We start from the raw sequence: 288,358 nt of genomic DNA, 5'->3' as shown, positions 1-288,358 counted from the left end.
GTAGGTAATTTGGCTGGGCCTGTGTCTTTTGGAAGAACTTAAAAGCAGGACTGAGGTTTCATCAGGGGAGAAAAGAAATTCTGCCTGAGAACGACAGAGTCAACCCATGACCATGTATTCAAACCTTCTCAAAATCTTCCCTTCCTGACTGCTTGTCCTTAGGATTCAGGAATTGCTTAGTCAGTTTCCATAATATTGTAAGCAAATGCTTTATAATCTCCCTCTGCTATTGCATATTCTCCCCACCCTCCCCCCACACACATTTTACCCTTCAACGATACTGGTTTAAAGTGGATGGGTCCACTTATACATAAACTTTTTACAGTACAGTACTGAAAATGTATTTTCCCTTCCTTATAATTTTCTCTTTTTTTTTTTTAAGATTTTCTTTATTTATTTGAGAGAGAGAGCAAGCACAAGCAAGGGGAGCAGCAGAGGGAGAGGAAGAAGCAGGTTCCCCTGCTGAGCAAGAGCCCGATGTGGGACTAGATCCCAGGAACCTGGGATCATGACGTGAGCCAAAGGCAGCCACTTACCCGAGTGAGCCACCCAGGCGCCCCTCTTACACTTTTCTTAATACTATTTTATTTTCTCTAGTTTGCTACATGATAAGAATACAGTATATATAATACATATACAAAATATATGTTTTTTATTTTTTAATTTTTTAAAAAGATTTCATTTATTTATTTGACAGAGACACAGTGAGACGGGGAACACAAGCAGGGCGAGTGGGAGAGGGAAAAGCAGGCTTCCCGCAGAGCAAGGAGCCAGAAGTGGGGCTCGATCCCAGAACCCTGGGATCATAACCTGAACTGTAGGCAGACACTTACTGACTGAGCCACCCAGGTGCCCCACAAAATATGTGTTAATCCACTATTTATGTTAATGGTAAGGCCTCCAGTCAACAGTAGGCTATTAGTAGATAATGCTGGGGGGAGTCAAAAGTTATATGAAAATTTTAAACTGCATGGGGTATTCAGTGTTCCTAAGCTCTGGGTTTTTCAAAGTTCAGAGTATGTGTGTCTGTGTATGTGTTTAATAAATTTTATGCGCAAACGTGGCTAAGCTGTAGGGCCCACTGATCTAAGTGTTGATGTGAAAGTATTTTACAACTCTAGTTAACATCTGCAATCATTTGAGTGTCAGTTAAGCAGATTACCCTCCATAATGTTGGTGAGCCTCATCTAATCACATGAAGATATTAATAATATGAAGTTGACCATATAAGAAATGAAGAAGTGTGTGAAAGATATATAGATCTCAAATATATTACTTCATTTCTTATTAGTATATGTTTGATATATATTATATATAACATACATCATTTATATAATATATCTCTATTAGACCAGTAACAAGTAGATATGAGATACTGTACTGTATTGTCTGGGAGATTCAGACACATAAAGGGAATTACCATCTGGTAGAAAAAAATGAGAAAGTAGAAATAATAAATATGTGATACAAAGTGATAATAAAACTATAAAAGAGGTAAAGTGATTTGAAAGTTCAAAGGAGGAAGATGGAAAACAGATGAAGGATTGATTAATCAAAATTATGCAATGGATGATTTCTTATGCTATTTAATGCATGTTATAGTTTAATTCAATATTTTTCTCAGAGATCAGTTGTCCTGAGGGCAAAAATATACATTTTAATCCTTTGGCATCATATAGAAAAGATTTAGAGGAAGATCATGATTAGATTAGAATGATGGAAAGAAATATTTTTTCAATTTAATATTTTACTATGCCACATACAACAGTTTGTGTGCATAGAGACCCTTAATAAATACAAATAAAATATGTCTATGGCAATAATTACTCTTCATTTCTGGGACAAATCAAAATTTTGAATTTAGCTCAGACTTAATATTACTAATGTGCTCGTAGTTTATCTTATTTGGTAGAAAAAAATCATAGATGTCATAATAATTAAATAAGTATCCTGGAGATAATTCCTCATTTGTTTTTGCCTCTAGTATGCAGTGTTCCTCCTCTCATAATTTCTCATTCATTTCCTTTCATTTTCACTTTAAATCTAGATAGCTAAAACAGCAAGTTGTTTTTCACTGATGTACCTAAGAGTACTAAGATACAGTCACCAATGAATCTCACAATCATTTTGAAAATGAGAAAAGCATTCAATTAAATTGAGCAGAGAGCATTTCCCACCTGATCAAAAATGTAATACCAACCAGCCTCCTAGATAAAGGGCAAAATCAGGATTTTAGCTAGGAAGGTAAAAGAACTTTCTGCATAGCGATGAACACAGGGTTAATGTTCGCTGTCAAGGTGTGAGAGCCCACATGGTTACAACACAACATATATATATAATAAATTTAGGTTGAGTAAATTGCACCAAATGTCTCCTTGTTTACATTTATGCAGATCCATTAATAAATGTATTATGCTAATTCCCAGACGAAATAAATAAAAAGCTGCAAGTATGGGATTATAAGTTCTCTTCTACGCACTGCAAAGCTCTCTCAGCAATAAACACTATTCCTCAGGAGCAGGTACTATGACACATTTTTAATCAGAGTTCTACTATTTAATCCCCCTGGAACTGTATATCAGAGAGGAACAAATGCACTCTTTCATTAAAATATAAGTCCCTTCCATTAAAAAAATATGAATTTTCATTTTCATTTACCAAAAAAAAAGGGGGTGGGAGTTCACAAAGTTGGTTCCTATGTGCTATTCAAGGGAAAAAATGTGAAGTTCAGAAAACAACACAAACTTCAATTAGATGATGAAGAGTTTGCAGTTTAAAAGGATAGAAATAGACTTAGTTATTTTTTTTTTATGAACAGCCTAGACTTATTTCTTTTTTTAAAAAAGATTTTATTTATTTTTTTATTTGAGAGAGAGTGTGCAAGTGGGGGGTGGGAGTGGGGAGAGGAGAGGCAGAGGTAAAGGGAGAAGCAGACTCCTGGCTGAGCAAGGAGCCCGATGTGGGGCCCAATCCCAGGACCCTGGAATCATGACGCCTAACTGACTGAGCCACCAAGGAGCACCTACACTTAGTTATTTCTTAAAAAAAGTCCACCAAACAAAGCAATTTAACTGAAATGAGGAACATCACTGAGTTGAATTTAAATGCATCAGAATGAAGCTTACTAATATTATATGTTTTATCAAAAATCAACAAGGGAAAAACATATAAAGACCACTTTTCACTACCATTGGTAACTAACATTATGTCTGTATCCCATAGTTATAATATCCAGGAAATGTGTAATTTATTGCTTTTAGATTAAGGACCTGATTTCAGCACAATTCAATTAATTTTATAAGCATCTTATTTATACAACAATAACATGGTTACAAGAAATGTTATATGATAAAGTACAAAAAGATATAGTGCAAAGTATCTAAAACAAGGAGAATCATCCTATAGCAGAAAGTAAGGGGGGGGTGCCTGGGTGGTTCAGTCGGTTGAACGTCCACCTCTTGATTTTGGCTCAGGTCATGATCTCAGGATCCTGAGATAAGCACCAAGCTACCGCTCAGCGGGGTGTCTGCTTGAGAGTTTCTCTCCCTCTGCTCCTCCCACACACACACACTCTCTCTCACAAATAAATAAAGGAAGGAAGGAAAGAAGGAAGGAAGGAAGGAAGGAAGGAAGGAAGGAAGGAAGGAAGGAAGGAAGGAAGGAAGGAACAGTGCCCCAGTGGAAATTACCTCCATTCCCATCTCCATATTTCTCTAAGAATAAAACTCCAATGAGACCTTTATTTCTCAAGATTATTTCAGGTAATGAAATCATTTATCTATATAGACTCAGGCTTAAGCTAATTTTTTAAAAAAGATTTTATTTATTTATGTGACAGAGAGAGAGAGAGCACAAGCAGGGGGGAGTGGCAGACAGAGGGAGAAGCAGGCTCCTGGCTAAGCAGGTAGCCCCATGTGGGACTCGATCCCAGGACCCTGGGATCATGACCTGAGCCAGAAGCAGATGCTTAACCAACTGAGCCACCCAGGTGCCCCTTAAGCTAATTTGAATTCAATGAAAAGCTCCCACTCATAAAGTTGTAGTTCACAAACCCAGCTAACTCATACCCAAGTAAATAATTTGTGAAATCTGAAACAAAATCAGTTAACTGAGAGCAAAATTGTTAAACCCATTGTTTGGCCTTCCATAAACAAAACTCCTACATGAATGCTAGATTGTCATGCAGCTATTAAAGGTGTTTATTTTATATAAAACATGGTTAAGAGTTATATCACCTTAAATGCAAAAGAGAAAAGCATAGAACAATATGTACAACAAATTGCTATTATGTGAAAACATGTGTGTAAGTGGATAAGGAGAAGAAAGGGAATACACAAGGATGAAAATAGCTGCTGTTAGGATTATATAATTATAGAATTTTTCTCCTTTGAAAACTTCATTAATACTATTGATATATCAACTTCTTCACAAAAATAAAATAAACAAAAAATTCAAACAAAAAACTAATCTAGCCAAAAAAAGAAAAAAATCCTCCGGGCTCAGTAAAATTTTTATTTTTAGCAATATAGTTTAATATCACAAAAATGTATTACAGAATACATAGGTCAAATTCAATATTCTTGATAATAATGGGTCCTCCCTTTTCCCATCCAAGAGTTTCCTCAGAATATTTGAGAAAAGGCAGAACCAGTAGATAGTGTTGCCCACTAACAAGATTTCTATGGTAGGAAAGATCTAGTTTAAAACATTACAATTTCTCACTTGAAAAACATACAGAGTCTTGTATTCTTATCTTGGGCTTGGCATACACTAGGTGCTCAAAAAAGGTTTCTAAAATAAATGGATAAAGGATTATCAATTATATATGATCACAAACTTTTCTGCTACAATCTACAGTAGTGATTGTGAATAAGATTCATCTGAGATGCCTGGCTAATTATGTTTCATTATCAAAAACATAATATTCAGTGAGTTTTGTAAAATTTGTCTGCTGAATCAGAATGCCTAAATAATTCATTGTACGAAGCTTTCCGAATATGTAAACATGTAAAAAAAGATTTTTAAAAATACATTATGTAGGAAAACTGATTTTTCAGTAATTTGAAATGAATGGAAGAGGACAAAAATGTATTATACAAACTATATATTCCAGAGAAGTATGGTAATGTAAAACATCATGAAAGCAACATAAGTCCTATTTTTCCTACATTTCATTAATATTCTTTCATACACATAGGCAAAAGCACACATGCAAGAGCACACGCCCGCGCATAGATGCATAGACAGACACACACATACAAACTACAATGTAACCATGCAATTAATAAAGGCAATGTGTTACAATAGCCACAGATGACAAGAGAGATCACTGGTATAACTTTGTGTCCATGGTAATTTCATAGGAAATCAGCCAGGTATCCAACAAATGATGTACATCAATCTGGCCATTTTCCAATGAAACCAACTAAGTTGATATCATAGAAATTCTTAAACCTTTAGGACAGAATTTATTCTAACTTGCCTCTCTAATGTTTATGAGAAAAAAAACTTTCTCACTATCTTAAATAAAACATGTTGGCTAAAACTATGCATCATTGTTCTAAGCTAATTTAATATAAAATTATAAGACTATAATTTTATAAAACTTCCAGAGCATAACATTTATTTCCTATAACTCCAAGATTAAAGTTTGGGAAATCCTCAGCCTGAACTACATTATGTGACACTTTATGTCAAGAAGAGTAATTTACAGGCTAGCCCTATTAGAATTTGTATGTATGTAGAGGAAAACTGAAGGTGAGATAAAGTTGAGTTATTTAAAATATGGAGCCATACATTACACATTGGCAGTAAGAGCAAAAATACAGCAGCACATTCCATTTGCCTTTTCTAAGTGATAGCAGCAGAGGTCAGCTGTGCCAACAAAGCAGGTGCTGACAAGGCTAGTGTTTCAAAGCCTACAATTTACCAGCAGAGGAATACTCAGGTCCTACATCTCCTAGAAAACAACCCAACAAAAAAAGGCAACCAAATTCTCATGTTTCTCAGCCCTGTACTACAGAGAAGATAGGGGACGCCTGGGTGGCTCAGTGGGTTAAGCATCTGCCTTTGGCTCAGGTCATGATCCCGTGGTCCTGGGATAGAGTCCCGCGGTCCTGGGATAGACTCCCGCATCCGGCTCCCTGCTCGGTGGGGAGTCAGCTTCTCCCTCTGCCTGCCACTCCCCCTGCTTGTGCGCTCTTTTTCTATGTCTCTGACAAATAAATAAATTATATCTTTAAAAATAAATAAATAAAAATAAAAAGTAAAAAAATAAAGAGAAGATGGTCCATACTTTGGTGTTTCCTATCTAACCACTCAACAACAGGAAAAAAACAAAAAAACAAAAAAACAAAACCCAGGCCTGATGTTTCCTTACCTCAAACCTAGTGGAGGGATAAATCAGAAACTACATTTATCAATCTCCCATGCAATGGCATAAGTGGCCCAGGTAGATACATTTCTCCTCCCTGCAGAACTGGCAGAGACTGACCAACAAGTTCACTGCATGAAGCGACCCAGAGAGCAGATAGGAGAAATGCTCTCTGTCTCACAAATCCAGTGTTATGTATGTCCCAAGTGGCACAGTGAGGCCTGGGAGTCCCTTCATGCCCACATGGGCCTAACCAACAGGCACTAAGACATCATTAAAATGCTTCATCAGGAAATTATAAATTATCTCTAAATGAAAGAATATAAAATTTGAACAAAGAGATAGAAGCATGTAAAAAAAACCAAATGGAAACAATACAACTGGAAAAAACAAAAAATGAAATAAAAACTTATGGCATGATCTCAATACAGAAGTGAAAGAGACTGAGAAAAGAATCAGTAAACTTCAGGACAGATCAGTAGAATTCACACAATTTGAAAAGCAGAGAACAGAGTAAGAGAAAAAGAACAGGGCCTCAGAGACCTGTGTGATAAAACCAAAAGATCCAACATTTGTATCAAGGGAATCCCAGAAAAAGAAGGAAAATAGTGGAACTGAACAAGCAAGTTAACATGTCAAATGGCTAGAGAAAATTCTCCAAAAAGAAATGAAAAGTGAAGGCTTAGAACTTCAGAAAGGAAAAAAAGAAAAATAAATATAAATATAAAGGACAATTCTTATTATCATAGGTTTCTTTTTTTTTTTAGATTTATTTATTTGAGAGAGTGAGAGCAAGAGAGTGAGCAGGGTCGGTGGGGGGCGGGGGGCAGGGGAGAGAGAGAATCCAAAGCAGGCTCCAAGCCCAGCAGAACCCGATGACATGGGGATTGATCTCATGACCCCACAATCCTAAGATCATGACCTGAGGTAAAATCAAGAGTCCAAAACTTAACCAACTGAGCCACCCAGGCACCCCTATCATTTGATTCATAAGTCATATTTGATGTGGTACTCAATGTTGTTATACGTTTGTATATTTTATTTTGTATACCAAGTGTGAATAAAACTGTACAAAAGCGAAGATTTTTAAAAATGATGAAATTATTAACAATATGAAAAACACCCAGTGAAAGGAAAGAGCAACAAAGGAACCAGAAACAAAGGAAAGAAACAGTAAACAATAACATAGTAAAGTTATGCATCATGTATTAATAATTTACATGTAAATGGTATAAATACACCAAAGAAAAGACAGAGATCAGCAAAATAGATAAAAAACAAGAACCAACTATATTCTACCTACACAAAATTCACTTCAAATTGTCCCTTTTCTGTAGATGACTTGATCATCCACATAGTCTCAAGAACTGTTTTAAAAAAAACAAATAAACAAAAACATTCCCAGAACCAGTAAGTGAGTTCGTCTTAGTCATAGCACAAAATACCAGTTACAATTGCTTTAAAGAAAATGAAATTCTTAGGTATAAACTGAGCAAAACATGTACAAGATATATAATTAGAAAATACTCAAGGATTGTAAAACTCAACATGGTAAAGATGTCAATTCTGCCTAGACTGGTATATAAATTTAACACAATTCCTACCAAACTTCCAACAAGTACTTTTGTAGATACAGACAAAATCATTCAAAATTTATATGGAAAGGCACAGGACCTATAGAATCTACACCATTTTTGATAAAAATAAGGTGGAAGGAATCATTCCTCCCAATGATAAGGCTTATACAGCAACAGTAATTGGAAGAGTGTGGTATTGGTGAAGGGATGGATATACAGAAAAATGTAACAAAATAGAAAACCCAGAAATAGATCTACACAAATATCTTCAAGTTACTTTTGACAAAGGTGTAAAAGCAATTCAATAGAGGAGGGAAAGATTTTTAAACAGATGGTGACAGAGCAATTGGACATCTATTGCCCAAGGAAATCTACTTTTACCTAAAACCTCACACCTTTTACAAACAAATTCAAAATGAAACAATTAAACCCCAGCACATATAGTCAACTAACAGGACAAGGGAGCCAAGAATACCCAATGGGGAACAAATACTCACTTCAACCAACAGTAATGGGAAAACTGGAGAAACCCATGCAAAACAATAAAATTGGCCCCTATCTCAAAACTACTCACAAGGGGTGCCTGGGTGGCTCAGTCCTTAAGCATCTGCCTTCATCTCAGGTCATGACCCCAGGGTCCTGGGATCTAGCCCAGCATCTGGCTCCCTGCTCTGCGGGAGGCCTGCTTCTCCCTTTCCCACTCCCCCTGTGAGAGTTCCCTCTCTCACTGTGTCTCTCTCTGTCAAATAAATAAATAAATAAATCTTAAAAAAAAAAAAAAAAACCTACTCACAAGAATTAACTTCAAATGGAACAGACTTAAACAGAAGACCTGATCCCATAAAATTCCTAGGAAAAAAGCTCATCAGTATTGTTCTTGGCAGTAATGTTTTCTTCATGATGCCAAAAGCACAAGCAACAAAAGCAAAAATCAACAGATACTATATCACAATCAAAAATTTCTGCACAACAATGGAAAAAACAAAATGAAGATACAACCTATAGAATTGGAGAAAATATTTGCAAACCATATACTGAATAAGGGGTTAGTATCCCAAAATATATAAAGAATTCAATCAATTCAATAACAAAACCCCAAAGTAGCCAATTAAAAAATGGACAGAAGAACTAAAGAGATATTTCTCCAAAAAGGACATCAAAATGGACAACAGAAACATGAAAATATACTCAAAATCACTAGTCATCAGGGAAATGCAAATCAAAACCACAGTGAGGTGTCACTTCACACCTGTTAGAATGGCAATCATCAAAAAGACAAAAGAGAAAAGAGGTGCTGATGAGGATGTGGTAAAAAAAAAAAAAAAAACCACCTTATATATTGTTGGTGGGAATGTAAATTGGTCCAATCACTATCGAAAACAATTTATGGAGGTTCCTCAAAGAAATTAATAAATCTCACATAAGATCCATTGATTGCACTTCTGAATATATACCCAAAGAAAATGAAAACAGGATTTCAACAACCTATCCGCATTCCATGTTTAATGAAACATTATTTACAGTAGCCAAGATATGGAAACAAACAAAATGGCCATCAACAGACTGATGGATAAAAAAGATGTGCTATACCTGGTGATGGGTATTAAAGAGGACACGTTCTGCATGGAGCACTGGGTGTTATACGGAAACAATGAATCATGGAACACTACATCAAAAACTAATGCTGTAATGTATGGTGATTAACATAACATAATAAAAAAAAAAGAAAAAAAGAAAAAAAGATGTGCTATATATACACAATGTAATAGTATTGAACCAGGAGAAAGGAAGATATCCTCCAATTTGCCACAACACAGATAGAACTTGAGCACACGATACTAAACAAGATCAGTCAGAGAAAAATAAGGACTGTATGATATCACTTATATGTGGAAACTAAAAAAGTTCAACCAATAAAAATTATAGTAAAATAACAGTTATCAGGGGATGGGGTAGGTAGACAAATAGTGTTTAAGGATACAAACTTATAACAAGTAAATACACCATAGAGATCTAACATACAGTATAATGAATATAAACAGTAATATTGTACTGTAATTATGTAATGTGATATCACTACATAAGAAATCATATATAAAACACATCTACATGTCATCCTCATACGTATATAAATGTATCAAAATAATATACTGTATATCTTAATATTACAGAATGTTACCTGTCAAATGTAAATGTAATTTCAATTAAATGCTAATTGGATAATAATCACTTCAATTTTCTTTGTTTCATTTTGTAGATAAAGAAAAATTTTAAATATCTCACCTTCGATGACTGACAACTTTAACTATATAAAAATGAAAAGATGATACTTCAGCTTTATCTTACCAAAACAATGAGTTTTTAGTAGTGTTTGGAATATCCTAAATTCCAGAGACAAGATTGCATTTTCATGAACTGCTGGAGTGTCTGCAGCAAGGGAAAGGATAAATGAAACCTACATCAGAGTTCAAAATGCAGTTCTTAACTGCTTTGAAAAGAATTGTAGAGTATTTTAAGTAGCCACAAACAAAAGAAAGAAATATCTTTAAACAGAAGTTTTATTTGGTTATCTAGGAAATACTTCTGTCTCTGAAGGATTTCATTTTCTCTGTTTAGTTATGAGAATTTCTACTATGCATATGTATGCCTTTGTTATGCCAAACACTATGGGGTGTTTTTAGTGCCTATTTCCTTCTCTCTATCTCTCTCTCTCTTTTGAAGTTAAAATTACACATCTAGAAGAGTATATTATTTTGTGGCAAAATATATACCTACAGGCAAAGCAGGAGATAACATTTAAGCATTGTTGCTATGGATAGAAACTTGAGCCCAGCAATATTTTCTAATTAGAAGGTTGCTCTGAGTCATTCTTTTCATATCCATTAGGCTTTTAAATGTTAAACTGTGATTGGCTTTTCAAATATTGCTTGGATAATGACAGTGGGGAAAAAGTTTTGAATCTGAAATAGCATATGAAACACAGTAATGGAAAGAAAGAAATGTCTTCTGGGCATCTCTACCTGTATTGTTAACAGGCAATTCAAAACAGTAATATCTTCTATAGAACTCCATCATTTATACCACCAGTAGTCCTGCTGTTTTCCTTATTCTGATAAATTGCCATGAATTTCTTGCAGATCCCAAATCAGACATTGTACTTCACTAATTCTCCACCATGTTAGCTCATTAGAATAACCTAGACAGTTTGTTTTTAATTAAAAGATTGGTTATATTTAGAATATTTTTAAGTTTAGAGAAAAATTGCTAGGAAAGTAAAGAGAGTTTCCACAGATTTTCAGTCCCATGCAAAGTCTTTCATAATTTTTTTACATCTTGCATCAGTGGGGTACAATTGTTAAAACTGATGAATCAATATTGACACATTACTATTAACTAAAGTCCAGAGTTTTTAATAGGATTGACTCTTTATATTACATATTCTATGGGTTTTGAAAGATATATCATAGTTTCACAGCCCAAAAAAATCTGTTCTCCACCCATTCACCCCTCCCTCAATTCCCTACTACCTATGGCAACCACTGATCCTTCCAATGTTTCCAAAGTATTGCCTTCTCCACAATGTCATAGAATTGGAATCATAAAATACATAGCTTTTTCACGATGGCTTCTTTCATTTAGCAATATGCTTTTAATGTTCTTCCATGTGTTTTCATGGCTTGATAGCTAATTTCTTTTTCTCTTGGAATAATATTCCATCACCTAGATGTACCATAGTTTATCCATTCACCTACTGAAGAACATCTTGATTGCTTTTGTGTTTTTGTAATTATAATAAAGATGCTATAAACACTCGTGTGCAGGATTTTGTGTTTATATAAGTTTTCAGCTTTTTTGGGGTATATACCAAAGAGCAAAACTCCTAGATTGTATGATGAGTATGTTGAGTTTATAAGAAACCACCAGACTGTCTCCCAATGGGGCTGTATCATTAAGCATTCCCATCAGCAATGAATGAGAGTTCTTGTTGCTTCCCATTTTACTCACATTGTTTTCAGTGTTTTGAATTTTACCCATTTTAAATAGGTATGTACTGGTATCTTATTGTTGTTTTAATTTGCAATTAACTAATGGCATGTGACATTGAGCATTTTTTCACGATCCCTTGCCATCTGCATATTTTCTTTGATGATTTGCCTCTTCACGTATGTGGCCATTATTTGTTTTCTTATTCTTTAATTTTATATGTTCTTCATATTTTGGATATTGGTACTTTATCATATATGTAATTTGCAAAGATTTTTCTCCTACACCATGCATTAGGCTTTTATTATCTTAAGATTGTCTTTCCCAGGGCGCCTGGGTGGCTCAGTTGGTTAAGCGACTGCCTTCGGCTCAGGTCATGATCCTGGAGTCCCGGGATCGAGTCCCGCATCGGGCTCTCTGCTCGGCAGGGAGTCTGCTTCTCCCTCTGACCCTCCTCCCTCTCATGCTCTCTGTCTCTCATTCTCTCTGTCTCAAATAAATAAATAAAATCTTAAAAAAAAAAAAAGAGTGTCTTTCCCAAGGCATAAGTAATTTATTTCATTCAAGTCCAACTTACAATTTTTTCTTTCATGGATCATGATTTGGTGTTGTATTTAAGAGATTATCTCAAACCCAAGGTCCATTTTCGTTCATTTTTTTTAATGATGATTCTCAAGCCACTCATGAAAATCAGTAGAGGTGGTGTCTAGGCAATAATATTTTTAAATATTGTAGGGGATAAGGGCAGGTGTCCCCAAGATGGACCACTTTGGCATAAAGATTATTTCAAGTTAAAAGTAATCAAACCCAGCAGATGCAGGAAAAGCTCCATGCTTCCCCCTCCACTGCCTAAATTTACACTGGAAAGGAGATCCTATACAAGAAGAGAGCTATTAAAGAAGACTCCCCCTTATGGAAGAAATTTATCTGCATAATAGTGCAATCCTTGTTTTTCAAAACATCTCCTTTCCCATTCCTGCAAATGAGCCTTCTCCCCTTTCTATTCTTTGACACTATCCCTCTCCTTAGCTCACATAGGCTTCAGGTTGCTTCATTGTCTTTGGAATTTCACGTCTGTGTTTCCCTATTTGTACACCTATTAAATTTGATTTTCTCCTATGAATCTGTCTCATGTCAATTTGATTCAAATTCTAGCTAGAAGGATCATAGGGCAGAGGAAGATCTTCCTTCCCAGCAAGCTCATCCCTGACCCTGTGATTCTGATGTGCCACTACAGTGAGAAACTACTACTTAGGCAGCATCTTTGGAGTCATCTTCATTTAAACACTTCTCAAAGCCTAAGACCTCTTGGTTATAGAGACCTTTCTCAATCTGTTGATTAAAACTGCCTGTTACTCCTTCATTCTATATGTCTGAGATAATAAATCAATAACTCATGAAGCCTTTGATGAGACATGAATGAAAGCTATTTCTTATACTTGAGCATAACAACATATCAATATAAGAATTTTGTAGTCAAATGTTAGTTAGATCTAAGAGATGATTCCATACTCAAAAGAAGGAGCTCAGTATTAAAAATGAATATACTGCCATGTTCCGCTGAAATATTTTGGGTCACAAATTGACTAAGAACCATATTTCTTTCAAGACTTTTCCCATGGTGTCCTTTTTGCTTCATTAAAAAGCACCCCTCAAGACCATATCCTGGTACCACCATGGTCTATTTAGCCTCCCTTTTAATGACTTCCACATGTTTCTCTCTCTCCAAAACTTTTACTATCACTGCCATAATTGTGACCCTCATCATGTTCCACAAGATTTATCACCTCCTTTCATGAAATATTGTAGTTGGATTCCCACTGTGTATAAGAATAAAAGTCAATTTATTTTACAAGGCATGGAAGATTCTGTGATTATAACAACTCTACTTTATTCCAGGAGTAAAGCAAATCTGTCCAAAACACAATGTTTAGTCCACAGAAATGATGGGAAGAATGAAAGCTAAATTTACCAGATCTGAGATTATTTTCTAGTCCTCAGCCTCCCTCTACTAATCCTTCCTAAAACATGACAATCCTCCTTCAACACTCATCCTAGCACATCTTACAAAATGTTTCAACTTCAGCAGTCTTGCCTTTTCTCTGAAACCTAATTATACTAAGAGCCTTTTTACCATACAGTTTACTAATTATTGGTTTCTAGTATTTTATGAATTTATCAATTCATTCTCCTGAGCAAAACTGTACACTGCTTGAGGGCAGGAATCAGTTTTTTATTGCTTGGTATCTCCAATATCTCCTAAAATCAGTCTCGTTACACAGAAGGTGATCATACATTTTACTAATTTATTTATTATTTAGAAAATTCTAGGATTCTTCAGTATCCTTCAGTAGGTTTTTTTTTCCTCACTTTTTCTAAAGATTTATTTATTTATTTTAGAGAGAGAGAGTGAGAGAAATTACGTGCATGTGTGGGCAGAGGGAGAGAACCAGACTACCCCCTCAGTGTGGAGCATGATGTGGGGCTTAATCTCATGACCCTGAGATCATGACCTGAGCTGAAATCAAGAGTGGGATACTTAACTGACTGAGCCACTCCGGTGCCCCCAGTAGGTTTTTATATATATGATTGCCTTAATATTATGTATCACTAAACATTGTCCTTGTGCCAGAAACTCTAACAGGTACTACAAATACAAAGATTAATGAGGCAGCTTCCCTACCCCTAAAGAACTTACAATCTATTGAGGAAATCATGCTTGTAAACACATTGCATTATAGGTTGATAAGTGATCTCTTAGAAGCATAGGATTTTATAGACACAAAGAAGATGACCAACTAACCCAAATCAGGGTTGGGGAGTGAAGAAGTCTTCTTTTTTTTTTTTTTTAAAGATTTTATTTATTTATTTGAGACAGAGAGAATGAGAGACAGCATGAGAGGGAGGAGGGTCAGAGGGAGAAGCAGACTCCCTGCTGAGCAGGGAGCCCGATGCGGGACTCGATCCTGGGACTCTAGGATCATGACCTGAGCCGAAGGCAGTCGCTCAACCAACTGAGCCACCCAGGCACCCTGAAGAAGTCTTCTTAAATGAAATGGCATTTAAATTGGGTTGAGTCAGGCACCTGGGTGGCTCAGTTGGTTAAGCATCTGCCTTCAGCTGGGATCATGATCCCAGGATCCTGGGATAGAGTCCGCATTGGGCTCACTGCTCAGCGGGGAGTCTGCTTCTCCCTCTGCCCCTACCCCCATGCTCGTGCTCTCTCTCTCTCTCATGCTCTCTCTCTCAAATAAATTAAAAAAAAATGCTCTTTAAAAAAAATTGGATTGAGTCATAAGAATATAATTCACTCAGGTATACACACCCAATAGAAATTAATGTACATATGCATCAAGAGACATATATGAGCATGCTCATAACAGCTTCATTTGTAATACTCTTAAACTGGAAGCTACTAAAATGTCCACAAACAGTATAATGAATTTTAAAATGGTTGCAAATTGATACAGTGAAATATTATATAGCAACGAAAATGTGTGAAATACTGCTACAAGCGACAACATGGATAAATCTCACAATGTTGAGCAAAGAAGAAATATATAAAATAATACATATATTTCATTTATATAGTTAGAAAAAGCACTGAAAATAATCAATGGTGATAATGGTTATATCCTGGGGAGAATGAAATATTATGAGGGATCATGAAGAGATTTTATGTGGTCAATGTAAAGGGAATCTGTTAAAGTTCTTGATTTTTCATCTAGGAGATGGTTACATGATGAGAAACAAAAGCAGTTAAGTTTTACTGAAACACAGAGTTCCAGCCATGAAATTCCAAGAGGTAAAAGTGTGGGGATCATGGAGGGGCTTATAATCATGAAACAGAGATTGAACTTTAGCCAACAGACAATTTGGAAGGAATGAACTATTTTAAGGAGAAAAGGGATATCGTACTTCTATGTTTTAAAGATTTCTCCAGATACTTTAGGGAAAATAGTTTGGACAGGATGAATAACAGCAAGAAGGCAAAGGGACAGCTATTAGAGCAGCGGAGGTGAGAAATAAAGTCATACTGAGGTTGTAGTGAAAATGGAGAAAGAAGACACACTCTGAAAGCTTTGAAGATAGTAATGCAAATAATTTGGGCATTATTTAAATTTAATACCTGAAAAGAAGAGAGAAATTAAGAATGATTTTGAGGTTTCAGGACTCATTTATTTAAATTCATTACACATAATAGATGGTGTTTTAGCCATAGGTGTTTGTTTTAGATTTTAAGTCTGAACAGTTCGACACAAGAGCTGCATGATACTACCATCTGTCTTCACCAGCACTGTATATTTAGGCTAGCCTAATCACCTTCTGTCCCCACACATATACCATAGTAAATTATAAACACTTCAGAATCTCATGTTTATCCACAATACTCTCCTATTTGTTAGTTATTGTCTTGCTCCTGATTATTGACTGCCCCTCTTTCCAGCCAACAATGAGCTAAATATTTATTGGCTGACCTTAATTCTTAATTCAACTCTTCACATTCCTGTGGTACAGAATTTCTCCAACTATAATTTGTAAACAAGCAAAAACAGAATGACAAGAGGAACTTAGTTATAATACAGACTCTGAGGCCATTTCCATTAGAGCTACCTGAAACATAAATAAAGGGTTCTGCCTGTTTTGAAATGATATTGCTATAAATGGAATTATATGCCCCACAAATTCATAACTTGTAGCCCTAACCCACAACGTGATGGTATTTGGAAATGAAGCATTGGGAAGATAATTAGGTTTAGATGAGGTCATGGGAGGGGGCTGTCATGATGGGGCGAGCGCTCTTATAAGAAGAGGAAAAGACACTGGAGACCTCTCATTCGGCCATGTGATAACATAGTAAGAACATGGTTGTCTGCAGCCATAGAGTTCTTACTAGAACAAGACACACTGGCACCCTGATATAGGAATTCTAGCATACAGAACATTGAGAAAACAAATCTCTTGTTATTTAAGCCACCCAGTCTATTGCATTTCATGATGGCATCCAAAGATGACTAATAAAGGTATAGAACTCAAAGGAAAGAAATATGGGTGGCCTACATGATGGGATGAAACCACCAACTGGAAGGCTGGCAAGAGCTCTAATTATGCTCTTCCTATATCTACAGATACATGAGCTCTTGTTTCCATCACTCTCTGGGATATTGCTTCAGTATTATCTCTTTCTCTAAAGACTGATTTTCTTAATGTTTCCATAAACATGGTACAAAGATGCCTTTGCCAGAATGACAACCTCAGTTCCTGAGTCTAGAACTTCTCAGTTCAAGAGACCAAGAGAGACTAACTAGAATTGTTGTGTCCCAATTCCAAATTTCTAGCAGGAAGAATATGAATTATTCTCCCTGGATCAGGTGTCTGTCTCTGGTTCAATAAACTGTAGCCAGATGATTAAGTCAAATAACCCATGACTCAACCAGTAGGCTGTGCGGTAGCTCCTAGATCATATGTCACAGAAGTTGCAAGAGATAGGAGTCCTCGGAGGTACTATAAACTCACTATTCCAGACAGTGATCTGTACCTTTGTAGATTTGACTATTTTTATTAGCACATATCTATGTGCTTGCTTCATTTGTTCCTCATTTATGATTTTTGCTTTATGAGTTCTATCCACCCCTCTCTTCCTCTTCTTTTTCTTTCTCTCTCTCCTTTCCTCTTCCCCCACTCAGCCCTACCTCCCTCATATTGTTTTAAGAAGCCAGTAGTAGTGCATGGATCCTTGTGAAGTACACCTCTAACTATTCTCAGGAACAGTAATTTAATGGTATATGATACTAAGAACAGATTGACATTGCCAAGGTTAATGGCCAAATCATCTGTAACAAAATGTATTTAAAGTCAAATGGACTGTGTTATTCATGCTATTTGAAAATTTGAATAACATTAAGTTCATTTTTCTAAAGTGTTCCACTGTTTCATCTTGGATAGGTAATTGTCATAGTACCAAGTTCAAACTACGGCATCTTGGAGATCTGTCTTTAGATTCATTCCTGGATGCCTTTCCCTATGAAAAAAGAGAATGCCAGGGGAAATGGCAATATACAAGAAAGGGAATGAACAACTATAGTGTATAAATAACAAGTCCCCTGGGATTTTCAGGGGCACGGTTACTCAAAGCCAAATGTATTGGCAGTCCAGTCACATATTACTCTACTCATTGGGAATGCACTCGAAGGCCAGTAGATTACTTTTATACTGCTACCCACACTGATAACCTTTGACAATAGAATTTACAAAAGGCTGCCCTTTGGAAATTTCAAAACAGTCTTAACTCCAGTACCTCAAAATACCTTGGTAAGACTTCAGTTACTTGGTGGTTGCCAAATAGGTAAGCATTTGGTTGCTTATGGTAATAATCACCTGTAAAGAGCTACTGCTTTCTCTTCTTTGATAAAAGTTCATTCAAATAAAAATAAAACAAAAAATAAAAGAGAAAATAATTCTGAGTAAATTTTAAAAATATGAAACTACATCAGAGAAATACAAATCAAAACCACAATGGGATACCACTTTACACCAGTTAGAATGGCAAAAATTAACAAGACAGGAAACACAAATGTTGGTGAGGATGTGGAGAAAAGAGAACCCTCTTACACTGTTGGTGGGAACACAAGCTGGTACAGCCACTCTGGAAAACAATATAGAGCTTCCTCAAGATGTTAAAAATAGAGCTACCCTATGACCCAGCAATTGCACTATGAGGTATTTACCCCAAAGATACAGATGTAGTGAAAAGAAAGCACATGCACCCCCCCAATGTTCATAGCAGCAATGTCCACAATAGCCAAAGTGGAAGGAACCGAGATGTCCTTCAATAGATGAAAGAATAAAGATGTGGTTCATATGTACAATGGAATATTACTCAGCCATCAGAAAAGATGACTACCTACCACTTGCATTGACATGGATAGAATGGAGGGGATTATGCTAAGCGAAATAAGTCAAGCAGAGAAAGACAATTATCACAGGGTTTCACTCATATGTGGAACATAAGAAATAGCGTGGAGGACCATAGGAGAAGGGAGGGAAAATCGAATGGGAAGAAATCAGAGAGAGAGACAAACCATGAAAGACTCTGGACTCTGGGAAACAAACTGAGGGTTACAGAAGGGAGGGGGTGGGGAAATGGGGTAATCGGATAATGGGTATTAGGAGGGCACGTGTGGTGATGAGCACTGGGTGTTATACGCAACTCATGAACCATTGAACACTACATCAAAAACTAATCATGTACTATATGTTGGCTAACCGAACATAATAACAAATAATAATAAAATAATTGAAAATATTAAAAAAATATGAAACTACTACATTTCATCCTATCATATATATATATTCCCAAAATATGTATTTGTCAAGAAAGCAATTCCTGACATATTTTCCTCAATAGAAAACAAAGGCCAATTTGGCCAAAGCAATGATCAACTCTTTATTATTAAAATTTTCTGAGTTCAGCTCATTTAAATAAATATTTATAGAGTACCTATTCCATACAAACACTGAATCACACACAAAGGGGAACAAATACATATATGGCCTCTACATTTTAGAACTTAAAATTTAATAGGAAAAAGCAGAGAAGTAGATGAGCTTATACTGAAGAAACTTAGATGTGGTACCATGTGCACATGATGTAAAAGAGTACAGAGAAAACAGCCTTCTACCAGTAGATGGGCTTGAGTGGGCCCTTGAGAGAAGTTTTAAGACATTAAAAAAAAAAAATTCCAGGCATAGGTGGGATGTGAATACATGAGAAAAATAGGAGAACCAAAAATGAAATGATATACTATAAAAAAGAAGATGGATGAAATATTGCGAAGAAAAATAGGTTAGACCGCAAATGATTGAGATGTTTGTGGAAGGGAAAAAAGATGAGAAAATGGAATTAAGGAAGACTACATTTGTAACGTGTGGCGACTAGACAGATGGTGAAGTCCTAACAGAAACAACATATGAAATTGAGAACACGAGTTAAGAGAAGTAATGATGTATTTGATTTCATTCATTTTGAGTTTGAACTCCACAAATTTATCCATAAAAGTTATAAAGGTAGAAATCAGAGTGAAATCCATGTCCAAAATTAAATATAAGGGTGATATTTAGACAAATGAGTCACGAAATAAGAAGAGTTGAATTCACCAGAATAGATACACCCTGAGGGTAGAAAGGATAGAGTACATGAGAGTTATGTAAAGAGATCAGGGAACAAAACCTTATGAAAATATAAAGAAAGAGTTGGGCGCCTGGGTGGCTCAGTTGGTTAAGTGACTGCCTTCAGCTAAGGTCATGATCCTGGAGTCCTGGGATCGAGTCCCGCATCGGGCTCCCTTATCAGCAGGGAGTCTGCTTCTCCCTCTGACCCTCCCCCGTCTCATGCTCTATCTCATTGTCTCTCTCAAATAAATAAATAAATAAAATCTTAAAAAAAAAAAAAGAAAGGGGACGCCTGGGTGGCTCAGTTGTTAAGCGTCTGCCTTCAGCTCAGGTCGTGATCCCAGGGTCTTGGGATCGAGCTCCGCATCGGGCTCCCTGCTCAGCGGGAAGCCTGCTTCTCCCTCTCCCACTCCCCCTGCTTGTGTTCCCTCTCTCGCTGTGTCTCTCTCTGTCAAATAAATAAAATCTTTAAAAAAAAAAAAAAAAAAGAGTTGTCTATGAAGAACATTAATAGAAAAACCAGAGTTAAAAGAAGAAACTACAGAGAATTTATGCCAAACCAAAATAAATGAGTTCTTAAAAGAAGGTAGTTAACAATGTCTCATAGTGTTCTCATACTGACTGTTAACAGAATACTGACAAAATCCTGAACTTGTAGCTCATGAAACGTTTCTTATCTAGCAGAGAAAACATCAAGCTGTTAATTTCTTTTTTTTTTTTTTTAAAGATTTTATTTATTTATTTGAGAGAGAGAGAATGAGAGAGAGCACATGAGAGGGGGGAGGGTCAGAGGGAGAAGCAGGCTCCCTGTCGAGCAGGGAGCCCGATGCGGGACTCGATCCAGGGACTCCAGGATCATGACCTGAGCCGAAGGCAGTCGCTTAACCAACTGAGCCACCCAGGCGCCCCCAAGCTGTTAATTTCTTATCAAGTAAACAAAATAATCGATTTACCTTTTCAAATGATTGTTAAAATCCCATAATGATGCTGTCAAAAAATCTGTATTGTCCCTTCAAAAGATGGTATACACACAGACACATACACAAGCATAGGGAGCAAGTGAATTATTGAGAAAAAAATTAGACATAAATGTAATTACACGTATATATGTATATGTTAAATAGTTATATAGATCCAAAGCTCTGTGTATATCAATCTAACAGTAAAGGTTATGGTAAGTATGTACATAACTCAACCTCATTAGAAATTTCTTCTCTCTCTGGGTTATAACTGACTATATTTAATACCTGGTGATAAGCCATCATCTCTACTGAGGACAAATCTTTCCTCTCTGACTCTCCACAAAATCCAGTGGCTATTTCACCCGAAGCCAAACAACCTCCTTATAGTATTTTCATACCCTAGATTCTTACACTGCCCACTGTAGCTTGAAAGGACAGATATGCTATTGCCACTTTTAAACCTTCATACTAGACAATCATTGCACACTCAATTAATTAAACCATTCTAAATGATTCATTGTAGAAGGACAGTTTGTGAATGGATTATTAATTGAAACATCTTGCCAACAACTTCATAGTAGGTCCTGGAGGAACTGGTTGCTTAAAAGGGTTTCTGTTCAAAAAATGTTTTGAAAAGAAAATCCCAACTTAGATATATTCCAGAAAATGGTTTATTTAAAGTATTAATAAAAATTGGAAAGTTCTTTACTAGAACTCATTGAAAGATATGAAAAATGGATTACTATTCCAAACACAGATTCTGCATGGCATTGGGATCACGGCAGGAAAGAACAATTACAAGATATGTTTAGTAACTTCCCTTTAACCCTCAAAATATGTTTATTATCTACTGACGTAGCTTGCAGGTTATGCTTTGTTTATAAGATATCAAGGGCTTTAAATTAGTAAAAATATATTTAAAACACATAAGTAGGTTTAAATTTCACACACCTTCAGAGTTAACCCCAAGGGGGACAAGCTAGGTCAACTGCTTTCACAGAAAAGTCTTCTGATTATGCTCAAAGTGTGATGTAAATAAAAATATTGCATCTGAATCTTATCTGTAAATGGAAAAATAATTTTTGCACTTTCTACATATTTCTCCTTCCTTCTAAAATGATACTATATCCACCATTAGCTCTAACAAAGCTAATCAGAAAACTCTATCAGGTGAAAAATCATAAAAATATATCAGATAAACATAGCATATTTCATAGCAAAGTTGACACAAAAACAACACCTACCTAAATCCACGTTTGGAAGTTAGAGGGGCTTCTGCTGCCAAAGACATTTGAGAAGGTTATATTTTCCCCAATATTACAAGTTATACAGTTTTTCCACCATATTCTAACATAGTATTTCTATAGTTCTGGTGCCAAAGCAATATAAATTTTAACCAAGATGTTAAAATATTCAAAGACCTTCATCTGCAAGAAGGCTAGGAGATATGGGTGGGAAGAATTGTTAATAATATAACTCCATGATATGGTTCTCAATATTCATAATGCTGCAATCATTGCTATAGTTCCTTGGTTGTAAATAAGGAGAAGTTAAATGATACCAATCTATTTTAGACTTCTCTCTTCCCTTGAGATAATCACTAGTAGTGTACCTTTGAAACATCTTGCCAGAAAGTGATACATTTCATAGAACAAAGAAAAAAAATCCAAAATACGAAGAATACATAAAAATCTTGCTAGAAAATATGCTGCTTCAAAACAGTCTATTTATGGAATGTACCTATTAAGGCTACAATAATTTAACTTATATGCAAACTAAATTGGCATTTTCTCTGGTTGAGTTTACCCTACTCAGATCATTCCTTTGCTTTGTGTGGATGCACATCTAATTTTTATACCATATGTATTTGTACTCACTTATTAACTAAAGACTATGCCTTCTGTTTATTCACAGACAAACCGACATATTCCATAATGCCTAGTTAAATGTTCTGTATAACTTTCAGTGTGATCTGCACAGAGTAGACATTCAATAAATGTTTATGCTTAATAACATAATTAACATAAATAAAGTGAGCAGTCAGGAAATAATTGTTGATTGACTCCTGTTGCTATTCTGAACATATTTCTAAAAATCACTTAGGGGAGTTATTTTTCAAATCAAAGTCATTCATTTGGTGCCATTCATCATATTTATGTAATGGAAAGCAGAATGGCATATTAATTTATTTTGAAATAAGCCTCCCAGCTTATCATATGCAACAATCTCTCCCAAATGACTATTGCTGACCCTAGTATCAGGACCTTCATTTTCAGAGAACCCTCTACTGTCCAAATTCACTGAATACTCTCCTTTCAACCTCATCATCTTCTAAATTTTGCTATGAGCTGAATTCATTTAACTTCACCGTGCATGAACAGTAGATAAATAGGTACTGTGCACAAAACTACTCCATGTCCTGCATAACAGGAGATTTAATACAATAAATGAGTTTCTGCGAAAAAGAAAAACTTTCTAGGTAAAGAAGACCAATTTTAATTTAGAAGGAATATACCTTTAAATTAGCAAAATCAAGGGGATGTTACCTGAGATAAATATTTTGGCATTGTTACACACAACTACCAGTAGTCTAGTGCAATATTCTGAATGAATAACTTAATAGAAAGTATGCCTGAACTGAGTAAGTCATGACTAATAGAACAAATTTCACAAAATTGTAATAAAATGCCAACTATTACTTTTCAGATAGACTCTCCTTAGAAATTGGTATACTCAATTTCTCACACCGATCCTAGTTGTCATCATCCCATCAGCATATGGAGTAGCTTAAGTATTTGTTGTATACACACACACACACCGAAGATTGGTTCTCACAGGAAATGCCCCCATTGATTAATTTTAAGGTATAGTCTCTCTAAATTAAGGTTGGCTTATCTTACTGAGGAATAGTCTTCTCTTTGCAGAAACTGTCATTTGTTTCACAAAGCCATTGTCAATCTTCTCATTCTTTCCAAAGCCTCCCTCAGACTGCCTCCTACAGGTCAGAGAGTGGATAAGCATTCTAAAATGGTAAGATCCCTGGATGGCTGGGTGGTTCATTTGGTTAAGCATCTGCCTTCAGCTCAGGTCAAGATCCCAGGGTCCTGGGATTGAGTCCCCCATTGGGCTCCTTGCTCAATGGGGAGTCTGCTTCCCCCCCTGCCTGCCGCCCCCCCTACTTGTGTGCACTCTCTCTCTGTCATCCTCTCTGACAAATAAATAAAATCTGAAAAAAGAGAAAAATAAAAATAAAATCATAAGATCATCCTATGATTTCACTCATATTTTTCTTATATTCACTTAAACATAAAATAGTGTATTCCCAAAAAAACACATTACAAATCTACAAGATATTGAACTTAAAAGCATCCTTTACTACCAAGACATTTACAGAATATAAATGCCAAGATTACCAAAATCCTTCTTTAGAATGAGACCTACCTTTTAAAGTACCCATACTTCTAGTAGTCCTATGCCCCAGAAAAAATTCAGATGGCATGTGATCTATCAATCGTCTACACACTAAAAAGCACCTGGTAATCAGTCTACTCCAGAATAAGGTGCAGCAAACATACGAGAATCTCTCCTTATGCATTTAAATTGCACTTCTAAAAGCCTTCTCCTTTTGTGATTACACATTTTCCTAATTATTTTAATTGCCTGAGCAATTATCATTTGTCAGTTCAGAAATTAAAGGGAAACAATGATAAATACCAGACTTTGGGTATTTATTCCTGGCAGTAATAACTTTTTGCTTATTGCCTTAATTTAAATAGCAATATTTTACTTTGAGTGAGAGTTATTTTTAATTCAATAAGTTGCTAAAACCTTTTATGCTTTACCTGAAACGATGCCTCAAAGATGAGGTGACCTACATGAAAAAAGCATATTGAAAATTTTCTTTTCACATAAAAGCATACAGTCATAGGTGTGCATCTAATTTCAGAAGTGGCATGGGATGAAGATGGTGTGGAGGAAAAATACAACAACTAAAAAAACCGCAAATACTACATGGGAGAATTCCACACTTGGATATGATTTAGAAAGTCACAAGGGAATATTTTTCCTACCCTAAAAATGAGAACAAGTGGTAAAGTCTAGCTACAACAATCATATTTTTAAAACATTAAGAGAGCTGAGGAGTCAAGGTAAACCCAATAATTTAAATTACATAAAGTCATGAGCCCTTATTTGGATACAAGAGACACATAACTTCTGAGAAAAACAGAAGGAGCAGCAAACTTGTCACAGACTAAAGAATAAATAAAAAGCCAATATGTTTACTAACTTTTTCTAATTTAAATTAAATTAGCCAACATATACAACATCATTAGCTTTTGATATAATGTTCAATGATTCATTAGTAGCATATAACACCCAGTGCTCATCACATAACGAACCCTCCTTAATGCCCATCACCCAGTTACCCAATCCCTGTTTACTAACTTCTAACCACCACATGTGGGCTGGAATGCTGCAGTAGATTCCTGAAAAACCGTAGTCACAGGACAATCTGTGTCAACTGCCAATCTTTTCCTATGGACATTTCACAAAGTGCAGAGTGCAAGCATACCAAAGGCTGTTGACAGAAAAGGAGAGATAAACATCAAAGGTGAACAAGACCATCATTGAGTCAATGACATGGACGCATCAATGGTTGGGACATTAAACAAATATAAGATCTTGAGATCTTGTATTTAACCCACTGGGGTGCTCAGTGGGTTAAACACCTGACTCTTAGTTTTGGCCCAAGTCATGATCTCAGGGTCCTGAGGTGGAGTCCCACTGCAGGCTCTGCACTTAGCATGGGGTCTGCTTGGGATTCTTTTCCCCCTCACTCTCCCACCCACTCTGCTCCTGCCCCTGCTTGCATGTGTATGTGGGCTCTCTCTCCAAGATAAATAAATAATTAATTAAAATATTTAAAAAACAAAAGATCTTGATATACCAGGCTTCACCAAGTCTAAGAAATGGCTCACCAAATGATAGGGCACATTAGTAGAATGGAGATATATAAACCTACCCTTGTACAAGTAGAGCTACAGAGGAAAAGAAAAACCCCAAGACTTAAAATGCTGGTGTTTGAGGTATACAACAAAAGAAAAAAGCCTGGGTGATTTGGAAATTTAACAGCTGGGTTCAGGCACAAAAAGATCACCAGAATTTCACCCGTATACTGGTAAACTCTGAATAAGGAAAATTCCTGGTCTATCTTTAAAACATTCAACATCAGTGATGAATATTGAATTGACATTAACTATAGCTGCAAAAAAGTCCAGATACATAAAGTCTTCCCCGATATGAGAAGAATGAAATCAGAATTCAGGGAGGATGAGACACCCAAAAATTGGGGGGAATAATAACAAACAGAAAGTAAAACCCAGGAAAAGAATTTGCGCAATCTGTACAGAGGTCCCCTTACATCTTTCAATAAATACAGAGCTGAATTAACATAGTATGAAACTTCACAAGGACAGGCAAAGTACAAATATCAGGTAAAGGACAACTGCTAGAGGGGACCAGTAAGCAGAACAACTATCACTGTTCCTACAAGACTGGAGATGTTTGATTTTCCAGGAATCAGAGGACAGAGACATCATTGAATTAACAAAGCATTCAGTATGAACACCAGGAAGGCGATAACATAGGGACAGAACTAAATTGGAACTAGAAAATATAATTCTAGAGCCACACTAAGAAAGTTTAAAAAATGTTTAAAAGGATATAACTAATTCACAAATATCTTCACGGCTCATCAGAACAAAATTCATGACTTTTAGTAGAGAGACATAAATAAACAGACACAACAAAATAATACTCACAATATCCAGGACACAATAAAATTTAATAGACAATTGAAAAAGCAGGATATTGGTACCAGGGACTAGAGGGAGAGGGAAATGGGTAATTGTTGTTCAACATGTATAAAGATTAAGTTATACAACATGAATAAGGTCCAGAGATCCACTGAACAACTTAGTACTTATAATTAAATACAGTATTGTACACTTTAAAATTTTAAAGGATAAATCTCATGTCTAGTATTTGACAAAATCCTACATCTTTTCATGAAAATAAATAAATAAAACAGAGCTACATAAGGAAATTTCCTTAATCTCATATAAGACATCTATGAAAAACCATAGGTAATATCATATTAAATTACAGAGCCTGTGCATTTTCCTACTAAGACGTGGAACAAGACAAAGATGTTTACTCTTGCCACTTACATTCAACATTGTACTGAAGGTTTTTAACAGGTCTAGGCAAATAAATAAAATAAAATAAAAGGAATCTGTATTGGAAAGGAAGACTCTCTAATCATAAATGACATGATATTGTGTTAGGAAAATCCTAACAAATCCACTAAAAGATTACTAGAACTAATAAAAATGTTCACCCAAGTAACAGCATATGAGATCAATACACAAAAATCAATTGTATACCTATACACTAGCAATGAAAACTCTGGAAAGGAAATTAAGAAAATGACTACAATACCATACCATCAAAAAGAATAAAATACATACAAAAACACTTGAAAAAACAAATTCAGAACATATCCTTTGAAAATTACAAAACATTGCCAAAAGTGAATAGAGAAGATCTAAATACATGGAAAGGCAAACTATGTTCATGGATCAGAGATTTAATATTGATAAAAATCCCTAGAAATTCTACATATCCAATTAAACACCTAAAAACCTCACCTGACATTCATGTAGAAATGTACAAAATTTTCATAAATTTTCAATGGAAATTTTTTTAAAAACCGGAAAATACAAAACAATATTTAAAATGAAGAACAGGGGACACCTGGGTGTCTCAGATGATTGTCTGCCTTCAGCTCAGGTCACGATACCAGGGTCCTGGGATCAAGTCCCACTTTGTGCTCCTTGCTCAGCGGGGAGCCTGCTTCTCCCTCTGCCTGCCGCTCCCCCTGCTTGTGCTCTCTCTCTGTCTCTCTTACAAATAAATAAACAAAATCTTTAAAAAAAATTTTTTTAATAAAATAAATTAAAATAAAATGAAGAACAGTGGTGCCTGGGTGGCTCAGTTGGTTGGGAGTCTGCCTTTGACTTGGGTCATGATCCCAGGGTCCTGGGATCTGGCCCCAAGTAAGGCTCCCCACTCATTGGGGAGTTTCCTTCTTCCTCTGCCCCACCCCCTGCTGGTCTCTCTCTCTCTCTCTCACTCACTCTAGTTCAAATAAATAAAATCTTTAAAAAATAAAATAAAATAAAATGAAGTACAATTTGGAGGACTCACATTTCCCAATTTTAAAACTTATTACAAAGCTACAGTAATCAACATTGTGTGAAACTGGTATATGAATTAGATATATGATCAAAGGAACAGAATTGAGCACATAAAAATAAATTTATAAATTTATGATATGATTTTAAAAAGGGTACCAAGTCAATTCAACAGAGAAAAATAATCTCTATTAATAAATGGCGCTGTAATAATTGGATATCATTATGCAAAGAATGAAGCTAGACCTCCATCTTACACTATATGCAAAAATTAACTGAAATGTATTATATACCTAAATTTAAGAGCTAAAATGATAGACCTTGGGCGCCTGGGTGGCTCAGTTCGTTAAGCGACTGCCTTCAGCTCAGGTCATGATCTTGGAGTCCCTGGATCGAGTCCCGCATCGGGCTCCCTGCTTGGCAGAAAGTCTGCTTCTCCTTCTTTACCCTAACCACTCTCATGTGCTCTCTCTCATTCTCTCTCTCTCTCAAATAAATAAATAAAATCTTTAAAAAAATAAAATGATAAACCTCTCGGAAAAAAATATAAGAGTAAATGTTCAGGATCTTACATTAGGCAATACTTTGTTTAGATATGACACAAAAAGCACAAGTGATAATAGAATAGATGAATTACACTAAAAATTTAAAACTTTTCTGCTTCATGGTCGTCATTAAGAAATTGAAATGAAGGGGCGCCTGGGTGGCTCAGTTGGTTAAGCGACTGCCTTTGGCTCAGGTCATGATCCTGGAGTCCCTGGATCGAGTCCCGCATTGGGCTTCCTGCTCATCAGGGAACCTGCTTCTCCCTCTGACCCTCCCCCCTCTCATGTGCTCTCTCTCTCTCGTTCTCTCTGTCTCAAATAAATAAATAAATAAATAAATAAAATCATTAAGAAAAAAAGAAATTGAAATGAAAACTCAAAGAATGGGTGTAGGTTTTTTTCAAATCATGTCTCTTATAAGAAATTTCTACATACAACAAATGTAAATAATACTCTTCAACTGGACCAAAAAAAAATATTTTAAATGGGCAAAGAACTTGAATAGACATTACTCCAAAGATATTACAGAATAGCCAATATGCATAAGAAAAGATCACAAACAACATTAGTCATTAAGAAAATTCAAGTGAAAACCACAATGAGATATTACTTCATATTCACTAGAAAGGCTATAATACTAATAAGAAGAAGGTGGAAGAAGAGGAGGAGGAGGAGGAAAAGGAGGAAGAGGAAAGGAAGGAAAAACAAGCATTGAAGGGGAGGATGAAAATTGAAAACCTCATATACTACTGGTTGCAATATCAAAAGGTGCAGTGTCTGAGAAAAACAATTTGGGTTTCTACATTGGTTTCAGAATATTGTACAATAAGATAATTTTTAATTATCTCAAGAAATCAGAGTAAAAAGAAAACATGAGTTAAACAGGAAGACAAAGCCACTCTTAATATACAGGTGCATGCATGAAGTCTTTCACGCTTACTAGAAGTCAAGCATCCAAGTGAGCTTTAGGTCTTTCTTTCCAACAACAAATGCAAAAAGCAAAATATGATCTATTACTTAATCATAAGATAAAACTTAACCTGAATAAGCTCTTTTATGTGTTCTCATAATGGTGACATTACAATTTACCCAACAATATCCTTAAGTTGAATTAAAAAAAACTACTTTCGTAGAGCTTTTTTTTTTTTTTTTTCCTAAGACACAGAGAGAGGGAGGGAAAATTTTAAGCAGGCTTCTCGCCCAGCGCAGAGTCCAAAGTCAGGCTCGATCTCACAATCTTGAGATCATGAACTGAGCCAAAATCAAGAATCAGACGTTTTACTAAATGAGCCTCCCAGGTGCTCCTCATAGAGCTGTTTCTTATAGTGTGTGTTTTTAACATCATGAGAACGTTAAATTCAGTAGAACTACATGTATTTGCAACCTACACAATGCAGCTTGGGTGTACAGCTTTCTGATAGCCTGGTTTGGCCTTGAGCCATTTTGTAGTATTTACAAAATGAAAGAATTACATCCTTTCAGCAATCTATCATCAAAATTCTTTTCTTTCAAACAAGCTTTAGTTTAGTATTAGAAGGGTGGAAAACTCAAATCTCAACAAGGGCCAGGACAGTAAAATAAATGAAAGAAGTAGGATTTAAGCAAACAATCAAAAAACTACAAATACAATGAAAAATGATATTTAACATATGGATACCTCCATTTGAGGGGTTAGGGTTAGGGGTTTATAGGCAAACTAGAGCCTATAAATGTCAATGAGCTTATTATTCCTATAACCAAAATATGTGACATATGTTGCCAGATCTCTTACTTTTCCTTGTGTATCACTCAGAGGTCAGGTAAAAAAACAAACAAATAAAAGAACAAAAACAAAACAAAAGAACAAAAACAAAACCATAAACCACTAAGACTCTTAAGAATAAAGAATAAAGGGCTTCAACACGAAGAAACCAAATGATGTCAATTTGTTGAGGCTGGGTCTCAAGAATGAATGAATAGCAGGAGAACAATGAAGAATCTGACCTCAAATAAACTGCCAATGGGACTTCAACCTGGAAAGTGAGAAATCCCGAAAAACCTTCCCTTGAACTGGTGACATTATGAAAGAAGATTCCAAAATGGCGCAAGTACTACAAAAAGAGTCACTCAAAATAGAATCAGACATATATTGAGAAGGTAGAACCTATGCATGTCTCCTATTCATATTCTCTAAATAACATGAAAATTGACTTTTGTTAGTTGCAAACTCAACCACTTTCCAGAAAATATGCTTCTACATTGGAATGAAATAAATATAATGTAATGCATTAGTCAAATATTCATCATGTATTAGAATCAATTTAAATTTTATCACCATGAATCATAATTCTTTCAAAACAACTTATGTAACGTTGGTTTTTTTTATGGTTTTTTTTTTACTTTTAAAAGCCTAACTTTCCCAAGTTCAATTCACAGCACACTTTTGATTTTGGAACACTCTGTGTCTCCTGGATTGCAATCAATAAGACCCCAAATGAACAATTTTGATTGTTATACAGACTAGGCTTCTTGATTGACAAAACCAAGAACAAAAAAGTTAGGAAGCTACTGTCACTGTTAGTGGTTATTTCAAAACACATGCCCATTAACATTAGGTCCACATTGGCAACAGAAGTAACAACTAAAGGGTTTGTCTCTTGACACTGATTCTTGATTCCCACAAAGCTGGTGACAGGAATAATACTAGAGATAAACCTAAAACCTCCCTGATCATGTTTGCCAACAGAAGCTGCTAAGCATCTGCATTTTAAATCTCGATTAAATCATTTCCCTGGTTGGTGAAAGCCAAAGCTAAATATCTGGAAGGACAACTTAGAAATATAATATGAAAATTTTTAGCTAAAAATGTGTGAGAGAGATTCAGAGTTATAATCCACAATATCCACATTATATTTTTATGCAAAAATCAACAAAGTTTTAAACTGTTAGCAATTAATTCCATTTAAAAAAAAACAGATGGGCAGACCAATAGTGTGGGAGTTGATAAAGTACATCTTTGAGCACATCTGGCTTTATGAGAAATAACTGGATTGTATTTTATGGCCCACTTCAGCATGGAGGAAGAGAAGATCAAGCCCTGCCTTCTATTACATAAAGGGATACCAATTTGTATATAACTCATTCCTTTACTGAAAGTACTTAAAATTGTATTTATCTTACAAAAGTAGAAGTGCTTCATAAAATAATAGTCGAACAATATGCAAGTTAATATAATAAAAATGAACGTTTCTCCCCTCTCACCTACTACTGCCACTCCCCCTTTGTGAGTACTATTAACACTGTGAAATAAATCATATGTCACTTAAAAGAGAGAAATAAAAAGGCAGGAAAATGTGACCAATAGTCAAGAGAAAGCAATTTCAAACAGAAGCTAACTATCAGATAGCCTAAATGTCAGATACAGCTTACAAAGACTTAGCACTTTAAAACATGAAAAAAGAAAGTATTTCTTACAATTCTGTGGGTTGACTGGGTGGTTCTTCTACTGCAATGTAGTACCTGTTTGGATCACTCATAAACCTTCATTCATTTAGGAGCTTAGCTGATGTGTTTTGGTTCTCCTCAATGTGGAATCTCTTCTCACAGTATGTCTTTTCCTCCAGGACCTTCCACATCTGCACTTCCATTTGATTTTGATTCTTGGGAGTGCTCTGGATTTAACAAGTTGCATGACACTATTCTTTACCTTGAGAACCATTTCCTAGCTGGAAAAGGTGGTGAATGAGAAAAAAAGATTTATCAATTTTAACCAGTAAATCATACATTGGAAATATTTATTGCATATTATTATTTCTAGACACTGAATACTCCCTCCTTTAACTTTTCTCTCAATTCCCATACTTGAACATACATAGACTGCTAAATGAAGACAATTCACACTTTTGAATCCTTGACAATCAACTCATCCAGTTCTACAAGTTTGTTAGGTATTTTTTCTACTTTCAAAATTATAAAAGGTCACAATCTGATCAATGTTATACCAATACATAACACAAAACCCCCCTCTGAAGCCCCAATACCAGTTTCCTCACTGCTCTATTAGCCTTCAACAACAACTTCCTCACAACTCTTCCAGTCACCCAGTCTCAAAGACAATAGCATATATACTGTGTTTTTGTCAAAGAAATACCCCACATGTACATGCCACTTCTAGTTCAGTTATGTGTTATGTTTAGAAAGCACTATTAACCCAGTAAAACAACAATGATTTATTACTTCTTGCAAGTCTATAGGCTGACTCAGTAGTAATTCTCACGGACATAGCATCAGCTGGAGTCACTCATATGACTGCATTCACCTGGGAGTTAAGGTGGGTAACTAGGATTCCTTTATATTTTTAAAGATTTTATTTATATATTTGAGAGAGAGAGAGCATGAAATGGGGGGAAGGCCAGAGGGAGAGGGAGAAGCAGACTCCCCGCTGAGCAGGGAACCCGATGTGGGACTCAATCCCAGGACCCTGGGATCATGACCCGAGTGGAAGACAGATGCTTAACCGACTGGGCCACCCAGGCGCCCCTGGGTAACTAAGATTCCTACAGGGCACTTCCATACCACAGGTTGTCTCATCTTCCAGTTCTTTTTAAATGGCCTCCAAAGCAGAAGGATAGCATGGGTTACCTCACAAAATAGCAGTTGTGAGCAGGTTTCCAAGAGAGTAGGAAAAGGAAGCTTACAGGCCCAGAACGGTGATTCCCAAAAGTGACAAGGCATTACTTCCACTGCATTCTATTAGTCAAAAACTCACAAAGACAACCAATTTTCAAAAAGAGTGAAAAGAGACTCTTAACGATTTATGGGAAGAATACCATACCACACTGGAAGGGGAAGAGATTGTTGACAACCAAACTGTAAAACTCAGCAACATACAAAATGAAAAAACTCAGCGACCCCCAGCTGGATACAAACACAGAAAACTGGATCCAGCGAGGCCCATAGAGTGAAACTGCTGAAACCAAAAGAAAAGATAATCTTAAGATCTGCCAGAGAAAAACTTAAATCTGTATAGATAAGAATAATGACAGCTAAGTTCTTTAAAAAAATTAAATGGAGAACAGAAGACCATGAAATTACATATTTACAGTGTTGAAAAAAATTCGCTAGAAATTTATGCACTGCAAAATTATATTTCTTTTTTTAAAAAAGATTTTATTTTTAAGTAATCTTCACACCCAACATGAAGCTCGAATTCACAATCCTAAATTCAAGAGTCACATGCTCTACGGACTGAGCCAGCCAGGCAGCCCCCAAATTTATATTTTGAAAACAGACTGAATGAATACATTTGCACACATACAAAAGCCAAAGAATTTGTCTCCAATAGTCTTAACACCAAAAGAAATACTTTTAAAAAATTAGTTGTTCAGGCCAAAGTGTATAATAACAAATGAAAGCCCAGAATGTCAAGGAAAAAATAAGAGCACCAGAAAGGTTAAGTATATAGGTAACTATAAAAACATGTACTCAATAAAAATAAAATATTCCATATATGTGTACAATAATTTATTATGAGATTTATAACATATGTATAAATAAAATATATCACAACTACATATAATGGAGACCAATATGGAATTATACTAATCTCAGGTTCTTACATTATGTGGAAACTAGTGAGATAGTATATGAAATTAAACTATAAATTAAATACAAAAGAAGTAGGAAAAAACCCTTAAAATCAATGAAATAGAAAATAGATAAATTATACAAAAAACCAAGAGAACCAAACATTTTTCTTTTAAAAAATTAATTAGTAAATCACTAGATGGACTGATAAAGAAAAAAAAATACAACACAAATTACCTATATTGGGAATGAATAAAGGACATCACTAGGATGTGAGGGCGATCTGGCTGCGATATCTGTCAACCCATTGATCGCCAGGGTTGATTCGGCTGATCTGGCTGGCTAGGCGGGTGTCCCCTTCCTCCCTCACCGCTCCATGTGCGTCCCTCCTGAAGCTGCGCGCTCGGTCGAAGAGGACGACCTTCCCCGATAGAGGAGGACCATTCTTCGGTCAAGGGTATACGAGTAGCTGCGCTCCCCTGCTAGAACCTTCAAACAAGCTCTCAAGGGCATCACTACAGTTCTTACAGACATTAAAAACATAGAAAGGAGAAGTTATGAAAAACCTTATGCTAATAAATGACAATTTAGAGGAAATGATCAAAGTCTTTGGAACATACAAACTACCAAAACTCAAAATAGAAAATGTAAATCAGCATCTTTCTTTTAAAAAAAATGAATAAAAAAATCAAAAGCCTTCCCATGAAGAAATCTTTAGACCCAGGTGATTTTACTGGTGAATTCTATCAAACATTTAAAGAAGAAATAACACCAAAAATACACAAATTCTTGTAAAATTTATAGTAGGGGAGAACACTTCCCACCTCATTTTATGAGGCCAGCATACCACCATTACCATAACTTGACAAAGAATGACAAGAAGAGAAAATTAAACATGGATATTACTAATGAATAGAAAGAAAATTCCTTTATAAAATAGCAATAAATAAATATCAGTGTATCAGACACTTATTAAAAAGATAATACAATCATGATTAAGTAGGATTTATCTTAGTAATACAAAGTTGATTTGTCATTTTATTTTTTTTATTTTGTTTTTTAAAGATCTTATTTATTTGACAGAGAGAGAAACAGCCAGAGAAGGAACACAAGCAGGGGCAGTGGGAGAGGGAAAAGCAGGCTTCCCACTGAGCAGGGAGCCCGATGTGGGACTCGATCCCGGGACCCGGGACCATGACCTGAGCTGAAGGCAGATGCTTAATGACTAAGCGACCCAGGCGCCCTGATTTATCATTTTAAAAGCAATTGATGAAATTCACAATGGTGACAGACAAAAATTAAAACCATTATTATCTATTTAATAGATGCAGAAAAAGCATTTCACATACCTTAACACCAATTCAGGATTAAAATAAAAACTTTCAGTACACCAAGAATAGAAGGAAATTTCCTAAACCTGATAAAGGGAATTGATAAAAAATATATAATCTCACTTAGTCCAGAATATTCAGTTAGAAATCTTTGGGTATCCATGGGGCACCTGGGTGGCTCAGTCATTAAGCATCTGCCTCCGGCTCAGGTCATGATCCCGGGGTCCTGGGATCGAGCCCCGCATCGGGCTCCCTGCTCGGTGGGAAGCCTGCTTCTCCCTCTCCCACTCCCCCTGCTTCTGTTCCCTCTCTCACTATGTCTCTGTCAAATAAATAAATACAAATATTTTAAAAAAAGAAATATTTGGGTATCCCTCATTGGAATTGAAACTAAAGACACAAATAGAACACCAATTAACCAGCACAGAATAAAAAATATTTCCAAATTGAATTTAGGCTAAAATCAGAACAAAGGGCAAGCATGCACACATACACAAACACACATATACACCTACGTTCACAGATTTTGAATAAACATGGTTATTCGTAATTTTTTATTATTCTTTTGAAAATATAACTCCAACGGAGAAAGAGGTAAGGTTGCAATGTAAAGCTAACCCAAGTGTACACTACACAAACAATAAGGCAACATTCACACAGACAACTATGTAAAATTTAAAATGTAGTAGGTCATTTATGTATCACTCACCTCTGGCAAAGTTATTCAAGGAGTATGAATTACCCCGACAAAACTGATTCTTATCAAACCCATACTAAATACTATATTAAGAAACCATGACAAAAAAAGTAAAGTAAATTTTCATATCTGCTTCCTAATTTGTTTTCAGTGTTCTGCAAAACTAGTTTTCAAAACTCATCCACTCTACCAAAAGAAGCACCAGCTTTACCCTTCCTGAGAAGTTTTCTGATGCAATATACTTGTCTATCACATTTTCCTTCTTCAAAATAAAGCTGTCTTGAATTTTATGTACTCAGAAGAAAATCTGCAGAATTATAGCTGAGAGGCAAATAGTTGATAATTTATATTATTATCTAATATTTATTTATGTGTATGTGTATATATGTATATATTTATTTGTTTTTTGAGAGAGAGAGAGGGCGGGGAAGGAGCAGGGGGAGAGAGAATCTTAAGATTCTCTCCAGAGGGTGTGGAGCCCAGTGTGGGGCTCAATCTCACAACCCTGAGATCAAGACCTGTGCCGAAATCAAGAGTCAGATGCTTAACCGAATGAGCCACACAAGCGCCTCTATTATCTAATATTTATACTGATTAATATAGATAGCAATATCTTGCAGAGTGTTTTGTTCCCAGAAAATATAGATTATTAAAACAGCTCTTTCTTATTAGTCTACACATGAAAGCCACAATTGAACCATTAAATAGTAATGAAAGTGAAGTATTTCCACTGGGAAATCAGCTGATATTATCCACATCTATTGCATTCTGTGGATCAAACTTGGTATGAGACTAGAACTATAAGAATCTAGAAGAATTGATAGTTAATGTAGCACAGTAATTCCCTCTCATATATCAGCTGTCTCAATTGCATTTTTGTCAGGAGCTTGATAGCATTCACTTCAAAATTGAATTCTAAGAAGTCTGTCTAGTATTCTGATATACCAAGCTATTGATTAAAGAGAAATTTCAGATATCTGGTAAGCTGAAGACCAGGCTGACATTATGTTATATGATAATTCAGAGACCTAACTTGTATTCTTGCTGACATACAGCTAACCCACCTATACATAGAACTGCCTGCAGGGTTTGCCTTCAGGCATGTCCAAATGTTTCCTTAAAACAACAACAACAACAAAAAACTGAATCTATTCTAGTGCTTAAATAGGAATCCTCTTGCATTCTCCGAGTTGAAAATCAAAAGACAGAGAAGAGATCATCTTGACCTAGAAAAAGTTAAGTAAAAACCCTACCATGAATTTAAATCATCCTACCTTATAACTTTGTTGTACACCATCTGATTTGAAGTAGCACTCCATTCAAATGGCAGTACCAGATTGGGTATCTCCAAATACTTGAACATTTTAACTAGCAGGTGAATTACTAGTATTCACTTGAACAATTTAACATACACCAACATGGATTTCCTTTCTCTATGCCAGACTACATTTCTAATTTTGATCACAATGAGGGGGAAATATCTAGTCAATACAATACAGATACTTGTCAAAAGCCCTAAAGCTTCATTCTCAATCCAATGAAATAGTCACACAATAAACAGGAGGCCATGGCACAAAAATTCAGTGGTAACATACTCATAAGCCCAGCATTGACACTAATCCATTACTGATTTTGATGTAGATAAAAGTGATTTTACCTAAGGCCAATGGCAGGGCAACTACAGAGACTATAGAGTGGATATTCCAGAAAAAGCACTGGATGCTCCAATAGATTTATTCATTTCTAGGGGTAGATACTGTCAACGAAAGGGAAACCAAATTACAACCTATGTCTTACCTTGGATTCAAAGGGAAAATGTAACTACATAAAGTATTTATAGGAAAAAAAAAAAACCTATAAAACACAACATGCCAAATTCAAAAGGTACTATTTTTTCTCACTGCATATCTCTGAATTCTGTAGTTACTTTGGCATATATTGATTAGAGCCAATGATGACAAACTGCTATTCTCATTTGTTCCCAAGATAAAGGAAAACATACTCATCAAAGTGTGGTATATAACATAAGAATATCAATTAATATAATATATTACAACACCAAAATAAAAGACAAAACCCACATGATTATATAAACAGAAAAACAATATGACAAAATACGATCTTCATAATAAAACCAACAAACTAAAATAAAGGAAACTTACAGGAGCTAATAAAGGGCTTCTGTGAAAATCACACAGCTAACGTCATACCTAATGGTGAAAAGATTGAGTGATTTACACCTTAAGAATAACAACAGGGGGCACCTGGGAGGCACAGTTGGTTAAGCATCCAACCCTTGGTTTTGGCTCAGGTCACAATCTCAGGGTCATGAGATCAAGCCCCACATCAGACTTCACGCTCAGCAAGGAGTCTGCTTAAGACTCTCTCCCTCTGCCCCTGCCCACCCACCCCACTCTTTCTCTCTAAAATAAATAAATAAATCTTAAGGAAAAAAAAACTAACAACAAGGGGAAAAAAAGAATAACAACAAGAATATCTACTCTCACTAGTCCTATTCAACACTCTACTGGAATTTCCAGACACAGAGATTGTGCAAGAAAATGAAATATATACAAGCTTTTTATATAGGAAACAAATAAATACAATACTATTTGCAGATGACAAGATCTTGTATGTACTAAATCCTACAGAATTCACACCAAAAAACTATTAGAACTGATATAGCAGGATACAAAATCAATATAAGCAAATTAATTTAATTTCCATACAATAGCAATAAACAACCCAAAAACTGAAACTAAGAAAATAATTCAAGTAACAGTAACATCAATAAGAATAAAATACCCAGGAATAACTCTGAAAACTATAAAAATTACTGAAAGAAGTGAAAGAGGATCAAAATAAATGGAAGGACATCCCATGTTCATAGAACAGAAGACTTACTATTGCTAAGATGACAAAATTTAAATTGATCTACAAATCCAATACAATAAATAAAAACGCAAACTGTATCTTTTTAGAAATTGACAAGCTAATTCTAAAATTTACATGGAAATTAAAAGGAACCAAAATAGCAAAAACACTATTGAAAAAGAATACAGTTGGAGAACTTATGCTATAGATTTCAAAAGTTACAACACAGCTATAATTATCAAGAAAGAGAGATAATGGCATACAGACAATCACAAACATCAGTGGAATGGAATAAGGAGTCCAGAAGCAACAGCTATTTATTTATAGTCAACTAATTTTTGACAACAGTGTCAAGGTGATTCAATGGGGAAAGAATAGTTTTTAACAAATGGTTCTGGTACAAGTTGATATCCACATAAAGGAGGAAATTGAATGACTTCCTCACACTATAAAAAAACCTAACTGAGAATGGTCTGTAGACCTAAATGGAAGAGCTCTGAGAAGTCTAAGAATAGAAGACGCTAAGAAGAAAATATAGGAGTAAATCTTAGATACAACATCAATAGGACAAGATAAAAAAAATAAACGAGAATTACAATTTTCTTGATTTCAATGGACAACATAATGGTTAAAAGGCACCATACTGGAACAGAAGAGAAACCCCAGAAATTTACCCACAATTATAACATCAATTAATCTTCAACAAAGGAGGAAAGGATATACAATTAGAAAAAGACAGTCTCTTCAAAAAATGGTGTTCAGAAAATTGGACAGCAACATGCAAAAGAATGAAACTGGACCACTTTCTTTCCCCATGCACAAAAATAAACTCAAAATGGATTTTAAGACCTAAATGTGAGACCTGAAACAATAAAAATCCTAGAAGACAACACAGGCAGTAATTTCTTTGAAATCAACAATAGCAACATTTTTCTAGATAGGTCTCCTGAGGCACAGGAAATAAAAACAAAAATGAATTATTGGGACCACATCAAAATAAAATGCTTCAGCTCAGCAAAGAAAACAATCAACAAAACTAAAAGGCAACATCATGTGGAGCTCCCTGCTGGGAGTGGAGTTTGCTTAAGATTCTCTCTCTCCCTCTCCCTCTGCCACTCCTCCCCACCCCCATTTGCGGGGGTGCTCTCTCTCTCTAAAAAGAAAAAAAATTACAAAAGAACCCACAAAAACCACTAAATGGCAATATACTGAACAGGGGAAGACATATGCAAATGACATATCAGAAAAAGTGCTAGTACTCAAAAAACTTACTCAACACCAAAAAACAAATAAAACAGCCCTCCCCAAAGTGAGTACTCTTAGTCCATGAATTGAGGGTCTGAATAGCACCAAAAGGCAGAAGAACGGAGAATTTCATCTTTCTAACTAAATGCACTGGTTCATTAGTCTTCTGACTTTAGACTGGGAGATGCACAATCTGATTAGATTTAAAAACTCTAAGGACTCTATTTCCAGCAGTAAAGAAAATAATGATACTCCAGAGCATGATCTGCCAATAAGTATGTGCAAAATTGGATACTCCTAACCAACTACTTCATAAAAAAGACCTGGTTGCCGGTATATACGATACTTTCAAACATTTCTGGAAAACGAACAAATATATTGAGGTTGGCTAGTGGGTTGGTTACTCTCTAAGATCACTGGACAAAGTGGTGAAAGAAAAGGATGAGCTTAGGGATTTGAATTTCCAGCCCAAGTTCCACATAAATGCCCTGAAAGCTTCTATGTGCTCCATGAAGAACACATTTATTTTGTATACCTACAGGGCTGAGAATACTAAAAATCAAACACAGAATTGCATCCTGACTGGGTGAATTACAACACAATTTGAACTCCCAGCCTCACAGGCTATCTATTGTTAAAGTGAGTACAGATTTCGAAAAACAGGATACCATAAAATGGGATGGAAAAATGTGGAGAGTTTAACGAAGCTGGAGTCCTTATGACCCTAAATTCGGATGAACAACTTTTACCAATGGAAGAGGCCACCTTCTCTGTCCCCATTGGAAACAGGGATTAACCCTTCAATATATGAGGAAACAATACTGGCCAGCCTTTAAGCAGCTGAGTTACAAGATAATACTGATGCTCCTCAGGACCCAACCACATCACCTCTCTTTGCCTTTAGACTAATAACTAAATACATGTCCCAGAAGGCCCTTAAAGGTGAGGTTCAAAGTGTGACCTGCACTGAGATACACTACATTCCAAAATAATGGCTTGAGGTTTCAAATTTACACAGACAGCAATACGGGAAACACAAGTAAGAATGTACATAGAGGATGTGGAATAATACTGGAAGAAACATAAATTTGGATCAGGAAGAATTTATTGATATGGGCTAACTAAACAGACTCTTCGTTTGATATTGCAGCTCAGGCATTATAAAGGGCTCTAAAAGGGACACCTGGGTGGACCAGTTGGTGAAGCATCTGCCTTCCGCTCGGGTCAAGATCCCAGGGTCCTGGGATGGAGTCCCACATTGGGCTCCTTCCTCGGCACGGAGTCTGCTTCTCCCTCTCCCTCTGCCTGCCGCTATCCCTGCTCACGCCCTCTCTCTCTGACAAATTAAAAAATAAAATATTTTAAAGGGCTGTAACAGGGGCACCTGGGTGGCTCAGTTGGTTAAGCGACTGCCTTTGGCTCAGGTCATGATCTCAGGGTCCTGGGATCGAGCCCCGCATTGGGTTCCCTGCTCAGCAGGAGGCCTGCTTCAACCTCTCCCACTCCCCCTGCTTGTGTTCCCTCTCTCGCTGTCTCTCTCTGTCAAATAAATAAATAAAATCTTTAAAAAAAAAACTGATTTAAAAAATAATAATAATAATAATAGCCATTAAAAAAGTGGCCCGTAGTGAAGTAAGTGGAAATGTGGGACCTTCCTTGTCTTAATGTAGAGAAAAGGAATCAAAGCCTTAGAGAGGTTGGAATGTTAAACTGCACTTGTTACTTAAGACTTATACACCCACACTAGGAAAATCTGGAAGACATGCCTTTCACTAATACTATGAGAAATAAATTTGTGAGGGTGGTCCTGCCAACCTGATGAGCTCCATAATTGGATCTCTGTGCAGGCCAGACCGTGGAATAGGAACTAGAGTCACTAAAATGAGAAACCTATAAGCAATGGGAATAAATAGATCACAGGTTGGCACTGACCAAGTGGCAGCACTCAACTGCCAAGAACAAAATGGTTATGGTTGCTGTAACGGACAGTAGAGTAAAATCAACAGTCAGAACAGTCTGCCTATTGCAGACCTATGGCATTGGCTAGTTGATCATGTCTTAGAAGTGAAATAGATAAGAAAACCATTAAATTCTTACTTAAACTGTATAATCAGAAAAGTTTTATGTCAATTAAAGAAAAGACTAACTAGAATTATAAAAAGAAAAAAAAAAGGAGAGTCAAACATTCCTCAATCAATTCTGACTTCAGCCAGATTTTAAACCCAGATTACAAAGAATGCAAATGACTCCAGGCCTCTTGAGGAAGGAACTTGGTACAATGCCAAAAATTTAGACTGTTAATCGTTCTCCCAGCCTTCTCCAAAAGATCTATGACTGTGGATTGGGAGGAAAAATAATCAGAATGTCTGGGAACTTTTGTTCAATCAAAGTCAATAGCTTTTTTATTTATCAGCAGTGAACAAGTATAATTCAATTAAAAAATGTAATACCTTTACAACATGTAAAATAAAATACATAGATAGAAATATAATAAAATATGTACAAGATCTATGAGGCAATCTGCAAAACTCTGATGAACAAAACCATAGAAAAACTAAATAGAGGGAAACTCCATATTAATGGATAGAAAAACTCATTGTCAAGATATCAGTTCTTCCCAAATTGATCTATAGATTTACTAAAATCTCAATCAAAATCCCATCAAATTATTTTGTGGATATCAACAAAGTGGTAACTAAGTTAATAGGGAGAGGCAAAACATCTGGAATAGCCAACAAAATACCAAAGAAGAACAAAATGGGAAAGCTGATGTCACTGAACTTCAATGGTTAGTTTAAAGCTATGATAATCAAGACAGTATGGTATTGTTTAAATAATAAACAAATGGGGGTGCCTGGCTGGCTCAGTAGGTAAAGCATGATCTCAGGGTTGTGAGTTCAAGCCCCACATTGGGTGAAGAGATTACTTAAAAATAAAATCTTAAAAAAAATAAACAACTAGACCAATGAAACTAAGAAAGAGCCCAGAAATAAAACCACAGAAATATATAAAACTGATGTTTGACAAAAGAGCAAAGGTAATACAATGGAGCAAATATAGTCTTTTCAACAAATGGTGCAGGAAAAGTTACACATCCACATGCAAAAAAAAAAAAAATCTATGAAAACCTTAAACACGTTACAAAAATCAAAGTGAAATATATCACAGAATATGAAATACAAAAGAATAAAATTAGGATAAAGCATAGCAGAAAACCCAGATGACGATGGGTATTGTGATGACTTTTTAGATACAACAGCAAAGGGACAGTCCATGAAAGAAATAATTGGTACTCTTCACTTTTAAAAGAAAACTTCTGCTCTATAAAACACAATGCCAAGGGGTGCCTGGGTGGCTCAGTTGGTTAAGCATCTGCCTTGGGCTCAGGTCATGATCTCGGGGTCCTGTGATGAAGCCCCACGATGGGTGCCCTATTCAGCAGGTGTCTGCTTCTCCCTCTCCCTCTGCTTCCCCCCAGTGTTCAATCTCTCTCAAATAAATTAAAAAAAAAAAAAAGACAATATTGAAGAAATGAATAGGCAGGGCACAGAGTATTAGGGTAATGAAAACAGTCTGTATATTACCATAATTATTGAAACATATCATTATACATTTGTCGAAACTCAGAGAATGCACAATGAGAGTGAACTGTAATGTAAACTGTGGACTTTAGGATATTATGATGTGTTAATGAAGGTTCATCAATTGTAACAAATATACCACTCTAGTGGAAAAAGCTGTTAATAGGGGAGGCTATGTAAGTGTGGGGGCAGAGGGTATTTTAAACATCTGTGTACCTTATGCTCACTTTTGATGTGAATTTAAACATCTCAAAAAAAAAAGAAAATGAAGGGCGCCTGGGTGGCTCAGTTGGTTAAGCGACTGCCTTCACCTCAGGTCATGATCCTGGAGTCCCGGGATCGAGTCCCGCATCAGGCTCCCTGCTCAGCAGGGAGTCTGCTTCTCCCTCTGACCCTCCCCCTCTCATGTACTCTCTCTCATTCTCGTTCTCTCAAATAAATAAATAAATCTTCAAAAAAAAAAGAAAAGAAAAGAAAATGAAGTCAATTTTTAAAAAGAAAACAATAGGCTGAAGAAGGAATAGAAAACCTGGATTGGAATTAACTTATAACAAGTAATGAGATTCAATCAGTAATCAAAAATTTCCCAACAATAAAATATCCTAGAGCCAGATAGCTTCATCAATAAATTCTATCAAATATGCTAAGAAGAAATAATCCAAATCTTTCAAAAACTCTGCCAAAAAATAGAAGCCAATGCTTCCTACTACTTAATGTAAGGCCAGCATTACCCTAATACTAAAGCATCATAAAAAAACTATAGAGCAACATTCCTTATGAATATAGATGGAAAAATGTTCAATAAAATATTAAATAACAAATCCAGCAGATTATTACACATACAGACAAAGCAGGATTTATCCCTGGAATGCAAGGATGAACCATCAAATGTAAATCAATTGATGTAATACATCATAAAGAGAAAAAAACAATGATCATTTTTATTGGTCCATAAAGTGCATTTGCCAAAATGTAACACAATTTCATAAAAAAAAAATCCACAGACAAAGAATACAAGGAAGCATCCTCAAAATTATAGGTCATTTATGTAAAAACTCATACCTACTATCATTCTCAATAGTGAAAGACTAAAAGCTCCCCCTATGATCAGGAAGAAGAGAGTATCTTCTTTCAACACCAAGAGTGATGTATAATGTAAAATGTGGACTACAAATAATTATTATAATAGGTATTTTAAGATGATACATGTATATATTCCTTAAGTACCTGTACCAGAAAAGAAATTTAGATTAAAGTCAGGATTTGGCAGAAATATTTGCATTCTCCTGTTCATTACAACATTATTCATAAGAGTCAAGAGGTGAAATCACCTAAATATCTATCATTGGATAAATGGATAAAGAATATATGGTATAGGGGTACCTGGGTGGTTCAGTCGTTAAGCGTCTGCCTTTGGCTCAGATCATGATCCCAGGGTCCTGGGATCGAGCCCTGCATCGGGCTCCCTGCTCCGTGGGAAGCCTGCTTCTCCCTCTCCCACTCCCCCTGCTTGTGTTCCCTCTCTCGCTGTATCTCTCTCTGTCAAATAAATAAATAAACTCTTAAAATTAAAAAAAAAGAATATATGGTATACACATACAATGGGATAGTATTTGGCCATAAAAAGGAAGAAATCCTGTCATATGCCACAACATGGATGAATCCTGAAGATATGCTAATTGAAATAAGATAGTCACAAAAGTACAAATACTGCCTGATACCACATATATGATATATCTAAAGAAGTCAAATTCATTAAAGCAGAAAGCAGAATGGTGGCTACCAAGGGCTGAAGGACAGGAGAAGCAGAAATGCTGTTGAGTAAGTACAAAGTTTCAGTCATTCAAGGTGAAAAATTTCTAGATATCTGCTATATAACAAACATTGTGCTTACAGTTAACAAGAATGTACTCTACAATTAAAAACTGAAGACTGTAGAGCTCATGTTATGTGTTTTTATCATCACAAAAAAATTTAGAGCTATCAAGCAAATTCAGGATGGCTAAAATAATAATTATGTAAAAACCAAAAACTACAAATGTTACAAGGATATGGAGAAATTAAAATGCCCATATATTCCTGGTGTGACAGTAAAATGGCAGTTGCTGAGGAAAACAGTTTGGAGGTTCATCAATAAGTTAAGCATAGAATTATATATGAGCTCTCTTGGTAAACAGACCTAAAACAAACAAACAAACAGGTTTTCAAATGGGTTTCAAACAAAAACTTGAACACAAATGCTAATAGTATCACTATTTACAATTGCCAAAAAGTGGAAACAACCCCAATGTGTGCCAAATGATGAATGGACAAACAAAATACGGTATATCCACACATGAAAATATTATTTAGTCATAAAAAGAAATGGAAAATTGATCCTGGCAACACAATGGATGAACCTTGCAAAACTTATACTAAGGAAAAGAAGTCAGATACTAACATAAATCACATATTATATCACGCCATTTTTAAGAGAAGTCCAGAATAAGCAATTCCAGATAGACAGAAAGCAGATTACTAATTGCTGTGGGCTATGTAGAGATGAGATGAAGAATTAGTTTTTAATGGGGACAGGGTTTCCACTCAGGTGATAAAAATGTTTTGGAACAAGATAGTGGTGATTGCTGCACAACATTATGAATTTATTAAATATATCTGATTTGCATACTTTAAAATGGTTAAAATGGTAAATTTATCTTTTTTGTATTTTGCCATGATAAAGAAATAGGCAAAGTACCTGAAAAAACATTGCTCCAAAGAAAATATACAAATAGCCAATAAACACATGAATAAGAGACTCAACATCATTAGTCATTAGGGAAATGCAAGTCAAAACCAGGACATACCACTTTACACCCACTAGGATGCCTATCATCAAAAAGAGATATACGTTTTGAAGCCCTCATTTTTAACTGGTACAAATGTAAAATGCTACAGACACTTTGAAAAAAATTGGCAGTTCCTCCAAAAGTTAAACACAGCATTACCATATGACCCAATAATTTCCACTTTAAAATCAATAGATTTAAAAACATGTATTCAGGAGTGCCTCGGTAGGTCAGTCACTTAAGCATCTGACACTTGACATCGGCTCAGATCATGATCTCAGGGTGGTGAGATCAAGCCCCACATTGGGCTCCACAATGGGTATGGAGCTGCTTGGGATTCTCTCTTTCCCTTTCCCTCTGCCCCTCCCCCACCCCAGAACCTGCACATACTCTCTCTTTAAAAAAAAATAAATAAATAAATTTAAAAATAAATAAAATCATAGAGTTACATTAAAAATTGTACATAGATATTCATAGCAGCATTATTCATAATAGCAAAAAAGTATTCATCCAAATGTCCAACTGATAAATGAATAAACAAAATACCATATGGCCATTCAATGGAATATGATTGAAACAAAAAAAGGAATAAAGAGGAATGAAGTACTGATGCAGGCTGTATTGTGCATGAACCTTGAAAACATACTATGTTTTAATAGTTTAAAACACCAAAATGCAAAAGGCAACAAACTGTATGATTATCTTTATATGAAAAGTCTAGAATAATCAAATCCATACCGACAGAAAGTAGACTAGTGGTTGGTAGCATGGGTGGGGAAATGAATATATTGGGTTTCACTGGTTGGGTGGTGAAAATATTCTACTTTGAGAGTAATGATGGTTGACAACCTTGTGACTCCATTAAATCCACTGAATTAATACATTTCTCAAAAGTGACACTTCTGGTATGTGGATTATATCTCAATAAAGTTATGAACAACTGTGCAAGCAGAATGGATTTTACAAATGGCAACATTTGTGATTAGCCCCCAAGGATTCTGAAGATGGAGCATGTTGAAAGAGTCAATGGACAGACTAGAGTATATAAACCTAGAAGTCCTTGAAAACAGAGAGGAATAATAGACAAAAAATTCCTCTGATTTTGGACCAGGGCTTCCTGTGAGTTCATAGTATTTCAGTAAACTCCAAATCATTCATATAAACTATGTCTGTATGCGGGGCACCTGGGTGGCTCAGTTGGTTGAGCATCCAACTCTTGATCTCAGCTGAGGCCTCACAATCATGTATTCAAGCCCTGCGTTGGGCTCCATGCCAGGTGAGGAGCCTAGTTTAAAAAAAAAAAAAAGAAAGAAAGAAAGATAAACTATGTCTGTACACAGGGAGCTGAACAAGTCTCAAGAAGAAAATGAAGCAACAAATACATGGCCACAAACCTCAAGAGGGCCTTTAACGCTGCCCTGAAGGTCTAGCTTATGTTTCTGGTCCATTTATTCTCCCATCTTCCTAATGTACATTTTCACAATTTCTCTTCTCTCCTCAAACTTTTTTTTTTTTCCTCCTCAAACTTTTAGCACCTTTCATATCCTCACTCATAGCTGATGAATCATTCCCATTTTTTCTATACAGGCAAAAAACAAACCTTCTCTGGACCACACTATTCCTTCACCAGCTAATTTGCCATTTCTCTACTTCCTCTACAAAGCAACACTCCCCAAAAGAGTTGTTTTATACCATCACCAGTTCCTCTTTACTTGTTTACTCTTGAATTGACTCCATCTAGGCCTCTACCCAGCTAACTTATTCAATGATTCCCATGTTGTACATTCTAACAGTCAATTCTCAGCCCTCATATTGTCAGACATCAACAGCAGCATTTTTACAAAGTATATCACGCTTATTCTGGAAACACTTTACTTTTTTATTACATTTTTTATCGAAACTCCAGTATAGTTAACACAGTGTTATATTACTTTCAGGTGTACAATATAGTGATTCCATAATTCTGTACATTAATCATGAGAAGCATATCCTTTAATCCAGATCACCTCTTTCACCCATCCTCCAACCCCCCACCTCCCCTCTTGTAACAATCAGTTTGTTCTCTATAGTTAAGAGTCTGTTTCTTGGTTTCCCTCTTGCACTCTCTCTTCTCTCTCCCTCTCTTGCTCTCTCCCCTTTGGAAACACTTTTTAAAACTTGGTTTCCAGGATATCATACTATCTTGTTTTTCCTCCTACCTCAATGACCATTCCAAATCAACTTTTTCTAGTTCTTCCTCTTCTCTCCATCGTATTACCATTGCAGTGTAATAGGGCTCAATCCTTGAATGCATCTTTCTCTACAATCACTTCTAGGAGATCATATCTATTTTCATGTTTTCAAATCCTACCTACATGTTCTTGATGTTTACAAATTTACATCCCTTTCTCAGATTTCTCCTCTGAAATCCAGACTTACGTATACAACACTCTACTTCACTGTTTAACAGACATTTTAAAACCAAAACTTTCAAAATGCAATTCTTGATCTTCACTTCCACAAACCTATGTCAATACCAGACTTTCCTTTCTCATTGTGTTAGTTATATAGGGATCCATAAAAATTTACAATATACTTAGTGACTTAACATAACACACATTTATTATTTCACAATGTCTTGGGGTCAGAACATAGCTTATCTGGGTTTTTTCCTTTCCAGAGTCTTTAAGGAGGCTGTAATCAAGGTGTTAGACATATCTGGGGTGTCATTAAGAAGCTTGAGAAAAAAGATACACTCTCAAGTGTACATTTTGTTTGAAGGATTCAGACTCTTGTTGACTATCCATCTGAAGCCATCCTTAGTTCTTTACCACATGGACATCTCTAAGATATCTGATTGTTTCATGAAAGGCAGCAAGTGAGTTTGCTAGCAGAATGGAAGTGACCATCTTAAATAATGTAATCATGAAAGTGACATCCCATCACTTTCTACATACTCTCTCGGTTAAAAGCAAGTTATTGGTCATCACATGCTCCAGAAGAAGTGACCACACAAAGGAGTGAATACCAGTAGTCCCCAAACCACATGCAGTTATCTTAGAATCTATCTACCACAATCAGTTAATGGCAACTCTACTCAAGCCAAAAATCTTACTTCTATTCTTGGTTCCTCTCTTTCATACTCCACATCCAGTCAGTCTGCAAATCCTGCCAAATCTCTTTCAAACTATAGAGAATCTCACCAGGTCTCACCACTTCCACTTGTACCACTCTAGTACAAGCAATCATAATTTCTCTTACTTACTTACTAGCTCCCTGATTACCTTACTTTCATCTTTATCATCCCTAACATGGTCTACTCAAAATAGAGCAACCATTATGATCCATTTAAATCATAAGTCAGCTCACATCACTTCTTTGCTAAAATACATTCAATGGCTTCTGATCTCAGTGATTAAAATCCAAATTTGATACAGTGATACACAAGGCCCTATATGATCTGGGTTCATGAACCTCTTCGACATCATCTACATCATTTTTCCTTGTTTATTTCACATCAGGCACACTGAAAATTTCACTATTTGTTTAACAAACCAGGTACACTGTTCTCTCAGAGTTTTCCTGGATGTTCCCTCCATCAGGAACATACTTTCTTCAGATAAGCCAGATGGACCCCTTCCTCATCTCTTTTACAGTTTTGGTCAAATGACACCGTTTCAAATAGACCTACTCGGATTTATTCATTAATAATATGATCTCCATCCCTCACCACTCAAACTCTCCTAATCCCTTTCCTTACTCATCATTTTCCATAGGACTTATCACTTTCTAACATATAATAAGGTACCTATATTTACTGTGTTTACAAGTCTCCAAAAGAAAGAGACCACAAAAAAGTTAGTGATATTATTCTGCCTTATTTGTTGGTGTATCAATACTCATAAAAATGGTGTCTCTCACTTAGTATATACTTAATAGACGTCTGAGAATGGAATAAATGAAACCTCTATTTTGAAATCATAGGATATTCATTTCTGCGGTCAACTGAGTGATAAAAATGACGACTGAAGTTTATGCAGTATTTACTATGACACCAGACCTTTAGCTAAGATTTAACTACATTAGTTCATTTAAACCTTAAAAAATTTATGTGGCAGGTCCTAACTTTATGCCCATTTGATACTTGAGGAAACTTAGACTGAGAGATTGTCTAATTTGCCCAAAATACCTAGGTATATGAGTGATGGAACCACTTTTTAACTACTTCTTACATGAGGAAAAACATACATGTTAATTCCATGTGTTTAGCATACATAAAATGAGAGTAATGATAACAGCTATCTTTTTTTTAAAGATTTTATTTTAATTTATTTGACAGAGAGAGACAGAGAGAACAAGCAGGGGGAGCGGCAGGCAGAGGGAGAGGGAGAAGCAGGCTCTCCGCTGAGCAAGGAGTCCGATGGGGGGCTCGATCCCAGGACTGTGGGATCATGACTTGAGCCGAAGGCAGTTGCTTAATGAACTGAGCTACCCAGGCGCCCCAACAGCTATCTTTTGATGACACATAATATAAGCCAGGAAACTGTGCCAAACACTATGCATGTGCTATTACGTTTACCTCTTACAACAACCATGTGGAACATTATGATTATTATGTCTATTTCTTTTTTTTATTTTTTTTATTTTTTTATTTTTTAAAGATTTTATTTATTTATTTGAGAGAGAGAGAATGAGAGAGAGCACAGGAGAGGGGGGAGGGCCAGAGGGAGAAGCAGACTCCCTGCCGAGGAGGGAGGCCGATGCGGGACTCGATCCAGGGACTCCAGGATCATGACCTGAGCCGAAGGCAGTCGCTTAACCAACTGAGCCACCCAGGCGCCCCTATTATGTCTATTTCATAGATAAAGTGTACACACATACCAAAGTCACACAGGTAATATGGCAGAGGAAGGTCTCAAATTTAAGTCTGCCTTGCTTCAAAACCTAAAGCCTATTTACTTAATCATTAGGTTCCAGTGTGTTAGCACTATTTCTGATAGGCGAAATTGTAGTAAGAGTAAAGTACTCCGGAGTTAAATATTATCCTATACCTATTGTTGTCAATTTACATTTGAGTTATTATTTTCTTGTGCTTAAGTCATGGCTCTACTGGATTAATGCACACATTTCACAAACTTTAGCCTTCTTGATTTATATATTTGTAATCCATTTAGACGCATAACAAATCTTTTCCCCCAACTGTTGTCCCTTCCCCTATTCTTGCAAATAAGTCAGAAACAGCATAATACAATGAGCAGAAGTAGACAGAAATAAGATAATTCTTCCTATCAATTATACCGGATAACCACAGAACACATAATTAGAAAAGCATCTGAAACTGATTCCCCTAGTGAACTAATCTCATTTCAAAGTGAGACTAGCAGTTTCAGGGAAAATTAATACTTTAGCCAACATTTTCTACGTTATGATCTTCACAAAAATCTAAAGAAAGAAACAACTCAAATCCTTCATTTTCCATTGACAGAATTTGTATAAGAGACCTCTAGGGGCTCTAGAGAAGCTGCTTAAGCAAGAACTAGTTGGAGCAATATATTCCACAGGAATCATGGAGGAACCTATTAGCTAAAAGATGGATCTGCAGCAAATTGGGCCTGTTTAATTTATGAAGGTTGCAAACTTCCGGAGGAAGAACAGTCTTGCTTTAATGACTGAACTCCTACAGTTATAGTACGGGGCATCTGGATACCCACAGACACCAATAGCTAGAAAAGCAGCAGCAGAAGAAAAAGCATCAAGGTAGTTAAATAGCACCATTTGGCCCTTTGATACAAACCAAGGGCTACTGATGGGATTGGAAAGTTGAGATTTGCTATAGTGTGTGTGTGTGTGCTGAGTCACACTTGAGCTTCAGAATTGTAAATCAATATACATCCCCACTTTCTACATAATTTCTGTAAAGATAAGTGATGTCTCTCACTGTCCCTGGGTTTTACCAAAAGAGATACATCTGAAAGAGATGGGGAAATTTCTTCTGAATCAAGCCATACATTTAAAGAAAACAAATGGAACACATCCAAGCAGACATCTTTTAGAAATTTGATAGACAATGAGAGAGAGGGTGAGCATGTGGAAGTCATCAATTAACAGACCTAAGGTACAAAAAGTCTCAAGACAAATAAATTCAGTTACTTCCACAAAGGATTTATATTCACTGCCTATGTTCCTACTCTGAACAAATGCTCGTGTAAACTGTCAATGTTTTGTTTTCTGACTACTACAAATCACATTAAACAACCTGAAAAAAAAAGATGCCCTGAGGAATTTCCCTGTTACAGCTAGGATACCTAGTCATAACACTTACGTTATTTCTAGAGAATTACAAGTCCACAGGAAGGATGACCAATGCTCTAGTATTCACATCACACAACACCAGAAGTGGTAAAGCAGATAGAAAAAATCAAAACATCATCTAACTTCCTTCACTCAAAACCATTATCTTGTTTTTCCCCTACCAGTGACACTTTTGAATCTGAAGAGAAAGGAAGACTTCCTGTGGAAGAAAAGATTTTCAAAAGGAGAGAGTAAAAGAGGCATGATAATGGGCACACTGGTGTAGTCTGTAGCCACACTAGAGAAGTGGGGAAATAGAAAATTAAATCTCATTCCCCCCTACCACTTAGAAGTCCACCAAATGCTACCACACTATCTACTGCAAAATGGTCACAGAGGAGAAAGCATCATGCTAATGGATACAGCTATTAAATGCATAAATAAATAAGTAAAATGATAATTAAAGATTGTGGTAAGCAATATAAAATCAATAAGCAAGACAATACCATAAAGGACAATGAAAGCTGGCTACCTTAGATACAGTGTTCAAAGAAATATTTTCTGGGAAAACGATATAAAGGAAGAAAAAGTACCATCTAAGACAGTGGTAGGGTTTTGGTGGAGTACGTGTGTGGTGAGGATAAAATTAAGGTTGGACTAAAGTCATCTTTTCCTACAATATTTATCATCTTTTATGAACTTATTACATATTTAAGTAGATCCTACTACTAGTAAGGAATGGTTTCATGCGACTTTATCAGTGAGGCCACTGAGACTCAGAAAGGTTGCTTACTCAGAGTGACAAACCTTGTAAGGGAAGGAGATAGCCCCTTAGTCCAGGAATATTCCTGTACACTAGTCTGTATCAATAAAATGAAAAATGATATAAAAGAAAGTAGTGTCATTTTGTTTGGGCCAAATGATTGCTTATCACTCATCAAGCTGATACCAGAAGCTTTGTGCTTTCAGCATGAATTGGTAGGTAATGTAGCTGGAAACTGAAATTAGGTTGTTCACACATTTTGACCCAATAATATAAAGAAACCTTAAATCAGAAATACCAAAAGAAGAACAGCTGAAACCAGGATCTCAGAATGGAAGTGCTTAAGTATTTTTCCTGTGAAAAGGAACACTATTGGTCAAAGCAAATGCATGCCTATGATATGCCAGACACATTTTAAGTGCCTTACATGTTAGTGACTCATTGAATTCTTAGAACAACCATATGAGGTAGATTTGTTATTAAGCCTGTTTCATAGATGGAACAGAAAAGTTATGTGACTAAAGTGCAGATTTGAGGGGCGCCTGGGTGGCTCAGTCGTTAAGCGTCTGCCTTCGGCTCAGGTCATGGTCCCAAGGTCCTGGGATCGAGCCCCGCATCAGGCTCCCTGCTCCGCAGGAAGCCTGCTTCTCCCTCTCCCACTCCCCCTGCTTGTGTTCCCTCTCTCACTGTGTCTCTGTCAAATAAATAAAATCTTAAAAAAAAAAAAAAGTGCGGATTTGAACCCAAGCGGACTGGCTCTTGTATTTCTACCATTAACAAGGACGCTTTTCTTCCTTTTATTACTAAATTGGGGACTGGCTCAAACACTGATTGAATGGGAGGCCAAAAATACAATTACTGCTTCTACTCAGTGATATTCCATTGAAAAATACAAAAGTAATCCTTCTGCAACTGCTGCCATCAGCTGTAAGAATAGCTTTTTATCCTGTTGCCCCAGAGGAAAAATTACAATAGCTCCCACATATTAGATGTTCTCTGGTGAAATCCTGTGAGGGGCTAGCTTGGTATCTAGTTAGGGCTAAGATTCAGAGTAGAATCAAATCCTGGGGGGAATGAACTACAAGAATTCCTCTTATTTATCAATAACCAAAATCCCATGAGTGAAAAAGGCTTCCTCAGAAATGCTGTTGATTATTGATATCATCTGACATGTTTTTCTTAACTGCCAAAGTGCTCTATTCACACTTAAGAATACGTTTGGAATGAAGTAATTATCTGGCACAAATGTTGAAGAGTGAATTCGTATTAGGCCACACATGTATTAGCTTAACTCCACCCCCAGAACTCACAGTTAACATGTGACATTTTTAGCTTCTCTGTCCCTCCTTCAGTATAGAGCTGGTTTCAACTGTAAGCCTCTGATCACCTTATGAAAACAAACAATATTAGTGGTATTCAGAATAATTCAGAATACTCAAGAAGAGTTAGGTCAGCAAGACACCAGACTAGGAAGATACAGGCCCTTTTACCCAAAGAGACATCAAGTCAACAACATAATACAGATCAGAATAACACTATGAGAATGCTAGAGACCAACTGAGAAGATACAGCACCCAGAGCATTGTAAAACCAAGAAAGAACTGCAGAAAAAGAGGTAGCAAAACTGATGGTGTTTGGCTCAACCATTCCTGTCCCACCCCATGAATGGCATAGTGTAAAGAAACCAGGAAGAAACAACCCATTCTGGAGCCTTTACCTTGGGATGGACACAAAAGAGACGATAGTGTGACCAACATTCTGGCTTGAGTAGATGATGCCAAAAGGATTGATTTATGTCACACCTGACTTGGAGTACTAATAGGACTAGAGGCAGAATATAGAAAGAGCCAAGACCAGGTGAGTGACACATTAGAGGTGAAGATTTGCAGTTAGATATACGTGGAGCAACAGATCGGAAACGGATTGAGACGAACTAGAAGCAGCAGCCAGGCTGATTTATGGTTTTCTCCTACACAAAGCCAGTACACAAAGATTGGGAGAGGTGATTATTTCTTCAAATGACCAAATCGTACAAAAATTTAAAGGCATGAAAGAAACAGGGAAACATGGCCCAAACAAAGGAACAAAATAAAATGCCACAAACCAACCAAAAAGAAAAGATCTACCACCTAAAGGACAAAAAAATTTAAAGTAACTATAATAATGATGCTCAATAAACTAAAAGGTAAGACAGATATACAACCATTGAAAACAGGAATATTGTATATGAACAAAATGAGAATATCAGAATAGAGACAGAAACCAAAAAAAAGAAAACCAAACATGGGGAGCCTGGGTGGTTCAGGTGATTAAGCATCTGCCTTGGGCTCAGTTCATGATCCCAGGGTCCTGGGATCGAGCCCCGCATCGGGCTCCTTGCTCAGCGGAGAGCTGCTTCTCCTTTTCCCTCTGTCTGCCACTCCCCATGCTTGTACTCGCCCTCTTTCTCTGTTAAATAAAAAAATAAAATCTTATAAAAAGAAAACGAAACAGAAATTATGAAATTGGAAAATAAATGAACTAAAAAATTCATTATAAGGATTCAACACCAAGACTTCATCAAACAAAAAGCAAACAAACAAAAATAAATGTACAGTACATTTGAAGATAGATAAAATCATCGAGTCAGAACAAAAAAGGAAAAAAAAAGAATTAAGAAAAATGAAGAGACCAAAAGGGCTTACGGAGTGCTTTCAAGGAGACCAGTATGTGAAATATCGGCATTCCAGAAAAATGAGAGAGAAAGGAGCAGCAACCATATTTAAAGAAATTATGACCAAAACTTCCCTAATCTGTGGAAAGAAATGGATATACAGTTTCAAGAAGGACAGAGGAATCCAACTGGGATAAATCCAAAGGGAACCACAATGAAACACAGTATAATAAAAATAACTGTAGTCAAAGACAAAGAGAGAATCTTAAAGTAGCAAGAAAAAAATAATTTGTCACATAAAAGAAAACTTCCAGAAGAATATCAGCAGGTTGCTGAGAAGAAATATTATAGGCCAGAAGGGAGTGGCATAATATATTCAAAGTTCTGAATAATAACAACAAAAAATGTCAACCAAGAATACCATATAAGGCAAAATTGTACTTGAAAAATACAGGAGAGGGGCGCCTGGCTGGCTGAGTCAGTAGAGCATGTGACTCTTGATCTCGGGGTTGTGAGTTCAAGCCCCACATTGGGCATAGAACTTAACTTTTTAAAAAAGGAGAAATTAAGACCTTTTGAGATAAACAACACCTAAGGGAATTCAGTACTGCTAGACATTCTCTACAAGCAAAATTATAAGGAGTCCTTCATTGAAGTTAAAACAAATGGAAGGTATATAGAAAAAACCTGTACAAAAACAAATGTCTATGTAGTAAAGTAAAAGACATAGACAAATGAAACAACCTGTACTATACCAACTTTGATTTATAAATTTAAATGACAAAAACATACAAAGTACCCTATAAATCTATGTCAATGTGTAAACAATATATAAAGATATAATTTGTGAAATCAGTAACATATTATGGAAGAAGCTGAACCTTAATGGACTACAGTTTCTATATATTGATGGAATTTAAGTAGTTATCAGGTTACAATAGAATGTTACAGTTTTAAGATGTTTTATGTAATTGCAATGGGAACCACAAATGAAATGAAATAAAATTAAAAGAAGTATCTATAGAATATTCATAAAAGAAGATGAGCAGTGAATCATAGCATATCACAATATAAAATCAATGAGGCACAAATGAAGGCAATAAATCATGAAATAAGGGCAAAAAAAGCTATAAGAAATACAGAAAACATTTAACAAAATGGCAAAACAATCTTTCACTATCAAATTATTTTAAATATAGGTGGATTAAATACCCCAGTCAAGAGACATACATTGCGCAAATGATTAAGGAAAAATAATATAGGATCCAACTATATGCTCTTTACACAAGAAACATTTTAGATCTTAGAACACACATAGAATGAAAGTGAAAGGATGGAAAGGGATATTCCATGTAAATGATAACACAAAGGAGCAATTCCACTTCTTGATATGTACCAAAAAGTACTTCAAGCATAGTCCCTAAGAGATGCTTCCATGCTCATATTCATAGCAATTCCAATAACCAATAGGGGGAAGCAAATAAAATATACATCAAACGATGAATTAAAGAGGTGCCTGGGTGGTACAGTTGGTTGAGTGTCCCACTCTTGGTTTCTGCTCAGGTCTGATCTCAGGGTCGTGAAATTGAGCCCCGCATCAGGCTCCACGCTGAGCATGGAAACTGCTTGAGTTTCTCTCGCCCTCTCCCTCTGTCCCTCCCTCACTGAAATAAACAAATCCTTAAAATACGAATTAAAGAAAAAGTGATAAATGCATATAATGAAATCCTAAAAAGGAAGTAAATCCTGCTACATGCTACAAGTTGTATGAACATGAGGACATTGTGCTAAGTGAATCAAGCCGATCACAAAACCACAAATACTGTATGATTCCACGTATATGAGGTATCTACAGTAGTCAGATTCACAGAAACAGATATAGAATACTGGTTGCCAAAGACTGAGGTTGCCAAATGATAAGTATACCTATTTAGTTATACTTAATAAACCTAAATACCTATAATTTCATATTTGTAATATGAAAAATTTCTGGAGATGTTCATAACAATGTAAGTGTACTGAATACTACTTAACTAAACACTTAAAAATGGATAGGAGTATGAATTTTGATACGTAGCTTTTATGAAAATAAAAAGAGAAAAAGAACATTCAGGCAACTCTAACCCAACAAAGACCATACAAATCCATAAATGACCCATCAACAATACTTACTGGTACTACAGGTGCTTCTTTGACCACCAGGACTGTGGAAACTGTCCGATGAGAGGTGTAACATCTAAGTGATCCAAATCAGGCCTGGTTTATTGTGGTCCACAATGTAGTAAGATAACAAGTAGATGCAGTATGATATTATGATTTTAGAAAGTTAAGTAATATTCTCAGACTGCTATTTTCATCCTGAGAAAGAATGGCTCCTGAAAAAAATTCACCAAAATCTGAAAAGAAAAGGAAATACCCTTTGAAAGCCTTTGAAAGCACTTTCTTTAATGACCATCTATCTCTGTTATTTTATGCCAGAATGAGCTCATTTAAAAGTCAAAGTCCTTAGAATGATACAAAAAAAATTATACCTAACCCCAACACTGTAATACTAGACCAATCTACAGATGACACCCATTCCACAATTATTATAAATAGTTTAAAAACAAGTTGTATGTCCACTTGGGCTTTTTTCTTTTTGCATTTAGTTTTCTAATAGGATCTACCAGGGAAAAACTTACTTATTTGTCTTTGAGTTCCCCTCTTCTCCCTCATTTATACCATTATTAATTGTCTTGTTTCAAGAAATGGATGCCCACATTGCTTTTCTACCATGGAATACTCTTTTTTGGCACTAAAAATAGGCCTGAAGATAGATATTTGTATCTGACAAAATGTTTCTCCAAAGTATCACAAAAATCAGGAAAATGTCACATAAATTCAGCGCTTCACATATTTTCCTTCTTATGATTTTTTTGGCATTGCTATGGAAGAGTGAAAGCCCCATGAAAGATAATAAATTTTCCTATCCACTTGATAATGAACTAAGTTGATATTCAGTCATTTGACTTTACTGTGTAAGGCTCCCACATAACATGGGACATTTATAACACCCGCTTGTTAGTCTGCCACGTGAAAATGTTTTTTCAAGGTTTATTCAATTGGCAAATTCATTCTCTGAGAAATATATCATTAGATTGATGTCAGATGGCATAATATTAATGTTCAACTATTTTGGCATGTAACTCTCCCGGCAATATATTTTTTTAAAGCTGCCATAATTCAAATAACTTTAACTCCAACTCAGTTTCTTTGGGAAAAGTAGCAGGTTAGGAGAACAATTATTGAAAGATTAAACTCTTCTGCTATCAACCCTACAAATACAATACATTTCTTCCAAGTTACTCTAATACACTTATGCCGAAGTCCAGCTCCAGCTGGGGTGGGTCTCTCGTAGGAAAGGACGGCGTCGGCGAATGAGGAGACACACACACAGGATCAGGTTGCAAGCATCTCCTCCTGACAGCCTCGGAGGAACTTTATTTATATGTTAGGATATTTTTGTTTTTCGAAATTTTAGATCATTTTCTGGATTACACCAATAGCCTTCTTTCACTTTTCCTTTGTAATGATTAACATGACCTTTTTTGATTTCTGCTTATTGGCTTTCGCTAAAACTAAAAAACAGTATGCAAAGAGAAAGGTGCCAGACAGAGCGTGACTGTCTTGTTACGTTGTTCTATAGAAACTAATTCTTCAAGGAAATAGTTTCATTATGATTGCTTAGATAGGCGTAACTAAGGTGAGTGGTCACTTTATCATGAAACGCCAGAAATATTCCCACAATTATAAAGATTGCCATAAACAAAATGAAAGAGAATAGCAGGAGCCAGCCCAGAAATATTCCCACAATTATAAAGATTGCCATAAACAAAATGAAAGACAATAGCAGGAGCCAGCTGTGGAGTCTCCTGTTTTCAGGATCGTCCCCCATACTTGGACTTTGTCAAACAGCATGAGTAGCTTGGCTCGTGCCAGTTATATTCATATCTCACATCTCTAGCATTAAGAAAAAAACAAGTGGGTGCTACTTTCTGGTTATTCTAGAAGTAAAAATGTTCATCATTAAGAGAGAAAGAAAATTAAAGCAAAGCCTTTTTTGGAACAGACATCAGGATATTGTAGGATTGGCTTCTCTGAAACAGACAAATGAACAAAAAACAAAGGGTTATTAGATTTATACCCATCCTGATTTGGATTACCGCCATGGTAGAGGTAAATGGCAGGAATCCTTGCTCCTTTGAAATGAAGAAGACTTTACAACTAGATGAGAATGAGTGCAGTTATCTATGAAGCAGAGGTCTTAATTTCACCTTTTTTGGCCTCCATCTCAAATCTTAAGTAAGTTCAAAGGTACTTTCTGAATACTTAATCAATAAAGAAAAGAACTGACCTCATAACATTCTAAACTAGCGGAAAAGAGAGGAGGGGAGTGATGTACTTATAAAGTATTTTTTCAGCTTTCCTTATCATCTAACGATCACATGATAGCTGGAATATAGAAAAAAAAAGTGTTTTATTTCTTTTCCTCTCTAAAACTGAATTCCGACTTGAAGGCTCTTTCTACCATCTGACCCTAAACAGCTTCTTTGCAGAGAAACTGCGACTATTACTGAAACAGATCATAAATTATTTTCTTTTTGAAGATTTTATATATTTGACAGAGAGAGACACAGCGAGAGAGGGAACACAAGCAGGGAGAGTGGGAGAGGGAGAAGCAGACTCCCCGCTGAGCAGGGAGCCCGATACAGGACTCGATCCCAGCACCCTGGGATCATGACCTGAGCCGAAGAAAGATGCTTAACGACTAAGCCACCCAGGAGGCTCCAGATCATAAATTATTGATTAAAATTTAAATTCAAGGCTCCCATTCTTCACTGATGCTGTCAATCTCTAAACTGAGTCTTGTTTCCCTAGCAACACTCTAAGGATAAAGCTACTCATTAACTTTCTCACAACGACCATGTACAATCAGATTTTGTAACTAAAATGACACATATCTTAATCCCCAACGTAACTTTCTAACCATTACTCCTGTACTTTTATGTAAAAACAATGGTTCCTTTAAGACAAAAGGCATCTGGCTGAACCCTCTTTTCTTTCAGACTTAAAAGATTTTTCTGGGAGGAGCAAGATGGCAGAGGAGTAGGAGACTGGATTTCGTCCGGTCTCAGGAATTCAGCTGGATAGGGACCAAACCATTCTGAACACCTACGAGCTCCAGAGGAGATCGAAGAAAAGAAGAGCAACAACTCTCTGAACAGAAAAGCGACCACTTTCTGGAAGGTAGGGCGTGCGAAGTAATTCTGAGGCGATATTCGGGAAGACAGACGGCAGGGGAGGGGGCCTCCATTGGCCACTTCTGGCAAGTGATAGAGCCGCGGAGCACAAAATCGGAAATTTTAGAAGTCTGCTCCTCTGAGGGACGTCACTCTGGTGGCTAAGCTGGGGGTGGAACCCTCGTGGGACAGTGTGGTCTCAGGACCCTTGGGGTCACAGAAAGACCGGGGGTGCCTGAGTGTGGCAGAGCTCCCAGGGATTGGAGTGGGGAAGCCGGCTGCAGAGACGGAGCCGAGGCGCGGGCTCCCAGCTCGGGATTGCCATAAACCGAGATCCGTGGCACAGTCGGGCCACTGCTCCTCCAGCAGGGACCCAACAAGTGGCAGATCCGGGGAGACTCCCCATCCTCCCCCGGGAGGAGCGGCACGGGAGCGCACCGCAAGTATCTGCTGGGTTTGGAGACTCCACAGTGAGTCGGGTGCCAGAGATAGAAACGCTCGGTCAGAGACCGGGTGAGCACAGAGTGCGGCCAGAGACCGGGGAGACGGGAGTGACTGACTGCTTTTCTCTGGGGGCGCACTGAGGAGCAGGGACCCAAGTTCGCAGCTCCTCCGGGGCGGAGATTGGGAGGCCGCCATTTTCACTCTCATCCTCCAAAGCTGTACGGAAAGCTTCCAGGGAACAAAAGCTCCCGAGAGCAAACCCGAGCAGATTACTTAGCACTGACCGGGGAAGGGCAGGGAAATTCCGCTTCCGGCAAAGACATTTGGGAACCACGGCAACAGGCCCCTCCCCCAGAAAATCAGCGAGAACAGCGAGCCAAGGCCAAGTTTACCGATCAATGAGAACGGCAGAACTCCAGCGCCAGGGGAATACTGCACATAGAATTCATGGCTTTTTTACCCCAATTCAATAGTCTTTCAAAGTTAATTTTTTTAATTTAATTTTTTTTTGAATTTTTCTTTTTCCCTTTTTCAACCAACATGTGATCAATTCCTTTTTAAAAAAATCTTTTATTTTTCATTTTTAGAGTCATATTCTATCCCTTCATAGAAGTTAACCTTATTTTTGGTATATATATATAAGTTGTTCTCTCTTTAAAATTTTGGGATACACTTTCTTCTAACAGACCAAAATATATCCTAAACCTCTAGTGTATGGCTTTGTTCTAGTCTCCTGCCTAATCACATTCTCTCCTTTTTTTTTTCAATTTCTCTACTTTCTTTTTTCAACCAACTTCTTAGCAATTCCTTTTATAAAATCTTTTATAAGTTTCATCTTTGCAATCATATTCCATCCCTTCATCGTATTTACCCTTATTTTTGTACATATATAAGTTTTTCTTTCATTAAAATTTTGGGAGTCACTTTCTTCTAACAGACCAAAATACACCCAAAGTCTAGTGTGTGGCACTGATCTGAGTACCAGCCTGATCATATTTGATAATATTCTTTTTTTTTTTAATCATTTTAATTTCTTTCCCTTTCTTTTCCCCCGGTTTCAGGTCTCTTCTAATTTGTTTAGTGTATATTTTTCTGGGGTCATTGTTACCCTGGTTAGCACTTTGTTCTCTCATTCATCTATTCGCCTCTGGACAAAATAACATGATGGAAAAAAAAAAATCACCTCAAAAAAAAGAACAAGAGGCAGTACCAACTGCCAGGGACCTAATCAATATGGACATTAGTAAGATGTCGGAAATAGAGTTCAGAATGACGATTTTAAAGATATTAGCTGGGATTGAAAAAAGCATGGAAGATATTGGAGAAACCCTTTCTAGAGAAATAAAAGAACAAAAATCTAACCGAGTGGAAATCAAAAAGGCTATTAATGAGGTGCAATCAAAAATGGAGGCTCTAACTGCTAGGATAAATGATGCAGAAGAGAGAATCAGTGATATAGAAGACCAAATGATGGAAAATAAAGAAGCTGACAAAAAGAGAGATAAACAACTACTGAATCACGAGGGCAGGATTCGAGAGATAAGTGATATTATAAGATGAAACAATGTTAGAACAATTGGGATCCCAGAAGAATAAAGAGAGAGAGGGGCAGAAGGTATATTGGAGCAAATTATGGCAGAGAACTTCCCTAATTTGGGGAAGGAAATAGGCATCAAAATCCAGGAGGCACAGAGAACCCCCCTCAAAATCAATAAAAATAGGTCAAGACCCCGACATCTAATAGTAAACCTTACAAGTCTCAGAGACAAAGAGAAAATCCTGAAAGCAGCTCAGGAGAAGAGATCTGTAACCTACAATGGTAGAAACATTAGATTGGCAACAGACCTATCCACAAACACCTGACAGGCCAGAAAGGACTGGTATGAAATATTCATAACATTAAATGAGAAAAATATGCAGCCAAGAATACCATATCCAACTAGGCTGTCATTGAAAATAGAAGGAGAGATAAAAAGCTTCCAGGACAAACAAAAACGAAAAGAACTTGCAAACACCAAGCCAGCCATACAAGAAATACTGAAAAGGGTCCTCTAAGCAAAGAGAGAGCCTAAAAGCAACATAGACCAGAAAGGAACACAAACAATATACAGTAAAAGTCACCTTACAGGCAATACAATTGCACTAAATTCATACCCTTAAGTAGTTACCCTGAATGTAAATGGGCTAAATGCCACAATAAAAAGACACAGGCTATCAGATTGGATTAAAAAACAAGACCCATCGATATGCTGTCTGCAAGAGACTCATTTTAGACCTAAGGACACCCACAGATTGAAAGTGAGGGGGTGGAAAACCATTTACCATGCTAATGGACACCAAAAGAAAGCTGGGGTGGTGATCCTTATATCAGACAAATTAGATTTTAAACCAAAGACTGTAATAAGAGATGAGGAAGGACACTATATCCTACTTAGAGGGTCTATCCAACAAGAAGATCTAACAATCGTAAATATCTATGACTCTAACATGCGAACAGCCAATTATATAAGGCAATTAATAACAAAAGCAAAGAAACACATCGACAACAATACAATAATAGTGGGGGACTTTAACACCCCCCTCACTGAAATGGACAGATCATCTAAGCAAAAGATCAACAAGGAAATAAAGACTTTAAATGACACACTGGATGAAATGGACATCACAGATATATTCAGAACCTTCCATCCCAAAGCAACAGAATACACATTCTTCTCTAGTGCCCATGGAACATTCTCCAGAATACATCATATCCTAGGTCACAAATCAGGTTTTAACTGGTACCAAAAGATTGGGATCATTCCCTGCATATTTTCGAACCACAATGCTTTGAAACTACAACTCAATCACAAGAGAAAAGTAGGAAAGAATGTAAATACATGGAGGCTAAAGAGCATTCTACTAAAGGATGAATGGGTCAAACAGGAAATTAAAGAAGAATTGAAAAAATTCATGGAAACAAATGAAAATGAAAACACAACTGTTCAAAATCGTTGGGACGAAACAAAGGCAGTCCTAACAGGAAAGTATATAGCAATACAAGCCTTTCTCAAGAAACAAGAAAGGTTTCAAATACACAACCTAACCCTACACCTAAAGGAGATGGAGAAAGAAGAGCAAATAAAGCCTAAACCCAACAGGAGAAGAGAAATAAAGATCAGAGCAGAAATCAAGGAAATAGAAACCAAAAGAACAATAGAACAGATCAATGAAACTAGGAGGTGGTTCTTTGAAAGAATTATTAAGACTGATAAACCCCGGGCCAGACTTACCAAAAAGAAAAGAGAAGTGACCCAAATAAATAAAATCATGAATGAAAGATGAGAGATCACAACCAACACCAAAGAAATACAAACAATTATAAGAACATATTATGAGCAACTATACGCCAGTAAATTAGATAATCTGGAAGAAATGGATGCATTCCTAGAGATCTATCAACTACCAAAACTGAACCGGGAAGAAATAGAAAACCTGAACAGACCTATAAACACTAAGGAAATTGAAGCAGTAATGAAAAATCTCCCAAAAAACAAAAGCCCGGGGCCAGATAGCTTCCCAGGGGAATTCTACCAAACATTTCAAGAAGAATTAATACCTATTCTTCTGAAACTGTTCCAAAAAATAGAAATGGAGGGATAGAGGGTACATACCTCAATATCATAAAAGCCGTCTATGAAAAACCCACAGCGAATATCATTCTCAATGGGGAAAAACTGAGAGCTTTCCCCCTAAGGTCAGGAACACAGCAGGGATGTCCACTATCACCAATGCTCTTCAACACAGTACTAGAAGTCCTAGCCTCAGCCATCAGGCAACTAAAAGAAATAAAAGCCATCTGAATCAGCAAAGAAGAAGTCAAATTCTCACTGTTTGCAGATGATATGTTACTTTATGTGGAAAACCCAAAAGACTCCAACTCAAAACTACTAAAACTCGTACAGGAATTCAGTAAAGTGGCAGGATATAAAATCAGTGCACAGAAATCAGTGGCATTCCTATACACCAACAACAAGATAGAAGAATGAGAAATTAAGAAGTCGATCCCATTTACAATTGCAACCAAAACCATTAGATACCTAGGAATAAATCTAATCAAAGAGGCAAAGAATCTGTACTCAGAAAACTATAGAATACTCATGAAAGAAATTGAGGAAAACACAAAGAAATGGAAAAACGTTCCATACTCATGGATTGGAAGAACAAATATTGTGACGATGTCAATGCTACCTAGAACCATCTACACATTTAATGCAATCCCTATCAAAATACCATCCACTTTTTTCAAAGAAATGGAAAAAAGAATCCTAAAATTTGTATGGAACCAGAAAAGACCCCGAATAGCCAGAGGAATGTTGAAAAAGAAAAGCAAAGCTGGTGGCATCACAATTCCGACTGCAAGCTCTATTACAAAGCTGTCATCATCAAGACAGTATGGTACTGCACAAAAACAGACACATAGATCAGTGGAACAGAATAGAGAGCCCAGAAAAGGAACCTCAACTCTGTGGTCAACTAATCTTCGACAAAGCAGGAAAGAATGTCCAGTGGAAAGAAGACAATCTCTCCAACAAATGGTATTGGGAAAATTGGACAGCCACATGCAGAAGAATGAAACTGGACCATTTCCTTACAACACACAAAAATAGACTCAAAATGGATGAAAGACCTAAATGTGAGACAGGAGTCCATCAAAATCCTAGAGGAGAACACAGGCAGCAACCTCTTCGACCTCAGCCGCAGCAACTTTTTCCTAGAAACATCACCAAAGGAATGGGAAGTAAGGGAAGGAAGGGTAAAAATGAACTACTGAGACTTCATCAAGATAAAAAGGTTTTGCACAGCAAAAGAAATAGTCAACAAAACCAAAAGACAACCGACGGAATGGGAGAAGATATTTGCAAATGACATTTCAGATAAAGGGCTAGTACCCAAAATCTATAAAGAACTTATCAATCTCAAAACCCAAAGAACAAATGATCCAATCAAGAAATGGGCAGAAGACATGAACAGACATTTTTCCAAAGAAGACATCCAAATGGCCAACAGACACATGAAAAAGTGCTCAATATCGCTCGGCATCAGGGAAATCCAAATCAAAACCTCAGGGAGATACCACTTCACACCAGTCGGAATGGCTAAAATTAACAAGTCAGGAAACGACAGATGTTGGCAAGGATGCGAAGAAAGGGGAACCCTCCTACACTGTTGGTGGGAATGCAAGCTGGTGCAGCCACTCTGGAAAACAGTATGGAGGTTTCTCAAAAAGTTGAAAAGAGAGCTACCCTATGACCCAGCAATTGCACTACTGGGTATTTACCCCGAAGATACAAATGTAGAGATCAGAAGGGGTACGTGCACCCTGATGTTTATAACAGCAATGTCTACAATAGCCAAACTATGGAAAGAGCCAATATCTACATCAACAGATGAGTGGATAAAGAAGAAGTGGTATATATATATACCATGGAATATTATGCAGCCATCAAAAGGAATGACATTGCCATTTGCAATGACGTGGATGGAACTGGAGGGTATTATGCTGAGTGAAATAAGTCAATCAGAGAAAGACATGTATCATGTGCTCTCACTGATATGAGGAATTCTTAATCTCTGGAAACAAACTGAGGGTTGCTGGAGTGGTGGGGGGTGGGAGGGATGGGGTGACTGGGTGATAGACATTGGGGAGAGTATGTGCTATGGTGAGCGAAGTAAATTGCATAAGACTGTAGAATCACAGACCTGTACCTCTGAAACAAATAATATATTATATGTTAAAAAAAAAAAAGAAGAAGAAGATAGCAGGAAGGGAAGGATGAACGGGGGGAAATCGGAAGGGGAGACATACCATGAGAGGCTATGGGCTCTGAGAAACAAACTGAGGGTTCTAGAGTGGAGGGGTGTGGGGGGTGGGTTAGCCTGCTGACAGGTATTAAAGAGGGCATGTACTGAATGGAGCACTGGGTGTTATACGCAAACAATGAATCATGGAACACTACAGCAAAAACTAACGATGTAATGTATGGTGATTAACATAACATAATAAAAAAAAGATTTTTCCATCTGAATAATAATCTATCTTTTTATTTTTAGCACACTCACAGAATTTTGGGTAACTCCAAAAATTCTATGGATGACAAAGACAAATCTTTGTATCCTCACACTCTTCATCACCAGGGTTCTCTTCTGTTATCTCCACCACTGTGTCACAGCCTGATGCTTATCATAACTAGAACATATCAACCCTTTAGATCTAAAATTCATATATCCTACCATCAGAGAATCATATCCAGACACTTGCTCTTTCTTTGTTCTTGATAAGGAGGCAGTATAACATCATAGTTTACTGATTCAAATTCATTGATATCTATAGGACTCTCAAAACTGTCTATTTCTTCTTGAATCTTGGGTGATTTATATTTTCCTAGGAATTTGTCCATTTGGCATATACCTTTCAATATATAAGGTATATTCTTTACCATAATAATCCCATCATTTTTGCGTCCCTTCTGACATTTGGATTTATGACGCAGTTATCATCCCTAATAATGATTGTCTTCTCTGTTTTTCATTAATCTTGACAAATGTTTGTCCTTGTTTTTATAATTTCTATGAGGATTTTTTCATCTTCTGTATTATATTTGCCTATATTTGTTTTTTTACTTCAAACTCTTCCAATAAGTTTTTTGTGTTGCTTTTAAAAGATGTTGGCTGTACTTCCTTGACTCACTACTTTTCAGCCCTTTTTATTAAATAAAATAAATATTTCATAGTATAACTACTCCACTAAATACCACTTTAGCTGCATTACACAAGTTTGATATATAGCATTTCACAGTCTTCAGTCAAAATATTTGTAGATCCCATTGTACTTTCTTCATTGATCATAGGTTATTTACATGTTTGCCTTTCACTTTCTAGATATATATTTTTTACAAACTTATTTGTTCTTGATTTCTTTCTTCTAAGATTTTACTGATTTATTTGACAGAGAGAGATAGTGAGAGAGGGAACACAAGCAGGGGGAGTGGGAGGAGAGAAGCAGGCTTCCCGCTGAGCAGGGAGCCTGATGTGGGGCTCCATCCCAGGATTATGACCTGAGCTGAAGGCAGATGCTTAACAACTGAACCACCCAGGCGCCCTGGTATTGATTTCTAATTTATTGTGTTTTGGTAAAAAATGTGGTCTTTATAATACTTTAAAACTTGAACTAACTTGCTTTATGATAAAACATGGTAAATTTTCAAATATATTCCATGTGGCCTTAAAAATAATGAATAGTCTGGAGTTAATATATTCAGTATTTTTTTTAAAGATTTTATTTATTTATTTGACAGAGAGAGAGACAGCAAGAGAGGGAACCCAAGCAGGGGGAGTGACAGAGGGAGAAGTAGGCCTCCTGCCGAGCAGGGAGCCTGATGAGAGGCTGGATCCCAGAACCCTAAGATCATGATCCGAGACTAAGGCAGTCGCTTAACCGACTGAGCCACCCAGGCGCCCCAATATATGCAGTCTTTTTAACAATCACACACACGAAAACTGGTCAATTAGATTAAGCTTGTTTATTTTCATATAAAATGAATAAAGGAATATAGAAAACTAATTTTATTATTTTTAAATCTGTGAAATATAAAATACTGTCAGGATTGTGTTAAAATCACCCTATATTTTGGTAACTTTTTCCACTTCTTTCCATTTGTTAAAAATTTGACATCAAAGTTACGTTATTAGGTGAAATCAAGTTTAGAATGGCTCAATCTCCCTAAGGAAATTACCCTTTCTATCTATATATTCCCTTTCTAAATATTTAGTCATTTTTTTTAACTAAAATTTATTATACCCAATATTCATACAGTCACCCTCGGATTACTTTGGCTAATATGTAATAAATGCCAGTCCTAGAAGTAGGAATTTTACATATATTGGGTGATTTAATCTTCATAAAAGCCAAATGAATTAGGAAATATTAGTATTCAGTCTTTTTACAGATAAGTAAATAGAGGCACTGAGTAGTTAAAGGATTTGCCTGTGGTCAAAAAAATGCAAAGTGATAGAGCTAGGGCTTCAAATGTCACCTCCCTAAACCCTTAGAATACTGTTTCTGCCAGTTATTTTGTTCATTAAGACAAAAGAGTTTATACTGCAAGAAAACCTCCAATGAGTATATAAAAATCACGGCCAAAACAACCACAGATTACGTAGTACAGAGCTAAGTACACAACAGATAGCCAATAAACTATATCATTATGCTGTGGAGTGAACATATTATTACCAATTAAAAAAATGAGGCATAGATATAGATAAGAAAGCTAAGGTAGATAATGTAACTTTGGTAGAGACACACTAGATTATAATTAGCAAAAGCAGAGTATGGACCCCAGTCGGGTTGATTCCACGTTCTTTCTAGTATGACACACAAAATCTCTCTTCAGGCTGTTACTTCCAATTAAATAAGAAAGTTATTGATAGTAGCTATTAAAACATCCTCTGGGATTAAATAAGACTTGAATTTAGATCTCAATTCCTCCAACATAAGAAGATAGATAATAATAGTATCTACTGCTGAGAGCTGCTGTGGGAATGAAATGAGAATCTAATGGATATAAAGTGCCTAGTTTGATGCCTGGTACGTATCAATTAATTCAAAAGCTTTATATTTGTATATGTTTTCTAAATAAGTTGACCAAACACACTGGGCTTCTAGAGTCTTAAATATCGACACTCCTTCAATGCTAAGTTTTGTAGTAAATGTTCTCTTATGAATTCCCAGGAATAGTTTAGAGAAACATATGCTAGCAGGAGGGAAGCCTATGTCACCTGCTTTATACATTGAAATTAAGCACTGCCTTTATAGTTTAGTTTATCAAGACCTACTACACAAAATGTAAAGGTCCATCATTTTATTAGTAGGCTGCTGTTTCATGCAAGATAGGATATTCAGAATTTAAAAAAAAGAAGACACTCTCTAAATAACCGACTTAAGACTGCATATTTTTAGGGGATAACAAATAGATCTTTTCAAAATACAGAGAGTAAGGAAATGAATTCAATGAATCATTGAAATAACAGCTTACAGGGCGCCTGGGTGGCTCAGTTGGTTAAGCGACTGCCTTCGGCTCAGGTCATGATCCTGGAGTCCCGGGATCAAGTCCCACATCGGGCTCCCTGCTCAGCAGGGAGTCTGCCTCTCTCTCTGACCCTCCCCCCTCTCATGCTCTCTATCTCATTCTCTCTATCAAATAAATAAATAAAATCTTTAAAAAAAAAAAAGAAATAACAGCCTACAACTTGAGAGTTGTTCTCTGTATTGTAATTATGTATGTGTTACAATAAGCTCTTCAAAACTTGACTTCAAGAAGAGAAAAAGACACAAGAAATGGGTGCTTCAGGGGCGCCTGGGTGGCTCAGTTGGTTAAGCGTCTGCCTTTGGCTCAGGTCATGATCCCAGGGTCCTGCTCAAGGGGGAGCCTGCTTCTGCTTCTCCCTCTCCCTCCTTGTGCTCTCTCTCTAGGTCAAATAAATAAATAAAATCTTAAAAAAAAAAAAAAAAAGAAATGTGTGCTTCAGGGTGAGGGATATTTTATGAAGTTTTACTAGTACAAGATAAATAAAATCTATCAGTTTTCTCTTGGAGGTGACATTACTGACTAACCTCTGAAGTAGTCTTAGTTTTTGAAAAAAATCCACTAAGATAATAAAATAGGACTTCAGTATAAAAGTGTTGAAAATAGAAAATATAAATTCAAAGCATTTATAATCTCACCAACCAAAGACTGTCAAGATTAACATTTTGATGAATTCCCTAATATTCTACCTTCAAATTCTAGTTCTTTTTCCTTGATGCAATGATTGGGGATATTGAAGCTTCCTATGTGAGTGCCTGTCTCTGAGGTCTGACAATTCTAAGCAGAGAATCTTATTTTTAGATGAGAGAGAATGGGGGAAGACAAAAGGCCAAAATTAAGGCCAAAGCCACGATCCAGATTTTATTAACACTGTACTCTAACCCACAGATTCTAAAAGTACAGTTCATGGACCAGCAGCAACTCGTTAGAAATACAAATTTTCAAACCTGCCTAAACATTACTGAATCACTACCCCTGGGCGTGGAGACCAATAATCTATGCTTTAACATGATCTCAGGGGGATACTGGTAGACACTGACATTTTAGAACCACTATTCTAAGCGATTTTGCTACCTGGAAATGCAGTCAGGTGAGAATGGTAACAGCTAACAATTAGGAGTACTCACTTTGATGGAAGTATTCTTTTTTTTTTAATGCATATATATGTGGTAAGTACCATTATCTCAATTTTACAAATAAAGAAATTTACTTGCCCAAGTTTACACGGATAATAAATGGTAAGATCATATTAAAAATCTAGGTAGCCTATCTCCAGAAACCCTGCCTCTGGCTAGCACAATATATTACTTCCTACCCTAGAATACGAAGGCAAAATTAGGCTGAATACCCCTATTTACAATGCCATGTAGAATTAAAGAAACTTGTCTCAAAAATACCTATCACACCACATGGTATTCGCCATAAAGAACATTAATGGCAGAAGGAAAATTTCTTATTCTTTCGTTCTCTTCTTGATCAAGGCATCTGCAAACTTACTAAATACCATGAAAATAAATTGCAATATCCTAGTTAAAATTTGGGGCCAATGCTTATGCAGCTCCCAGGTGAGTTACTTATTTTTTCTAAATTCTTAGTTAACTCCTCAGAAAAAATGTAATAATAATGGTATCTACTTAGAAATAAATATGTGAGGATTAAATTAAGCTCTGTTTGTACGTGTGTGTACACTACAACAAGCATGCGTAAGCAAGAGAGAAAGAGGTAAAGTGCATGGTGTAGCTTTTGTTATGGCATTTACATTTTATAGGGTATCAGAATTTTTTCCTGCATTTTGAAAAGCTCTTCAGGGTTCTAAATGTAGAAACTCGTTGGAAGGATTTTGAGATGTGAACATTGCCTAAGGAAATTCAATCTCTAGCCATCCAAGTCTGTACTCCATATTGTTGAATTTTGTTCCTTAGGTTATTAGAAAATTACTTTTATTATTCTACTTGGAAAATTACAAAAGTCACCTAACTGGAACAGAACAGAATTTCATTATGAGATTACCTGGAAAATTTCAGTATTGGTAACTTCTAATATCCAGGCAAAGGTCTACCTTAGTTTTCAAGTTTGGGTTTTTACAAAACTTTCCTCACCCCCCAGGGCCCTCAAAATCCCCAGAACACAGACAATATGAAATTTTTGCACATCTTTATATAATAATTTACATCAGTCATATATGTTAAGATTTCATTCTCCAGCCATATTAGAGATTCTCCTATACGGCATATATGGCATACTCCTAAACACGAAAAGGCCTAAAGCTCCTTTAATTGTCATAAATATTCATCATTAAGCCAAGATTATACACACACATAAGTGCAAAAAGAGGCAAATAACAGAATATCCACTACACAACCCATTCAGGAGAAGTTCTTTACCTCCCCCAAAACTGCCTCCTTGTATCAAAAGGTCTATTAACACAGATTGCTCTTAACTTCACAATCTCACATGCAGAATAAGCAACCTTTGTTTTCCAAACAAATCCTCTCACATTACTGCAAATGGTCTTTATCCTCCTGGTATTTATCTTCTTTGTATCTTCAGGGCCCTCAGCTCAAATAAGAGTCCTGTTGATTCACTGTCTTTGCAATTTCCATGTCATGTACATTCTTCGCATTTATGCTATTAAATTTTATTCTCTCCTGTTAATCTGTGTCATGTCAAATGGATTCTCATTCCAGCTAGAAGGACCTTGAAGGGTAGCAAAAATTCTATGACATATGTAAATTACATGGCACATGGTGTAAATTCAAACCTGTTGTCTTAAATATGAACTGTTACAGTGAATGATTTGAAGAGAAAACAAACTGAAACTAAGGATTTAAATGAGAAGGATTACATATGAATTCCAATTATCTTTTGGTTCTTCCATAATCCTTCCACATAATTTGAAGTTAATTGGGCTTTTCTCCATACACAAATTTACCCAGAATTAGGTGGTTATATTAATAAATGTGAAATCTTCAACAATATTATAAAATGCAGCTTTTCCCAAACATAGTAGTGAAAGAGTATCCAGTTATTGCTTTAACTACCTCCATTTTGACCTTTGTCTATACTTTTTAAAGTATTTTTTTAAGATTTTATTATTTATTTGCTTGAGAGAGAGAGCGAGACAGCAAAAGGAATGGGGAGTGGGAGAGGGAGAAGCAGACTCCCCGCTGAGCAGGGAGCCCTATGCGGAGCTCAATCCCAGGACCCCCAGATCAGGATCTGAGCCAAAGGCAGACGCTTAACAGACTGAGCGACCCAGGCGCCCCTGTCCTTTCTTTTTTTAATTTTTTTTTCAAGTGAACTGTACCGCCAACGTGGGGTTTGATCTCACAACCCCAAGATCAGGAGTCACATGCTCTACCAATTGAGGAAGCCAGGCATCCCTATACTTTCTCATTAAGTTCTTCTTTGCCGTCTAACTTTTGACTCAAGCAAAAGACCTGGAGGCCAAAGAATTCTGTGATGGTAATGGAAATAACCCACTCAAGCAATGAGGACTGCCCAGATGCCAGCAATGCCCAGATGCCAGCAACACCCAGCATGATTGACCCCAAGACAATGATCAACTTGACCTTTACCACCCACCTGCATATACCCAAGGACCTTTGTTCCACATTTTTCTTATAGAAAGCTATAAGTAGTTGCAGGACATTGGAAACAGTCTTTGAGACACTATTCTAATATATTCCAAGTATTGGCCTCACTGAAATACCTTTCTTGTTTCACCAACACTAGTATCTCTGCCTTTGGATTGTGTCAGCAGCAAGTAGCCAAACCTGGTGTGCGTGGGATTTCCAGAGCCAGGGGCTCTTGCTCCCTTGGGGGCTAACTATATTAGTCCTTTGCATGGGGAAATTAGAAGCCTTTCCTCATTCACAATGATAGTATGTAAAATTATACAGTGGAGTTAGAGTCAAAATTTTCTCTATATTTTTAATTTTATATTTCCTGCTCTCTTTGTTATACTAGAGAATGTAGAAAAGTGGCCTCTGTGAATAATCAAAAAAATATATATTTAGAGCTGGTTTCCTTCTAAAATGAGATATTGCTCCAATTTCAGACTCACTGCACTTATCGGTCCATACCAAAGCTTCTATTCTTTTCTGTGCCGCACACCCATTACAATAGATTGTACACACAAATATAAGTGTACCATCTACTCTAATATATATTTCCATTCTGAAAAGTAAATTTACCACCAGTGCTGTAGATTATGGCTCTATGCTATACATTTGCAAAAATCCTAATGAAAAGAGTAAATTATACGGGAAGAAATTACAAGCTACTAATATATTCCCCAATACCAGGGGCCATGAAATTCTTTAACATGTGTCAAAACTACTTCTAGTGATTACAGCATCAGTGGGGAAAATGAAAAAAAAATGTACATGAAAGGAAAATAAACCTTCTTTTTTCCTATTGTTCATATAATAACGTGCTTATGTAGTCAATTAAGTGAATGACGTCAATTGTTAGGTTGTTGTGAAACACAGGGTTATATGCCATTATGGTGTATCCTGAATAGGGTGCAGTTCACAGCTTTACCACCCAAGGGGAACAGGAGAGCAATAGTTATTTGAAGCACTAAGATATTTCCAGGGACTTCTCCCTTGAAAGAACTTCCTCTCCCCTTAAAGTGCAGAGAAACTACAAATAATAAGTTGCCTCCCTATGATTTCAGGAGCACCAAAATGCTCCACTGCCCAAACTATTTTCCTTCAAAGGACCCAGAAATCTTCACATTATTCATACCTTTGAATAGAGATTATGACGGCGCTGGTAATGAGAATTTCATTATCTGATTGGGTTATAAATATAATGGCCTGTGAACTAGGATCAGACCTGCACATGTGTTGGCTTTGAACACAAGGCAATTAAAAAACTTAATCTACATTTCAACACAGAGAACTTTTGCATAAACGTCTAGATTCTGCACTTCCTTTGAAAACTTGAAAACAGCTAAGATTAAACTCACCTTCCTAAACAGAAAACAATGACTTTGGGTAGGTCACAACTAGGGAAGTGAAAATTCCAGTCTCCTTCAAGGTCCTCCTAGCTGGATTCAGAACCAAATTAACGAGACACAGATTAACAGAAGAAAACAAAAGTAATTTAATAGGTATAAGGAAACCACAGAGACATAAAATTCCAAAGACAATCAGGCAAAATTAGGTATGCATGTCCTCATGATTTCTAAGCAAGGAGGAGCATCTTGTCTATAATGAAAAGTGCTAATTTAAAATCTGCTTTTGGGCGCCTGGATGGCTCAGATGGTTAAGCGTCTGCCTTCGGCTCAGGTCATGATCCCAGGGTCCTGGGATCAGGTCCCACATCGGGCTCCCTGCTCAGCGGGGAGCCTGCTTCTCCCTCTGCCTCTCTCTCTCTGTCTCTTATGAATAAATAAATAAAATCTTTAAAAAAACAAAAATCTACTTTCCTTTGGAAGTACTGTTATTCTCACTTTATTTCAAAATGGTCATTCCAAGTGCCAAAGTTTTAAGACATCAGAAAGAGCCCAAGATACCTGCGTAATGCATTAAAAACAAAGTTGTCATACTTCACTTTTAAAGATCTGTTTGAAGCCATGATGTGTTCAGGATAAAAAAGATGTTTCAACTTCTGAAAATGTCATTCCTATTCTCTGTACGTCCCTATCCACTCTTCTCCAAATTCACTACCTTTCTCTGACCTGCTCAGTGCTCTTGGAAGACTATTTTCTTTTATTAGAATGACTGGAGCTCGGGCGCCTGGGTGGCTCAGTTGGTTAAGCGACTGCCTTCGGCTCAGGTCATGATCCTGGAGTCCCTGGATCGAGTCCCGAATCGGGCTCCCCGCTCTGCGGGGAGCCTGCTTCTCCCTCTGACCCTCCCCCCTCTCATGTGCTCTCTGTCTCTCTCATTCTCTCTGTCTCAGATAAATAAATAAAATCTTTAAAAAAAAAAAAAAAGAATGACTGGAGCTCTCTTAATGGTTGCATTGATTTATTTATTACATTTAGTTAGTAGGCAACAGGAGAAGATTGGCAGGGTGGAAAAGAAAAAGGGATAGAAGAGAGGATATAGAGGAGAGATCCCTACACTTATGAAATCTACCCACAATTAATGGCTCTGTGTCTAACTGTGGTTCATCCATGGTCACAGTTCATTTAGTACAGGACTTTTCACACAGCTCAAAACTCTCTCTAAACTCCAGTAACCCTAAGGCCTAAGGGTGGTAATGGCATCCCATTGTGACTGGTTCCTGGGAAACTCCACAATTATTATAGAGTTCTCGTATCTCTGAGTATTCCTCTCTAATAGATATCTTGAAACATTCAATTAGATTCTGTCTCCTGACAGGACCCCGAATGATAAAGAAACCATTACCAAATCTGATATTTTGGTTAAAAGCTTTTATATAACCTTAATATTGGAAGTATGCTTGTTAAAGCAATAAAAAATAAAACCCACGAATAGTATAAAATGATGACAGCATGAAGTATATAATATTTGTAATTAACTAGATATATGAGTATTTAAGTGTTTCTTTTTGCAAAGTCAAGTTTGCATAAATGTGTACCATTTTAACATAATATATTTTAGCATGGGAGAAAACACTGAATAAAGTAATCCTAGTGGCAAGACTTATCTTTCATTATGAGAGAATGTCACTTCTCAAATTAAACCCCTCAAACTATTGAGGATGTTTGATGAGCATTACAATATTCTGAGTATTGGAAATACTGATTATTTAATAAAGCACTTTTCTAGCACTGGGGTTGAATATGCCTTGTAAATCAAAATGCCAGAAATAATTACTTTCATTGAAACTAAGCCACTAGGATACTCAAATAAGTGTAATTTTGGCACCCTGGCAGCTATGAAAGACAAGTAACAAGTCTTCATGGTGATGACAAGGATTTACTAAAAAACAAATGTTCCAGGGCCTATCCTGAACCAAAGATAAAATTACGTAATACCATTTCATTTATAACAAAAATACTGGACAATTATCATCGCTACGAACTATGATATGATGTCCCTAAATTCTTAAAATATTCTAAAGTGCATATTGAATTACTAAAGGAACCAAAATATGCTCTGTCTAGTTTTGGTTTTCTGTATACTTAAGTGCATCACTTTGATATTATTAGTAATTCTTTTTTTTTTTTTAAAGATTTTATTTATTTATTTATTTGACAGACACAGCGAGAGAGGGAACACAAGCAGGGGGAGTGGGAGAGGGAGAAGCAGGCTCCCCGCGGAGCAGGGAGCCCGATGCGGGACTCCATCCCAGGACCCTGGGATCATGACCTGAGCTGAAGGCAGTCGCTTAACCAACTGAGCCACCCAGGCGCCCTATTATTAGTAATTCTTAATGTACATATGTTTTAGCTTTATTTAAGAAATACTGTTAGATATGTAATTTATGCAAGATGTACTCAGAACTATGGATGAAATGACAGAGAATAATAATGTTGTTGAAATACTCTGGACAGGGGTGCCTGGGTGGCTCAGTCGTTGAGTGTCTACCTTCGGCTCAGGTCATGATCCTGGGGTCCTGGGATCGAGCCCCATGTCAGGCTCCCTGCTCAGTGGGGAGGCCTGCTTCTCCCTCTCCCACTCCCCCTGCTTGTGTTCCCTCTCTTGCTGTGTCTCTGTCAAATAAATAAAATCAAATAAATAAATAAATAAGTAAATAAATAAATATTCTGGACAACTGAAAATAATTTTGAGCATCAATAAATATTTCTCTCTCTCCCTATGTTGGATAGGAAGAATTTGGCTCTTCATACAAATACATTAAGTAAAAATGTAATATTAACAGGATAAAATATATATTAATATTTTAACATTCCTCCCAATTTCTAAATTCTCCCACCTCAGTTGTTCCATTTATAACAACCAGCAGAATACTAGTTTATGAGTACTTATAGTCAATATTTGTATTCCTTATTTTTTTTCATTTGATAATGTATTCTGCTATAGGCTCGCTTTAGGCATCTGTGATGGTGACAAGGAAATTCATCACCCTCAAAGATGATGCATTTAAATCATTTTGAGATTGAGTGGTTAAAGAATAAAGTGCTCCAAAATATAATACAAAGTAGGATGCATTTACTTATGATCTCTCAAGTGAAAAGAGAACTTGAACATGAGACTGTAGCTCATGTTTCTCTGAACAAGGGGGAGGCCATCCCATTGCCAGGTATCACTTGTGTTTCTTCTACCGGTGCGTAATGTAGGGAACATGCCAAAATGAGTTCGATTTTTAACAACGGGATTTGGGGAAGAATGTGCTAGTGGGCACCATACTTCCCCTGCCTCATATCAGGTCTTCCTGCATGCAGTCTTTTCAGATTCAAAATTACTTTTCATATTGCAGTATAACTGATCGTTCTAAATAAAGCACATTTTTTAAAATGCCATCCCATGTCTTGCCATAAGACTTCCCAAAACTTGCTAAATTCAAATGCCTTAACAAGGCATGAAAGTAGAAGTATCATTTCTTGTCACTAACCACCCCCAACCTTATTTAGCCATATTTCATGCTCTAATTATACTAAACTGGTTACAGCTCCACACATATTTATTTCCTCTGTCATATCCGGAATTTTGCACATGCCTGGCACACCCTTTACCACCTCACAATTGCTTTTCCTAAGGCTAACACTTCTCAGCCAAAACAATCTTCCTCTGGGAAGAGTCCTGTGACTCTCAAAGACTATTAAATACCCTTCCTTCATTTTTACCAGAGCACTCTGTAATTCCTTGATCATACCACTTAATCTTACTGTATTTTCACTGCCTGGTTGTCTAGCTTTGTCACTACACTAAAAGCTCCATGAGAAGTTTCATTTTGCTACTCATTAGATCCTCAACTTGTAAAATAATAGTTGCAAATAATTTACTCTTGTTAAGTGAAGAGGCTTCTTAATCTATAGCACAGATTTGTTACTTCAGAGAATCAGTGGCCAAGTGGGCAATCTGCAACTGGGAGAGCATGAAACTAGAGGAGGGGAACCGGCACTTTGGGTGCCTGTCATATTTAGAAACTCAATCTATATACATCTATATAAAGATGTCTCTCTTCAAGTTTTATTTATTCTGTGTGTGTGAATAGTCACTAGAAGGCACCCACAGAAACTTTACAACTACAAGGCTTTTCCCCTTTATTACCAATGTAGGGCACTTTAAAAACATCAGGGCAAGGCAGAGAACGCTCTCCATGAGACACAGAAAAGAGAGAAAACCATTTTGTTATTGAATAAGCACTAAAGCAGATCTGCTGGGAGATTACAAAGATGGAAAGAAATTCCACCATATATATCACCAACCAGTTATAATCTGAAAAAGGAGTAACCATAACTTGTCTTCCCCTAAGAGGACTTTACAACATCAATTGTTACACATTGTTTATTTGTTCATCCCAAATTTACCTGTCATTGTGGTAGCCATTTGTTTTAGCTAACCGGCTCTGTACGAAAGAAAACTAAAACTTCTATCACTAGGACAAGCATTTGGTTCTGGCTCAGAGTAAGGCATCCCCACAATGACAGGGAGATAGAGGCACTATATTCCTTGATGGTTACATTTTCAAAGGGATGTCTCCCTGACCCTTAAGAAAAACACTCTTGGGTTGTAAAGCTCAAAAGAGGTTTCCCTAGACTTTAAAAACATCTATAGAGATATCAAAGGAAAACAAGAAGGAGTCATAAACAATAGGTTTCTCACAGAAATGTACTGGAAAACAAAGGGGGAAAGATCAGTTTCCCCACTGGCAGCAGGAAAAAAAAACATTTTTTAAAAATTTACCTTCGGGGCGCCTGGGTGGCTCAGTGAGTTGAGCCACTGCCTTCGGCTCAGGTCATGGTCTCAGGGTCCTGGGATCAAGCCCCGCATCAGGCTCCATGCTCAGCAGGGAGCCTGTTTCTCCCTCTCCTCCTGCCACTTGCTCAGCTTGTGCTCTCTTGCTCTCTCTGTCAAATGGATAAACAAAATCTTTAAAAAAAAAAAAATTACCCTCAACACCTTTCAACTCAAATAGTTAAGAGCTTTGATATGCGGCTGTTGATAGAAGACCCTACTTTCTCTATCACAATACATACACTTTATACATTACAGAATAAATCTATTGAAAAACACACATCCATGGCTTTAAAAAACATATATTTCTGTATGTGATATTAAGATGCACAAATCGTATCACTGATCCACACCTTTCACTTGAACTCAGGACTCATATACAGAGGATATATTAAAATATATAAAGAATGGTACTGCCAGGGTATTAACAATCATAAGAGATACCAGTATGTATCCCACATAAGTATATATGCAACTGCCTACTAAAATTTTGAAGAAATAACTAATATGTATGTTAAAGGTAATGGGTTCAAACTTCTCTGGCTAAGCTGCTGGTACCATAGACTTCCCTATATTGTTAAAGTTGACTCCATTCATCAGTTGCTTGGGCCAAAAAAGTAGGAGTCGTCACTGACTGCCTTTTTTCTCTTATATTCCCCATCCAGTGTATAAGGAATTGTTTTCTCAAACTACAAAAATGTTTACCCAAATCTAAACGCTTCTTACGCCCTCCACTGTTAAGTCTAAACTACCATTTTTTACCTGGATTATTGTAAAAGTGCCACCTAATTAGTCTCCATGGTTCACATCTTGTGTTCCTACACTCTCTTCTCCAGAGAAAATCAGAATTATTCTTAAAAAACTTAAGTCAGATCATATATCTCTTTCTTTTTGAAAATTTTATTTATTTGTTTGTTTGTTTGTTTATGAGAGAGCAAGAGAGCAACAGTAGGAGAAGAGGGAGACAGACAAGCAGACTCCATGCTGGGCACAGAGCCCGACACGGGGACTCTACCTCAAGACTGGAGCTGAAATCAAGAGTTGGATGCTTAACCCAGTGAGCCACCCAGACGCCCATATCATACTTCTCTTCTGTTCAAATGTCCAATGATACCGCACTTTACTACAGAAGTCAAAGTCTACAAAATGGTTTACAAAGCCCCCTGTTAATTCTGACACCTCATCTCCTATTACTACTGTCTTTGCTGATCACTCTACTATATCCACAATAGCCACTTGATACTCCTCAAACATGCTAGGTGTGCACTGGCTATGAAGTCTTTGAACTGCTTATTTGTTCTGTCTTGAATTCTCTTTCCTCAGTTCTTGGTATGGCTCTGCCCTTCACTTCCTTCACCATTTTTGGGAATTTCATTTTGTAAATATATTTTTGATTAAGACAAAATTTATATAACATAATATTCACCTTGTTAAAGTGAAAAATTCAGTATTTACTATCATTTTTACAGGGTAGCACAATAATCACCATGTTACATTTCCAGAAATTTTTCAACAGCTCAAAATGATACTTCATAATCACTATACTTGAACTTCCCCATTGCCTCATCTTTTCAGTCCATAGCAACCATTTACTGGCTTTCTGTCTCTGTGGATTTATCTATTCTGGTTATTTTATACAAATGGAATCGTATAATATGTGCCCTTTTATATCTGACTTCTTTCACATAGCTTGCTGTTCTTTAGGTTCATCCATATTTTACATGTAACATTATATCACATTCATGTTTATAGGTGAAAATATTCCATTGTATAGATACACTAAAATTTTGTCTATTCATCTGTTGATAGAGAGGAACATTAACTTTTAAGTATTGAAGTATAAATTCAACATTAGAGTATCCACAGTTATAATTGGTAGTGAGAATTATACATGATATGAATAGACAGCTATATAAAAATGATATGTAAATTACTTGCCAGCAAGTATTTTTTAATAAACTCCCATCTAGCTCCTTTTCTATTAAATACATAAATGTTATACTTTCATCAATCTATTACCTCTGAGAACTTATATTTGGACAGGGGTTAGTCAGATCTCTAAGACAACAATGGACTTTTGGGTCTGTACATTAAAGATTAGCCCAAGTACTTATAACTATAGATCTCACCTGAAATGAGAGATCATCAAGGCATAACCTTCTGGAATTCAACCATAAGAGAAACATCTGTGACAGAATATTTTTCCTTTCTTTTCTTTTTCCTTTTCTTTTCTTTTTTCTTTTCTTTTCTTCCCAAGAGACTATTCAGTTAGATACTCAACCCTGTTACACATATACGTACTATGCTCAGAGATGGTTGAAATGTTCTGAGAGGTCTTTATGACATCAGGATTCTCAAAGATCTGCCCACCTGGGGGTGAATAGCACAATACTCAAGATATTCAAGATTGGTGGCCTTTACTGTTGAAGAGGCAGCATCAGCTTAGGAAGGAACCTGGGTTTCTACCACCTTTCACTTTCAAGGGCACTCTCCATGCCCTTAAATATAAGGAAACACACTTGGCCATGTTTACATGGACGGTGGCTAAATAAAATATAGTTTTGATGTTTTTTAAATTAATAAAATTTATATACTATAAAGTTCAGTAATTTATAGTGTATATCTTAGGACTTCTTAGCATAATCAAAAGGCTGTGCAAGGAGCACCACTATCTACATTCAGAATATTTTCATCATTCGAAAAAAAGACCCCATTTGGGGCGCCTGGGTGGCTAAGCATCTACCTTCGGCTCAGGTCATGATCCCGCGGTCCTGGGATCGAGCCCCGCATGGGGCTCCCTGCTCCGCGGGAAGCCTGCTTCTTCCTCTCCCACTCCCTCTGCTTGTGTTCCCTCTCTCGCTGTCTATCGCTCTGTCAAAAAATAAAATCTTAAAAAAAAAAAAAAACCCATTCACAAAAACAACCATTGCACACTTTCCCTCCCCAGACCCTGGCAACCACTATTTCTACTTTCTGACTCTTTGGATTTTCATATTCTCTACATTTCATATAAATGGAACACACAATCTGTGGCCTTTTGTGCCTCCCTTCTTTAATGTAGCATGTTTTTGAAGTTCATTCATATTGTGGCATACATCAGAATGCATTCCTACTTATAATATCCTCATATACATATAAACTTTTTATTTAGCCACTTATTCATTGATGGGCATTTGGTTATAAACAATTTGAATATTATGAATAATACAGCTATATACATTTCAGTACATCGATGTACAAGTGTTTGTATGGACATAACCCTTAATTTTTTAAAAATTAAATATCTCCTTCACATGATAGATGTGCCCTAACCATTCTATTTAAAATTATACCATTGCCTCCTCCTGGATTACATTCCCTGTTCCTACTCCCTAGTTACTTCTCTCTGTGACACTTGCAACAATTTGTTTATTGTTCATCTTTCTCCACTAGAATACAAATTACATGATGGTAGAGAATCTTTTCTATTTTGTTTCGATCTCTACCCTCAATGTTGGAAAATTGCCTTATTCAGAACAGAAGCAAAACATGTATTTGTTGATACTTTCTGTGCCTTTTATTCATAGCTATTACTGTCCACACTGCCCCCTGCATAACCATGGTTTAAAAAGCCAGTCCCAGTAAGATCTCCACGATCTGCTCTTTATGAAAGGAATTGGAAGCATGGACATCCTCCAGATACACTATTTTCTAGACATCAACATGCTATCTACTAACACAGAGGACCTAGATAACATTGCAGGGGGAGATGGGAGCCTGGTAAATATCTCGCAACTTCCTAAAGAAAAACAGTATGATAGAACTGTCAAGATACATGAACTAGATCATACAGGGGTTAAGCACAAACACTGTGGAGGCAAAAGGTTGGGATATGAATCCTACTCTGATGCGTTTTAACTATATGACCTTGAGTAAGTTAACATCTTTACCCTCCTTTTCTCATATATAAAATGGGAGTTAACTGTAGCTACCCGGTGGGGTTCTCATGAAGATATATGCATTAAAAAATGTGAAACATTTATGATAGTGTCTGGCATGTAGTAACTATTACTATCATGATTGTTGTCCTCACCACCATCATATAAAATGTAAAACAAATCATAATTTTCTTTACTCCACAATGGCATGGAAATTATGAAATTTCCATCAATGTATAAAGCAAAGAAATATGACACACACTTTGATATCGCCCCATTGACAATGACATTTCAAGTAAAGAATATGCATAATAAAAACAATTATATCAATTAACATTTACTTAGAGGCAGTGCGGTATAATAATTAGGGGAATAGTCTCTGGAACCACGGTTACCTGAGCTCAAAACCTTACTACACAGCTTACTAGCTAGGTGACCTGGAACAATTTACATAATCTCTCTGTATCGCATTTTCATTAAATGAATATAATAGTATCTAGTTCTCGGATTGCCATTGAGAATTATTTATACATGCTAAGTGCTTAGTTGAGTGCCTGGCACCCAGTTAGTGTTCACTATATTCTAGCTAGTACTACTAGTACTGTATTCCATGCACTATGCATGAAGACCTCTACCCTGACTATGTCCAAGGAACCCAAATCGCTCCCACTTTATGCTGTACCAATAATAGAAAGCTTAATGTCACAGTGAATTTCTATCTTCCTGACTCAATTTTGTCTCCTTTAAAAGCATATAACTATTTAATCTCCATATCTCAAATATCTAAGAGCTGGATTAAACAATACTATGCAATACTGCCTAGGACGTTGTAAATAAGTGATAAATACTTGTGGATGGAAAGAAAAGGATGGCAGAAGATAATAAGCCCATTAAAGGTAAGTTGCTACCACTCTGTCCCACAGTCACAACTTCATTTATTTTATATATTGGCCTTCTGACTCATGTCTCTCTCCATTTTCTGCTCACTTGAGCTTTTAGGCTTCAGGGCTAACGAATGAAGCAGAGGTCTCAGAGGTTCCTACGTCATTAGCCATACATATGCCCAGAATAGTTAAGCCCTAATGTCACAGTTTCCCATCAATCATTTCATACTTTTTTTTTTTTAAGATTTTATTTATTTATTTGACAGAGACACTGCGAGAGAGGGAACACAAGCAGGGGGGTGGGAGAGGGAGAAGCAGGCTCCCAGATGAGCAGGGAGCCCGATGTGGGGCTTGATCCCAGGACCCTGAGACCATGACCTGAGCCGAAGGCAGACACTTAATGACTGAGACACCCAGGGGCCCCAATCATTTCATACTTCTAACAGTGTTTTAAAGGATAGCCTAAATGGGCACATCCTCAGTTTGCTGTAAACTCATAAATAACTACACTCATCCTAAAATCCTACTGCACTAAGAAACAGGAGGATCTGTCAATAATATTTTTTTAATGTATAAAAAGCTTTATTTTTTTATTTTATTATGTTATGCTAATCACCATACATTATATCATTAATTTTTGATGTAGTGTTCCATGATTCATTGTTTACGTATAACACCCAGTGCTCCATGCAGAACGTGCCCTCTTTAAACCCATGCCCCCATTTCCCTCCCCTTTAGAACCCTCAGTTTGTTTCTCAGAGTCCATAGTCTCTCATGGTTCATCTTCCCCTCCGATTTCCCCCCGTCATTTTTCCCTTCCCACTATTTTCTTTTCTTTTTTTTTTTTAACATATAATGTATTATTTGTTTCAGAGGTACAGGTCTGTGATTCAACAGTCTTATGCAATTCACAGCGCTCACCATAGCACATACCCTCCCCAGTGTCTATCACCCAGCCACCCCATCCCTCCCAACCCCCACCACTCCAGCAACCCTCAGTTTCTTTCCTGAGATTAAGAATTCCTCATATCCGTGAGATCATATGATACATATCTTTCTCTGATTGATTTACTTTGCTTAGCGTAATACCCTCTAGTTCCATTCATGTCATTGCAAATGGCAAGATTTCGGGTTTTTTGATGGTTGCATAATATTCCATTATATATAGAGACCACATCTTCTTTATCCATTCATCTGTGGATGGACATCTTGGCTCTTTCCATAGTTTGGCTACTGTGGACATTGCTGCTATAAACACTGGGGTGCAAGTGCCCCTTCAGATCCCTACATTTGTATCTTTGGGGTAAATACCCAGTAGTACAATTGCTGGGTCATAGGGTAGCTCTATTTTCAACTTTTTGAGGAACCTCCATACTGTTTTCCAGAGTACCTGCACCAATTTGCATTCCCACCAACAGTGTAGGAGGGTTCCCCTTTCTCCGCATCCTCGTCAACATCCGTCTATAATATTTTAACATAGGTTTTTAAATAACCAGGAGTTGGTGGATTTCTCTGATAAAGAAGTAATGAAGTAAAACAAGTAAATTTTTAATAAGCATAGCCAACATCTGTCAGATTCATTGCAAACAGCATGATAGGGCAGGCTTAATTTTCATAGGATGGACTCAAAAATATCAAATGGTAGAGGTGTTAAATCCTTTATTTGTATTTATGATTTTACATTTGAAATGGGCTGTCAGTATCAATATTCGGTAATTGTTAGTTCCACAGAAAATTCAACATCGCAAGCCAGACAAAGAAATTATTGATTATCTTCTAAAGTTTCTCTCCCAAATTTGATCCAGATTCTAATTGGCTGAGACACCATCTCAGCTTTTAGTTAATACTAAAATACATCATCCAAAGCATTAAGTATCTTATTTTTCATGAAACAAAAATTATGGCTGTGACAAAATATTACTGATTAGGGAACTATTTAAATTACAGGCCTCCAAACAAAATTTTGTTATTTTGAGGGAATGAAAGGAGCAAAACAAAGAAGATTCTCTAATGTTATCCCGATAAATGACATCCACTGGTTCCAAGGAATGCCAGGGCATCTACCTTATATATAACAAAACAAGCAGGGGCCCCTGGGTGGCTCAGTCGGTTAAGCATCTGCCTTTGGCTCAAGTCATGATCCCAGAGTCCTGGGATCGAGCCCCGCATCAGGCTCCCTGCTCAGTGGGGAGTCTGCTTCTCTTTGGTCCTCTGCCTGCCACTTCCCCTGCTTGTGCTCTCTCCCTCTCAGTCAAACAAATAAAATTAAAAAAAAAAAAACAAGCAAAATATAAAAACAAAAATAGGTATGTTCCCATGTTTGATTATATTTCCATTAACCTTCAATGAATATGAACAGTAGTCCAATAGCATCAGGGAAGCAAAGAATTTAACTTCTGAGCTAGAGGTGACAAACAACAAATAGGAAATAATGTATATATTCACCAGATACCCTCATAAATGCTGACAACTTACTTTCTGGGCTTTCTTGAACTTCTAAGTCTAGCATTATTATCATTGATTTGGGTATTCATCTACTACTCTCCTTGCCTGATTAACCCTTTTTATTGAACAAGGTCGAAATTGCCACCAATAGTTGTAATAAAAGTGGAAAGTTGTAATACAAGATAGAAGGTGATATAGGCTGTGAAATGGTATGAGAAAGGGATTATGAAATTGGAAATTCAAAAAAGGACAGTTAAGACAGTGTCTGCTAGGTTTATCCACAGTAGAGTTATCTGCCAAAGACCCTTGGATCATCTTTCCACCCAAAGGAATATCTCTTAATATCTCAGAGACCAGGGTTGGCAGTGGCTAGTGGATTAAAACAAAAGCTGCATCTCAGCTCAAGCACAGACCCTACTCTTCTGGAGAGAGAGGTTTGGCTATTTTATGCACACTCAAGCAAATGAAATTTCCTGCTTTGTGCTGCTGCAATGGATATTCAGTTCAATTCATTTCAACCCAACAACTATTAATCAAGTATTTAATAAGTGTTCAGCCAAGTGTTAGATACTAATGTGGAGAAAAGTATACAATACGCCTGTGCCCTTGAGGAACTCAAAAGCTCATATTGGAATTAAGTAATCGCACCAGATAATAAATGAGTACATATTCAAGTGAGTGGTACAGGTCATACATCCAGAATAGTTCAAAAGAGGGATGAACTGGGGTAAGCCCTGATAGGTTGGACCAGTCATGAAAGACTTCAGAGAAGAGACAGAATGTAAGCTGGGTCATTAAAATAAAGTTGAAATTGAATCATGTACTACTTGAAAATATCACATCTGCGTATGAACTGGGGGTAGCAGAACGGTTAAAAACAGCCATGAACTAATATTTCTGGTATCAGTTGTCTTAGAAATTAACATAAAGACCTAGGCAAGTTGCTTAGACTCTTTGAATCTCAGATTTTCTATTCATAAATTAAGGGGATTTGGCAAGATCATTTCCAAGGACCTGGAAGCAATACCGCATTCAAGCTGTGATTCAATGATTGGTTCCAGGCTCTGAAAAATTACGTGCTTAAAGAGAACAACTGTTTTTCTTTAAATATTACTGCAATTTTCATCATTCACTCAATTCAAGCTAGATTTTATCCACATAGCCATGTTTTTACGACTCTCGAACACAGTTGCTTAGAATGGCAAGAATGGTTAGATAAATACTTGATGTGGACTTGGTGTTAAAAATGGAAATTAGTGGGGGGTACCTGCATGGCTCAGATGGTTCAGTGTCTGCCTTCGGCTCGGGTTGTGATCCCAGGGTCCTGGGATCGAGCCCCATGTCCGGCTCCTGGCTCAGCGGGGAGCCTGCTTTTCGCTCGCCCTATGCCTCTCCCCCTGCTCATACTCTCTCTCTTTCTCTGTATCTCTGTGTCTCAGATGAATAAATAAAAATCTTTAAAAAAAAAAAAGGAAATTGGTGGAAGTTGTGGCAATCTTTAGAATTCCTACCCTTCCTAATGAAGGAAAGGTACTTATTATTAGCTCTAGCTTACTATTGCCAACATGAACAAGAAACCACTGTGGCAATATCCTCTAGGAATAAGGGAAGCCATAAATCTGGATTTTTAAGTGAAATCTATTTCCATTCCTTTGAGGCAATATGGAAGTTGACATCTTCTTGATCAAGCAATGTATCTGTATGTACATGGAAAAAAAACACAAAGATTGCCAGATTGAAACCTCTCTTATACTGCGTACTTTCTATCATCCAGTATAAAATTAATACAAGTATTTTGTCTGCAATGGCTTACCAATTCACATCATTCAAAATAAAAACTTTCTTTCAAACACAGATGACATATCCTACTGAGCATCAGGAAGACCAAGAAACGAGGGGTTGAATTTAACCCAAGCACGTGAGTACTTCCTCATACTAACTCCACTTTTGACCAATAGCACATATTTGGAAGATAGCGGGCTAAAGCCAATATAGAAGAATAAAGCCCCCTTTCTCTGTGTAAATTATCCCAAAGCATGAGACAGAAATCAAAAGCGTATATGTCATTCAAAATTCTCAAGGAGAAAAAATTCCATATTTCACCTCTGTTCATTTTAGACATCAGTTTCACCTTCTTGCTGTTTACAGTTGTTCCTAACAGGCAGCTAATGAGGAAGGATCCTTCCTGCCCAGTCTCTATTCTTTAATATTTCTAATCTCATTAATAGCTGCATAAGTAAAAAAAACGGACCATAATTTTAGGGAAGTTTGTTTATTTGTTTTTTAACCTTCAAAAGGTAATCTATGCTTAGAAGCACATAATTCAACACAGGTGCTTAAAACCATCATCACAGTTTCATTAACTGGATATAATCAACAGCTCTCAAGGTTCCCTGAGGGATAAAAGTATACTAAAGCTAAATAAAGAACATCATATTTGAAATATTACTTCAAGTTCTAAGTTGTATTTATTTGATGTGACTGAGAGACAAGAGAATCCACTTCCATTCTTTCCTAGAAAAGAATCTGTCCTCCACCTCACAACCTGTCTTCCTTTCTCCTGAGTCTTCTTCCATTGCTGGGAGGTTAAAAAGAAAGATTTCAGCTTTGGGGTTCTGGTTTCCCTGGCATTTGTAAGGATTGTCACATGGAACATTCTTTAAGGGACATGCAAGGAGCTTAGCTTCATGCATTCAGAGGCTAGGTTATTTGGAATATATATCTTCGTTACATTATCCTGTTTTCACTAAAGCTAGCCCTAGCCATCTAAAATGTTGCTTTAGCTTTATTGCTCATTGTTTATTAAAATTCATCTCACGGGGCGCCTGGGTGGCTCAGTTGGTTAAGCGACTGCCTTCGGCTCAGGTCATGATCCTGGAGTCCCTGGATCGAGTCCTGCATCGGGCTCCCTGCTCAGCAGGGAGTCTGCTTCTCTGACCCTCCCCACTCTCATGCTCTCTCTCTCAAATAAATAAATAAAATCTTAAAAAAAAATAAAATAAAATAAAATAAAATTCATCTCACAAAGCACAAGGTACAACTATTACCGGAAAAGGGCAATATCTGAGAGAGAATTACAAAAAAGAGAAAGAACGAAAACAATGGTCCAAAGGAAATGGAGATTTTTAGCTTATTCCTAGGGAGAGAGATTTATATCTGAGGTCTGACAACATTCTCTAGGAATCTGAGAAATAAACAGCTATTCTGTTTTAGAACCAAACGTCATAGAAAGACTGTACGATTTTTCCACATCAGCGAATCTGTTATCAAAAATCACCTAGTATTATAGTATTTCAAGTCCTTTCAACCCTCTTCTCCATGCCAACCTTAACACAATATACAATATATGTATATTAACCTTTGTACAATACATGTTGCTGTCCCTGTGTGGGATGCTTTATTTGTTCGATTAAGTCAACTTATATCATTGAGCATGGACACCATACATTGCAATGTGCTAGTCACTGAAAATTCTGGAATAAATAGGTGATGGCTTTCCTGATGGAGACCCCGATCTCATATTGCTTGGTGTATCTACTAAAACCAATGTGTCAATATATTTAATACCTGGCTTTTAGACTCCTGTCTCTGAATAAAAAGCTTTTGTTATTAACCCCAATGGCATATTCACCACTAAGCATTCTGAATGTCATTAACTTTCTTTTACCAGGTACTCTGCCCTCCAATTGCCTCAAATACTCATGTAAATCTACACAGCTCGATGTGAAGCTTTTCAAAGTTATTGACTAGTCAAAGTATATACAGATAAAGAACTGAGTGAGCATCAAGAGTGAGCATCAAGTGGTTAAATCCATGAATACTATAGAATTAATAAATCTCAGTTTCTAAACTCCAATGCACATCTTTGTATTAAGTAAAATGATAATTTATATCCAAAAGAAGAAAGATGGTTCAGAGGAAAGAGCATTACTTAAGATGAGGAAAAATGCATTCAGGGGCACTCTCTGGTTTATAGTGTGACTTGGGGCAAATAACTTCAAATTTCAGAACTCCAATTCCATCTGTGTGAAATTCAATATTAATATTGGTCTTCTGTTCTTTCGGAAATTGTGAGACTAAAGTTAGCAATCATGAAGTGAATATAAGTTATTTTTCATTAAATACTATTACTACCTTTCAATAAAAAAAGATTACATTTGATCAACAATTTTCCCTCAAGGTTCTCTGGTATCTATTAAGTATCTCGTATTTTTTTTAAGTATTTCTTCAGATGCCTTTACATTACATACATGTCCAAAAAACTCTAAATAAGTGACGAGATAATGCCTATACATGTTTTTGTAATTAATCCATGATCTCACAGATTCTTTTCCATTACTCATTAGTAAAAACTCTTCTCAGGTGCCTGGGTGACTCAGTTGGTTGAGCATCTGCCTTAGGCTCAGGTCATGATCTCAGGGTCCTGGGTTCAAGCCCCAGGACAGTCCCCTGCTCAGCGGGGAGTCTGCTTCTCCCTCTCCCTCTCTCTTCTTCTGTGTGCTCACTCTCTCTCTCTCAAATAAATCTTTAAAAAATTAAAACAAAAACAAAAATGAAAAAAGACTCTTCTCCTTAAGAAGAAAATCAAGCAAGATACTCACATATTCTGTTAACAAAGCTATCATATGTGACACACCGGGGTGATAGTTTTCAAAAACATATAATATAATACATTATCCAAAAAATAATCTGTTATGATGTAGAAGGGCCTTAAGAATTGATAAGCTTATCCTAAAGTTCATATGGAAATGTAAGGGACCCAGAATAGCCAAAACAATCTTTTTTTTTTTTTAAGATTTATTTATTCATTTATTTGACAGAGAGAGAGACGCAGCTAGAGAGGAAACACAAGCAGGGGGAGTGGAAGAGGGAGAAGCAGGCTTCCCGCTGAGCAGGGAGCCCGATGCGGGGCTCGATCCCAGGACCCTGGGATCATGACCTGAGCTGAAGACAGATGCTTAACCAACTGAGCCACCCAGGCACCCCTAGCCAAAACAATCTTTTTTTAAAAAAAAAATATTTTATTTATTTATTTGAGAGAGAATGAGACAGAGAGCATGAGAGAGGGGAGGGTCAGAGGGAGAAGCAGACTCCCCGCCGAGCAGGGAGCCCGATGCGGGACTTGATCCCGGGACTCCAGGATCATGACCTGAGCCGAAGGCAGCCGCTTAACCAACTGAGCCACCCAGGCGACCTAGCCAAAACAATCTTGATGAAGAAGAACAAAGTTGGAAGTCTCACACACCCCCATGATTTCAATATATATTACACAGCTACAACAATCAAGACAGTGTAGTACCACATAAGGATAGACCAAGGTAGTAGAAATAGACCAATGGAGTAGAACTGAGAGTTCCAAATTAAATCCTCATTGATTTTCAATAGAGATATCATGATGACTAAATGGTGTAGGAACAGTTCCTTAAACAAACACTTCTGGGACAAATGCTTATCCACATGTAGAAGACTCTGGCTGCAGAACAAAATGTCATATATGATTTCTCAGCCCACACCATAAGCAATTATTATAAGGCTTTATCTGCCAGGTCTCGTGAAGGAAAGCTGCACTCCACCCACCAGACTGGTTGCACAGTCAATGCATTTGAAGCTCTGAAGGGACTCAGTCACCTAGCCCACAACAAAGGCCATGCTCCAATGCCAATCTGTATTCCTATCCAAAGTTCCTCATTGAAGACTTCCTTATCAAGGACTTTACCTCCAGTATTTAGTACTTTTCTACTCCAAGCACTTCCTCCTCTCATTCTCCCCAGCCCTCAGGTCATAAAACCGGAAGCCTTTTGATTGAGAGATGACCCACCACCCTAGCCACCACCCCACTGGCAAAGTTTGCTGAAAAATTTGACCATGTCCTGTGCCTCTGGAAGGGAAAAGGGAACAATGTGAGGAGCTGGCATTTCCTTATTGGAGTCCAACTTATACTACCACAGTAAGTTCACAAAGTCTTGATTGTTATTTTCAGTTTGGTTTGCTGTACTAATTTACCAACTTGAAACCTTCCAATTCCTGATACATGCAAAATAAATTTGAACTCCTAACTCAAACCATACACAAACATTAACTCAAAATTAATCATGGATTTAAACGTAGGAGGTAAAAACTTAAAATACTTAGTATAAAAAAATAGGGGACAATCACCAAAACGTGGGTTAGACAAAGACTTCTTAAGTATGACATGAAAAGCAAAGCAACAAAAGAAAAAATATAAATTTTGCTTTTGTCAAAATTAAAGACTTTTGTGTTTCAAAATAAACCAGTTAAAAATGTGAAGGTTGTGAACAGACATTTCTCCAAGGAAGATATAGAAAAGGCCAATTTCCACTTGAAAAGATGCTCAACATCATAAGCAATGCGGTAAATGAAAGTGAAAAAAAGTAATAAAGACCGAATGTTGTACAATTCCGTTTACATGAAATGACCAGAATAGGTAAGTCCATAGAGATGGAAAGTAGATTAATCATTGCCAGGGGTTGAGTGAGAAGGGGAAATGGGGCTTGACTATCAATGAGAAAAAAGTTACTTTTGGGGGATGATGAAAATGTTCTAGGGGCGCCGGGGTGGTTCAGTCATTAAGCATCTGCCTTCGGCTCCAGTCATGATCCCAGCGTCCTGGGATCAAGTTCCGCATCAGGCTCCTTGCTCAGCGGGGAGCCTGTTTCTCCCTCTGCCTCTGCCCCTGCTTGTGTTCCCTATCTCGCTGTGTTTCTCTCTGTTAAATAAATAAATAAATCTTTAAAAAAAAAGAAAAGAAAATGTTCTAAACTTGGATTGTTAATTGTATAACTTTTTTTTTTTAAGATTTTATTTTTTTATTTGACAGTGAGAGGGGGAACACAAGCAGGGGGAGTGGGAGAAGGAGAAGCAGGTTTGCGCTGAGTGGGGAGCCTGATGCGGGGCTCAATCCCAGGACCGTGAGATCATGACCTGAGCCGAAGGCAGACGCCCAACAACTGAGCCACCCAGGTGCCCCTAATTGTATTACTCTTTAAATATACTGAAAATCACTGAGTTTTACAGTTAAGAGTAAATTTTATGGTATGTGAATTAATTTGTAGGACACTTTGACATCAATATTAAGATAGCCAATCATTATGGTATTTAACCAACAATAAAATGTAAGTTAAGAGAGCGTGACAAATGATAGAATTCTAGACAAAACCCTCTTATTGTTCCTTTATTAATATACACACAAGCCTTTTCTCCATAACAACAAATCACAAATACTTATTGCTCTGTTTCCAAAAGGGTATTGTCAGAGTAGCAAAATGATACAATAAATAAAGGGCTTCAATTGAAAAGAACAGGATACGAGTCCCACTTTGGTCACACTGTGACTATATATAACTAAAAAACCTCTCGCCTTCCAATATCAATCAGAGAAACTGGAACTCTTGTACATTGCAGGTGGGAATAAACAGCTACTATTGAAAAGAGGTGGTTTCCAAAAAAGTTGGATATAGAATTACCATATAACTCAAGAATTCCAAAGGAATAATCAAAGGAACTGAAAGCAAATACTAAAAAGATATACAATAATGTTTATAGCGACACTTTTCATAAACCCCAAATGGTAGAAACAACACAAATATCCATCAAAAGATGAATGGATAAACAAATTGTTATATATACATACAATGAAATATTATTCATCAATTAAATGGATTGAAGTACTGATACATGCTGGAATGTGGATGACCTTAAAAACATCTTGCTAAGTGAAAGAAGTCAGAATGTCACATGTTATATAATTCTATTTATATGAAATACCTAGCATAGGTAAATTTCACATCAATAAAAACACCCCCACGAAAACACAGTGGGAAATAAGTGTCTAAAAGGATTATTTTGATTTAAAGATTATCTTCAAGAACATCTTCTGTGAAGATTATCTTAAAACACATGAATCCTTAGATTCACATACCCTAGGAATGAAGCTGCATGTGTACTATTTGAAAAATTGGTATCCTAGAATAACTTCTAAATCTGCTTCTGTGAAAATTTCATCCAAAAAGGGACTGGATTCATTGATGAAGGATGTGTGAAATTGCAAATAGCCACCTCCTTTCATGTACCATCTAAATTAGTCTAAAACACCTGGAAGGTTGACTCATTCTTTCCTTTTACATCCAGACATTTTTCCTTCTATAAATTCACCTTCCCGTCTTAACTCCAGCTCCATCACACCAAAGTCATCTTTTAGAAAGTAGCTCTTATGGAAAAATTGAATTCCTCTTTATTCAGTTCTTTCATTTGTATATTAATTCATTAAGGCAATCTCTTCTCCGGGCACCTGGGTGGCTCAGTTGTTAAGCGTCTGCCTTCGGCTCAGGTCATGATCCCAGGGTCCTGGGATCGAGCCCCATATCAGGGTCCCTGCTCAGCAGGAAGCCTGCTTCTCCCTCTCCCACTCCCCCTGCTTGTGTTACCTTTCTTGCTCTCTCTCTGTCAAATAAATAAATAAAATCTTTTTTTTAAAAATGCAATCTCTCCATCTCCAATCCATCCTATCTCTCACCTTTTAATATTCAAAGCAAAATCAGAGAAATAGAAACTCCAAGAATTTCTAGGAAATAGATGAATTCATCAGCTTCTCATAGTGAATATAATCTGATTAGAAAAATTCTTCAGTCTCATAAGAAGTATCTTCTAAGCAAATTGCCAGTTTTTCAAGCAACGTAAACCCCAATTTTATCATTACACTGGACTAGTAAACATACAGCACTACTTACATACCTATTTGTACACTGGTTGATGTAAATAATTTACTGGCTCATATATGGAATTTAAGAATTAATAAAAAAAATTAATCATTATTATTATTATTATAAATAATAATAATGGTCAGCATTACAGCCATTGCCTTGTCATAACCACCTTCCCTGTAAGTCTCCAAAAGTTACAATGAGAATTCCTCAAAATCAATATGAAGCCCCTAACTGTGGTATAACTATTAATATTACAGTGTGTTGGACCCTATTCCCTAAACTGACTCCCTCTCCACTTGCAGCAGGATACTAACAACTTAGATCTAATAAGTCTACATAATTGAGAACCATGAAGACTAATACTAACCAGAATGCATAAATATATGCATATTTGCATTTATACATTTGTCCACACAATCCCTGCATCCAATACCATTCTAGCTACCTAGTTCTATCAAAAGATTCAGGTACTGTGAATGAAAATAGACTAGAATAGTTTCAGCTCTGAGATTTGCTTGGCAGAAAGAACTAAATAAAACTTGCAGAATAACAAGCAATATGCCAAATACTGGGTGTGAGCCCAGCTACACAGCACCTCTCTCTACAAAATCCAGTGGGAAAAAAAGCTTAACGAAGCATTTTCCTGTCACTAGAAAGTATTTTAATGCTTTAGATAAAAAAGCGAAATGTTCCTTAAAAACACAGCAACAGGGAGATGATATCAATCCTGAATATAAACATCATAAGACTGCAATTATTCTAGTAGCCCACAGAGGAATACTCATTCTAAATTGTCTCATTTGTGAAAACATGAGGGAAGTCTTCCTATTGGCATCACATTTTTATTTCACTTATTTTGGTATTACACTTAATGAAGAGAGAAGATTTGGTTAGGGGTGTAATTATACTTATCCAATTGAAGAAAAGCCTGCTTGTACATATTTCTAATTCCTGAAAAATAGGACAAATATCCAAAGAAGTTCCCACTATCCCACTATCATTTAGATGGAAGAAATTATAAACGTCCAATAATACACACACATGCACACACACACACTACAATTAGATACATACAGTGGAAAAACGGGAACTACAATGGTTACAAATTGAAGTTTGAGATAACTTTATTTTTAAGATTTTATTTATTTTTGGGGTGCCTGGGTGGCTCAGTCGTTAAGCGTCTGCCTTTGGCTCAGGTCATGCATGGTCCCAGGGTCCTGGGATCGAGCCCCGCATCGGGCTCCCTGCTCAGCGGGAAGCCTGCTTCTCCCTCTCCCTCTGCCTGCTGCTCACCCTGCTTGTGCTCTCTCTCTCACTATCTCTCTCTGTGTCAAATAAATAAATAAATAAATAAATAAATAAATAAATAAATAAATAAATAAATAAAAAATAATAATAATAAAAGATTTTATTTATTTTTTTTATTTCATTAAGTAATCTCTACACGCAACAGGGGGCTCAAACTCACAATCCAGAGATCAAGAGTCACATGCTCTACCCACTGAGCCAGGCAAGTGCCCCCTGCGATAATGTTCTTTAGTTCTCACACTACCATCTTCTACTAGTCATAAGACTACTCCTTTACTTTGTCCATCCTGGTTAATATTATGATCTCAGAAAAAGAAATACAACGAAAGAGAAATTGTGATAATAATACACATATGACATATACATGTTATTGATATAATTCTATCATTTCTGGATGAATATGAAAAGAATTATGATGAAAAAAGAAGCCAATGTCCAAAAGTTTATATACTGTATTATTTCATTCATATAGAGTTATTCAAATGACAATATTACATAAAGAGTAACAGATTAATGGTTGCCAGGAATGGCTATTTTCATTTTCATTCTCCTTGTTTTACAAATTGCTCTTCCCTTTTCTGGGGCCAAGATCTCAATATATGCATAATATATTCAACATTATATTATTTGATATATATTCAATAATAATATTCAATGCTATATTCAATTATATATGTCACTATATATTATATTCAATTATACACACACACATATTCACACATAGTTGGTTCTAGTTCTCTGAAGAACCCTGACTAATACAGGGTTCTTCAGTAATACTAATACTAATAATACTAATACTAACCCTGACTGTGACTGCAACGATGTCAATAGCGTGGTTGTGCTGTTATATTATAATTTCTCAACATGTTACCACGAAGGAAAACTGGGTTAAGTATACATGGTATTTGTCTGTTATTAACTACTTAAAATTGCATGTTAATATAAATGATCTCAAAATAAAAAGTTTAAGTAAAAATCAATTTTATTTTTCCTGCAAAAAAAAAAAAGATAGAAAATTCAACTAAAAACAATACTCTTAAAAAGCATGAAAAATAAGAAGTACTTTAGGATAAATCTGATTTGCAAGACCGATACACTCAAGACAACGTAACATTGTGGCTCCTGGGTGGCTCAGTCGTTAAGCGGCTGCCTTCACCTCAGGTCATGATCCCAGGGTAATGGGATCCAGCGGGGGAAGCCTGCTTCTCCCTCTCCTACTCCCCCTGCTTGTGTTCCCTCTCTCAGTGTGTCTCTCTCTGTCAAAATAAAATAAAATCTTTTAAAGAAAAAAAGACAACAGAACACTGCTGAGATGAAATAAAGAAAAACTCACTAAATGAAGAGAGATCCTATTCATGATTAAATTAAATCATTTTAAGATGTCAAATCTCCCCACATTCATATATACATTAAAAAAATTTCCAATCCAGGGACGCCTGGGTGGCTCAGATGGTTAAGTGCCTGCCTTCAGCTCAAGTCAGGATCCCAGGGTCCTGGGATCGAGCCCCACATGGGGCTGGCTCCCTGCTCAGTGGGGAGTTTGCTTCTCCCTCTTCCTCTAACCGTTCCCCTGCTTCTCCCTCTGCCTGCCACTCCCCCTACTTGTGCTCTTTCTCTCTGACAAATAAATAAATAAAATCTTTTTTAAAAATTCCAATCCAAATCTCTGTAGGCTTTGATACAGAAATTAACAAGTTGAATCTAAAATTCATATAAAATACAAATGCAAAGTAACTACAGTAGTCAAAACATCAATATTATAGAACTATAATAATCAAAACAGTGTATTTACTGGCATAAAGATGGACAAATGAATGAAATGCAACAGAATGTACCAAAATAGACTCACATAAAAATGGGCAACTGATTTTCAACAAAGGAAGGCAATTTCATGAAGAAAGAATAGCCTTATCAAGAAATAGTCCTAGAAGAATTGAATATACATAAGCATAAAAATTGAAAAAAAACCACACACCATGAATAAAAAATGAATCAAAATGGATCACAGACTTGAACATAAAATTAAAAAGATGAAACTTATAGAGAAAAACATAGAAGAAAAATTTTGTGACTTTGATTTAGGCAAATATTTCTTGAAGGGTAGGCAGAATTCTAGGACAAACCCACCACCACCACAACTGGCCCCTGGTATACATATACATTCCCCAGATATCCAATCGAAAACATCCTAAAATCCCATTTACTTTCTAATCTACTCCAATGTGCTTTCCATATTCTTCACTCTACTAAAACCAATCTTGCCCAAATCACAGACAACTTTGTTGTTGAATCTAATGGGTGCTTTTGTACTACTTATCCTAGAACTCTTTGGTACTGTTGAAACCCACGTCCTTTTCTAGGTATTCTTCTTTGCTTTCCATAAATTGACATTCTCCAGGTTTTTCTTCTATTCAGTCTCTTTTAATGGCTACTTTCACGAAGGCCATTCCTTAATTATGGGTTTTCACTCCTCAGAGTTCTGTGCTAAGCTCCTACTCTCCATTCATACTCTCCATGTATGTTATCAATTCATATGGCTTCAATCACCACCCATATGCTGATGATTCACAAATGTATATCTGTATCCCAAATTTTCCTCTATATTCCACACATATATATCCAATAGCCTCATAAATAATTCTAAAAGTATGACTGACTGGAAAAATTAAATTATCATCATTCCAACAACATAATCATCCTCCTACACTGTTGCCTCTCAGGAAATGGAACTTACCATACTGTCCAAGACAGAAAGCAAGATTCATTATTAAATCACTGTCTGAACTCTTAGTCCTCGGCCTTAGCTGATGCATCAACAAATCTCGTGAACTGTAACATCAAAATGTCCTGAATCCCTCTTCACTGCTACAACTTGAGTCATGCCTTCATTTATGTGTCACAGTGACTGTTTTAACACCTCTCTAAGTGGATCATGCATGTTATCTCTTGTCCTTACACTTCATTTACACTGCTATGTTGCACACAGTAGTAACACTTAACTTTTGAAACATACACCTGAAACACATACATATATACATACATACATACATCTGGTTGAGCCACTTCCTTGCTTAAAACAACTCAATAGAGGTGCCTGGGTGGCTCAGTTGGTAAAGCGTTTGCCTTTGGCTCAGGTCTTGATCCCAGGGAGCGATCAAGCCCTACATGGGGCTCCCCGCTCAGCTGGGAGTTTGCTTCTCCCTCTTCCTCTACCCCTTCCCTTCTTGTGCTCTATCTCTCTCAAATAAATAAATAACATCTTCTAAAAAATAAAAAAAAAGACAACTCAATGGTTTCTCATTACAATCAGCCTAGAGTATTATGCATGGCTTTATAGTCTTCTTTCCCAAGTGTTATCTATTATTACTCCAAATTTCAATTTCTCTGATCCAGGACTGAATTCTCACTTCCTGAAGGTTCTGTGCTTGCTTTCAACCTCACACATTTCACATTCTGTTTCTTCTACAAAATGACATTCATTCCTCCATTGTTCTCTTGGCTAATTACTACTTACCCTTCATATCTCATCTACATGTCAATTTCCTCTGGAAAGCTTTCCTGGAAATTCAGATGCTTTCTCTCTCTCTTTACATATTACTCTGTACTTCTATTTCAGCATTTGTAACACTGTATTTGAAGCTATTTGCCTGTATTCTACATTATACTATAGGCTCCAAGATGGAATGTATTATGCTCTTGTTTATCAATAAATTAATAGGGGTTAGGAAAACTTTGTGACACACAGTAGAAGCTTAATAAATTTTTTCTGAGGAAGATAAAGGGGAGAGAGAAGGAATGGGGAAGGAAGGAAACTCTCAAGAGCCAGGTGAGAAGAGTTGCTCCTTTGTGAAAACTGCTCATTGGATAAAATTAGCTAAGAAGAAAATGTGGGATTTGCTTAAAATAAAAACTTAGCTTATTTTTAAATTTCTCCTACTGAAGGAAGGAATAATAGATACCCACCCTCAAATTCTTCCCTGTATAAACCCTAATTCCTGATCAAAAGGTAAATTCTGCCATCATCCTGGTATTTCCCAAGTCTGCCCAAAATAATGTGTTGCAGTATCCTAATTATGGATTAAGCACTGTGATTTTCTCAAAAGTCAAGACTTTATTACTAGCAATACAGTTAAGTCCACATAATAGGTCAATTGTATGGAGGTATGAGGAATATCACTAACTATGCAGACATCACTTCTTACTTTGGGGCATTGTGTGTGTGTGTGTGTGTATGTGTTTAAAAATGACAATTACAGGGCGCCTGAGTGGCTCAGTTGGTTAAGCGACTGCCTTCAGCTCAGGTCATGATCCTGGAGTCCCGGGATCAAGTCCCACATCGGGCTCCCTGCTCGGCAGGGAGTCTGCCTCTCCCTCTGACCCTCCCCCCTCTCGTGTGCGCGCTCTCTCTCTCATTCTCTCTCTCAAATAAATAAATAAAATCTTTAAAAAAAAAAATGACAATTACAGGGGCATCTGCTGGCTCAATCAATAGACCATGGGACTCTTGATCTGCGGTCATGAGTTCAAGCCCCATGTTGGGTGTAGAACTTACTTTAAAAAGAAAGTAAAGAGGGGCACCTGGGTGGCTCAGTCATTAAGTGTCTGCCTTCGGCTCAGGTCATGCTCCCAGGGTCTTAGGATCGAGCCCCACATCGGGCTCCCTGCTCAGTGGGAGGCCTGCTTTTCCCTTTCCCATTCCCCCTTCTTCTGTTCCCTCTCTCACTGTCTCTCTCTCTGTCAAATAAATAAATAAAATCTTTAAAAAAAAAAGAAAGAAAAATTCCCATTTTTTTCCTTAATAATTTTATTACACTTTTTGGTATTTTTGCCCTTATTTGCCATTCATACACTGTATTTATGAGTCTCACAAGTTAATTTTCTGTTTCTTAAAATAGTTTCTTTAATCTATTTATAAATTTATCACCACCAATTCCATTTTAAGGATACTCATTAAACGCACTAATGGAAAACATGTTTATCCAAATTAATAAACAAATAAGCATTTTTCCACCCTTCCCTTAAATCATTTTCCAGTGTGTATTTTAACTGTAATTTCACTGCATTTTCACTGTAATTGATTTATACAGCCTTTCTTCAGATGCTCAATCAAAATTGTGACTTTGACTCCATTCACAGTAATGCATTCTATCCCAGAGGATTCCGTTTTCTTGGGAATGTGTTAAGATTATTTTTCAGAGTCCAAGCTGTATCAGACACATGAGCAACTCCAAGGGAGGCAAGGCAATACTAAATCAACATAGCTCTCCAATAGACATCAGAAAACAGATATATTATTACTCCTTATTATATTATCTCAAAATCCTACACAACCTATATTAAAGAACTGAGAAAAAATTACAAAAGCAGTACTTGCTACTTCAGGCTCTTAAGATTGAAGCTGTATAGGGCGCCTGGGTGGCTCAGTTGGTTAAGCGACTGCCTTCGGCTCAGGTCATGATCCTGGAGTCCCGGGATCGAGTCCCACGTCGGGCTCCCTGCTCAGCAGGGAGTCTGCCTCTCTCTCTGACCCTCCCCCCTCTCATGCTCTCTATCTCATTCTCTCTCTCAAATAAATAAATAAAATCTTTAAAAAAAAAAAGATTGAAGCTGTATATACAGGAAGTGAACTCCACATTCCTAAAACAGAAAAATCCTGTTAAACCACTACCCTGATGTATTAATTTGTCCACAGGATCCAAATGATCAGTTTCACTAAACTCTGTAAGTGAATTGAACAATTTCTAACAAAAAGTGTAGGCAATACCACCACAAGACTTTTAACTACTGTAATAAACTGTTTCTGAGTAATAAAGCAATCTCAGGATAGTTGATCTGAATGAGTAGTCTAGACAATCCAACTATATCCACTGTGAACACATTTTATTATGCAGAGATGGGTAGATAGGATTTATATATCCTCTTATATCCAGCCAGCTAATACAAATACATATTGGTGGTATCTAGAGGACTTACCACTCTTTAAGAAACAGAGTCATAGCTGATTTTCCTTCTTCCCACCCCCAACCTATTATAGTCACAGAGATTTTCTTGTTTTCAATTATATTTCTTAAGATTCCCCAAATAGGATAATATATATAAATTTAGCCATGTCAACATAGTTCATTAAGAGCCTCCAAGTACTCTTGAAAAATAGTAATTCTACCTATTCTATAAAATTCTAAGAATTTATAAATAGGTAGCATGGAGACAGAATTATCACAAGTGTTGGGAATTATACCTAACCTCAAATTGAAGGTTGGTCAATTGACAATTATAAAATTTTGAGCAAGTTATTTAGTTTTACCGAATTTCATTTCCTCTTTTTTTCTCCCATTTCTGTTTTTCTAAGTAGGCTCTATACCCAATGTTGGCTTGAACTCACAACCACAAGATCAAGAGAAGCATGCACTACTAACTAAGCCAGTGAGGAACCCTACATATTCCTCCTCTTTAAAACGAGAATAAGAAAGATCTCATACAGCTGCAGTGAGAGTGAAATACAAAGACAGGGCATATAGAAAGTGATCAGTGACTTGTGGTCCCTTTCCTTCCAGTTTTGTAAACTTATTCGGATTTGGAGTTTTCCAAGCACTTTCTAAAGTAGCATAAGTCTTTCATTATTCTCGAGAGACTATAAAGGGGGTTTCTGCACTGTATGCAACTAACACACCACCTGCATTTGCTACTGAGTCATACCACATCGATGTATACATCCAATGTAGCTTTATTATTGGTTGGGATTCCACTACTAAAGCATTTCGTTTGCTCCTTGTGACTCCTATCATTTCCTTTCACATTGAATGGTTCTGGCAGCATTGATGTTCTCCTGCAGTTCCAATCACCATGAATGAGCAATTTAGAAAGTCTAATAAATAAACAAACATTCAGCCATGCTCCTTTACTTTCAGTCCTCTAAATCCAGCCAGTAGCGATAATTGAAATCTCCCAGATGCTAGAGCAGAGAAAAATATGAGAATATTTCTGTGGGACCTGACACAGTTCTACACTTGTATATTCATGAGCATGAATCTCTAATTCTCAGAGCGAACTCATCTCTACATAAAGGTTTTGACAATTCAATGTTACAAATGTGCTCATAAAATTACAAATCCTACAGAAATCAAGGCGTATAAAACATCCATGGGGCTTGGCATTGAAGAGCAAAGTTTATTTTTGGGAGATAATTCTCCATGGGTTTCTTACGTATCTATACATCTTCTGATCAGAGGCACTGAGAGCCTATGTTCCAGACTATCTTCTCAAGTGCTTTTGACAACTTTAGGAAATGGAGATAGTATCCTCCACCAAGGCAGAGGGCAGATGTGTTTACTGTCCAGGATACTAAAGATAACATCATCCTTCAGTGCAAACGTTGCAGGGGGGGGGTGTTTAAAATATTGGGGCTTCCTAGGCTTAGGTCTTCTCAGCTGTGAAGCACATCCACTAAATGTGCAGCAGCCACTTGAGCCAATTTCACATTACTCCCATGGGAATTGAAGAGCAACAAAAATAGATGTGAATAGAGTCATGTGACCTACAAAGCCATGACTAATAAAGTCCTTTGTCTTTGACCCAGAAATCTCGTTTTTTGTTTTTTGTTTTTTTTCCCCAGCCTCCATGAAACTGTGTCAAACTAATTTGTTAAGATACAAGTAGGTGAAATCTAAGACCTTTCACAAGTCTTGACAGCATGACATTGAACATTCATAGAACTTCTGCAAATGTTTATTCAACTATTTGCATAAGATAAATAATAATCATAATATAAACATGTAACTTATGAAGCTGTTAAAAAAGGTTTACATAGGACAATGGTTTTTCAAGTAATTGGGTAACTGTACAACATTGTACATATTCGATAATAGGTATCACTGCCCTCTCATTTTCACAATTATTAAGAACATTTCAGTTTCCATGGCCATGGACTCATTCCTCACATCCCAGTAGCCTCTGAGTAACTTAATTTGCTACTGGAATTTTCTTTTTCTTTACTCATTATTAAATTCTTAGCTTAATTACTCCAGTAGCCACCCTCCAAATAATCTTGCCACCTCCATTTTTAAGCCCTCAAATTGATTCTCTACAATATAGTCAAATAAGCTTTAAAACTCATGAATCTAGAGCGCCTGGGTGGCTCAGTTGGTTAAGCGACTGCCTTCGGCTCAGGTCATGATCCTGGAGTCCCGGGATCGAGTCCCACATCAGGCTCCCTGCTAAGCGGGGGGTCTGCTTCTCCCTCTGACCCTCTTCGCTCTCGTGCTCTCTGTCTCTCATTCTCTCTCTCTCTCTCTGAAATAAATAAATAAAATCTTTAAAAACAAAAAAACCCCTCATAAATCTACTCATTTCCCTTTTCTGCTTAAACCTTCAATGGCTACCCATTACCCTTAGAATAAGGCTGAAAATCACACACTGGGTCACAAGATCCTTTATGACCTGGTCCCTACTTCTCTCTCCAACCCCAATCTTTTATTCATGCCAGTGCATTATATGCTCCTGTTGTATTGAATTCCTTTCAGTTGTCAAAGGTGTCATGTTCTTTCTCATCTCTGGGACTTGCCATATGCTATTGCATATGCTCTGAACTAATTCCCATCTTCCCAGCCCTTGGTCATTTATCTAAATTCTGCTATTTCTCTAGGCTTCAACACAAGAGAAAACATGGCTGGAAAATCTACTCTTAAATAAATATAACACACACACAGAACGAATTGCCCTGGATGCATGCTAATTTTTTGCTTCTTATCTGTTAATGGTGACTTTAAATACCATCACAAAGCTTTGGTTTCTATTTAAGATCATAAATACAAAGAATAGATTGGTGATTGCCACTGGCTGGGCATGGGAGGTGGGGGTGAGTGAAATGGGTGAAGTTTGCCAACTGGTAGAAATGTTCAGTAAAAAAATAAGTCATAGGGATGTAATGTAAAGCATGGTCACCAAAGTTAATAATACTGTATTGTATATTAGAAAGTTTCTAAGAGAGTAAATCTTAAAAGGGCTCATTACAAGAAAAATAAATTGGTAGAAACACATGGTAATAAATGTTAACAAGATTTATTATGCTGATCATTTTATAATACAAACAAATATCAAATCATCATGCTATACACCTGAAACTAATATAATGTTATGTGTCAATGATACATTTTTAAAAAGTTTGGTTTGCATAAATAAATAAAATCTTTAAAAAGGGGGGGGCACCTGGGTGGTTCAGTTCTTAAGCGTCTGCCTTCAGCTCGGGTCATGATCCCGGGGTCCTGGGATTGAGCCCTGCATTGGGCTCCCTGCTCTGTGGGAAGCCTGCTTCTCCCTCTCCCACTCCCCTTGCTTGTGTTCTCTCTCGCGCTGTGTCTCTCTCTGTCAAATAAATAAATAAAATCTTTTAAATAAATAAATAAATAACAAAAAAATAAAAAAAGTTTGGTTTGTAATTTCTACTATGATTCTACCCAACCAAAAGTGGGTGTCTTATATGACATCATGAATTATACCCCGACTCAGGAGCGTTTGTTACTCATGGATAATCCAAGTAAGAAAAAGCTATTGTCCTTTTTAAAGCTATTTTTTAGAAAAGCAAATTCAAAAGGCCTATTTGAATAAGACAGTTTTCTACAACAAGATTTGTCCTTTGCTGACATTTTCACATATCTTGATATTGTTCTGAAGTATGACACCGATGACCTCAGCATTATCAGGATACCTTACCAGATAAGATTATCTCTTTAGGAATCATGCATAAGTCAATTCTTATTAAACTCCTGTACCAACAGATACGATTCAATTTCCTTCCTCTGAGCTTTACACTCAAAACCCAGTCTTGAGAATAGAGAAACACTTCTCAAAATTTCTTCAGGTCCAACCAACTCCCCTCCAGATAAATTCTCATTAAGAGAGGGCCTATCAGTGAGTTCCATCATATAAGATGACCACCATTTATTCAAATTGGATTGAGGGCTGAGATTACAAATTGTTTAATGAAATTGAAAATTCAGAACACAGCAAGGAGAAAACTTTGGCTGGCAGTCACTAACATTTCCTCCTGAGCAAAAAAAAAATACACCGTTCTTTCTTTTTCCAGAGAAGCACATTCTCAAACACTAACACCACATTTGACTAGTGATGTACTTAGAAGGAATATATAGAACACCCATACATGACCACATGCTCTTCCAAAGCTGTTAAGTGTCAGAATAATAACAAAGTAATGGAAGAGGAAGAACAGTATTTCAGACCACTCAAACTATTCATTATTTCCACTAATGATGGGAAGCACTGGCGCAACAAATAAAAATCTTCAGATAATCCAATAAATATATTCGCTATTTCACATCTGTGCTTTGCAAAATACTACATTAATATAAAATAACCACTCAGACACTCATTTACCATCATGCAGGGTTTTGCTTTCTTTACCAAAGGGTAGCAAAGTATATGAATTAAATAAATTATAAGGTAGAAAACTGTAACTAATTAATAATGGGAGAACCTGGGCGCCTGGGTGGTTCAGTTGGTTAAGCAACTGCCTTCGGCTCAGGTCATGATTCTGGAGTTGCAGGATCGAGTCCCGCATCGGGCTCCCTGCTCGGCAGGGAGTCTGCTTCTCCCTCTGACCCTCCTCCCTCTCATGCTCTCTGTCTCTCATTCTCTCTCTCTCAAATAAATAAATAAAATCTTTAAAAAAAAAATAATAGGAGAAACTAAAAACTCTGCAAAATCAGAATGTAATGGACTTCACCTGTTCACTAGCTAATGTAAAAAATGAATCTCTGACTACATAGGGCTGACCTTGTTTTCAGTTCAAAATTTTTGAGCTTCAGGGGCGACTGGATGGCTCAGTCCTTAAGCGTCTGCCTTAGACTCAGGTCATGATCCTAGCGACCTGGAATCAAGCCCATATCGGGCTCCCTGCTCAGTTGGAAGCCTGCTTATCCCTCTCCCACTCTCCCTACTTGTGTTCCCTCTCTCGCTGTTTCTCTGACAAATAAATAAATAAAATATTTTTAAAAAAAAAATTTTTTTTTGAGCTTCAGACCAAATGAAATGGGTTTGGATAGATATGCCATCCTTAAACTTACAATGTTTTGGCTGAAATGTTCAGAATCTTTCCTGTGTCTCTAAGTAAAAGGAAGTTCAGGCCCACATGTTAATGATTCATTTACACCTACTCATCAAAATGTATTTCCTCCTCTTGTGATACTTTATACACAAAGAGTCCTTGGATAACTTTGATAAGCCAAATTAGCATTTTCCCCCTTGTATCAACAGGAAATCCCATTTTTTTTAAAGATTTTATTTATTTATTTGACAGAAAGAGAGAGAGAGAGAGGAGGAACACAAGCAGGGGGAGTGGGAGAGGGAGAAGCAGGCTGCCCGCCAAGCAAGGAGCCCAAAGCAGGACTCTATCCCAGGACGCTGGGATCATGACCCGAGCCGAAGGCAGACGCTTACCGATTGAGCCACCCAGGCGCCCCAGGAAATCCCATTTTTTATGAATGAACAAATCACAGGTGATATCACTGAGGGATCATCTCAGGTTTCAGGGAAATGAGTAATTTCAAGAGAGTGATTTGAGGAATAATGTGATGCTCCCGAACCCCAATCTATTCCATACCTGACATCATCCAGTCTAACTCAAAGATGGCTTCATAAGTTAGACGACCATTGCAATTACTTATATTCCAAAGGACACTGTTTAAATGAATGACACACCTCACTATATCAAATTCGATCATTTTTTTCTCTTAAAAGGTGAAGAAAGTCTGATGAATCACTGAACACTACATCTAAAACTAATAATACATTATGTTAATTAATTGAATTTAAATTAAAAAAAAAAATAAATAAAAATTGTTCCAAAAAAAAAAAAAGATAAACAAAGTGCTACCCTACCCTTTGGCAAAGGCAAGGGAACGGAGATTTTTTTCTTCCCCAAAATGAAGTGTGAAGGTGACCAAAAGTCTACGAATAAAAGAGAAGCAAGTAAGAGGACTACAAAAAACAAAACAAACTACTGTGAAGAGCAAGGCTTCACATACTAAGGTAGAAAAATGTGGTTCCAATTTTCAAAATTACTTATTATATATACTTGGATCCATGGATTTCAAATAATTTGTATGTGTGCAATCATAATTATATGTGTGCAATCATCAGGAACTCAACTATTATTGTGATTATTCATACAGTTAAATCTGAAATTGTTGCACCCATTATAATCTACAATTTCATAAATTTGAATATCTGTACATAATGTTGATTTAAAATAAAATAGTCAAATGGTAACTAATTTCCTTGTTCCTGAAAGAAATCTCAGCAAAGCTGTCATAATCCACATGATATTACTGTATGTAATGATTTTACAATTTTATTACTTCTACTGAGGTCAGAATTCAAGTGACAAATGTCTTTTTAAAATTGTTTTCTTGGGGCGCCTGAGTGGCTCAGTCATTAAGCATCTACCTTCAGCTCAGGTCATGATCCCAGGGTCCTGGGATCGAGCCCCACATAGGGCTCCCTGCTCCGTGGGAAGCCTGCTTCTCCCTCTCCCACTCCCCCTGCTTGTGTTCCCTCTTTCACTGTGTCTCTCTCTGTCAAATAAATAAATAAAATCTTAAAGTAAAATAAAATAAAATAAAATAAAATTGTTCTCTTTTGGGGCACCTGGGTGGCTCAGTAGCTTAAGCATCTGCTGTTGGCTCAGGTCATGATCCCTAGGATCAAGCCCCACACCAAATGCACATTTGGCTCCCTGCTCAGCAGGGAGCCTGCTTCTCTTCTCCCTCTCCCTCTGTAGCTCCCTCTGCTTCTGCTATCTCTCTGTCAAATAAATAAATAAAATCCATTAAAAAAAGTGTTTTCTTTTCCTTTTTTTTCAGATTACAAAAGCAAAATACACACTTAAATAATAAAATTTTTTAAATTCAAATGAATAGAAATTGAAATTTCCTTGCAATTCCATCCTAGCCCAACATCAAAAGACAAATATTTCCTCAAATTTCATAGGCATAAATTTGAATGTTCATGACTATTTACAAAATGGCAGATTTCTACAAGTGCACTATGTCATCTATAGAAGTTCCATACAACCTTTCAAACATGCAGTCTGCATGGTGAATACTAAAAGAAGTGAATATACAGCATTGTTCCATCAATTCAGTACACAATAAATATAGGTCTAAATATAGAGATCATGTGAGTATGTAAATAAACAAAAAATGTCTATATGGGTATACACAGATAAACACATGCACCTGTTTGATATAAACAGGCATTTAAATGAATTCAGATCCTCAGTTAAACAGACATTCTCCCAAACTGCTCCCTCGGGTGTATAATGTCTTTATATTACATAAATATTCCAACCAAAGGAAACAAACAACTAGTCTAAATATCATTTATATACAATATGTAAACACAATGTTTCAAAAAATTCAACAACAATTCAAAATTAAATGAGTTTATCCTTACTTTCTGGGATTTCCTGGACAGGAGTAATATATATATGTTTGCGTGTAAGTGTGTGTCTGTGAGTGTGTGTGTGTGTGTGTGTAAGGCCAACTCTTACAAGAGACTGAAACATGATACACTCTTCCAAAATTGATACTGTTATCACACATGTCACAATGTATATATATATTATAAATACCTAAACACTGTCAGTATTTAATGGATGACAAAAAAATGTTTCCCCATCTCCTACAGCCATATCCATTTGGATACCCTGATTTATGAATACCCTTTGCATATACTTATTTCAAACCTTAAGGCCTAGAAATTCTGGACTTCCCTTGGCATTCTAACATTGGTTAGATAAATGCTTCTAATCACATTGTCATCTGCTCACTCTATACTAGTTAAATATTGCAAATACAGAAATAAATGAGGCACACAGCTTGCATTTAAAGAGCGTATGGACTATTGGGAATATAAGTAGGTACACTGACAATATTACTTCAAGTACAAGCATAGACACAAAAGCAGGTGCTGTAGGATAACAAAGATGGTAAAGAAATTCAGACTAAGAGTATAGGACCTCAATGAAAACTTGTCAAAAGAGGTGTAATGATAGAACTAATTCTTGAATTGCAGAACAGAATTATAGACAGAAGAATAGGCGAAAAGGTATAGACCTAAAGAAAAGACATCATACTATAACTACACCTTGCTAGGACTGTGGTAATATCATGGCTTAGGCCACATCATGCAGGATCTTGTGTATCATGCTCAAGTGCTTACACTTCATCTTGAAGACAGCTAACCTAGGCTGTTCTCCACATTATCATAACAAAGACCACACTAACCTAGGCATTCACACACAAAAGTACCCTGTTTTAAGAGAATGACAGTGAAGCTGCAAGGCCTGAGGCCAAGGTTCAGAAATCACCCAATATGGTTTCTACCAAAAAAAGTCACCAAGGCCAGCTCAGATGCAAAGGGTGGGGAAATAGACTACCTCTTAATGGGAAGAAATGCAATTAAATGTTAGCCTTTTTTTTTTTTTAAGATTTTATTTATTCATTTGATACAGAGAGACTCAGAGAGAGAGGGAACACAAGCAGGGGGAGTGGGAGAGGGAGAAGCAGGCTCCCAACCAAGCAGGGAGCCCGATGCGGGGCTCGATCCCAGAACCCCGGGATCATGACCTGAGCCGAAGGCAGAAGCTTAACGACTGAGCCACCCAGGACCCGCAACGTTAGCCTTTTATAATCCACCACAGTGGGACACAGGGAAAAGAAGAATTCAAATTAATTCTTTAGAATTCATGGATTGATACTGATACTATTCATTGACTTAGAGCTTACTATGAGAAATGTGGAACTGGGGTAAAGATAATAGGTGGTATTATTATTTTCATGTTTAGCTTGAGAAGTTGAGAAAACACCTAAGTGGAAATATCCAGTCCGGAGTTAGACATACATATCTACAGTTTGGCCAAGACTTCTGGAATGGAGACATAGATATAAAAATCATCAACTTACAAGTGGTGGACATGTAGTTCAAACTATGGGAATAAATGAACTGCCCAGGGAGAGTAGATGGGTTTAGAGGGGAATAAGTAGAACATGGGGTTTTAGATAACACTAGTGTGTTTGAAGGGTAGGTGGAAGAAGACAGATAAGAGAGAAAAGGAATACATAAAAAAGTAACAAAATCTGGAGTGTGAAAGATAGAAGCCAATTGAAAAGAACTTTTTAAGAAAGCAGGAAGAGTGAAAAGTTTCAAATCCTAGAGAGAAATTGAGGACTAAAATGTACTCAATTACCATAATAACTAGGAAGACGGAAACATGGATATTCCAGAACTCATTACCCACTAAGATTTTAGGGATTTCTCAACTAGGCCATGGTCTGATTTAGAGATAGAGTTCCTATTATACAGAGAAGCCATGGAAATTTTAAGATCATTCTGAGTATGAAACAACCTGACATTACTACTGTTGAGCACACCTCATTACACTGTACACCATCATTTTAGCCCCATCCTGTGCACATTAAAAACAGATATAAGGGGGCGCCTGAGTGGCTCAGCTGGTTAAGCATCTGCCTTCAGCTCAGGTTATGATCCCAGGGTCCTGGGATGGAGTACAGCATCGGGCCCCTTGCTCAAGGGGGAGCCTGCTTCTCCCTCGCCCTCTGCCTCTCCAACTGCTTGAGTGCTCTCTCTCAAATAAATAAAATCTTAAAAAAAAAAAAAAAACAGATATTAGGACAAAGCAATTTTAATGAAGAATATTATCTATCAGGAAGATATACCCAACACATTTTAATCACATGGTAATACTGGTGACAAGAAAAATAGAATTCATATATACACAACTCTAACTCAGAAAAGTCTTCCTTTTGGGCGCCTGGGTGGCTCAGTTGGTTAAGCGACTGCCTTCGGCTCAGGTCATGATCCTGGAGTCCCGGGATCGAGTCCCACATCGGGCTCCCTGCTCAGCGGGGGGTCTGCCTCTCCCTCTGACCCTCTTCCCTCTCATGTGCTCTCTCTCTCTCTCTCATTCTCTATGGCTCAAATAAATAAATAAAATCTTTAAAAAAGAAAAAAAAAGAAAAGTCTTCCTTTGTAACATTCTACCAGGTTCCGTTATTAAGCTATAGAACTCAAGGGGAGAGTGAGAAAACAAGGATCAAAAACTTCATTTTGGATTTTATGAAAACCTAGAAAGGCCTGAAAAGAACCGAGAAGTAAAAATCTGAGATAGTGAGGAAGAAGAATCATGGGGAAAGTAAAGGTTTTACTATTAGAATAAGGTAGGATAAAAGATAAAAGAGGGAGCAAAGAGAAGTGTTGTGAGCACACAATATAACATCAAGGAGAAGCTCTGATTCAGTACCTCAGCATCTGACACAGCACCCCAGACAGCCCTTAGACTGTACTTGAAACAACCATGGGATAGGAATCCAAAGACAGTGGGGATAAGGGCATAATCCATGGATTAGAAAGTTTGAATGGTCATTAAGAAGAAATTGGAAACCTGAGCAACACAAGAAAATTTTAAGAAAATATTTATAATCTTAAATGAAATTATGCTACCATACATGAATGAATTATATTCCAAATGAATAAGAATAATATCAACAACAAATTACGTTACGTATTCTAAGAAATAACAGTAATAACAATAGAAATTCTTAGTATGAACTAGATATGTTACATACAGCATTGCTAACTTTCTCACAACTCTTCTTGCCAAGTAGATAGTATTATTTACATTTCACAAAAGAAAATACTAAGGCTGACATTTTATAACAAGTAAATATTGGAGACAAAAGTTGAACAAAAATCTGAATCCAAGGCTATTCTCTTTCTGTTGTACACCAGGGTGCCATGTTTCAATATAACAATGGTGATATTTGAATAAACATGGGAAAGATTTTGGAAGACAAGAGATATATCGGTGCATCCTACTTTTTCATAAAGGAAAAAGATGAGTGAGATATTAGTTAACCTTGATTATTTAAAAGAGGATTTTATAAATACTTATCTAGGATTCCACATGTTTTCATAAATAACAAGCTGTACAAAAGCAATATCATCGCCCTTTTAAAAAGATAAGGTTTGTGTGACTGGTAGATCAAGGAAAATCTTGTTAAGCATACAGCCACCTTGTCACAGCAGGGCATCTGACAAAGCCAGCCTCAATACTCTTAATGCAAAAAAAGTAGCAAAATACAGATTAGGTACTGGTAGAGTTTGATTGATTTGTATCTGAGACATTTATAAGAATTTGGTTATAGGCAAAGCAGTGTCAACTTAGTACATCAGTGCCATTCTATAGTCTGGCTCATTCAAAATGATCATTAATTATTTGGAAGAAAATTTTGAAGTTTAGTTTATCAACTTGGTCAATGATAAGGAACTCAAAAGACAGTGAGCACAATGGATGAACAAGAGATGGACCAACTCTATCAACAAGATGAATTATTCATATACTTATGCAGAATCTTACCCACGAGTCTAAATAGTAAAGTGTTGAAGTAAAGACTGGGGAAATCATGAATCTAAACTCACATACGCAAATAAAATCATGTTTGGGTGGACTGACTAAACATTTACTATGAAGCAGATGTATAATATACATATTTAAACATGGATGTGATCCTCACCCAATAAATATAATTAGTAAAATAAAATAGTTAGGTCTGTTCTACTCCAGGAGTGACAGACAAAAAAAGGAGCTACTCGGGGCTAGGTCCTTTATGGATTCCACAGTGGCAAAGCACATATAAAAAGGAAGATGACCAAGACAGCAAGGGAGGCAAAAACAATAACACGTGAAGAACAGTTCAAAGAACCAAGGAGACTGAGTCTAGAAAAAAAAGGTTTTGAGTACCTTCAAATATATTGGACTGTTAATAGATAAGGAAACCAGATTTGTTCCAGTTTGCCTATATGATTAATAGATGGAATTATGACAATAGAGATTTTGGACCTACATATGGAAACTATTTTCTAATGAATAGGGATGTCCACAATTGAAACCAGGTAACTGCACAGATAATGAGTTTCTTCCCACCACAGGTGAACAAGAAGAGACTTAGAATATTAGAGTTCAGGGCGCCTGGGTGGCTCAGTTGGTTAAGCGACTGCCTTCGGCTCAGGTCATGATCCTGGAGTCCCGGGATCGAGTCCCGCATCGGGCTCCTTGCTTGGCAGGGAGTCTGTTTCTCCCTCTGACCCTCCCCCATCTCATGCTCTCTCTATCTCATTCTCTCTCTCAAATAAATAAATAGAATCTTTAAAAAAAAAAAAGAATATTAGAGTTCAGAGTTTTGAGACTTAAATCTTAGACATGATCTTCTACTACCACACCTTCACTTGACATGTACAGAGAAAAATAATGAAAGGGGAAGTGACTGATCCAGGGTGTCACAGGAAGTACTTAAATCGAGGTTTTCTTCAAGTGCTCTTTTTACATGGCAAATAATGGCGCTTTCATTATCTCATGGGGGTTTCTACAACAGGTCTACTGAAAATTCTTCCACTGCAAAGACAGAGAGCTGGTAGAAAGAAAGGCACCTGAACAGGAGGAACCCCAGGAGAAGTCTGATTTTATTTCCTGTGACATACTAAAAATGTACTCTCCCTCCATTACTCAAATGTGGTCCCCTCTGTTGCACAAATTCCTGAAGAAATGTTAATGGAGATCATGTATTGCCTCTATCACTATCTATCATATTCATTTATAACACCTGAATGGACTAAGATCGTCTTGCCTAAGCACTGCTATGAAATGTACCTTGAGACTTTTGGTAAAATCTTGTCCCTTTCTGGACAACAGTTACCTCATGTTTTAAGTGAATATACTGGACTAAATAATCTCTAATGGTTCTCCGAACTCTGACACTTGATAATCCTCAATCAATTGGACTTCTTTTAGATTGAGAAAATCAAGTTGCATAAAAAATTTATTGCAATTCAAAAATTACCTAATCATTCATATGTGTGTGTATTTATTTATTTAAAAGTTCCTTAATATTTCATTGATCTACTTATTAACAGTTGTAATTCTCTTCTCTGTAGTGTCATCCATCCTAAGGACAGATATATAATCAGTATGATAAATAACTTTAACAAAAATTATATAGAGAGGATAAGACTAATATTTATATTAATCACGTTAGGACTAGCTTCTAATAGATGGAGTTGTTATGATTCCTGAGACATGATTTGACGAAAAATACATCTGGGACTGCATAATAGTAAGCAACATAACGCTAATGCTCTACTGTATTTCACACAGACTTCATTGTGCAACAATAAATTTTTTAGAAGCAAGCATCTATATCAAAATTAGTCATGACATTATTCCTTTAGGGTTATATTTGCTGATTCTATATTCACTTGTCAATTTTATTTATGCCACTTTAATGTGAAAATTGTTATAGTAAACATGAGTTTCAAGAAGAGCTATCTATCTGTATGAGTGAAATACATTTTTCCATCATGAAATTAATCCAGCACTCCAGAACTTACCTTCTCCACACACCAATTTCACAGCATCAGGGTCCATGTCCCCAAAACAAGTTTTCTAGCTCATTCATCTGTGTTTCCTAGCAGAGCATGAAAGCCAGAGGTTTAATATCTTCCTTTAACCAATTAATATCCATGAACACAATAGCCTTAGCTAGCCATCATCTCTAAACAAAACACAGGGCCAGTAGAAAAGAAATGGGTAGCACAAACTGACAGATTAAAAAAAACAATGTGATAAAGACATGGGGACATTCTCAAAAAGTCAACCTTGTTTGATAGCAGTTTGATATAGTACAGGAACCAGCACCTTTCCTACAAAGTTCCAGGTAATAAATATTAGCCTTTGTGGGCCATACGGACTCTCACCACTAGTAAACTTGCCATTCTGGCATGAAATCAGCCATAGTCAGTTAGGGAATCTACAGTGAAATGAGCATGGCTATGTTTCAACAAAACAGGTGATGGGTCAGTTTTGGCTCATGGACTATAGTTTTCCAAACTCTGGTATACTGGAATGATTCTGAGAGATGGAGGCTCAAATAGCAGTTACATCACTCATTAGACCAGTGACCCTAGGCCGTTTCCTTAATCTTTCACGTAACATTTCATCACGTATAAAATATAGTTAATAATATTTCATACGGCTATCATGAGAGTTAACTATGATGGCAAAGAACTGAACTGTGTCACCTCAAAATTAATAAATTAAAGTCATAATTCTCAATGTAACTTTTTTTGAGATACACTTTAGGAGGTAAATAAGGTTAAAGGAGATCATAAAAGAGGGACCTTTATCTGATAGGGTTGTGGCCTTTTACGAAGAGAGTTATCTCGTGCTCTCTCCCTCTCTCTCTCTTTCTAGTTGTTGTATATAGTAAAGGCCATGTGAGAACACAGTAAAAAGGCAGGTATCTATAAGCCACAAAAACAGCATCTGGGACTTCTGTCCTTCAGAACTGTAAAAGAAAAGACATTTCTGTTGTTTACACCATCCAGTCTATGCTATTTTGTTATGGCAGCTGGAGCAGACTAATACACTGTGATCGAGTAACCAAAATGTTTAGTCAGGGCTAGTCAGATGGTATAAAGATCCATATATGCAAGCTCATTTTCCTTAACCAATTGTCATTTCCCTATAATGATAAAGCAAACCCTACATTGACAGAATGAAACTAGAGAGATGATAAATGGTATCTAAATACCATTTCATGTGCCATGAACATTTAAAGTTAATCCGCACTGAAATGCTGACATAAACTCTATATTGAACCCATGGCCTGAGGGACTTAAAATAAACTAATGCTAAAGGAGTCCATTAAAGACATTTCTTTTTTTTTTTTTTTAAGATTTTATTTATTTATTTGACAGAGAGAGACACAGCAAGAGAAGGAACACAAGCAGGGAGAGTGGGAGAGGGAGAAGAAGGCTTCCCACGGAGCAGGGAGCCCGATGCGGGGCTCCATCCCAGGACCCTGGGATCATGACCATAGCCGAAGGCAGACGCTTAACGACTGAGCCACCCAGGCGCGGAAGACATTTCTATAGTATAAAACACTACCTTAAATCGTACTCAACCCTCATAACTTTTTTCTTAACTTCTGAAACACTTCTCAAATGTATCCGAACACTTCTACCCAAAATACTTTATTCCAGGTCCTCATCCTGGTTGCCAAGAGGACCCCAGCTTTACCTTCTTTATAAGCTTGCCTGCCGCTGATCGTCTTCCCTTCTATATTAGGCAAAACCGATGCATGTAACTTGCAAGTGTAACTATATTTAAATATTCCCCGTTAGCCATGAGCAGGATCTAACCTCCTAAATACACATGCAGCCATTTTAAAAGAATGAGACTGATTTGGATGTGTGCATATGATAAAATGTTCAATATATATTGTTGAAAAAGCAAGTTAAAAAAAACACAACATATGATCATGTATTTGAATGTCATTAGTAAGGTAATCTCTCAGATATAGCTAGATAAATAGATAGGTAGGTGGACACAACATAAAGACATGAATTTTATAAACATATATACAATCTAGCTCTCTATCTTTGAATGTAGACCTATAACCAATGACAGATAAATTCATGGATTAGCACGTAAATTTATGCACTCACATGGTGATGCTCTGAAGCTACAGGAAACATTCAGTGGGGGATAAGCACGTAGGAAATAAATTGACTACAATATAGATTTTTCAAAAAAAGAAAAATATATCATCCAAAGACATACAATACATGCTCTCTTGTCAATCAAATAAAATGTGTGTTGCGATTGCCAATCCTGACCAAGATAGTGGAATAACCTACACCTTATCTCTCCCACTGATTACACCTACGATCTCTGAACAAAATACAAAAGTCTCCACCTAAGGGTTCTAGAAAGTAAACAGTAGGAGATTATAGTGACAACTTAAGTAACGATAAGCTTAAAAGATTTTCTCCCCAACATTTTATCCTGCATTTCATTTGAAGGGATATATAGATAGCAACGAACAGAAAAAGTCCAGGAGTAACTCCTTATTTATAGTCAGAGGACATGTTTGGGAGGCCAGTGAAAGGCTAAGAATGTAGAATAATCCCATTCTTGTCTAAAAATCGTTTTAAATAAACTGTCTATTGTAGAACTGTTTGGATAACAGGATTCTTCTGAAGGTAATACAAAGAATACCCTTATACTGACACCAACCCAATTATTAAGAACTTACATTACTATGTCACATTTGCCATAATAATTAACCAATATTGGTACATTATTATAAAGTAAAGCCCGTATTATTTAGATTTCCTCACTTTCTGCCCAATGACTTTTTCTGTTCAAGGATCCCACACATAATACTACATTTCATATAGATATCATGTCTCCTCAGGTACTGCTCTATGAGTTTCGTAGACATTCCTCATTGCTGAGCACTTTGACAGACAGAAGAAAATAGTGGCAAGGTATTCTTTTACAATTTCCTTCAACTGGGATTTATCCCAGTTATGTTGTAATTATGATTATTCTGATGTATCGAGTTCTGGGGAAGAAGATCACAGAGGTAGGAAGTCATTCACAAACCATCATATCAAGGAATCATACAATCAACATGTCTCATCACTGATGATACTAACCTTCATCACTTGGCTTGACACATTCTTGTCAGATTTCTCAGTGATAAACTATTGTTTCCGTTCCTTTCCATAATGTACTCTTTGGAAAATAGTCACTATGTGCAGCCCAAACAGAGAATAACTCTTCCTTTATTACGTTTGGGCTGCACATAGTGACTATTTTGGCAGAGTTATTCTCTACCTATTTAAGGACAGACTATCACCTCTTTAAGGAGAGAGTATCTACATAAATTATTTGGGATTTTTCTCCATGGGAGATTATTCTGTTCTTGTTCATTTATTTCATTCTGCAATCATTTACTTTTATCTGTTTTACTCATATTTATTTTATACTTTTAGATATAATGTAACGCTGTTTTAGTTATTGTATTGAAATTTTTTTCAATTTTTTCAATGAGCAGCTCTTTCACACAGTTCCCAATATCTTTTGTTGTTTGTTTTTGGGCAGCAAAGCAAGGTTTATTGAGAAATAGCAAATTGATAGCACAAAGCTCCTGAGGAGGGAGGGGACCCAAGAAGGTTGCCCCCAATATCCTTTGACATAACCCAACATTGCATTTTGGATCTCTTATTTTTCAGAAAGGAACACTTCCTTATTCTCAGGAATTACAAGAAGGTCCAAGCTCATTTTTGTTCAAGCTCATTTTCTTTATATTCTGCCCTACTACTACAATCAATCAGTCTTTTCTCAATGGATCACGGGTTTCTTTTATTTGAGAATAGTATTAGAAACCAAGATCTGATGCTAGGCAATGTCACTGATACTTGATTGTTCTTAGTTCTTTGCTTTCTCCACTGAAAGAGGAAAACAAAATACATGTGTGTATACTAATTCATGTGTATAAATATAAGTCTCTCTCTAATTATAGATATAGATATAAATATAGATATAAAATATAGATACATTTATATGTATATTAAGAAAAATATGAGTTCCAACTAATATCTCCAACTCTAAACCATTAAAACATGAATCAATCCAGGCACCTCACCCCACGCCTTACTTCTCTATAACCTTCCATGGCAACATTGAGAAAACTGGCTTCTACCATCTGCAATCAATTTACTTAATTGTTTCAATCTAGTATACATGTATGGTGGTTTCAGAGTGGTCAACCCATATACCATAGGAAACAATTTTATCAACTAGAGTACAATGTTTATATATAGTTCTATATGACTTTAGTCTTAGCCTCCAACCATTTTTAAAATTACCAGGTAAACACCTTGTTCCCCCACTCTGTTCCCTAGTTCCATACATTTGTGATACATTCAGATTCTTTTGTCATATTCTTCAGTGCTTCCTGAGATACCCCCAAGCTCCTAAATCATTTTAAAATTTCCGTAAGTTAAGATTTGCTTTTTACTGTGAAGTTTTCTGGGTTTTTATGAATGCAAACTGTCATTTAGCCACCAATATAGCATCATATTGAATAGTTTCCCTCCCCTAAACAAATCTAGCGTTTTAACCTTTCAGCCCTTCCCACAATCCTCTGGCAAACATTATCTTTCTTACTGATTTGATGCTTTTGACTTTTCTAGAAAAATCATATACTTGGAATCAAGCAGTATGTGATCTTTTCAAATTGGATTCATTCACTGAACATTAAGCATTTAAGGTTCCTCCATACCTTTTGCAGCTTGATTGCTCATTTTTCATCACTGAATAATATTATATTGTATAGATGGACCACAGTTTATTTATTTCAGTAGGTGGAGGGCATTCTGGTGGCTTCCGCATTTTGGCAATTATGAATAAGGCTGCTATAACATTCATGTGAAGTTTTGTATAGACATAAGTTTTCAACTCATCTGGGAAAATGCCAAGGAACGCAAATGTTAGATTACATGCTAAGACTAAGTATATTTTGAAAGAAACTGTCCACCTGTCTTCCACACTATTATCATTTTGCACTGCCACTAGATACAATGAGAGTTCTTGCTCTGCATTCTCATCAGCAGTTGGTATTTGTCAACTTTTTGGATTACAGTCAACAGGTGTTTAATGGTATTTCATTATTGCTTCCATCCCCATCATTTTGCTACATTTTATCTCTTTTCCATCTTACCATGACACTGGGGACATCCCTAAACCTTACGTTACACTGCTATGGTAGAAGCAGCCCCACCATGTAAAATCCTATGAGAAGGTCTAAAATCTGAAAAGAAACCTGTCCTTCTGGCCTGAGGAATCAGGGGTAAATTCCCCCAGGTGCAGGAGAATATGGTAAGAATCCCTATGGAAGACAGCTAGAATAAAAAATCACATTGTAGGGGCCAAAGGCAAGCTGCCCCTAAGAAGAGCCACTTTGTAATAAAGATTATTTTCAGTTAAAAGTAATCAAAATCCAGCAGATGCAAGGAAAGCTCTCTGCCCTCTCCTCAACTGCCTACATTTGCATTGCAAAGAAGATCCTACACCAGAAAGACAAATATTAGAAGAGCTTCCCCTTTACCAAAGAGACTTAATCTGCATAATAGGACATCCTTGTTTTTCAAAACATCTTTCACCTTCATGCAAATGACCTTGCCCCTTTATATCCTCAGACCCTACCCCTCTCATTAGTTCATATAATCTTCATGTAGCCTCATTGTCTTTAGAAATTCTAGGTCCCTATGGATTTCCTGTAGGTAAGCCTAATAAATTTGATTTTCTTCTATTAATCTGTCTCATAACAATTTGATTCTTAGTTAAGCTAGAAGAATGAGAGGGCAGAAGAAATCCCCCCACACACAACAGTTGGCATAATCAGTAGTACACTTTAATTTACTGGACACCACATATTCTGAATAGTGCATCTAAGATATCTTTGGGGTATCGAACAGGCAGTCAACAAACAGGGAGATTTCTTACCATGGCAGTCTTAACACAGTCTCTATCTAGAGAGTCCAGTCCAGTGGAGCGAGAATGTTGAGAGTCCTTTTTCTCCCTTTCTACACTTAGATTAGCAGGCAAATTGATTTGTAGAACTACTCACGGGGGCCTAGCAATGCTTAGGTTAAATCTGGTGAAGTACTCAGGTTACTGATCCATTTCATCTTACATATGGTCTTTGTATTCTTTTCTTGTGCCCCTGAGGTAAAAGCTGTTGCTAAGGGACAGTTCAGAAGCCAAAGCCAGGAAATGACAAGCAGTGGTGGAGAACTTAAAATATGTTAGAGCACTGCCACATCGAAAAGACTACCACGATATGTTAAGTTGGACAAGTTGGACAAGGTAATGGTTAGATTGACGCAAGGTCATCTGCCATACTCATGAAAACTTCCATTTGTCAAGGTACACACAAAAAAACATAACCTAGAACCCCACAGCACATTGCTCTTAGGTATCAGTGTAGCTCCAAGAGCACCAAAGGTGGCCAAGACTATCAATGTGTATACATTTTTCCCTTCATCCTCTTCTATGTCCTAAGGGCATGGCTTTATGATCAGTTAGAATATTCTCTTTGGTCTCTACCATCAGGTGAGGTTCAGTGGGGTGGAGTCCGGAGCCCAAGACTAAGAAAGAAATCTTGAGACATCTTTGGTGCAAAATGGTAGTTTATTAAAGCAGGGGGACAGGACCCAAGGGCAGAAAGAGCTGCTGTACTGGGGTTGTGAGGGGTGGCTGATTATATACTGAGGGGTTGGGGGAGGTGAGGAAAAAGGGAAGTTTCCAAGAAAAAACTTTCATATGGTAATGAAGACTTAAAGGATGCTGGAGGCCTTGCCATTATCAAGTCAGGGTTGTTTACATCTCTAGTAAGGCATTAACATTAAGATAGTTGGTTACTTCCTGGAGGAACATTACGCTCTGCCCACTTCAAGTATCTGTCCTTGGGCTGCAGGTTGTAAAGACATTTAATTGTATTTACACTCCCTTCCATAAGCTATTGCTAAGGCTTTTGTAAGTAAACTGAGGGAGACTCAGGTCTTGCAGGATTGTGGTCTCTACAAGTTAACTCTTTTTCCTTTAGGACAGCCAGGAGGGCCTGAGGAATGTCAAATATATCTCAAGGGCGGGGGGGAGGGGGTTGTGGGGTGTCAGCTTCTGCTTTGTCCTCAGCTTGCCTTCTGTTCCCTCATCGATAGGGAAATATCACCTATGCACTCTCTGGATTCATCTTACATTTTTGGGTAACCCATTAAGATTTCCTAGTTTGAGTTGCTATTAGATCCTACTCGTCAATGGTCAGACGATGGATCCTTCAAATTGGCTATATTGAAAAGAAAAATATTCTTTTCTTTTTTGTCTTTTAAAGATTTTATTTATTTATTTGTCAGAGAGAGGAAGCACAAGCAAGCAGAGGAGCAGGCAGAGGGGGAGGAGGAAGCAGGCTCCCCGCTGAGCAGGGAGCCCGATGCAGGACTCCATCCCAGGACCCTGGGACCATGACCTGAGCCAAAGGCAGATGCTTAACCAACTGAGCCAACCAGGCGCCCTAAAAAATAAAAATATTCTTTATACAGACCTCTCAAATGTCTTATTAGTATAATGTCTACCCTAAGAGACACCATTGACAAGATGAAATCACAGAACTTAGCGAGAAACAAATATCGACATACAATGTAAATTTCCCTTAAAATCTGGCCTCATCTGCCTATTTTAATTTACCTTTTCCTATAAGACTTACAAATAGCATTCAGGCCTAATCTCTAAGATCAAAGTGTACATATTGCTCATGTAAATGCTGAAAGACAAGAATACATTTAACGAAGCACCTGAAAATGAAAATAAAGCTTGCCATGCTCCTACCTTCTAGGGATTAATAATCAAGCTGGGCCAGTGTCAGGCATTCCCATGTAATGTCCTTTCCAGGGGTACTTTTGACCCCCCACTAGAAAAGAATTCATGTCTCCCAGATAACAGCAAAATCTTTAATAAAGCCCTTTTACCTTCACATTAAAAAGATCCTGGAAAATTTAGAGAGAAATTCAAAAGGTTAATAAATTATTCACTACCTTCCCTATACAGAGAAAAGGGAAACCAAAATTTCTCCTATTCCATTCTACTAATGGAACCCAAGACTGAATATGAAGGCTTTTTTTTTAAATTTTATTTATTTCTTTGACAGAGAGAGAGAGAGAGAGAGCCCAAGTAGGCAGAGTGAAAAGCAGAGGGAGAGGGAGAAGCAGGCTTCCCGCTGAGCAAGGAGCCCTATGCCTGACTACATCCCAAGACCCTAGGATCATGACCTGAGCCAAAGGCAGCCTCTTACCAAACTGAGCCACCCGGGAGCCCCGTGAATATGAAGGCTTTTATTAAAATTCTTTATACAGATAAAAACCTTTTGAATTACCATTTCAATTAAAGTTTACCATAATATAAAGAAGCTAATTTACTTAAAAAGGCAGGCCACCTGCTTAATATTTATGCTGTAATCTAGTTCTCTGGGGAACTAAAAACAACTCTTTGTCTGAAAATCTCTACAAAACTAAAATGCAACCCTAGAAACCAGGCAAAACCGACCTCTGAAATTGTTTCTGGATATTGTAAGAGATCAAGATATTGGAACATAATTGTCCTGTACTTAGGAGAAAGGAAGTTTCAAATTTAAATTACAATAACCTTGAAACTTGGAAAAAAATCATTTTACATTCTTTGTCCCTTGAAATTATGAATCTTATGTCTTTAAATGAAAACACAGCTCACAATTGCCTGAAACTAAAAAAATAAAAAGAAAATGGAGATTTTCTTTTTTTAAAATATACACTGCCAAAATGGCTTTTGAGTCCGGACTCTAGCACCTCTCAGAACACACAGACATGCTCCAAACATCCACTTTGGAGAAGTGCATACTTGCTCTGCATTTGTGGCCTAAATTTGTACCAATCCCATCTTCTCTAAGACCTAAGAACTATTCTTACAAGTATCAAGAATTAGGGGCGCCTACATGGCTCAGTTGGTTAAGCGCTTGCCTACCACTCAGGTCACGATTCCAGGGTCCTGGGATTGAGCCCCACATTGGACTCCCTGCTCAGCGGGGAGCCGGCTTCTCCCTCTCCCTCTGTCTCTCCCCCTGCTTGTGCTCTGTCTCTCTCTCTCAAATAAATAAAATCTTTAAAAAAAAAAAAAAGTATAGGGGCGCCTGGGTGGCTCAGTCGTTACGCGTCTGCCTTCGGCTCAGGGCATGATCCCAGGGTCCTGGGATCGAGCCCTGCATCGGGCTCCCTGCTCGGCGGGAAGCCTGCTTCTCCCTCTCCCACTCCCCCTGCTTGTGTTCCCTCTCTCGCTGTGTCTCTCTCTGTCAAATAAATAAAATCTTTAAAAAAAAAAAAAAGTATAAAGAATAAAGGAGGGGCACCTCATGATCTAAGGATCCCAGGATCTCCCTGCATAGGGCTCCCTGCTCAGCGGGGAGTCTACTTCTCCCTCTCCCTCTGCTGCTCCCATTACTTGTGCTCTCTCTCAGTCTCAAATAAATAAATAGAATCGTGGGGCGTCTGGGTGGCTCAGTTGTTAAGCATCTGCCTTCGGCTCAGGTCATGATCCCAGGGTCCTGGGATCGAGCCCCGCATCGGGCTCCCTGCTTGGCGGGAAGCCTGCTTTTCCCTCTCCCACTCCCCCTGCTTGTGTTCCCAATCTCACTGTGTCTCTCTCTGACAAATAAATAAATAAAATCTTTAAAAAGAAATAAAAAATAAAAAATAAATAAAATCTTTAAAAAAAGAATTAGAGAGAAGCTTAGGAAAAAGTTTTTCAAAAATAAGAAAAAAGGAGGAAAAATATTTGGAAAGGGAGTTTTAATGTTTTTTCCACAAATACTACTAACAACTAGGGCTAGAAGATTGTTTGCATCTTGTTTATGAATGTGTGTGAACGCATCTCGTCTGTGTATATGTGTTTATATGTTATAAATATGAGATAGTTTTTCTACTCCAGATGGTATTGCTAAAATTCATTTGTGAAAGAGCTCTATTTACTTGGTTTGAAGGCAAGTGCTTGTAAGAACTCGGCATTCCAAAACTCCAAAAGATAAAAACTAGGGACCCCTGGGTGGCTCAGTCATTAAGCATCTGACTTTCCAGTCCAGTCAAGACCCCAGGGTCCTGGGATCCAGCTCCCTGCTCAGCAGGGAGCCTGCTTCTCCCTCTCCCTCTGACACTCCCCCTGCTTGTGCTCCCCTCTCTCTCTGACACATTAATAAATAAATAAATTTTTAAAAAATAAAAATTAAAAACCTATTTTTAAAAAAAGATAAAAACTAACCAAAATCCACCCATTTCTTGTCTGGATTTTTTTGGTTTTGGATTGATGAGAGAACAGAAGTCTAGCTGAAAACAAAGCACAAGCTGACACCCTGCAACCGCCCCCCCATCCCCACGCCTGGGTGGGACACATGTGACATTTCTCCAGGAAGCTCCCAACTGTCTTAAGGTTAATGCCTTTCTAGAGGGAAAAACAACCTTAACTTGACAATGGCAAGGCCTCCAGTCCTATTTAGCATAGCAAAGTTCTTTTGAAAACCTCCCTTTTTGGGGCGCCTGGGTGGCTCAGTTGGTTAAACTGCTATCTTCCGCTTGGGTCATGATCTCAGGGTCCTGGGATTGAGCCCCGCATTGGGCTCCCTACTTCTCCCTCTCCCACTCCCCTTGCTTGTGTCCCCTCTCTCACTGTCTCTCTCTGTCAAATAAATAAAATCTTAAAAAAAAAAGAAAAGAAAAGAAAAGAAAAGAAAACCTCCCTTTTCCTTACCTCCCCCAATTCCCAAAGTATATAATCAGCCACCTCTCACAACCCCAGTGCGGATCCTTCTGCCCATGGGTCCTGTCCCAGTGCTTTAATAAAACCACCTTTTTGCACCAAAGACGTCTCAAGAATTCTTTCTTGGCAGTAGGCTCCAGACCTAACCCCACTAAATCTCACCTACATTCCAAAACTACATCAGGGTGTTGACTTTGATAGTTCTTTATAGAGTTTGGATACCAGTCCTGTATCAGATACGTCATTTGCGAATATCTTCTCCCATTCCATAGGGTGCCTTTTAGTTTTGTTGGATTGTTTCCTTTGCTGTGCAGAAGCTTTTTATCCTGATTAACCCCCAATAGCTCATTTTTGCTCATGAACAGATATTTCTCCAAAGAAGACATACAAAGGTTAACAGACACATGAAAAAATGCTCAGCATCACTCAGCATCAGGGAAATACAAATCAAAACCACAAGGAGATACCACCTCACACAGGTTAGAACGGCTAAAATCAACAACTCAGGAAACAACAGGTGTTGGCGAGGATGTGGAGAAAGGGGAACCCTCCCCCATTGTTGGTGTGAATGCAAACTGGTGCAGCCAATCTGGAAAACAGGATGGAGGTTCCTCAAAAAGTTAAAACTAGAGCTACCCTAGGACCCAGCAATTGCACTCCCCTGATCAGCTGGGAGTCTGCTTCTCCCTCTCTCTTGACCCTTCTCCCCACTTCGAGCTCTCTCTCTCTGTCAAGGAAGTCCATAAAATCTTAATTTTGAATTTCTTTGACAGAGAGAGAGAGACAGTGAGAGACAGAATACAAGCAGGATGAGGGGCAGAGGGAGAAGCAGACTCCTCGCCAATCAGGGAGTCCAATGTGGGGCTCGATCTCAGGACCCTGGGAAAACGACCTGAGCCAAACGCAGATGCTTAACCGACTTAGCCACCCAGGCACCCCAAAATCTTTAAACAAATTGGAAATAAGGGATATAAAACCTAATTAGATTATATTTACGTCAACTGTAATTAAGTGTTCTAAAAGTGTATAATACCCCTGGAAATTTGATGTCCTGGTATGTTATGATCTTCAGGTATTATATGTCACAGAAATAACCAAATTACCTTCCCAATTTCACCATAGTGAACTCTAACCAAAACTTAACGATGGCCATTTTTAAGTCTTGTCAGTTACAGTTACGGTTTCACACTAATGCTATTGCAAATGTGCTTCCTCTTCCAGGAGACTCACAGAAAGTACAGGTTTCTGGTGACCATAGGATCATCAAACTTAATTAGGTAAAAATTCCAAAAACCAGTAGAAAAAACTGGATTAAAGCAAAATAAAAGTTAATAACATGAGACTGAATGAACTGAGGAAGATAATAATGTTTTTTACAACTTTCTTTAAACATTGCTGAGTTTTGAAAATGTTTTGTTTTTTCAGAGATACCTGGGTGTCTCAGTCGGTTAGGCGACTGCCTTCAGCTCAGGTAATGATCTCAGGGTCCTGGAAATGAGCCCTGAATCAGGCTCCCTGCTCAGCAAGGGGAGTCAGCTTCTCCCTCTCCCTCTGCCAGTGCCTTATCTCTCTCTCTCTAGTAAATAAAATCTTTAAAAAAAAAATTAAATAAAATGTTTTGTTTTTTCAGATCTAAGGATATCTTTTTTCTTAACGTACCTAAGCAATTGCGATTTTGATAAATTATACCACTATGAGCAAAATTGGAACATTTACCTGAACCCTCCAGAATTAAAAAGCTCAGTAAGTATTGTAATACTTTTACGGCTATATATTTATTTATAAAAGATCGATAAGAATTTATTTTCCTTCTAACAGGATAAAACTAGAATCACCGGCTATATTATCCAGGCTTTGCCTGGAATGTCATCTTTGAAATATGCATAGACTCAGATATGATCAGATTTAAGGAACTAAGTTAGACTTTACGGAGCCAATAGAGTCCTTTGGAGGGCTCAAACCCTACTTACAGAGTTTCAAGAAGCCTTACCTGGTGAGTAAAGGATACTTCCTGGCAGGTTCCAGAACCTCAGAATATTTGGGGGATCTGGAAAAGAGAAGAAATCACCAAAATCTAGAAGTATTCCAGGCAAAGTCTGACAAGAATTTGGTGGGAGTTTTGGTTTGGATTATGACCTAGAGAGGCTATTAAAAGTTCATTCTAGGGGCTCCTGGGTGGCTCAGTCCTTAAGCGACTGCTTTCTGTTCACGACATGATCCCAGGGTCCTAGGATCGAGCACCGCATCGGGCTCCATGCTCCGCGGGAAGCCTGCTTCTCCCTCTCCCACTCCCCCTGCTTGTATTCCTGCTCTCGCTGTCTCTCTTTCTCTGTTAAATAAATAAATAAAATCTTGAAAAAAAATAAATAAAAGTTCAATCTAGAAATTCCTTTAAGAAGTTCAAGCAAAACAGACTTAAAAGAACCTACTTGGCCAATTACTATTCTTGCTTTGCTTATGTAAATAATTAGGACAAGCTGTTAAGACTAAACTTGTTTTGCAAACAAATGTTCATTTGGCTACCTTTGATAAAAATGAGGGTGATTATAACGAGCAAATATTGAACAATACACCTGAGTGAATATTAGATTCTAATACAGTTTATGATAAACTAGACTAGATCCTGATTTCTTCTACTGCCTGTCACTCTACAAAACACTTTTATTCATTTTTCTCCTACCTTTCTGAGTTGGATTTATTTGAGAACTAAAACTGCCCTTTTTCATGAAGCCCTGTAAAATAAATATGAATAACTTGATGTAAACTTCAGAGAAATCACCACAACAGCTCATGTAGAGACAGTCTTCTTCATGCCTGCTGCTGTGTGGGCCTTTGAGAGATCACCAGACTCACTTGAGCTACAAACTAGGAAATCCCGTCAGCCTGACACTGCCTGTTCTCCCCTCTATCAGAAAATATTTCAATCTTGACATCCAGAAACTTTCTCCACAGCATTTCTCAGAAATCAGAAAGTGATTTATATTTTGACCTAATCATTAATCATTGATTTTTTTCATGTTCGTTTCCATAGAAATGCCTCTTGTTTAATACCGATTTCTTTTTTTTTTTTTTTAAAGATTTTATTTATTTATTCATGAGAGACAGAGAGAGAGAGAGGCAGAGGGAGAAGCAGGCTCCCAAGGAGCAGGGAGCCCGATGCGGAACTCGATCCCAGGACGCTGGGATCTTGACCTGAGCCGAAGGCAGACGCTTAACCATCTGAGCCACCCAGGCGCCCCTAATACCGATTTCTTGAACCATAAGCATATTGTGAAAACACATCTCCATAACCACTCTTGAAATGAGCTGAACTTACCTAACATCAGGACTAAGACTGGTTCAATAAGATGGAACAATTTACTAGCTCAACTTTTAATGTGTAACAGTTGAGGGAAGATTCAGAGGAAGAAATTGCAAGGGCCCAGGACAGGCTTCCCTAAGATGGGCCACTTTGGCATAAAGATTATTTTGAAGTAAAGGTAATGAAAACCCAGCAAATGCAAGAAAAGCTCACGGCCTCCCTGCCTCAACTGGCTAAATTTAGAATGAAAAGGAGAGCCCTTTACCTAAGGAACTTATCTACATAATAGAGCAACTTTGTTTTTCAGAACAAATCCTTTCAACTTCCTCCTAATGGCTATCGCCCTTTGTAGCCCCAGACCCTACCCCCTTATCCTTAATTCATATGAGCTTCATGTTGCCTTATTGTCTTTGGACTCTCCATGTCTGTGTAGAATTCCAGTACATACACATAAAACCGATTTTCTCCTGTCTATCTGTCTCATGACAATTTGATTCTAAGTCCATGTAGAAGTTCTGATGTGGGAAACAAAGGCAGAGAGAAATTATTAAATTTCCTTACTACCTACAGAACAAAACTTTCAGATGTTCCATGGACCCTTTTGAAATCTCAAAGATCATTCTAGATCAAAATGACTTTGACGTGGGGACCAAAGGCAGAAGGAAAATCATTAAATTTTCTTATTACATTATTATATATCTAATTACATAAATTATTCCTATTTCTTGCCTATTGACAAGTCCTTGAAACAGGCAGAGTGACATTCCTCTAGGGACTCAAATGCCTTGATGTTCACACTTTGCTAAGGGCAAAAGGCAATCCTAGCCTTCCCCCACCCCCCAGGATCCTAGAAGTCTACTTTAAAATATAAAAATTCCTTTAGAAATTTCCTTTATCTTTAAACCCGCCAAGATACCTGTTGGCAATCATCCCCCAAGCATATGTCCCACTGATATACATCTGAAGGGTCTCATGACTAAGGTTTTATTAGATGGTAGTAAATGACCTTTTCCCAACAATAGCTAACTCCCAACTTGAAAGTATGTAATTGGCCACTCCTTATGACCCCAGTACAGCTCTTTCTAACCATGGGTCCTGTCCCCACGATTTCATAAAACCACGATTTTGCACCAAGGACGTGTCAAGAATTCTTGGCCGTCAGTTTCAAATCCTAACAACATCTTTCCTACATCAGGGCCATAGGGCAGAAGAAGGTCTTCTCTGACACCTTAAATATGTGTAGGACGAAAACATAACAGGCTCACTCCAGTCTGTGCATACAAAGAACTGACATAAAGAAACACAGGAAAGGATATGAGAACTGAAGTATGATATAAACCACCACTCAGTTCCCAGAGTAACTGCTAAGTAGTACATGTGATGTTCACCTCAAACAGCAGAGTAAACATTTCCACAAACAAATTGACATCGAAACCGCTATGCATATGATATGGGAAACAAAGGCAAAAGAAAACATTAAATTTCCTTACTGCCTACAGCCCATTGACAAGTCCTGAAACAGGTAGAGTGACCTTCCTCTGGGAGCTCAGCTGCCTAAATTTGGACACTTTGCTAAGGGCAAAAGGCAATCTTTGCCTGACGGCGACCCCCCCCCCCAACAACCCCAGGATCCTGTAAGTCTTCTTTAATGTATAAACATTCCTCTGGAAACTTCCGTTAAATCTACCCCCCAAGATACATGTTAGCAATCATCCCCCAAGCATATGGACCACTAATATACATCTGAAGTGTCATGACTGAGTTTTTACTAAACGATAATAAATGACCTTTTCCTAACAATAGTTAGACCCATCAGGATCTTGGAAACCTTGTTTCCAAAATAGCTTGAGGCTTGTGCTATCTGTAGCCCCCGCCTACCTTAAAGTATATCATCAGTCATAGAACATAACCCCAGAGCAGCACTTTTCTGCCCAAGGGTCCTGTCCTTCTTCGTTAATAAAATAACCTTTTTGCACTGAAGACATCTCAAGAATTCTTTCTTGGCTGTTGCTCCGAACCCCACCACTTCGAACCACATCACACAGAAAGCAAGTTGGAATTTACAGTCTGAACATAACTATGCTGATTAGATACTAAAATAACAATATCACATATCTACAATGGATTTTAATAGAACCCATTCTCTCCTAACATAAAAATCATAACTCCCAGAATGCAACTAAAAATTTTAAGCAAACAAAGGTATATATTACAATAAAGATCCAAATACAACTTTAAAATTGAAAAACACAGAATCCAAAATAAAAATTTCACTGGCTTGGGTTCAACAGCAGAATGGAGATGACAGAGGAAATAGCAGGTAAACATAAGCATACATTAAGGTAAATTATATAATCAGAATAACAGAAACAAATTTTAACAAAATGAACAGACCCCAAAGGACATGTGGGACAATATTAAAAGCCGATTGTGTCAATGGACTCCGAGAATGACAGGAGAAAAAGACTGGAACATAAAATACATTTTTATAAAATAATAGCTAAAATCTACTCAAATTTGCTGTAAGAAATAAATTTACACAAAAAGAAGTATAGCATACTAAAAAAGGGTAAACCAAAAGAAAACCGTACCCAGATACATGATAATCAAATAGTTAAAAATCAAAAATAAAGAAAAATATTGAAAGGCTACAGAGATTACATATAACAGAATCTGCATGATTGGTGGATTGGTCATGAGAAACAACACGGGGCAAAGAAATATTATCATAAAAGGAGGAAAAATAAAGAACTCTATATGCGAGGAACCAGGAGAGACGATGGACTCTGAAAAACAAACTGAGGGTTATAGAGGGGAGGGGGGTGGGAGGATGGGTTGGCCTGGTGATGTACCATATTAAAGAGGGCATGCTCTGCATGGAGCACTGGGTGTTATGCACAAATAATGAATCATGGAACACTACATCAAAAACTAATGATGTAATGTATGGTGATTAACATATCAATAAAAATTTTTAGAAAAAGAACTTTGTTTGTAAAGCTTCTACATTTCACTTGAAGTGATAAAATATCAACTGTAAGTAGACTGTAATAAATACAGATATGTATATTGTAATTTGAGCAATCACTACAAATAGGATAATATATAGGAAAAAATAAAATAGATTAATTAAAATAGAATACTAAAAGCTATTCAAGGGCACCTGGGTGGGTCAGTCGGTTAAGCGGTTGATCTTGGTTTAGGCTCAGGTCATGATCTAATGGGTCTTGGGATGGAGCCCTCTGTCCAGCTCCAACCTCAACATGGTGTAAGCTTGAAAGACTCTCTCCCCCTTCCCTCCCCCACTCTCAAATGGATGAATAAATCTTTAATAAAATGAAAAAATTAAAAAATAAAAGCTATTCAAATAATCAAAAAGGCAAGATACAAACCACAAAGAAACAAAAAAATGAGACAAACAGAAAGCAAAAAATAAAATTATAGACCCATTGCAAGATAATTAAAATAAAATGTAAATGGTAAAAAACACAAATGAAGACACTGTCAGAATGCATTAAAAAAAAAACAAACCTAAATGCTCTGTTGAAGACCCAACTATATGCTGTCTGTAAGACACCTACATTAAATAAGTAGATATACATAGGTTAAAAATACCTGGCAAACACAAATTCAAAGAGAAGAGGAGTAAATATATTAATATTAGACCAAAAGCCAACTTATATATGAGGAAAATTACCAGGAATAAGGGGGGACATTAATTATATAATGATAATAGGGTCACATCATCATAAAGAAATAATAATTCTCAATGTACATGCACCTAACAACACAGCTTGGTTCTGGAACAATTAAACAGTCATATGGAAAAAGTAAAACTTCAATCTACTGCTTACATCTTATTCAAAAAATTAACTCAAAATGGATCATACACCCAAATGTAAAATGAGAAAGTATAAAATCAGTAGAAGAAAACATAGGAGCAAAATTGTTCTGGGCTTAGATCTGGCAGAGTTCTTGGATATAAAACCAAAATCACAACCAATTTAAAGTAATGATAATTTGGACTTCATCAAAATTAAAAATGTTTTCTCAAAAACAACTCCATTACTAGGATGAAAGGACAAGCTGCATTCTAAAAAAATATACTTTCAAATCATCTCTCTAACAAAGGATTATATCCACAATATATAAATAACTGTCAAAAACACAAGAATAAGGAAACAAAATTTAATTTAAAAAATGGGTAAACCACTTGAAGGGACATTTCACCAAAGGAAATACGGGAATGGCAAAGAAATACACAAAAAGTTGCTCAGTCTCATTCATCATTAGGGAAATAAAGACAAAATAAGATCACAACGTGATTCTACTACACACCTATTACAATGAAAATGCCAAATCCTGAAGAGGATGCAGAGCAACTGGAAAACTCTTGCATTGCAAACGAAAAGAGAAAATGGTACAGGCAGTTTAGAAAGCAATTAGGTAGTTTCTGGTAACATTAAATATCTATTTCTCATTTAAACCCACAAGCCTACTCTCAGGCATCCATGGCAAGAGAAATGAAATCTTATGTTCACATAAAAACCAGTATGGGAATGCCTCTAGATGCTTTATTCATAACCACCAAAAATGTGAAACAACCCAAATGTTCATCAACAGGTGAATGTATAAACAAAATGTCGTAAATTCATACTATGGGATACTACTCAGCAATAAAAAGGAATAATTTGCTGATAAATAGAAAAAGCAGGGGCGCCCGGGTGGCTCAGTCGTTAAGCGTCTGCCTTCGGCTCAGGTCATGATCCGAGGGTCCTGGGATCAAGCCCTGCTTCCTGCTCCTTGCTTAGCGGGCAGCCTGCTTCTCCTTCTCCCTCTGCCCCTGCTTGTGCTCCCCCCGCCTCTCTCTCTGTCAAAAAAAAAAAAAAAAAAAAAAGTTAAAAATAAATTAAATGATTAATTAAATTAAAATACATGGAAAAAGCACTCTAGAAAAGGCAGAACTATAGACAGAGAATGGATTGACAGAAGTTATGAAGGGAAGAAGGATTTGACTACTAAGGGGCAACATGAAGTTTTCTTAGGGTGTGAAGAGTATTGTCTCTGTTGATCTTGGCGATGGCTACACGACTGTACGCATTTGTGAAAACTGACCTAACTGTGCATCATAAAGCACACATGTAAATTTAGTGCAAAAAAATTTTTCTTGAAAATTGGGTGCAACAAAAGAGGGGATCATAATCGTGTTCAGATTTACATTGCAGAACAACATTTCTCAAAAACCTTTGATCAAATATAATAGGATGTTTTGCTTTTTTTGCTTTTATTTTCATTCTGCATATACCGCTAAGCTTCCCATGCTGCAAAACCTTAGTTGTGTTGATCATTAACTGCGACATCATAAACTAAGGCTCTGGCCTTTATATCTGTCCTCCTGCACTGAGAACAGAATGTACTCCTATGTCTGATACAGTGCAATGCCCTTCAACTCAAAACACCTTCTTATAAAGTGGGCCACAGCAGTCTAGAAGAGCTTTGTAAAGAGGTATTATAAAGAGTCAACATAGAATGTATTTATTAAGAGTAGAAGAGTCGGTCTGAAACTCACCTGTCAATTGGCAATTCCATCTCCTACGTAATAAAATGAAAATATCTCTCATTTCCACTTTTATTAAATAAACTCTTAAAATACTTTCTACTACTGCAATAACTTTCAAATGAGATTCTTAATAAGCTTGCAGTTCAGCACTAAGGCAGACGTAGCCTTAGCATAAGATACCCTCGAGTACAAATTCCTTACATTTGTAAATTGCTGACCAATTTTAAAATGCTCATACATTTAGCCAACTGAGCCACCCAGGCGCCCCTAAAATGCTCATACATTTACTATCACTGGAACTACTGACAACCCCAAATGTTAACCACAGCCAGATTTAGCATCCTTTTTCTACAGATGGAAACTGCAAGTCCAGGAAGTTACATGATATGCACAAGATCACACAATTCAGAAGTAATCCAGCTGGCACTGACTTTCAGTTCAAAGGACCCTAATGGAGTTCTCAGAATGTTTTAATATAAAGCAGAAACCACTTTTGGATTCACCTCTTCTTGAGTGTGTCATTTATCTTGATTGGGGAAGAGTATCTTGTTGAAAACAATCTTAACCATTCTTGGATGATTAAAGACCTTAATGATTCAGGGTCTTCAATTCTCTGACTAACAGCTCTCATGATGATATCAACAGTTTGTCTGGGGAAAGATGAGCTGGAAGTTAATTAAAGCACAGGTCAGAGAGACTGATTCGCTGGCTGGGAGACCTTCTACTTGACTCTTAGGGCAGGTCATTGAAGGCTCCTTGACCTTTGCCTCAAGCTAGTGGGATAGAGGCCTTTTCCTTAATTCCAGGCATGTCTAATTTCCTGAAGTCTACCTTCCAAGCCATTTGCCCATTCCTTGCATAATATTCATACTAAGGTGGAACAGCAGCCACCACTCAATTATTTATTAAGGGGCTCAAACCACTACCTGTACCCTCTCAATCTAAAACATAGCCCAGGTCTGGGCGCCTGGGTGGCTCAGTTGGTTAAGCGACTGCCTTCGGCTCAGGTCATGATCCTGGAGTCCCTGGATCGAATCCCGCATCGGGCTCCCTGCTTGGCAGGGAGTCTGCTTCTCCCTCTGAACCTCCCCACTCTCATGTGCTCTCTCTCATTCTCTCTCTCTCAAATAAATAAATAAAATCTTTAAAAAAAAATTAAAAATAAATAAATAAATAAAATAAAACATAGCCCAGGTCATAATAACCTCAGTGTCACACAGATTAAATGTTATCGAGGTATAACTGACATGTAGAAGTATTTGGAACCCCATTATGTCTCAAGGGCCTACTAGAGAGCTGAGAATATCACACAAGTTATATATAGATTTCTTGAGTAAATAAGTGAATGAATCAATGAATAACTCAATGAATACAAAAGGGTCTTTCTCTCATAGGGCAGCAAGTTGGTACTTGAAGATGTTTTGATAATTACTGCTGCTAAGGAGAAGGAAGAGGTGGCTGTGGTATCAAGGACCGTGAGGAACACCCATGGGTGGATCAGGTAATTGAAATCGAACAAAACTATAGAGGTCAACAATCTGGCACCACAGAGCAGTAGACATTTTTGAATGAACATAAGCCTTAAATACCTTTGTATTTTCCCTATTTTGTTTTTTAAAAAATGACGCTCACATACCAATTTTCTTTTTAAAATCCTCTTGGAAACTTAAGAAACTCACAAATGTTGTCAATCTAAACAAACACCCCTGATTGAAATTTTCCTTCCTGAACACTCATTGAGGATTATTGTGTTTAAGGGCTTTTTATAACTTAATCTGCACAACCTTGAAGAGTCTCTTCATCCTCTAGCTGATTAAAACTATTTTGGGGGCGCTTGGGTGGCTCAGTCGTTAAGCGACTGCCTTTGGCTCGGGTCATGATCCCGGGGTGCTGGGATCGAGCCCCACATCGGGCTCCCTGCTCAGCGGGGAGCCTGCTTCTCCCTCTCCCGCTCCTCCTGCTTGTGTTCCCTCTCTGGCTGTGTGTCTCTCTCTCTGTCAAATAAATAAAATCTTGAAAAAAAAAATTATTTTTCACAGCCCGTAAAGCAAGATATGACTCTATGCTATGTGTATTTAATAGAGGAAATATGCTTTATGTGCTCCATTAAGTCGTTTGTGAAATTGCATTAGTACCATGCCATTAGTATACCTCTTTCAGATACATCTGTGGCCCTCTCTTGACAGGTAAATTAACAGTTTCATCAATCTACTCAGAGATTCATAACGACCTTATAATCCAAAGAAAAATACCCACCTTATCAGCAATTGCAAAAGAAATCAAACATATTTTCCAATAGAATACCAGAGAAATGAATGCAACACTGTATCTTACTTCTGGATAGGTGACAATGGTATATTTTAGAAACATGATTAAATTATATCCACTGATGAGGATAAAAAAATCAAAACATAATAAGGGACAGACAAAGATAATAAGAAGGTTAATGTTTAAAATGTGGCAAGGTTTTTAAGAGGCAAAAAAATTATTATATGAAAATCATAACCTGTTACGTAACATTGAAACTGTTAAGTCACTGGCATATTATTAAATGTTAACAGGATATACAAAGTAATTGTTGCTTTTTAAAAAAAAACAGCATTCGTAATTCTAATCATTTGCTAGGCTATGAAAAGATAGTACTGTAGCGAAATTGTATCATCTTTAACTCTCTTGTTCAATGTTTTTAATATGATTCATTATTTAATATATTAGAGAGAAATTTCAGATGTGACTTCCCACTTTCCTTCAGGCTTCGGTTCTTTGTTTTTTTAACATTTACTGTTAGTGTATCCTGCTTCTATAACAACAAATAACAGCAGAAGTAATGTATTCCAATTTATCATTGCCTTAAATCCTCTACCATGTCTCCACGATTTTTGCCAACGCCATCGCACTCCCACCTGGCCATTTGTGCTTTGGTAATTTTGGATTGACTACTATAAAAATTAACATCACTGTCACTCCCTCTGTCCACCCCAGCCCAAAATGCCCTCTCCCTCCTCTAAAATGGTAACACTTAAAGTCGATACAATTCACTTCATAAATACCATTGAGCGTTAATAGTAATAATTTTATATATACATCCCTTACCATCTCAACCAGAAGGTAAATTATTTGGGGACAGTAAGTAAGATGATTAAAGCTTGGCCTCTAGCATCACACAGGCTTAAGGTCAAATCTTGGGTCTGCCGTTTGATTAGCTCTGTGACCATGGACTAGTTGCTTCACCTCTTCAAATCTTGGTATCCTCCGACGTGAAATGAGGATGACATCAGTGCCTCTATTTGAAGGCTATGATAACCCCTTACCCACAGTATTTATCACTCTGTTGGATATGTAGACCCAAAATTATAGAAATTTGTAGATGGCAAAAGACATTGTCTTCCTTCAGTATATCCTTCAAAATATATTGATAAAAAATTTATATTTGAGGAAATAAGTTAATATACATTTTTAAATTGTATAAAATTGAGTTTCCATCTCATGGGCCTTAAGACCTCTAATAAATCAGAGCCCCACAGAACATGTTCAGAGTATTATCTCCAAAGCCAGACAACCTGTGTTTAAATCCCACTTCTGCTACTATGTGTGAGACATAAGATAATTTGCCGAAATTCTTTCAGCCTCGGATGGTAATAATGATATGTACATCACAAGATTATTTGCAGGAAAAGAGTTAATGAATCTGAGTCATTTGGAATACCACATGGCACAAATCAATTATTGCTACATTTGTGCTACACTTTCACATACCCTGAATTCTTAATTTTACATCCTTGTGAAATAAAAAAAAAAAAGGATAGTTGGGTCCCTGGGAGACTCTGCTGGTTAAGTGTCTGCCTACAGCTCAGGTCATTATCCCAGGGTTCTGGGATCGAGTCCCGCATTGGGTTGCCTGCTCAGTGGAGAGTCTGCTTCTCCCTCTCCTACTTCTGTCCCTCCTCCCTGCTTGTGCTCTTTCTCAAATAAATAAAAAAATCTTGGGCGCCTGGGTGGCTCAGTCATTAAGTGTCTGCCGTCGGCTCAGGTCATGGTCCCAGGGTCCTGGGATCGAGCCCCACATCGGGCTCCCTGCTCCGCGGGAAGCCTGCTTCTCCCTCCCCCACTCCCCCTGCTTATGTTCCCTCTTTCGCTGTGTCTCTCTCTGTCAAATAAATAAATAAAATCTTAAAATAAAAAAATCTTTATAGAAAATTTTCCTCATTTTGCAGATGAGAAACCAAAGATTCATAGTAGTATGTACCATGCCAAGGTCACATGGCTAGTCAGTATTTGAATTTAAATCTTGGCGTGAGCCACGCTACGCATGCTGTTTGACAAAGTCTAAGTATGGGGGACGATCCTGAAAACAGGAGACTCCACAGCTGGCTCCTGCTATTCTCTCTCATTTTGTTTATGGCAATCTTTATAATTGTGGGAATATTTCTGGGGTTTCACGATAAAGTGACTACTCATCTTAGTTACGCCTATCGAAGCAATCATAATGAAACTGATTCCACGAGGCCCCCCAGGCGCCTCAGAAGCGGCAAGATTCTAAGAAAGGAACAGCTCAGGCTGTTCCACAGTTCACTATATTTCCTGCGCTATAGAACAAAATAGCAAGACGGTCACGCTCTGTCTGGCACCTTTCTCTTTGCGTACTGTTTTTTAGTTTTAGCGAAAGCCAATAAGTGGAAATCAATAACGGTCATGTCAATCATTACAAAGGAAAAATAAAAGAAGGCTATGTCTGTAATCAAAAAAATGATCTAAGATTATCTCAATCAATTGTGAAAAAACATAATCACATGTTACAAAGGTATGGAAAAACAAAAAAATTCTAACATATAAATAAAGTTCCTGCGAGGCTGTCAGGAGGAGATGCTTGCAACCTGACCCTGTGTCTGTGTCTCCTCATTCGCCAACGCCGTCCTTTCCTACGAGAGACCCACCCCGGCTGGAGCTGGACTCCGGCAAAATCTCTTACTCAAAAGCTCATGCTTTTTCTCCTTTAGCCCATTGCTACTTTTTGTCATCTTAAATCAATTAAATTATATGCATGTGCATATAAACCTAGATTATACACAATTTAAAGGCAATAAACAGGTGTACCTGACAACAGAGAATTGTACATACAGAATGACCATTGAATAAAGATTTACTAAATGCAAAAAAAATACATACAGAATGACCATTGAATAAAGATTTACTAAATGCAAAAATGAAGGCAGCTTCATGTTTAACCTTTTACAGGACCACTGAGGGATACGATATTAAAAATATAATCATAAGGGCACCTCAGTGGCTCAATCGTTAAGCGTCTGCCTTCTGCTCAGGTCATGATCCCAGGGTTCTGGGATCGAGTCCCGCCCGCATCAGGCTCCCTGCTCAGCAAGAAGCCTGCTTCTCCCTCTCCCACTCCCCCTGCTTGTGTTCCCTTTCTCACTGTGTCTCTCTCTGTCAAAGAAATAAAATCTTTTTAAAAAAATAAAAATAAATAAAAATATAATCATATATTCATAAATTAGGGACATATCTATTATGAATATAAAGATTCATAATATATTCATAAATTAGGGATGTATCTAAAACTTCAGAGCTTTTCCCAAATATGTAAATATGTCTTTGTATTTAGACCTGATGTGATGCTAAACTGAAGCACTTTTTAATTATTTTTAAAAATATTTTATTTATTTGACAGAGAGAGAGCAGAAACAGCGAGGAGAGGGAGAAGCAGGTTCCCTGTGAGCAGGGAGCTCATCGTGGGGGTTGATCCCAGTACCACACAATCATAACCTGAGCCAAAGGCAGACACTTAACTAACTGAGCCAACCAGGTGCCCCCAAACTGAAGCACTTTTATAAAGGACTTATTCATAAGTTCCCTTCATTCCTTCCCTCCTTACTTCTTTCCTTTTTTTCCTTCCCCTCCCTCTGACTCTCCCTTTCTTCCTTACTTTTGCCTTTCTTCCATAAAAAAATATTTCCGGGGAGCCTCGGTGGTTCAGTTGTTCAGCGTCTGCCTTCAGCTCAGGTCATGATCCCAGGGTCCTAGGATGGAGCCCCGCATCGGGCTCCCTGTTCAGCGGGAAGCCTGCTTCCCCCTCTCCCACTCCCCCTGCTTGTGTTCCCTCTCTCACTGTGTCCCTCTCTGTCAAACAAATAAATAAAATCTTTACAAAAAATATTTACCATGTTGCTTAACATAACATCTAGATGTCAACTGCCAAGTACTTTTCACTTATGGTCCAGGTAAATTTGGCTGAAAATGCCAGTTGCAATGTAAGTCTAATATACCCCCATGACAATGTCTGCATATCCTAGGAATTTTAGTTTTTGTTACATGTCTCTGGTTCAGTCTTTTTAGAGAACAGAGATATATATTGAAATATCATCTGTAAAATTACAAAATGGTTAAAATAAATTTCCATCATTTAAGGAACAGTTTACAAAATTGTGCTACAACAATACATTGAAATACTCAAGCAGTTATTTAAAACATTATGTATGTCTTGGGCAGGTAGGTGAGCAGATGTGTATATATCATGAAAATAGTTTATGATACATTATTTCTGTATACCTAAAACAAAATTCTAAAAGTTATAAACCAACCTGCGCTGAGGAGGGATTTCAGGAGAGTGGGATAGGGAAGAAGATAGGCAATAAATAAGAGCTTTTCACTTTTCATATCCACACATGTCTATGGACATACTTATAATGAACAAAATTTTATTTTTATTTTTTAAAGATTTTATTTACTTGAGAGAGAGAGCACGGAGAGAGAAGGAGAAAAAAACTCCTGCTGAGCAGAGAGCCCAATTCAGGGCTCAATCCCAAGACCCTGGGATCATGACCCAAGCCGGAGGCAGATGTTTAACTGACTAAGCCACCCAGGTGCCTCTAAACAAAATTTTATAATGAAAACATAATAGAACTGGACCAAAAGGCCATCTAGTTGATTTAAACTGATTGTAAAAGTATATTTTCATTTATTGGATTTTCACATAGTGGTTCTTGTTCTGCACAAGCCAGTTTTGTAGTTTGGGGATAGTTTTAGCATATTAGAGAAATTTTAAATACTTCTACCAAATTTCATAGCAACCATTCAAAATTACAGATTTGGGAAATGTAATTAGATATATCAAGATGGCAAATTAATCCAGAAGTCAAATACTTAACATTCAGGACAAATTTGGTCTTATAAAAGTTCTTCAAATGCCTCCCCGTAAGAAACAAACTATTATGAAAAGTAATAGTACTGAGTTAAAAATGAGTTTCAATTGTTCTGTCAACAAAGGATAAGGGACTAATAGTAACTTATGTGTTCTGAAATAAGAATGCTAGTGTGTAGGTCAGCTAAATGTTTAGAACAAATAGAACAAAAGGTTATAAATAGTTTAGGCCAATAAATCTTCTACACTAAAATTGCTTTTGAGTAAAGAAAGGTAATGCTGCTTACAACACTAGGGATGATCCCCTGCTGTCCAAAAGAAGCTATTAAAATGAGTAATTGCAGAAATCAGTGGAAGAGGACAGTTTGGGATCATTGCTTGAATTCTAAAAATCCAGCTAACAAACAAATAAGGAAAACATTTTATATAATGTTTTTAGCTCCGTTGGATGAAACGGTTGAAAAGCTACAGAAAAGAAACCTCAAGAAATGGATAGCTTCAGGACCAAAATAACCCCAGGATAGTGGTGTCATTGGGGGCAGCTGTTTTGTATTATTTTTCATTGTTATTCTCCATAAGAACAAACAAATAAATTCTAACAAAATTCAGAAAATCAACACACATGCACAAAAGGTACATTGGACAGCTAAGCTGGGGCACCACATAAGTAGAAAATCCACAAAAAATGTATTTGAATACCTACTTCCTTTATATCTAGAACTTTTCCTACACAGGTCTGAGAATGCCTAAAAGTCAGAAATTCCTCCAAGGATTTCTTTGCGTGATGATACCATTCTTCATTTGAAGGCTGACGCTGAATACATATTCAGACCTAAGGAGCACATGAAATTTATCATAATTGTTATCACCTGAACTACTATGATGACAGTAAAAGTATAATCAAGAGTCTTCATTTTTATAAGAGATACAACTTTGGAAATATCAGGTACAGAGGAAGATAGTAAGACAGTATTAGGAGTTCAGCTACAACTGGGAAATACAGACTAAGTGTAGTACATATTGTAACCCTCTTAACTATTTTCTTTCTGTTAAACCTTCAGTCCCTGGTTCTCAACTAGGCAATGCCACCCCTGCTCACCAAAAAGACTCCCGGCAATGACTGGAGAAATTTTGGACCCTAGGAACTCACAGTGGATGGGGGTGGGGGTGGGGGTGGGGGTACAGCTACTGCATTTAGTAGCTAGAGGCCAGGAATGCTGCTAAACATCAAAGAGCTCCCAGGAAACCATCACAGGACAAAGAATTATCTGGTCCAAAATGACAATAGTGCTGAGGTTTACAAACATTGCTTTGAATTAAACTCACCATGACTGTGCCAATGGTCTTTAGAACATAGGAAAGAATTTCTGTACCACCCTAGGCTTTGTATCACAAATTACTCCAAGTTCATCTGCTTTTCACTGCTTTGCACACCCTCACTTCTCCACTCCACTTACTTCCTTTCTTATTTAATTTTACATTTCAGGTCTCCATTGTTATAACTCCATTCTGATTTGGGACCTACTTTCAAACTACTTCTTCTAGTATGGAATATACTTAGAATGTGGTTTTGTTGGTGTTGTTGATGTTGTTTTTGTTTTGTTTTGTTTCCTGATACCTATTCCTTGTGTTCTAGATTTCAATCTCAGACCAGAGATATTTGGCTTTTATATTCCAGGCCTCCAGCTCAGCCTAATCCTGCAAAACTGCAATCAACAGTAGAATATGGAATATCATCTGCAAGCTAGAAAAATATAACAAACAACCAACATCTCCTAGGAACTCAAGAAGTTGCATTTCACTGGAGTGGACAGGAAAAAGACAGAACAACAATTAAGTCACACACATTTAATCAGCATAATAAATCAATCAAACCAATATAGAAGAACTCCTTTATGATAGTGGACTAGGGCTATAGGAGTAATATATATCTCTTGGCCAGTTAATGATATTACAACAGGCTTTTAATCTACAAAATCATCTTATTTGCAAATATGTCTTGACCTATGATATATCTATTGGTCTGTAATGACAAGCTTTTAATATAAGTTTTCAGGGGTGCCTGGATGGCTCAGTCAGTTAAACATCTGCCATTGGCTCAGGTCATAATCCCAGGGTCCAGGGATCAAGTCCTACATTGGGCTCTTTGCTCAGCGGGGAGCCTGCTTCTCCCTCTCCCTCTGCCTGCGGCTCCCCCTGCTTGTGCTCTCTTTGAAAATAAATGAATAAAATATTTTAAAAAATAAAATAAATAAAATAAGTTTTCATTATGTTACTAGAACGCAGAGTGCTAACACTGAGGCCCAAATGAAGATAGTCGTGACTCATAGCATGTCAGGAAAATTCCACACCAGAGAAGCAGAAAGTTGTGTCTTTCAGAAATAGGCACAAAAGATACTAAGTTGACTATGTATTGATGAATCTTGCTATCTTTTTAGAAATGTTTTAAGTTCCGTAGGAAGATTATTGACAAAGTTGTTCTAAGGAAGATAATAGGTGTTTTAGTGGAAAAATGTGTCTCCTACTGTCATGATTTTCCTAACCCCTAGTACCTAATCAAAGTTTATTGGAGGGTTGCTATGGAGAATCTTTCTATGTAAATGTCAATTCACATTAAAACCAACAAAGATATTGATCATGCCAATATTATAGAATGTATTAACTTGTATGATGTAAACTTGACGTCAGCTTCCCCACACCTTCCAGGCTTCAAAGATTGATTCTTTACTTTATTTCTACCAGAAGAAAGGATTTTGTAAAATGGCTACTCATTAATCTAAACAAGTTAAAACTGTGTTTTGTATGCATTACCCAGATTATCATTTTTACTCTGAACTTGTTGTTGGGGTCGCTTCTTGGAACTCCTAGACCAATCCCCTGATTCAACGCCGCAGACTACAAAAAAGCATCAGTGGAGTTGGTATAGGGCAAAAAAAACAAAACGAAACAAAAAAACCTTCCCTTTAGATGTGCATGGAGTCATTCCTTTGCAATTTGAATACACAAGATTACATGGGTATATAGACTTTACTGGAGGGTTGAGAAGGGGAAATGATTTTCTATTATACCTACCTAAACAAATAAACATTGAATATTACTGATCTTTCCTGTTAAAAGAATATCAACTACCCAATCATTGCTATTGTGTCACTGGACACATTATTCTCGTGACTCTGGACTCCTCCCGGGTTGCCTAGCTTCCTCCGGCCCTCCCATCCTGTCATTTCTGCTGCAGCGCACCCTCTAGCTGTATATTCCTGCTACATTTTCTTACACAAAGGAGTTTAGTAATCGATAAAACGCCAGATTTGCTCTCAAAATGTACTCACACAAGATTTACCCCGCTACTCCCAAGATGCTTACCAAGGAATTTCTGCAAAAAAACACATATTTTTCCGTAAGTGGAATCTGGAGTTAGCTGCCTAAGTATACACTATGTCTAAATCTATCACTAGAATTATTTTCATGTAAAATGCCTATGCATTAAAGCACAATGCCTTGCACGTAGCAGTCACATGATAGAAAGAATATTATTGATGGAAAAAAAAAGCATTATATAGAATTAAAGATTAAAGAATTAAACCACCATAACTCCACTTCAAAAACTAAAGTAACAGGTCAAAAAGTTAGGTAGTTATATACCATTGGCCATGTACCATTACCGGTAATTCTTATTTTCTTCCTTATATATTCTGTATTTTTAAAATTTACAATTATTTTGACAAATATGAGTTATAAATACAAATATTCTGATAAAAAAAGAGAGGGTACTCTTTAGCGATGGTTTATCTAAAAATGAGGCAAAAGCTTAGATGAAGAGAAACCTGATTAGAAAGAAATAAAAGGAGGCACTTGGGTGGCTCAGTCAGTTAAGCCTCTGACTCTTGGTTTGGGTTCAGGTCGTGATCTCATGGTCCTGGGATAGAGCCCCGAGTTGGACTCCATGCTCAGCGGGGGGTCTGCTTGAGTCTCTCTCTCTCCCTTTCCCTCTGCCCCTCCCCGCGTGTGCAGGGGCCTGCTTTATCTCTCTCTCTCTCTGTATGTGTGTATATATATACACACACAAACACATATAGATATATATACATCTAGATATGTAAATATGTGGATATATATACATATATAGATGAAAGAAAGAGAGAGAGAGAAAGAAGAAGAAAGAAAGAAAGAAAGAAAGAAAGAAAGAAAGAAAGAAAGAAAGAAAGAAAGAAAGAAAGAAAGAAAGAAAGAAAGGAGGAAGGGAGGAAGGGAGGAAGGGAGAGAGGGGGGTACTTGGTCACCTCAGTCAGGGAACATGGAACTCTTGATCTTGGGGTTATGATTTTGAGTCCCATGTTGGGTGTAGAGTTTACTTAAAAAAAAGAAGAAATGCAAGAAACAGAGGGAAAAGTTAAGGCAATGGCTCAGATACGTAAATCTTAATGTAAATAACTGCAGTTAAAGTCAGTAACATACAAAAAAGGGGCTCACTTACTACAAGAAGGAATTGTTAACTTACATATAGTAAGCTATAACAAACTACCAGGCTTTACTAATTGTATTTCCTCTTCTAGGATTAGAACAAGAGCAAGGAATAACTTTCAAGAGTTAGGGAAGGAGGTGGGATCAGGATCCAGAGTGAGGTAGGGATGATCACTAAGGACTTGAGAAAGGCATTTTTTTTTTTTAAAGAAAAGAGCAATAACTCTTTGTAAACAGATTTACACTAAGCCTCATGATTTTCAACAAGAGAATTTACTTCTTGGAGTTTCCATTTTCTCATTCTGTAACTTGCCCCAAACACAATTACTGTGTTATTTGTACTTGGGTCTTCAGTAGACAGAGTACCTGGTACAGAAGAGTCACATGATAAATCGAATTCATGCACTATAAAATGAAGAAATTGAATATAATGATTCCTAGGGTATTTTCAGTACCTAATTTCAGCTATTCAATGAAATATTTGTTGAAAACATATTACTTATAATGCACTGTGTTTCATATGCTGAAAGTACAAGCTATGACCATTATTTTGAAGGACCTGAGAATGTACAGGGAGAGATAAGACTTTGTGGTTCTCTAGCATTCACTGACAATGCATCTAATTGTCTATGATACAATCACATCTAGAAAGGATAGCCTGAAGCTGTTCCAGCCTAATGAGCCTCTTTAGATAGACAGAACTTCTGTCCTGTCTCACAACTTGTCACCTAATTGAACACTCTAGGCTAATAATTAGAAAGAAACTAGCCAAGTCCCAATGTCATTCACCTCGCTCTATAGCCAAAGTTGGACTCTAAAACAAAACCTCTGCATCTAAAGTAACTTCCGGGTGGGGGCGGGGGGGAAATGGCAAAAAATAAAATAAAATAAAGTACCTTCCAAACAAAAGTCACCTCAGTCATACACTGTTTCCTCATATCCGAATCTAAGAGCCCAAATTGCTGCTCGTAGGAAAGGAAGGGAAAGAAAAATGATGAAGAAAGATTCCACAGTATGTTGTTGTGATGTCTTGACATTCTGAGGGATGAAGAGGAAAGGCACGTTTTTGCTCCTTCTACTTATGTAATGCCAAAAATGGCTTATTTTCCCTCAGCTTTTCATACAAATGCTTCCTTTTGCTAAACACAAAAAACTCATAAAGTTACTATACTTAGTATAATAAAATAAGTACATTTTCAGTTTTTTTAACATAAATGTATTGATACATTTTTATTTTATTTTTTTTAAAGATTTTATTCATTCACTTGAGAGAGAGAGACACAGCTAGAGAGGGAACACAAGCAGGAGGAGTGGGGGAGGGAGAAGCAGGCTTCTCACAGAGCAGGGAGCCAGATGCAGGGCTGGATCCAAGGACCCTGGGGGATCATGACCCCAGCCCAAGGCAGACACTTAATGACTGAGCCACCCAGGTGCCCCAATACACTTTCTTTAATGCAGGCATATTTCTCCCAAATGATTGCCAGTGAAGGATAAAACTGGGCAAAGTATAAAGAGAATAACAAATCCACACAAAACCAAATTACTGTCAAACTAGGTAGTAACTAAGTGATATGAGAATTGTATGGGACACATAATAAGGGTTCTAGGAGTTTTAAAGGAAAACTTCACCTTGACTGATCCTGAAAAGACTCAGGAAGAGGGAGAGATATGAATTGGGCATTGAAAATGAGTAGAATATCAGTAGATGCAAAACAGGGGCATGAGCAAGGATACAGATGGAAAGAAATCCAAAATAGACATAGGGAACAGCAAGCAAAAAGATTAGGTTTCAGTAAAAGTTTCATCTAAAACCACATGTTCATGAGGGAAGTAGTAGTCAGAATCTTGAGATTTCTGCTCAGTTTTTGAGGAAGAAGATAGATATCCATCCAGCACAGAAACATACAACAGTAATTCTGACATAGGAGTGTGGAAAGAGTGGGAAAGTATATACCACCCTAGGGAACGTGAGAGAATCTATTGTGGAGAAGCAGTATTACTTATATTAGAAAGTCCCAAAACTAATGATGTACTGTATGGTGACTAACATAATAAAATAAAATAAAATAAATTAAATTACATTAAAAAAAAAGTCCCCCCGACTATGCCAAAGCATAACCATCTCCCTACACATAATATTATTGTCCTAGTCTAGAGTATTTTGAATACTTGGTTTTTTTTTTTTTAAGATTTTATTTATTTGTCAGAGAGAGAGGGGGAGAGAGAGAGCACGAGCAGGGGGAAGGGGCAGAGGCAGAGGGAGAAGCAGGCTCCCTGCCAAGCAAGGAGACAGACATGGGACTGGATCACGGGATGCTGGGATCATGACCTGAGCCAAAGGCAGATGCCCAACAACTAACCCACCCAGGCGTCCCTTGTATACTTGTTTCAAGAGTTTATAGAGATACTTGAAATTGGTATTCAGGTCATATTCACTCATCATTCATTCAACAAATGTATATGGAGCAACTGTTACATGGCAGACATTTTACCACATACTAGGGGCAAGGAAGTAAACAAGTAGACTAGATTCTGACTAGAATACTAAGGGAACCTCATCTATTCTGGGTGACAGAGAAAGTTTCCTCGAGAAAATGATGTTTAGGGCGCCTGGGTGGCTCAGTTGGTTAAGCGAGTGCCTTCGGCTCAGGTCATGATCCTGGAGTCCCGGGATCAAGTCCTGCATCGGGCTCCCTGCTCGGCAGGGAGTCTGCTTCTCCCTCTGACCCTCCTCCCTCTCATGCTCTCTGTCTCTCATTCTCTCTGCCTCAAATAAATAAATAAAATCTTTAAAAAAAAAAAAAAGAAAAAAAGAAAATGATGTTTAAAGTAAAATCTGATAGCGGCCCTTAACTAGTTGAAGCGAGTGGGGTATGAGTGTTCAAGACCAGTGAAATCAGCATGATACAGGAAGAACTCTCATTTCCAGTTCTCTTTCTTTTATTGTAGAAAAGAGCAAGACAGGTTGATAGGCTAAAATACTCTGAGGACAACATCTGGTAGCAAATGATAGCTAGCAATGGCCCTAAAGAACAAGAGCAATGAGAACCTTAATTCAAAACAAGGTGCAATACCTACACACAGTTTTAAGCAGCAAGTAATACTGGAAACAAGAAGACTCAAAAAAGAAAAAAAAAAAAAAAAGGCTCCAGAAATGACAGATAGTTCATTTCAATGGCTTTGAAAGGAGAAGTTTCCTTCCTTTCAGGGACAATCAAAAAATCTGATTAAACTCCAGCTAATCCAAAATACAACATGCTGTTCACATAAGAAGAGTCTGTAGATAGGTCTTGGGTTTGGGTTTTTGTTTTGTTTTGTTTTGTTTTTAATACCTGATATTAGATTCATTTGTCATCTTGACAGGATGTTTTGTATTGAAGATCTAACACTAAAAGAGGGGATCAATTTAATTGTCAAGCATTCTCTGACAAATGATTATTTGGGAAAGTATGCAGTGGCTACATTTTCATGAAAAGAAACTCTTATTTTGGTGTGACTTTTTTTTTCCCTTCCATCTCCTTCTTAAGCAGAGGAATTTATTTTTCTCTGGTAAAGATAACCATTTTGCTTGTTACAAAGAAGAATCCAGTATTAGATATGGCCAATTTAGGAATTAGAGAAATTACATAGAAGTTGAAATACTCAAAAGATCTTGTTGCAAAGCAATCTCCACAACACTTCAGTTTCACAGCAGAAATACAAGGCGGTCCCAGCGCTGTTCACATTGACTTAATTTACTAATAGCTAGTAATGGCAGCCATCTAAGCTCTTGACAGTTCATAATTTCTATTGGCACATATACTCAGATGTGAATTGTATATTACTATGAACCATGTTTCTAGATATTTTCTTCAACCAAGAATATTTAACATACACCCATATAAGCATTCCTTTGGACCATGTTTCCAGATATTTCCTTAAACCAAGAATATTTAACATACATACACACATATAAGCAATTACAGAAACATTTATTATTAATGATATACCAGGGACTTTAAATTTGTAATATATTTATTCCTCAAAATGATAATGAAGGTTAGAGAAGTTAAGACGCCTGACCAAGTTCACACAGCCAGTAAGTGTCTGAGCCAGGATGTGAATCCAGGCCCGGCTTTTTCTAATAAGCCATAAAACTTAAAGCACACAGTCCAAAACAGTGTGGTAGAGTAACTTCCGTTGCTTAGACTTATGCTTCAGACAATAGAGATATAAGTGGTCAAAAGTCACCATCTTCTATGACCATGAACTACCTTGGGTCAATACATTCGTCCAAAAGTAACAGGTCTTCTGGTGTGTGATCAGAGACCTTAAACGCACCACCAAACAATGCAGTTACATAGAATATATATGCTAGAGCTGGGGCGCCTGGGTGGCTCAGATGGTTAAGCATCTGCCTTCAGCGCAGGTCATTATCTCCAGGTCCTGGGATCAACCCCAGAGCCCCATGTCAGGCTACCAGCTCAGAGTATGCTTCTGCCTCTCTCCCCTGCTTGTGCTCTCTCTGTCTCTCTCTCAAATGAATAAATAAATAAATCTTTTAAGAAAAAAAAGGAATATATATGCTAAAGCTAAATCTTCTCCCTGTTGAGAATAATAATTCTACCACTGGAGAAATCCTATTTTACATAGTAGCGAATTCCTCTTTAATAATGGGGAGAGGGGTTGGAGGGAAGGACAGTGAGTGGGGGTGGGAATGGAAGGGCTATTCATGCAACACAAGGTAAAAGGGCAAATCCCCACAAGAGACATGATGGAAGTATTATTGAATGTGTGCTCAACTGTTTTCTGAGAAAGCCAGCTTAGGTGACTACCATATCTTTACTCTGCTAATTGGAAAAGTACTGTTGGAAGAACTGAATTACCCAGGCAACAGGGAAGATTTAAGAGCCTCTATGAGGGAAGAGGGCTAAAAAGTGAAGGGAGGGGAATGCCAGGTAGAAACTTTAGAAAAGGAACTGAAAGATCACATGGGTAATTGTGAATTAAATCTGGTGTGCGGTTTGAAATCTAATTTTATATTCATCAGTCCAGGGAACGACAGTAATGTTTAGTAATATTATCAGTCCATACTCTGCAGATTGCAAACACTGCATCCAGCTCTTAACAGGAATTATGCCTTTCTGTCGTTATTAGAATCCTACAAGATATGCACTTTTATTGTCTCCACGTGACTGTGAGGAAACTGAGGCCTACAGAGATTACATAACTTTGCCCAGTCATAGCTAGGAAGTAGCTGACTCAGGATACATGCTCTAATCAGCTTGTATCCAAAGTCTATGCTACAAGGGGGAAAAAAAAAAAAAAAGCCAAGTAATGAAAAGCAGAAAGAGGCAGGAAGGAATCAATCCCTTTCTGCTTTCTCTTCTTTCCTGCAGAATCTAATTCTATTCAAGAAAACCTTGCACTGCGTGTTATTAGAGATCAATTTGTCTTATGTTTTATAAAATGCAAGTAATCCCATTTCTGAAAAGATTGCTTAGAAGCCCCTTCTCAATCTTCATTTTTTATGGTAAATCTCCACAAATGAAGCAAGTTCCCTTTCAGGAAAACCATAAACAAAAAGAAACAAAACTGAAATTCAAAAATAAACTCTCACTTTCATATATGGAGTTCATTGGCATATTATTTTTTCCTCTGCACAAAAGTAACTAGCCTTGGAGGTCTTATAATTTCTGCAACACAGTTTACAAAACATTGACTCTGAAAAGGACAAGAAACAATCCTCAGCCCTTCAGAGTCTGTTAGTGTTTATATATATCAAAGGAACAAGACTTCCATTTAGCTAACAGAAAGGAAAAACTATGGAAGTCACCAGAACAAATGAACACAATTTAAGTGAAGATGACATTGAAAATGTTCATGGAAATTTATTTATTAACAAAGATTCAAACTTTGTGGATTCTGAACTTTAAATTGAATTCTAATCATTGATTTCAAGACTTCCTGCTCAGCGGGAAGCCTATTTCTCCCTCTCACACTCCCCCCTACCTGTGTTCCCTCTCTCTCTCTGTCAAATAAAAAAATAAAATCTTAAAAAATAAAAATAAAAATAAATAAATCAATCTTAAAAAAAAAAAGGAATAAGAAAAAAATAACTCATGAAGAAGATACCAGGGATGAATTAATGGAATGTCCATCGGGGATGGAGAGCTCCAGAAGATAGAACAATAGTTGCAATCTATTAATGAAGTCGAAGTTTTCCTCAACACAGTTTGTGACCAAGTTAAATGAGGTAGGAGGGGAGGTGTCAAAGTGGAAGCATAGTACATAACATGAAATGGTTAAGTACATAGGCACTGGGTACAGATAACTTGTGTTCAAATATTGGGATTTCATGCTCATTGAAATGCATAACTCACTGAGCCACCCAGGCACCCCAAGTCATTATTTCGTTAACCACAGAGAAATGATAAGTACAATATACTGAATGTAAATATCCAGGGGGAATTAAGAAAAGATTATAGAATTTAATCAGTTAGCAAAACTTTACAAATGACAGATATCCATATAATACAGAAGACAGGAAAAACATCATAAAATAAGATGATCATTCAAAATGTTATGGTAGCAGGAAAGTAAACAAATATCAGTGCATACAAAAGCTATCCAAACATATATCTAAAAAAAAGGAACAAACAAGAGAGGATTCAATGGAGAAAAAGGGACAAGCAGAAGAAAAGAAGAAAAGAAGTTAAAGGAAGATGTAATTTAGCAGGAGTTTCTGTAAACAATCTTCTTATAGGCATTGTTCTAACAAGAGAGATTTATAAATGGTTATACTGTGCTAAGAGACCACAGTAACAAGTCCTGAATGATCCACTTAATGAATCACCAGAGTTATAATTAAAGTGAGGCTGAGAGGGCGCCTGGGTGGCTCAGTTGGTTAAGCGACTGCCTTTGGCTCAGGTCATGATCCCAGGGTCCTGGGATCGAGTCCCACATCGGGCTCCTGGCTCAGCAGGAAGCCTGCTTCTCCCTCTCCCACTCCCCCTGCTTGTGTTCCTGCTCTCGCTGTCTCTGTCTCTGTCAAATAAATAAATAAAATCTTAAAAATAAATAAATAAAGTGAGGCTGAGAATAGTTGAGACATCATCACAGTATGACACGGAACTAGACACTATAGAAAAAAGCTAAAGAATACCTAAGATGGGCACACAGATGTATTTTCAGAACAAAAGAAATGCCTCCCAGGATTACATAAAGCGCTTATTTGCCTCTGATTCTACAACAGAGCCACCAAGGGAAAACAGACAAGCCATAACAAGTACAGTTGACACTTGGACAGCAAAGATAGAAAATGCATGGGTCCACTTACATGTAGATTTGGTTTTCAAAAAATATGTTGGAAAATTTTTTGAACATTTGTAACAATTTGAGAAAACTCAGAGACAAACCACAATATTATCAAAATATCGAAAAACTTAAGGAAAACTTAGATGAGTCATGAATAGATAAATATATGTAGATACTAGTTTATCATTTACTACCATAACATACACAAATCTACTAGAATAAGATAAAATTTATCAGAAATTACTAGCACTTACAGACCATATATTATTTTTCATTTATGATGTGTAGTTATAACATCCACACTGATCTGTATCATATAAGACAATATTGACGTAGGATCTGACAGAAGATGGATTCATTCTATAAACAGACAACAGAAACTTACCTTATTCAGAAATACAGACATCCTGGAGATGTATTTTCTCTTCCTTCTTTTTCTTAACAACATTTTCTTTTTTTTTTTTTTTAAACAAGGGTATTAGTTGTTTTGTTCTATTTTGTTTTTAAGATTTTATTTATTTGTCAGACAGAGAGAGCACAAGCAGGGGAAGTGGCAGGCAAACAGAGAAGCAGGCTCCCTGATGACCAAGGGGTCCGATGCCAGACTCAATCCCAGGACTCCTCTAGGATCATGACCTGAGCTAAAGGCAAACGATTAAGTGACAGAGTCACCCAAGAGCCCCAACATTTTCTTTTTTATGGCTTACTTTACTGTATGAACACAGCATTGTAGAGGCCCAGGGCAGGCTGCCTAAAGATGGGCCACTGCCCCAGGGAAAGCCATCTGACTTCCCCACAAAGGCCTAAATTTACATTGAAAAGGGGAGCCTGAAATGGGAAGACTGCTATTAACATAAACTCCCCTTTACCTAAGGAATTTATCTGCATAAAAGGGGAACTTTGTTTTTCCAAACACCTCCTTTCACCTTCTTGCTAAAGCCCATCTCTCCTTTGAAGGACTCTAGGGCAGAGGAAGGAAGGTCTTCCTCTCCTACAGTATATAATACAAATAAGAAACAAAACATTTGTTAATCAACAGTCTATGTTATCAGTAAAGATTCCACTAAACAGTAAGTTCTTAGTAATTAAGTTTTTATGGTTTACAGATTACAGATTTTTCAGCTGCACGTGTGGGGACAGGGAGATTGGTGTCCCTAACCCCAATAATGTTAAAAAGTCACCTATAGTAGCTGATAAAATGTCACCTGTAAAAAATTACAGAGCGCCAAATGCATTAAGTGTCCTTTCAAAGGCCTGTTAAGATGTAGTACTTGAAAATAATCTATTAAGAAACTGTTTCCAGCATGGAGGTAGGGAATGGGGAGAACCCTTGCAAAAAGGTTTCTAAACAGTAATGGTATCTGGTAAGTAGCCCCTAATACAACCTCTCACAGCTTAGTCATTAAAAAAAAGAAAAGGAAAAACTGCTAATGTAACCTTAAGAATAAAATATAGCTATTACTGGTTTGGGGGACGTATTGCTCCATAACCACAGATTTAAGAAGACATGGATGAGCCCAGGGAACATCATGCCAAGTAAGCTAAGTCACACAGAGAAACACAAATAGTGTATAATATCACTTATATGTGGAATCTAAAAAAGCCAAGCTTATGAAAACAGAGAGTAAAATACTGAAACCAGGGGCTGGGGGATAGGGAAATAAAATAGATATTACTTAAAAGTATACATTTGCACCTATTAGATGAATAAATTCTGAAAATCCAAAGTATAGTATACTGGTTACAGACAACAGTATTACAATCACCAAACTGGCTAAGAGACTAGGTCTTGGGGCGCCCGGGTGGCACAGTCATTGGGCATCTGCCTTAGGCATGGGTGATGATCCCGGGGTCCTGGGATGGAGCCCCGCATCGGGCTCCCTGCTGGGCAGGAAGCCTGCTTCTCCCTCTCCCACTCCCCCTGCTTGTGTTCCCTCTCTCACTGTGTCTCTCTCTCTCTCTGTCAAATAAATAAAATCTTTAAAAAAGAAAAAGAGAGAGACTAGGTCTTCATTGTTCCCATCACAAAAAAAGATATGGTAATTATGTGATACAATAGTTGTGCTACCACGACAATGTAAATCATATTACATTATATAAATGTATCAAAGCAGCATACTGTATACCATATATACACACACACACACACACAAAACTGTGTTTCAAGTATCTTAAAGTAAAAAAAGGAAAAAACAAAGATCATTCAAGAGATAATCAAGGAGAAACAAAGTAGGGCACAAGACAGGATTGTCTTTTCTCCTGCATAGTCTTGCTCTCTTGCATTCTCTTTCATTATTGACCCTAATCCACCACACCATTCACTCAGTAGGTGAACTTGCCTCGAACTTCACAGAAAATAGAAACCAATAAGATAGGGACTCCATTATTTTCCTATCACTATTTTTTTAAAGACTTTATTTATTTGAGAGGGAGCGAGCACGCGCGGGGTGAGGCAGAGGGAGAAGCAGGTTCCGCACTGAGCAGGGAGCCTGATGTAGGGCTCGATCCCAGGACCCCGGGATCATGACCTGACCAAAGGCAGACGCTTAACGACTGAGGCACCCAGGTGCCCCTCCAATCACCATTTTTCCTCTTTTATTTGCTGGCATTCACACTCACGCATCCTTTTCTTCTATCTTCCTATTTAGAACAGAGTTACCTCTTCTTCCGCCTACAACTAATATCTTCATTTATACTTTGTATCCTTTCATTTAAAAGAAATCATATTAAATTAATTGTCCCCTTTCTCTCTTTTATCTTCAAGCTCCATGAACTAGGTCCTTTCCATTTGCATTTAAGTAAATTCGATGTCTCCTACCTTAAAAACATGTCCCTAACCCCTAACCCCCCATCCAGCTGCTTTCTTATTTCTCTCCTCCAGTCACAACCAAGATTCTTTTTTTTTTTTTTTAAGATTTTATTTATTTATTTGAGAGAGAGAGAGAGAATGAGAGAGAGAGCACAGGAGAGTGGGGAGGGTCAGAGGGAGAAGCAGGCTCCCTGCCGAGCAGGGAGCCCGATGCGGGACTCGATCCCGGGACTCCAGGATCATGACCTGAGCTGAAGGCAGTCGCTTAACCAACTGAGCCACCCAGGCGCCCCACAACCAAGATTCTTAAAAGAAATATGATCAATTACTATCCCATTTCTAATCTACATTCAATATCTATCTCAACATTATTGTGTTTCTATCTCCGGTGATTTACCCAAGCATTTCTCACCACAGACTCAAGGAGCTTCTTGTATTAAACCCAAAAACAATTCTCAATCATTCTCATACTTGAGCCACCAAAAACATTTGATATTGTTGAAAAATCCTTACCACTAAAAATACTCTCTTACTTTCATATTCCTCCTACCTTTTCCACCAGGGATTCCCTTCCCCTTTCATCTCTTGGAGTTCCTGAAGATTCTGTACTGGTTCTACTTTTCTGTGTTCACTACATTTTTGGCTGATGTAAAACTGTTTCCCCTCCGATGCTTTCAATTGCCATGGATACATTAATGACTCCAAAATCTATATCTAAATTCTTTCTCCTTATACAAAACATATTCAACTTCCTACTAGACAAGGCTATTTGAATAGGATAGGATAGGATGGAATGATTGGAATGGAATGGAATGGAATAGAATAGAATAGAATACGCATCTCATTCAAAACATACTAAAATCACATTGTTCCTTATCTTTATCTCCTCCCAAATCTCCTCCCTAAACTCATTTATACTCTTAACTGCTTTCTCAGAACTTCCTCAGATTAGTGTATCCAACAGGCATCTCAAACTCAACGTATCCAAAAGGAAACTTGCGATCCTTCCTCCCAAGCCTGTTACTCTCTGTCTTACATAGCTTCATAAATTGTTCCATCTATTCAATAGCTCAACCCAAAAACATAGATTTCACCCTTAAGGCCTTGATTTGCCACATGCACTCATGGAAGTCTATTTAATCTTACAATTAATCTTCTGGGAAATATTTTATATAAAATCACACTTCTATATATTTATAATATTATTTTTTATAAAGATTATATTTATTTATTGGAGAGAGTGAGAGAGAGCACAAGAGGGAGGAGGGCCAGAGGGAGAAGAAGACTCCCCACTGAGCTCAATCCTTGGTCTCCAGGATCATGACAAGAGCTGAAGGCAAATGTTCAACCAGCTGAGCCACCCAGGCACCCTTATATTTACAATTTTTTTTTTAAAGCATCATTCTTTTTACTTTTTTTTTAAGATTTTATTTATTTATTTGACAGAGAGAGAGACAGGAGAGAGGGAACACAAGCAGGAGGAGTGGGAGAGGGAGAAGAAGGCTTCCCGCGGAGCAGGGAGCCCAATGCGGGGATCAATCCCAGGACCCTGGGATCAAGACCGGAGCTGAAGGCAGACTTAACGACTGAGCCACCCAGGCGCCCCTATATTTACAATTTTAAATAACTATCTTAAACTTGCTAAACAACCTGATTACCCAATAATCATAAACAATAACCTGACAACTTATAGAAAAAAAGCCCTTGCAACTTCATTTAATCAAAGAAGTGGTCTTTGCAGCAAATTAGTCATGATGATGAGGGAACAGAGGGCAAGCTGAGGACAAAGCAGAAGCTGACACCCCACAACCTCCCCATTGGATATATGTGACATTCCTCAGGCACTCCTGGCTGCCCTAAAGGAAAAACAAAATATTTAACTTATAGAGATCACAATCCTACAAGACAGGACTCTCCCTCAGTTTACTTAGAAAAGCCTTAGCAATAGCTTCCAGAAGAGAATGTAAATACAATTAAATGTCTTTATAACCGGCAGCTAAAGGACAAACTTCAAGTGGGCAGAGTGTAATGTTCCTCCAGGAAGTTACCAACTATCTTAATGTTAATACCTTCCTAGAGGAGTAAACAACATTAACTTGACAAATGGCAAGGGCTCTGGTATCCTGTGGGTCTTCTTTAGCATATGCAAGTTGTTTTTGGGACCTCCCTCTCTCCTCACCTCCCCCAACCCCATAGTATATAGTCAGCCAACCTTCACAACCCCAGGACAGCAGCTCTTTCTGCCCCTGGGTCCTGTCCCCCTGCTTTAATAACCCACCATTTTGCACCAAAGACATCTCAAGAATTCTTTCTTAGTCATCGGATCCAGACTCCACCCCACTGAACCTCACCTATATTCCAAAACCTCATCAATCATATTCTACCACTTCTGGGATATGTAACATTGAGAGAGCTACAATTGTTTATAAAAAACAGTGCATGACACAGATCAAAGACAAAAGACCTAGCATCAGATTCATACCACTTATTCACACTGCATTCTTTACACTATTACCAAACTAATAGTTTCCTGATAGACTCATAATTACATAATTACAATAGCTCTACTTCTAACATTTCTCAAATGTGTCCTGTCCTCTCCATCCCCACAGCCAACACCTTAACCCAAAACATTGTATTATTATCATTATTATTTTTTTTTTCTTGGACCACTGTAGAAGTCTCTCGGTGGTGTTTTTCCTGCTTTTAATTTTTACTCATAAAGTTTACTCTACAAAATGGCCAGAGTAAACGCTTCCAAAGGGGAAAACAGATCACACTACTTCCCTCTTACAAACCTTTGAATACCTTATGATTTCACTTGGAAATTTTTTCAAATTCCTTGATATGGCCTACAGAGTCTCTACCTATCAACTCACATCTCTCTTTTTTTAAAGATTTTATTTATTCATTTGACAGAGAAACAGCAAGAGAAGGAACACAAGCAGGGGAAGTGGGAGAGGGAGAAGCAGGCTCCCCCCGCCAAGCAGGAAGCACGCCAAGGGGCTTGATGCCAGGACCTAGGGACCATGACCAGAGGCAGATGCTCAACAGATGAGCCACCCAGGCGCCCCTCAACTCACATCTCTTATCACTGCCCTCCACCCCTTACATATAAACTGTAAAGGGAATCAAGAATTATTTAGAATTTGTAACCAAAGTGCTATGATAAGGATAACAAATGTCCTGATATCAATCTCCCAAGTTTTGACAACAGAAATAAACATAAATTGAACATTACTCTAGGAATTATAAAGTATTTTTACATATATTGAATTCTTTGAACCTCACAGAGTATGAATTATATGGAAGAAGTTTCATTATCCCCACTATACACTTTATAAAACTAAGAAAATAGAAAAAAAGACTAAAATTAGTTTTCCTGACTCCCAACCAAGTCCTATACCACTCTGCATTACAGGACCATCGAAATGTGAAAAGTGGTATTTTTTTTTTTTTTAAAGATTTTATTTTTTTGACAGAGAGAGACACAACGAGACAGGGAACATAAGCAGTGGGAGTGGGAGAGGGAGAAGCAGGCTTCCCGCTGAGAGGGAGTCTGATGCGGGGCTCGATCCCAGGACCCTGGGATCATGACCTGAGCCGAAGGCAGACACTTAAAAGACTGAGCCACCCAGGCACCCCTTGAAAAGTGGTATTATCACATAGCAGTATTAGAGATGTCTTCTGTTAACAAATGACATGTTCTATCTTACTGAGATTTTCACTGCTTTGTAGAGTTTTGAGAAATGCAAGCATGATTAAAATAATTAATCAATAAGATATTATTACTTAATAATTAATTAATATAAGGACAATGGGTAACATGGAAACTTATTTAGCAAGAATTGCACCAAAATAGAAATTTCTTCCCCATCAAAAGAATTATGTGTTATTTTACTGTTTTTCTTTTAGAAACAAGAAAAAATGAATATGACTAAAATGCTGGGATTATGCAACAACATATATCTTCACTATACTACAACCTTCTCCAAGACACTAGCCGTGGTTTATTCATCATGTCACTTACAAGACACAGTATAATGCCTGATATAAAGAAAGTTCCTAATATTTAGTGTTTAATAAACGTGCACAAATAGTTCATTAAGATTAAGTAGCTAACAATATAAAAGGAAGGATAAATCACAGTTTTTTGATTCAGTAAATGTATTTGTGTATATCTATATTATTATGCTCAAAAAATGACCAATTTCTTTTTCAATAGACATTCATTGAATTTTCACTGAACTTCTTACCTACACATTGTACCATGGCCATAAATATTTCCTAGGTATAAGATAGCTGGCTAAATGTCCCCATAATATTAATTCTTTCCTTCTCAGTTTCAGCTGGAAACATGGCAACCCAGGTAGAAACTGTATTCCCAAGCCTCCTTACACTTAGGCATATCCACGGTACTAAGTTCTAAACAATGGGATACAGTCAGAAATGCAGTGTGCAAGTCCTGGGTCATCTTTTTTTTCTTTTTTTTAAGACTGATTTATGTATTGGGGTGCCTGGGTGGCTCAGTCAATTAAGCGTCTGCCTTCAGCTCAGGTCATGATCCCAGGGTCCTGGGATCGAGCCCCGCTTCGGGCACCCTGCTCCATGTGGGGCATGCTTCTCCCTCTCCCACTCCCCCTGCTTCTGTTCCCTCTCTTGCTGTGTCTCTCTCTGTCAAATAAATAAATAAAATCTTTAAAAAAAAAAAAGATTGATTTATGTATTCTAGAGAGAGAGCACAAGCAGGAGGGACTGAGGGAGAGAGAAAGAATCACAAGCAGACTCCACAATGAGCAGCGAGACCAACAGGGTGCTTGATCTCAGGATCCTGAGATCACCAGCTGAGCTGAAACCAAGAGTCAGAGGCTTAAGGGACTGTGTCACCTAGGCGCCCCAGGTCATCTTCTAAAGGACACACCTACTTGCCTCTGACAGATTTGAACAATTCTATGACAGACAAAATTATTTCTCTTTTATTGGAACCACTGTATCAGACTCATTTTTATTTTAACAACTTAGCCCATTCCTTAAGCAATAGACAATATCATATTAATTGATGAGAAAAATTATAAAGTCAAAACTGTCACCTTGCATGATGACTAATTTCAACTTGAAAGCCACTCTTCAATTGGCTGTGAGATACATAAGGACTGACAGCTCAAATGTTTAGTGTTTCACAATGTGGATAGTCAGAGATCAAGAGCTATTATACAGTATCTAAGAGGAGTAAACTTTATTAAATTTACTGCTTGGGGGCGCCTGGGTGGCTCAGTCGTTAAGTGCCTGCCTTCGGCTCAGGTCACGATCCCAGGGTCCTGGGATGGAGCCCCACATTGAGCCCCGCATTGGGCTCCCTGCTCAGCAGGAAACCTGCTTCTCCTTCTCCCGCTCCCACTCCCCCTGCTTGTGTTCCCTCTCTCACTGTGTCTCTCTCTCTCAAATAAATAAAATCTTTAAAAAAAAAAAATTGACTGCTTGGTTTTTTATGATCCCTTTAAGTAGGTTTCCCTAAGAAAAGTATTTACTAAACTGCATGTCACATTTGAGAAACTCTTGGTTAAACAAGTTTATTGACTATAATACTTCTCTGTGTCTTTAATATGCTTTTCTATCCTACTAGCTTGGTTTTATATTATCATAGTGTAACAAGCTGCCATATGAGGACAGATATGACACAAACTCCATTAAAACATTGTCAAAAGCTAAATTGAATTTATCTAAAAGTGGAATACAATCTCCAGTTCATAACAGACCCTAACATTACTTAAAATGCCACATTTAGACTAATTACAAATTTATGTTACCTACTTGGTTCCTAAAGGCATTTAAATTTGTAATCTCTGATTTGAACAATCTATTCTAGATTTAAATCTAGATTTCTGAACCTGACTACCTAAGAAAATTTCCATTAGGGCATATGACAGCAGCTTGGGTGTTCCTCTTTGAAGGCCATTTCATAAAATATAGACAACTCTAGCTTTCAGCACTAAATATTCCATTGTTTGGTCATTTCACTGACTAAAACAAAAAGGGTATACTCTAAATAAAGTTTCTTCACATGGAAAAATCGTAAGTCTACCTTGTTTTGTTACCAGGAATAAAGGAAAGAGCTTCATGCTAAACTTTCCAATACTACCAAATTTGCTTCAGACTGCTGTAGCTTAAAATCATAAACTCCCATGAAGGAAGCTAACTAGAATTTACTAATACAATAAAACTGCCTTTGGTGAATGATGGAAAGAGGCTGGAAAGAAAAAGGTGCTTAGTCTAGTCACTGAAGCAGCAAACATCTTAGACATTTGTGATTTCCGTCACGCTTAATAAACTTTAAACAAAGATATGTTGGTATTGGTTATCATTTATGTTAAGCAGGCTAGAGAATTACATATTCAAATGATATACCTTTGAGCACAGTCATTGCTATGAATCTTTGCTCTTAGCCAATACGGATCAGCAGCATCTTGCAAAAACACAAGACAACCAAAAACGCTCCATCAATGAGGCAGTTTACATGAGGTGCGAAAATGATACTTCTTCTGTCATGCTCTTTATACTAATGGAGGATGGTCCCACTTCTTTCCTGTATGATATCCACATTTCATGAAAATGAAAACAAAATGAGTTTTCAAACTAATGGAGAGAAGAAAGGGCTTTGGGTGTAGAAACCTTAAGTATATTTTGACCTTATATTTGATAATGAAATGAAAAGGCATGGTAATAAGTCCATGATACACTGCTATAAACATCCTAGCATTCATAGAACCACAGGGTGACTGTATCACACAAACTTACTAATTTGTTTTTTTCAAATAATCTCTACACATCAAAATTTCATTTTGTGAATGTGAACAAAACGTTACTTACTCACTTTTAGGAAATGTCTAAATTTCTCCCATAATAATTAATTGCAATAGAACAGTATTTGACTTATATACTGCATAAATAATGTGCTTTATCATGGCAACTCTGTTAGTATTCCTCTTCATGTTACTTTTTTTTTTTAAAGATTTATTTATTTATTTATTTATTTGAGAGAGAGAATGCGAGAGAGAGCACAGGAGAGGGAGGAGGGTCAGAGGGAGAAGCAGGCTCCCCGCCGAGCAGGGAGCCCGATGTGGGACTCGATCCCGGGACTCCAGGATCATGACCTGAGCCGAAGGCAGTCGCTTAACCAACTGAGCCACCCAGGCGCACTTCATGTTACTTTTGAAATAATTTTTAACATGACCATACAGAAAAAGCCTGAAAAAAGTTTTCATTGTTGAAACAAAATATAAACTATCCATGTGTTCCACCCCATTCAGTCAAAAACTTTAAGTGAAATTGTACAAAGAATCTAGTTACTTCTCAGGCTATATTCTCAGACCCTCTGCAGAACCACTCCCAATATTGTATATGTATTTGAATTATCAAAGAATTAGTCTAGATTTGTTTCATTGGTATGTAAAAACACAAAATAGACTGCCTACTGAAATTAATGCAGTTAGAAGACTAAATGTTTTAAGCAACCAATGCTATATATATGTGTATATATATAGATATAGATATATGTATATAAATGTATATATATACACACACTAGAGTTAAAAAACAGAACCATGACAACTAGCTAATTCACATACCCTTGAGTTTTACAATTTTGTCATTCTAACAACTTCATTTTCTTTCTATGCAATTTTGATGTTCTAAAATACTATTTCTAATCACTGGCAGGAGTATTTAAACAGCAAGCATTAATAGGTGGTCCAAGAATGCAGAAAATTGAGGTGAAGGCAGCATAGTAAGAAACATTAGGCAAATATCCATGACATGGGGGAAAAAGGTATTACAAAAGGCAGTTACAAAAGGAGGGAAGTCTATGAGCACAAAATAGGTAAAGATCACTGTAGAACTCCAAGGGCAATATTCCCATCACAGTCTTCACAATGCTATCCCCTGGAGTTGCGGGTATCAGCTTCATGGCCATATGTGAAAGCCATACAGTCTAGACAGATAAACAGGAAATCCCAGAGAAATCAGGTAGCACTTTTCAAAGGTCAAGACATGGGAAGTTAAATTCTGAGTCTGGATTCTAGTCTCTGGGAATATATAATGATAAAGAAAATTTATTTAAGAACATAATTTCAAAGGAACTCAAATACTGGGCAAAGGATCAAGCGCAGGACGAAACAGAAGCCCAGTTCTGGGTATTGGAGAAGGAGGCAGGGACCTACCTACCTGATCTTAGGAAAGGGAAAAAAAAAAAAAAAAAAAAGCGTCCAAGAATAAAGTCAAATGAAAATCAAAATGGCTGCACTAATGTATCAGTGAAGCTAGATTTTAAAGTAACCTTTTTCCTCTCCCTCAAACTTCCTCTCCTCCACTGCTAGTCTTTGAACCCTGTACCACCCAAAGGACAAGACTTAGGAGGCTAGTAGTATATACACATTTCCTGTCAAAACCAGCTGGATCCTGTATTTCTCTAGAAAAACCCCCAACACATTAAGCTGGGCTTGCAGTTTTTGAAGGACATAGACTCCTGCAGCCTCCTTTGCCCAGAAAAACAATAAAGCTATTGTTCCTCTTTATCTCAAACTCTATCTTCACGTTCTATTTTGGCTCTGAAGCACAGACATCAGTTTTCGACAAGAAGGCAAGAAGGGACTCAATTATTGTACAAAGTCAGAGAGGCAGGCTCAGCAAGAGTACCTAGTATTGAGCTATTGGCCAAAATTACTTAAATTCACTTGACTAGAGAAAAGGTCTACTGCCAGAATGTGTGGTAATTTTCAAACTACTAATATTCTGTAAATTACCTCTATTTTGGAATTCAGATGTATTCGAGGGTAGAACTTGGTCAATCTTTTAATATACCAACCCTGTACACTATATCGTATGAAGCCTTCCTCTGTACAGAATGTTAAAACATAAAAGTTGTCTATCTAATACCAAAGAGTCTGCACAAAAATTAAAAGGTCATCCAATACAGAGATGGTTGATCCAACCTAGGCCAAGACACATATGTTTACAAGCATGGTGAGAGAAAAATATATAGATGATTAAAATAATATTTCCCACATAAATTACTAATATTTTCTTTTTTTTTTTTTAAGATTTTATTTATTTATTTGAGAGAGAGAGAATGAGAGAGAGCATGAGAAGGAGGAGGGTCAGAGAGAGAAGCAGACTCCCTGCCGAGCAGGGAGCCTGATGCGGGACTGGATCCTGGGACTCCAGGATCATGACCTGAGCCGAAGGCAGTCACTTAACCAACTGAGCCACCCAGGAGCCCAATATTTTCATTTTCTTATCTGTATCTACTCCCCATCCCAACATTCAACCTGCTATCTAGTTCAGCCTTGAGATATCCAAACTTCAAGCAGTATCCAATCACATAACTTCTTATCTGTAAAAAGAGGATGTTTGGGGCCTTTTTCTTCATACAAATTACTAGAGTGTTTACATGTCTGATGAAGCTGGAGGGAGTCACTAAAGGACAGCATAGGTAAAGACATTTTTGCCAAATAACAAACACCCAGATAATAAGTGAAATTTAAGATATTCTACTATTTAGTTGCACCCATTTAAAAAAATAAACTCTCAGACTTCATTAAAATATAAACATGTGAAATTCACATTTATTTGCAGGAAAGCATTAAAATAAATGAATACAATTTAAAAAGATAAATCTATACTGTTTAAAAACTATGAAATACCTGTGTTTAAGTTACTATATCAAACTATCCACATTCAGCATAAAAAGGTGTGAAGTTTTTTTGTATTTTATATTTAATCTCCATCACAATTACACATCCCGCTCCAGCCACCACCCATCTGGTAACCATCAGTTTGTTCTCTATAGATAAGAGTCTGTTTCTTGGTTTGGCCTTCTCTCTCTTTTTTCTTTTCCTCCCCTTGCTCTTTTGTTTTGCTTAAATTCCACATATGGCTGAAATCACTTGGTGTTTGTCTTTCTCTGACTTATTTCGCTTAGCATAATACCCAGTAGCTCCAACCACATGTTTGTATATGGCAAGATTTCATTATTTCTTATGGCTGAGTAATATTCCAGTGTGTGTGTGTATGTGTATGTGTGTGAGAATTCTTTATTTGTTCATCAGTCGATAGATACTTGTGTTGTTTCCATAATTTGGCCATTGTAGATAATGCTGCTATAAACAGTGGAGTACATGTATTCCTATAAATTAGTATTTTTGTATTCCTTGGGTAAATAGTAGTACAATTGCTGGATCATAGGATATGCTATTTTTAACTTTTTCTTTTTAAAGATTTTATTTATTTATTTGACAGAGAGATACAGCGAGAGTGGGAACACAAGCAGGGGGAGTGGGAGAGGGAGAAGCAAGCTTCCCGCTGAGCACGGAGACCAATGCAGAGATGGATCCCAGGACCCCAGGATCACGACCCAAGCTGAAGGCAGACGCTTAATGACTGAGCCACCCAAGCGCTGCTACTTTTAACTTTTGAGGAAATTCCATATTGTTATCCAGAGTGTCTGTACCAATTTGCATTCCCGCCAACAATACAAGAGGGTTCCCCTTTCTCCACATCCTCACCAACACCTGCTGTTTCTCATATTATTCATTTTAGCCATTCTGACAAGATGTCAGGAGATATCTCATTGTAGTTTTGATTTACATTTCCCTGATGACAAGTGATGTTGAGCATTTTTTCATGTGTCTGTTGGCCATGTATATGTCTTCTTTGGAAAAGTGTCTGTTCATGCCTTCTATCCATTTTATTAAATTGGATTATTTGGTTTTGGGGTATTAAGTTTCGTAAGTTCTTCATATATTTTGGATACTAACCCTTTATCAGCTATAAACCCTTTGTCATTTGCAAATATCTTCTCCCAGTCCATAGGTCGCCTTTTAGTTTTGTTGATTGTTTCCTTTGCTGTGCAAAAGCTTTCTGTTTTGATGAAGTCCCAATATTTTATTTTTGCTTTTGTTTCCCTTGTCTCAGGGTACATATCTAGAAGGAAACTGCTATGGCCAATGTAAAAGAAACTACCGCCTATGCTCTCTTTAAGAAGTGTATAGTTTCAGGTCTCACATTTAGGTCTTTAATCGATTTTGGATTTATTTTTGTGTGTGGTGTAGGAAAGTCATCCAGTTTCATTCTTTTGCATGTTGCTGTCCAGTTATCCCAGTACTATTTCATGAAGAGACAGCCTTTTCCCATTTGCTATACTTTCCCGCTTTGAAAGGATTAATTGACCATATAGTTGTGGGAAGAGTTGTAAAGTTTTTGATCAAAATTTTCATACATAGGGGGTGTCTGGGTGACTCAGTCTGTTGAGCGTCTGCCTTGGACTCAGGTCATGATCCCAGGGTCCTGGGATGGAGCCCCGCATCGGGCTACTTGCTGGGCAGAGAGCCTGCTTCTCCCTCTCCCTCCCTTCCCGCTTGTGCTCTCTCTCTCTCTTACTCTGTCTCTCAAATAAATAAACAAAATCTTAAAAAAAACTTACCAGTGTATTTACCATACACTGGTAAATCAAAATGTTGAAATCTCCTTATTTCCCATTACCACTGCTTAAAGGTGATGATAAAAGGATTTGGGGAAATGGTGATTTCATTAAAAGTGGAAAAAGTGAAAACCCTCATTTAGGATTAGGGTTACATATTTAAGAGTTTACTTTAAGATATGCTGAATTTGAATTGGCAACGCATATAGAAAGCAAGCTTACAAGTAGTAAAGCACATAGAAGCCAAAGTACCTAAGTGCAGCTCCTAGCTCGACAGTTTACTAGTTTATGTGACCTTGGGGGAAGTTATGAATACTCTCCAAACTTGTTACTTTATCTTTATAATGAGGTTAATAGAAGTACCTACCTCATAGACTCCAGAGAATCAAATGAGTTAGTATATGTAAAACACTTGAAACAGGACCTGGCAGGGCTCAAAAAATAATCTGTCCTGTAGTAAGTGATGCCTTTGTTATTTTTCCTTTCATCATGGCCATTACATTTAGGTGAAGAATCCAGCAGATATTCAGAAAAGCAAAAATAGATTGAGAAAGAATTTGGGACCTGGAAATAATTGCTTTGATATGGCACTGATGAGCGTTAGGATTATAGATTTAGTACATGGTGGGAAGAAATTTCAGATTAAGTGTATTTAAGTTTGGGGTTAAGGAAGGATGCATGGAGAGGATAGAAAGTTAAATTATAAGGAGAGGTTTAGTTATGAATAGAAGGAAGGAAATAAGGAGGAATCTAGAAAGGGCAGTAGGGTCAAGTAAAGATGATGTCCCGGAGAAGGGAAACCTGTGGAAGAAGCCATGACTTGTTAGGAATTATTTCACACAGTTGCATCTACCCCCTTAACTCAGGTAAACTTATTTTGTCTCTCCTTCTCTTTCCTGGGGTTATACAATCAGTCATAATGACTCAGCAGTTTTCAAACTCAATTATTTTACTAACTCCTCCTCCTGATTTTGTGTTCCAGTATCTCCCATTCTTGTTTTTTAATGGGTTTCTCTCCCCCATAAACAGTGTAAGGAGGGACTATGTAATTTTCAGAGGGCACAATTGTCCTCAAAGAGAGAACAAACAAAGGTTCTAATTTCCTCTGCATCTGGACTCAGCATGCTCTTTTTGATGACCTACTCTCAAAAGTTAATTTTCCACTGTGGCCTCTAATGTTATGCATAAGATTCTTCTCAAGGTTACAATCTGCGAGCAGGTGCAAAAAAAATTGCATTTGAGTGAAAATATTCTAAACGTAATCTATGGCTCATCAAGCTGTCTGTAAATTTTCTTATATCCTTAAACACTGATTTTTTTTTCATTACAAACTAAAATACATAATATGACAGGATCACAGTTGTAATCATGACAAAGACAAAGCTAGATGATAGTTTCAGGGTGGCTTTCATGAGATTAACATATTTTAGTTGCACCTTTCTTGCCCCACGGTATGGCCCTCAACTCTACAGTTCATAAAACTATGATTCCCCAAAATTGAGGCGAGTGATTTATGAATGAAGATGAAACTGTATAATGTTATAACAGGGTATATACTTCCAATAACACCCCTATCTCAGGATCAAGGGATTTTAATATCAAATTTATAAATTCTAATGAATGAAGATCAAAGAAAACATAAGTCTTTTAATTTAGAGTAAGATATAAATGAATGAAATTATCTTCTCCAGAATACAACCAAGCTAGTTGTAAATGGGAAAATCTGTATAAAATGATTCAGAGCCTTCGCTACTCAAATCTTTGGCAGTTCCACTGACATTGTAATTCATATGAATGATGCCCCATGGAATTGTGCAGTAACTAATTGGTGAGGCTGTACCCTTTAACTCCAATGTTGCTATGACTCTCTTTCTATGTGTGCAGATGTCTGCCCCTGGTAATCTGGGCCTTTACATTCTAAATCATCAGAAAAAGCCTTACATATTAAAATACAGTTACTATTTTGGGCATTACTATCCATTCATCACATTTTAGTGCTGATAACATAAAACAGTGGCACCCAAAAGTTATTACATAAGAGGGGGGAAAAAACCCACCACCACTTTTAAAATGCATATTCCAGGTACCCATATTAAAGGACATTTCATTAGGTCAGAGGTAGAGCCCAGAAGTCTGCATTTCAAAAAGGATTTCTTTTTTTTTTTTTTTTAAAGATTTTATTTATTTATTTGAGAGAGAAAGAATGAGACAGAGAGAGAGAGCATGAGAGCGGGGAGAGTCAGAGGGAGAAGCAGACTCCCTGCTGAGCAGGGAGCCTGATGCGGGACTCGATCCCGGGACTCCAGGACCATGACCTGAGCTGAAGGCAGTCGCTTAACCAACTGAGCCACCCAGGCACCCTCAAAAAGGATTTCTGATAGTTCTAAAACAAATGATATTTCAGAAACCCCACTAAAACACAAAGTATTCTCATCATTTACCCTTTTCCAATGTACTCTCTAAAAAGTGGAAGTACTGGTCAGGATTTCCATAATGAATAAATTTCATTTTTCTCCACTTCAGTAACAAATATGGAATGCTGTCTCATCACCCAGATATTTATCTACAATCTGTGACCTTTTGACCATGGCCTATATCAACTCTTAGAAAAACACGTCAAAGATTAAAACAAAATTTTTTTTAGTGAAAAGTTGGAAATTCAGTGTGAATCTTTCCATTCCTTCCTTGATAATTTTATTTAGACTCATTCTATTCTGGTGACTGCCAAATGCTCACAGCATGGCTGATTTCCAGTTAGTACACTCCCAAGACTAAAATATCTTATTTTTGATCATTTTCCCTGCATGATTGCATCTACATGATAGGTTAAATCTGGCTTTCTTATCTGTGTACATCCTTAACCTCTCCTGGAAAGGTTTTTGTTTGGAATCTCATATAATGTTCACAACATTTTCTCCTATACTATCATTTCAAAATTAATTAACATACATTTAAATTATTTTCAAAGTCATTAATGAAAAGACATTAGCCAAACAAAGACAAAACACACACCCTCTGCAACTAGAAAAATATCACCCAGCAAACAAGACCCATGTTTGAATTGTGTGAACTCCATTTCAAGACTTATGAAAATACAGGGCCACTCACTAGTAATACATACTTACAGAAAAATATTTATTCAAACCATGACTGGAGATATGGAGTACTCTCAACCAATAACCAACAAAGTAAAAATTCAAAAGCCTAACACAAAACCAAATAACTCACTTCTGTGGTGGTTTTCAAGAAATGTGGTTTAATTATCCAACTTTCTCCTTCGCACTGCACCCTACAATTCCCATAATTAGGGATGTTTGAATACAAAAGGTTAAATTTTCTCCAGGTTCTGAGAAAATATTCGTTTTATGTCTTATTTCTTTAAGAAGCCCTAAATTATTCAGTGGATGCAATATTAAGACATCTTTCTGAGACACTCTCATAATTTGGGCTCCAGTTCAACTACACCTCTTTTTCCCCCTGTAATCAGGCTTTATAATAATTGAAACCTGCATTATTTCCACATGTCAACATCTGCAGGATAACCCAATTTCAATAAGAACAGGACTCTGTGGGGCACCTGGGTGGCTCAGTCCTTAAGCTTCTGCCTTCAGCTAAGGTCATGATCCCCAGGGTTCCTGGATGGAGCAGCTTTGGGCTCCGTGCTCCACAGGAAGCCTGCTTCTCCCTCTCCCACTCCCCCTGCTTGTGTTCCCTCTCTAGCTGTGTTTCTCTCTGTCAAATAAATAAAATCTTAAAAAAAAAACAAAAAAAAAGAACAAAACTCTGAATTATTCTTTCTTTTTTTTTTTCTTAAGATTTTATTTATTTTTTTGACAGAGAGAGACACAGCGAGAGAGGGAACACAAGCAGGGGGAGTGGGACAAGGAGAAGCAGGCTTCCCGCTGAGCAGGGAGCCCAACACAGGGCTCGATCCCAGGACACCGGGATCATGACCTGAGCCGAAGGCAGACACTCAACGACTGAGCCACCCAGGCGCCCGTGAATTATTCTTTCTTAATGGTGCTCAAAGGGTTACTTAATCATTATTGCAAATGGTTGAACTGTGATGATAAATTTCATTGGATACCTAATTTTTTATATACATAACAACATATATGAAGTCTCTGTTCCATTTCTAAGACAACACCACAATGTTTTGATTTCTCCTTAGCTTTACAGAAAGTTTTAAAATCTGGTAAGGAATGCCCTTCATTGCTTCCTCTTTTCTCAAGATATTAGATATTAATATCTCTGAATATTAGAATATATTTATTCATTCATGCAAACATTTTCCATGATACAAAAACACACTATTTAAACACTGATTTAGATTGCATTTAAGTAGAGGTAAACTTCCAAGGAGTTGTCCTATTTCAAATTTATTTGTATTTTAGGTAAATGTTACAGATTATTCCTACAGATTCTATTCATTTTTCCATATTTCATGTATTGTTAATGTTTTTGATCCTATTGTGAATGAGATCTGATTACGTGTGTATGTAAATGGGAAACTCTATCCTTTTAGATTTTAATTGAACATAATACTTATAATTACAAATTATAATAATTTATAATCTGATTTTATTCCATGGTTTCATCAGTATTACTCCAATATACATTCTGTCCTTAAGAAATATGTAATAAATTATTTCAGAGATATAAAGTCATGTATGTAACATATATAAAGGATGAGGAAATACAACATATAAGCATGTACTTACAATATGAGAATCCTACTAATTTTGTCTACTAAAATTGGTGGCTATATTAGCTCAGAATGTTATAATAAGTACCACAGCTTGGGTGGCAAAAACAACAAAAATGAATTTCTCACAGTTCTGGAGATTAGGAAGTCCAAGATGAAGATGCTAGGAAAGTAAGTCTCATTCTAAGACCTCCACTCATGGTTTACAGGACGTCTTCATCCCACTGTGTGTTGCATGACCACTTATTGGTGCACATGAGAGAAACAGAGATAGAGCATATCCAAGCTCTTTAGTGTCTCTACTACTAAGAACATTAATCCTATCCATATCAGAGACCCACAATTATATGAGCTTATATAACTCTAATTACATCTTTAAATCCTAAATCAAAATACGGTCACACTGGGAGTTTAGGCCTTCAAAATATGCTTTTATGGGAGTTAAATTCACACTCTAAACCAGTAAACAAATATTTTACTGAATTCTCTTATTGATCATATTAAAGTTTTTTCAGCCTCTCTTGGATGTTCTACATACACAATCGTCTGAAAAAAAATGGTACTTTTCCACATTCAAAAAAATATTCTTATTTTAGTGGTTTAGACAATACTGGTTAGTTCCAAGATCATTGTCTTATCCCTAACTATATTAGAAACAGTTGCAGTGCTTCACCATTAAATACAATGTTAGATAATCCAATTAAAATGGGCAGAGTATCGGAATAGACATTATGCCAAAGACAAACGAATGGCAGACAAATGAAAAGATGCTCATCATCACTAATCATGAGAGAAATGCAATTCAATACTACAATTAGATATTACCTCATACCTGTCAGAATGAATAAAATCCAAAATGAAAGCAACAACAAGTGCTGACAAGTATGTGGAGAAAAAGGAAAACTCCTAAACCATTGGTGGGAATGTAAACTGGAATAGACACAGTCAGAAAAACAATGGGAATATAGGAAGATGGCGGTGGACTAGTAGGATCTTAGGCTCATTTTGTCCTATGAACACAATTACAAAACTATCAAATGATCCTAAACACCCCAGAAATGGACCTAAAGAATGGCAGAACAAACTCCACAACTAAATGGAGAGAGGAGGCCATATCAAGGAAGCAAAAATAGAGAGCCCTCTGTGGGGAAGGAGTGAAGCAAGGACAGTGGTTGCCCAACAAGCTTTCAGCAAGCCCCACCCCCCTGCACTCTGGAAGAACTGCCTTCTTTGTCAAGCTTGCCTAAGTAGCAGCAGGGCAGGACCCTCCTCCAGCAGACCAGCAAAAACCCCTACCCACAACACATCTCTAAAGCATGGGGTTTTAAAGGTCAGCATCCTTGGCTGGAATAGAGCCAGGAGCACTCATAGGGGAGATTATACCTTATTTTAGGAGCATGTCCCTGAAAGGCAAGTTTCACTAAGAAGCCTCTCCCAAAACAAAGGAGCCAACTGGTGCCATTTCACTACCCTGCCCCCTCAGCATAAGTACAAATCCTCCTGAGGGAATCAGCTCACCATGGACACTGGATACATAACTTGCTTACACCATTCCCCAACCCAATGTACTCCAGAAGGAATGCCCTTCTAAGTCAAGCTTGTTCAGTCCCAATGTTGTGGACCCCTCCCCCATAATACCAGCAGAAACCCCTGCCCACACCTGAGTTCTGAAGGGCCTCAGTTCTGCTGGAGTTGGTTCAACTCTCAATTAACAAGCAGACCACAATGCTCAGTTAAAACTCCACACATTCAGGCCAATGACTAAGCACTGCCCACAGCAGGCAAGGGAAGGAACTGCAGACAACTGGACTGAAGGCTACAAATGCTACAACTCAATATAAGAGCACACACATCACACAGCTGAGACACTCACTGAGGTGGCAGGTCCTGGGCTGTCTTGAACTCTTCTTGATAAGGACATGAATTTCGGGAACAGGAGACATAGATAGCTTTTCCAACACAGAGAAGAAAAATGGGACTTAGAAAAAAATTCCAAAATGGAGGAATTTACCAAAAATGAAAGACCAAGAGAAGACCACAGCCAGAGTTCCAAGTGAAACAAATGTAAGTAACATTCCTCATGGAGAATTTAAAGCAACAATCATAAGAATACTTACTATGTTTGAGAAAAGTAGACATCAGGGAACTATTACCACAGAGAAATAAGAGTTAAAAGTGAATCAATCAGAAATAAAGAATGCTATAAATGAGACTGGAAAGAGGCTTATGCAATGAATAGTAGGCTAGAAGAATCAGAGAAATGAATTAGTGACCAGAAGACAAAATAATGGAAAATAATGAAGAAGAACAAAAGAGAAACAGAATTATGGAACACAAGAAAAAACTTAAGGAACTCAATCATTCCATCAAATAAAAAAAAATTCATATAATGAGACCCAGAAAAACAAAAGAAAGAAAATAAGCAAAAAAATTATTTCAAGAAATAACAACAAAAAACTTCAAAAATCTGGGGAAGGAAACAGACATTCAGATCCAGGAGGCACTGAGAACTCCCATCAAAATCAACAGAAGCAGGTCAACACCAACACATTTATAATTAAATTCACAAATTATACTGATGAAAAAAAAATACTAAAAGCTGCAAGACAAAACAGGTACTTAACTTACAAGGGACAAAACCCTAAGACTAGATGGAGATTTCTCAAAAGGAACATGGCAAGCCAGAAGAAAGTAGCATGATATATTCAAAGCACTGACTAGGAAAAATATGCAGCCAAGAGCAAGGCTATCATTCAGAATACCAGATGAACAAAAACTAAAAAAGTCTATGACCACTAAGCCAGCCCTGCAAGAAATACTAAAGGGGACTTCTTAACGGCAAATGAGATATCAAAAGTGACAAAGACAAGAAAGGATCAGAGAAAGTCTCCAGGAAAAAAAAAAAACGAAAAAGTAGTAAAATGGCAAAAAATAGATATCTATCAATAAAAACTTTGAATGTAAATGGACTAACCACTCCAATCAAAACACTTACAATGTCAGAATGGATTAAAAAAACAAAACAAAACAAGGGGCACCTGGGTGCCTCAGTGGATTAAGCATCTGCCTTCGGCTCAGGTCATGATCCCAGGGTCCTGGGATCCAGCCCCGCATCAGGCTCCCTGCTCAGTGGGCAATCTGCTTCTCCCTCTACATGCTGCTCTCCCTGCTTGTGCTTACTCTCCCTCTCTGAAAAATAAATAAATAAAATCTTTAAAAAACAAAAAAACAAGACCCATCTATAAACTGCCTACAAGAGACTACTTTTAACCCTAAACACACCTGAAGATTAAAAGTGAGGGGATGGAGAAATATTTATCATGTAAATGGAGGTCAAAAGAAAACAGCATTACTGTTATCATACAAAATGGAGGTTTAAAAAAAAACTGTAATAAAGACAAAAAAGGGCATTATGTAGTCATAAAGAGGCTAATCCACCAAGAAAGTTTAAAATTGTAAATATTTATGCATCCAACATAAGAGCACTTAAATATATAAAAAAATTAAAAATGAAAATAAAGGAACTAATGGATAATAACACAATAATAGTAGGGGACTTGAATACCCAATTATGTCAATGAATAGATCATCTAAAATGAAAAGAAAAAAGGAAACAAGGGCTTTGAATGACACACTGGAGCAGATGGACATAACAGATATATTCAGAACATTCCAACCTAAAACACTATGAGACACATTCCTTTCGAGTACACATGAGACATTCTCCAGATTAGTCACACATCAGCCCTCAACAAATACAAAAAGATTGAAATCACCCAATGCATCTTTTCTGAGCACAAACACCATGAAATTAGAAGTGAATCACAAGAAAAAAATCCAGACAGACCACAAATACATGGAAGTTAAAAAACATGCTACTAAACAATAAATGGGTCAACCAGGAACTCAGAGAAGAAATGAAAGATACATGGAAACAAAAGAAAATGAAAAAACAACACTACACAACTTTTAGGATGCAGGAAAAGCTGTCCTAAGAGGGAAGTATATAGCAATACAGACCTACCTCAAGAAACAAGAAAAATCTCAAATCAACAACCTCACGATATGCCTAAAGGAGCCAGAAAACAAAGAAGAAGCAAAGGCTAAAGTCAGTAGAAGAAAGAAAATAATAAATATTAGAGCAGAAAAAAGTAATACAGAAATTTATAAGATAGTAGATCAGATCAATGAAACCAGGAGCTGATTCTTTCAAAAAAATTAATACATTTGATAAACCTCTAGCAAGACATATAAAAAGAAAAGAGAAAAGAACCAAATAAATAAAATCACAAGCGAGAGATGAGAAATAACAACCAACAACAGAGAAATACAAACAATTATAAGAAAATATTAGGAAATACTACATGCCAACACACTGGACAATCTGGAAGAAATAGATAAATTCCTAGAAACACAGACATTGCTAAAACTGGAGCAGGAAATAATAGAAAACTTGAACAGAATAATAACCAGCACTAAAATTGAATCAGTTAAGAAAAATACTTGAGTCAGTAATCAAAAAACTCCCAAAAAAGAAGAGTCAAAGTCCAGATAAATTCACAGGTATATTCTACCAACATTTAAGGAACAGTTAATACCCATTCTTCTCGGGCGCCTGGGTGGCTCAGTTGGTTAAGCAACTGCCTTCGGCTCAGGTCATGACCCTGGAGTCCCAGGATCGAGTCCAGCATCGGGCTCCCTGCTCAGCAGGGAGTCTGCTTCTCCCTCTGACCCTGCCCCCCTCATGCTTTCTCTATCTCATTCTTTCTCTCAAATAAATAAATAAAATCTTTAAAAAAAAAAATACCCATTCTTCTCTAAACTATTTCAAACAATAGAAATGGAGGCGAGCATTAGACTGATACCAATAACAGATAGACTCCACTAAAAAAAGAGAACTACAAGGCAATATCCCTGATGAACATGGATGCAAATATTCTCAACAAAGTACTAGCAAGTCATAACCAACAGTATATTAAAAGAGTCATTCAGCATGATCAAGTAGGATTTATTCCTGGGCTGCAAGGGTGGTTCAATATTCACAAATCAATCAACATGACACAGCACATTAATAAAAGAACAGATAAGAACCATATAATCCTCTCAGTAGATGTAGGAAAATCATTTGACACAAAACAATATTCATTAATTATAAAAATCCTCAACAAAGTTGGGATAGAGGGAACTTACCTCAATACAATAGAGACCAAAAATGAAAAACCCACAGCTAATATAATATTTAATGGGGAAAAACTGGTAAGGAGCAAGACAAGGATGTCCATTCTCACAACTTTTATTTAACATAGCACTGGAAGTCCTAGCCTCAGCAATGAGACAACAGAAAGAAATAAAAGGCATCCATATCAGCAAGAAAGAAGTCCAACTTCCACTACTTGCAGATGACATGATACTCTATATAGCAAACCCAAAGGACACCACCAAAAAATTGCTAAAACTGATAGACAAATTCAGTAAAGTCACAGGATACAAAATCAATGTACAAAAATCAGTTGCATTTCTATACACCAATAATAAAGCAGCAGAAACAGAAATTAAGAAAACTATCCCATTTACGATTACACCAAAAATTAATAAAATGCCTAGGTATAAACTTACCTAAAGAGGTGAAAGACCTGTACTCTGAAAAGTATAAAAAATTGATGAAAGAAATTGAAGAAAACACAAAGAAATGGAAAAAAGACAGTCTCTTCAACAAATAGTGTTGGGAAAACTGCCACATGCAGAAGAAGTTATTTACCGAAAATATACAAAAACACTGATTCGAAGGGGAGAGCCTGGGTGGCAGAGTAGGTTCCACATCTGACTTTTTTTTTTAAAGATTTGATTTATTTATTTGACACAGAGAGAGAAACAGGGAGAATAAGCAGGGGGAACTACAGGCAAAGGGAGAAGCAGACTCCCCGCGGAGAAGGGAGCCAGATGCAGGGCTTGATCCCAGGACCCTGGGATTATGAAGCAAGTCAAAGGCAGACGCCCAACTGACTGAGCCAACCAGGTGCCCCCCACATCTGACTCTTGGTTACTGCTCAGGTCCTGATCTCAGGGTCATGAGATCGAATACCACATCAGGCAACACACTCAGCATGGTGTCTGCTTAAGATTCTCTCTACCTTCTCCCACTTGCCATCACCCCACGCTTTTTTTTCTCTTCAATAAATAAATCTTCAAAAAACCCCACGAAGGTATACATACACCCTGATATTTATAACAGCATTATCTACAATAGCCAACCAGATATCCACCAACTGATGAATGGATAAAGAAAATGTGGTATATGTATACAATGGAATATTACTCAGCAATTAAAAAGAATGAAATCTTGCCAGACGCAACAAAATGGATGGAACTAGAGTATCATGCTTAGCGAAATAAATCAGTCAAAGAAAGAAAAATACCCTATGATTTCATTCATTTGTGCAATTTAAGAAACAAACAAAAAAGCAAAGGGAGAAAAAAGAGACAGGGAAGCAAACCAAGGAAAAGAATCTAACTCTAGAGAACAAAATGATGGTTACCATAAGGGAGGTGGGTGTGGGGATGGGTAAAATAGTTTATGGGTGTTAAGGAGTGCAGTTGGAATGATCAGCACAAGGTGCTGTATGGAAGTGTTAAATCACTATATTGTACACATGAAACTATACACTGTACGTTAACTAACAGGAATTTAACTAGAAATGTAATGAAAACAAAAAGAAAGAAAACAGGATGGAGTTTCCTTCAAAACAATAGTAACTGAATGATGGTATGATCCACTAATGCCACTACTGCGAATCTATCCAAAGAAAATTATAACAAAACTTTGGAAAGGTATACACACCCCTATGTTTATTGTGGTATTTAAAAAGGCAATGATGTGAAAGTAACACAGGTGTACATTTACAAATGAATGACTGAAGAAGTGATACACACACACACACACACACAATGGAATATTACCCAGCCATAAAAGGAAATGAGATCCTGCCATTTACAAGAACATGGATTGGCCGGGAGGGTAACATGCTAAGTGAAATACATCAGACAAATAAAGACAAATACCACAGGATATAACTCATATGTGGATTTTTTCTTTTTTTTAAGATTTTATGTCTCTATTTGACAGAGAGAGACTCAGCAAGAGAGCGAGAGCAGAAGCAGGGGGAGAGGGAGAGGGAGAAGCAGGCTTCCTGCTGAGCAGGGAGCCCGATGTGGGGCTTGATCCCAAGACCCTGGGATCATGACCTGAGCCGAAGGCAGACACTTAACAACTGAGCCACCCAGGTGCAACCTCATATGTGGAATTTAAAAAAAAAACTAAAGTCAGAAACAAAAGAATAGCTAAAGGGGATTAAGAGTATACCTCAATGAGATGAGCACTGGGTAACGAAACTAATAGAATACTTTCTGTTAAATATACTTCAATTAAAAAATGATCCTAGCTACTACTTTAATGAGGAATCTATTAGTATTTTGTTATATTTTTATGTATAATAGATACTGAATTTTATGCTTTTTCGCATCTGTCCGAATGACCGTATACTTTTTCTTTTTGTACCTATTAGTAATATTGCAAATATCATCATACTGTATAATGTTGAACTGTCTTCGATTCCTAGAATAAAGCCTACTTGTTCAAATACTTTTATTATTATACTCTTAAATTTTATCAAGAACCTACTTCAGATGTTCACACCTGTATTCAAATTGGAAACTGTTACTGCTTTTCTATTTTTAACTATCATGTTTTGTTATTAAGAAAGTGCTGGCTCGGGCGCCTGGGTGGCTCAGATGGTTGAGCGTCTGCCTTTGGCTCAGGTCATGATCCCAGGGTCCCGGGATCGAATCCCGCATCGGGCTCCCTGCTCCTTGGGAGGCTGCTTCTCCCTCTGCTTCTCTCTCTCGCTCTGTCTCTCATGAATAAATAAAAAATAAAATCTTTAAAAAAAAAAAAAAAAGAAAGTGCTGGCTCCAGAAAAAGAACTTCCCTACTTTCTCAATTGTCTGACACAATATAAATACCAATAAGAACTATATTTTAGGGGCGCCTGGATGGTTCAGTCCATTAAGCATCTGCCTTCGGCTCAGGTCATGATCCTAGTGGGATTGAGCCCCACATCAGGCTGCTGCCCGGCGGGAAGCCTGCGTCTCCCTCTCCCACTCCCCCTGCTTGTGTTCCCTCTCTCGCTGTGTCTCTCTCTGTCAAATAAATAAATAAAATATTAAAAAAAAAAATAAGAACTATATTTTGTTTGAATGAGTAAAAGAATTTTCCAGGGAAACTCTATGGTCTCAATAAGTTTTACTGGCTTCCTCATTTCTGCCCATGGGTAATGTTTTCCATAAGTTTTTCTCTCTTACTGAGCCAATTTGGAAATTAATATTTGCAAATATTCACCCTGGTTTTAAATTTTATGAGAATAAAGATAGAGAATATACAATTTTAAAACTTTTACTCGTGGTTCTTTCTTCTTCTTTTATTCTTAATGTATACTTCTTTTCTTTTGGCCTTCCTCACTTAGTGATTATCAAAACTTTAGCTTTAACATTTGTACTGTTTATTATTTAAATCAACTTCTTCATATCTGTTCATTTTTCTCCTTTCAAATCTATTTAACCAACTTTATCTACATCTAATTCCTCTTTTACTGTCTTTCCTCTTTTTTTGACTCAGGACATTGATTCATTCTTTGATCCCCTCATGAAGATGATTAGGGATTTTAATATGCATTTCACTATAGATTTTTCCAATCCCAAATTTATTAGCATGTAACATTCTCATTATCCAAAAACCTCCTTCTTCAGTATTCTTAAACAAGGTTGAGCTTTTCTCCTTGAACAACTTTAAGGATAGATTTTTGTATATCATTATGAACATTTTCAAGCAACTGGGTATTTTCTATCTTAATTTAAATTTATCTCTAGTTTTATTGATTTGTGGTACAGAAGTTGATTTATGATGTTTTTACTGTGGAGAATTCACTGAGATTTACTTTCTGATCTATTCAATTTTGATAAAAATATCAGGGGACCATATTAGTTTTCTTTTGATGTGTAACAACATATCACAAATTTAGCAGCTTAAAACATCAATTTATTATATCTCAGTTTCCATGGGTAAGGATCTAATCAAATAGGGCTCAGCTACTTTTTTTTTTTTTTTTAAGATTTTATTTATTTATTTGACAGAGAGACACAGCAAGAGAGGGAACACAAGCAGTGCGGAGTGGGAGAGGGAGAAGCAGGCTTCCTGCCAAGCAGGGAGCCCGATGTGGGGCTCGAAACCAGGACCCTGGGATCATGACCTGAGCCGAAGGCAGATGCTTAACGATTGAGCCACCCAGGCGCCCTGGGCTCAGCTACTTCTCCATTTAGGGGGACACAGTGCCAGATCAAAGCATTGAGCTTGGCTCCTACTGGAAGACCCCAGGAAAAATTTGCTTCCAACCTTATTTAGATTATTGGCTGCCAACATTCCGGGCATTTGTAAAACTGAGGTCCTCATTTCCCTGTTGACCATCAGCCTTGTCCTATGGAACCATCTATCTCAAAATCAGCAAAGGCACTGCCAAGTCAATCTCATACTTACAATATTCCTAAATTCTGCTATATGTCTCCAGCTCTTTTACCACATCTTTCTTACTCTACCCAGAGAATGCCGTGCTCTTTGAAGGCTTCATGTGATGAGATTGCACATACCTGGATGATCCAGAATAATTTTCCTATTTCAAGGTCCATAACTTAATTACATCTGAAATCACTTTTACTATATACTGTACCATAAAGGTTCCAAGAAATAAAGTATGGACATCTTTGGGAGTCCATTCTTCATATCTCAGGTACTAACATTAAAATTAAATATATAGCACTAAGTTTGTAAAATATAAAACTGAATACATGTGTAATATCAAAGTTATTGTGTTATTCAGAACATGCACACACACGTATTTATTATCTGCTTGTTCTCTCATAGGCTGTGATCTATTGGGATAAGTGTTTCTGTTTTTATTTCACTTCATATTTCCATCAGCATACAACTGTAATCAGCTGTGAGACCTTGTTATACTTCAGGTAACTTTCAAAGGGCTTTACATGATAAAATTCACTTAATTCTTCTAAAAGTGACATGAGGTAGGTATTTTGACGTTCCCCATTTTACGACTGGGGAAAGTCATCAATATAGATGTTAAGTAATTTTTTTAAGGTCATACAACTAACTTATGGTAATACCAGAATTCAAACCTAAGATGTTCTTTGCAACTATATGGTTTTGCCTGTGTTTTATATAGTTCATATTTAACTATTATCATTCACGTTTCCAGAACATCTTTTTTATTTCAAAGGTTTTAATTTATTTATTTTGAGACAGAGCACAAACAGAAGAGGAAGAGGGAGAGAGAATCTCAAGCGGACACAAAGCTCAACACGGAGCTTGATCCCAAGACGGTAAGATTATGACCTGAGCTGAAACCAAGACTCGAACACATAACCAACTGCACCCACCAAGGCACCCCTCCAGAATATCTTTATAATCTTTATGGAATTGACCTTTTTTCATTTCAAAGTGACTTTTCTACCCATGCTTAATGTTGTTACTTTGAAAACAACTTGTCTTGAAGTAAGACGACAATCATTACTTCCTTGCAATTCCATAAGCCCTAACAATAGTGGTTGAGCCTAGAAACTAGAAAGAACCTCCAGGTACACAAGATAATCATTTCTAGGCACGCCTGGGTGGCTCAGATGGGTGGGCATCTGCCTTCGGCTCAGGTCATGATCCCAGGGTCCTGGGATTGAGCCCCGCATTGGCCTCCCTGCTTGGCAGGGAGCCTGCTTCTCCCTCTCCCTCTACCATTCCGTCTGCTTGTGCTCTCGCTCTCTCTAGCAAATGAATAAATAAAATCTTAAAAAAAAAAAAGATAATCATTTCTACATTAATGTTTTTTGTGAAGACACTAAATGAGAATGCACATGAATCTTTAGGCAGTAGCCGGCATGTATTAAGTATTCAATAAATATTAGTGATAATGAGGATAATAATGATAATATAACCATGTGGTTGATAATAATAAAAGCACAAGCAATATCTAAAAATCACAGGCACACGCACACAAAAATACAGGAATGTTGAATAAAATAAATTTAAATATAGTGCAAAAGACTAAAGATTTCCATATCCAGCATCAGATGTTCCTACTCAGGAATGAGAATACTAAACCAATAATCTATTGATCAAACTAAAAGAGTCCACATATTTTTATGTAAAAAATCAGGTTACAAAAGAGCACATATCTTATGATATAATGTCTGCATGTGTATATACATATAGAAATACAGGAAAATGTACATGCAAACACACACCACATAAAATTGGTATATATTTTTTAAGATTTTATTTATTTATCAGAGAAAGAGTGAGAGTGCACAAGCATGGAGAACAGCAGAAGGAGAGGGAAAAGCAGGCTCCACGCAGAGCAGGGAGCCCGACCCAGGGCTCGATCCCAGGACTCCGGGATCATGACCTGAGCTGAAGGCAGATGCTTAACCAACTGAGCCATCCAGGCACCTCAATAAAATTGGAATTTAAAATAATTCAGCTAGTAGGTTAGATGAATGATGGGGGTTTTCTTGGAGGTGGAGTGGTTATTTAGTTTATATCTTCTAATTCTCATGTAATACTTTCACACGGCTTGTAAAATAAGAAAACATTATAAAAGATTCTTTATTTTTATAGTTACATGTGGGAGACAAATCATGTATCTCATAAGAGGTTAGTATTGAAAATATATGAAGAACGTATAAATCACAAAAAGAAAAACATCCAATTAAAAAAAACCAAAAGCAGATTTAGAATAGATATTTTTCCAAAGAAAACATACAAATGCCCAAGCTGTATGTGAAAAAGTGGTCAACAAGACTAACCAGGAGGGAAATCCAGATCAAAATAACCATAAGACTTTTCATCTGTTAAAATCACTATTATCCAAAAGACAAAAGATAACAAATATTGGTGAAGATGTCTAAAAAAAAGAACCCTTATGAACTACTGCTGGGAATGTAAATTGGTACAGGAATACAGAAAACAGTATGTAATCCTGAAAAAATTAAAATGAGAACCACCATATGATCTACTTTTGGGTATTTTTCAAACAGAAATGAAGTCACAATCTAAAAAACATATCTGCACCACCATGACCATTGCAACATTATAATAACAGATGAAAACAAATGAAGTATCTGAGGACAAATTGATGAATAAAGAAAACATGGTGTGCAGTATGTATAATGATATATTACTCAACCATAAAAGGGAAAGAAATCCTGGGAATTGTGCCACAATGGATGGAACTTGAGGGCACTGACCAAGTGAAAAGTCAGATAGGAAAAGAAAAATACCATATGTCCTCACATACCTATAATTAAAAATAACAACAATACAACCAAACTCATGGATACAGAGAACAGATTAGTGGTTGCAATAGGTGGGATGGGTAAAATGGCTGAAGGAGTCAAAAGGTACAAACTCCCAGTTATGAAATAAGAAAGTCCTGGGGATGTAGAAGAGAAAAACATTTTACATCTGGGAGATCTATAATGATAAAATTGTAACATAAACAAGGATTTGATCAAGAGGCTTCATACATGTGTAATACAATGTAAAATCAAACATACAACTCATCTATAGATCAGAACAATATTTGCACACTATAACGACAATGTAAAAATTTCCCACCCTCGTATCTATCTCATTACACATCCTGTTATGACACCTGCATGACAATTTTGTCTGTCATTAGATTGTAGGAGTGAGATCACATCCCATCTATCTTTTAACTACCCAAAAGCACCAAAACAGTTTGGTAAATAGAATTAGCTCAACACAATATAAAATTTGGAAAATATAACTATCTTAGTGAATTATCCTGATTAGTGATCAAACTTTATGGGAATATCAATGATCTCACAGAAAAGAAACTTGTTATTTCATATATGGATAAATTATACTTGATATCTCCCTACACAGACAGTTTTAACCTAAGTCAGATGTTCTACAGAAGTCATGTTTGTTATTTTTGCTTTTGATAAAGACCCTATTTGCAAAAGAAATCCATATATCCTGACAACAGCATCACTTCTATTGTTTATATCACACAATTCTGATTTCATGTCAGTGTTTATCCAATATTTTCGTGAATTCAAAGACTTTTTCAGTATATTTTGCTCTGCCTGGAGGTGCCATTGCGGCCTACTTCCAAGCAAGGGTGGAATGACCCTTAAGGGAAGAATATAAACATGGTTTTCTTTTCCACAAACACGTCAACTTTATTACCAAATGTATTTTGCTTAAGACATACGGATTTTTAATCAACAGCAGAAGTTCTGGATCTTCAAGTATTCATTTGAGAGTTCAATCAAGAACTATGTGCATCCTTGTCTTTGCCTTAAGCTTACTGCAAGAAAGTTGGAAAAAAAAAATGGAAAGATATTAACTATACTCGCTACATTCTAACTATGTTCTTTTCCATACTACTCTGTTAATGAATATTTAATATTAGAACACCAGAAATCGAGGTATAAGGACATACTTGAGATAAAATTTAATTAATTCATATAATCAACACTAAACTAGTATCTACTATAAGTTCTATATTGGAGGACTGAAAAACATTCGCTGACAGATACTAACCTTAAGGAATTGACAGGATAAGTGAAATCCCTCACATATTTATGGCACTATAAAGTAGAAAATAAGATGCAAAATAAGGAAATGTCATGGCAATGAGAGAATGGAAAGATTGTTTTGTGTTGTAAAAATCAAGGATGGATACATAGAGCAGGTGGCATTTAACATGAATCTTGACAAATAAGAAGAATTTTTTTAAGATTATTTTAATTTGGGATGCCTGGGTGGCTCACTTGGTTAACCGGCTGGCTTCGGCCCAGGTCATGATCCCAGGGTCCTGGGATCGAGTCCCGCATCGGGCTCCTTGCTCAGCAGGGAGCCTGCTTCTCCCTCTCTCTCCCTCTGCTTGTGCTCTCTCTGTCAAATAAATTAAATCTTTAAAAAAAAAAAGATTATTTTAATTTTTATTTATTTATTTGACAGAGAGAGAGAGAACAGGCGCACACGAGCAGGAGGAGCTCCAGGCAGAGAGAGAAGAAGCAGGCTCCCCGCTGAGCAGGGAGCCCGATGCGGGACTCGATCCCAGGTCCCCGGGATAATGACCTGAGCCAAAGGCAGATGCTTAACTGACTGAGGAACCCAGGCATCCCAAATAAGAAGAATTTAGAGGGCGCCTGGGTGGCTCAGTCCTTAAGTGTCTGCCTTCGGCTCAAGTCATGATCCCAGGGTCCTGGGATCGAGCCACGCATTGGGGTCCCTGCTCTGCGGGAAGCCTGCTTCTCCCTCTCCCACTCCCCCTGCTGATGTTCCTTCTCTCGCTGTCTATCTCTGTAAAATAAATAAAATCTTTAAAAAAAGAAAAAGAAGAATTTAGATACATTATGATAGGAGATAAGAGCATTCCAAGTGGAAAGAAGACCATGTGTATTCAGGCAGGAAATGACAAGGAATTTATGGAAAAATGTGAATAGTTCACTTTTGGTGAATCTTGCAGTTTGTTAGGTCAGATACTCATGAGACTGAAAACCTAGATTCAAGCCTTCCTGAGGTGATCCAAAGATATAAGGATCAGAAGTAGGGGCTTTACATGCCAAGCAGAAATTGTCTAGTTCTAAGCAATGAAGGGAGATGATCACGTGAACAATCCATCAGCAGAATATAGTACAGACGGGACATAAGGAGATCACTATTTAGGAGTAAATTACTATTTTATTTCTTTGGCTTTTGTAAGGGGGGAGGGGAGGGATGGAGGGAGACTCTTAAGCAGTCTCCACACAGAGTGTGGAATCAACAGGAGGCTCATTCTCACAACTCTGAGATCATGACCTCAGCTGAAATCAAGAGTCCGATGCTTAACCAACTTAGCCAACCAGATGCCCCAGCAGAAAACTGCTATGGGAATGAGGAATGAGGGTCAGAACAGGATTCCTGGCAGAGATAGAAACAAAACAAAGATAAGTAAGATATTCCAGGGAGGCAACCAAAGGAATTTGTCCACTGATAATACATTAGAAACCAGATACAGGAAAAATTAATTATTGTGGAAGTTTTAAGTCTGAATGACTGAGAAGATACTAGTACCATTAAATAAGAAGGCATTTAAAAAATGGAAAAGTTCTGGTAAAGAAAACAATGGGCTCCATCAGTATCTTCTTCCTGTTTTTATTTTTATTTTTTAACTGTTATAACTGTTTTAACTGTTGAACGATATTCATTTGTTTACTTATTGAGTGCCTATTATTGAGTGCTTCTTATTTATTGAGTGCCTATTATTGCCAAACCAAACACTACAGAAATATCTAACATTATTTCATTTGGCCCTCACCAACAAATCTGTGAGGAAAGACATGTTTGATATCAAGTGTGACAATGCTGAATTGAGACTTCCAGCCACCCATGAAGAAAAGGAGAAAATAAAATTGCCCTCTGAGATTAACAAGAAAAGATAAATACCTAATGTGCGGGAGACAATATATACACTCTCCTAAAGAGAAGACTCCTAAGCCAAGATAAATTTGTAAATTTTTGAGAATTAACATACCTACTAGATGTCTATCAATTAAAAGACAGCAGGTGGGAAGCACAGAACACATTTAATGATAGAAGGAAATAATAATTTTCCAGGTCATTGAAATATGAAAACTCCCATCCAAATGGTAAGGGGATTCCTATGAAAAAATAAATACTTTAATCTATCCCTTCTTAATACATTGAATGTTGCACTTCAATTAAATTTCCTCATGAACATTCCATACTGACCAAGCAATGTTTTGCCTATGACTTTATTGAAACTGATATATATAATTTTTATTTCCTCCATCTGACATCTCAACTATTGATGAAGGATATTCTCCACCCCACCTCATCCCACACCACCCCCACTCTCATTCTAAATACCTGTACTCTGGAGAAACTCATTCTAGCCCCTTATTCCATGGATAGCCCCCTTGACTCATGCCTGCCCAATGAAAGCATTCCCTTAACCAGGCTAGAGTGATTGATGCAGAGATTAGCACATAATACAGGCTCGTCCAACATCAAAATGTTCAGGGTATTGGCTGGACCCTTGGAGATGAGGTAATCTTTTCTGGTATCATTGACTAGATAGTGAATGTGAGCCTAGAGCTGCCAGTGGAACCTTTCCCAGAGAATGAAGCCAATTCAAAAGGAAAAAGAAAGGGTGAGAGCTAAGGATATTATTTGAAGCTCTGGATGCATCTGTGAACTTTTAATTCACATAAATCCATACATGGCCCCATCTTAAACAATAGTACTACTACATGTAGATTGATCCTCATATCTTTTGATTTGTAGATAATTATTCCTAATTTGCAGATGAGAAAACTAAAATGGGGAAACTTCTCTATATATTCTACAAACTAATTTTCAAGAAGTTTTCGATTGAGAAATATTACCACTGGCCCTTTCAAGAAGAATCCAAGCAGTCAATACCTTATACAATTTTAATTTTAGGGCTAGAAAAGTTTCTTTCACAAGACGAAGTTTTCTATTTCATTTTATGTATTAATGAGATAAAATATAACCCAATATAATTCACTTTTCCCCTTGGCTTCCAGGATTCTCAGACAAATTTTATATTCAAATTGTGGTACTCACTCAACCAAGAGTTCTGAAACACATATCTCTCTTTCATATGATGGTTTGTGTTTTCCTATTTAAAATGTTATTTGGCTTAATTTAAAGATAACATAATGTTACAAATCTCCTTGAAGATTTTTTAAAGTAAATGAAACATGATATATTTATTGAAGGTGAACTCCAGGGTACTTTCTAGGTCTGGAGTTCTCAATAATATATCACAAATACAAATAGAATCTCATTTTGATCCGTAGTTACGTTGATGAAAATAGAACAAAATGCTAGAAGAAAAAGGGACTTCAGAGGCGATCTATGATAGAGAAATCCTTTTATTTTGCATATCAAGATTAAAATATTTGCTCAAGGGGATCCTGGGTGGCTCAGTCTTTAACCATCTGCCTTCAGCTCAGGTCATGTTCCCAGGGTCCCCTGCTCCGCAGGAAGCTTGTTTCTCCCTCTCCCACTCCCCCTGCTTGTGTTTCCTCCCTTGCTGTCTCTCTCTGTCAAATAAATAAATAAAATCTTAAAATAAAATAAAAATAAAATTTTGCTCATCTATCAAGTTACAAACAAATCAGAGATTAGCAACCAGATAATCTGAATCCCAATTTCTAATCTTCTATACTTTTTATTGACTCTATCATATCCAAAATAATTTAGAACAATTTAATAGAAAATCCCGATCAGGAAACCTGCTTCCTCTCTTATTTTCTTATCAGTAAATACTACTCTCCCTAGCAATTTGTATAAATATAGTCAATAAAATTCAATAGTTTAGGCCATCATATTATCCCAGTCTCCACTTTAAATAATGTTACTTCTTTTGTTTATGTAGATGACTTCACATTTCATGGCTAAAATCAATTCTGTTTTGTTTTGGTTTTTTTTTTCCCTCCTCCCCTTATCTTTCTATTGCAAGCATGCACAGAATCAAAGAATCTTGTCAGGTGTATTAGTACGTCCTTACCTTAGAGAATGCTGACGACTGCTCAGCATAATGAGGAGTGGGGTGTCTGGTTCTTGAGAGTTAATTGGAGTAGGCTGACCTAAATTTTGAAGCTTTCCTGTCTGACCTTTTCTTAAATGAACAAGAATCTCCAGCCTAGGGAGGAAAGGCAGGGGATGACAAAAGAGAGCGCAACAACCCCCTACCAGGCGCCTGGCTGTTCTCCCTTCATAGAAATCCACAAATTTGGCCATGCCTTCTGCTTGTACATGGCTTCCTAGGCTCAGCAGGCCACTGTAGCCTTACTATATTCTATAAAACCTAAGTCCAAATGATTCGCTCCATATTTTTTTTAAAGATTTTATTTATTTATTTGACAGAGAGAGACACAGCGAGAGAGGGAACAGAAGCAGGGAGAGTGGGAGAGGGAGAAGCAGGCTTCCCATGGAGCAGGGAGCCCAACGTGCGACTCGATCCCGGGACCCCGGGATCATGACCTGAGCCAAAGGTAGACGCTTAACAACTGAGCCACCCAAGGGCCCTTGGCTCCATATTTTGATGATAAACAAACTGAAGCACAGAGGTCACAAAGAAAAAGGGGACAGGCACAAAAAGGCAAAAGGCTTTTAAGAGTCTTTGGTGAAGACTCCCCCTTGCCGCACAGGCCATTAGCCATGGCTGAGTGCCAGGTGGGACCCTTAATAACATAGCAATCTCTTCTTTCTGGACTAGTTACTCCCTGTCAGCGACGGGCACACTTCCCTCAGCCTTCTTTTCATAGAACGAACGAAAGAAAATACTGGCTTTTATTGAGCACTTAGTAGAGACTCCCTCTGCGAGGCACTTTCAGATACATCATTTCAATTTTTCTCTCATTAACTAAGTAGGAGGCATAGTCAATTTACATCTCAAGGATAGAAAAAGAAACACTTCTCAGAGGGGATAGTAAATTGACAAAGATTACATAGGAAGTGGGCCTGCTAGCGTACAAAAGCCAGATAGTCAGAACTTTATTCCCTTTCTCTTGGCATTTTACCATGTTACCTCTCTTAACGGCACTGACACGCTAAGTCACGCCAGGGACTGAAGGGCCATGATTTGAAAGAAAAATGATAGGAAAAGAAACAATGGCCAACATCGAATTCTGATGTACCACAATAATTTAGTAGAATAGCTTAACTTTGGAAGAGGGATTATTCTTCCCCTCTTCAAATCACAAAACATGATCTTCAACTCACACAACCACTTACTCTGCTTATGCATAAAAACAGAGCATCTGGCTGAGCCTTTGAAATGGCAACAAACAGCCAAGGATACATGGCTAATATTTTTGCCCCTGTTGGACTTGGAATAATAAAATATATGTGAATGACAGTTTGAGTATTTCAAGCATATCTGGCTCAGGCCTGTCTTTAATCTTTTAAAATGTAGACACATATGAATGCGCACACACACACGCACGCACGCACACACGAACCGTGATCATATACACTTCAAAGGTCTGTTAATTGTCCAGCAATCAAACATTGGGTCTTATTGCTAAAATACAGGCTATTCAGAGGTCTGGCTCTCACTGGTAAGTCAAGATGAGTTCAAGTTTGTGGAAGGTGAAGGCAAGTGTGTGCTGGGGCGTGCTGGTGGGCTTTCCTAACCCCTAATCCTCTACCTCCACTTTTTTTTTTAAAGATTTTATTTATGTATTTGAGAGAGAGAGAGCACACAAGTGGGCGGAGGGGCAGAGGGAGAGGGAGAAGCAGACCACCCCTGCTGAGCAGGGAGCCCGATGCGGGGCTCGATCCCAGGACCCCAGAATCAGGACCTGAGCTGAAGGCAGATGCTTAACCGACTGAGGTACCCAGGCGTCCTCTACCTCCACTTTCTATTGCCTACTTAGTTAATTCTTAATATCTTGACATACATGCCAGCACATTCTACCTCTGAACATAAATGATTTCACATCTGCAATTTGAATAAAAGAGATATACACACTTGAATACATGACACACACAAACAAGGCCTGAATAATCATTTGCCTTCCACTATCTTGGAATAGTCAATTGAATCAGGTTTACCTGATCACCAGATCATTGCAGAAATGAACATTTCCAAGAAAGCAAGACTTTTGATTTTCTATCTCTAGATTGTCATAATACCGCAAGGTATTATTTGGAACATAATGGGAGCATAATTAGTATCTGTAAAGAGATCACTCATGTATTGGGAAAGTATCACAAAACACATACAGTGAAAAGTTTTCCTGAGAAACAGTCTGACACAAATACAATCATGTAGAATTCTGTAACATCATGCCTCTGGTGACCCATGTCATAGCCTTTTAGAACACCTTCGATTTCAACCGCAGTTGTGATGAACGTTCCAAGAGAGGTCAGAGAAATTCCTTCTAGCAGCTCTTCCAGCATACTTCGAAGGCTTTCTGCTTTCTAACCCAAAGTCTTCTCTTATGCCTCTTAGGCTGAGAACAAATGCAGCCCAGAAGTGAACTTGAAGGAACTCTCCCAGGGACAACATTCAACCACTGGAGGACAAGAGGCAGTGAATAAATCATTTACTCATCTTTTCAGGGGGAGATTATTCTGGGGAATATTTTGTATAATTTTCAGGAGGTTCCAGTAAAACTGAGCCCCTACAACTGACATCAGTGAATTAAAAATGCACCGTTGTAGTAATTTTCGTTTCCTGTCTTATTCTCCCTACACTCTCAGTTTGCTTTCTGGAATCACCTCCCAAAACACACCTTGATACATGTCCTTGGCAAATGCTTTCCTTTCAGGAGAAACTAAACTATGACATGTTTTATCAGATTACAACAGAAATATTTGTTCTACCACTTATTAGCTGTGTGGCCTTGGACAACTTACTAAACGTCTCTGAGTATCAGTTTCTTCAACTGACAGTGGACATAATAATAGCACGTAACTCACATGGTTTTTGAAAAATATTACATACAATATTATATGTAAGATGCTTACCAGGATGGCTGGCCTATAGTAAGTGATCCAATAAATAATTATAAATACTATTATGCATTTAAATAAGAGGCCCATTTACAGATTAAATCGGTGATAGTCTCATAACAGTCCCCTAACCACATAACTCATATACCTAGCGTAGACTGGATGATATTCCCATTCCCCCACATTCCTCTAAACCTTCCTCAAAAAGGATGCCTAGCACAAAGGCAGATTTGGTCCATACTCAAGTGTTTCTTCAAACTCTGATAAGGATGCCTGACAAACACAGAGTCAGCATCATAGCATGACATTTTGAAATTTGACTGACCATGAGAAACCACAGTGATTATGGTAGCATCCATGAGGGGAATCAGATTAGACTAGAAAATTGGACTGTAGCAATTCTCTATATTCCACTAATCAGGAAGGCTCCTCAAGCGGTAAGATTGGTATTTCCAGCATAATGAGCAGTGAGTCACAATAAGCAAGTCTTTCATTCAGAGGCAGTCATTGAATATACAAGTAACTGGATCAAAGTCTCAAGAGTGAACCCGTGGGAGAGATTTTTGTCATTCTGTGAAAAAAAAAAAAAAAAGTTCTGTGTTGTCTTCATGAGCTACTTACACAGATTTTGAATCAGGACACTGGCAACAGAAGAAAAATAAGAAGATATCCATTAAATGAACAAACTGTACAAGATGGGAATACAAAATGAAAAAATCAGAAAAAAATGAGCAAAGGAGATGAGACAGCATTTGAACAATTTCTAGAATAGCATAAGTATTCAGAGGGCACAGTGGTTTTTCAGTTTGGGATGCATGGAACCACATGTGGAACTAGATGTGGATTAACACTGTACGTCCCACCATCTTCATATAACGCAACAAGGAAAATGTTAACATGTGTACAGCATACTAATAGTAGTGAATGAGACTGATCTTTCCTTCATCTTACCCAGAAGGTCCCATATAAAAAATATCAAATCAAAGCAAATTGACAACAAAAATCTGCTAAATTCTCACACACACTCCCTTATTCTAAATGTACTTGCTAAAACGTCATCTTTTAGGTTTATTTTTATTTATCAATACTTCACCAGAATACCAGAATACTAGACACACTCATAGAAATCCTTTCCCATTGGAGAAATAGGCCTTTCATATAGGCACAAACAGGGGTCAAATAGAGGGCTTACACCAATCTCAGAGAGAACACGTCAACATCAATATATATATATATATGGTAGGCAGAATAATGTCCTTCCAAAGATTTCCATGTCCTAATTGCCAGAACTTATGAATGTTAAATTACATGGAAAAGAGAAATTAAGGTGGTAGATGGAATTAAGGCCACTAATCAGGAGCTAACCTTAAAATAAAAAGATTATCCTGAATTATCTGGATGGGCCCTATGTGATTATAAGAGGTCTTAAATGTGAAAGAGAAAGAAGAGTAAGTTTCAGAGTACTGGAATGTCAAAAAGGTTTAAACAGAAATTGCTGACTTAGAAAAAAAAAAGGGGGGGGCCAGAGAGCTAAAGAACGTGGGAAGCCTTTAGAAGCTGAAAACCACAAGAAAAGATGCTTCCCTAAAAGCTCTAAGAAAAAATATAGGCCAGTTGATAGCTTTATTTTAGCCCAGTGATAGCCAGTTCAGACTTCTTTTTTTTTTTTTTTTTTTAAGATTTTATTTATTTATTTGAGACAGAGAGAGCACATGAGAGGGGGGGAGCGTCAGAGGCAGAAGCAGGCTCCCTGCTGAGCAGGGAGCCCGATGCGGGACTCGATCCCGGGACTCCAGGATCATGACCCAAGCCGAAGGCAGGCGCTTAACCAACTGAGCCACCCAGGCGCCCCGCCAGTTCAGGCTTCTGACCATCAGAACTCTAAGATAAAACATTGTCGGGTTAAGCCACTAAGGTTGTGGTAATTTGTTACAGCAGTTATAGGATAGTAATATAATACACTTGCCCAAAAAAGGTACAGGCACAAAATAATTCACTCCTTGAGACTAAAAGAAGGAGACATATGTTATGGTGGCTTTCTAGTTATTCCCAACAAAAGAAATATGTATTTCCGAGTGCAGGTCTTCCCAGGGCACTATAATGATACTTATGTCATGCTATCAGAGAGGCATAAAAAGGCTTTCTTACAGAAAAATGATTTTTTAACAGCCTGACACATTATATAATATTAACTATACAAAGTCTTGAGATGAAGAAGTCCTGTACTCTAATAGAAACAACTCAACTGACGAAAGAGAAATTAACTCCATACTTTTCAAAAGGGAAAATACACATTCCCATAATTCCAAATGTTAGGAAAAATCACAAAAAAAACCCCACACTACAAACATAATGCAAATTCCTAAAATATTAGTTTTACTAAAATGGGGAAAACATGAACACATCCTTTTTATACTAAACCACTTAAAATGTTTAAAAATAAAACAGGGGCGCCTGGGTGGCTTAGTTGGTTAAGCTTCTCCCTCTGACCCTCCCCCCTCTCATGCTCTCTCTCTCTCATTCTCACTCTCAAATAAATAAATAAAATCTTAAAAAAAATAAAATAAATAAAATAAATAAAACAGGTTTTTATATTTTAAGACAAAACAAGAAATATCTCACAGGTAAAGATATATACTTCTATGAGATCCCACAGAATCCCTGGTGTATCAGTTCACTTTTCCTTTCATTGAGACAACTTGTAGAAATACTGAAATCATTATCTCCTATTTTTTATTTTTCTCATGTGTGTATACTTGAAGTAGTCAAATAGATTGCAAACTCCTAAAGGTCAAGGACTGTGCCTTCTATTTCTTTGGCATGACAGTCCCTATGGAAAAGCTTCAGGTCAAAGTTGCTTTGGGAAATTTTAATTCTTCGCAATAGATCCAGCTTTTAAAAGTGAGACCCATTCCAGATGAATAAATGATGAGCCACAAACAGACTTAACAATGTTTATATCATTATAAATAGTGAAAGGGACATACTGAAAGAATGCATGGATATTTATGACCTGTCATTTCATTATGCAAAATCTGCTCAGAGCAGATCTTAGCTAGCCAAATGGGCTGACAAAAAAATGAGACAGGAAAGCATACATCAAGACAAGATGTTCCACAAAGCTGTGCGAGAATTTTCCAAAGAACAGGAAATGCTGATCTTTACTTCCCTTGTTGCCTCCTGTCTGTCCTTTCAAGACTGATCTCAGAGGGCGCCTGAGTGGCTCAGTCGTTAAGCGTCTGCCTTCGGCTCAGGTCATGATCCCGGGGTCCTGGGATCGAGTCCCACATCAGGCTCCCTGCTCGGCGGGAAGCCTGCTTCTCCCTCTCCCACTCCCCCTGCTTGTGTTCCTGCTCTCGTTATCTCTCTGTCAAATAAATAAATAAAATCTTTAAAAAAAAAAAAGGCTGATCTCAGAATTCAGTGGTAAAAACAAAAATAATCAGGAAGTGTTCAGAAGACTACTGAAACACTAATTTGTTAGGAGTGGAAGATTTTCCACGTCTTAACACTACACTTTTCAGATCCTGGACTTTCCCTGCATTTTTACTGAATGCTGCTCATTAGTACTATCAGCAGAATGATACATAATTATTTTTCCCTGATATCTAGTCAATTGACTTTCCCTTTTCCTGGGTTTATGACATGAAGCCAAAACAAAACAACTGGTAGAAAGGAATATCAATCAACTGGCTGTTCTGAAAACATGGAATGAAAAACATATTTATATGTTTATATAAATAAACACACAAACACACACACACGCACACACATTTAAAACTGTATACACTGAGGGCGCCTGGGTGGCTCAGTTGGTTAAGCAACTGCCTTCGGCTCAGGTCATGATCCTGGAGTCCAGGGATTGAGTCCCGCATCGGGCTCCCTGCTCAGCGGGGAGTCTGCTCCTCCCTCTCCCACTCCCCTCTCTTGTGCTCTCTCTCTCAAATAAATAAATAAAATCTTTAAAAAAAAAAAAACTGTATACACTGAATATTTGAATGTGCATCATGGGGCCAAGGTGGTTAGGTCTCAAAAAAGATATGAAATATGCAACTTATCCTCCTGTTCGCCATCAATTTCTTAGTGCCTCATTAACTACTTGTTCCCTGTATATCTACCTCCTGATCCTCCCATTCTCTTTCTTCACAATACCCATACTTTCTCATGACTCAATTAGGAGCTTCTGCTTTCAGCTGCATATCAGGTTCTCTGACAAAAAATCTCTAATATTAGCATGCTGGAAGTATATCAGAGAACAATCTTTGGATCAATACCTGTGGAAGGGAAGGGAATGAAGGAACCAGGATTAGACAGAGAGAGGAGCTGAGATGCCAGGCAGGGCCAACAAAGATCTCAGTGAAATCCATTAATACTGGCAGGGAAGAATAGTAGGGTAAGAGTCTTTATACCCCTTTGATGATCAGTCTTTGATATGAACTGCCCCTTGGGTGAGGAATTTTCTTCCCTCCTCCTAGAACCTAAGAGAATGTAAGTCCTTCATTCCTGAGGCAATCCCGAGTAGGACAGAATAGTGTCTATGATCCTCTCCACACAGGGACCACATTATTGAAAAACTAAATTAAAATAGATTTCTCCTAACTATCCACCAGCACCACAAAAAAGTTGAAAACACAAGATTCCTTGACATGACCCTTAAGCAATATTAGGATCTTTTTGACCCCATGACAAACTAGCAGAAGAGAAAACTTAAAAGGCTAACAGCATTGAGTGGATTTTGCAACAAGAATGTCCACTGTGCCATATCTAGGGTTCTGGATCAAGGCCATACAATATTCAAGAGAAATAGACAACTTTAGAGAAATAGAACCTAGTGTATTACCGCACTTTGGTAGAGATAGAGTAACTGACAATAGAGTATCAAGTAACCACATAGCCAGAACTCCCTATGTAGCATATCCATGTTTTCAAAAAGATAGAATGAGAGGGGGTAGCTGGCTGGCTGGCTCAGATGGTAGAGCACGTGACTCTTGATCTGGGGGTCGTAAGTTTGAGACCCATGTTGGGTGTACTACTTAAAATCTTTAAAAAAAAGATAGCATGAGGCTCACATTTATGATTTTAAGAGGGAAAAAGGATATCCATAATCAGGTACAAACAGGGAAAGAGGGCACTAAAAAACTTCATGAGGCCATGACCTCCATGACAGCCACCACGGTTTCACCAATGCCTCTACATTCACCCATGTTTATGGTCTCATGTGAATTTTTTTTTTATTTTCAATATATGATGGTTTTTTTTTTAAAGATTAAAGATTCTGATAGGTGTGCAGTGATATTTCATTGTGGGTTTTTTTTAAGATTTTATTTATTTATTTGACAGAGAGAGACACAGTGAGAGAGGGAACACAAGCAGGGGGAGTGGGAGAGGGAGGAGCAGGCTTCCCGCGGAGCAGGGAGCCCGATGTGGGGCTCAATCCCCGGACCCCGGGATCATGACCTGAGCCAAAGGCAGACGCCCAAAGACTGAGCCACCCAGGCGCTCCTCATGTGAAATTTTTACGATTAGCTAGAAAAAGGAGGAAAAAGGTCAAGACAGGATCATACATAGGTCAATTAGGTATTTAGCAATAGTCACAAAATTAATAAGGTCTACACTGAAACTCCACAAAAGGGTGGCTATGAAAGACACTGGTGAGGAGAAAACTTCCCAGTGCATAGAGCTCAATGTGGTACACCTAGTCATTTGCTGTCTGTGGAATTAGAAGTATACTGCAGTAAGGATGTACATTGATTCATGGACACTGGCAGATTGCTTCACTACTTGGCCTAGGCACTTTAAGAAGATAGTCTAGAATATTAAGGAAAAGGATGTCTGGGGATAGGGCATTGTATTCCTGTGGAAATAGGTATAGGTTTTTAAGATCTCTATATAGTACTTCAGTGCCCACCAGAAATCATCTACCAAAGAAGAGATATTAAACACTAAAATACAATCACTTGACCATTCTATGTCAGTTTCTGTTATTGGCTATCACAGAGCTAAGATAATAGAATACAGAATAGCCCTGGTGAAACTGATAAAGTCTATGCTTGAACCAACAGTATGTATTGTCACTCTCTATAGCTGATCTAGCTACTGCAATTGCCAAATATCCAACCCGCAGGCAACAGAGAACAACAATGAGCTCTCAATTGGATATCATCTCTGGAAAAGATCAACAACCCACTTGGTGGCAGGTTGGCTACATTAAAATACCTTCAGCAATTCTTCACCCTGATTGTAATTGATACATACTCTGGGTTTAGGTTCTCTTGCCTATATGCAGGAGCTCAAAACATCACTATTTTCTGAAGGATTACAGATGATTTGATCTATGGAGACTGAGTACTGCTAACACTGCATTGTATCAAAGGGCCTATATTATAGCAGTGTAGGTATGGCAGCAAGAATCGACCATGGGATGGACTGGTATTATAATGTACAATGCCACTATTAAGCTGATGTCATGATATAACAATGGAATAACCTGGTGAAGACATTGGTAAGATACCAGAGCAGAGAAGGCAATGATAGCCTTAAATAAAATACATGTGTATAGTGCTGAACCCCCAATAGGTAGAACACATGAGTCCAAGAAGTAAACAATAAAAGTAGGATTGACCCTGGTTAATGTTACTCCCAACGACCCATTTAAAAAGTATGTTGTTCCTGTTACCACACTAAGAATCTGCAGATTTAGAAGTTCTGTTTCATGGAGAGTAATGTTTGAATAGGTAAAATAAAAAGTATCCCATATAAATTCAAGCTATGGCTATATCCCACTCATGGTAGGTTCTTTCTGCCAAGATGTCAGCAGTAAGGTAAAATAGTCAACAATCTGGAAGGGATAATTCACCCATGACCTGCAGGAGGAGGTAAGGCTTCTTTATTCAATGGCGACAAAGAAAAATATGTGTGGCATCCAGGTGATCCTTTTCATAATCTTTTGATATGTCCTTGCCTGGTTTTGAACATAAATGGACAAAAACATTAGCCACAGACAAAAAAATACATGAGATAGACACCTAAGGATAAGGGTCTGCATCACCCAAGAAAGCAATCAAAACCAGCAGAGGTACTAGTCTGTGATAAGCAGAATCTAGATATGCGGTGATAAAAGAGAACACTTAGTAAAAGTTACGACCTTGGGACCAGTTGTACTGGAAGCAGCTCTATTTCATCCAAATTACTGCTATCTTGCAAGTTTACCCCAGTAAAAGAGGTCCATCGGAATCCAGGAGTTCAATGGCATCATACAGTGTAAGAGAGTGAACTATATGTGGATCCTTATGTGCAATAACCAAATTCTCCCACTAACCCCAGGAAAGTTAAAACTTTCATTATCCCAGCCACTCAGAGTGGTCTCAGCTGTGTCCTTCTAGTTCACTCAGCATGACTGAAGAGAGCCATCCCACCCGAGGTTGTGTGGCATTCCCAGGGAAGCCTGCATATACTCACTCCTTATTGTGGTAAATAGAACTCTTGCCCCTTGCCCAATGGAAGATAACTCTGAAAGTTCATTTCCACCTCCACAGACGGCCATACAATTGGATGAAGGCTTTCTTTCAAACACATCACAGCTCAACTTCACCATCTGTCTGATACAGAATCTTTCACTCTCAAACTGGTTTGGCCATAATACTCTTCCTCAATTAGTTTTCTGCAAGGAACTCTCCACCTCACACACTGACTTCTGCACCATTCTACCTGTCATAGCCATAAGGTGACAGGAATGTAACACAGTCAGTTAGATGAATCCAAACAAGACTTTGACTCCGAAGTGAATAACAAGAGAAGACAAACTTCTAGCATGCTATCCATTTTGTTTGCATAGGTGGTATCAGAGTTTGCAGTTGTATCCATAAGCTCAATGAGGTCAGTGGTATATTTCTACAAAGTAATTATAAAAAATTAGCCTCAAGTCTCTAACTACCAATAACTAGTGCTCCCAATAATTTTTAAAACTGCCTATTAGACTTCAAACAATTCCTTTTCTTCTTAGACTAAGCAGGGTGGACTCTATTGTTTGCAAGAGAAAACTCATCCTGACACATTACTTGGTACCATAAATGATTGTGGGCCACAAAGCCTTACATAAATGGGCCTTAGGGATAGGTTGTTTGAACTCTCTGCCTTTTAATAAAAAAGGATTCTATTGGTATTAGAGAATGAGGCTTTATTAGTCCATTTCAAGAAGTTGCAAAATGGAAGTTAAATGACAACTAAGTGGTAATGAAGTATCTGCTGAAGGCAAGGCTTAGAAGGATTTAACAGCTCCTTCTAAAGAATAGGAGAATGGACATAAATATCACTAGAACTCTTGGATAGCCTGTCTGGATATAACACCATGATGAACTTTAACAAAGGAAGTGACATGGCCAGGATTGTATATTACCATATCAGCTCATCATTATATGCATTTCTGTAATGAAATTTATAAAATCTGTTATCCTCTGCAGCCTTGGGATGATATAAACAAAAATTACATTCACAGTATGATCCCCTGGATCACTTATTTCAGTGTCCATGTAAACTTCTCTTATCTCTCATGTAAAAATTAGGGTACTTGCTACAATGTAACTCCTAAGAATTAGAATTGGGAATGTGGCAAAGACAACGCTGTACTCCACAAACCATTTCCTCTGCCTTCTACATACACAGAAAGACTACTTTCCTAGCTCCCTTGCAATTATATATGGCCATTTTATCCTTGTGGCCAATGGAATGAGGGTAAAATTATGCATTGCCCTTCTATTTCTGGGCTTGACATCTAAAACCTTCTGTGCTATCCTTCCTTTCTTTCTTCCTTCCCCCTGCCTTCCCCAATTCCTTCCTTCCTTCCTTCCTCTTGCCATTAATCTCTCATATTACTCTCTCAAATCCACGTAGAAAGAAATATATTTGGAGGCACTAGATGAATGGAGAAAAAAATCCCTGCATTGCCACTTAGGTAGAGCCACCTAAAAGGGCCAACCATCAGAAATTGGACTACAAAGGAAATAAGAAAATATAAAACTTTTGCTTTCACTAAGCCATGGAAATATAGGGATAACTTTGTAAAGAAGGTTCAGAATAATGACCCTAAATAATACCATATGAGCCTATAAATGTCTGCAAAGTCAGATTTAAGAATACTTTAACTTGACTACTGTGTATTTCCCATCCTTACCTTTTCCAAATAAGAGTGTTTCCTAAAGTTACATACATTCCCATAAAAATATATAAAGTATGGGGGTGCCTGGGTGGCTCAGTCATTAAGCGTCTGCCTTCGGCTCAGGTCATGATCCCAGGGTCCTGGGATCGAGTCCCACATCGGGCTCCCTGCTCGGCGGGAAGCCTGCTTCTCGCCCTCCCACTCTCCCTGCTGTGTTCCTGCTCTCGCTGTCTCTGTCTCTGTTGAATAAATAAATAAAATCTTTAAAAAAAAAAAAAAAATATATATATATATATATATATATAAAGTATGGGACGCCTGGGTGGCTCAGTCGTTAAGCGGCTGCCTTCGGCTCAGGTCATGATCTCAGCGCCCTGGGATTGAGCCCCGCATCAGGCTCCCTGCTCAGCGGGAAGCCTACTTCTCCCTCTCCCACTCCCCCTGCTTGGGTTCCCTCTCTCGCTGTCTCTCTCTCTATAAAAAATAAATAAAATCTTTTAAAAAAATTTAAAAAATATACATAAAGTATGGAGGGGTGGGCAGATAACCGGCATTTTAGTTCAGGGGACACTAAAAAAGTGACATCAGTACCTACTACAGAATAATGTTTATTATCCAGACATCTTGGATTTTGAATTGGATACACAGCTTGATCTACAGTCAACAACCCTAGCTGAGGGGTAAGGAAAAGCAGACTATGGCAAGACAACCTTAAATTTTCCCCAATCTTATTTGATCTCCCTGGGGACCAGCATCACTTATAATATGGGGAACTGACAAGACTATTCTTGGCTGATTGAATGTGGATTGGACTGGTATATACAAATTTCAAGATTAATCCCTAAAATTGCTTGAGATTCAACTCTCTCTCTCTACCATGTCCATATTGAATAGATGTGAAGAACTTTCTAGATGGCAGAACTCCATGATGCAATGACCTCAGACTCTTGTATCATCACTTAGAGAAGAATTATCCATTAATGTGATATTTTTAAAAAATTCTGTACATTATTAAGGCACTGAGCTTTAATAATTTACTTGTTCCAGGGCCGAGCATTCATGATAATGAATAATATCGGAACAAATGAGAGGATTCAGATGATTCCTAAAACCCTAGACCTCAAAACCTCACTAAAGAGCATGTACAAGGATAGAGATTACCTTTGATATCCAAAGACCAATAAGATTCCGTTGCCAGCAGAAGAAACCCTTCTGCCAATCAACCTTCCTTAAAGAATCCTATAACAACATCTCCTGAGGCATTGACATTGCACATGGATGCCAATTATCCTTATGGCCCACTGTGAAGAGCCTACATGCCCAGTGAAATTCTACCTAAAGTCAGATCATAGAATGTGCAATGTGACGAATTTTAAGGACAAATCTAGGATCAAAAACATTACATATCAAAAAAATCTCAAGACACTTAATTTTTTAGCTAATTCCTGGGGCACAGGTATGGAAATGTATTCTGAGGATGAGGGATGAGAGAGGAATACCATCTTCTTCAAGATAAATTTATTTCAAATGAAAGATAAATTTATTTTGGGGCGCCTGGGTGGCTCAGTCGTTAAGCGTCTGCCTTCGGCTCAGGTCACGATCCCAGGGTCTGGGGATCAAGCCCCACATCGGGCTCCCTGCTCCGCAGGAAACCTGCTTCTCCCTCTCCCACTCCCCCTGCTTGTGTTCCCTCTCTTGCTGTGTCTCTCTCTGTCAAATAAATAAAATCTTTTAAAAAAAAAAAACAGAAAGATAAATTTATTTCTATGGATTAATTTACCAGAAATTTTAGATTAAAGTACAAAGACTTATGCCATTATCAATGAGTCTGAGCTTTGGAGAAAAGAAATTACTAATGTCTTTCAGGAACAGTGGACACTAGCTCTAAGATAAAGTTAGTATGTGAGAACTCAGAACACAACTATACTCCTTTGGTCAATGACGGGATTTATAACCTTAATTGAGAAATAGAGTTTTAGAGCTCAGTAGATCTCTAAAGGGTCAAGTAGTATCTACTCCACTTCCTTTTATATAGATGGAACTGACATACTCAGAAATGAGCAGAATACCCACACTGGCAACTTCACTCATGGGGAGATAGCACATGGGAAAATTGGTGGGATTCCTACTCCTACCAAAATAAAAATAAAACTGCCTAGGGGAATCAAAGTGATTAATAACACCATCAAATTATTGAACTATATACATCTTTTCCTATCTTCATTTAAATCAACTCTTGGGCCTGTATATAAAACAAAGTCATCTGGATAAAGAAGAATAAAATATATATTTTTAAAGATTTTATTTATTTATTTGACAGACAGAGCAGAAGCAGGGGAAATGGCAGACAGAGGGAGAAGCAGGCTCCCCGCTGAGCAAAGAGCCCGATGTGCGGCTCAATGCGGGATCATGAACTGAGCCAAAGGCAACCGCTTAACAGACTGAACGACCCAGGCGCCCCAAGAAAAATAATGTATTTTAAGCTTAATCAGATAGTGACTCCAACTACAGCTACAAATTAGACAAGTCAATTTTCTAGAGCAAATTATTATAATCTCTAGCACTTGGTATACAGCTATAATGCTGGCAAATACTTTTCGATCATACCAATAGAGAGAAGAAAAAAATAAGGTACCTTTCACCTGATAGGTATAGTACTAAACATTCTCCATCTTGCCAAGGGGTATATTAACCCTCCAGATTTGTGCTATAATTTAGACCACTGGAACACTGATCATTTTCACATGTTACAGGACATCACATTTGTTGAAACTCTGATGACAGTATGATAACAGGACACGGTGAGCAGAAAGAATCAGTTACCTTAGGATACACTGGTCCAAACAAGCTCATCAGAATGTAGGATAAATCCCAAGAAAACCTGGGAGCTTAAACACGAATTTTACTTTTTACTAGGGTTCTAATGGCCAGATATATTATGTGACAGTCCTTCTAAAGTGAAAGACAACTCCCTCAACCTTGCGCCACTATTCTTTAAAAAAAGAAGTACAATACTTAATGACACTATTTACATAAATAGAATATATCAAGTAACCTATATGGATTTGGAGAGAGATTAAATAAAAGATATTGGAGGACCTCCAGAAGCTCCAGACTACAGTATTGTGCAAGCATCTTTCCCACATGGCTACAATGTCCAAGACCATCCAATTTTTATGTTTTATTTATTTACATATGTTACATATTTACATATTACAATATTTACATATTTTATTTATATATTTTTAACAACTGAACCACCCAGGTGCCCCGTGGATCTAAAAATTTTTTTTTTAAAGATTTTATTTATTTATTTGACAGAGAGAGACACAGCGAGAGAGGGAACACAAGCAGCGGGAGAGGGAGAGGGAGAAGCAGGCTTCCCGCGGAGCAGGGAGCCCGATGCGGGACTCAATTCCAGGACCTGGGGATCATGACCTGAGCTGAAGGCAGACACTTAACGACTGAGCCACCCAGGCACCCCGGATCTAAATTTTAAAAGCACAAATACCCTATAAGGTTACTACAGTACTCATTTGCAGAGCTGTGTGATATAATGTTTCTTATGGCTGACTTTATTCCCTAAATTCTTCATGTTCTCTTTGTCTTTGCCTGGCAGATCAGCTGGTTCCCATTCTTCACAAGGTGTCTTAATTTGTTTGAGCTGTCATAACAAGGTACCACAGACTGTGTACATTATGAACAATAGAAATTTATTTATTATAGTTTTGGAGGTTGAACATCTGAGGTCATGCTGTGAGCACTGTCCAGTGATGACCCTCTTTTGGGTTGTAGACTTCTCGTATCCTTTTTGTTTGTTTGTTTTAAAGATTTTATTTATTTATTTGAGAGAGAGAATGAGAGAGAGAGCATGAGAGGGGGGAGGGTCAGAGGGAGAAGCAGACTCCCCGCCGAGCAGGGAGCCCGATGCGGGACTCGATCCCGGGACTCCAGGATCATGACCTGAGCCGAAGGCAGTCACTTAACCAACTGAGCCACCCAGGCGCCCGACTTCTCGTATCCTTACATGAAAGAAGGCGCACAGAATCTCTCTTGAGCTTGTGCCCTCAGGACCTAATCAGCTCCCAAGTCCCCATCTCCTAATACCTTTGGTGGTTAGGATGCAGTATTTGAATTTTGGAGTGATATTCATACCACAGCGCTAGGATAGATCAAATGTTTATTTGTTTGATTATCTGTCATTAGTATCTATCATGATAGATGAGATATCTATCATCTATGAGGAGTTTTGTGATCTTTCATTACTTCTTTTTTTTTTTTTAAGATTTTATTTATTTATTTGACAGAGAGAGACACAGTGAGAGAGGGAACAGAAGCAGGGGGAGTGAGAGAGGGAGTAGCATGCTTCCCGCTGAGCAGGGAGCCTGATGCGGGACTCGATCCCGAGACTCCAGGATCATGACCTGAGCTGAAGGCAGTTGCTTAACCAACTGAGCCACCCAGGCGCCCTCTTTATCTTTTGATATAATGGACTTGACACAAAGATTTGAAGGAGGTAAACCAACAAAACAGGCATAGGTAATCCTACGTCTGACAATGGGAAAAAGAAAATCATATATTGGGTATTTATTTCTACGTACTGAGTTGGCTCCATAGTAAGTTTCCCTTTAGGTCACTCCAAAATTTCATTAGTTAGCTTCCTCTGTGAAATGGGGTTCATTGTACAAACAGTAATTTCCCGGATGTTTACCTTCATGGTCTCATTTCTTCTGATGAGGACAGATTGTGTTTCCTCGTATTACATAAGGCTCTCGCTGAGTTCATGGATGGTGTTGGATAGGAGCATAGTGTGAATGTAAAAAAATCCATATTCACATGATCTAGTCCAGTGAGGATATACTGCTGTTGTCTCTGTGATGGAAGATATACAGTAACCTTCACTTGGCAGTGCCATCGTTTCTGGTTATTTTATGTAATAGCACTGTGTTTGGTACTCAGAGTTGTTGTCCACCTTGGCCGGTTTGGGCACTGGAGCCGAATTGTTTCTTCAACGATTTCCATAATAATATCTTCCATCCTATTTGCTCTTTATTAGAACTGAGTTCTCAAGCCTCCATCCAGAAATGGAATCTGTGTTCCTTCTTGATTCTGGGTGATTACTTGATTGACTTTACTAGTAGAGTATTGCATCAGTAGAATTATGTCCATTCCAAGACTATGCCATAAGGAGAGCTTTTCGCAGAATGCTCACTTTTGGAACCTAGTAATCATGCTATGAGGAAGCCAAGCAGTCCATGGAATTGAAGCCCTCAAATTTTAGCTCAGCTGAGCTTCCAGCTAAGAGTCAGTTGCAGTTGTCAGTCATGCATATGGCATTTTGGAATTGAATTTTCCATCTCTTATTTGAGCTCCTCAGCTGATAATGATTCAAAGAAAGAGGAAGCTACTGCCTACATCCATGCCCAAATTGCAAATTTGTAAGCTAAATTATTGTTGTTTTAATTCACTAAGTCTTAGTGTGACTTTTTATGCAGCAATCAATAACTTTAATAGGATCTAAGCAAAAGCAGTATTTAACTCAGCAAGGTGAGATTAGGCAGTTTTATCATATCTGCTACTATGGCCATTTTATTCTTGACGTCCTATAGAAAACATTGAGACTAGGGAAGGAGACCGTCATCTGTGTACTATCATCTTGTCCAGTGGTTTACTGACACCTTTTTATGTAAAGATATGTTTTTTGTTAAGCAATCATAAAGGACACAAATGTATTAACAGTTTTGCAAATTACCAAATGCCAATTTAGATAGTTTTTTAAAAACAATTTTACTTATTTATTTGACATAGAGAGAGCACACCCAAGTAGGCAGAGCGGCAGGTTGAGGGAGAAGGAGAAGCAGGCTCCCCGCTGAGCAGGAAGCCTGATGCAGGACTCAATCCCAGGAACCTGGGATCATGACCTGTGCCAAAGGCAGATGCTTAACCAACTGAGCCACCCAGGTGCCCCTAGATACTTTTTTATAGACTTCTTTTTTACTAATCTTCTAATCCCTGACAATATGGCTAAGTCACAGACAATATGACCAAAGCATTATTTGCCACCCATTAATTAGTATAGTTCCATCTCTCTGTTCCTCTATCCTTATAAGCAGCGTGGATAATGATATTATTGTTCAAGTTTGACAATGGAGAGGAGTTTCTTTCTCCACTGTTCTTTTGGGCTACCATTGGATGGGAGTGAAATTCTGAGTTAATACATATTAGGAAGGTACCAGCATATTTGCATTGCACCTTTATTTGAGTCTTTATTTTTTCCCCCTCCTGTCTTAAGGGATTCTGCATTGAGTCCACAGGTGTAGTTATAGGAATTGATGTCAGTGTGATGGAAATAGGCATACTGGCCTTGTAAGCCACCTGTTGCTGTTCAGGAACTCGTGCGTCTCCACGTGTAATCCTTCAAGACCGTGTCCACTTCATAATGTGATCCTCCTTGGCATATATGATTTGTGATGGCTGTTATGTTAAGGTATTTCATTGTGAGGCATTCAGTCTCTAGCCCAATCCACCATTAAGTCAAAAATGGTTTCTGCAGGGGTGCCTGGGTGGCTCAGTCAGTTAAGCATCTGCCTTAGGCTCAGGTCATGATCCCAGGGTCCTGGGTTCGAGGCCTATGTCGGGCTCCCTGCTCAGTGAGTAGTCTGCATCTCTGTATCCCTCTCCCTCTGCCCCTGCTTGTGCTCTCTCTCTCTCAAATAAATAAATTTTTAAAAATTGGATGGTCTGGGGCGCCTCAGTGGCTCAGTCATTAAGCGGCTGCCTTCGGCTCAGGTCATGATCCCACAGTCCTGGGATCGAGCCCTGCATCGGGGTCCCTGCTCAGTGGGAAGCCTGCTTTTCCCTCTCCCACTCCCCTGCTTGTGTTCCCTCGCTCGCTATGTTTCTCTATGTCAAATAAATAAATAAAATCTTTTTTAAAATAAATAAATAAATAAATAAATAACACAACTTTAGCTCACTTTCTCTCCCTTCTATCTTTCTCCTAATTCATTCAACAAATGTATGTATACAGAGCAACAACTATTTATCAGCAAACATTCTGGATATTGGTAGTAGGACACTTTAAAATCAGGATTTTTATTCCTGATGGCTACAGATTTTAATTTACTTTATGAATTGACCCTTGTTTAGACCAAATAACTTCTTTCACTTGTATCATTGATAATTTTTATTTCATGTAACCTATATCTTTTATATATGTACTTTTTATCTTGCCAGAATGAAATTCTGGAAATTTTTCAGAGGGAGTGCTTAAGAAGAAAATTTTCTGATTCCTACATGTTTCAATCATGTTTGTTAACCTGTCTCCTCCAATGTTTATGCTCCTGTGTATATTTCTCTTTGTTTTATAGACCGTCATAATTTACTTTCTTTGAAGATTTTATTTATTTTATATTTTAATAGAAGATTTATTTTTTAAGATTTTATTTATTTGTTTGACAGAGAGAGAGCAAAAGCAGGGGGAGTGGCAGAGGGAGAGGGAGAAGCAGGTTCGGGAGCCCGATGCGGGGCTCGATCCCAGGACCTGAGATCATGACCTGAACCGAAGGCAGACGCTTAACTGACTGAGCCACCCAGGCAACCCTCTTCGAAGATTTTAGGATTTTCTTTTCATCTTTGCAGCTCAAAAAACTTGCCAAAATATATTTAAATGAGTATATATTAAAACAATCATCCTTTACAATGGACCTCGATAATGTGACTATTTGGGTATTTTTGATTAAAAATGATTTCTCTCTTTTTTTTGAGGGATTTGTTACTTTTTTTTTTTAAAGATCTTACTTATTTATTTGACAGAGAGAAAAAACGAGAGAGGTAACACAAGCAGGGGGAGTGGGAGAGGGAGAAATACGCTTCCTGCTGAGCAGGGAGCCCAATGCAGGGCTCAATTCCCAGACCCTGAGATCATGACCTGAGCCAAAGGCAGACGCTTAACGACTGAGCCACCCAGGGGCCCCTTGATTAACAATGATTTCATTGAAAAAGCCAATAATTTCATTTTATTATAAATTGGATTATTTCTTTTATCCCATTTTTACTGTTCTCCTTTTCTGAAACTATTAAAAACACATTGGGAACTCTGCATAACCTTCTATATGCCTCTAAAATTTTCAATTTTGTTTTCAATCTCTTTTCAATGGAATAAAATAAAAAGTAAGACAGATATATGATCCCTGTCCTCACAGAGCTTTCATCCAGTTGCTATAAAGAAAGAAAACTTACCACACAATGTTCTTTACAACAAAATATATCTGCTCATCTGTTCACAATGTGTGTTTTTAAAAAATCTCTAATAAAAATAAACAGCTCCAATTTCTGCTTGCTTTTAAAAAAAAAGATGAGATAGTGAATCAATTGTGGAAAAATATTTAAATAAACAAACAAAAGAGTGTGATAGAAAGTCTGATTTGATAGTTAAGAAGGGAACTGAAGAAAGAAGAATCAGCCAACTAAGCCTGGGACATGTGAAAAGATAATTACTTGGTGGGCTCAAGACCCTATAGGAAGGATACTATGGCTGAATGAGGAAGAGCAAAGAAGAGATTAGGCCAAGATAAGGTTGGAATTTTAGGGAGGAGCTAGACTATTCTTAGCCTTAGACACTGTGGTAAATAATTTACAATTACTTTTAAGTGCAACTGGTGGCCAAAGAAGGGCTCACCAATTTCAAAAGTCACTCAGGCTTTTGTCAGGGAAGAGTTTGGACTAGTAAAGGTCAGAAAAAAAATAAAGATGGCCAGGATCATAAAATGCAATAAGATAACGTACACACTAAAAGAACATATGAAACTTTTGGAATTTCTACTGAGAGAAAAATAAATCAGATTCTTAACATTTTAAAATGTATTATTGTATAAGATTGGAAGGACATAAGCAAAGCAAGCATTAATGGTAAATAATGAGAAAAAATCAGAACAAACAAAATCAGAACAGTAGAAGAGGAAAAATATTAAAGTCAATAAAGGAAATAGAAAAGAAGCCTAATAAGAAATTAAGAATTGTAATTTCTAGCAAACAACAAATGAATACTAAAAGCAATATTTAAATTTTTTATAGATTTTTTATTTTGAAGTAATCTCTATACCCAACATGGGACTCAAATTCATAACCCTGAGATCAAGAGCTACAAGCTCTTCTACCTGAACCAGCCAGGAGCCCCCAAACTCTACTTTTCCTATCAATTGCTTCACAGACCACCAGAATGGTTTTATCAATTTATACTCTTATCAATCTCTATCATCCTCCTATCTCCATACTTTTATCAGCAGTGACAAAATAATTTTTTTGCCATAATAGATAAAAAATTGCATGCTGTAATTTTAATATGTATTTATATAATAAAAACAAAAAACACTTATTCCATCTATATTGGCCATTCTAAATTCCTCTTTGTTCAGATGACTATTTCTATTCCTTGTGTCTGTGAATGTTTGATGTTTCCATTAGTTTACTACACTTTTTAATATTAAGGATATTATTCCTTCAACTGTATACAAAAGGAATATTTTTGGGTGTTTTAAAACTTCATTTATACTCACTTTTGAGTTAACAAGGCATTTTCTTATTGTCATTGGATTTTCCTTGTGTCTTTTTTCAATGCAGATAAATCTTTCAAATTTTTCTATTATAATTTCCAGATTGGAGATAATACTCACAAACTTTCTCCTCATCATAAAAACTAAATCACTACTTTTATTTACATATAATTCACATAGGATTTATTCTGTGGTGAAGACTTAAGTAGAGGTACATTTTACTGCGTTCAAAATGGCTAACTAGTTGTTTCCAAAACCAGTTATTATGTGCTTTCTGTACTATGTGACAAAAGAAATACTTTTAGAGCAGCAGTTTCCACTATGTATGAGAAATGTGATAGGGAAAAACATCAATATATACTTTGACAAGTATTATCAGTTATATACATCTCAAAAGCTTAGAATAACTGAAGTAAATAAATTATTTTTATCAACAAAGGGGTAGACAGGCCACAGCAACTTTTTTCTAGATATGACTCCTGAGGCAAGGGAAACAAAACCAAAACTCAACTATGCAGACCGTATCAAAACAAAAAGCTTCTACACAGCAAAGAAAACAATCACCAAAACTAAAAGGCAACATATGGAATAGGAGAATATATTTGCAAATAACATATCTGATAAAGTGTTCGTATCCAAACCACAAGAAGAACTTACACAATACCCAAAAAACAAATAATCCAATTTAAAAAATGGCCAAAGATATGAACAGACATTTCTCCAAAGAAGACATTCAGATGGCCAGAAGACACGAAGAGATGTTCATCATCACTTATCATCATGGAAATGCAAATGAAAACTACAAAGAGAAATCACCTCACACCTGTCAGAGTAGCTAAAACCAACAACACAAGAAACAACAGGTATTGGGGAGGATATGGAGAAAAAGAAATACTCCTGCAATGTTGATTGAAATGCAAACACGAACAGCCATTTAGGAAAACAGTATGGAAGTTCCTCAAAAAGTTAAAAATAGAAGCACCCTAAGACCCAGCAACTACACTACTGGCTATTTATCAAAAGATTAAAAAACACTAACTCAAAGGGATACGAGCTCCCCTATGTTGATAGCAGCATTATTTACAATAATCAAGATATGGAAGAAGCACAAGATTCCATCAATAGATGAATGGATTAAGAAGAATGGAATATATAATGGAATATTACACAGCCATGAAAAAGAAAATCTAGCCATTTACAACAACATGGATGGAGCTAGAGAGTATTATGCCAAGCAAAATAAGTCAGAGAAAGACAACATATGATTTCACTCGTATGTGGAATTTTAGAAACAAAACAATCAAACAGAGGGGAAAAAAGAGACAAAACAAGAAATAGACTCTTAAATACACAGAACAATCTTACGGTTACAAGAGGGGAGAAGGATTAGTGGATGGGTTAAATAGATGATGGGGATTAAGGACCACATTTGTCATGATGAGCACCCAGAGAAGTACGGAATTGTTGAATCACTATATTCTATACCTAAAACTAATATAACACTGTATGTTAACTAATTGGAATTAAAATTAAAACTTAAATTTAAAAAAGGGGTGGACATAGCAATATTAAAGAACTCTATTTAAAAGGGCAGGCAATTCACAGAAAACATTCTGAGGAACATTGCTTTACACTGATTTATTTCGCAACTCATACATTTTTATTCTTGTTGGAAATCTATAGCTATATTTTTACAGAAAACTTTTTATTTTGTTGACTTTTAAACAAAAACTAATGCTTTATTTTTAATATTCATTGAAAAAAGATGGCTTTATTCCTTTTAACATATTACTATTATGAAACAGGTTAACAAATTTTCTAACATGGCCCTGTCCTTGTTTTCGGGCACTGAATTATACTGCACCATTGTGCATCAGTTTTTCAGAATGGGTGAGATAAACTAAGTGAATTTTTTTTTTAAAGATTTTATTTATTTATTTGACAGAGAGAGACACAGCAAAAGAGGGAACAAAAGCAGGGGGAGTGGGAGAGGGAGAAGCAGGCTCCCCGCTGAGCAGGGAACCCTATGCCGGCTTGATCCCAGGACCCTGGGATCATGACCTGAGCTGAAGGCAGACGCTTAACGACTGAGCCACCAAGGCGCCCCAAACTAAGTGAAATTTAATTGTGTGTGGTGTGTAAGAGTCAGAAAGACAGGAAGAGCATTAACTAGCCAGGATTTGGTATCAGGAATATGGATAAAAAAAATAATTGGAAAGTTTTCCATCATTAGCTCTTAAAAGTTTTTAAATAATGTAGGAATTGCTTATTTACTGACAGTTTGAAATAATTTTTTAAAAATTACTGGAATTCATGGGTGCCTGGGTGGCTCAGTTGGTTAAGCGACTGCCTTCGGCTCAGGTCATGATCCTGGAGTCCCGAGATTGAGTCCCCCATCAGGGCTCCCTGCTCAGCAGGGAGTCTGCTTCTCCTTCTGACCCTCCCCCCTCTCATGTGCTCTCTCTCTCCCTCATTCTCTCTCTCAAATAAACAAATAAAATCTTAAAAAATGAAACAAAATAAAAAATTAATGGAATTCTTCATTTCCTTTTATATTTCATTTTAACTAGACATTAAGAATACATAAAAGATAAGGTAAAATCGAGGCGCCTGGGTGGCTCAGACAGTGAAGCATCTGCCTTCGGCTCACCCTAGGGTTCTGGGATTGAGCTCTGTGTCAGGCTCCCTACTCAGCGGAGAGCCTACTCCTCCCTCCCATTTGTGCTCTCTCTCTCAAATAAATAAAATCTTTCAAAAAAAAAGATAAGGTAAAATCATTGATACTTTCTTTTCATAACAGACACTTTTTTTTGAAAGATTTTATTTATTTATTTGACAGAGAGAGCATGAGTGAGCATGAGCAGGGTGGAGAGGCAGTGGGAGAGGGAGAAGCAGGCTGAGCATGGAGCCCAACATGGGGCTCGATCCCAGGACCCTGGGATTATGACCTGAGCTGAAGGCAGATGCTTAATGATCGACCCACCCAGGCGCTGCAACAGATACTTTTTTGAACTCTATCAAGAGGTAACAGTCTCCAACTTCACTTTTCTACTCTGCTATTCCCCACATCTCAAGAAATAAACAGTGCTAAATGATAGGATAAATACTTCCGGATATTTTCTATATACATATGAGGTAGCTAGTCTGCAAAGATGCTCCCATCAACAAACCATATCTTCCCAGTATTCGCAACCTTTGTGTAAACCCCACTCTTTGAATCTGTGTTGGTCCTATGACTTGCTTTTGACCTATAGAATATAACAAAAATGAGGGTACATGATTTTTGAACCCAGTTCAAAAGATGTAGGACTTCCACATGGATTTCATATGCTTACTCCTGTGAAACTCCACTTCAGTTCCCAGCCCTTTGGAGAAGCTCAACACTCAGAATTGCCATATGTATGTGCTATATTTAACAATCCCAACTGAGTCAAGATTAACTCCCAGGCATATAATTACACCATATTGGATTTCAAAGACCAAGACATGCCTTCAAATGACTCTAATTTCAGTCACCATTGACTACAAACACATGTGAGAAGGTCAGGTGCGTAACGTGTGAATGAACAATGTTGACCAATAGATTAAATGAGTTTTACAGCAATAAAATTAAAACTGACTTTTTTTATACCAAGAGATTACCAGTTTAGCTCATACACAGTTTATGAAAATATATTTACATATTTTTGTATGTGTAGAGGGTACACAGATGGATTGTGCTATACATCTAGCTTGTTGACTTAATTTTTACGTTGATGATATGTCAAATATATTTCTAAGTCTGTCCTTCTATCTATATATTTTATTTTAGAAGAATAGTATTAATGGTATTAAAAACCAAACAAAGTAGTGTCAGCGTTATTTTAACATTTGTAAAAAAGACACTTGCTTCATACATTTTTTTAAGAATTTAATTATCTATGGGTTGAAAAATGATTCCCACATCACGATATTTTCAAACTAATGCCCCACTTTCTTCCTAAAAAAAATACACTTACCTTTATTAGCCAATGATGCTGCTGTCTACATGGTTCTGGCTACGAAGACAAAGCAGATAGGTCCTCACATTCTTTCCAAAATAATGGAGATGAAAATCACTCTGTGTATCAGCACTGGACTTTGATACCCTCTACATGCTGTGCGAATGCCTATTTGTGAACAAAACAGATAGCTATGATTACAATCTTTATATTGCATAAATCATGTAGAATTGCTGGTCTTTAGTTTCCGGTGAACAAGAATCTTACAATTAATGGCACAAAAAGGGTACTCTAAAGCACAGCTGCTTTTTCTGTTTGATATTCTCACATTTAGTCTCACTCAGACTGGTAGTAGCAGGTGACATAAAAATTCGAGAACTAGAAATACTCAACTTACCATACCAGTCTCCTAGTTCTAGGACCAATATTTCCTCAAAAAACCTAAAACATTTATAACTAGTTTTTGTTTGCTTATACTTCCCTTCTCCTGCATTGCTTACCAAAAATTGAAAACAACATTTCTGTTGCACACTACCTAAAATTCAAGAGATGCACAAATGGGGAAGTCAAAAATCAAGAGTCATAGATGAGTAATTTTGATATAATTGAATGTGAAACATCTCAACTCAGGAAAATAGCTTTCCTTTAACATACACAAATTTAATAGCACTGGGTATTCTGAATTGCAAAAAGCAATCTTGGCAAGTATGTGCAAAATTACATACATTTTGTCAACGTACTGTAACTTTCTTCCATTCAAGAAAGAAATTTTTTCAATTTTTTACTGGTCCATGTGATATAATTTACATAGAAGTTTATTCCAATGCACAACCACTACGTTAATAGACTTGGATATGTTGACAACCACCATGCAAATAAAAATGCAGGGTTCAAAGAGGGGGCAAAAAAAGTTATAAGACAAAGGGAAAACCAAATATAGAAATAAAATTGGTCACATGTTTTAGAAAGGAGGATGGGTAAAAACAAACAAACAAAACCAAAAAATACAAACACAGAAAACTGAAACCGAAACAGGATTAAGAACTGGCAGGTTGTTCTAACCACTGGCAGGTTGCTCTACAATGCAGGCTGACATAATCTCTAGGAATTTGAGGCAATACACAGAAGGTTGAGTTTCCACACAAGAGTTGAGACCAATATTTTACCACAGTTTGGAATCACTCATTAGATCCCCCGGCAAGTGTGTAATTTAGTTCAAGTTAAGTCCAATTATAGCAAGGCTTTTTTATCTATGTAACATTAAACATTAGTTAGAGCTTATACTTTTATCATCAATAACATTTTCAAAAATAAACAATTTTACACTCTTGTCATGCAATACTGATCACAAGTGATACAAAGTAATTTCAAATCTGATGCCCAAATATATCCATGACCAGTATATCTTCCTTTCACCTGCATAAATTCTAAAACAGAAATTTTGTTTGAAGAACCAAAAATTATTCTCAATTTAAATATACCTAGATGTTAATGAAACAAATTCACTTAAATATTTACAATAACAATTTTCTCAGTATATGATAAAGAAGTTTTGATTCTAAAATCACATTACTCTACCACCGTATATTGACCATAGTTCCAACTCCATTTCAAATTGAACTTATCAGATGTTACACCTCAAGCCATTCCCTCTAGATACTACTCTGACATCTGTTAATTTCAAGTTATGGAAATGTTAAGGACAAATGGTGACAAATTAGTAAATTGATAACACATGTGTTTTTGTTTTCATATTGTTTAGTTTTGTTTGCGACACACCCTCACGTACCTAAATATATAAATTTAGAAAACAGGAAAGAAACAAAGAAGTCATCAAGGGCATGTGAGGGAGACCGGAACCCTGAAAAATAGGCCACGGCAAAAATAAGCATTAAAAACCATTTGTTTTGTCCAATTACCTGTTAGTCATTTTGGTATAGACTATTACTTTACTTGTATGTAATTTACAAAACACATTCACATACAATGTATAATGGAACTCTCCAACAAATTTTGCAAAAGCTAGGAGACACCAAAAAGACCTAAGTAGCCTCTCAAAGTTTTTATACACAAGGGCATATTTCTATCCTTCCAATTAGAATTCAGTCATATACATTACTGTAATGAAAACAGAGACTTAATTACAAAATATACTTAAGTATATTATCTTGATGGAGGGTGCAGCTATATGGTTTCCCAATTCATTCCAAAAGATCTACACCACAGAATCAGGCCAGGAATATAAACATCTTATTTCCCCTGGACTGGCTGTTATGACCAGAGGTAGCAAAATAATGTTAAAACATATTTCCCCTTTCAGGTCTGTTTCAGTAGAGCTCAATTTGAAACATGAGGAAAACATATTGATTAGGCTCCTGGGAGAATAACACTGATTCTGCACACTTAAGGTGTACAAATAACAGAATTCATTTTACCATATCCCAAACTCCAAAGGCCAATTCCATCATTATTATTTTCTAAACAATTCATATTTCTCTGTCAAGGCAGTCCCAGGGAATATTCAGTCAGTTGCAACTATTCCTTATAAGCACAGCCAGACTATGGAACTCCTGAAAAAATGCTCAGACATAAGGACTGCGTTCTAATGTTGAGAAGGACTGACCCCTTACTGAGGAAGGACACTGACAGAGATCATCTTTTCCTGTTCCCTGGAACATGGATTTCAGCTGTGAGGAAATGTGTTTCTTTCACTGGGTGGCCATTCCAGATCTTATCACTCTTCTATCATCCGGGGACCTGTCCAAAGATTTTAGAAGTTCGACACAAAAGTAGCTATGTTTATTTTATTCACCGTTGTATTAGTATTTACCAAAAGAAGAAACAAATTAATGACTGAATAAATGTGTCTGGTATACAATACTTTTCAGAAGTTAGCTTCAATATTTTTCCATCTAAGAGCCTTGTTTAATGCAAAACTAGGAACTAGAAAATGAATCCTGGGTCAGGGATGATGAGGGAACTCAACTGGCATTTACTGAGTATAAGCTATGTGCCGGGCACTGTGTAAGTCACTGTACTGGGGAAATTTAACTTAATCCTCACACCACCTTTACAAGGTAATTCATAGTATTCTGTTACAGATGGTAAATAAACAAAAATTGCAGGAAGGTTTGTGTAGTTTATCTGGTTCTGTGATTCACTTCATCTTTTTCTATCTCCGCAATGAGAATAGAAATAACTAGATTAGGTTACCTTTCGAAAAATGAGGAGAGACACATTTGGAAATGAATACATCAACATAAAACAATGTTGCCAGGCATCTTGTTAAACACCTCAAAATGGCCATGAGAAAATATTAGCCTCATTTCACAGGTGAGCAAAGTAAGGCCCAGAGAATTTCTGTAACTTCTCTAGAATTATTCAGTTAGTAAGTAGTACATCTAAAATTCAAATACAGATCAGGCTGACTCCACACCTTAACTTGATTTTGCAGTATAATCTACAGCCTCTGGATCATCACTAGTCGTACTATCTAGTCAAAAGACATACTTTGAAACAGCTTTACTAAGATTTAATTCATGCACCATACAATCTGCCCATTTAAAGTGTACAATCCGATGGTATTTAGTATATCAACAGGGTTGAACAATCGGAACCACAATCTAATGTTAAAACATGTTTGTTCTCCCAAAAAGAAACCCCACATCCATTGGCAATCCCAAGCCTCTTTTAATTCTAGTCTAGAAAAATCATCATGCCATAATCAACTCTGAAATCAAACAACTTTGTAATTATTTATGGTGGAGGATGCATAGAGTTATATTGGAATAAATATTTTTTATACCCTTACTACTCTCATGCCACCTGCCCTGGGTGAGCATCATAAGCCTCTCATTAATTTACAACACGAAAAAACAGTCATGGGACAATAAAGACATTATCTAACCCTTTCTTTAACAATTCTACTATGACATATACTGCTGGGCCAAAAGGCTGATCTACAGTAATATATTAGAGGAAGAGTGAGAAATGCTTTTAAACTTCCACAAATCATGGTCCATGTTCTCTCAGGACACAAGTTTTCCTAGTTTACTTACAGACCATAGAATACCAAAGAAGAAGGTTTTGATGATGAAATTATGGAGTAGGAGCTGCAGAAGGGATGGATTGAATCTACCCAAAACATAGAGCATTGCATGAAAACAGAGAGGACCTTAGGACAACTGAGGTCAAGGGCACTGGGCACATGAAAAAGTAAAAAGACGGCCAAGAGTAGGAAGAGAATAATACCAAAAAGAAACTTTGCTAACTTAACAATTATCCTTTTACATGGCACTGGACACAACTATCAATTACGAAAGCAAACTCCCCTTCACTCTGCTGACAAATATGGTCCAGAAACTACATTTTTAGAAGCACTGATTTAGAGGTCTCACTTAGGGAAAGTCACGTTCTCCTTATGTTTCTTTTCCCCACTTACTTGGGGTAAACAAGATTGATACTGTCGTATAATTAAATAAGTACCACTTATTGCTCATTACATACTTATAAACTGCAAAAGCAAACAAATAGTAGAACAGAACCTGTCGGGGAATTGCTTATTCATCACATAGAGTCTGTTTTCTCAGTTATTACTGCCAGCCCTGATCAATTTATAAGCACAGACCTTGGGACAATATTGATAGATTGGCTTCAGTATTTTCACTGTGACAACCCCTCAAAGTACAGAGAATCTTCATAAAACTCATAGGCCTATAGTTATAAAATCCTGGTGATAGCCCATTAAAGAAAGAGAGTAACAAGTTTTTCATTAACTAAAATCAATAACACACGCTACTGCAATTTGCCATCTTTGCAAAAACATACTGCATTACAATCAGAAAGTATAAAATATTGTAATTCCTAAAAAGACACAGAGGTAATCAAAATTTGAGCAGTAAACTAGCGAGTGGTATGAAATCAATAGAATCATTGAGCTTCAAATCCTATGTACAGTTTTTGATAGCAAAAATATATAAAATACAGGAATAGGGAACACCAATCAGCGATGACCACTCTTAACCTGACAATGGAAATTGTGAAACATGCTACTTCATCTTTCATTCCAATCGAAATTAATGAATATGTTTATTTCAGAAAAAATAATGCCAAGTGTTTTTCCTTTGCTGGCAGAGAAACCTCCCTTCTAACAGACCATCAGAAAAGATGAAAGACAGATCTCTCCATGGAACCTATTATTGCAATGTAATCCCCATTACAAAAGGTATTCTCCTTCACCTGAATAATAAAAGTTGAAAGTAATCCTGACGGGGGGGGGGGGGGGGAATCAATTTGCAGAGGGGCTGTTAAAAATGACATATACATAAAACTGGGGGGCACCTGGATGGCTCAGTTGATAGAACAATGGACTCTTGATTTAGAGGTCAGGAGTTCGAGCCCCATATTGGGCACATAGATTACTTAAAAAAAAAAAAAAGTAAACTTGGATACATGTGAAAAACTCCTAGTAATCAATTACTATTATATAATTATATCTATAAATATAGAAATATAAGGGTATGTGGGTGGCTCAGACAATAAAACATGAAATTCTTGGGATGTCTGGGTGGCTCAGTTGGTTAAGTGTCTGACTCCTGGTTTCCGTTCAGGTCATGACCTCATGGATTGTGAGACGGGGCCAGGCATTGGGCTCCCCTGCTCAGTGGGGAGTCTACTTAAAGATTCTCCCCCTATGCCCTTCCCCCACTTGCGCCTTGTCCATGCTCTCTCTCTCTCAAATAAATAAAATTGAAAAAACAAAACAAATAGGGACACCTGGGTGGCTCAGTCGGTTGAGCGTCTGCCTGTTGAGCGTCTGCCTTCGGCTGGGGTCCTGGTGCCAGGGTCCTGGGAACGAGCCCTGCATCAGGTTCCCTGCTCACAAGGGAGTCTGCTTCTCCCTCTCCCTCTGACCCCACCTGCTCACTCTCCTTCTCTCTCAAATGAATAAATAAAATCATTATAAAAAAAATAAAAACAAAACAAACAAAACATGTAACTCCTGATCTTGAGTTTGAACCCAACATTGGGGTAGAAGTTACTTTAGAAAATAGAGAAATAAATGCTATGTACATATCAATTCATTAAAAATAAACAAACATAAATTATGCTTATTAGAATATTACATCTTAATAATTATACCTAATTATGAATATTATATTTAATATAAATATATTTATACTTATTCTTAAATATAATTATATATTGTATTTATTACCAATATATTTCTATCTTTAATATATTTTTATATAAATACTTATTTGATTTTTATTTTCATAATAAACAATGGGAAACCTCTAGCATACAACTTTTGGATACTGGAGAACAGAATGACATGAGTTTTATTTTTTTTTAATTTATTTTTAAAGATTTGATTTATTTATTAGAGAGAGAGAATGAGAGAGAGAGAACACCTGAGAGGGGATAGGGTCAGAGGGAGAAGCAGACTCCCTGCCGAGCAGGAAGCCCGATGTGGGATTCGATCCCGGAACTCCAGGATCACGACCTGAGCCGAAGGCAGTCGCTTAACCAACTGAGCCACCCAGGCGCCCATGACATGAGTTTTAAAGCAGAAGAATGCTAATTCTAGAAAAAGCAATTAATATAGCAGAATGATAATTTCCATGTATACAACAGATTAAAAAAATGAGGGACTCAATCTAAAGTGTGGGTATGATTGAGTTTCCTTTTCATTTAAATAAAATTCTTAGGCACTGATATTCCTTAATTCTATTAGTATTCAAAAACATGCATGTCTGGCTGCATGGTCCTACAACAGAGATTTTCCTTCATTATTTGTTATGTTTTTAAGATTGCTTTAAATTTTTATTTAAAAAAGTTTTTTTAAGATTTTATTTATTTATTTGAGACAGTGAGAGAGAGTGAGCATGAGTGGGAGAGAGGCAAGGGCAGAGGGGGAGGGAGAAGCAGACTCCCCGCTGAGCAGGAGACTGATGTGGACTCCATCCCAGGACCCTGGGATCATGACATAGGCCGAAGACAGGTGCTTAATGACTGAGCCACCCAGGCGACCCTCAAATTGCTTTAAATTTTTATAGGATGGCAAATTACTACAGTATTTCAAAACATTTTAGTAACCCATAGTTGACATTAAGCCCAAATCCATTTTAACATTTTTATAGATGTTTAGCTATAGTATAAAACCAGGAATAGGCATAATAATCAAGGAGTCACAGCCATGAGAAAGAGCCCTCATTTAAATTATGTACCCAGGGACCTCACTCAACTCACACTAGTCTGGGCCACACAAGTAGGTAATTAACAAAGGGATGTGATCCCAGGTGATTTTTGCTCTCCAATATGCATCATACCTGAAGATATTTCCACTAATTCACCAAAAGTAAAAATGTGCTTTAAATACCTAAGTAGCCAAAGATGGGTTTAAGGAAAGCGTTAATATTCTATTGACTTAGTCTCCAAATCGAAGAGAAAGCTAGCAACAGAACTCCACTAAGGGCGCAGCTATCTTTAGAACAGGTAATTTGTTTCCTTCACATGACAACCAATAAATGTGTGTTGAAAAAAAACCACAGATCATTAACATCATGAACAATTAATACCATGTTTCTGCCCAAATGGGAAAACTAACTCAAAGGGGTTTCAAGTATGTCCCAGAAGGTGAACAGTCTTGAACATGGTAACATTGGCAGAATTTGAGAGTGGTAGACCATTTCTGTTTATCAGAGCAGAATTTTATCTCAAGGTAACTGAATTACTGAGTCTCTTACTCTATAAAAAAATGTCCCCACATGATCACAATCAAGGTCAGCAGTGATATGTTAAAGGTGCCTACAATTAATTAGCTAGAGAATCTAGCTTTGAATTCAATTTTGAACTCTCATGATTATACATACCAAAATTACTGGCAGAAATCAATTTTAGAAAATGAAATCAGGAGATACTATTATGAAGCACCTTGACATTCCTAGGCTGCACATTTATGAACTTATCTTTAAAAGAAGGAGCACAAGGAAAAAAAGAGTCCTTGAAATGTATATACCCAGTTTACCGAAATAATGCTAGTAAATGCAAAATATGTGTCATTAAAATTAATAAACACAAATACGCATCTTTTTGCACTTGGGCATATACTGAGACATAGTATAGAAGTGACATACCTGAGAAATTTTAATGTAATCTCATGTCAAACTGGAATAAAAGGACTAAACGGATTAATGTGAAGAAGAGCTCTAAAGGGTTCATTGAAGAGATTCAAATGTTTGGATAAATATTATGATAAAAAATTCCTAGGTAACTTCAGGTAGTACAGAATGCCATTTTATTTATTTATTTATTTATTTATTTATTTTTAAAGATTTTATTTATTTATTTGACAGAGAGAGACACAGCGAAAGAGGGAACACAAGCAGAGGGAGTGGGAGAGGGAGAAGCAGGCTTCCCGCCGAGCACGGAGCCCGATGCGGCTCCTCGATCCCAGGACCCTGGGATCATGACCTGAGCCGAAGGCAGATGCTTAACAACTGATCCACTCAGGCGCCCCCGGAATGTCATTTTAAATATACAACCTATTCCTTTAAAATTAGATGCTAAAAATCTACGTTAAATGTTCTTCGAGCTTATTAAGTGGAATCAAGTGAACATAACTGTTAAATTTAAAAGTCTTTTCTAAATTTCAGGATCACTTGGAAGCCATGTTGTCCATTACCCAGGATTATATGTAGAAACAGAGATAATATGATGTTTTGTAGTAAACATGAACCTGCCTGACAGATACAATATCTTTTTATTTTCATTGCGGCTCTCCAATTCTTATTTCCTGTCATTTTATTTCTGCTGAAACTAAAGGCAAAGTCAAAATAAGAGGTGATTCAGGGTCCTAGTTAGTCAAGTTCACATTAAAGCTTTTAGAAAAACAATTTAATTAAGTGTATTTATATTACCAGGAAATCTTACATAAATAACCACAAATATAATTACATAATTGTCCCTTTTATGTTTATTAGGTACTTCCCTCGGAGACCAGAAAGAATTACTTTACAGACAGTAAAGTATTAAAGTTAACTATCAATTTTAAAACATGAGAAAATTACGATTAGAAAAGCTACTGAAGATCTTATAGCCTAACTACCTCATTTTACAGAGGAAACATGGAGCCAGAGAGAAACGAATGATAAAAAATATCTAGGACAAAAATCAGCCCAAGTGAGGGGCGACTGGATTGCTCAGTTCGTTAAGCATCCAACTCTTGGTTTTGGCTCGAGTCATGGGATGGAGGCTGCATCAGGCTCCGCACTTAGTAGAGAGTTTGCTTGAGAGATTCTCTCCCAACCCCCCCACCCCGGTCACTCTTGCTTTCTTCTCTTGCTCTCTCTCTCTCTCTCTCTCTCTATATATATATATAAAATAAATAAATCTTTTTTTTTAAAGATTTTATTTATTTGACAGAGAGAGAGACACACAGCGAGAGAGGGAACACAAGCAGGGACAGTGGGAGAGGGAGAAGCAGGCTTCCTGCCAAGCAGGGAGCCCAATGCAGGGTTCAATCCCAGGACCCTGGGATCATGACCCAAGCCGAAGGCAGACGCTTAACGACTGAGCCACCCAGGCACCCATAAATAAATCTTTAAAAGACAAAAAAATCAGTGGACTTGAAACTCACAATTTGCCATGTCGCTTATCAGGATCATGTACTATCACAGCCCACATCCAAACACAGAAAATACTTAGAACACTGAAATAGTCAAATAAGATGGGAAATCTATCAAGATCTGGAATCCAATATACCTGAAAAATAAACATTTTCTCTATGTTATTGATTCCATCACAAAATCAACTACGCTCTCACACTTCAATGATGGTATTTGATGTTCTGTCATGATTTTCTGGACAAAACAGTCACATGAGAAAGTTTATCTTCCTCCATCACAAAGAGAAAAACTGTAACATCAGTAAGCTTCAACAATCCTGTGTTTTTCCTTTAAACAGCCATAGAGTTTTTAAAGTACACCACAAAATAAATAAGCAGATAATACAGAGTTCTCATTTATTATAACCCACAATTCCCCACACTTCTTACATCTTACATTAGTATGTTATATTTACTATAAAAATGAACCAATATTTGTAGATTATTATTAACTAAGAATATAATTTGGAATTCCTGGGTGGCACAGAGGGTGAAACCTCTGCCTTCGGCTCAGGTCATGATCCCAGGGTCCAGGGATCGAGTCCCACATCGGGCTCACTGCTCAGCAGAGAGCCTGTTTCTCCCTCTCCCTCTGCACCTCCCCCTGCTCATGCTTTCTCTCTTTGTAGGTCTCTGTCTCAAATGAATTAAAAAAAAAAAAAGAAAATCTTTAATAAAAAAACTAAGAATATAATTTACATTTACATTTAATTTCACTCATTATGTTCTACAGTTCTATGAGTTTTGACAAAAGCATAAATCAATTTTACACCATTTCAATATCTTACAGGTTAATTTCACTACCTCCAAAAGTCTTCTGTGCTGTATCTAATCAAACCTCTCCCCCCTCCTTTTGATCTCTGTAGTTTTGCCTTTTCCAGAATGTTACATTAGTTGGAATCATACAACATATATGTCACATTTTCACGATTACTTCTTTGACTCAGTAATATGCATTTAAGATCCACCCAAACCTTTTCGTGGCTTAATGGGAAATTTCTTTTTATTACCCCATAATATTCCACCTTATGAATATACCATTGTTCATTTATCCATTCACCTATTGAGGGATATCTGGATTGCTTTTACTTTTTGCCAATAATGAATGAAACTATTATGAATATTGACATGCAGGTTTTTGTATGGACATAAATTATAAGGTGTGGACATAAGGTCAATAGGATAAACATCTAAAAGTGCAAATGACAGATCATAGGGTCAGATTGTTTGTACTTTTTATGAAACCGAGAAATTTACTTCCTATGTTGCATTCTAACCAGTAATGACAGTTCCTGTTGCTTAGCACAGCATTTGGAATTACTAATTTTTGTATATTTGCCATTCTAAGAATTATGTAATGGTTTCACATTGTTACTTTCATTGGCTATACCCGAATTATATCTGATAATGACCATAATTTCATGTGCTATTTGTTCCTAGATATTTTCTTTGGTGAAATATCTATTGAGTATGACTTCCAATTTCCCACCAGGATATTTGATTTCTCATTCTTGAGTTTTAAGGAGTCTTTTTATATTTTGGATACAAGTCCTTTAGCAGATATATAGCAGATATATGTTTTCTAGATATTTTTCCTCAGAAATTATTTTTTGTTTTCATTCACTTAATCTTTCACAAACATAAATAAACTTTCATAAAGTCCAATGTGCCACTTTTTCCTTAGATATATTTTGATTTTGGTATTGTTCCTAAAATTCACTGCCAAACCTAAGGGCACATAATATTCTTCCTGTGCCATCTTCTAGAAAATTCGTAGATTTCCATTTTACATTAAAGTCTATAATACATTCTGAGTTAATTTTTTTAAGTGTAAGGTCTGTGTCAACTTTTAATGCCATACAGATTTCCAATTTTTCCAATAAAATTAGTCAAAAGATTATCCTTACAACACTGTAAGGATAACTCTTTTCTTAGAGATCACTTGACTTTATTTGGATGGGTCCATTCTTGAACTTCACACTCTAATTCATTCCTTTATTTGCCAATCTTCAATATCGTGTTGGCTATTCTAGCGCTTTTACTTTCCATGTAAACTGTAAAATCAGATTGTTGATATCCCCAAAATAACTGGAAGGAATTTAGATTGAGACTACATTGAATCTATAGATCAGGTTGAGAAGAATTGACATCTTAATAATATTCACTTTTCGATTTGTGGACATAGAATATCTCCGGATTTATTTAGATGTAGTATGATATCATTCAGCAGGGTTTTACAGATTTCCTCTCAAAGATCCTATAAATTCTGTTGATTTATACCTAAGTATTTCTTTTTGATTTGCTAATGTAAATAGTATTGTGTTTTTAATTTCAAATTCGATCTGTTCATTTCTGACATACGGAAAAACTCAGATCGACTTTTAGACATTTCCTGTGTACCTACAACCTTGCTTATACTTGTTTACTGGTCCCAGGTATCTTTGGTTGTTCCTGCCTCTTTGAGATTTCATATGCAATCATATCATCAAAAACAGAGTTTTATTTCATCATTCATAAAGTGTGTATTTTTATGCCCTTTTATTATTGGATTACATAGGTCTTACAGCATGATGTGAATGAAACAGGACTGAAAGGAGGGAACATGCATATCTTCTTTCCAGATGTAACAGGGAAAGCATCTAGTTTCTCAATATACACACATTAATAGAAAAGCTACACAGAGAATACAAACATACCCTATAAGCACTTCATGCTGTTGTAAAAGATGATGATCTTACATTGCTGCAGTACATCTCTAAATATTTAGAAGGCAATGTTGGTATATGATTATTACAAAAACACCAAGCTTTACTTGAATTTCATGAGTTAATAATATCCTTTTCTGTCCCAGTATCCCATCTATGGTACCACATTGCACTTAGTTGCCTTAACTCTACCTAAGTGCCCTTCAGTTTTCTCTTTCTTCGTCTTCTTGAACTTTACATTTTTGAGGTACACAGTTCAGATATGTTCAAATAGTCCAACTCAGGATTTGATGGTATATATGGTATTTCGAGAGTACCTTATACTACCATATCAAGAGGTACATAATATTCATATGACTTATCCCTAGTGATGATAACCTTCATTGAGGACTAAGGTAAAGGTTCCCATTTAAAATTACCATTTTGGGGCACCTGGGTGGCGCAGTCTGTTAAGCGACTGCCTTCGGCTCGAGTCATGATCCCAGGGTCATGATCCTGAGGTCACGAGCCCTGCATCAGCATCGGGCTCCCTGCTCAGCGGGAAGCCTCCTTCTCCCTCTGCTTCTCCCCCCTGCTCAGGCCTCCACTCTCTGTCACATAAATAAATAAAATCTTTAATAAAAACCTCCATGCCGAAAGATAATAATTAAAAATTAAATAAAATAAAATTACCATTTTGCCCTTTCCGTACTATGATCTTTGGGAAAGAGTCACTAAATCCAGCCCATATTCAGGGAAGTTCGGTTCAACCTCCTGCAAAAGAAAAGTATCTACAGATAATATTTATATGGGGGGGGGGTCTATAAAAAAGATTTGTCTCTTCTTCCTCATTTATTTCCTAAATATTTTCTTTATGTCAGTACAGACTCATATATTTATATATTATGCTTTAAATTATAATCCAGGACCATGCTGTTTATTTTGTTGCTCAAAATATTCCAGTATTGACCATAGGTAAAATTTTCAGGTTAGTTGACATACACTTTTGACATATCCATAATTTTTCTTTGTGAGTCTCTCTGCTCCATCCCCAGAATCATTCATTTCTACAAGGAGCCTCAATACTTCAAAGGAATGTTGGTATTTAGAAACCAAGATCTGGGCACTGCTTGCCTTAAGTGTTAACCAGGAAAATGATAAGATCATGTCTGTGATTTTTATATCACTGTAATATTTCATGGTGGAGAAAATATTTAGAGGGGATAAAAGTGGACATTGGATGACTTAATGGGAAAAAAAATAAAGTATACGAGTTGAGATGTCTCATTTCCCTGAATTAAAATTCATCTAAAAATTACACTTCATGAGCCTGTGTTCTATTTCCCTGATCTCCCTGTCCATTCTTAAGTCAGTATCACAATATTTTAGTTAATGAATATTTACTACATTATTAAGTATCTGATATGATACATTTCTAGTAAGTGTTCTTTTTCCAAAATTTCCTCCATCATTTCTGCATGTGTTTTCTTACACTTGAACTTAAAACTGCATTTTACGTCCCCTAAATTCCAAATTACAATTGTATTAATTTGAGAGCAAATTACTAAGCTGGCCCAATTTAGTACGGGGACATATATTTATTCTGACAGACCATGTGAGTCCAAGTAACAATATGAGAGGTGAGTTGGGCAACGAAACAGGCAGGCCACGAGGGCAGGATGCAATTTCCCCATCATAGGGAGTTGAGGACATTGTTGGAATTATGAACAGCCGTAGAATCCGCCAACCTCTGTGGAGAAATAAAAGCTAAAATTATCTCTCAAACTTGTTATGAGGAACATCACTATGAAATAGAAATTTCTGCTTACTCAGAAACCCAACCTTAACAACTGTCCACAAAAGTTACTTTCAAAGAACTATAAAAAATACCTTAATTTAAAGTTGAGTAATAAAAATGAGGAAACAGAAAAAGATCCTGTATTTAACAATAAAACAAAGAAAGCAAGGAGCAGGAAAGGCAAATGTCAGATCACAAACACAAGAAAAATGTTTCTATACAACTGATAACATAATTAAATCAAACATCTTAATGAAAAACATTGATATTTTTTCCAGGCATTGACTTATTCATTTACTAAGTAAATTTTTATTTAGAATATAATTTGATTTACAGAAAAAGTGCAAGGATATTACAGATTTCTCATATACCTGCTACCCAATTTCCCCTATTTTTAACATTATACAGTAGTAGGGTGAATTTGTCATAATGATGAGCAAATGCTGATACATTATTATATATAAAGTCCAGATTTTGGATAGTATATGGTGACTGTTTAGCACCCCTATCTGTAGTATATTTTGGCAGAAAGTTACATGTCCATCTCTAACTTAAGGAATAAGGATTTATGTTCCACCTCCTTGAACAGGGAAAATCTATATAAATTATCTGGATGGCAGATTCGATAATTCTCCCCAATTATTTTCTAATTAAATCATTTCTAACATTATGTGCTCATGGACATTTGTTTATATTTGAAATTAAAATCCAACACTCATTTTAAATTTTTATCTAATGATTTTGTTACTCAAATTATTCTAGATTTCAACATTGGGAATTCTTTCAGTAAGATCCAGTATCATATTAACATACATTGACCAAATGTATTTGCAGACCTTCCTTATTCTTTTTAAGGTGCTCCAGTACTCATATATTGCAAAGCACTATACTCAACCACTTGCTCAAAGATTTCTCTTTCTTTATTGGAGAGTATCAGAAAAGAAAAGCAGGGAAATGGATGTGTTTATTCCTACAGAGTTATGTTTGCTTCTAGGCCCTATCAGTGGGCAGAGCTAGGAAAAAGGTATGTGTATACTAACCCACATATACTATAATTATTTTATGTATCCATCTATATACATATTAATTAAGCAAAACAAATCCATAATGATGTCACCATCTCTAATGCAATGAGGTATAGATCATCCTAGCTCTCTGTTCCTTCCTGATCTGCAACCACTGTGGAAAACCTGGCTCTTACTGTGTATAATCCCATTATTTAATTCTTCAATTCTCATTTACGAGTATAATGATTTCTGCATTGTTGATCCAAAACCCCATGGGAAAAATTACCAACTAGAACACAGTGCTTAGGTATAGTTCCTTTTACCTTTAGTCCTAGAATTTACATTCAGTTCCAAAGTAACACAGTTTTCACCAGCCCCACTTAGTAAGATTACAAAATGTATATGTAAAACATTTATTTTCTCATAGTATCCAATCCAACATGGGATGAACTGACTTCCTAAATGATTTTTAAATTTCCCTAAAGTTTAATCTTTGTGTGGTTAAGTTCTATGCATTTTAACAAATGCATACTGTGAGATAGCTACCAATGAAGAATCATACAAAAAAATTTCACTGCTCTAAATGATACTCTCTACTACATCTACTTAAATTCCTCCCACCTTGAGCATCTAGCGGCTACTAATCTATAATCTGTAAAAGTTTTGCTTTTAGAAAAATGTCACATAAATGGAATGGCATTATGTGTAGCTTTTTCAGATGGTGTTCTTTCGCTAAGCAATATTCATTTATACTTTATCCATGTCTTTGCAAGGCTTTATAGCACATTCTTTCTACCACTGAAGAGTATTTCATTGTATGGATACATCACAGTTTAATTATACATTCATCGATCAAAGAATATCTTGGCGGGGCACCTGGGTGGCTCAGTCGGTTGAGCGACTGCCTTTGGCTCAGGTCATGATGCCAGGGTCCTGAGATGAAGTCCACATCAGGCTCCTTGCTCAGTGGGAAGCCTGCGTCTCCCTCTGACCCTCTCCCCTCTCATGCTGTTTCTCACTCTCTCTCAAATAAATAAATAAAATCTTTTTTAAAAAAAGAATATCTTGGGCACATCCACTGTATTCCTTTTGTGAATAAACATACTACAAATATTCATGTGCAGGTTTTGTATGACCCTAGGTTTTAAAATCAGTTAAGGACATACCTAGGAGCTTGACTGCTGTATAATAAGGCAAAACTATGCTTAGTTATGTAAGAAACTAATAAATTATTTTCCAGTTGCGCTACCATTTTACATTCCCACCAGCAATGAATGATGCTCCATATCCTCATCATGCACTGGCATAGTCAGTCTTCTTATATTTTAGCTAATCTCATAGGTGTGTAGCTAGAACACATTGCTGTTTTAATTTTCATTTCCCAACTGACCTATGATGCTGAACATCTTTTAAATGGTTACTTGCCATCTCTATATCTTCTTTGGTGAGTACTCTGGTAAGGTCTTTCATCCGTCTTCATAACAGGGTTTAGTTTTCATTACTGTTGAGTTCATCACAACGTGTACAAATATTTAATCATTATTTTGGATACATATAATTAGTAGATATGTGAACAATACCCAAATAAAAAATAGTTATTTGTATATTTTTGATAAGTCTATTATGAGTTATGTGTTACACACATTTTCTCCACCTTAGAGGCTTTTATTCTCATTCTTTTCCTTTATATAGCAGAAATTGTTCCTTTTAATAAGATCCAAGTTATAAATTTTTCTTCCTGGATGATGCAGTTGGTATTGAATTGAAATCTCATCACAAAATGCACAGTTATATAGATTTTCTCATATCTTATCTTCTAGAAATATTATAGTTTTAGATTCTATATTAAATTCTATGAACAATTAGGAGTTAATTTTTGTCAAAAGGATAATAAGATCTATGTTTAGTTTCATTTTTTTCTCTATACTGATGTCACATTGTTCCAGCAATGTTTGTCAAAAATCTACACTTTTTTTAAAGATTTTATTTATTTATTTGAGAGAGAGAGAATGACAGAGAGATAGCATGAGAGGGGAGAGGGTCAGAGCTAGAAGCAGACTCCCCGCTGATCAGGGAGCCCAACGCGGGCGAGACTTGATGCTGGGACTCTAGAATCATGACCTGAGCAGAAGGCAGCCACTTAACCAAATGAGCCACCCAGGTGCCCCCAAAATCTAAAATTTCTCCATCAAATAACCTTTGTGTATTTGTCAAATATCACTTCAGTCTATTTTCTTAAATCTATTTTTAGGCTTTCAATACTATTATGTTGGTGTATATATCTTACTATTTTTCACCAATACCATACTGTCTTGGTCACATAATTATTAAAGAAATCTTGAAATCAAGCTGTGATATTTTTACAGTTTTCTATTTTACTATTATATAAAAATGAAAATGAATATCCAATGTATCTCTGAGAATCAGTTTTTCAATACCTTCAAAATAGCTTGCTGAAAATTCATTCAGCACTGCATTAAAACTATAAAGTTGGAAAGAACTGACATTAACAATAATAAGTGCTTAAATTCCTGAATTGGGATTTATTTTAATCTCCTGATTTTCTCTCATCACTGTTTTCTGGTTTTCTGCATACAAATCCTGTATATTTTAGTAGATTTATACTCAAGTATTTATTTTTAATGACATAGTTAATGTTACTTTTTTAACACTAATTCCAAATGTTAATTGCTGGGATACACATAAGCAATTGACTTTTATGTATTTACTCTGTATCTTCAAAACGTGCTTTATATGCTTATTAGTTCTGAAAGGCTTTAATTTATAATACTTACTTATTAATTCCATCAGGGAATTTTTGGTAGTTTTTTAGGTGTAGCTTTTATGTAGACAATATTATTATATGAAAATGAAAGCAGGAGACTGGGTGGCTCAGTTAAGCATCTGCCTTCAGCTAGGGTCTTGATCCAAGGGTACTGAGCCCTGCGGTTGGCTCCCTGCTCAGCAGGGACTCTGCTTCACCCTCTGCCTCTGCCCCTCCCCCCTGCTCAGGCTCTCTCAAATAAACAAAATCTTAAAAAAAAAAAGGAAAAGAAAACGAAGGCTGTTTTATTTCACCCTGATAATGTGTAAAATTTTAAAAACAAAATCTTAGGGACGCCTGGGTGGCTCAGATGGTTAATAAGCATCTGCCTTCGGCTCAGGTCATGATCTCAGTGTCCTGGGATCCAGTCCCAGGTCCTGATCTCTGCTCAGCAGGGAATCTACCTTTCCCTGTGCTCACATGCTCTCTCTCTCTCTCTCTCTCAAATAAATAAATCAATAAAATATTTTTTAAAAAATCTTATTGTACTAGCTGAGCTTCTCATTATAATGTCTGCTAAGAGTGATAAAAGAAAACATCCATGACCTTAATCGTAAAAGAAAAGTGTCCAGTATATCAACATTTACAGTAATGTTAGATGTACCTTATTTTAGATGTTATTTATCAAAATGAGAATGTTTTCTTATGCCTAGTTAGCCAAGAGTTTTAACATGAATGAATGAAAAACTTTGCCTATATGAATTCATGATTTTTCTTCTTCTTTGCTAAGATAGATTATATTCATTGAATTTTCAATATTGAACAAGACTTACATATCTGGAACACATCTGGTTATAATTATTTTTTAAAATTTTTATATTCAATTTATTAAAATTTTGTTGAGAATTTGTGCACCTGTGTCCATAATAAATACTGGTCTATAGATTTCCTGATCTGCAATATCATTTTCGGCTTTATTAATCCTGGTCACACAAGTGTTAGGAGGTGGCTCTCTCTGCTTATGTTTCCTGGATAGATGGTACAAAATTGCTGTAACTTCCTCCTTAAATTCCTTAAAAATTAACCACTAAAACATATATTCTATTACTTCCCTTCTGGAAGATTATTAATTATTCACTCAGTTGCTGTTATATATAGCAATATTCAGTTTAGCAATTTCCCATCATGAGAATTATGGTACTTGGCCTATTATATAATTGGTCCATTTCGGTAACCTCTCAAATTTTTTTCCCAACCCTGAGAATCTCTGTCTTCCACTGGTGTATTTAGACCATTAACATTTAAAGTCACTATGAAATATGATAACATTAATATTTACTATATTTATAACAGGTTTCTTTTTTTTTTTAAGATTTTATTTCCTTGTCAGAAAGAGAGAGAGCGTGTGCACAAGTAGGGGGAGGGGCAGGCTGAGGAAGAAGCAGGATGGGGAACTCAATCCCCAGGACCCTGGGATCATGACCCATGCCAAAGGCAGACACTTAACCTACTGAGCAACCCAGGCATCCCTGTTTATAACAGTATTTTTTTTATTTACTTTCCCTTCTCTTTTTCTACCCTTATTTTCTCTATTTTCACTTTATAAAAATTTTTTTTAAATTGTTTAAATGGTTGCACGAAAGTCTAAAATATAGATTGTGACATAATATAAATCCACTTTAAAATAACATCATGCCCCCACTGCATGTATACAATAGGTACCTTATACTGGTTTTCTGATTCCTCTTTTCTGTCTACTGCCACCTTGCTATCATTTATTTCACTTGTACCTGTTATAATGACCCAATATATATTTGCTATATTAAGTAAAGCATCATTGTTTAGGTGAATTAAGAAAAATATTTTAACTTCATTTATCCTTCTCTGATGCTCTTCCTTAAGGAGATGCAAATCTGAACACCTAATGAATATGTTTTCCTTTCTGCATAAGGAACCTCTTTTAACTTTTCCATTAGGCGAGCTCAGATAATAATATTCTCCGATTTTTTCTGCTCATTTCTTGTTGTGGATTGAATAAATTTCTCTGGATATATAATGCTACATGTTTTATTTCTGTCAAGTCTTTACAACACTCTATAATTTCCTGCTTGCCTTGTTCCAGATAAGTCCACTGTATTTCTTCTACTAGTTTTCTCATAGGTGAGATTTTCAGTGTATCATTTTTATTTATTTATAATTTTTTGCAACAATTAACCAATTTATTATAGGCCAGCAATGTTTCAAATGGTGGGACTTCTAATGCTATCTCACCTCCTTCAGTCTTCTAACAATACAGTGCACTGTGATGGCAGAAGAGGTGATGTAGGTCCACGCAGTGTAGGACCGTGCACAACAGGATGCCATGTTCATACACAAACCACAATGCCAGATGCTCACACCTCATCTTTTCATCTTGGTTTATTCACAGAAGGAGCAAGTGTACATGGTGTGCTGGGATACTTTAATCCTTTTCACCATGTTCCTGAGGGAGGCACCATAACAGGGCACATATTTAGGAATGATTCTGTCCTTATTGAAGCATTTAGCCATAGGACCCCAAACTACGGCTGAGCCTAGGAAGGAAGAGAAATGGTGCACCAGGTGTATGATTTTTAAAGATCTACATTTTGCTGATTTTTTTATGCAGTTGGAATATATCCTCAGGTGAAGGTTTTGTTTTTTTGTTTAATAATACTTGCTATATCTGAGTATGCTGAACCTGTAGTTCATTGTCTCTCATTGAATTCAGGAAGTTCTTATACATTATTACTTCAAATATTTATTGGACTCCATTATTTCTCCTCCTGGTATTCCAATTATGTTCATCTTACAACGCTTTATATTTTAGCTCAGTAATTAGATGTTCTCTTCTGTATAATCACTACTCTGTCCATGTGTTTCAGTCTGGGAAGATTCTATAAACTCATTTTCAAAGTCAGTGATTTTTTGACGATGTCCAGTCTACAAAAGAGGCTATCAATTGCATTCTGAATTTCTGTTACAATTCTTCTTTCTTACTACCATTTCCTTTTGACTCTTAGAGTTTTTATCTCTATGATTTTATTTTCCATCCTTTCTTGTATGTTATCTACTCTTTCTGTATTTCAGGACATGACATAATCATATTGATTTCAAATTGTCAGCCTGGTAATTACAATATCTATATCAAGTCTGAATCTGGTACGCAGGCTATTTTCTCAATACATAAAATTCATACTGTCTTTTCTCATGTTTATAATATCCCTTGTAAACTTTTTTTGGGAGCTGGAAATGTATCAGAAATATGAACAGAAATCTATATTCCTTTATCGTTAGGCTTTATTTTATGGTGGTTAGGGATTCTATTTTATCTTTTCTCTTTCTATACGTGACAGATGCTTCAAATTACTGTAATGTCCACTTTTATTTCCTATGATGCCATTAGGCTGCCTTAGATATTACAATCAGAAAGAATCTGATTCTTGTAGCAATTTCTGAGCTCTTCCTCCTATGCCACCTGGTGCTTGTGGATCAGTCTCCTAAGTACAGTGGGATCCTGTATTTCATTGTCACCTTAGCCATTTTAAAACGGCTATAGATACCACTCCCCAGAATTCCAAAGACGACAACCTTTCAACATTGTTGAGTCATGAAAGCACTTTCTTCAGCAAATGGCAGCTAGGGGAGACTAATATTTCACAAATCACCATTCTGATGCCACCCTAGAATGTGAGGATGCAAGAGGGGAAAATGTGTATGGTTTGAAATAGGAGCTATTTCTTAGGACCCCTAAAAAGCCTTCCTAGTTGACCTATCACTGTATCTTGTATTCACATGTCCACTTCTGATGGTACACAAGTAAAGGACGTTTCCTCCAAGGTACTCCTCATGGCCACCGTCTATCTCCCCAGGTAATTCTCTCTGTGATCCCCTCACCATCAAGTACTATTTGGAGTAAACCTCATTGGATGTATGAATCAAACCACTTCTTTCTAACAAATTCCTCTCATATGTTTTGAAGGCTGTTCATTTACCGACTACTACCAGACAACGTTCCCATTGTACTCTTTTCCCAGGATCCACATAGATCAGAACAGTTTATAGCTTTCAAGTCTGAACTCACTTCCCCAGGCTATCAAGAATCTGATAGGCTAGCAAATCTTGCTGTATGGATATTCTGGTCTTGCTTCAAATATAGGGGTTCAGGTTGATGTCAATTGGTATAGTAGCCAGATGTCCTTTGTACCAATGTAGGAATAAGGACAAATATTTATCTGGTGAAAGGTGTTCTGGGTATTTGTATGCAGGAAACCACAACATATGGATAATGAATTCTCCCAGTGACAGGGTTAGATTAACCAGGAGTGCAATATGTGAAAAGCGTTGTAAATATGAGTCAGCACTTAACAGTCACTTTTATAAACTTATTTTACTGCTGGTAATATTAGCATCCTCTTTAGCTTCACTCCTCAAGGGAACTGGAGCTAATCTTATACAGGAGGGACTATGGGAGCATTCATATTTATGAATAGTGATAACAAGTATCCAGCTTCCTAGAGGAGGCTAGTCCTCCAAGATGGAAGTTCTCTCCATATAACACCCAAGGTAGAGGAACCTTCATTCAGATTTTTGGCTCTGGAGGAAAAGATACAATGAGGCTAACTACAGGTTTATGATCCTTAAATCACACCTATACTCATCTAGCTTGTGGCCATAAGAACCTTTTGACCAAGAAGATCTTTCCTGGGTTTCCCATTCAATTACAGGTGGCCATTAAAAACATTCATGACTGGGCGCCTGGGTGGCTCAGTCGGTTAAGCGAATGCCTTCGGCTCAGGTCATGATCCTGGAGTCTCGGGATCGAGTCCCACATCAGGCTCCCTGATCAGCAGGGAGTCTGCTTCTCCCTCTGACCCTCCTCCCTCTCATGCTCTGTCTCTCATGGTCTCTCTCGCAAATAAATAAAATCTTAAAAAAATTAAAAAAATAAATAAAAACATTCATGACCAAACACCCATGTAACATGAAGTTGCATGGTGACTCAGACTGAAGGCTCCAAAAGAAATTAGGGCTGCCAATCAACTGATATTAAAATAGGGTGATTATTCTGAATTGTCTCTGTTGGTCCATAAAAGTGCAAGACAGGAACAAAGAGAAGTCAAAAATAAAAGTGACAATGAAATTAATGCAACATACGACTCAACTTACATTTGCTGACTTTCAATATGAAAACAGAGATATTTAGAGTATGTCCTCTAGAACGTAAGACAAAGCAAAAAGAATATGGATTATACCCTAGAACCTGAAGAAACGAATGCAGCCCTATGGACACCTTCTGTTCATTCCAAAGAGACACATATTGGACTTATTCTCGAAAAAACCTCTCATAAAAAAATTTGTGTATTTTACACTGAAAAGTTTCCAGTACATTGTTAAAGCGACAGTACAAAAATAATACATGTCACAAAGTACATTAATTCATAAGCAATTTATTGATAACCTGCATTACATAAATCACTGTTAGGGGCACAGGATGACACACTACTAAAAAGACATGATCCCTAAACCCAAACAGGTTCTACCTCAAAAGAAAAGAGAAGGCTTGAAGGAACATCTCAGGATCATGAGTCAGTTTTTGGTGACACTATTCTCCAGACATCTATTCCTATTATTTTTCTCTGGTCTCTGTTCTCAGGCCCTCTTACTTCATGACTCTAATACCCCTCCTAGGGCATCATCACTTCTGCTAAGGGCTATATATCTGCTTCTTCTGCTGCTTCCTGTGAGATTCTCTCCCACGCTGGTATAGACCTTCACTGACACACCTAAGAGCGCATTCTTGAATTATAAGACTCTAACTGGGGAGTAACCTATTTATTGATAAGAGGTATTTTCTCTGCATGTCTCTACTCTCTGTCAAGGATAATACTTTCTTATTAGATATGCTCAGTGTATCTGTATTCAATTTGCAAATACCACCACTATCATTATTACATTCAGTAGATGGGTTCCAAGGACACAATGGTCACCTTGGCTTTGAGATCAAAGAAACCTGGATAGGTTTGAGATACTTAAACCAAAGCCTAATGATGACTTCAAGTCTCCAAAGCTTGAGTCTTACTACACTTCTTGATGGAGATATGAATGATGAACAGGTTACAGAGATTATCTGAAATGACACCAGGACGATTCAGAAGGAAACAAATTTAATTTGAGTTGTGAATCATTAGCTAATTTTGTGGAGGTAGGTCACAAATTAATGAACACAGAATGTGCAAATTTTTTAAACAGCCACTCTAGTAGCTTCTCTAAAATCGGGTGAAACATATCCAATTCCTTCCCTCAGAAAGAGTTCAGGGGTTAACACATATATCTAAGTAAGAGTGACAACTGACATGGCTCCACGAATGGGAATAAAACTGATCAAGAAGTAAGGTGTTTTGTGCAATAAAGCCTCAAAATATGAATGCCATCCAGTGTGCAGAGAGCAGTTTTATAAAAACATAAATTTCATTGTCACTTCTAGTAATGTTTATATACTTACCTCTAAGTATTTATCCAAGAGAAATAATTGTTTAGTATATAAGAGCAAATGTAAAAGGCTAGACTTATTTGCAATTCTGGGAAAGTGAATATTTGGAGACTTGGTGTTCATCTGTGCAGTAAACTTACTAAATGACATTATTTACCCACTCGGAAATAGTACCCAGTAGTTGAAATCAATGGACTAAACAATTTGCCACATAGCAGCATGGATATCACACTGATATAGACACTGAATGAAATTCATAGTTGAAATAATATGGTGGTTGAATTTGCATTACAAAGACTAACAAAAATATAGAAATAAGTGTGGGGTTTGATAAAACAGGAATACTAAAATACTTATAACTGTTAAAGTTAGATAATGCATACATTAGCATACATTCGTAGATAACCATCTATTCAAGTTATTTGACAATTTTTTATTGTACTAAAATATATGGAACATTAAATTCATCATTTGAACCATTTTTAAATTTAAGTACGGAGTACCATCAAATATATTCACAATGACGTGCATTCATAATCACTATCTATTTCTAGAATATTTTCATCACTCAGACAGGAAACCCATAATGATTAAGTAGTGAGAATTCAAGACAGGAAAATATATATAAAGCATGTAAAGGCAAAAGAAAAATATCTACCAGTAATTCTTTAAAGATTTTTTTTTTAATTTATTTATTTGAGAGAGAGAGAATGAGAGAGAGCACATGAGAGGGGGGAGGGTCAGAGGGAGAAGCAGACTCCCTCCCGAGCAGGGAGCCCAATGCAGGACTCGATCCAGGGACTCCAGGATCATGACCTGAGCCGAAGGCAGTCGCTTAACCAACTGAGCCACCCAGGCGCCCTACCAGTAATTCTACACCATTGAGAATATTTCCATGCTCATGGATTAGAAGAACAAATATTATTAAAATTTCTATACTACCCAAAGCAATCTACACATTTAATGCAGTCCCTACGGAAATACTACCAGTACTTTTCACAGAGCTAGAACAAACAATCCTAAAATTTCCATGAAACCATAAAGATCCAAAAGAGCCAAAGCAACCTTTCAAAATAAAAGTAAAGCTGGAGGCATCACAATTTCAGACTTCAAGTTTTATTATAAAGCTGTATGATGAAAACAGTATGGTCCTGGGGCGCCTGGGTGGCTCAGATGGTTAAGCGTCTGCTGTTGGCTCAGGTCATGATCTCCAGTTCCTGGGATCGAGCCCCGCATCCGGCTCCCGGCCCAGAGGGGACTCTACTCTCGCTTCTCCTTCTGCCTCTCCCTCTGCTCATGCTCTCTCTCTGTATATTTTTGCCTCAAATGAAAAATAAAATCTTTAAAAAAAGCCCAGAATGGTCGTGAAACAAATATAGAAACATAGATCAATGGAACATAATAGAAAACCTAGAAATGAACCCAAAACCGTATGGTCAATTAAGCTTCAACAAAGCACGGAAGAACAACCATTGGGGAAAAGAAAGTCTCTTCAACAAAGGGTGCTGGGAAAACTGGACAACAACAGGCAAAAAAGAATGAAACTGGACCACTTTCTTACAGCACATACAAAAATAAATTTTAAATGGATGGAAGACCTAAATGCGATACCTGAAACCATAAAAATCCTAGAGAATACTGGCAGTGACTGATTTGACATTGGCCGCAGAAACTTCTTTCTAGACATGTCTCTGGAGGCAAGGGAAACAAAAGAAAAAATAAACTATTGGGACTACATGACATTATAAATCTTCTGCGCAGCAAAGGAAACAATCAACAAAAATAAAAGGCAACTTATGGAATAGGAGAAGATCTTTGCAGATGACATACCTGATAAAGGGTTAGTATCCAAAGTACATAAAAAATATATAATACTCAACACCCATAAAACAAATAATCCAATTAAAATACGGGTAGAAGACATGAATAGAAGTTTTCTCAAAGAAGACATAAGATGGCCAACAGACATATGAAAGGACGCTCAACATCACTGATCATAAGGGAAATGCAAATCAAAATTACAGTGAAATATCACCTCACACCTGTCAGGATGGCTAAAATCAACAACACAGGAAACAACAGGTGATGGTGAGGATGTAGACAAAGGGGAACATTCTTGCACTTTGGGTGGGAATGGGAACTGGTGCAGGCACTCTGGAAAACAGTCCACAGTTTCCTCAAAAAGTAAAAAATAGAATTACCCGATAATCCAGCAATTGCGATACTGGGTATTTACCCAAAAAATAAAAAAACACTAATTCAAAGGGATACACACACCCACATGTTTATACCAGCATTATTTACAATAGCAAAGATATGGAAGCAACCCAAGTGTGCATCGATTTATGAATGGATAAAGAAGTGGTAATACAGGGCGCCTGGGTGGCTCAGTTGGTTAAGCAACTGCCTTCGGCTCAGGTCATGATCCTGGAGTCCCGGGATCGAGTCCCGCATCGGGCTCCCTGCTCAGCAGGGAGTCTGCTTCTCCCTCTGACCCTCCCCCCTCTCATGTGCTCTCTCTCTCATTCTCTCTCTTTCAAATAAATAAAATCTTTAAAAAAAAAAAAAAAGAAGTGGTAATACACACACACACACAATGGAATATTACTCAGCCAGAAATGGATGAAATCTTGCCATCTACAAGGACATGGATTAACCTGGAGAGTATTCTGCTAAACAAAATAAGTCAGTCAGAGAAAGACAAATACCATATGATTTCACTCATAGGTGGAATGTAAGAGACAAAACAAATAAGCAAATGGAAAAAAAAGAGAAAGAGACATACCAAGAAAAAGACTCTTAACGATAGAGAACAAACAGAGGATTACCAGAGGTGAGGGGTGTGGGTTGCTGGGGGGATGGGTTTAATAGGGAAAGGGGATTAAGGGATTACACTTGTGACAAGCACTGGGTGTCCTATGGAAGTGTTGAATCACTATATTGTATACCTAAAACTAATATTACACTACATGTTAGCTAACTGGAATTTAAAAAAAATTTAAAATGAATTAAATACAAAGATAGAAGAAGATAAACCATGTAAAATATTTGGAAAATTATCCAATGAAAACTAAGTACACAACAAATAATATAAAATTTTGTGAACTGACTTCCATGTAAAAAGTGGTAATTGTAGAAATTATGACGATGAAATCTCAGATACTTATGCCAGCACTTAAATTATTATCATTGCTTAGAGAAATGACTTGTATAAACGATAAAAACAAACAATGAGTACTTTTTTTAAAAAATTCAAGTCTTGGGGTGCCTCGCTGACTGGGTCAGTGGAGCATGCAATTCTTGATCTCACGGTTGTGAGTTCAAGGCCAATTATGAGTAGAGATTACATGAAAAATAAAGACTTAAAAAAATTCATATCTTGGGCAAATGACAACTGGAAGTGAGAATTAGCAATTAAAAGGAAAGGAACATATATCGGACTAGATGCATATGAATATACATATATATGGCCTTAAGTGAAATCTTATACTAACCATGAAAGGCAATTTTCTCTGCTACGGTACATTCTGCATTACACTATTTCATTTGTCCAGTTGAGGAAACTGATGTTCTAAGAACTTATGACTTTTCATCAAAGTCACCCAAAAAATAGCAAAGGCAGGATTTAAATAAGTTTGCAAATTTCTATTTCATTATCAATCTAAAAGAATTATCTGGCTTCAGGAAACTAGTTCCAAGTACAAAGTAAATTGGGCACAAATCTCCGAATCATGAAGAAATGCTCAATAGTAACTTCAGCTTCAAATGCTTCACTAACCTTTTCACGGAAGTACAATCCTACTGCACCTGCTGGCTTGGATACATGAAAGGCATACATACTCATCATTTCCATTCTTAACGCTGTAGGGGCACTTTGTAACTCAGCCATAATCAATGTGTGTTGGGCCAGTTTGTCATTAAAGGTCATGACTAAACAGCAACTTTAAAATAAAAACTTTGTTTAGCCAATTTAAATAGAAGAAGGTCACATGAACGAAGGCTGATGTTCCAACTGATTGTAATTCATAGCCAGGTGTCAGATGTAAGTATTTGCTTTATGCTTTTTAGAATATTGTTGCTGTTTATTTGCACTTGCAAAAAATAATCAAACAGCAGGAGAAAATAATTACAGGTACAGCTAATTCAGCCAATGCCTTTATCCAAAGGTACTATAAACATTCACTTCCATTTTCAAAAGGTTTATCATACTAAAATCCCAAAACCATGAACATTGTAGATACCAACTGAAGAAAATGAAGGTGAGAACATAGGACGAAAATGAGTAAATATTCCGACCTTAAAATTGAACATAACAACTTGACTGTGTCTTGAGAAATGCAGTAATTCTACAGCTGTGTAAAACCAAATTGTAACTATGAATATCATTGAAATGAAGTAATGGAAAAAAATGTTTAAATTGCAATGAACCCTGGAAGACTAGTCCTAATGCCAACTAAAAAGGACATTAGTATAATTAAGTGGAACAAATCAAGTTAGCCATGATGAGTGGTGTATTTGTAAAATAACTCACTAAAAATATACCCTTGATTTATATCATTTGCTAACTTCTGTAGTAGAAATACCCAAAATACATTAATTTGAAGGTATGAATGCTGACACCATTAAATTCAGGGTTGAAAACAGATGTTTACAACTGGCTCTATTAAGGAGATGTAAGCCACCTATGTCACCAATAATCTAATCTTCTGCCATGGGAAAAGATAAGAGCAAATTAAATCTAAAACATACAGAAGGAAGAAATTAATAAAGATTAGAAAGAAAATATACACAACAGTGAATAAAAATACAGAAGAATCAATGTAACCAAAGGCTGACTCATTGAAAAAAAAAAAATAACAAAATTGACAAAGCAGTTGGCTAGATTAAACAATGAAAAAAAGAGAAGAGAAATCTTATTAAAACAAGAAGTATAGCAAGGAAATATTATGAGTCGCTATTTGCCAAAAAATTAAATAATGGAAATGCACAAGTTGCTGGAAAGACACAAACCATTGAAAATGATTCAAAAAGAAAGCAAAATAAAAAGGAAAGATATTTAATCAGTAATTTAGTAAAAAAATTCCATATTAAAGAAAAGTTCGGGACCAGAAGTCTTTACTGGGCAATTTTTCCAAACATTTAAGAAGAACTAATAGTAATCCTTCACAAAAGCTTCCATAAAAACAAGAAGAAGAGAAGGGAACATTCCTAACACATTCTATGAGATTAATGTTGGCTTTATACCAAAACCAGAAAAAGACATATGAAAAAAATAAACAATAATATTTATGAGTATTGACTGATAAATTTTCAACAATATATTAGCAAACCAAATCCACCAACATATAAAAGTGATTAAACATCATGAATAAGTGGGATTTATTACAGGATGGCAAGACCTGTTCAAAATAAAAAGTCAATGTAATACACCCTACTACAAAATTAAGGGCAAAACCCATATCATAGTCTCAATAAGGAAAAAAAAACATTTGAAAAGATCCAGAACGGTTACATAATAAAAACACTAAAAAATTAGGACTACAATTGAACTTGTTCAGTCTAAAAAGGGCATCTATGAAAACCAACTACTAAAATCATAATTGATGATATAACACAGAAATCATTCCCCTAAATTCAGGAACAAGACAAATCTGCCTTCACAAATTTTATTTACTATTATACTGCAAGCTCTAGCTAGGGCAACTAGGCAAGAAAAAAATAAAGACATTTAAGTTGGAAAAGAAGAAATAAAACTCCCTCTTCTTTGCAAATGATAAGATCTTGCATTTAGAAAAGCATAAAGAAACGACTAAAAAAACTATCAGAATAAAGGAGTTCAGTGAGGTCATAAAATACAAAATTACTGTACACAAATGAAGTGTATCTATATATTAGTAATGCACAATCAAAAAAGAAATTATTGAAATTAAAATTTCATTTACAATAGCATGAAAATACTTACATATATACTTATCAAAAGAAGTGAAAGGTTTATACATTAAAAACTCCAAAATATCACTGAGAGAAATTAAGTAAATACTACCTAAATGGGAAGACATCTGTGATCATGAACTGGAAGACGTAATATCTTGTTAAAATTGCAATGCCACAAAAATTGATATACAGATTCGATGTACTCTTTATCAAAATATCAACTACCCTTTTAGAAGAAACAGAAGATTATCGAAAATTTCATGTGAAAATACAAGAGACCCATAATAGCCAAAGTAATTTTCAAAAAGAACACACTTTGCGGAGACCTATTTCTCGAATCCAAAACATAGTACAAAGCTACAGCACTGAAGAGGAGTGAGGTATTTGCCTACAGACAGACACATAAATCGATGGAATGAAAATGAGACAGACAGCCCACATATTTATAATGTATTCATTTTTGACAAGGATGCCTTGATGATTCATTGAGAAACAATAATCTCTTCAACAATTGATTATAAAACAAATGAATATCCACTTGCAAAAGCATGAATTAGGACCCCTACATCACACCATGTTCAAGAAGTAACTCAAAATACATCATACACCGACATGTAGATATATATCTAAAACTATAAAATCCTTTGAAGGAAATCAAAGACTCAATACCCATGTTCTTAGAATGAGCGATCATTTCTTAGATACGGCTTCAAAAGCGCAAATGTCAGAAATAAAATAGATCAATTGGACTGCATGAAAATTAAAATCTTTTGTACTTAAAAAACTAAGGAAAGTGAAAAGACAACCCACAGAAAGCGAGAAAATTTTTGCAACTCATGCCTCATAACAGAGTTGTATCGAGAATGTATAAAGGACTCTTATAACCAATAATAAAAAGACAACCCAAAAGATAAATTCAAAATAAATTTTAAGGAAAACGTTTCTTTTTTATTTTTTTAAAGATTTTATTTATTTATTTGACAGAGAGAGACACAGTGAGAGAGGGAACACAAGCAGGGGGAGTGGGAGAGGGAGAAGCAGGCTCCCCGCCTAGCAGGGAGCCCGATGCGGGACTCGATCCCAGGACCCTGGGATCATGACCTGAGCCGAAGGCAGACGCTTAACGACTGAGCCACCCAGGCGCCCAAGGAAAACGTTTCTTGAGTCTAAATACTTCTGACACGAAATTTTAGGGGTTTTTTTCCCACAACAACCGATTTTCCAACTCCCTGGACACCAAAAGGGTATCCTGTAATGAAATTCATCATCACTCCAGGTACTTATTGTCAGATTCTGTAAAGGTTTAATAGCTCAGTTTCACAAGACTAACCTCATTTCTGATGCCAGTCACATATAATGCTCCCAGGATATTCAAATTTCTTTCCAAGCTACCTACAAACTTGAAGGTTCCCATAACCTCTCCACTTCTGATGTAATAATTTATTAGAATGGCTCACAAAGCTCAAGAGACATGTACTTATGTTTAGTGGTTTATTATAAAGGAAGTTATTTAAAAAATACAGATGAACAGTAAGATGAAGAAGTACATAGGAAAAGGTCTGGAAATGTCCATAATACAGGAACTTGAGGTGCGTCACCCACCAAAAACATGCATGCATTTGCCATCGTGGAATTTCTCTAAACCCCATACCTCCAGAATTTTTGTAAAGGGTTCATGACAAAGCATGAAAACGAACTCATTACATTAACCTACACCACTCATCCCTCGCCTTCATGTAGGATGTGGGTGGTTGCTGAATGTTCCAAGCTTCTAATCATGGCTTGGTCTTTCTGAAAATTGGCCCCCATGCTGGAGCTACTCAAGCCTACCAAGAGTTGCCAGATTAGAGCAAAAGACACTCCTAATATCCAGGATATTCTAAGGGATTTTGGAGCACTGTGTCAAAAACCAGGGACAGATATCAAATATATATATTTATTTTTTAAAAGATTTTTATTTATTTATTTGCAAGAGAGAGAGAGAAGCAAGTTCCCTGCTGAGCAGGAAGCCCGATGCGGGGCTCGACCCCAGAACCCGGAGATCATGACCTGAACCGAAGGCAGACGCTTAACGACTGAGCCACCCAGGTGCCCCTAGAAGCAATGATCTATTATACACATAAAATATGCTCAAAATCATTAGTCCTTCAGGAAAAGTAAATCAAAACTACAAGATAACACTTCACAGCTGCTAGGATAGGTAAAACTAAAAAAGAAACAAACACAACACAAGTGTTAGGGAGAATGCTGAGCAACTAGAACTCTCAGACATTGCTGGTGAGAATGTAAAATACTACAGATGCTTTGGATAACAGTTCTGGCATTTCCTTGAAATCTTCAACATTGAGTTATCATATGACTCAGTAGGTACATACATTCTCCCATGTATATAACCAAGAGTACTGAATATGTACATTCACAAAAACGTGTACACAAATGTTCCTAGGAACATTATTAATAATACCCAAGTAGTGAAAAAAAAAAAAAAACCCAGATGTTTATCAAATAATGGACAAATAACATGTGATATACTGATATAATGGAATATTATTCAACAACAAAAAGAATTGCAGACATAGCATATAACATGATGAACTTCAAAAATATTATTCTATATTATATGATTCTATTTATCTAAATGAATAGCATAGCAGAATCTGAAATACCATTTTCATTTCCTAAGGCTGGAGATGGGAGAAATGGGGAGTTAACGCCAAAGGCAACTTGTTTATTTCTGGGAGGACATAAAATGTTTTCAAAATTATTATGCTGAAGGTTGTACATGAGTTTACCAAAAAACCCCACTAAATTGTATATATTAAATGGGTGATCTTTATGGCAGTAAATGATAGTATCTCAATAAAGCTTTAGAAACAAGAGGAAAATCAACTAACATTTACTGAGTACTTATTAAGTTCCAGAGACTATGGTATTTATTTACTTATTTACCTTGAGAGAGAGAGAGAGACTGAGAGCCTGCGAGTGGGGAGGGGAAGAGGGGGAGGGAGAAACGTAAGCAGGCTCCATGCACATCGAGGTGACCGACGTGAAGCTCCATCTCGACTCTGACCTGAACTGAAATCAAGAGTCAGACACTTAACCAACTAAGCCACCCAGACGTCCCTATGCTATTTATTTTATACTTATTACTTGACCAAATTCTCACGATAACACTATGAGTCTGGTACTATCATTAAGCTCTTTTATCAGAAGGGTAATCTAAGGATCAAAGAAGTTAAGTATTCCTAGGCCCTAGGTCTGATACCTAGTCAGTGGTAAAACACAATTTCAAGCCAGGTTTGTTTGATTTAAAAGGCCATACTGGCAAATGAACTTACCACCCTACACAGCCAGGTCACTGGGAAGCAGGCGATCACTAATGAATAAGAGGACATAGGGAAAGTGTGTAGAAAGAGCAAGTGAGGGTCTATGGAGAGAAAATTGGGAGACTTTAATTTCAGGGGCCAAACAGAGGAAATGAAACAGAGAGGATGAAAATAAGTCATAGAAAAGTGACAGAGGAGTAGCTGGATGGAATGATATTAATTATATACTGGGTACTTAGCATATGTTAGGACACAGGTGGGGAGAATGCAGCAAAAAATAAGACCTAATTGTTGTCTCGGAAAGATATTAGAGAAAATAGATGAGTGATTTTTTTTTAAAAAAACTCAGAGCCAGGGGCGCCTGGGTGGCTCAGTTGTTAAGCGTCTGCCTTTGGCTCAGGTCATGATCCCAGGGTCCTGGGATTGAGCCCCGCATCGGGCTCCCTGCTCCAAGGGGAGCCTGCTTCTCCCTCTCCCACTCCCCCTGCTTGTGTTCCCTCTCTCGCTGTGTCTCTCTCTGTCAAATAAATAAAATCTTTTTAAAAAATAAATAAATAAATAAAAACTCAGAGCCAAAATTGAGGTATGACATACTGCATGTAGGCTTCTGCTTGAGGCTTATTCAAGGATGTATTCACTTGGAACTTAGGAAAGACAGCACAGGCAAAGTTTCAGTTTAGACAACTGTCTTCAATATCCCATTATTACTCCTTTTGTATTAGTCCATCTCCCAAAATACATTCCCCGAAGCTCCCTTACATTTCCGATGCTTAGCAATCTATTTTAATTTCTTCCCCTTGTTGTCTGCAAATAACCAGCTATGAGTCACTTAAACCACAATGTGAATGAGTTAGTACTATGTGAAACTGGTAGAAACGAAGTGACATAAATCACAGGTCTTACAAAAATTTTCCCAAATGTGAAGTGCTCAGAATAATATATTATTTAGTCTGTTCCATTTAGTGCTTTATATATATAAATATATATAACTCATGTTTTTCAGAATATTCTATAAATACTTTGAGAGAAAGAGCCATATTTTCTATATATCCTAGACATATACTTTGCAGAGAGCTGATGCAGGACTAAATATATGCTCAGTGCTTGGCTGACTGATTAGGAACTCTGTTAATTTTATCCTAATTATATTTCATGATATTTTCCAGGGAGTCAGAAATAGGTTTGATTTATTTATGCCCTTTACCAAAACCCAGAAAAAAATTATGATAATTCCCTTCCCATCACCATGACGATTTCTAAATTCAGATTTTAATAATTCTAGTCCTTTCCTTTTTCTTATATCAATATTTTAACCCAAGTAAAGGAAAAATAATCGATTTTCAAATGCACTACACCATTCCCTCTTCACGAAGGGCTTCTTATATTTTTGAAATTCTAGGCTGTTGAACTAGACCAAATGAGCGATTTGTCCCTTAGAACATGCAGATAGCTGGAGGTATGTTAAGAAAGCCCTTGGGGCGAGTCCGGAAGGAACCTATACTTACTTCAAACCTACGAATCTTCAAAACTCTCCTGAATAAAGAATATCTATACACAATAGACCAAGTCCACAGCTCTTTCTTAGGAAAAGGTCCCTTTGTACTCAGTAGGACCTGTCACTGCATGAGGATTTGAAGCTCAATAGAGCCTGAACTGAAAATAAAACCTCCTTCACCCCTGCAGGCAAATCCTCAGATTAAAGTATATGTAGAAAATTGGAAACAAGGAGTTTCTGATGAAATATCAACTGATCAGCTTGGAAGCTATAGAAACCTACAGCACCTTAAATTTGTATACAAAGAAAAGTACTTAATTCAAAGCTTACCAGGAAGACCAAAGGGCCATGAACAAGAATCTCTTAGAAAGGCAGAGAAGGTAAGCACCTTTATTGCCTAATTTAAAGATCATCAATTGGAACCCTTCCCTCCAAAACTGTTTTCTTCCCTGTTCTTTCTGGTTCTGAAATGCTGGCTCCACTAGAGCCATAGAAAGGAGAAACTGGTGAAGAAAGGAGTATGATTAATATTAACTGCAATTTGCCATGTTCAAGGCATCAGCACCTCAGTCCTTCTAACAACCTAATGAGTCAACTATTATTATCCCTATTTTTAAAATGAGTAAACTGAGGTACAAGACAAGTTCAACAACTACTCCAAGACCACAAACTAGCAAGTAGCAGGAACAACATTTAAAGCAAGGTACCATGGTCCAGAAACCTATAATCATAATATGGAGACATCCAACTTCCTTCCTTCACTCTTGTAATAAGGGTCAAGGAGGAGGACCAGTGCATTCTCCAGTAAGTTTAAAAGAGCTGATATGGCAGGGGAGAGTGGAAAAATGAAATACTGAACACAGACGTTTAATAAAATTTCCCGTTCAGTTCCCTGAGTCTTAAAAAATAATTTAATGTAACCTGCTCTACAAAGGTCTTTCTGAACCACAGAGAGTATTTATTCATATAATATCATGAGAATTTGTGCCTTCTGCAAATACTATAACCCCTACTGGTGTGTGAAGGAAATATTTATACGATTTCCAACCTCCAATAAATATTGCTGTGAGAATCTTCTGGAGTTTCCTTTGAAAATGACTCCACAGCTAATTCTAACTTTCCCTTCAAGTTCTATAAACTCATTGCGAAAAAGCCATTTTCAGGAAATTTGCCTGCTCAGGCTTGAGTAAATCTACAAGGCAGGTATTACTTCATATCCCATAAAATATAGTATCAACTCAAGGCAGACAAATAACATTTATCATCCATCAGTCAAGTGCTTTCATTTTGCAGTTTTATCTCCTATCCAAAAGCTACTTGTTTACTGGGCATTCTTATCTTTTCTCTGCATGAACTGCCCTCGCAATAAAGCAAGCCCAGGATTTCGACAGTGCATGGAGATTTGGTTTTGATTTGAAAACAAGTCAAGATTTCACTTTGATTCCATTCTCTTAGATGCTTGTATTTCATACAAAGCCGTAATACCAAACCTGGCCTGAACTGTGACCATCTCTCTCTATTATGGGAAGAAGGAGAAATATCTCCTGAGTAGCTCACCAACAACAAATTAATCTCTAGGTTTGTCAAGGGATTTTCTCAGAGTAATAAATGATCTGATACGATTGGAACTGCTGACATCTAGTCAAAGCAATATAAAAAGGGAACAGTCTATTGACTCTTCTAAGCATTTCACTTTAGAAATAACACTCAATAGATGTCAAAGGGTAGAATGAAAGCATCATCTTTTTCAATTGCCAAATGACAAAGATGCTCTATTTAGGAGGAATTGAAAGGCCCATCTTCCCACAAATCTCTCCCAGACCAGCTTATCAGGTTTCTTGCACATACTGCCATAACCCTTTCTCCTCAGACAAGGGCTAGAGGGAGGGACAGCCATTTCACTCATTAAAACGATTGTATTAACAAAGAATGTTAAGTATCACTCTTTTATGTCACCATTATATACTGGGCCAACCTCTCTCATGACATTCATCAATCTGCATCATGATTGCTTCTATTCAGCTTCTCATATAATCTCATAGATCCTTGAGGAAAGGTAATTATTAGGTGGCATTTCCAATGCCTAGAACAATAACCAAAACCTACTAAGTCATATTTCCGTAATGAGGATTCCAAGATGAATAACTGAATGGAAAGAGGAAGAAGTAATGATGACATGAATTACAAATTGCAATGGCAAATTTTATTATTAAGCCATCATCCACCAGAGCACAAAACAAGCCCCTAAAGAGGAGGTTACAACCTGGGGGCTATTCAAGTTACTTGAAACCTATACATGAACTATATGTGATTCATACAGTATAATCCATAAGGGTTTAAAAAAAATTGTTTCTGCCATTGAAAACCTAGGCATATTTCATATTATTTTATTTCATATTATTTTAAAAAGTCAATTATGCCTGGTTCTTCATGGGGAGTTGGAAGATAGCTCGATCAATCCATATAAGGGTCACTATTCCTATGGGGCAATCATCTGTTGTCCCCATTATATGGGGTTTGGGTTTTTCATTTGTTTATGAAGCCTATGTTACCCACTTTTATTTCTGTATGCTAACTGCCTAGCCAATATACGTACTTGACATTGTGCACTAAAGGACGAGTATACACAAGGCAAGTATGTTATTATCGATAAAGGTTAGGAGAGAAGAGGTCACTGAATTTGAAGAAAATGAGTAAAGAGGAACCAAACTGAAAAATACTACCACTTCCTGGGTGCACTGGCATCGTGGGGAAAGGAACACCAGTGCTAAACAAAACAGCTGCCTCGCTACATGATTTTTTTAAAAGATTTTATTTATTTATTTGACAGAGAGAGCATAAGCAAGGGGAGCGGCAGGCAGAGGGAAAGGGAGAAGCAAGCTCCCAGCTGAGCAGGAAGCCCAATGCAGGGCTCCATCCCAGGACTCTGAGATCATGACAGGAGTGGAAGGCAGCCGCTTAACCTTCTGAGCCACCAAGGTGCCCCTCGCTACAACATTTTTTTGAGAGGCAATCCTGTACACAGGAACGACCACAGGATCAAGTGTTATGACACACTCATCCTTAATAGATCATAATGTAATATTTATTTATTTTTTTTTAAAGATTTTATTTATTTATTCATGAGAGACAGAGAGAGAGAGGCTGAGGGAGAAGCAGGCTCCCAAGGAGCAGAGAGCCCGATGCAGGACTCGATCCCAGGACCCTGGGATCATGACCTGAGCTGAAGGCAGACGCTTAACCATCTGAGCCACCCAGGCGCCCCATAATGTAATATTTAGACTAACTTAAAAATTCAAACGACAAACACTATTTTCACTGAAGAGAATGTTTCAGTTAATGTCGAGACTGAAAATAAATGGAGAAAGTGGTTCAGATGGTGTTTGCTCAATTAAAGAGCCAATCAATAATTTCTTTTGATGAACCTTGGAATATAATTTTGCTTTCTTCCATTCACATGCAAATGTATTATTTCAAGTGAACAAAAGAGGCACAAAGAAAGAAATTGAAACGTTATGTATCCTAATACTAGGGGTATACCATTCCAAATCAATTTTCTTATAAAGCATTTTTTTCCAGCTTTTGTACAATAGGGCAGCTGTTTCTATTCATCCAGGGTTTCTTCCATTCTTTCTGTCTGTTTTTCCTTTTCTTTTTGAGGAAACTGGTGAATGTGATTATAGCAGAATGTCTTCCTAAATCATATTCATAATAACAAATTTTCTTTTCAAGTATCATTGACAAATGTAAAGTGTTTCTACAACAAAGCCAAAATATAAAATCCCAAACGTTTGTTAGAAGCAAAAAATCACTATGGAAACCACTCCCATGTATTGGGGTTTTTTGTGCTTTTTGGAGAGAAAATTTCATGCAAAAAAAGGTAAACTAAAGATGTTAAGAAGAAAGTATTAACTTGGGCAATTATCATATTTTGTGATAATTCCCTCTACTATCAAAACCAATCATATTTCTATTTAAGAACTAAACACACAGGGTACCTGGCGTCTCAGTCATTAAGCATCTGCCTTTGGCTCAGGTCATGATCCCAGAGTCCTGGGATGGAGCCCAGCATCTGGCTCTCTGCTCCGAGGGAAGCCTGCTTCTCCCTCTCCCTCTCCCACTCCCCCTGCTTGTGTTCCTGCTCCCACTGTCTCTCTCGCTGTCAAATAAACAAAAATTTTTAAAAATCTTAAAAAGAAAAAGAACTAAACACACTAGTTCCAATATGAAATAATTTGACAAATATTCTCATTACTAACTGTGGCTTTACAAAATACGCAAAGAGAGGTAGGTTGATAAAAACACTTGAAAAACTACATATTCATATACAGAGAAAAATTCAACAGATAAAGCATATAAATTTGTTCTGAAATTACTATTTGTTGCTTCTGTCAAAAAAATTAATAAGCATTCAATTAATCGATGAATGAAAAGCTAGACTCCACAACTGTATTATTATGACTTGAATGAAGAAACAGAAACACCCTTAACAATTTTATTGTCATTTTAGGTTTTAATTTATAAGGAATAATTGATGTCCATGAAAGACATGCTATTTGTCATTGTTGAAGGAAGATTCTTTTAAAATATCAGATGTTTACATTCAATAAACAAGAGAAGTAATATGTATTGAGAACTTACTAGGTATCTAACTCTTTTCACAAACTCTTCTATAAATTAAATCATACCAAAGATCGAGTTACCTTACTGATTTTTTTCTGACTATATACATTATAGAGACATAGAATATCATATCTACCTCATAATGTGGCTACATATTACATAATTCAATATCGATATGTATCTCAACATACATAGCCCCATTTCATAAATGAAAAATGAGTACAAGAATATCTATTTCCGGGGCACTTAGCAGGCTCACTCATAGAGAATGCACCACTTGACTTCGGGGTCATGAGTTCGAGATCCACAAAGGGCACAGATATTACTTAAAGAAATACAATATTTCCTAATGTAACTATATATACAGCATATGTATCTAAGAGAAAGACACAATATGATTTAGATAGGATTATTTTCCTCATTTTACATACAAAAAAACTGAGAAACTGGTAAAGTAGCTAACGCAAGATCACATGACTAATCAATGGTAAAAATAATATTCCGAAACATCTTTCCTAAATTCCAAAGCTCATCCACATTGCATTTGGCAACACAAACTCACACTGTAGTCAATGACTCCCTTATTTTAAATATGAAAATGCTCTTTTCCAGGTAGGAGATGGAATTTTCAGTAAGTTACCCACTCTTCTGTTTAATTTCCATTGTGACAAAGAATACCAGAATCTCTAGGGAACAGAAATAAACATTAGTCGACATCTACTACTAGATTAAGCCAGATGACCTGGATCAAAGTTGTGAACCATAACTTCACTATGCAAAGCATAGTAAAACGAAAAGTAAAAGAAAAGGATTAAAACATGTCCTTCCAGGAGGCAGAAACTCCTGACACCAAAAAACTTCAACTGACAGTAACCTAGCCAAACCCCGAAATAGAAGGTTGGCCTCAAGAAATGTGATATGGGGCGCCTGGGTGACGCAGGTGGTTAAGCAACTGCCTTTGGCTCAGGCCATGATCCTACAGTCCAGGGATCAAGTCCCACATCTCCTTCTCCCTCTGACCCTCCCACCTCTCATGCTCTCTCTCTCATTCTCTCCTTCTCAAATAAATAAATAAAATCTTAAAAAAAAAAAAAGAAATGGGATATGGCTCAATTATTATTTGTAAAGAAAATATACCAAACTCTGCATTAACACTGAAGTTGGCTTTTTCGTAGGCAGGTAGGGCCTGCGACATAATCTCCCCTGTGCAACTTGAAGAAACACATGGATGGTAACCACTGGGAAAAAGGAATTAAAATTACCTCAGATTAATCCACAAAGAGAGGTTTGATAAACATGATGATTAAGCCATAAAAGGTTTTCTTCTTTTCTCATCTTATTCTTGAGAATATCAATATCTTCCCTCATTTATATTCTCTAATCTAAAGCAACTCACTTCTAATTTAATACAGTTTTATTGATGTATAATTTAGATACTATAAAATGCACCCATTGTAAATTTACAATTAAATGTTTAGTAAATTTATACATTAATGCAATTATCACTACAATTCAGTTTCAGAACATTTCCATAACTTCAAAAATTTCCTTTGTGCCTCTTTGCAGTTAATTTCTGTTCTAATCCCAGTACTAAGCGACTAGTGATTTGCTTTCTTCTCTATAAATTTGTCTGTTCTGTAATTTCATATAAACAGAATTATACAATATGTAGTCTTCATGAGTGGCTTCGTTCACATGGCATGTTATTGAGGTAAATTCATCCTGTAGCATTTCCTAAGAGTTTCTCCCTTTTTTTATTTGACTATAGGTGACAAACAATGTTACATTAGTTTCAGGTATACAACTTAGTGATTTGACAAGTTTATGCATTATGCTCTATTCACCACAAATATAGCTACCATATCATGCTATTTCACTTTCAAAGATCATTCACTGTATTCCTTATGTTGTATCTTTTATTAACATAACAGATTTATTCCAAACTTGGAATCCTGTATCTCCCTCTTTTCTTCACTAATATACTACACACAAAGATGCACACACACAAGAAGGGATATTACGAATCCCTAAAAAAGAATGACATTGTGCCATTTGGGTCAAACTGGATGGATATAGACGGTATTATGCTAAGTGAAATAAGATAATTCTTTGAAGATTTCTATAAATTGCCTTTCCTTGGGGCGCCTGGCCGGCTCAGTCCATAAAGCATGCAATTCTTGATCTCAAGTCATGAGTTCAAGCCCCACATTGGGTGTTAAGATTACTTAAAAAAAACTGCATTCCCTCAGTTTGGCAAAGTCATATAATGAACGAACACATCCTTTAGTATCTACCAAAGTGAGTTCAAATTCGGTCTACTGTTTTAGACTCAAAGGCACAGCTCACAATTTCATCATCTCTAAAACGAACATTATACTACCTTCATGGGGAACTTACAGGAAGTAAATAAGACATGCAGTGATTTGCAAGTATTTCTGAAAAGCCTCAGAAATTTTTATTCCAATTAAATCTTATGGGGAAGCCTATCATATAAAACAGATGAATGCACAGCTACTAATGAAGCATCTGGTAGAGAACGAATTCTAAACGAAATTTGGAAAACATTGTGATTATGTATACAGCGTTTTTAGTGCTTCCCAAAGAAGAGCAGAAAATAAATGGCTGCAATTAATATTACATAACCACTGTTCGTTAAATCAGCACTTGAAAAGAAACCGTTGTCAAGGACCACTGGGAATAAGGTTGGAAGCCAACAATCTTTTGGCCCATTTATTTCACTGTAACAAATTTGTTCTGGGTAATCTTGACTTCAAACATAACATTTCCAAATCAAATTATAATTTGATATACAACTACAGCAGTTGATCATTTAACAGATTTATGTCCTAAATTTAGCATCAACACAAATAATTCTTTCTAACATAATTTCTGTGTTGAAGAAACCATCAGGCACAATCACATATACCGGACCTAGGAGTAAGAGACCTAATTTCAGTTTATAATCGAATACTAACTACACAAAAATATTTGATAACCTCAAAGTTTACTGCTTCCCTTCTAGCATGGAGGTCAGAACACTTTTTCCGTACAGGACTAGATAATAAGTATTTGATGTTTTCTGAGACACAGAGTCTCTATTTTAATGACTCAAATCAGCTGCTAAGTTCTAGAATCCTTCATAGTCAATACATAAACAAATAGTTACAGCCTAGTTTCAATGAAATTTGATTTACAAAAACAGATGGGGGACAGAATCTGGCCTACTGGCCATAGATTTTCAAACCCTGCCAAGAAAATACCAGAGTTGGGCCAGATTAATTTCCAACCTGGCAAGTCATCATTGTTAAGTTCGAGTAGCTTTCATAAAATACAGATTTCTGGCCTCAATCCCACCCCATCACAACCCACTGAATCAAAATACCAAGAATATCACCCAACAATCTCTCAAACCCAGGCTCCTTAAGTAATTTCAATGCAGATTCACCAACAATACTTAACAATGACTGTACTACATGATTTCTAAGACCTCTTAAAACCCTAAAATTCTTTGATGCATAGATATTCTTATGAGTCGTTTTGATCAATTTGAACATACTTATAAACATGAAAGATATTGAAATGATTTCATAGCTTTTAATGAAAGAAATTGTGGAAACAATTTATAATCATGTAGAAGATATCAATAGATCAATTTATATTACAAATATATGTATAAAACATGGACATGATATAAACATTGTTACCCTTAAAAAAAAAAAAAAAAAAAAAACAGAAGTCCTGGATTTCACATTCTGAAGGATTTTTCTTAAAACAATGATTCTCAAATTTTTGGTCTTTAAGAAGCCTTCACAGTGTTTAAACTTATTGAGAACCTTAAAGAGCTTTTCGTTATGGAGATATAGGCACAGTTTGTACATATCTCTTTATATTTACCATACTAGCAATTGAACTGATAAAAATTTTAAATTAGCAATTATTTGAATAATAATAAACTTTTACATGTTAATATCTTAAAACTATAAAAAATCTTGAAAAAAGTAGCATTGTTTTGCAGTTTTTCATATCTCTAAGATCTGGTTTAATAGAAGACAGTTAGGTTTCCCCATCCTGCCTCTGAAGTTTGTTACTATGTATTATATTGGTTGAAGTATATGATGAAAATTCAGCCTAACATAGATATGTAGCTGCAAAATGGGTATTTTAAAAGCATTTTCAGATACCTGTAGCTATTCTTATTTAATACTAAACCAAAATTAAACAACTGTCATTTCAAGGGTAGTTGAAATGTGGAAAGTAAAATTTTAACAATATACATTTTACTCTGTTACATTCAAATCCATCAGTCCATCTTGAACTCTGAATGCCAGCGAGGCATTCATTTTACCCATGCTTCCATTTTGTAATATCAAACATTGGTGATCTAAAAACTACTGGTTTACTGACTTATGCAGATTTTCCAAATGGAAACACCTTTCATTATATAAAAAACAAAAATAATGTGTACTAATGTAACCACCAATCTCCTAAGAAAAGTTATTAATTATTGAGAAGCAGGCACAAACTTTGCAAGATATTAATTTTTAACCAAAATCACAAATTTTATCATTGGCAAAAAGTAACTCTCTGTTGTTTTCCTTGAAGTGACAAGCTCATTTCATTAATTAAAAAAACAAAAAAATGTGCAAACACCTAAATGTGATTAACCATATGTTATAGGTCTTTCACGTACAACGCTTATTGCATGGAAAATTGGTCACTTCACTTAACAATTTAAACAGTAACACGAATGAATTTCAAAAAATCAAACTTGGAAAATAAAAATAAATACTTTAATTACCCAAAACTGGGATTACATAGAAAGCCTTGAAGGATAAACAACCTGGTCCAAACATCTAAAAAGGGCCTGCTGACTAGAAACTGAAATTAACTCAGGATGAATTGATAAAGGGAAAGAAAAGGCTAATTTTTTTAATTTCCTAATTCATACTATACTCATCTACCTATTAGGAAAAGAAAACAGCTATATATGTACTATTAACACAATGGCTTATAGTATCTTCATGTAACTCATTAATGGGCTATATTTCAACCAATAATTCAAGGAACTGAACAAAGTTTCTGTAAAATCTACAGCAAATAAACACTGGTATAGCCTTAAATACCTGTTATCAGCTTACACAAATATCAAAGTCTATCTTTAATTTTCAATCAAAATTGAAAATAGACAATAAGAGTTTACTGTGGTCAAGACATTATATGAAGCCCAATTTAAATACGAAGGTATAAAAATATGGCATCAGAAATAACAAACTACTTGCCTTTCCCATTACTCAAAGGATGCTCTACGCTTCCCTGCTTTATTGTCAGTATTCTGGCTACAATGTTCTCTCCCCAAATCTGCCTGTCAAACAAAATGCCCATCCCTCACAATAACAGATTCAACTCTTTCTCTCTCCAGAAATAAGTATTATCCTGTATTTTCATTGTGTGTCATACGCATTTGTGGTAGGCAATCTATAAGATGGTCCCTAAGATCTTTAAGGAGTACGATTTCTTGGTACTGATGGCCTACCTACGGTCATCTTTCTCCTTCATTATGAAATAGACATAAGCTTCTAACAAGTAGAATATGGGAAAAAAGTGATTAAAATTCACATCCAAGGTTAGGATACAAAATAATCATGACTTTCATCCTGAGCACTCATTCTCATTCTTTGCTTACTTGCCCTTGAGAAGCCATCTGCCATAATATCAGCACCTAAAAGGAAAGGTTCCCCTGCCCTGGTAAAGAACTGAATTGCGAAGACTTTAAAAGCCTATGAGAAAATACAGTTTGCCAACAACCAATTGAAACAACTTAGAACTGTATCTTTTAATCCCAGTGGAGTCCTGCAATGAGTGGAACCCTTGCCTACAGCTTGACTACAAACAAAAAAAAACCCTTGAAATAAAGGCTAAAAGCTGAGTTGCCCATGAATTCCTGAACCACGTAAACTATAGGATAATAAATCTTTGCAGTTTGGGGCGCCTGGGTGGCTCAGTCGTTAAGCGTCTGCCTTCAGCTCAGGTCGTGATCTCAGGGTCCTGGGATCGAGCCCTGCATCCGGCTCCCTGCTCCGAGGGAGGCCTGCTTCTCCCTCTCCCCCTCCTCCTGCTTGTGTTCCCTCTCTCGCTGTGTCTCTCTCTGTCAAATAAATAAATAAAATATTTAAAAAATAATAATAAAAAAAAATAAATGTTTGCAATTTTAGGTACCTAAGCTTCAGGGCAATTTGTCACACGGAAATACATAACTAATACATCAACTATGTTTTCATAATTTTTCCTATATTTGTATGCATACATTAACGATATATAGTTTTGTTTTATGGCTTTTAAAACATGTCATGGGACACCTGGGTGGCTCAGTCATTAAGCGTCTGCCTTCGGCTCAGGTCATGATCCCAGGGTCCTGGGATTGAGCCCTGCATTGGGCTCCCTGCTCGGCGGGAGGCCTGCTTCTCCCTCTCCCACTCCCCCTGCTTGTGTTCCCTCTCTCGCTCTCTCTCTATCAAATAAATAAAATCTTTAAAAAAAAATAAAAATAAAAATTGGGTGGGAGGATGGGTTAGCCTGGTGATGGGTATTAAGGAGGGCACATTCTGCATGGAGCACTGGGTGTTAAACACAAACAATGAATCATGGAACACTACATCAAAAACTAATGATGTAATGTATGGTGATTAACATAAGAATAAAAAAATTAAAAATAAATAAATAAAACATGTCATACAAAATGATTTCCAACTTTTTTATTTCACAATATTTTTGAGTTTCGTCCATGGTCTTATATGTATGGGTATACGTAACTCATTTTAACTGCTGCATGGTATTCTGTATCATAATGAAATCATTTATTTTTTCTACCACTCAAAGAGGAAAAGATGGATTGTTTACACACCACTACCATTATAAACATTACTACAAGGAGCACCAGTATACATGAATCGCTCTGCACATGCTTAAAAATTTATCCTTAGGGGCGCCTGGGTGGCTCAGTTAGTTAAGCGACTGCCTTCGGCTCAGGTCATGATCCTGGAGTCCCGGGATCGAGTCCCACATCGGGCTCCCAGCTCGGCAGGAAGCCTGCTTCTCCCTCTCCCACTCCCCCTGCTTCTGTTCCCTCGCTCGCCGAGTGTCTCTCTGTCAAATAAATAAATAAAATCTTTAAAAAAATATATATATATCCTTAAAATACTGTTGCTGTGTTATTAGATACATGCATTCCAGCTCCGTAGATATTACCAAATTGTTCCCAGAAGTAATTTTATCAACACTATTTTTACCACTGATGAAAGACTTCCCATTTCTCCACATCTCTACAAAAATTATCACAAGAATTAGTGCCCTGGAAACAGATGGGCAGTCAAATTATGATAAATAAAGGATGATTTAATAAAAGAATTAATGTTAAATGTCATGGGCAGGCTGTATGGGATAGCGTGGCATCTGAGAGCTGTGACAACTACTGGGTCATAAGTAATGAGAGGACAGAGCACATACTCGAGCAAGGAAAGGAGTAAGAATCCTATGATAACTGCCTTCAGTGGAGCTAGGAACTTCAGTCAAAGGACAAAACGCAGCACTACCCATTCCTGCAACGAATGAGTCTGAGAAATCAATGTTTATGTGCTCTTACAATGTATTCTCTTACATTACTCTAATCTCTCGAGGTTTCTTACTGGTTCAAATTGAAAAGAGTTGCAGGGCATGGAAGCCGACTGATGTACTCCATACATGTCAGCCACCGGGGGCAGGATTGAGAGCGAAGCTGGAGGGGAAAATAGAAACACGAGGAAATTCCATTTCTTGCCTCTCAGCATTATCTATTCTTGTCCTTCATCTAGATGAAATATGTGTGTCTCCAAACACAGGGAACACATAAAATCCATCATACAGATTAATGATCGTGGTGTGCTATTAATGTGGTTATATTCTGACTTAAAATCAAAATTTGATGTTGCCATCTATGCTTTTGATGGAAGATACTGAAGGTGATTTGCATACCTGTGACGCCACTAAATACCAATGATTATACAGGTAATACTTCTCCTCAGCAATGAAATTTTACCTCCATTCCATGCATATGTGAATAATTCAATTCCAATACATATTTTGGGACTGTGTCTTAGAGTCACTTCTAGTACTAATCATTGTCCCAGTCAAGGATACACCACAAAGAAGATGGCACATAAAAATTAGAATTTAGAAGAACGAAAGGAATTATTTACAAATATTAGGCATGGAGTAGTGTCAACAAAGGGATAGTGCAGTATACCGGGACTATTATGACCCCCAATATCAAAAAGAGATGAGCGTAGAGAAAGTAACAATAGGAAAACATAAAAAAAAAAATTATAGAGAGAAGACAACCTTGGGGCACCTCGGTGGCTCAGTCATTAAGCGTCTGCCTTCGGCTCAGGTCATGATCCTAGGGTCCTGGGATCAAGCCCCCATCGAGCTCACTGCTCGGTGGGAAACCCACTTGGCCCTCTCCCACTCCCCCTGCTTGTGTTCCCTCTCTCGCTGTGTCTCTCTCTGTCAAATAAATAAAATATTAAAAAAAAAAAGAAAGAAAGAAAGAAAGAAAGAAAGAAAGAAAGAAAGAAAGAAAGAAAGAAAGAAAGAAAGAAAGAAAGAAAGAAAAGAAAACGGTCTTGAAAAGATTTTTGGACTTTTATTCAAGGGATGAGCTGACCCAGAGACAAGTCCACAGGAAGGGAACCAGGAGAATAATTTTCATGACCTCACTCTCCTTCCCCTATGATATACACCTGAATCCAACCAGATGATGAAGGAAAAGAAAACTCACTTAAGTACTCCTTACAAGTCAGCTTCCTGAACCAAGAAACAGTAAGTGTTAAGAGGGGACTAACAAACTATTTGGCTCATCAGACATTTTAAGATCTGGCAATCAAAAAAAATTTAAAATAATATTCTTCCTTTAATTAATAACCTTATTGCACAGTAAATCATACAAAAGATTATCATATGTTTGGTAAGCATCCAAGTTTGCTCCTCTGGTATTATTCCTATTCATTCATTTTCTCAATGTTTTCTTTTTTCTTATTAATACCACACTTGCCCTATTCAGATGACGTATAATTCTTTAAGTCTTCTTGATTTCTCATCTACCCCAGAAGTAACTCCCTACATGATTTGTAAGACATTTCAACAACAACAAAAAAATAACAACCAGTTTGACTTGATTGAACACACTGGCTGAAATCGGTCTTCTGAAACACTGATTTATACAGTACCTATTACTTAATAGGTAGTAGATACATGTTTCAAAAAGTGAATAGTCCACAAATACTATCAGGATATTTGTACTTCTGGTCTCTGGGGCTTGGAACTGGATTAGATCTAAAAATTTTGGTGTCCAGCTGTGGTTAGCTCATAGTTAAAGTTGTGAAGATTAAACCAAGTACACAGAGTCAAGGGTAAAAAACAGGAAATCCCTAGACAACAGTGCTAACAAGAAAAGGAATGAATAAAAGGAAGAAAAAGATGACAGGAAAAGAAAAGCAAGATAATGTATGCTCATGGAATCCATACAACAAAGGAATATAAGAAGGAAAACAAGAAAAAGAAGAGGGGAGGAAGTGGCATAAATTGGACGCCAATTTCTAAAATGTAAATTAATGTGACTGCGCATCAAACTTACACACCATTTACTAATCATGTTTAGTCCCTATTTTAGTTATTATGATCATCAAGGAGAAAAAACCTTTTCCTAAGACACTCAGCTACAAAGGGCAGGCAGTGTTGGAATCCCCTTCAGTATTACTGTACCACTCTGGAAAATGGGCCTGGGCTCATTCCTGGCGAACAAGGCAACAGCAAACCCTTCCTCTTGCCTCCTATTGGCCAAATCAGTCAAAGATTTAAAAATCTTTGGTTCATAGATGGCTAGATCAGCAAGGACTTTCCTGTTGAGCTCCACCTGGCGATTAAACCAACAATGGATGCTGGGTACTTCAGGCTGTATTCCTGGGAAGGATCGGTAATTCTATTAATCTGGAGGGTTCTCCTGTTTCTCCTCTTCACTCGGTGGGCTTTTATGCATTGCACAAATACTCTGCTCACAGCTCCCACCACCAGCCTGTAGCACTGACTGTTGCTTCCCTGGAAATGCCCTAGGACTGCAGCCCCTCCCAGACTCCCCGCTGAGTAAGGCGGCTCAACAGGGAAGGCTGGACATTAAGGAAGACAAGGTGGCTCTGGACTGACTTGGTGACCTTTTCTAATCCTTTCTAAGAAATTTGGTCTTTCTTTTCTTCTTCTTTATTTTTTTTTTTTGAGATTTTATTTATTTCTTTATTTAACAGAGAGAGAGAACACAAGCAGGGAGTGCAGCAGGCAGAGGGAAAGGGAGAAGCAGGCTCCTCACTGAGCAGGGACTGGATCCCAGGGCCCTGGGATCATGACCTGAGCAGAAGGCAGATAGATGCCTAACCTACTGAGCCACCCACATTTCCCGAAATTTGGTCTTACAATGAAAACACGGAGTCAATTTATATTTAACGTATATTTAATTTGTAATATTGCCTATAGGATTTATTGATGCCATTTATTTTGTCCTTCCTAAGATAATCTTTGATTCTTTGTTCCTTCCTTTGAAACTGATTTTTCATTCTTGCTGCATTATTCGATCAGATTAAAAGATATGCATATCATTTCTATACTTTCAGTGCTTTATCTACAAATTCATGCAGGCATATTTAAGTGATTCATTTCTAAAGTGGACCAATACATTTTCCCTCCTTCTAGATCATATACATATTGCGGAACACATTAATTCATTTTACCAGCCACTCAGTTTTAGATGCTCCTTCAATTGTGAATAACATTTTCATTGAATGCATTACCCTAAACTGTGCTTTAGGGGGTTTTTTTTTGGCAAATTGAGAATATTTCCCTGGCCTTCGGCTTCCATCACTGCTATTGAGAAGTCAAGTGAAAATTCACCAGTTGCTCATCTCTTAAATATGTTTTCTTGTCGACGATATCATACATGTTCTTACTTTTACATATCTGTAATTTCATTAACATGAGCCTACTGTACAATTAATTTTTATCTCTCTTGCTTGGGATGTTTGAGGTTTCTTAAATCTATAAGAAATTACAGATCAGTATCTTTAATTCGTTTTTAAAAAATTTTTAAAGTAATTCCTATGCACAACATGGGGCTCAAAAACACCACACCCAGATCAAAAGTCACACACTCTAAGGACTGAGCCACCCAGGCACCCTTCTTTACTTGCTTTTAAAGAACTGTCAGCTATTATGTCCTTTTATTCTCCCTCTGCCCATTCGCATCCTACTCTATTAGTCTAATTAAAGGATAACACTCCTATTCCTAAAATGGGATAAACAGCATTATCTCTGTTATCTGATAATAACTGGGCCTTAAAATGTAGAAAACCAAACTTATTATGGAAGAGTAAAACAAAAGAAACCAAAGATGTTGACATGTCATTGTCCAACCTTCATTTAATTCTGCTGAAAGGAAAAGATCCCTGGTACGAAAAGAGAAAAAAAAAAAAATGGCCAAAGCTTAGCTCAACTATAATAAATTCTGGAGAATGCCAATGGCAGAGAAGATTGGTGATCATTTTTATAGCTGCTTAAGGGTGTCGTTAGACACAGAGTCACAGCTTGTCCACTCAAAGGGGTTCTTATGCTGATTAACACCAGAAGTATACACTGCATTGCTGGGGCTTACTCAGTTTGTTCCTGGCTATTGGCATTTAGGGTAAGGGTTTCCTATCAAAGATAATGAAATGTTCAATGTAAAACCAATCCTATTTTTACATTTCAAATATCACCCATGTAATTACATAAAATGGCTGCATTATAATAATGTTATGCCAGCCTCTATTATATTTAAGATCTAAAGCATCAGCTAATTTAGGAAAACATCTGATGTCAAAAGGAGAAATCTCATTCGAAAGTAACAGATGTAACGGTATTATATGTTTCAAAATTAAATTTACCCTCTAAAGAAAAAATTATTTTGGAGACATGAAGGAATCAAAGTATACTAGCAGCAGATAATACTATACTAATTATGTAAGTTTATTATAGAGAAATAAAAAGAGTCCAAGAGGCAGAAGAAATGTTGGGAAGCAAAGAACTCTGTCAAACTTATTCCTATGGTTAATTCATTTCGAGATTTAATGTATTACAAGATATTACAATACAAACCGAGAACCACGGACTAAATTGCATATAATTACAAATAGGATGTGGTGCGACTATATATGTCTAAGACTATTTATTTGTGTCTATTTGATGTTGCTTTCAAGTAAACAGATATTGTAATCCTTTGACGAGTTTCTAGAATTCATCCTGCAGATTGTTAAATTTTATAAAATAATATTCTATATTTATTTATATTATTTCCTCCTTCTCTTTCGCATTAATGAATTATACCAAGTGATATTAAAAGTTAATCCAACCACCCATTTATAAGATAATCTATACCTAAAAACCTTTACAACAAAAAATTTCAGGGAACACTGTTTCACTGAAGAAATTTACCTAAAAACATAGCAGAGAAATAATGAAATAATTATGGGACAAAAACCATCCCAGATATTAGAAAATGTGGGATATTTCCAAATTCATTCTATGAAAATAGCAAAATGTTGATTCTGAACTTAACACATTTATTTAAAAGGAATGAAAATTACATAAAGACAAAAACCCTAAACTTAAGTAAAAAGCAAAGTGTCCAGAAGTACATAAAAAAGATTAAAGTGCAAACTCAATTTTATGGGGAGATGTATAACATCTATGCAAGTTATGACATAATTTTTCTTCTTCACTCAATTTGGTTTTTGCTCCAATGGAATCTTTTAGTAAACTCAATTTCCCTATGAAAAGTATCCATTTTATCTGTTTCCAAATGTGTAACACAGAATTCTGAAAAGTAATCACCTGTGACTTCTTTACATTTTTTATTTCAATGCTTCTTGCCTGCATTATCTTTTCCCATATTTAAATTGCTCACCTTTTATGTTGGATTACATTAGCTACTAGCTATTCTACTTTAGTAATTATTTTGAAAAATTAGGGTTTTCATCTTTTAGTTGTTTCTGTTTTTCTTTTCACTATATCATTAATTTGTGTATTTCTCTGTATTATTTCATTCCTTGTACTTTCTCTGCCTTATCTGTTTTTCTTTTCTCACATTTTTACCTTGGAATTTAATTCATTTGTTTTCACTATACCATCTTTATTGTAAAAATGTTTAAGGCTGTGACTACAGCTCTGCTCACCTATGTAAATAAGCTCCATAGATTTTAATATACGCTATTTTAAATATGATTATTTGTGTAGAAACATGGGGATTCTTATTTGTGTTTCTCTTTTCACACAAGACATACTTAATAGGAGTCCCCAACCACCAATCCAAAGGGAAATATCCTTTCATTTATTTTGTTAAGAATTTGCTTTATAGAGTGATAAGAAACAGATGTTTTAATATGTCAATTTTAAGGGGCTTAATAAAATTTACTGTGTAAGCAAATACATGCTCAACACATCCCATGTGTTCTGGATAAAAAATTATTTTCTCTGTTATATGGGTAAGTTTTTAATATATATCCATAAGATGTAATTAATGTCTAAGTTGCTCAGGTCTTTCATATCTCCACCTGCCCCCAATTTCCTATTCTTTGTTGTATCTTATAAGGGAATGAATGGATTAAATTTCTAGTTATTAGCATGTATTTGTTGAAGTTTCCATTGATCTATTATACTTTCTGTTTTATAAAGGTGGTTGTTGAGGGGCATGAGGGTGGCTCAGTCAGTTGAGTGTCTGCCTTTGGCTCAGGTCATGATCTCAGGATCCTGGGATCCAGCACCAGGTCTGGCTCCCTGCTCAGTAAGGAGTCTCCTTCTCCCTCTGCACGTACCCCCATGCCTCACACTCTCTAACACACGCTCTTTCTCTCAAATAAATGGATAAAAACTTTGGAAAAAAAATTAAGGTGGTTGTTGTATTACCGGGTGCATATGCATAATTGTTATATCCCTGTATTATAATTGGAAAATTATAAACCTCTTATATATGTTGTTCTATAAGAAAACTGAAATACACAAATATTTAGAAATTGAACAACACACACCTAATCAAGCAATGGGTCAAGGATGAAATCAAAGGAGAAAATAGAAACGATCTACACAAAAAAGAAAAAAACCCATACCAATGCTAATGGGATAAAGCAAAAACAGTAGTAAAAATTATAAACCAGCAAATACCTACAGTAAACTGTAATAAGTATCTGCAACTAAAAAACTAACTTTAAACTGAATATAAGTATAAAAGAACAAACTCAGCCAAAAGTTGGCAAAAGGAATAAAATAATAACAGTATGGAACTAAAGATTCTCTACAAATGAAATAAACACCAGAGAAAATAGAAAAGGTCACCAAAGTCATGAGTTTGCTTTAATGATAAATAAAATAAAACATTTCCTGGAATAATAAAAAGGACTCAAATAAAAGCAGAAAGGAGGAGAAATTACAAATGATTCCACAAAAAAAATCCAATCATAAGAAAATACTATTAATAAATATATGACCAAAGAATGCATCATCTAGCAAAAATACATAAATTTTTTTTACATACTTTTTTTTTTCAGATTTTATTTATTTATTTGAAAGAGACACAGCGAGAGGGAACATAAGCAGGGGGAGCGGGAGACGGAGAAATAGGCTTCTTGCTGAGCAGGGAGCCCGATGCCGGACTCAATCCCAGAACCCTGGGATCATGACCTGAGCCAAAGGCAGACACTTAACTGACTGAGCCACCCAGATACCCCAAAAATGCATGAATTCTTATATACAGAACATAACAATCCAGAATGAAGAAAAAGTTGAAAATCTAAACGAACCACCAATAACAACTAAGGATATTGAATCAGTAATCAAAAATATTCTAAAAAAGAAAAGCTAAGGGAACAAAGGGCTTTACATGTGACTTCTACAAATAAGAAAAAAAAAGTATACCAATTCTTAAACTCTTCCCAAAAAACAAGAAGGAGAGAAAAAACCCAGACTCCTTCTATAAGGACAGCATTACCCTTATGCAAAGGGCAGATAAAGTCTCTAGGGGGAAAAAAAAAAAGGAAACAAAGACCAACATTCAACATTCCTGGTGATTATTAACAAATCAATTTCAACAATACATCAAAGTGATCATACATCATGATCAAGTAGAATTTATAGGATCCTAGGAAAGCAAGGATGCTTAATAATGTACAAGTAAATGTGACATACATTAACACAATGAAGGATAAAAATCATATAATCATCTCAATAAATAAAGACAATTTTACAAATTTCCAAGAAACTTCCATGATGAAAATGCTCAACAAACTAGGTGTAGAAGGAATGTACCTCAATATAATAAAAGCTATATATGACAAACCCATAACAAATGTTATATTCAATAAAGAAAAATGGAAAGCTTTTCATCTAAGATAAGAAAAACAAGTATGAAACTGAGAGTTCTAGAGGGGAGGGTGGGGGGGGATGGGTTAGACTGGTGATAGGTATGAAAGAGGGCACGTACTGAATGGAGCACTGGGTGTTATACGCAAACAATGAATCACGGAACACTACATCAAAAACTAATGATGTGGGGCACCTGGGTGGCTCAGTCGTTAAGTGTCTGCTTTCGGCTCAGGTCATGGTCCCAGGGTCCTGGGATCGAGCCCCGCATCGGGCTCCCTGCTCCTCGGGAAGCCGGATTCTCCCTCTCCCACTCCCCCTGCTTGTGTTCACTCTCTCACTGTGTCTCTCTCTGTCAAATAAATAAAATCTTTTTAAAAAAAAAGAAAAAAAACTAATGATGTAATGTATGGTGATTAACATAACATAATAAAATAAAATAAATTAAAAAAAAAAAGACAAGTATGGCCACTCTAGCAACTTGTATACAACATGAAACAACAAGTCGTAGCCAGAGCAATTAGGCAAGAAAAAAGAACTAAACTAATCCAAAATATGAAGAAATTAATAAAATTGTCTGTGTTTGCAGGTAACACGAACCAGTATATGGAAAACACTAAATATTGAACAAATCAAAGTGTTAGAATAAACAGAATAATAAATTCCCTTTCTGCACAATAAACATACAAAAAACAGTTGCATTTCTTACACTAACAAACATCGCATGAAAAGAAATTAAGAAAATCCTCTGATTTACAATAAAATACAAAAAACCATTGGTACATCAAAAAGAAAAAAATTCTAACAAATAAACTTAATCAAATAGGTGAAGACCTGCACACTGAAAGCTATGAAACACAGATAAAAGAAATTGAATGGGGTTCCTAGGTGTCTCAGTCGGTTAAGTGTCTGCCTTCTGCTCAGGTCGGAATCCTGGGGTTCTAGGATCAAGTACTGCATTAGGCTCCCTGCTCTGAGGAGAGTCTGCTTCTCCTCTGATCCTCCTCCCACTTGTTCTCTCAATCTCTATCTCAAATACATAAATAAAATCTTAAAAAAAAAAAAAAGAAATTGAACAGATACAAAACAACAGAAAGATATCTCATCTTCATTAATTAGAAGACTTAATATTGTTAAAATGTCCATATTTCCCAATGCAATGTACAGATTCAATGCTAAACTCTCAAAATTCCTATGGTACTTTTTATAAAATTATTAAAAATGATCTTAAAATCCATATGGAAAAGAAACTCAAATAACCAAAATAATATTTAAATATAAGAGCAAAACTAAAAGCTTCATATTTCCTGATATAAAAATTTATTACACAGCTAGAATAATGAATATATTATAATGCTTACATAAAAACAGACATAAAGACCAATGGAATAGAATGAAGAGCCCAGAAATAAACCCATGCACATACAATCAACCGATAAATCCATACAGGTGCCTAGAATGTACAACGTAGAAAGGAAAATCCCCTCATCAAATCTTATGGAAAATTGGTTATCCACATACTAAAGAATGTAATTGGACCTTTATCTTATATACACCATGCACATAAATGGACTCAAATTGAATGAAAATCTTAAATATAAAACGTAAAATGCCACAACTCCAAAAAAAACTGCGTGAAAGCTTCATGACATCGATTTTAACCATCATTCCTTGCAGATAACACAAAAATCACAGGCCACAATAACAAAAATACCCAAGTGGGACTACATCAATCTAAAAAATTTCTGCACCACCAAAGGAATGGTCAGCAGAGTATAAAGGAAACTATGAGGAAAATATGAAAATATTTGTTAACCATATATATCAGAATGGGATAGTACCAAAACTATTACAGGACATCCTATATCTCAGTAGCAAAACATTAATAATCTGATTAGAAAATGGGTGAATAATTTAGATAAACCTTTTCCAAAAAAGACATTAAAATGTCCAACAGGAAGGGACATCTGGGTGCCTCACTCAGTTTAGCCACCGAATCTTCAAGTGGCCCAGGTCATGATCTCAGGGTCATGGGATGGAGCCCAGTGTCAGGCTCTGAGCTCAGTGTGGAGTCAGCTTCAGATTCTCTCCCTCCCCCTCTGCCCATCTGCCCCACTCTCACGTGCACTTGTGGGGTCTGTCTCAAATAACATCTTAAAAAGAACACACACAAACATGTATAAAATATGTTTCTTAGATTGCTAATTATTCATTTCATCACAATACTATTATTTCAGTTACTGAATATATTCAACATGTGCTGCATATAATTCACTCGGAAAACACATACATATTGAATACATTGAGAGAGTGGTATACTTTCATTGCACCCAGGGACTCTGATTTCAATGAGTGAATTTATCACTGTAATATACTGTATATTATACACTATGAAAATACACATGGATAAAAGATATTTATGAAAATGCTACCCATTGCTTGCCTCAAAGTAATGTAATTTCAGGGAATGAATGTGTTTACCACACTGTAGTATATGTAATATACTATATAACAAAATATGCATATCGATTTTCCTCAGAATGCTAACTGTAGAAGAAAAGCAAGGCACTGATATTTCAATGAAAGGCTGCAATGACCACACTATGGTGTATGGAAGGAAATTCATAAATACACATCTATAAGATATGATATTTGTAGCAAGTATAAATAGAAACAAGAAAAGAGAATGGATTAAAGATACCTGTTTAAAAAAAAAGTTTATCAGTTTAAACTGAAAAAAAAAAAAAACAACCTAAGTCAGCTCTCCAATACATATTTATTTAGAGTAGAAAATTTTGAAATTTAGATGTGCCTCAATAAATGAGTGGATAAATACATTACTGTATATACTATCCAGTGAGGAATGAACCACAATTCATGAGAAACAAACAAAAAAAATCACCATATACATATGTACTTAAAAAGAAGAGAACAGTTCATAAGGCAATACGTATATTTTTTTAATAAAAATTAAAATGTAGAAAAATTAGAGTAAAACAGGGAAGTCCAACCAACCCCAGACTCCTTGTCTTCATAGAAATTTCTCTTTCAACTGGTTTTTCATGAATTTTTATGTTTATAATCATGTGCATATACACACTTATGGTGCTTATTATTTATTATACTTTTATTACCTGGTGATCCTTTGAGGATTTTACAGAAGTCAATTTTGTCTCTTCTCAGACTTAGTTCTTCCAAACTAAATAATCCTTACATTACAACTCTGCTTTCACATTTCATCCTGCAGACCATTTGGGTTCTTTTATTCATAGCAGAACCTCTATTTCCCAAGATGATTATGAAGCACTGGAAGAACTACATAAAAGAACTCAACTATAACGACAAGCAACATTAATATCTCAGTAATTGTTCTAATTCTATGTTCAAACGATTTCCTCATTCCAAACTAGTCTTCTATGGCTTGAAGGATGAGTACATATAAAATAGAAGCATAGTTCTGGGGTGTTGATGTTATTTTTCAGAAAAGAGTAAGGATCAATCTCTACTTTTCATTCTTTACTTAAACAAAGTCTGCCTAAAACTGAGGAGAAACATGAACTTAAAATTCTCAGGAGTTCTCAGCAAACCATTATGAAGTTTGTCTTCTTTGGGCAACACCACCATAAAACTCAAATTGTATTTTGAAGTGCCATTTCACATACGGATGTTTCATGGACATATAAAACATACAAGGAATATGTTAAATCATCTATGAGCCTAGACAGAGTAGTCTTCCAAGTAAAAGGCCAATCCGATGTTGTATATAATTACTTTACAGAGGCGCAAGCGAATATTCCTTACTTGTTTTCATTACAAAACAATAACTGGCTTCGGGTTTTTAAGAGGTTGGCTGTAATACTGACAAAATGACAGGGGCAGATCCTTAAAGAATCCTTTATAAACAAATAAGGATGTGATTGAAAATGTACTAGAAAGACATTAGGTAGTACAAACACACAAACACTAGACTAACAATAAGGAACACAGCAATAACACATAGAACCTAGAAGAAACCCAGAGGTTAAATTACAAAGAGAATGAGATTGTGCTCTAACATTTCATATTATTATTACAAATGCCACAACACCATATTTCCTTTTGTGATGTCTTCAATTTTTATTGTAGTTTTGAGTCTTCATAAAATTGGACATGTTTCATATCAATCTGTGTATCTTTCCCAATACTAAGTCACATATAACCATGAGAAAAGTTTGATCATTAAAATACAAGTTAGCTAGTTCCTAACAACAATTGTACAAGCTAAAAAAAACCTCAACAATTTAATCTAGGAATACTATTTCCTTTGGAGTAGCCCATTTCTATGATAATATATTCTCATATTAGTCTCAATCCTCAAATGAACATGTGATTGTGAAATTCGTTCTTAAAATAGCTGTATATATACATGTTATACTTTTACTTGAAGATATTGTTTCTTCATATAAGAATACTAACCTAGGGCGCCTGGGTGGCTCAGTTGGTTAAGCGACTGCCTTCAGCTCAGGTCATGATCCTGGAGTCCCGGGATCGAGTCCCAAATTGGGCTCCCTGCTCAATGGGGAGTCTGCTTCTCCCTCTGACCCTCCCCCCTCTCATTCTCTCTCAAATAAATAAATAAAATCTTAAAAAAAAAAAAAGAATACTAACCTTCACACATAGATGCAATATTTTTGGAATTGAGACTTTAATGATAATCTAAATAAACTGAAATAATATATTCTGTGGAAAAACTTATTATTGGAATAGATTTTAAAATTCATTTGGTTTACAACTTCATCACAGACCACAAAGGATACCTTCAGTGGTACTTTGAAAAATGATCTAAGAGGCTGCTTATTTGACAAAGTGACTTGTCCTACCATTGAAGGAATTCTTTTTCAAATTTATTGTTTCTATTAGAAAAAGAGCTTCCATACTCTTCCTCATACAACAGTTTTCTAAAAGTGAGGTTAGCATATTCCATAGAATGTAAGACATGATCAATTGCAATAAATAGCATATATAAGACATTTATATAACTTTTAAAAACAAAGCATAACAGAGTTTTAACTATAGAGAATAAACTGAGGGTAGCTGGAGAGGTGGGTGGAGGAATGGGGTAACTGGGTGATGGGCATTAAGGAGGGCACTTGATGGAATGAGCACTGGGTGTTATACGCAACTGATGAATCACTAAATTCTACCCCTGAAACTAATAACGCACTGTATGTTAATTACATTGAATTTAAATTAAAAAATTTTCTAAAAAACAGAAAATGACAATAGAGTAAGGACCTCACAAAATCATCAGCTTAATAAAATAAAAAATAACACTGGTAGAATTGTCACAGTAACTTTGTTGAGAATTACGGAAATAAAACAAAGACTTGCAGCAATTCGAGAGAATATATTAACAAAAAGGCTGAATCTCAGATATAATGGGGAGATTTCTGGCAATATAACTTGCTCTATTCTCATCTCCCCTTCCTCAAACGAGTGTTAACCTTGAAAACAAAACACCTTTCACTATGAAAACAAGTAGCTTGGTAACTACCTGACTGGGAATTTGGACGGACTTTGGTTCAAAAATGCATTACCAGAGATGGTCATTACTTAATCAATCTGCTGGTTTCCTGAAAACCTCACTCCAAGGCCTCACTTTCTTTGACCTGAGTCACATCTTCCCAGGTGAGAAGAACTTTTACTTGGGATCATTTGTAAAAGACAATAAAGAGCAATGTTTTGAAACTATAACTGCCTCATGCAGAGAATAAGAATTGATATAAACAGGATGAACAAAAAGTTTAAAATGAAGCCCAAGGGAAAGAGATGTCCATAGGGGACTTATTGTTAGGAATATAAGACATAGGCTAACAATAAAGCTAGCTGAATAGAACTGAGTGGGGAAAAAAGACAGAAAAAAATACGCATTACAGAACTAGGAAAAGTCTGAAAACGAGTAACAACAACAACAAAATAACAACAAACCCTGGAGACAAAAAATAATTTGATTGCTAGAGCTCCTAAATTATATAAAATGTCCAGTTTGGAACAATAAAATCTTCAAATGAGCAAGATGACACATAGTATTAAGAAATTAAGAGAAACTGTCCCTAAGGAAGACAAGATATTAGGATTACTAGACAAACACTAAATCAGGTTCTTCAAATTTGTTCAAAGAAATATTGGAAAGCATGATTAAAGAACTAATGAAAAGTATGAAAATTTTGTCTCACCAAAAAGAGAGTTCAATAAAATATACACATTATAATTTTTAAAAAACTCAAAGAGAAATTCTGGAATTGAAATGAAAAATAACAACTGAAAAAAATACTACAAGTGGTTGACAACAGAATTCAGCAGGCTAGAGAAAGAAAAGGTGAATTTGAGGATAGGTCACTAGATACCATGGTATCTTAAAAACAAAAAGAGAAAAACAACAATACTGAAGAGCCTAAGAAACACGTAGCACAAACAAGCATTCCAAAATAGGAAGAACTGGAGACACAGGAGTAAAACAAGACAAAGGGAAAGAAAATGTATATTTGGTGAAAAGATAACTGAAATCATTCTGAATTTGAAAAAATACATGCATTTACTCATCTAAGAAGCTCAACAAAATACAAGTAGAATGAATTGAAACATCGAAACAGTCACACAATACAATAAAACTGATGAAGGATGAATAGACAATCTTGAAATCAACATGAAAAGAGTGACTTATCATCTACAAGCGATCCTCAATAAGATTAACAGCTGATTTATAATCAGAAACCATAAGGACAAAAATGTGGAGATATGACAGTTTTAAAGAAAAGGACTTTATTTCCACAATTCTATATGCAGTAAAACTATCCTTAAACAAGAGAAAAAAATAAGATATCTGGAAATAAAATAAATTGTCACTAACAGACTTGGCTACAAGAAATACTAAAAGGAGTCCAACAAGCTGAAGTAAGTAGACATTAGACAGTAATTTGAATGAATACACATGAAAAATTAAGAGCAATAGCAAAGGTAACTACAGGCATATCTCTTAAATCTTGTGGTGTACATTATAAAAAACCTCAATAGAGCTAATATCACAATAAATGAAGTCAAATGAATTTTTCCCCAGGGCATACAAAAGGTATTTTAAAACTTTGCCATACCCTATTAAGTGTGCATTAGTATTACATCTAAATGAAAAAAGTACAATACACCCATAAATGACAGATTTAAAATACTTATTCCTACTCATACGCAGATGTTTTTCTTTTTTTTCTTTTTTTTTTTTTTTAAGATTTTATTTATTTATTTGAGAGAGAGAGAATAAGAGAGAGCACATGAGAGTGGGGATGCTCAGAGGGAGAAGTAGACTCCCTGCCGAGCAGGGAGCCCGATGCGGGACTTGATCCCGGGACTCCAGGATCATGACCTGAGCCGAAGGCAGTCGCCCAACCAACTGAGCCACCCAGGTGCCCCAATGTTTTTCAATAAATACAGTAATAATATTTTCTTTCTGTAGCTTACTTTATACTAAGAATACAGTATTTAAACATATATTATTCAAAATATGTTTTAACCACAATGGTATCATTAAGACTTTATTATAAAGACTTCCAATAAACATTATATATATTTGGGGAGTCAATAGTTATACATGGGTTATATACATGTCACTGACATGCAGCAGGTCAGTGACCCTAAACCCAGCGTTGATCAAAGGTCTACTGTACATTCTTTGATTAAAAAATAATTTACTACTGGAGGTGCCTGGGGGCCTCAGTTGGTTAAATGCCTGCCTTCAGCTCAGGTCATGATCTCTAGGTCCTGGGAATGAGCCCTGCATCAGGCTCCCTGCTCAGCGGGAACTCTGCTTCTCCCTCTCCCTCTGTCCTTCCTGCCACTAGTTCTCTTTCTCTCTAAAATAAATAAATAAAATCTTTTTAGACAAATAAAAAAAAGATAATTTACTATTAAAAATAGCAATGATAACTGGGCGCCTGGGTGGCTCAGTCATTAAGCGTCCGCCTTCAGCTCAGGTCATGATCCTAGGGTCCTGGGATCGAGTCCCAGATCGGGCTACCTGTTCCGCGGGAAGCCTGCTTCTCCCTCTCCCATTCCCCCTGCTTCTGTTCCTGCTCTCGCTATCTCTCTCCGTCAAATAAATAAATAAAATCTTTAAAATAAAAAAAAAGTAATGGTAACTTATTACTAAAAGATGCTAACCATAATCTGAGCTTTCAGAGAGTTATCACAGACTACAGATCAAAGAAATATTAGAAACCATGATTAAACAACTAATGAAAAGTATGAAAATTTTGTCTCACCAAACAAAGAATAACAATAAAATACAAACATTATAATTTTTTAAAAACTCAAAGAGAAATTCTGGAGTTGAAATGAACAATAACAACTGAAAAAAACAAAGATTTTTTTCCAAAAGATTAAAAGATTAAATATTAAATTTTAGAAAAAGAATAAAATATTAAAGTTTAAAATATTTCAAAATATTTGAAAAAGATTACAATATTTCAAAACATACAAACAGTGACAACAAAGCACAAAGTGAACTAATGCTGTTGGAGAAAATGGTGCCAACAGACTAGTTCAACACGTGCTTGCCACAAATATTAAAATTTGAACAAAACACACCTTCAAAGCGGAATAAAACAATGTATGCCTGCACAAAGGTAAAAATAATAGACATTATAAATGCAGTTTTTAGCTTCTATTATCTTCCATATAATTTAAAAGGCAACAGATTAAAGCAGTAATTATGTCTGTGTTTATGAGCATACAAGGTACTTAGTATAGTCATTTATATGGCGATAACATCACAAAGTAAGGATAAGTTGGAGGTCTATAAACCGAAATAATTTTATACAATTAATATTGTATTATTATTGTTATTTGAAATAGATTATTATAAATTATGATGATACTTGTGACCCCCAGAGACCACTAAGAAAATAACTGAAAAACAGAGGAAAATAAATGACAAATTATGTGATGGTTAACTTCATGTTCAACTTCAGTGGGCCGCATAGTGCTCAGATTATTTATACAAACATTATTCTGGGGACATCTGTTGGTGAGGGTATTTTTCAATATTAGCATTGCAATTAGACGACATAAAGCAGACTGACCTACCTAATATGGGTTGGCCTCATCCAACTAGGTGAAAGGGTAAATAAAACTAAAGGACCAACACTCTCTTGAGTAAGAGACAATTCTTCCTACATGATACATTTTAGATTGCAAAAGAAACATTAATCCTTCCAGGGTCTCAAGTTTGTTGACTTTTAGAGTGGAAATGTACAACGGGCTTTTCAAGGTCTCTACATTGCCAATTCATCATAACATCTTGGGATACAGCAAATTCCATAATGTTATGAGTCAAGTCATAATATATCTATGGATAACCTTAACTAATATAAAGTAAAATGGTATATTAGAAAATATCTATTTAAACCAAGGAAACATTAAAGGAGTAATAGATGAATGAAGAATAAAATGAAATATATAAAATAAAGAAGAAATCAGCAGATATAATTTCTACCTTATCAGTAAATACATTAACTATATAAAAGCATTTAAAAAAAGTAGATTCAGGGTACCCAGTTGGCAAATTTGGTTAAGCGGCCAACTCTTGATTTCAGCTGAGGACCTGCTTTCAGGGTCCTATGATAGATCCCCATGTAGGCTCCATGCTCACTGGGGAGTCTGCTTGAAGATCTCTCCCTCTACCTCTGCCCCTCCTCCTGCTCACACACTCTCTCCCTCTCCTTCTTTCTCTCTCTCAAATAACTAAATCAATCATTATTTTTATTCATTTATTTTTAAAGATTTTATTTACGTAATTGAGAGAAAGAGAAAGAGAGCCCAAGTAGGGGGAGTAACACAATAAGAGAGAGAAGATGTGCCCTAATCCTACAACCCTGGTATCATGACCTGAGCCAAAGGTAGACACTTGACTGACTGAATCACCCAGGCGCCCCCTAAATAAATATTAAAAAAAAAAAAAAAAAAACACAAAATAGATTCAGAGACACAAACATGTTAAAACTAAACAAATACATACACTTTGAAAACAGTAACCAAAGACTGGGTTGAATAGCTATAGTAATATGAAACTGAATAGACATTAGGAACAAAACAAAACTGTTACTAGTGACAAAGAACATTATTGTAAGGATAAAGGTGTCAGGGGGCTCGCTTGGTAAAGCATGCCCTCCATCTTGGGGTCATGAGATCAAACCCCAGGATGGACCTAGAGGATAAATAAAAACTAAAATAAAATAAATTAAATTAAATTAAATTAAAGGTGTGGTTCTGTAAATGTCAGATTTAATGTAAAAAAAAAAACCAGTGAGTTAAAAAAAATGATAAAAGTCTCCAACCATGAATATATAAAAATTATAAGCCTAAAGAAAGTTAAAAAAATTAGAAGCCTATCTTAGACTAACAAGAAATTTAAAAAATATATGATGCAAAAAATTGACAGAATTGAAGATGAAAATACACAAATCAACAATACTAAATTGATGGACTAAAAGCTTTTGGAAGTGGATATGGGTGCCTGGCCTGAGGTTATAAATATATTACTTATGTATAATATATATAAATCAACACAATAAAAACAAAGTTACTGGGGCGCCTGGGTGGCTCAGTAATTAAGCGTCTGCCTTCGGCTCAGGCCATGATCCCAGGGTCCTGGGATCGAGCCCCACATTGGGCTCCCGGCTCCGCGGGAAGCCTGCTTCTCCCTCTCCCACTCTCCCTGCTTGTGTTCCCTCTCTCTCTGTCAAATAAGTAAAATCTTAAAAAAATAAAATAAAATAAAATAAAAATAAAGTTACTGTTTAACCAACACGGTTTTTATAAACGGTATTCACCTTTATTTGAAACATATAGGTTTTTGATCCTTCATTTCTTTTGAAATTATTTTCCTGATCCTTTTCACTTAATGTATATTATAAAATTTAATGTTAATGAAAAAAATATACACTTAGAAATTGATCTTTAAGAGACAAAAACAATAATGATTGGAGACTTAGATACATCTCTTTATTACTGGATACAACTAAGAAGAAGAATAAGAAAATGGAAAAATCGAACAACACTAGCAAGAATATAGAACTAACGGACATATAGTGAACACTGAGTATCACAACAGAAGTGTACAAATTATTTTATGACTAGCAATGATTTATTATGAAAATTCTTCCATGTATGTTTGATAAGAATGAAATCATCTATATTAAAAAAGAAAATAATTTCAAATAAATAACCTAAACTTACAACACAAAAAACAAAATAAAAGCATACTACATTCAAACCTACAACAAAAAAGGAAATAATAGAAAGTAGCATGGAAATAAGTAAAATAAAGAAACAATGATATTTAAAAATTTAAAAATTAATATGAACAAATCTTTGGCTAAACGAGAAAAAAAAAGATTCAAATTCTGAAATTCACAAATAAACTGAGACAATATTACTTATCTTATAAAAGTAAAAAGAATATTTAAAAAGTCCTATGAGCAATTTTACAGCAACAAATTATATAACTTGGATAAAATTGACAAATTGCCCAAAAGGCAACAATGACTTAAACTTACTCAAAAAGAAATAGAAAATCTTCACAGATATAGAAATAAAAAGACTGAATATGTAACTAAAGAGCGTCCAACAAAGGAGATTCTCAGACCAGATGACTGACCTGGTGAATTTAAGAAATACTTAAAGAATTATTCACAACCATTGTTCACAAATATTTCCAAAATGACAAAGAAGCATACATTTCCTAACTCACCTGTAACACCTGTATTAGTCTAGTAAAAACACGAGACAACAAAGTAAGAAGAAAAAACTTAATGACCAAAATTTCTTCTAAAACAAAATGACAAAATCCTCATCAAAATATTAGCAAACCTAATCCCATAGCTTAGTAATGTAACAAGCCATATTAATGGAATAAAGGGAAAAAAATCCACATGATATTTCCATAGATGGGGGGAAAAAAAAAGAATTACAGAAAATCCAACACCATTTAATGATAAAAACCACTCAAACTCAGGGTGATAGGAATTTTCTCCATCTGATAAAGGGTATCTATTCAAAAACCAGGGCTATCAAGATAAAGGCTAACAGCTTTCCAGGCAATAACAGAAACAAGATAAGGATGTTACTATTGCTTCTTCCACTCAACATTATACAAGAGGACCTAATTAGCAAGGAAATGAGGTACCAAAAAAGAAGTAAAATAAAAGGCATCCAATTTGAAAAGGAAGAAATGAAACTTCTGTATTTGCAAATGACATCATCTTTTATATAGAAAATCCTAGGGAATCCGAAAGAAAACTATTTAAACAATACTAAATGATGTGCCCAGCTAGCTCAGTCGGTAGAGCAGGAGACTCTTAAACAGTACTAAATGATTTCAGCAAAAGAGCAGGATATAATAGCAATCTAAAACAATATCATTTCTGTACACTAGCAATGAATACTATGAAAAGAAAATTAAGGAAACAATTGCACTTACAATAACATGAAAAAGAGTAATAGAGGAAAAATTAACAAAAGAAGAGGAAGACATTTACAGGGAAAACGACAAAACACGATAAAAAGGAGATTCAGGAAGACCTGAACAAATAAAAGACACCCAGTGTTCAGGGATTGGAAGATTAATATTGATAAGATACCAATACTCCAAAATTAATATATATTTTTAGATAGATCCCTGCCAGCAGCTAGGGGGAAAGGTTAATTGGGGAGACTGGTAATGGGTAAAAAATTTCAATTCAGGGATTATGAAAATGTTCTGGACTTAGAGAGTGTATGTTGTTGCACAACTTTTTGATTATCCTAAAAATCACTGAATTATACATGTTGAAAGGATGAATATTATGCTATGTGTACTGGATCTTCTGAAAAATAACCTTTATTCATATTTGACACACATACAGTTATTACATGCTTAAACTATTTTAAAAACAATCAAAAATTATTTTACTGTAGCGATATTTTATGAGTAATTCATATTTACCTTGTGATTAACTGACAAAACCCTTGCCATCAAGTCCACAATCATCTCTACCTTTACAACTACCATCAGTACCACAACATGTCTGTCTGCCTAGATCATGACAATCTGATTATTCAATTTTAAGATACTTCTGTGAAACTAAAAGAAAACATAGCAAAAAATACTTCCTTGTTATGATAAGTAAGCAACTAGACAAACGAATCAGAAACCAAGGTGCTAATTGGTATAGTGCACAAGACAGATTAAAATTTGTGGCAAAACTTCCAAACCCTTTGCATCTAAGTGGAGCCATGAATCCTGCTTGTCATTAAAAAGTAGGCAAAAATAATATAAAACACCCAGAAGGCCTGGTTGTTAAAATGTTCTCTGTGATCCTCCAAGTTTGTTCATCATGTTCATTGATGGAAAAATGTAAAAGATCCAGCAGAGTAAACTAAGGCTCTACGGAATGTTGAGCTAGTGGATGGCTCCCAAAATACATCTGCTGAAGTCTTACACCATAATGTAATCGTATTATGAGGCAGGACCTTTAGAAGGTTCTAGCTCTGAGTGTGGAGTCCTTAAGAATGGGATTAATGACCTTATAAAAAATATCTAAAAGAGTTCTTTTGCAACGTGGACCATGGTAGAATATGGTAGAATAGTCCTCCTCAACTTGGAAGAGGGTCTCACAAGAACCCTACCATGTGGGTACTCTGATTAACAATATCCAGCCTCCAGAACAGTGAGAAATCACCTTATTTCTTTAAAAGTAACACAGTCTGGTATTCTATTATAGCATTGCAAACCAACAAAGAAACCAAGTTGTCATTAATGGAGAGACACAGAGAAGACTCAGGCAAACTAAAATTTCTACATTTGACTCCTCATGAGAAAGATATAAACTTTTCTTGCGTTCAAACACTGAACTTTGGTTATTATAATTATTAATATAAATTGCCTTGATTAAATACATCATTTCCCTGAAAAACTGTATGAGGAAGCTGTGGACTTTTCAAAATTCACCCAATCAACCAGCATGAAGCTTTTAACTACAGTAAGTAAATGTACGTTTCTGACTAG

The sequence above is a fragment of the Mirounga angustirostris genome, unplaced genomic scaffold, assembly GCF_029215605.1.
Source record: "Mirounga angustirostris isolate CCGP_5_RB_7025 unplaced genomic scaffold, mMirAng1.0.hap1 SCAF_11, whole genome shotgun sequence".
In the NCBI taxonomy this organism is placed as follows: domain Eukaryota; kingdom Metazoa; phylum Chordata; class Mammalia; order Carnivora; family Phocidae; genus Mirounga; species Mirounga angustirostris.
The sequence above is the reverse complement of the archived record's forward strand: the minus strand, read 5'-3'. Positions refer to the sequence as shown.